This window comes from Ciconia boyciana, chromosome 8, assembly GCF_034638445.1.
Source record: "Ciconia boyciana chromosome 8, ASM3463844v1, whole genome shotgun sequence".
Lineage (NCBI taxonomy): Eukaryota > Metazoa > Chordata > Aves > Ciconiiformes > Ciconiidae > Ciconia > Ciconia boyciana.
In genome coordinates this window covers 12,171,273-12,406,897 of record NC_132941.1, presented here as the reverse complement: position 1 = coordinate 12,406,897, position 235,625 = coordinate 12,171,273, and the positions used below count along the sequence as shown (strand labels likewise).

Here is a 235,625-nt window from a genome sequence, read left to right as displayed (position 1 = left end):
TCATCTCCCAAGTAATGTGGGAGAACTTGCCTGACTGGACAGAAAACAGCGAAAAAATCCCACTGAAACAACTAGAACAATTGTCTTCTTGTATTAGCACACCAGCATTTTAGTGTGGAATGCAGCTTAATTTGTCCAAATTGGTGCTGACCACGGAATATATATGATGACATTTGCTTAAGATAGTTGCTGTATTTTTAAAAAATAATGACTCATTATGGCAAGGCTGTTCATTATGAAATCCTTCTTTTGTTCCCAAGATACATACCAACAGAAAGGTCACACTTGAAAGGGCTGTTATGCATACTTAAACAACAATAAAAAGAAGTTCTAAGAGCTAAATTGGGCAGTGATTAAATAGACATCAGATCTACATAAATCTATACAATATGCATAATACAGAAAGTCATGCTGGGCGACCCGAGTGGCCACTCGGGTGAAAAGAACTCAAGTCTCCCATAAAATTTAACTCCGTATTATCACCAAAAACACACCAAAGCACTCAGAACCAGTTATGTTAGATCCTCTATCCACAGCTATCACAACTATGCCAGGGTATCTGGTTACATCATCATCATCTTGATCGAGTGTTGTGTAAGAGAACTCAACAGCATTACAGTCCTTAAGGAAGCCATAAAATTTTTTTTAAAACCCTGTTCAATCTAAACATACTGGTAATTGCAGTAGCTGGTTTTGAATATTCAGTCCTAAGGGTCCAGTTCTCAAATCTGGCAGTTTGTAAACAATTATTGCTACTTTTTTATTGCAACATGGAGTAAATAAGTGAATAGGTTGGAAGCAAAAATGATGCTTGAACCTAGCGGGTGCTGACTGCAATTTTGCTAATAAGTCGGTGGGTTTATTGCTACATCTGCTAGGTAGTGGAGATATCCTTCCTGAATACAATGGAGGACACCGAGCAAATGAAGAAGAAAATCTAGGTCAACACAAAAATAAAAACGAGTCTAAATCAAAATATCTCAGCAGTATGGAAAGGCACTTGGTAATGACTGTATTCAGAATTAAAATCACAGGATTACAAGAAAATCTAACAGCATATGTGTGGCTATGCACACTCTCTACTTACATAGGCTCTATTTACATCTAATGGGTAAAAAGTCTTCAAAACGGGTAAGGATGTGATTAAGCACGTCTCACTGAAATCAAGGCAGTTTCTTATATTGCAAGCTGAACATACATATAAACGTAATCGCACTGGCATGGAAGTATACAATAAGGGTTGCTCAGTAACACCCCCCTCCACCCCCGAGGTCTAAGCAGGCTGCAACTGAGCTCCATGGCAGCACCGCCTGAATGTGGACCGCAACAACACTAGCTGGTTTGGAGGCTGCCACAGTGAGCAAGTGGAAGAGGCAGCAGGAATGAAGCTGACTCCAAAATGGCAGTTTCACTGGACTGGGACTAAAATCTTCAGCATAATTCTAGAAAAAGACAAGTACAGAAAGCAAAGTATATCCTGGCAAATAAACATTTGTATCTGATGTGGGGAAATGCGACATGTAGCATCCTGCACAGGCAGCTAAGGGGAGATGCCAACAGGGAACATACTGCAACTAAAATGGGAAGGTGAGCTGGGAACTAGTCCACAAATCTGAGAATCACGATTCTGATAGCAACATGCGATTACTACCTGGCAGCAGCCAGAGTGAGCCCAGTATTCCCACTGAGAGCAGCTGCAAAGAGGCAGTAGAGCCAACCAGGACAGATCTTGCCTTGCAACTCTCTGTAATATGGCCAGGGAGGGATTAGCCTTTACTCTTACTGCAATGCTTACAGTTATTACATCTAAAATTTAGTGCTAAACATGCAATTATTATAATGCAGATGCAGTTTGCAATCTACCTTTCCACAGACTTAGAAGCATTTCAGGCAGCGATAATCCTTTCTGTCAATATCTTCATTAACACTTAACTGTAACTAGCTGTAATGTAGTATTTTACCTAGTTCTCTAATCTGCTTCTAAAACATTTTTAGCGCTTTGAAAATAATAAATTGACAGCTACAATTTTATTTTTAAAGTCAGTATTAACATCTATATATGGAAATTTAGTTCAAATAACTGCTGTATTTTCGAGAAAGCAAGGGGTACTGTCCAGAGTGATGTCATTTTACTCTCAATCCATACATACACAGTTCCTGCTCAAGTAAATTAATTCACCACCTCTCAAAAAAAAAAGTAAATGTGAAAATACAATCTTCAAATACAGACATACTGTTTTACAGCTGACAACTTTTGAGTAATTACAAAAATCACAGTGTTTATTTACAGACTACAATTCAAATAACTTCATTATATTATTCTGCCGGGTGCGTTTCAGCTGCCTTGCCTTTTTTCTGTTTTTATTTTTTTGTTCAATATATTTCTAAGCCTATTTAAAATGAAAGGACAACAAAATCCTCACTACATCATGGTTTCAGATCCAATCGTTAGAGAAGGACTTTGAGATGAGAAAAGAAGTATGTTTGATAAATAATAATTTAAAAAATCTAAAATGCATGCAGACATAGCACCCACATTCTTCCAGATTTCATTTGCATGGTGTTCAGTTTTAATGCATAAGCTGCCAGCAACTTAAAACAGGGGTTTATGTATACACAGCTGAATCACTACTGTAATCTTACATAAGATTACGACAGCCATTAAAATGTTCTTTTGCAAACAGTTGTTACTAGTACTAGCTAAGGTGCCAGTTTGTCTCGTACCAACAGCAACAAAAGGTGTATAAAAACATGCAAAAAGTGAAAAGTGTGGCTCTGACAATTAATGACAACTGCAGAAATTAATGATTGGAATCGAGATTGGAGAATGTAGTGCGGCTGCTTAGCACTTCTTGAACAACCTGCAGTGCAATAATGTTATTTGAAAAAAAATTAATTCACCCTTTTCCTTCAACTGCTTGTTCACTTTTCCTGAGGTGGTAGAAATGACACCAGAGGCAGATCTACCAGGGACTAAGCGGACTATAGCAACTGTTAGCGATTTCTGCTGCAGTTGTATGACAACACAGCTCCTCTGTATTTCCCTGCAGACAATTCTCATCTTCCAGGTTAAGAATTATGAGAACTCAGAAAAGGGTAGAATCCCTTAGGGATTATATAAATCTTCATTATGTGCCTAGAGCACAGATGCTAAGGCACTGTACGCATGAATAAGAGCTACAGTATGTCAAAACACAAGAATTTATCAGAGGTAGACTGACACTTTTTCGGTCTAAAAAACACATTGCTAGCCCTCACTATTGAAACTAATAGTCCTTCACTAGTTGGACTAGTCCTACTACAATTAGTCCTTCACAACAAAAAGGTAAAACTAGGGGACCAGCTGAACAGGACAAGATTTACTGCAGCATTCCCATTTCCTTCGTGAAAAATCCAAACATGCCTCCCCAACAGACATAGTTGGGATGGGAAAGGTTACATCAGTTACAACAAAGTCAAGATGACTTTTTTTTTAAGCAATACTAAGTTTACACACAGTTCTTTTTCCCCCTCCTTTAAAAGAAGAGACTAGTTGTTCCTTCCCACAGCAAGGGTGGCAGGAAATGGCAGAGAAAGGAAACATGCTGAAATAGCTGTCACTGTCCCCTGTCTCCATGGGAAGGAGAACCTTGAAATAGCTGTCACAGTCCCCTGACCCCATGGGAAGAAGAACCTTGCAAGACTGGCTATCCAAATTAAAGTCTCTGGATCTGTACAGAAGGGTTCCAATTACTGTGCAGTATTATTAAGTTCAATTTCACATCACTAGATCTTAGTGGAATTTTCAAAGTAAAAACTATGTTATACATCACAGCACCATAAAGAAAAAAAATACAAACAGTGTGCATTAGTAAATGTTATCTACAGATTTTATGAAGGAAAACACTTTGCCTTTGCTTAAAAACTAAGTTCAATTTATATTCATATTTTACTATTGTTTTAAGTAAGTGGATAAATTAGAAACACCTATTGGTACAAATATGCATCAGTGAAGGAGGAATGCTCACCCAAGATTCAGCATCATGCTACTCATGCAACACATTAAGTTTTACTGTGTAAACACTAGGGAAAAAAAAAATCGCTTTGACAACTGCAGAGCAAAATAATTTTCTAAGGGACATAACTATCCTTCAGATGAAAGTTAATTTTATCCTATTTAATTATACACTGTTACCAATTTAAATCCTGCCCTAGAACATTGAGTTTACCACACTGTCTTGCATGTATGTGATGGACATGTGTCATTTATTAGGCTTTTCCATTATTTTTGGGGTGGTCTTAATTGCTCTACATACATATTTTTCCTTCTACTATAACGATGACTGTGTGTGGCACTGCTTTGTGCACCATTACACCATACCCTCAGGTTTAAAATAGAGTACTTGCAGTTATGGAAGAAGTGACCCTACAAAATTTCTTCTACATTTCTGAGACCTGCAAGAGAATTTTTCTGTCAGCTCCAGACAAACTGCTACAGGAAGAAAAGTTGCTGTGGTCAACACTGCATCTCTATATTTTAAATGGATCTGATGATCCCAAAATCTTAGGCCATGAAAGGCATGTGCCAACTATGTGGTAGGACTTCAGGACCTGAATAGCAGCTCTGAAGGGACTACAATACAATCAAACATTTGGGACAGAACAGATTCCAATATTACTGAGGTCACTGTACTTGGTCTCCGCTCTATACACACAGTGTCTTTTTATATACACTGAATTTGGTCAAAAAGACCACAGATTAGGCAAAGAGAGATAACAATCAGGGTCTGCATTTCTATTCCCAGGGTACTGCTTGGCAAATCTGTATTCCTGAAGTACCAAAATAAATAACAAGCATATTCCTGAGAAATGCCAAATACCCACCAACATCAACTAGATAGGACTAATAACAGTGTGGTATCTTGCAAGATAAAAGTCAGTTAGCAAGACTGCTAAATGTCAGCTTTTAAACTCTTTAGTATTTACGTTTAACTATGTCAAGGGAAAAAAAAAAGAAAAAAAGAAAAATCCACAGCACACATACCAAAGTTTAGACTTAAAATCTCCATATTGTCCTTCATAAGTGATGTGAGGATGAAGTAATACCTATTTTCTTTTAAAAATAACAAAAGTAAAAATCAAGTATAATGAAAGCACATCAAGAAACAAACTGTACAATTTCTGAACTGCACTGTTTATTTTGCTGCTTGAAACCTAAGTGACAGTATGCCACTATAATTATGGGGTTTCTTCTAAACCTTTACTACACTGCAGGTACAGAAATATACGGACACATTTTTGGAGAATTGACATTTTGCAAAATGCAGCAAACATTTCAATTTATACATGAGAAAAGGAAGTGTTCAAAAGGGTATGCATTTCAAGTTATTGCAGGTTATTTCTGTGAGAGAATTTCTGCAGGTAAAACATGTTTAAATTTAACCAACAGTAACGTGTCAGTGTATTTAAAATCATGACAAAAATCTTCTCTCTGGTCATTAACTGCCCTTTGACAAATTACTAGGATGTTGTATGTTTAGGGCAAGATGTCAATACAGCATAAATCCCGTGGCATTTTGGTTTTCTTCTGGAGATTAAAGCTGTTTTTTTCTTGGGATAAATGCAGCAGCAAAACACAAACCAGCTGATCAAAAAAGCACTTCTGCCATAACTCCAATAATTTCAGGGCACACCAACCGACAGTAGTTTTGCCATTCCCAGTTCTTTTAAGGTTTACATCACTGCACTGTTGCCTTAAGTACGTTTGTAAAAGCTTGGTTTCTGTTAGGCCAGCTTGCTGACTACAGCCTGGTTGAGAGAATTTAGTTGGTTGGTCCATTTATCTAACGCAGTATACCGTGCACCACCTCTCTTCTGATGATCCAGTTCTAGGAGCTGGTTGACTTGATCAATTCGGCCATGTATAGTGCTAGAAGTAAATAAATAAATAACTATAAATCACAAATGCACATAGAAATAGGCGCTACCAATAAATCAGAGGTAAAATAAGAGGTGGTCTTATACAAGAGAGACACAAAGTCCATTTCAGAATTCAGCACTTTTATAATATATTTTCCTGGGTAGTACTGCTTATTTAGTTGTCATCATGACTGGAAATCAAATGAACTAATTCATTGGGCAATGCATATATTATCTCCCTAGCTATGACCCACATATAAAGTCTGAAGCAACATGAGGCAAAGAGTTCTTGAAAGACAAGGAATCATGAAATATGCAGATTTATGTAAAAAGAAATGAAAATATAAACACAGGTATGGATTATATTTTCCTAGTAGATATAACAAGTTACCCTCCAAAAGAAATTTTATAAATTGTAGTTAAGTTTTTCCAGTCAAAGAGAGCAGACCACTAATCTGTTGACTTGAAAATGTACTTAAAAATATACATGGGTATAAGCAGCAATTACTCAGAATAATAATTTTCATAACAATTCAATTAATTTATTATGTAATTCAAAATTAAAATAAAATTATGCCACTCAATCTTTATAATTTTCTTGGCTCACATCTTACAAATACACTTTACCGCTCATAAACCAAGCAAATCCAAACAAAGCCAGCATCGTCACCTTTCAGTTCTAGAATCAACCAGTATTGTCACAATGCACAAAAATATTGTTTTGTTGCTTCTTGTATACTTTGATTATTTTAAAGTAATTAAAGACCAGTAATCAAGAATAAGAGTACATACTTATCCAATATGCACTGCACAAGCAAGCTTTCCACATCAGCTACATCTATGTTTAACTCCTAAAAGAAAGAGAAAACTCATGATGCTACTGTTTTGCAGCATTAAATCCTTCCAATTTTTATTTTAATACACAGAATTTGGTTTCATTTCTGTTCCTTACTGTTAAAAAGTATCAATTCAATAATGACCTATCAAGCAAAAGAACTCCACCCAAAGTACATAAGGCCAATGATCAAGAAATCAGTAACCTCTCAGAGAAGGCTGAAGAGGCTAAAGCAAAATTTTTGGAAGCTCCAGAAATGAGTTCCTTTGCTAACTTACTGAAAAAAAAAATAAACCCAAACCCACAAAACCCCCCAGTAAATAAAATAAGACAATAATTATCAGAAAAGAATGGATCTGTACTCAAAACCATTTAAGGGGCTAATTGCATCTTCTGGCTCAAGCAAGTTCTACAAATGTAAGGCTAGCTTAAAAAAAAAAGCATACAGAGTTGTAAAGAGAATTTAAGCATTAAAAATACACATCTCTAATACTTCATGATATATTTTGGAATGCTGTGAATTTTTGCAAGAAAGTTCACAGACTCACAGGAGATAGAAATAGCCATCTATTGTTGTTGGGTTTTGATTTTGTTCTTTCCAGATTAGGGAATTAAATCAGTGATTCTAGTATTATAGTCGGTTTGTTCTATTACCACAGTTCTGTAACTCTTACAACACACACATTTGAAGATATCTTTTGAACAAAAGGAATTAACATTTGGATTTTTAAGTTCATAAAATTTATGTTCATAATTACATTCTGAATTATACAAATTTCACTTTTTCTATTTCTCTTCAGAAAAGTGCTTTTCTACACCAAGTAGAATATGGTAATTGAATATTTCAGAAGTATATCATAGTACATATTATAAGAGGCATTTGGACGACACTTGAAATTTATATTTTTGTACCGCAAAGCTGCCAGCAGTGTATCAGTACTACTTTATGGTTTTGATTATATTTTAGATATTCTATTTCTGGAAGCACTGCATTTATTTAAGAGCTTTTATTCATAATTAATCATTTACTTAAGCAAATGCAAGGCTCCACTGACACATACCTTAGAAATAAAAGGAATATGTATTCTTGTGTAAGGCTTAATTAATTTTATAAGCACTTGTGTTCTGATGTTTCGCAAAAGCTCTGTAAGAGAAGAAAAAAATAAATGTACTGAAATAAAGATGCAATACAGCTCCATATAGGAAGATACCCTAAATACCATGATCTTAAGGTACTGATTAATTGAGGTGGGGAAGCACAGCAAAATAAAGAGACCTCTTTTTCCAGGGATCCAGGCAATATGTAACTCTGAAGATGGACAGATAGAGTTGAAAACTGTTTAAACATGGAGCAACATAGACCCTGGTAACAATTTAAATTATTCAAACTAACTGGATAAGTCATACAGATTATTGCATGGTATGTCTGCCCCTCTAACTTATGGCTAGAATGCTTGCCTTGTACAAAAGTGAAAAGAGGTATTCTTAAGGCTCTGAAACTTAAGTCTGCGTGCATTTAACTTCATGGGGAATGAAGTTAAACTTAAATGTTAAGTAAAACGTAACATTTTAAGTTAAAAGATCAGGGCCTAATGGTATAATTATGATGAGGAACTGAAGAAGTATAAAACAGAGTCTGCATGAAGTGGCTAATTTTTCTTAGAGAAGATAGTGCAGCCATTGTTTTAGAAATTTTTACATTACTAAAGAAAATCTGGGTTAAATGAAAGCATCAATTACAATTGTAAATTAACAGAAAAAGAGCTAGATCCATTTTTACCTAACTAGTTACACAAGGACTGTTTATATACGGAAAAATAATACTGAAGACCAAATTATGTATCTCAATAAAACTAAGGAGATTAAAACAATGAGGCAAGGTATGTAAACATTATAACCACAAACACACATTCTGTATCACTACAGAGTGAAAAAGATGAGAGTATCTTTTTTTCCCCTGGATATATGATAATAGTCTGCTAGTGATAAGGGGTGAAACTCAAATTCTCTTCAATCCTTTGATTCAACTGTCCTCCTCCTCTTGCCTTCCAGTTCTGTCATACTTTCTTCCTTAAGCATCCATCTCTCTAATCTTAGAGTCTCCCTACAAGACTTTGAAGCTTACCAGTAGTCGTCATGTAACAGCAGTAAAGGGGTTATATTTAGTTTCCCCTGCTGTTTGCCATGTTCTCTTTTACAAACAAGAAGTGTAAGAAAACCAGGTCTCTGGATTTAATTCTTTTCTTTTATGTAACTATCCAGCTAAATGATCTTGCAATGCCACAGTAGGGCCTACTCTTGATGAAAACAGTAGTTATCGGAAAAACTAGACACTATATTCAAGTGAAGAGACTTTTAAATTTTCAGATACATGACCAACGCAGGGTGTAACTTTATTTTGTGATGTTACTCAAATGGATGGGCACGTGTTAGTGTCTTCCCCTATTTTATTAGGTATAGGTACTACAAATCCAAACATTGTTTTCAACATATACATTAGAATTATGTATCTTGTTACATATTTTATTACTACACATTTATTAATGCAACCTTCATTACATTATCTATATATTTAATCTTTAATCTGAAGCAGAAAATTAACCTTATAAACTAGCAAACATCTAACTGTTGAGACTGACACAAACAACCTTTACAAGTAAGGGTTGCCCTCATTTAATCCTTCCAATGGAAAAAATATTCAGTGCCTAACACCACCGTAGATATTGTCATAAACTATCCATTCTTGCTAGAACTTTCTTCATCATTCCTGCAATTCCTTGCAGTCATTCTACGTGCCTGGATGCATGTTGGCCTTGACCAACTTCTAAAGAACTTGGAAACAGTAAGGGAATCGTCCACAAGTAATTGAAAAGAACTCTCATTCTCTCAAGAAGAAAAATAAACGGGGGGGGGGGAGCTTACCAAGTAGTGAAGGAAAAAAAAAAAGGATTAAGATAGCCTGCAAAAATACCTTCAATGTGCTCCCTTATGAAGGGATCGTCCATGATGTTGCTGTGATTTGTTTTCAGAATCTTCTCAAATTCAGTGATGTCGTTATTCTGATAGGCACTTCAGAAAAAACAAGACTGAATTATTATTTTAAAAAGTTAAACAGACCCATAAGACTTTGCTCTACATCTTCTAAAAAAAAAAAAAAAAATCTGTATTAAGTGTTGGTGGCAAATAATTATATTCAGAATCTTTATAAGGAAAAACTATTTCAAGGTGAGATGCAACAGAAATGACCTTTCTCCTATTTCAATTTTAGTAGCATTTACAAAAGTTTAGTATGAACATTTAGTTATTCCGCAAATGCACTCTAGTTTTTTGAAACTTTTGTACTTTAAGAAGTTATTCTTTAAAAAAGCCTAGATGCTAAAAATAGCCAATTTTGAAAAGTATCATTACTTGAAATTTGGCTTCATGAAGCCATACTTTATGGAACAAATAAGAGCTAAAAAGAGTCTAGAAGGTTGTTGCTGTTTCTAGAATGTCCATCTTAAGCTGAATTCTAAAAATACTGGAATATGGAAGAAATCCTGACTTCCAGGATGAACCATCAGTAACTGTGTCATAATATTACTTTTTAGATTTTTATTTATAGCTTATTTTTAGTATATATATTGTTCAACTAGTCAATCTTGTTATCTGAGAAAGGATTACAAAAAGAAGGTGGGTTTAGACACCTATTGTTCAGCAGTGGCGCCACAGCATCATTTAAAGGTAAGAGCTGTAACCACTAAACAAGACCTTTTTCTTGAAATATAATGGTTTTACAATTCAAATCTATCATCTTTTCTTACAGGAACAGTCAGCTGTAATAGGGACTATCTACTAACCAATCAAACTTACACAGTAATTTAGTTACATTAAGCTACAGGCTATTAATATTTAACCTGAAAGACATAGTGTTCAATACATGCTGCCAATTTCTGTTTAATACTAACATCAAACATTTAAAAAATGTCATCTCTTTTTCCTTCATAGTCTCTGTACATTTTCAAATTGTTTTTAAACTGGTCAAAAAGTCATCCTTTGTTACCAGTAAAATGGGCAAGAAAAAGGCCAGTTAAATTTAAGGTGGAACTTGAGGAGTTTATAAATGGAGTTATATGAGTGGAATGGACTATATCACATGAAACCAGTAAATTTTACTTCATAATTAAAAAGAATGTCAGTTAAGTATATTTTATTGTTTATTCCAGAAGTCTCTTTTTACCGCATGTAAAACATTCAAGTTCTCAATGTAGATTATAGGAAGAATTAAAAACATAATTGTAATATTTGGAATTGATTTTATCTTCTGCGTATTTCTTATCTATGCTGCTTTAATTGCATTATTAATTTTAAAGAAGCAATTATACTCAAGTGTCAAGATAAAAAAGATATAAATTAGGAACATGAATAAAATCAGATTGGGTAAGGCCATCTAGAGTTCCTTCTGCCTCAAATTCACATGAAACTATGACAGTGAAGTAGAAAAGACATGTCTAAAGTGGAATTATTGGAAATAGTCCCTTAATAAACTGCCAAATCATTTATTCATCATTATTTCAATAATGGATGAACATCCTCACTTTCAGAAACAATTTGTATGCATACAATGGTGCAGCACCATAGCAGTATCAGAGCAAGGTTTGTTCCAACATGAGATCAACTGTGTATTTCAAAATGTGTTTTCCCACCTTTCGTTCTTACGTAACGAAAAGGTGGGAAAAGTTTTCCTATGCATTGTTCGTTTTTTTTACTTGATAAAGCAAAGGCAGGATAGAGCGGATGGAACAGCTTAGCTTCACAGCACAGTATACAAAAACTGCCTCAGTTCAATTTATTTTGCCTGATGATCTTAATACCCTAAAAGTCCTCACATCACAGTTGCCTCTAAGAGGTAATAAAGCATACTTTTGATTTTCACATATGTTTGAAGGATAGGGGAGATCACTTCAGAGTTCAGTTTCATATTCCTAAATTATGAAACTCCTTTAGTAATCATGACATATCCATGCATCCAATTATTCTACTGGCTTTGCTATGAGATGTCAATGGTCTCAGTTTCTCATATATAATCAACCAAACCCTAAGACCAGTTGCAGACAAGGTGGGACAATTTTATTTAAGGGAAGAAATGAGGTTTTTGCCACTGCATAAGAAATTCAGCATAGTAGAAGATAACAGCATGTTTCTGTACTCCTACCTGGTACAGTATAAATACTTTGGTATGTCATACTAAATAAAAGTTTCTTAAGAAAAAAAAACAGTCTACAAATATTTGCCCAATATTTATGAAATAACTGTGTTAGTTGTGCAGAGAAAAACCACCCACCTCTAAAAATATTCCAGTTCTGGTTTGGACACTACATCTTTTTATTTTTTGTTCTCTTCTCCAGAAAAACTAAAATCTTACCTTACTAAATTCGTCATTGCTAGAATCTCTGGATCATTTTTGTATGGTTTAGCCTACACAGAACAGAAAGCACAATATGCATGTTTAGGCTTTAAATATTTTTTTCCATTTTTGTCTTTTGGGTAATTTCCCTATCTATTGGGGGGTGGGGGGGGGTGGGGGGTGGAATACCTCCTGAGAGTCAAATGGATTTATTCCAGATTTCATGAGCATGTTTGCTAAGACCAAGTATTTTAAGCAAGTAGTTCTTCTGGGGCTCCCTGATTCATCATAATTCTTGAATGCTTCAAAAAAATCAGTATGTGCCTTTTCAAACTCTCCTTCTCTTAAGTGCATTTTGCCTCCGCATTCTGAAAAGAAAACACAGATGACGAGAAAAGGAACACTGCGTGCTTGTTGCTGACTACAATAATTGTACTCAGAAGTTCCACGCTATTTCTAAATAGATTACTGAAATATTTTCAGGAGTCTTTTCATTCTCTGAAATCGCTAGGGGAGAAAAAAAAAGCATTAGGGCCTTCGCATACAGCATTGCCATTTGAATGAACCCATTCCAAAGAAAAAACAAAACCCAACCCGCACCATAAATCTAAAAGAACACTAATCCTCACAGCCAATAATTATTTAACCTGACGTTAAAATACTGTAAAAACTATAATGGAATTTATCTCCATTTCAAAGGCAACGGAATTCCTATATTTATGGAATTTTCCCAATCTATTGAGCAAAACCACACAGAAAAATTGAGAAATACTCTATATGTCCTTTTATTTCTTGAGTACCTGCTGCTGCCTGATTGTAAGTGCCTACACCAGGGGAAGAGGGAAGGCACAACAGTGTTCTGGAAAAAGTTTTTTTCAAGACACACAGCATGTTTCCATTATAACTCATCATTACAGATAATAAATAATATTTTCAAACACATCGTAAAGCCCTTCAGTTCCTGATGAATTCTAGTGAGGTGAGACATCAAGCACAAATTTACAAAAGGGGATTGCAGAAATAGCAGTCCCTTCCACTACCAGTCCTGTCAAGCCTTTGTTTTTATCCTTTGTAAATGCCTTTGCATTTATCCTTTGTTGCCTGCTATTGTGTCAAACAGCTCAAGTCTTCCTCTTGTTCTTCTATTGCTTCACTCCTACAGTATATATAGCCAACTGTCCTGCCCTTCTGACCAGTGCATCTGGTACTTAGGCACCAGAACAAGTCCTACAGGAGGCAAACATTAAATGATGAGACTGTAGCCACTGCATTTGTAGTCCTTTATTCACATATGGTTTGTCTGCCTCTGAATCTACAAGATCCTCTGTCTTTATAGTTGGAACTGGAAAACACATTAATTATCAGATTTTCATAAAACTAATCTATGCAACAGAAGTTAAATGAAAAATTCAAGATTAACTTGCCTCTGATAACTCCCATGATCAGTGGATGAGGAATGGCTGACTTGATGTGCAATGACTGTTCATATAGTGCTTTAAGTTTTTTGTTATTTTTCTGTGCTGTATACATTTGAATTTCCAAAGCATAGATTTCCAATAGTTGAGTACCTTTTTTTAGATCATCTTCCCCATCATCAGTCTAGGATAGATTAAGTAATAAATACTGTGAAATTTTAAGAGAACAGTGATTTCAGTTTTATACTAGTAAAGAACTGATTACCAAATACTCTCAGTAATTTCCTGTCAGAAATAAGGATATTCCTAAAACTTTAAAATTTTGATATAACTAATAACACAAAACATAATACTCAAAGAACTTATCACAGGCCAAGTTTTGAAGCCCGTTAGTTAAAAAGTCAGCATTTTTGTTTAATTAAATGTTTTCCTTATAACAACTTTCAGAACTTTGCCCTTTATTCTTTTCCACTTTCCTTAAATCACACTCTCAGTACATAAATGCAATGACTGACACACCTACGTATATATAATACATACAACTCTTCTGCTGCCTATAACAGAACCATTTCCCAGATACTTGTAACCCATTTTCCATGCTAGAGGAAGAAAAGGGGACACAAACAAGCACACCAGGCTGCATGGTTAATTTTTTTTCCCCCTTCCAAATGAGAAAGTAGCAACTGTACTTCCAGTTTTGAGTAAAGCTCACTTGGAATCTTCACTACATTTTAAAATAAATGTCTATGCATTATAGATTATTCATATGTGCTTCTCATCCTTGCACCTGACTAAAAGGAAACTTAATCAGCAGTTGTGAATAATTAAAAAAAAAAATCACCTTTAAGCAAGGAATAAAACACTTATTTTTTGTTCACATTATCAAACAGATAACAAATTAAAGCGCGCACAGTATTTCTTCCCTTTGTACTAAAGCTCAGCAACATGCCTCAAAGGCCAACGACAGATGTAAAAAAAAAAAAACAAACCAACCAAACAAAAAAATGTTGTTTACTAAGCTACAGTGATTTAGAATATAAAGGTACCTGGCATGACTGATGCAGCTGACGCAAAATTTTTTGTAACTTTCCATATTCTTCTCGTTCTAAATATAATTTGCCAAGCTGTAATGAAAAAAAAGCTGAAGTACTAAGGTCTATTAAGATTTCACAATTATCATTTATAAGAGTTAGCTGAAGGTATCACAAAAAAAGGCAAAAAACAGTAAGTTATATATTTTACCTTTGTGTTTGTCTTAAACCACAATCTATCATTCTTAGCATCTTTCAGAGCTTCAAGTGTTGTTTCGTAGAATTCCTGAAGCAAATCCATCTGACATAAAAAATCAGAATTCTATAATTGTAAACAGCAAATTTGTACCTGTTAATATAAGTCAATCTGAACAAACTAAAAGTGCATGCTTGAACTTCAAAATAAGAAAGGTATCTGCATCTTATTGAATGTCTGCTTTTAAATTGTAAAGAGCTTCTAAAGTAACAAAACTAAGTACACTTGCTTTTCTTATACAAAATAGATATAATTAAAAAGTATTCACATTTTAAGATTTGCAACCATCTATCATGCTAGTGAAAAATAAAAGCCACCTTATACAAGCCCATCTTATATAACCAAGTAATAAAATTCTTATGTTGTGTAAGACAAATACTAATAGGCAACATTGCTCCTACTTAAAAGAAGAAAAACAAAAATAATTTACATATCAAAAAGAAAATACGATTTACAAAGAGAGGGAAATGGTCAAAGGAAAATATGCTTTCTCCTTTCTATACTATCAATGCTGCGTGAAAGAAAGCTCTTGAGCACATCAAACTGTTTCTTTGCATAAAACCCAAAAATACAACATCCAAAATGGAAATCAAAGTGCTGAGTGTGACCTTTAACAAAGGTTCTACAGAGAATGCATTAGTATTGTTTATGGTCACTGTTCTTTTGGGGATAACAGATCTGTGGCTGTACCCCAAGTTAAGAGTTCCAGATTGTCCCTCCAGTCCCTCCAGCATTTAGTCCCTCTAAATGCTCCAACTGCATTTAGACCAAATACACTCTGCCAACAAGGTATAGTCTAAGACAATCCTTCAGACCTTAAGAGTAAACCATCATTCATCTATTAAACTTTAATTTTCTATGAGTGACAGGACAGGAAGGATTGTGATAATGACAGAGGAGTCATCACTAAAGACCAGTGATCCTCCATATGCAGGTGCTACTTCCAGGTAGTCAGTTAGGGGAGCTTTCTACTCTCTGTAAAGCTTCTACAACACAAAAGAAAAGGAGCTGGGCTGTGTATCTATGAACATGTACCTATCTTGCACAGTACACTCAAAGACAGGCAGTATGTGACACCAACACTTTGTTGCAAAGTTTTTCAAAGGTTCCCTTCTCCCCACAAAGTAAAAAAAGAAAAGTATTGTTTAATTACAAATTACATTTGAGAAGGAACTTATAGTATATAGCTTCTATGCTAAAAAAAAAAAAAGAAAATTTACTTATTAGTGCTGAAATCCCAGGTAAATATTGAAAAAAAAGACAAATTTAGAAGAGTTATGTGTGTTGACAGAATCCATTAAGCGTGGGAAATATGTTTTAACATACAACAACAAATGAGTACTGCAAATGTTCTCTAATAGAGATCAAAAAAACCCAAACCAACAGACTACCATACACAAAGAAGCCCACAGTTAAAAATGCAAAAAGGAAAACCATGAAGAAGAAGGAAATGATGATCTAACCTGCTTGGAAGTAGAGATATAATCAAGAATAGAATTGATGGATTTTTCAGAGTAATTCCTTGTAACTGCACTCCGTATGTAGGTCAATAGCTGTTTATATCTGTTCATCATTTCAGGAAAGTTAGTCTAAAAGAAAAACAAAATTACATTATAATTTTTGTTTTAATGATTAAAAACTGAGTTATATCTTACAAATACACATGCAGAAAAGAAAGCATAACAGAAAGACTATGCAGTAGTTGTTGCTGTTAGGAACTTTTACATCACGGCTTTATTCATAAGCAGCAGAATCAGGAATAACTTCAGCAAGACTGCACGGAATAGACATCTAAAATACTCAGCGAAGAAAACAGAGTTGGCTTTTCTGCAAACAACTATTTGGAATGGTTGCATATGTAGCATATAAATTTTTCACCGATTTGTTCTGGTGAAGTACACATATATAGAAACATTACCAGTTTCAATGGTATGATACCTCAGGGTAGGAGGGACTGAGCCTCAAGCTTTCAGAGAGTATCAGCTGACTACAGCAGCTATTTTGCATCCATTTTGCCTTTGACTTGCAACCACATAATTTCCCTGCCACGTCTGTAGTAGCCATTAAAGGCTGCAAAAGACAAGTTCTGGCAGATTTAGTTGTCATAGCCATAAATTAGATAATAACTTAAGATCTCTGGATCAAATACATATTTATGCCATTTACTCCCAAGTAATAGCTGTAAATTCCTACCAATTTAAAGTTTATTTTAATCATCTGTTTCAGAGCTTTGAATCCCCATTCTCCTTTTTCACCTTCGAGCTCCAAAACCTGAAATAGAAGAATATTTTAAACAGTATTTATAAAACCTTTATTCAAACTTAAATTGATTTGTACCTTGTTTAAAAGGTACATATCCCATACATGCCTTTTCCCGCACTTTGTTCCTTACAAAGTAATGTTTTAATTTGCCCTGTTCTTCAATTTTACTCCTCCCTGATATTATTGAGAAAGTTAGTGAGGGGTATGTATCTTATTAGTTTTCACAACTTAGCTGATGTTGTGAGGGTGAACTGTTATTCATAGATGTTTTTTGTTGTTAACATCAAACACTAAACTTTAACGTCACTTCATAAATACATATACACAAAAGAGTTTTAACACCCCCTGCAAAACGGACTCAATGCACCCCTTGACTAAATTAGTCAAAAATTTACACTTCTGAATTACTATAGTTTCTTCACATATCAGAAAGGCTTCTAGACTTTAATGTAACATAGTTAAGGGAATGTTTTGTAAGTAAAAATTTTGGAAAGTTTTTTTAAGTCATGTATCGAATACTGTTACACACTATAAATAAGCCAAGAGATGCAAAAATCTATTTTTTCTTTAAAAAGTTACATCTAAAATATTGCTTTCTGGTGGCAGAGTGCAAACATTAAAAATTTAAAGCTGACATGAAGGAGATAAACTCTGTGTCACTTAGTATTGATACATTTAAAGCTTTGGAATCAAACAGCAAACTAATATACGTTACATAAGACTCTGGGGAAAACACCATTTCATTTTAAAAAATGAGTGGATCTGGCTTCTATAGTTGACACATAAAACCACATTAGGACTGTTTAATTAACTTAGTAAATCCTGAAGATTAAAAACTCAGTTCTGTGATAAAATAGGACTATTCCATGCCCTATTTATGCTCCCTAAGAATGATCCTGAAAGGCAGTCAGCCAGGAGTCTAAGTTGTCCAATGATAAACTTATCACATTAGTAAGTTAAAATATAAACATCACTCTTAAAATTCCAGAAAATAACTCAAACGGTAAGCAAATATTTTTAAATATGAATTAATATAAAAAGAAGAGATACAATATAAAGACAGAAAACCTTCTGAAAACTGCTTAATGCTGCTTTGGGATCATCTTCCTTCAAAGCTTTGGAATTGTAGTATTGATTTTCCAGATCCACATTTGGTTCAGAATTGCTGTCCTCAGAATATTCCTACATTTTAAGGAAAAAAGAAAAAACAAATAAAAATCAGAGAAAAAAAGAAAGGTTCAGAACATCTAATATTCTGCTGAAAATGGCTAAAATACAGTAAGACATATTGCTCAAACTGACACGGACAGAATGCTTGTATATTAACAGAAAATCTTCAGTTTTAGAGCATGTAACAGGTATGGACTCTTATGATGATTTCATCTCTCTCCCATTAGTAGGCCAGCTTCACCATCCACCAACACTTGCCTGTCAACAGATTTCTTTCTGGACTGATGAACTCATAGCTCTACCAACTTTGCCTTTATGACAAGTACAGACTGTATTATTAAAATTCTGCCAATTTTGCTGTCTAAGGACAGATGCCTAATAGCATATGTCATTTCTGTATGGGGGAGAGAACATGCCGGCCACTAGTCTTCTAAAAGGCGCTCTATGATATGACCTTTGCTAGCCACAGAAAAGACTCTGGCTGAGCTGCCACACAAGTGATGATTCAGCAATGGAGGATATAAAATGCCTGCCTTTTTATGCCGTAACGATTCATACTTGTCTAAGGAAGTTAAAAAAAAGAATAATGATGATAACACCAGCTGCTTCTGTGCTGAGAAGCAGGAGATTATTGAGAAAATGCTAAAGATACTGCCAAAGGGGGTGGGGTGGGGCATAGGCACAGTAATTTGATCAAATAATTACCCATCATGTACACTAGTGCCAAACAAATTGAAGAATTTACTTCTACCAATTATTACTTCATTAAAAAAAAAGAAAGTACTCTGAGTTTTTTTCTGATGAAAACAACCTAAGTATTTCATCTTCTTTTGATGAAGGACAATGTTGCGTGTCTGAATTACAAAACACTAACAAAACTCAAATAATAATTTCATTTCAGGTTTACACAAGTCAAAAATATCTCACACCTCTGTGTTTTCAAGCCAACTTCTCTCAGAGTGCTTAGCTATTAGGAGATGAACTGTTTAACTCTCAAAATTACTGTTGTCAGAGTAACCTTCCCTCGTAACAATATAAACAATGCATGGTCAGGTGCCCTTCTTTAAGTTGGAATTTCTTCTTTTACTGTACTTCATCAGGCACATTTATTCTTCTGTTCATTGATACAGTGCTAATGTTAATGGATTCCTTCAAAACCATGGGAAGGAATGAAAAAAAGATGAGATAAAAGAGAAGTTTTAAATTAGCTCTCTCTTCCCTACAATGCAAGCAAATCTTTCAAAGTTTAAGTTTTCTGAAGTTCTAATGGAAAAATTAATCATGGGAGCTTACAGTTGCCCAAATTTTATTAAACATGGTCCTTGTGACATTTATCCTTCAACCTGCTAATATTTCTATTTGTTACATGTAGGCAAGTTGCTCACATATGTGTTTATTTATACTCACACAAAGTATTAGTATTTAGTGAGACTCAGTGGACTTAAAAGCCTAGTGAATTCCACAAACCTGTTTTCTGAATTCCCAAAGAACTATAAAACTTAATACTGAAAACTGCAAAGAAAACAGGAAGCAAGTGTCTTACTTCATTAGGCAGACGTTCATTTTGGTTAGCTTGTTTTTGTAAATTCTTTACCCTATTGATCCAACATTGATGGAGCAACTACAAGAACATGCACATGATGTCAACAGCTGTAAGCATATCAGGCACCTTATGAAGATACAGGCTGCCAAAGCTTAAACAACATAGCATTTAAGATACGTGTAATCAGCTGATGTCTTGTTTATACTAAACTTGAACAATGAGGAATATTTTTGGCAGAGGTATCTATTTGTAAAGATAAAAGGAAAGCAAACTAAATTAATTCCTTTTAGGAAGCAATGTGCTCTGTTAGCCTAAAGCCAGAAACATCTGAATGTTCATCTTAGCTCTGGCAGTGATTCTGGATGTTGACTCACGCAGGAAGCCTTTTTTCAGATCATTTTTCTCAATGCTACTTAAATATCCCAGAAAGCTATTTTCATAATAATATTAAAACCTAATAAAGAACAAGTGTTAAGTCTACAGATAATTTTTTTCTAATGGGAACGCTTTGAAATGCATCAAAGGTAGTGTTTTATGTTCTCACAGCTATGTTTTTCCTTCACTTGATGCCTACTTGCCTCACATCAAATTTAGGATGTTGGTATGGACTCAAAGGTCAAAGGGAGATAGGGCTTTCCTACTTCCAGAAAATATAATGTAAGGTGCTTACTTTAAAAGACATACTTAGACTTAATGGCTGTGCAGTATGATACAAATGTGAGAACATTCAGCTTTTGCCAAAAGCAAAAGGAAAGAAGGAGGAAAGGAAAAGTGTGAAGCTGTATCCTCAAAGTTCAAACTAAGAAAAAGGTGCATTTCTTTCCCAGTACTGAAAACAGAGTAGTTCTTTTAACAGTAAATTCAGATACCAAACACCTAACCTTTCCTCACCCTCATTTTTAACATCCCTGCTTCCTGCCTGAACAACTTCCCCAACTCAACCCTTTTAGGTAGAAAGTTTGTTGCATCAAACAATGCAGTACCAAAATAAAAGTGCACAAAAATTAGGTAGAATATCAGGTTTACAAAAAGAATTTCTACATAACTCTAAAAATCTCTATTATACCATCTAGACCTAATATTCTACATAGTGAAGAACACCCTGAATTATAACTTCAAGATATAAAAGCACCTGTGTGATATACTTTAGCTCCAGCTGACGTAAAAAAAGTAACATGCCTAAGAATTTTTTTTATTAAGATGTTGGTGATTTTTTTAAATGGACATGAACACTATCAGTACAAATGAAAACAACAGAAGTCTGAGTATGCAGAACTGATCTTTGAAACCCATTTAGTTCTCCCTTCCTGAGAGGATCAAAACAAACAAGTGGGTTTTTTTATTATTACTCACGAAATTAGAAACCCCTGATACAGCTTTAATAAAAAAGTAGTTTAAAAAAGTTAAGACATTATTTAAGCATTGCTCCATTGAAAATCTGCATGTTCTAAATGTAGTCAGTTATAAACAATCCATTCCTATCACATCACTTTTTGGGGGAAGAAAAATTCCCACGTTAGCTCAACTGTAATGGAGATAAAACCTCTGATGTAGCTTACTCTGCCTGGAACATAGTTCTTTCAAATAATTTTAGTAAAAGTTAAATTAGTACCAAGGAACCAATTTAATTTACAAGTCTTTATTACATTACATATTAAGTTTTCACAAAATTCATTTCATCTAGCAAACAGCTTTAAAACATTAAGCCTCAGCTTCTAAAATGAACACACGCAGAAGATAGTTCACCCCAGTCAGCTTTAATCATCCTTTTTAGGGCACGGATCCATTTGCAGTTTTTCCAGCAGCAAAGGCAGGTTTAGAGCATCCAGCACTTCCCAACCCCCTCTGTTCATTTCTGGTCCTAGTATCCCCTTCCCCGTTCACTGCAGCGATTCAACATTTTATGCTGTATGAGTCTTTGATGACGGCTGATCCCACTTGGGCTGAGAGAACAGGCCCGCCAACGCTTACACAGACGCAATCCTGAGGCTGGTGAGCTATGGCAGAGGAGCAGGTGACCAAGGAGGGCAAGAAAACCAGCCGTGGTTTCAGAAAACTGTAGCAGGAGCCTTTGTCAATGTGGTCTTGAGAGATTATATAGAACTCTTGAAGCACAGCACCTCTCCTCACAGACAGAATAAGGTACATGAACTTGGAGACCGTAACACTACATCAGTGACATTTAATGGCAGATTTGTGGTATTCCAGCAGATTAGAGTGGCACATTAACCTGGTAAAGTTAAACATGTACAAAACCAAAGATATAAATATTTTGTGAAAAGCTACCATTGTTTAGTCACTGATTTTCTTGTCTCCTCTCTTGCCTAAAGCACTTCCCTAACCTCTACATCGAAAGTGGAGTGATAATCTAAACTTTTGCTTGCCTTTGTGTCATTCACTAGCTGTATAGGAACCAAACTCCTACTTTGCAAACCTTTTTCAAAAAAAAAAAAAAAAAAAAAAAAGGGGGAAAGTAGCTACACAGAGGATAACTTTCCAGACAAAAAACACAATAGAAAGAGTTCTATTTCTGTAGAAATTTATCCTTCAAGGACATTGTTAACAATACTTATTACTGTCAATTTTCAATTGCTAGTAATTTTACCAAATTTCAACCATTGGGCTGACTCAAACCATTCTTTTTCTATGAAGTGCAATTGCTTCTGAGAATAAGCGTGGTACAAATTTGATTTTACTTCAGCTAACTCTGTTTCATAACCATGGCATTTAGGAGGTCTGTTAACTCTAGGATTTGGAGCAAAGACCTGATATTTTGCAACAGCACTAGTGATGTGGGTTGGGGTGGTGGTTTGTTTGTTTGTTTTTTAAAAAACAACACAAAAATGCCCAAATGAGGCCAACTGAAAAAAAAGAAAAAAAAAAAAGAAAATAACTCCTCAATATATTATGTTAGCTTGCCACCTAAATTTCTTGAACATTTCATCTACGATGAACATGCACTATTTTCACATAGCTCACATGCACTGGCCCCGAAAGTGACCAACTGAACACCATCCCTGCACTGAGGACAACTTTCTTTGCATTTGCTCTTCCTGGACCACTGGCCCCCAGGCACCAGGACAAAAAGCAAATAACAGTTTCTATGTGCATTTGCCACTGGTATCCAGGCACATGAATATAAAGAAAGCAATCAGACTGGAATGCAAAAGAGTAAGGAGGAAATGAACAGAGACAAACAGTGAGAGTAAAAACAAGAGTGTGATTTGTGTCTGCAACTACTCAACCATGCATTGGGAGTTCTGGTTTTCTTTTCTACATTCCAGGTCTCCTGCTCTTCTGCTCCTACTCGCTCACTCTGCGAGTCATCTAGTGCCGGCTGGCTCACACCAGGGCTGACACCAGGAATAAGTCTGTGAAGCCAGTGATCTGCAATGGGGTCAGTACAGTTCCATGGAAAGACAGTGCTCTGCCTTTGGTTTGTTTTTTTTTTAAGTAGAAGTTGGAAGATGCACAGAAATGAGACAGGAGACTGCAGAAAGAAAAAACTAGTATTATGACATGTAGAGAGTATTGAAAAGTGCCTTTTCTTTCTACCTCTATCACACAGCTCTCCTATAGTTATGTGCATCCTTTTTCTAAAAGTCCAGTTTTTAGCACAACTTAGATCTAATTTACTTCTGTTTAACACCCAACTGCATATCAGACCCTGGGGAGCTATATTCTGAAGAGTGCTAAACAATTCCCTCTCAAAAAAACCCAACAAAAAAACAGAACTTACTGACACTTGTCAATGTTCAGACGGAAAGAATTTACTGACTAATTATTCTCATGCTTTTTGTCTCAATACTTCCTTCTGAGACATTATGGTAATGAGCGAAATAAGCCCCAGATATATTAATTCTGTGTTTAAAGATGAGTCTGAAGAGAACGCATAAAATAAAATATCAGGACACACACTGAATCCATATAAAATATGAAACAGTAATTAATTCAGAGAACAGTATATCCTACATCCTCTGCGAAGCTCACTGATTTTTTTTTTTTTAAATCACATACTAATGTAATTAAACATAAGAAACAGAAGAGGGTAAAGTGGATCTGCTTGATTTGGTAATTCCCTAGTTCTGAATGCCTGTTTTTGCAGCATTATCACATTCTTGTTTGCAATATATATATGTATTTTTTGTTTGCATTTGAATATATGAATTCATGAATATATGGATTCATACGTATGAAACATAATATGAATTCATATATATGTATTCGTATATGTGAAACATAAAGAGTTGGGGAGAGGTGACAATATCTGCATGAAATTTCAACTGTGTCTATTAAAAATGCATCAATATAATGTAGGAAAGTTTCCCTGCCTACTGATGAGATTGCTTATCAAGTTTGGTAACATATAGAAATTCCTTTTGAAGTGGCGTATATTTCTCCCTGTTGGAAAGAAAGAGTGAACCAATTCACGTTTACTAAGCTGCCATTCTGATGGCTTGAAATAAAAAGTAAGACTACCTATATCCTAATATCAACACAGCCTGAAGAGGGAAATCCTCAGTAATCTGAAGGCATGCTCCCCATATTTGAGCCATGCCAATCCTCATGAACCTGTAGCCATCTCACTGGGGTGCAAACTGCTGGCTGTTCATTGGAACTGTATACAGCTCTTCTATTGAAGTCACTGAAATAATACAACTCCATAACATAAAGAGAGAAGTTGCTCAGCAAACAGATTTGTCCATCTTTCCCCCAGATTAATTTTAAAGTTGAATTTCAGAACACAATAAGATGTCTCATTAAGAACACCACAGACAAATTCCTTATTTATTTAAAAACAAAAACCAAAAAAATCAAGTAGATGTATTACAACAACTGTCAATGTGTTGTCATTGTGCCTGGAAGGATCAATTTCTGGACAAAGACTGAGTTTAGTCTCAAAGTCAATTCTAAACATAGCTTTTTGTCTGAGACTGAAAACAAAATGGAATTTACAATGGTCCTTCCCTCTTTCTCCTTCTCTACCCTCAAGCTGAAACTAGTAAAAATAACCTGGACTGAAATCATAAAAGGCACCAAACAGTACCAAACTAGAAATTAAAACTGAGTGGTTTTCATAATGACCAGTAAACATTATTCTGTTCATTGAAGCATAAAGTGGAAAAATCCATGTTACAATCAAGGCTGTCACTGTACATTACTAGCAAATTGTGAATCTAGGTCCATCCACCCACAAATACAAATGGAATTTTTTCCTGATATCAAGACCTCCAACAGATAAAGTTAACTTCTATAGGAGCGGCTGAGGTAATTTACATGCAAAACCTTGACTTTGAACCCAATGAAAAACTAAGGAGAAACAGTCAACTATGATCTGTAAAGTGGGTAGTCTTCAGTTGTTTAACAGCATAGTAATTAATTATACAAAAATCCATGACGAAGCTGCGAAAGAGCTGGGCCTTCAGAATATCTGTTCACATTTCAGTTCAAGCGTGAAACATTTGCATACTTAAGGAAATGTAACCGACTGGTTCTACATAATCAGCAGGTCAAGAGCAGATTTAAAGAGAAACAGCCATAATCACTTCTAATAAAAGCTGACAAAATAAAAACTTTTTTGGGAGTCTTCTTTCCACTACTATTTTTATACTAGTAGCTACTCTGGGAGACCTGAATCTAGTTGCACCATACTGTATTTTGACAAAATAGCTATTTCTTCTTTCATTAACTGTTTCGTTAATTACTGCCTCTCCTCCTATTCATTACAAAAAACATTCACCAACACTTATGTGTGCTCTTTTATTTTCAGTTCTCTATTTGTCTGAGTATTTTGTCCTGTACTCACTTTTTTGTTGCAAACCCTTCTGCAGCAGCCTTTACACTGAACTTGAGAGCCATGCATCCCCTTATAGTCTTCTCTTAATTTAACTAGATTTACATCATCATAAAAGGAAGAAATTAGGCCCTGTCTTCAGGACCCTTAACTATTTTCCAAAACAATTTTGCAGAACACTGCAATTACAGTCTCAAGCACATTTGAAAACAACATCCAATCATGGTTTGTTAGTCCAAGAACGCTGAAACTAGTCTAGCTGGAATATTTTTATTCTTAAATTCGGGGGGGGGGAAGTTTCCATCAATTATAAATCCAAATTAAGTTTTAAAAATCTGTTTTATTTAAAGATACAGCTTAACTATTATTTGATGCTTTGAATGGGAGTTACATACTGAAAAGAAAAAATTAACATGCTCCTAATTATTACTAGCAGTATTTTTAAATTTTGGAAAGGTCTGGGCTAGTCGTAATTAATGACAATGAAAATGTTCCAGGAAAAGTAACTACAGTCAGGGGCTGAAATTTGCCACAAGCAAAAAGTTTCGGGAAGGTTTTTCCAATGAGGAAGAAAGTACTTCAGAAAAAAGAAACACAGGAAAAAGCGTTAGACCAACAATTATTCTTGGTGAAAACAGACATAATGCATCGTGAGCTTAGAGCTGCACTCTTACTCAAATTTGTATGTAGACAGCTGCATTTATAGAATGAAAAATGCAATTCCAATGGTTTCTCTACATGTCCAGTTCTCATGTTATGGATTTAACATGAATTCTGCTATGTTTAGTATTCCTTTGATTGTATCACATGGAAAAATAAACACAGTATTTTAAATCAGGGCATGCATTTCAGTGTTAGTGAAAATGAATGGAAATTGATTTTGGAACAAACCAGACCAACAAAATATTTTCCTTCAGAGTATTTCCTTCAGAAAACTTGTTTCTAAAAGTTTGTGAATTCATTCATGGAACACTAACAGTTCTTGGAATACTGACACAAGCAGCTCATAAGGTTAAGATGACAACGCATGTCAAATAAGCACTCTTACGTGAATTTAAAAAACTCAAAACCAAAACCAGATGCTTTTATTCTATATCCAATGTCATCCAGCCATTCTGAGCAGCTCATAACAAAAACTGCCCAGAAACTATTTCAAATAAAATCAGACAAGTTTTTTAAGTGAATTCTTAAGTAGCAATGATTATCAAATAATTTGTTAGAAAGCAAGTCTTCCAGAAGCAAGTGTCTGGAGTTTTTCAGTGAAATTTCAGTACTGTAAATACAGGTTAGCCAAAATTAATGAAATACAGACTCTCAAACCTCAACCATACACAGCTTTTTTTTTTTAAATATCTCTGTTCTAAAAACCTATGCAAGGTTCAGAAAAGCAAAAAACCAGACAAACAAGCCTCAAGCTCCAATATAAGATGATGCCAATAGAATAACAACTAGTTAGACAGCACAGAAAACATATTTTGTTTCAAACACGACAGCTATTTAGTTTACTAACCTCCCCCAAGATGGTTCTACTCATTGTAAAAAATTTGTTTTTAATAATTTAAAGAAGATTCGTTACATCAAAACAATCCCGTTATATTACCAATTTTCCCTGATAAATTGGTCTGTTGCTAACTGCAAGCAGCATTTTTTAACTGTAAAACTTAGAACAAAACCTAATGTCAAAATGTGACTAGATATAACATGAAAAACCCCAAACCCTGCAATTTAAAAAAAAAAAACACAACACCAAACGAAAAAGGGCAAAAAGCTTACTAAGACTAGAAAGGTAAAAAGTTAAAAATGAGTACACCCTTGGTGTGTTGCATCAGAAACAGGCTGTATGGCCATTTCTCCTCACTCCCCTTTTTCTTCCCCCCACTTTTTCCTCAGTTTGACGCTCAAGCAAGCACACGAATGACATCTACCCCCAACGACCTCTCGCAGCCGCGGGTGGGGAGGAGGGCAGACAACTTTACGACTCTACTTCGTGCCCGACACTTCAGCCAGAGGCAGGAGGAGGGAGGGAGGGAGGGAGGCAGCACGCCGGAGCCCTCCCCTCACCCTGACCCCTGTGGAAGACAAACGGGGACCCCGGCTCACTGGGCCCAAGGGGGCCAGCCCGGGGCCTAGCTAACTTCCCGGGGCCGAAGTCGGCCTGTTTTTTCCGCGGGAAGGTGGCAGGGCGCCCGGCGGGGCCTGTTCCGAAAGCAGCACCCGCCCCTCGCAGCCGCTGCCCGCTGCCACCACCCCTCCTCCCCGGGAGGGAAACTCATCCTGTCAGTGCTCCCTCCCGGGGCAGACCCGGCGGGGCTGCTGCTGCGGCGGGTGGCGGACGCGGCGCGCCAGCACCGGCACCGGCCGAGGCAGCACCGCTCCCCCGAGGCCCCCTCGCCGCACCGCGCCGCTGACCCCCCGCACCTCCCCGCACCCTACCAGGTCGTAGTCCTCTTCATCATCGCACATGAAATCATCCTCCATGTCAGACATCTTGGCCGGAGGACGGGCGGGGGGAGGGGAAAGGGGCCGGGAGAGGGAGGAGGCAGCGAGGACAGCCCCTTCTCCCACAACCCTGCGCGGCGCTGCCCAATGTGGCTCCGCTCCGCCCGGAACACGCCGCCGCCCGCTCCCACCCGCCCCCGGCCCGGGGCACACGGAGCCCAATCCGCGGTGCACCACCGCCGGCTTCCTCTCCCTGCTAGCAACCCGCCCCTAGCAACCGCGGCCCCCCGGCGGGGCCCGCCTCCCGCCCTCCCTCCCCGCCGCTCTGGCGGCCTGTGGAGGGGGCGCTGCGGCCCCGCCTCGCCTCCTGACGCCGGAGGCGCCTCCCCGGCGGCGCCGCGCCTCGGTGGGGCGCCGGGCCACGGCCCTGCTGCCGCCAGCGCGGGCCGGAGCCCGGAGCGCGCCGTGGTGGCGCCGGGGCGGGTCGCCGCGTATCCGGGTTTGAGCGCTGCGATCCCGGCTCCCGTACCGGAGCTATAAGTCTTGTGACGGTGCGTCTCCGGATGGGAAATTCAAAAAGCCCGGCCGCTCGCCGATACTGGCAGCCTCGCCTAGTCCTTAGTGCAGTTTATTTGCCTCACTCGGTGCTGCTGAACGGTTTACGTGTGCTGCGTTTACCATAAGCAAATAATACTATAGCAGCAGTTTTAAAAGGCTGTAAAAAACACGGGCCTTGCAAAGCACTGGCTTTCTAAAGATTTTCACACACTGACTTCTGCTGCTGCCTTCAACTGAGGGAGGCAAAAAGCCCCGACAGACAGGCTTTGTCTCTCCACAATCTCCACAAGGCCTGTGGTTCTCGGACTCCTAGACGCATTTGCAGTATTCATTGGGTCTCCAGATTTTTCTGTTGCTGGTCATTTTATGTTGTTACGGTTTCTGATGGTCTGTTTTTTTTTTCCTATGGCTACTGCTAAGTCTCTTAAAAACCCTATTTCTATTCTGCCAACGATACTAATGAGGAGAAAAGTTTTACCTCAGAAAGACACGTAAATCCCCAATGAAATCTCAATGTTACTATGCTTTTCACAGTCCAAGCACTTAAAAGCTTCATGAGTTGAATATTAGGGGCTTTATGATATACACCAAAATAGACAATAATAACAAGCAAGTGAGCTTGTAAACGAATTTGAAAAGCTCAGTTCCTCAAAATAACTGCAGCCATTAATCTTGGGGGGTAAACAGGAGCTGTGAGACTGCTTGTTTCAGGGAAGCTGGCAGAACCACACACCAGAAACAAACAAGGGGGAAAAAATAACGCTGTAGGGGAAAGCACTGCCAATTTATTTAGTGTTCTCATTACGTGTGCATTTTGCTGGAGAACCGGCACTGGCCTAATGCATGGCCCTGAGGGTGACCCCAACCGCACAGGGCTCGCGAGGCGCCCGCAGGGGCAGCCTGCCCCTGGCCCTGCGCACCCAACCGGGGGCAGTTTTTAACGTTTCTCTATTGCCAGATAAATTCTGACAGGAATGAAGGAAAAAAACATTTCCTTCACGCGTCGCAGCAGCTCGTCTGCCATGTCCAGGAGGGTGGGTGAGGAGCTGAGGGCAGAGCGGCCCCACAGCCGCGGGAACTGCGGGATGCCGGTGTGCCTACGAGACAGGCCTAGGGCCTAAGCACCGTCGCCTCCGCGGTGCCCTGCCACCGGGGCCGGGGCGGGGAGGAGGACGGGCTGCCAGCTCCGCCGCCCGGAAGGACGGTGTCTGCCTGTCCCGTGACCGCGGTCCAGCCAGAGCCGCCGCACCGCGCCGCTGCCCGCCTCAGCCAGGGGCCGGCGGGGGGAGCCGCCATGGCGGCGGACGCCCCCGGCACCCTCCCGGTTCAGCTGGTGGAGCAGCCCAGGTGGGTGGATCGCTCCCCTCGGCCCCGGCTCCGGCCCCAGCCCCGGCCCCGGCCCCGCAGCGGGAGGCCACGTCCGCAGCCGGGACGCGGAAGCCCGCCGCCGCTTATGCAGGAGCGGGCGGGGGGGTGTGTAGGTGGACAAGGGAGGTGGGAGGGGCTGTCTCCATGCCCCCAGTGTGAGGTGTGAGAAGGTTTTGACTCGTGATATTTTGATTGATCTCAACACAAATAGCGTGACACTCGCATTTTGTGTGGCCCCGGGAGCACCCTTGCCGCAGCCACATTGGCCTGGGCGTACTTCGATTTCCCTGCCGGCAAGCTGGCCTGGGCTCCCAGAGAGGCCTGCGGCCTCCTTCTGCGGCCGCAGACCGGTCACCGGCCCCTCCTGCCCCTTCTCCAGCAAACAACTCCCTGCAGCCCAGGCGTCCTTGCTGCCTCTCACGTAGTGCCACTGTGGCAGGAGGGGGAATAATTAATTCATCTTTCCTCCTAACATTTTTTCTTTTTTCAGAATTTGGGGATACTGATTATCCTCTCGTCCTTTTGGCTATAAAAGAAATGCCCATGCGATTCCCTGGAACAGCATAGGCCTGGCTCTGCATTCGTATGCCTGCAGGACATACCAATGCATGCTCTTTTCCCATGGAGTTTTACTTGGTGTGTGGAAGTAGAATGCACAAACAGTTCACACGAACTTTTTTACCTGTGTTAGCACTGGAGAAGGGCCATTTTTTTAAACTTTTATTACTTGCATATAATTGCACTATGTTTCAGTGTAAGTTACGTGGAAAGGACGAGTCCAGCATTTCCAGACTTGGATGTGTGAAGTTGTGAGGGATGCCTTTGCTTAACACTTCTAACAATCCTCTTTGATGTAGGTGCTTAAAATGCAGCATGTGTGTTGCAACATCAAGGCCAAAGCCTGTAAATAGCCTTTCATCAGGCCTGCTTGTAAAACCCACATTAAAAAAAGAGATCAATCAGCACTTAGATAAACATGCCCCCATGACTGCTGTGTTTGTTCTCAGTCTCTTGGTACCAACACCACTATGAAAATATCTGTGAAACAAAGAAGCATTCTAAATACTGACACAAAAAGGAATAAAGTTAACACCTAGGATTCTGCCAACAGATTCCCCCATGGACTATATTATTTATGTGATCTAGAAAAGGGATTGTACTGAATGAAATGGCAGAGATGAAATGGCAAATGCTAATTGGAAGTGATAAACTAGTCAATACTAGCGGAGATTATAAGAAGGGGAAATTATATAGGGATCTAATACAGCTTTGTTACTGGGCACCAAGATGGAAAAGTACTGAAAGATCTGTTAAAAAAAATCACAACAAATAATATTCTGTAGCTTTCCATCTAAAGAAATCTTACAAAACATTTGAATATATGTAGTTGGACAGTAACACAGCTTTTACAAAGAAGTACAAACTAAATAATTGACTGTGAAATGTTGTACCATCTGTTTCTCATTGCTGTCTTCCTACTTGCGCTTTGCATTAACTAGGCTTCCAGTTCTAGTTTTAGACTAAATGTAGAAATCTTAGCAGAGCTCCTGTTACTGAATTTTTGTTAGTAGACTAAACCTGCCCCAAAAAATTAAATTTGCTACGTGCTTTAAAGCCAACAGGGTATGCCGGTGAAATATTGTAAGTCCCATTTTAAATATAATTTTTCTTGTATTCTTACTGCTTTTTCATTGTTTTAGTCTGTTGCTTACATTAATGAAAGTTAATGGCTTAGTGTGCAACCTAAATTGCTTTAAGGTAGTTTTGAAGTGAATGACTGTCAAATTTCTTATGCTTCACTAAGATAATGGCTTAATCTCTCCTCAGTCTTTGTTTACCCCGTTCCTGCATGACACGCTAAAGCATCCCAACTTTGCAAACACAGGGCAGAAGCTAGATACTTTTACAGTCTTAGGAAATAAAGCAATATGCCAAATTTTTCTTTGCATTGGAACTTTCAGTTGCACGTCTAGCACCTCCAAATGGAAAACCTGAAGAACTTTCTGGGAACTGTTGCTGTAAACCTGTAGAGTAAATACTAAGTCGCAGGGATAATCTGAGGTTTGGCATTTTAGTTCTCTGTATACACATTTGTACAGGAATGGGGTAGTGTCTAATATGGAAATTTATAAAAATAAAAACTTAGAAGAAAATTAATTTGCTCAGGCCTGGTGCAGTCAGATCTGACTTTGAAGGGAGTGCATCTGTGTGTATGCGACAAACCCCAGTGCCACAAATGAGCCATTGGTCCACACTGCCGGATTCTTCCTCGGTGGCAAACAGTTTTACAGAGCTGTGGCATAGGAGAGGTAGGTGGAGGCCATGGTATTTTGGTTACCCCAGGCAACTGCCTTCCCTGCTTCTGTCTAGAACCAACCTAGACAGAGGACTTAAATAAAATAAGGCCCCTTCTATCCTTTTCAAGTGAACATACATGTTTCTTATTAATTAGAATATTCTAAACAGTCTTCTCTGTCACAATGTTATGTGAAGAGCAAAAATAAGCAGCTTAATATTGCTCCTGATGTAACAGGGAAAACTCCATGTACTTGAAAAAGTTGAATCAAATTTACTTCAAGAAACATTGAAACTTCCTGTCTTTTATGCAAATATAGTCCTTCTAAATGTTTCTGCCCTGCCTTTCAGATTGCAGAAGCTGAAGGAGATGTTCATATCAAAATTTGGATCAGCTCCCAAGTTTTATGTTCGTGCACCAGGGCGAGTCAACTTAATAGGTAAAAGAGAATAATTAATCTTCTGTTATTTTATTTTATCTGCCATCATGGAAGCCTAGTAGTTTAAAACATAGAATCAAAATAATGTTTTATTTTTTTATAATTTTGTAATAATGATAATTTTATTTTTTTCAGAGAAGTTGCTTGTGATAAATGGAAAAGAGAATGTAATACTTTACTAGCTTTTACTACACCTCATTATAAACAACTGCACACTCAAATATCAGTTCTGGAAAAAACATTTACAGACATTAGTGATGGTTTTGAAAATTGGAGCAACTTGCCAGCTTATGGTTGGATACCATTTTTTTGAAAGGCTTTGGAAATCTAATCTAAAGTAGTTGATGAACAGTGCATCCACAAATTAAATTAGTATATTTTTTTCTCTTCCATTATTTTTTAAGTTACCAACTATAACCAGCCACACAGCAATGCATATGATAAAGCATGAAATGATTCTACCATCATCTCCTCTTCTTTACTCTTCCATAGAGATGTGGCCACAGAACTTAGAACAGTTGGTTGTGATTCACTGGCAGACTGGAGAGTCACAATTTTTTTGTATTTAGGACTTAACTTGTATTTCTGTGGCAGCCTTATTTTTGAGATTTCTCTATCCATGTTAGGATTATGCTCTCCCTAGAGCTCGATTTCTTGTATATTCATAAAGTAACCCTATGTATTTGAAGATATTGTAAGTAAAAGGATCCTGCAAAACAGAGCTTTAAAAATTAATTAGTCCATTGTGCAATTAATGATAATTTTTATCTCTGTGTTGTGTGAACATATCACATAGATTAAATAGAGAGCATATGCTAACTGGGAATTATTCCCAAGAGAGAGGATGTTTACTACATACATTTTCTATTTGAATGTTACTGTATGTGTTGTATGTAACTGTATTAATGGTTATTTAAATATAATTACCTCCTTGGAAAAAGGTCCAGAAATTTTGACAGAAAAAAAAAATATTCCACCACAAGCCTTATCTAGTGTCTCATGAATCACCCACATAAGCAGAGGAAATCACATAATGGGGAGTCATGTGATGCCTTTATCTCTTCCAGTCATCAGTTAAATGTGATTGATTTGACTTAATTTTTTGTACTGTCACAACAGTGTACAAATAATGTGGCCGTTCTCATTGCTGGACAATAATCTATGTAGTGTTTTTTTAATTTTTATAAGCCAATGTTAAAACATGAAGATTTTATACAGATGCAATAGATAAAATCACTAAAGAAAGAACAAAATTTTTGTGCAGTAATATGAAATGGAGGAAATGCACCCCAAACTTTAAATAATAAGAGTTGAGACTATACTCAGAAATTGTCTCATATAATAAACAACACTGAACCCCTGTAGAGCCCTGTTACTGCTATTCTAGAAATAATTATTCCAAAATATTTTAATTGTCTGTTTCTTTGGTAGGAGAACATATAGACTACTGTGGTTATGCTGTGCTCCCTATGGCTATAGAACAAGATATACTGATTGCAGTAGAACCTGTAAAAACTGAAGTTGTGCAACTGGCAAATACCAATTCTTTGTACTTGTAAGTAATTACTTTGTTTATTTACTAATTTTTATGAACCTCTTTATGCAATTGCAATACAGGTTAACTTTTCAGAAATCTGACAAAATTCCATTGCAATATAGAGTTTAATGGTGTAAAATGGATGATATAAGCAGATGGGATCCCATTTACTGTATGCTGTGCATATCAGTTTAGAGCAATGGATTCGCTGCTTCTGTCTCCCACCTGTTTGTTCAGATTTCTCTTATGAGGCCTCTGATTTTTCAATCTTTCTAAAAGTGCAATCCTGTCTTCCCTTCTTTTAGCTCATTTTTCTTGATGTAATCCTCATAATTGGCAGCAGTTTAGTTTCTCCTGGAGAAGGGAGTGAAATGTTTTGTAATCAATTACTGCATATGTAAGCTAACATGCCCCTGCACTGGAGAACCTGGGGCTGTATTTTCACAACACAATGGCTTTAGCAACAATCCTGGCTCAAAGAATCTGTATTTCCTCTCTTCCACTTCCTCTACAGCTGCTTGTTCACAGAATCGTAGACTAATTTAGGTTGGAAGGGACCTTTGGAGATCCCTTGTAACCATCTTGATGGCCTTCTGCTGGAATCCCTGCAGTTTGCCAATGTCTTTCTTGTACTGGGAAACCCCCAAACTGGACAGAGTATTCCAGCTACGGTCTCACAAGTGCTGCACATACGGAAATAATCCTGCCATTCTTTTCAACTTCAGCCACATTTTTCTGCCTCCTTCCTTGTAACAGACTGATATTTGTGTGGTCGTATGGCGGTTCAGATCAGGTCACTCATCCACATGAACTTCTGTGGGCATTTTGCAAAAATCAGAATCAGCACAAACTCAGTTTAAGCCATTTTTATTAAGCCATTGGTTTAAGGCAATGGTAGATTACTCCCTGAAAAGCAGAGTGTATGGCAGCACAGGGACAGGAGCATATTGCTGAAAGTGGGAACTATTTAAGCACATATTCCTGCTTAAAGCTCAGTTTGTTATAAAAACATGTTCTGAGCTGCTGCCTGCGACTAAGGCAGTTCAAAGGAATTTTTACTTCCATGGTAAGTATAAATACTCAAATATTTTTCACTCACTTTGTGGAGTATGTTTTCACATTATAGCTGGGCTGAATTAAGAGTTTGCCACCACCAAAAGGCAATGGCTTGCTTCTTTTACCCCTAGTCTCCCTGTCCCTGCTTCTAACATCCCTCCATCCTCTGCCTTTTATCAGGCGTAGTGCTTGTCTGATCTTAAGGTAAAGTGCACTATTCACCCATTTTTTGCCTGGTTAATTTTCTGTCATTTTAGTGAATTGAATTGCCATGCACTCAGCGCTAAAGCTGACTTGGGTTAAGCAGTGGGAACATGCAGTGGTGAGCAGGGGGAAAGGAAATGGAAGACGTGAGTGGGACCCTTCCCTTTATTTAATAGCAACCTATAACAGGGCTTAAGCTGTATTGCAAAACCATTCTGCAAGAGGCGATAGTTCCAGAATTATAATAGCTTTGATTAGGAGAAGTTGTTATAATGGATACTAAATAAAGCAGTAACCAAAAGGTAAACATTTTTACTTGGTCTTTAAGCTTTGGCACATTACATTACAATTGAAACGGCCTTCTCCAAAGGTACATACAGTTCCTACCGAACCTGGAATTACAGCCTTTGAATTCAAATTGCGTACACAATCACTATATTTTTATATCTGCCCTGGTTTCAGTTTGAAATCATATGTTTTAAATCATAAACCAAGAGGAGGTCTCAGAATACAGCATTAAGCATCTCTGTTTTGTTGAGACGCTGTTGCTTAAAAACAAAGCTAAAACATGCCCATAATTTCATAACAAATATTTTTCAACACTTTGAAAGTTACACCACATAACAAAACTGTTGACAGTATATCTTTTTTTCTCAGCCTGTTACACTGGTAGATTGGTGCCTGTGGTGAATGCATATATATATAGGCCTTTGGTGAACAAGGACTAACCATAAGCCTCCGTAGAATCACTATTTCCTATTTCATTCTTGTTTTGTGAACGGTAAAATGTGTAACAGTTCTGTAGCCCTCTTCCACCCTGATAGTTCATGTTAACTTTTAGGAAAAACAGGGCAGAGAACAGGTTGCAAGAAAAACGACCTATGTGCTTTTCTTCATAAATCATCCCAACTGATCAGATGTGTTTTATGTTATTTGTGCTAAAACGGGATTCAAAAGTTACAGTGTTTTGAAGTTCCCAATACCTCCCCTTCACATAACATCTTTGTAGTTTAGAGGTACATGTACAGAGAATATCTGGCATGATACTTCTCAAAATGCCTTCAGAAATACGAGGGAATGATAATTATCAGTTGGTTTCCATCTTGTGGCAAAACCTGAAAATATTTTTTTTTTTAAATCAGATATTTTTTACAGAGGACTCAAACAGATAAACTAACAGATTGACAAGGCAATGAGGTTCTGTGAGAAAGAGCCAAACTGGTCTCCCAAAAATAAGGATTAATTACTATTCAAGCAGTAAAAAACACCTCAGCCACGTTTTTTTCACACTACTCAAAAAACCTCATCTTTTCTAATTATACAGAAGAATTGGAATGCTTATATCTAGCCCTGGAGGAGGGACAAGCTTTCCCAAGAATCCTTTAAAACAGAAAGGCTGGAATAGGCAGTATCAGTATTTTTACTTTATGGGTATGTTTTCCCCAAGTTTTTATTTTGCTTTATTATAAAGTTCTTGTATCAAACTGGCTACCTTCCAGTAGGCAGGTCGAAGGCAAGACTGAAGATTTACTGATTTAAGATAAAGCTTGGGCATTTAGGAATTGGTTTTTATAACCAGTTGAATGTGATAACAAAAAAATAGACTTAAGGATTCTGGGGATCTTAACAGTCCCACATTCTGTGTTTGTGTGAATTATGTCCATATGAAACCCGACAAAATCAAAGCCAATTTTTCTTTCATTTTCTATGTGAGAAGATTGCAGAAATGAGCAAAATGCATTTTAAGAAGTCATTATTTTATCTTGAGAACCAGCAAATATAATCATAGTGTATGTCTTCTTGCTCATTTAAGTTTTAATTTGATTGTATAAAAAGAATTATGAAGATAAAATATTTTAGAACTCTTTTTTGAGGGAAAGAGGACTTCAAATTTGCTTTCTGTTAGTCACTTTTACGCATTGATTTCCATCAACCTTGCTTTTTTACAATAATAATTTAGGATTATTGTAGAAAGCAAGCATAAGCAAATACAGGATTTTTAAAATCTTCATTACTTTTGACAAGTATTTTCTATTTTACAAGTACTTCTGGTTTTTTTATTATATTCAAAAGCCATAAGCAAAGTGATGTTGATTTATTCTCTGGGAGATTGTTCTAAATACACATGAATCTCAAGCTGGAAAAATTTACAGCTATTCTCAAACTTTCCTTGTATTGTAATCTCAATAATCCCTTTCAGATCTTTTGTGTTACTCTACAAACTCCAGTAATTTCACACTAACTTTGTACAATTCTTTGATGCTGCATTGTTGGTAAAGTCCTGTAAATGGCACTATTTTGAACAGTTCAGATTGAAAGACAGCAACTTTTATGTTAAACTATACACCAATCTCTGATATTTCTGCACTGTATTGAATGTTGAAATTGAAGGTATAACTGACAAAATGGTAATTCTAAGTTGATATTTAAAAGTGTAAGATCTGTTATGTAACATTGAGCTAGGAATAGGTTGTAGACTGGTAATACAAGTGGAGTAGCTCACTACAGCATAGCTAGCATTAGACCATATGAAGAGGAGGCAGGATTGTGGGTCCATTTTTACACTGGTTGTTGGGTTTGGGGGTTGCATAACACAAAAATTGCAGCCTTTAATTGCACCAGAATAAAGTGAAGTTTTCAGCCATCATTTGAAGACAATTATATTGTAGTAAAGATGCTTTATATTATTATAACTGTTTCTCCATAGGTAACAGAACACTTTACTGATAAAACACCTTCACACTGGTATCCATTACAGGTATTAACTAGCGATATTATTTTGGATAAAAATAAAAACAGCACATTGCTAACCTGCATAGTTTACAGATACAGACTGGGATTAGTGTTAAGAATGAGAAATTCCATCCTCAGGAGTTGCAGACTGTCCCCTGCTGTATAATTTCTTGAAAGTATTTTTATTCCTATTAAACCTAAATATTTCCAGGGAATTCAGCTGCCTCTGTTCATGCTGTTCGGCAGACCTTGCCTTATAAAGCACAGCTTAGCCTGCAACTTTTGAATATTTTTTGTTAGCTTCTCTTGACATTCTCAATGCCTTTCCTCTTTCTGTGTTGGGCATCTACTGTAATGACATGAGGTAGATATAGTTATTGGGTGTTCAACAGTATAGACTTCTAAACAATCTGCACTTCTTGGCGATTAATGCACGCTCCTCTGAGGTCTCTGCGCATCACTCCATGCCCATTTTGACAACACCTACCTGTAGTATTAGTTTCTTCAGGAACATTCAGGCTTACCTTTTTTATTATTTTGAAATGAAGTTGGAGTAGGAAAACCATTATCAGAATTATCCTGGAGGAAAGAGATAAACTATTTTAAACTAAATTATTTTAATTACATCTTGTAACATACAGAATATAATTTTGCAGCATTATGTCTGTTTTAGTGAAGTGCTATTCAGAGCAAAGGTAATGAAGATGAATTCCTGAGCAGGGATTACCAGAGAGCCTGAAATGTGTTTAGCTCTGTTCTAGGTTTAACAGATAGGACTATTTATATTTTCACTTCTCCAAGAGATCAAGAGAACATACACACATGTGATGGAAGGCATGCTGCCTTAATTAAGGATGCCAAAGGCAGTTTAATTTCTGAATTTATTTAATAAATTCTATAAGTTAAGCAACAATTCTTATGCTTCCGTCTAAAATATCCGTATAGAATTGATTAATAAAGAAGATCTGTACAAAAAAACCTGAAAGACATTGCACAGAAAAAAATTAACAACGAAATGTTTTTGTTCATCACCAGGTGGCAGTAATAAGCCATGTTTTTTCAAACGACATTTACTGACACGTTAAAGCCTCAAGGTTTTTCTGTTTTTGCAGGGATTTCACTACTAGTGTTAATAATATTCAGATTAACAAAACCAAACCTCAGTGGCATAACTACTTCCTGTGTGGACTGAAGGGTATTCAGGTAAGCCAAATCCATTTAATTTAAGAAATTCATGTAGAAGTAAAATATGACAAGGTAATTTATTCACCCTCAAAATACTTCCCTGCATTCTATAGCTTTTCTTGACATAGAGTTAAGTATTTTTGTGTTAAAATTTGAAGAGGAGATATGAGTGGGTTTGAAAATATTTGCAGAGCACTATTTTCATTTTTATTACATAAATTACAATAGCAAATAATTACTTATTTAGTAAAGTCATGATCAAACTCATTATCAAGGTGACATTTCTTTATTTTGAAGTTCAAAATAATGCTTTCCAATGGAATCATCTAACTAAAATTTACTTTTAAAAAGGTTTGGAGGCTTGTCTGTCAGGACACAAAGATCATATTTTAGTCCTTTTCTTCCTATGGAAACATTTTAAAAAACATTAATTTCTGTTAATGTTGGAAACCTACAACTTGTGCGTAACAACTGAGTGAAGCTGACTCATGCAGTAGGCAAAAGAAAATGTGAAATAAGTAAACAGCATACAGAAGAAATACTCCTGTAAGAACCATTACTTATCCAGATTTTCAGTGTATGGAATTTGAATGGGATTTTCAAAATTTCCTGAGTTAGGAGTGCAGCTATGCAGGAAACGGCACACTTAACGGTAAAGGCAGGAGCACTGAACAAACATTTTCCTGTCTGCTCCTTTGAGCTTTATCTTCTCCTTCATGAGCTAACCTGTCTCCAGACTGACTTGAAGACTGAACTGCTTGTGAAACCAAGTGCTGATCATCAGTGTTGCCCTGGGAGGCAGCCTGAACTCACAACTGAGGCTTTCTATAAACCTCACCTGCTGTTTGCAGGTGATTCACGGCCCTTTGGGGAAAAAACATGGTGACTTCTCAGCTCGATGTCAACCCAGTGATATTTCTGGAAGGGGAGATGGGATAAACAGTGATGGCTAGGTCAGGAGCAGGTCGCCACGGCCAGCCCAAATTATGGGTAAATGTGCTTTTTAAAACACATGAAGTTTGCCTCAGGATAGGCCATCTAGGTCACCCCACAGGACGATCCAATAGATAAGGACTGCAGACAGCCAACAAAACCTGCCTCAAACCTGCCACTGGAGTGTTCAAAATACAGTATTTGGAACAATCAGTGCTACAAATCACTTTATTACAACCCACAGTTCCTAAACAGACCCCCGCCCCTATGTTTAGACCCCAATAAATTACTTATGTTTGTAGTAACACGAGTATTTTCCATTTTCTATTGCTTAGTAACACAGGCATTTAAATTGCATTGACTGTAGAGATACAGATTAGGTTTCTTTACAATATATCCTTTCTTATATTAAGGCTAGCATGACCAATTGACTTTATTTATTTTGCAGTCTGCTACTGAGATTTGTTTCCTAAAGACAAGCTGTCATACTTGAAGGTTAATTTGCAAAGCAAGTTTGCAGACTCTAGCACTGGCAGAAAATAAGCATAAATGTTACAGACTTAAGAAACACTGAAATACAAGTACTTAGAGGGTCCAGCGGGATAATCTGTTTATATTAAGTTGAACATGCTATCCTTTTGGGACAGAACTATTGCAGAACTTGGCAAAGCCCATTTTCATTTTTGAAACTGAAGTACATTTTCTATTTAAACATCGCGTGATAAGTTTGCAAGCCTGATTCACATTCAAGACAATCCAGAAACTGTGGATCAGTTTCTGGTTACTCAAGCATTTTCTGTTTTTGAACAAGCCTGTCTAGTGTTCTTCATGAAGGGGCATGGGCAGCAATAGTATTTCAGGTATGAATTCCCATATATTTGTAAAAAAGGAAATTTAAAATAATTTGAAGCGTTGGTAGAAGACATTAAAGGAGGCTCTTTGCGTTTGCTTATCTCTACCATTGGTATTTATGGCTGAAGTTGTTTCAGGAAAAGTAGTAGAAATCTTTTGAAGGTGGGCATTTCTTTATGGGAACGCTGCCATTTTTTTCTGATTATTGACATTGTGACATAGTTCATTGACATATAAATCTGTATCAGAATGTAGCTATTCATATACCCCCATATATATTCAATGATTTTTTAATAAGTACTGCATGTTTATTTCAAACTAACAACAGAGAGAAATTTGTATTAAAGTGATTATAAATAAAAAGACAAAGCAACTAAAGAGTATAATTAAAAGAGTATGTACACGAGGATTTATTACTTCTGGATTAAATGTATTATCTATGATATCTATCATGTATGTAAAAATATTTTAAGCTTTATTCTGAAAATAGCGTGACAGAGACCATCACCACCGGTAGGTATGTCTTTGTGCCTCCTAAAGCATAGTGTCCTTCAAGTACCATTGTGGTTTTCTCAGTGTCAGTCCTGTGGGTGCTTCAGGGTGCTTTTATTTTGTGGGTGCTTTTATTTTGGAGATACCAGAAGCAGGTCCTTGGTTCCAGCAACTCAACAGAAAGATTCTCTTTCTAAGTATCAGATAGTTGCAAGCCTGAGCCTGTCTGTACTTGAAACTGAGATTGTTTATTTTTTCATTGTTAGGAACATTTTGGTCTTAATAACCCAACTGGAATGAATTGTCTGCTAGATGGAACCATCCCTCCAAGTTCTGGTCTCTCTAGCTCCAGTGCTTTGGTGTGCTGTGCAGGACTCGTGACACTAAGAGCTAATGGAAAAACCCTCTCTAAGGTAATTTACAGTAAAACAAGAGTGTCAGCAGTAAAATTCTACTTAAAATTAAATGTTGTTAATGCCTGTAAACATTAAAAACACGATACAATTGTTTTTGCAAAGCGTTGTTGGATATAAACTTAAGATATTGCACAATTGAGCAAACATCTTTGGCCAAATTTTGGCAGGATTTGAATTTGGCAAGAAAACAGGCTTACATTAAAGCTGAAAAAAGGAGCATTATTTTAAGCCTGTATTTTGGCCAACCGTCAGGTCCATGCCTGGACCAGATGTGCTATCTGCAGGCCAGGACTGAGGATATATGTGCTGAAGCATGTGGACCACACCCCCGAGGCCTTTACCCTCTCCCTGAATGACTTTCCATGGCTTTAACAGCAGAGCATCTGTTGGAGGCCTGTGGAACAATTTCTTGATAAATTATATAATCAGCACAAAGTAGAGGTAAAATTCTTCCATCTGACTCTCCTTATTCTCTTCACAGTTTTTTTGGAACGAACATATTTACAATCCAAAATGTATTCCTCACTTTTTTAAACAAACATTAGTCTAAAAACAAACCCCAAGTATGTGACCTGTTAGCAATACAACTGTTAGTAGAATTTGGCTCATGTAATAAAAATTTCTGGAGGAGGTCCTTGAAGGTGCCATATGGGAATGAAGTTCTCTCCAGTAAAAATGTCTGGTTAAGTGAAACTAGGATCTTAAATTAGAACATTGTCAGGAAGAGAAAAGAACAGATCTAAATGTGACTGTTATGCATATTTGCGCCTATTGTCTAAGGCAGACGTTCCCAGATTGTGGTACAAAGCCAACTTAAAGTGGTACATGATGATGGCAGCTGTTAACTGTGCTTGTATACAAGCACTTTATCTGAGCTATGAGGTAAACAGATCCACACAGAAGGTTTTTGCTGATCAGTTGTGGCTTGTTTCTCTATGTAGCTGCAGCTGCAGCAATCTGCTCAGCAGTAAGTGCTCCATCCCACATTGCACAGGTCACAGTGCTTGCTTCAGGAAGGTATCAAGCAGGGTTAAGGCAGCAAGAAGAAGGATTGGTGAGGCAGGGTGGCTTTTCTATGTAGGAGGATGTGGCTGCAGTCACTGTCAGCCTGCTTTGTGTTGGCGCGATGTGTGGTCAAAATTAAGTAAGGGATTGGACACTTAACAGAGGCTCTGGTTTGTGAGGTGAGAAATGTAGTGCAACGGTAGATGAAAATGTGGAATTGAGGATCCCACTTTGATGAATGAGACTTTGCAGTAAGAGGGTTGGAGGTGATAGTCGTGCTTTTTTATACATGTGTACCTGGCCTGGCAAGAAGCTTCTGGTTTTGCATAGATGATCTTATCACAGGTCAGCACCATCTCTGATGGTGGTAACCAAATGAGCTAAGCTTGGGAACTACTGATCAAAATCACTGGAGAGCATGTGTTCAGAAACTGGGTATCTGCACAATCCATAAAACTGACAGAGGTCAGAAAGCCCAAATTTTACTAGGTAGTAGAAATCTGTATCTGGAAAACCAGAAGCCAGGTTTTCATTATTCTAAGAAATACTGCACAGCTTTCTTCAGAGAATAAATGATACAGCGTGTAGCTTGAGCTGAATTTACACATGGCTTGGGAGCACCAGCTGGCATTATGCCAGACCTGTTCTAAAGAAAGGTGCAAAACTCCTTTTGGCATTTTCATAGAAAATAGTGGAGGGACAGAAGGAAGACAGAGACTCCACTGAATGTCTTTCCTTCTCCTCATGTGTCCCGTTCAATGAACCCAAAATCTCTTCTGCTTGCTCGTTGGAAAATGTGCTGAAAGTTAATCTTGTGTCTCAAATATAGTTGGACAAATACAGGAGACACAATTGCATAGTTTTGTCAGGAAATCCTGCTGTCTGCAGCCAAGTATTTTGCACTTGTGATGAAAAATGAGCAATTAATGTACAGATGAGAATTCCCAATAGCGAACATAAGAGCACAGTTAAGAACATATCCAAGGTTTTGTGTGCTTGCATAGACCAAGACACCTGGTTGTGGTGGTGAAGACAGAGGATGACAGTTCTGAAGACTGATTACTTTTGTCCAGGCTCTAAGTTTCCCCAGATCTTACAGGACAGTAAAAACAAGTTCAGCGTTCTTGGCTAATTTATGATTTAGCATTAGAGACCTCTTATATCTAGCTAAATCCAGAGTCTCTGTTGCACTGAATTTATGCTTAGCCTCGCAGAACTGCCTTGTGTAAGGCAGAGCTAGTCTGAATATAAATTAGAGCAATGTAGGCATGTGAGCCCTCAGAAGTATAAAACGTGCTCTGGCCACTTCTTTCCAGCTCCTAATGCATCCTGTGCTGGTGTCAAATGGTATCTGTGCAGGATCCAGTAATGCTGGCTGTGTATCAGCTGGGAGCTTCGCCATGGCAGGGGAATTCTTAGCTGATCAGAAATAGGGGCTTTCCAGATCCTTTCTACTAGAAAGCAAACCAGGACCTTGTATTTTTAGGGCTCGGGATATTTGTTTGTTTATTTTTAAGGAAGAAATATCACTTTACCTTTCCCCTCTATTATTTTTTTTTTCAAATGCTTAAGAGTTGCGAAAGTTGTAAATGGTAGTATTTATAAGTAACAATATTTGGTCATGGTGGTAATTTTATGAGAAAAGATTGACTTTTTGCCCCTTATTAGTCTGATGGACTTTGCAAAATCTTAATATGATGGTCTGTAGCAGCAGGACATAGAAACTTTTGGCTTTGGAATCAAATTGGCTGAACTGTAGGGCTTCTGTAGCCAAAGTTATGAAAAATTGACCTTTTACTGAATGGAACATTTATCTGTTTTGTTTCTGTGAAACTATTTTTATGAGAATATTTGAGTTATACACTCTTTTTCCTGATAAATGTAAGATTAAAATAGTAGCTGTAGAGTAAAAGTCGTTGAAATTTCAAGCTTTTATGAGATAACACTTCCAGTGTGAAGTTGGGCCTATGAGATTAAGAGCCAAAAAAAACCAAAATGAAAAATATTGTAAAAGCATGGCTAGAATTTCATGGTGGCTTGCTTTAAAAATAGCACTTTTTTGACGTGGAAAACAAAATCAGAAAAACAATATGCTCTCACTAATTATTGTGTGTAGCAGTCTGCAATAGGGCATTGTTTCAGTGTGCATACAGTATTTTTTTTTTAAAACCCATCACACACATACACAATAGTTTAGGGAAAATACCAGTCCAAGACAATTCAGCCAGATGTGCAGTGCTAACCAGTTGCAGCAGTGCAATAGCATTCAAATAACAAGATGGAAAATTTAGAATGTGATCTTTAAAAAGAATCCATTTTTCTTCTCCAAACAGGATACCAGTCTAAGACTGTGTTGGCATCACTCAAAGAACAGCAATGCTCAGTATTAGCTTTTGATTTTAAAGTGATTTTTATTTTACTGTTACAAAATCAATCTTTTGTACAACTTTTCATCAGGAGAAGATACTTTTTGTAAAGGAAGTAGAATAATGCTCTAAATTGTCCCAGCTTTGTGTTTCATGGTAGGAATTAATGAGTACAGAAAATCAGTTAGTACTTTTGAATAACTAGATTTACTTGAAAGATGTGATGATAGTGTTGCTGTCCAAATGTTAAATCTTGTGGTACTAAGTTCTGTTCAGCCACTCTAACATTTTTTCTGTTGCTCAAGGCTGGGCAGCTGTGCACATACTTATTGGGAAAAATAGATCAAAAGCAAATAGGGTTTATTTAATTTAATGTGAAATGTTGAGCAAAGGAAGTTGAATTATATTTGGCTCTATCTAGACTGAGAAAAATCTAAGTCAGACAGAGTGATAAATAAAGGACCTAAATCTAATCTCTAATGGCACAGTGTCCATTGGCTTCAGTTTTCTCAAACTGTGGCTCAGATGAATTTTGAGTGTGGGATTTTCAAAACATTCAACGTTGTCCTGTATTTAAAGAGTTACAATACCTAGTAATGTCCCTGATGTCAGTGGGAGACTAGATAGGCCAGTTGGAATATTTTCTACTTTATTTCTGAAGCCTGTATATAATAAGGAAAGGGCTTTAATGGAATACTTTACCACTTCGTAATAATTTTTTTGATGTGCAATAAGGCTTTAATATTTAGCTATCTGGCAAGAAAATCTGTGAGTATTCATATTGATAGTGTGACTTTGAAATTAATAATGTGTGCTGATAATACTAGTTAGGATTATTTTATAATATTGCTGCATCAAAAATGTTTGATAGATGCATGGTCAGGTTATTTATATGACAAATTACTTACACAAAAAATGGTACATACATATTGTATTTTAAAGTACTGTTAATATTGAGAAATGTTAAAGTTCCTTTCTCCCTGTGGAATTAAAAATCAGGGTTCTTTAATTTGTTAAGTTTGACTATGTGTGTTTGTAATCAAGGGGAAACAGAGTACTTCGGAGCAGTGGTAATCAAAGGCTGTAATCTCTCATCAACCAAATGGATAACCTTCTATTTGAGCATGTTAGAGGGCAGACGAAGTCAAGCTAAGATTGCTGTGCTTATGAGGACATCCAGATACTATCTGACAAATATTTTCCCATTTTGGAAAAAAGTAAGCATAATTACCTTGCAAAACATATATGAAGTTTAGCTAATTGGGATTTTGTAAGCAAACTGGAAGCAGATGGTAACTTTCAGCAGTCTGTTCCTAGTCAAGACCAGATATTAAAAATAAGGACATTCCTGGTGGTAAAAATAACCTCATAATTTGGGCATCATTTTATACCTTAATGAATGAAACATAGTACCTCGTATTTCAGAAGTTCTATTTGTACATATATACATATGTATAAAACATGCACAGATTGAAAAAAAAATCAACATCTAACTAGACTTTAAATATGCCTTAGGTGATGGAGAATGTTTTCTTCTTACTGTAAAATACTCATCTTTATCTATAAATGTTTCTTCTCTGTTTTGAGTCCTGTGTAGAATTTCACAAGTCCTTTGAGTCCCGTAGAATTTCATAGAAAATCTACGCTAAATTTGCTATTTGTTGTAAAGGGAAGCAGCAGACTGACTCTGACTTTTCAGATTAAACTGGCCAAAATATTAATGCATGTGCATTGGGGAACCATTGCTGTATTGCCGTAGAGAGAATAAATGTACACACAGGACTTTTGGCTCAATAGATATAAATACTTCAGTTACTTAAATTTGCATGCTGAATAGACTTTTGGAGCACTGAAAATGACAGTCTAAAACCAACTTATATTAAGGAATGTATTTTCTTCATGGAGCTTCCCTTCACGAACAATAAAATTTAAAACAAGAAGAAAATTATTCTTTGGTTTTAAAGATTAGCTGTCACTAGTCCTGCATTGTTATATATAGAAAATTTAGCACATTTAACTTTGGCCAAAATGACCTTACATAAAGCCACTGAGACAGATGTAATTTAACACTATCATTTTATAGAGAAGGTTGCTTTATTTTGGCTGCTGTCATTCTGGATTTGTATATATCAAGTTTCTGGGTAATGTAGGGTGAGCTGTTCCAAAAAAATACTAAGCAACACTAATTCTGTTTTACTAACAAATATTTGCCTGTCTCCTACTCACTAATTGTCTTACTCTTTTAAGGGGTTTAATCTTACACAAGTTTACTTCTTTAAAGGTCTATGTGAGATTGAAAGGGATTGATCATTGGTATGGAACATACTGACAGTGACAGTTATATAGGGACAAATTCTATCACAGTTTACATACTGTCCAGACCCATTGCATGAGTGAAAATTAGAGCAGTTGGCCCTTGGCCTCTTTGTGAGCAAGGGGACTATTAAAGGTGAAACTCCCTTATCTGTTCTCACTCAGATAATTCTTTAGGTTTCTATTTTAGGAAATTTTTTATAAGTAAGTGATCATCTGTTCACTTTCATTATTCCTCGGATACCTAAATACCTTTGTACATTTAGGCCTTCATGTTCATTATCAATAACATCAAACTGAGAGAAACTAAAATAAATGATGAGGCAACAGAGAATCAAATGAGCTGTATTGGGTGGTTCATAATTCATTGTGCTGCTGAAGGATCGGGGTATATATGGCCAAATATAATACAATGTCGGGTTGTGCCTGGAAACAGTCAGAAAAATATTCTTTTATCAGTTCTTCAACATTTTTGAAAGACCAGAAATACTCAGTTGAAAATCAAAACCTGAGTTTAAGGTGTTTCATATTGAAAAGTAAACAAGCAGAGAAAAATACATACTAGTGAAAAGTATTATTTTACTGAAAACCCACTTTTTCCATTAAAAATCCAAAACAAGGTAACATGACGCAGAGCTGTTGATGAGTTCTTATTACAAGAAATCTCTCCATCTAGAGTAACTACACATCAGGCAACTAATAATAAAAAATCACAACCCTTCTTTGTCAGACTAAATTATATCTCCACTAATATGATTTCCCAGATTAGACTTTCTGCATGCTGGATAGGAAATCTTGTGGCTCAAAGATAAAACACTTTTAAGTGGTAGTAATTTCTTTCTTTGTAACCCAAGATTGACTTGCTCCTTATCAGGGAGAACCTTAAATTGTTTCAAACAAAAAGCAGAGGTAGTTAGTAGAGCTCTTAGATCAAAGGCTAGCCTAGGTCTGCACATGGGGGCCAGTTGCCTGGTAGACAAACTGGTAAGTGCTGCCTCCTGCAATAGGATACATTCTGAGCAGACTTTAGAATTAAGCTTCTGAAAAGGAACAGCCTGAAAAAAATACATTTTGTACATTGTTAGTTTCAGATTTTTCCAAATACTCCAACTAAAGTTTTCTAAAACCTAAGAGTTCAGTTTTGAAATCCTTGAGAGACAGCAGCTTCCTTAAATAGATTATTACTTCACATAAATTTCTTAATGCTTAATTGCTTATTAGGCAAGTGAGTGAATTGTATGCACTGAGATTCTACTCCTAATGATGTTGCTTTGTATTGTTTTAACTATGGATATTCTCATTTAATATGTTGTATCTTTTTTGTTGAATAAATAACAAAAATGTTAAACTTATATCACGTAACTCACTGATACTAAGCATCTCCCATGGAAGCACAGCCAACCTGGCATGTGTACTTGCCAACAGATATAAAAGCACTGTTTGCATTTGTATGTATCATATTGGGTCTGGCATTCAAAAGCTGCAATATTTAGTGTTTCTCGACAGATCACCAGGGAGACTTCAAGGTTTAACTCACCTACCAGCTACTACTACTGTCATGTTATGCTCCTCTCTCCTGTATTCAGAGGCTGTACAAATCAATTGTACAAAATAACTCAGGGTATTGCTAGACTAACTTTAGATATTTAGGTTTCCATCCCAGCTTCCCTGCTTACTATCACTCATCTTTACAGACCTCACTATAGTCAGCAAAAGGGAACAGTTTGCTTCAGCCATGCCACTGCAAAGCAGGTTTAAACAAAGGGACTTTGCACATGAGTGGCTGATGTGGTCACATAATCTCTCCTGTTGACTACAGTGTCAGGATGGTAACCTCAGTGAAAGAGGTGGAATAGTAGTGCTGAACTGGTTGAGGTTGCATTACCATCTGTCTATGTCAACACTAATTAACACACATTTTATGTGGCTCATTTGCCACATAAAAATAGCAAAAGATACAGTGACATAAGGTAGTCTAAGAAAAGCTGTAAGTCTGCCTCTCTCCTTTCTTGCCAACCGAGATAGTTAAGTTGTGAAAGATTCAGGGAAAAGCCACATGGATGATCAGAGGTACAGAATGACCTCCATAAAAGTAAGCTAGGACTCTTTGGAAAAAGGCATTTGAAGGGGGAAGTGATAGAGGTCCATAAAACAATGAATGTAATTGATGGAGTGGGTAAGAATCAATTATTCATTGCCCCTCACATTATAAGAGCCAGGAGGTATTAAATGAAGCTAGTCAGGGGCATGTTAATAATCAATAAAAGGAGATGGTTCTTCACCTGACAAGTTGTAGAAGTCCTTGTAACTGGATGTTCTACATGTTAAAATTCTGAATGAGTTAAAAGGGAGTCTGGACAAGTTCATATATAAGAAATCCATTGTTGGTAACTAAGTGTGCAGAATTCACATTTGGCTCAGGAAGCTCTTTATCAAAAAATAACATTCTGGGGAAATATCATCTGTACTTGGCCTTTGTTCCATACTAAGAGTCCACTTTCAGGTACAAGATACAGAACTAGAAGTGGCATTAGTTTGACCCACAAAGGCTGCTTTTATGTTAATATAGTCTATTTTTTTATTCCGATCCAAGTCTTTTAATGAATTTTAGCTAGCTGACAACCCCTTACTTAGTCATGGGCATTATATGCACTTCCCTTCTTGGCTAGGGTTTTTTTTTTTGGGGGGGGAGCAGGATCAAAGGAAACATCTCCTGATGTTTGAGCTTTACTTTTTTAATTACTACATTAAATATATCAGTTTGCTTGTTTAATAGTGTAGATGACAGCTTAGGACTTACTGTCCGCATGATGGTTATTATTCACAAATGATGACCTGGTCTAGCCAGTCCTGTTGGAACAACTTCCTGGAACAATAATACAGAAATTCAGAGGGCAGTAGCATATGTGGATCACAGAACAGCTGGGATAAGGAAATTTTTTATTCATCTGATTAAGTAATTTTTTTCCTAGAGTCATAATGCTACTGTTCAGACCCATTTTTATGTTGATTGTAGTGTATTTTTGTTCCACTTTTCATTACCATCATCTTAAAAAGATTTTAAACCTGCCCTGTAAAGATTTCCCTGAGACCATGTTCTTTACAGAAATAAGCCACAATACTGGAAATAGGGAGGTTTTTGAATTCTCATTTCAGCTTTGTAACTGATTCACATGACTTTGAACAAATCATGTAAATATCTGTGCTGTCTCTAAATTGAAGATAAGAGCAACCTTATAGGAATGCTTTTAAAGTAAAGTATGTAAAATTGTATGAAGACTTAAATTATGATTTATTAGTGTTTTTGAAATACTGCTTTAGGGATGGAAAAACCATGCTAGTGAGTCTTGGGTGCGTAGAACTAGTTATGTTTTGTGGATGGCTCAAAGTGATCTCTCATATGGATCAGAATACGTGGGATGGAAGTGTAGCCTATGTACAGATGGGGTTTATTCTTTCTGCATATTTCTCATGGTGCTTCATGAAGAACAAATGTCTCCTTTCACCTAGCTCTACAAGAACGCCTGTTGAGGACTCCTGCGGAACTCAGTGGGGCAACATTATTTTATATGCATAACAGTTGTACTTTGAGACCTACCAAGGAGGGCTGGCCCCCTCTGACCTACCTGCCTGGCAGGTGGTGCTGTGGTGTAACCTGGAGTGCAGTCTCCCTAAATGTGGCTATGAGAATGCTCTGAGTTACTTCTCTGCAGGAACTGCAGTGCAGCCAGGAGGAAGAAGGTGATGCATGCCTAGGTATTGTTCAGACATACATTTGAGATGTTGCCAAATTTTGCAGTGAAATCTGGGATCTGAGCAGCTCTGTATTTTTACAGGTGAGACATACACTACAGAGAGGTATAAATAACAGATGATTCAAACAGTCCCTGCCCTAAAGAGCTTCTGAGTGTTGCAAGTTGAATGGAAACAAGGCATTGCTCTGAGATAGGCAAAAGTTATTTCCTTTTATTACATGGTTTTAGCGAATTTTTTCCTTAGACATAATTTCTGTGGAAGCCTAGAGTCAGAGAACTTGTGTAGCAAAATGTGGCTTTTTTCAGTTTCTAGTAATGAAGTCACACATATTTATAGCATTATCATCTAAGAATCCCAAGTAGCAATTACTAATTACAAAGAGGGGGAAGATACTCCTCATTTTATTGAGGAAATGGAGCCATGATGAATTAAAGGGACTTTCCCTGAATCACAAGAAACTTAATGTGGAACTAGAAATTGAGCCCAGACCTCCTGACATTTGGTTCACTGTTTCAGTCATATGACCATCCTTTTCCAAGTATCAAATATGTACACAAGGCTCTCCAGTTTAGTCTTCACATTAGTTTCCAATGCTACAATTCAGTTCCTCTGAACTTTTCCCTTTCATTCGTTTTAGCAAAAAGGCAAACATTTTCCCATTTGTCTCAATAGTAAGTAGAAACTGCTTTCTATACAGATGACGATTTCCTCTCCATTCACATGCTTCTCATCCTAGTATTAGAAGGCCAGCGTGTGTCAGCAAGGGCCTGTTTAAATTAGAAACCAAATAATGTTTCAGGGATGCCTTGGGCTGTCTTGTGGAGAGGGTTCTTCTCAACCCTTGCCAGTTACTACTTGGTGGTCCTGCCAATCCTTGCTGAGTTTCAAAACAAAAGTTGCTCAAGCTCAAACAGCGCTGTTAGCCCAGCATACGCAGCTGGACAGCTGGTGAGCTGGGACGAAGCAAGGCCCAATGCTTAACCAGGCACAATTCACCAGACCATGTAAAGGGACAGGGGAGTGGCACTGTCCTAATTGTTAACATTCCTCCTCTGCAAGACTTCTCCTGATATTTATTTAATAAGCCCAGGCTCATAAAGTCTAAACGATTTAAGCAATCAAGTGGTAGTTGATGTGTATATGGAGATGACATGCAGCCAGACTAAGTGAAGGGTGAAATGCTTAATTTCTGACTTTTCAAAGCTTTATCTGGCAATTGCAGATGACATAATACCTCAGGCAGCTGTGCCCAAGAGTGGAATACACATTGTCAGTACCTCAGGAACTGTACTTCAGGCCAGGTTTGCACAGCCACAGCTCCTATTTAAGTGCATGACCGGCATGCTGCGTGGTCTTTTCAGCCAGCGTGGAGAAGTTTCTGTTGCTGCCAGTGAGTAATATTCATGAACTCCAGTCTGATGTCTCCTGCCAGTGGCTACAAAAATCAGGGATGTGGTATTCCTCTGTTCTCAGAGGGGCGAAAGGCAGGTTCAGCAGAACTTGCTGAAGCATGCCAGCATTTCTACGTCCCAGCAACAGATGTTTGTAAATAGGCGCACCTTCACATGTAGAAAGGAGTGAGCATCTAGTGGTTTGTTCTGTGGAGGTTTGTTCTTTCTTTTCTGTGGAGCTGTTGCTGAGTATTTTAGCATTAAATGGGAAAAAAAAGCACCGTTACATTCATTAGCATTTAATTCAGAATTATTTCCAACTTGTAGTGGGGCACGGACATAGTGGCTGGATGTTAAACTTCTGTTGATGGGATGAAGAGGTCTAAGGTTCAAACTGGAAATGGAGCTGCTTGGAGTGGATGTGGGACAAGGGAGGAAAAACAAATTTTGGTGAACCTCATCTTTAGCAAAAGTCAGGCACTGGGAGATAGCTTTTGTTAAAAAGAAAGAACACCAAATGTGTGATGTTCCTATCTTTCTCAAGAAAAATAAAAGAAGCATTATCTCTATTTCAGCTCATCTTTAAAATACACAGAGGAAAGGCAGTGCAGAAAAGGAGAGTATTTTTGCTGATTGTACTTTCTATGTTCTCTCATTAATGGTCTTTTTCTTGTGAGTGGTGATTCACTGCGTTCGATTCAAAGAGATCCAATCTGCATAGTTTTAGAGTAACTTTGTTAATGTTCTTTTGATAACTTCTGCTTATCAGCCCAAGGCTTATTGGCCATAACTGCATCGTGAGCTGAGTAAATTGGTTGTTAGTGCATTTGCAAACAATTCAGCCTGATTACATCGATCTAAGGACCAATTTTACAACTTTGTCTGTGGTGCTATTACAGAAATTGAGCGAGCAAGCAGGCAGGCAGCCTGCACATACCTCTCTCTTAGGATGGTGATTTACTGCCTCTATCTGTTGCCTTTTACAGCTGTGTGCTGGCTAATGTCCCTGCCTTGCTGGTGAGCTTGTTTCAGTCCTCTGATGCTACATCCCTAGTGCGGAATCTGAATCTGACTTTGCCACCAGACTGAAAAACAGACTGCAGCTTTTCTAAAGTTCTTTTCCCATCTCCCTGTGGTTACCTTGTGCTTAGAAAAACAAACTGGCATGGGTCATAGTATGGGGACACAGATTATTTCCTTTTGACCTACTTCCTTTTGACTAGTCTATGTTCTTTGACCATTCTCCAAGGCTTCTCTTGTGTTTTGTTTTGACTTGGCCTGATGGCTGAAAGCCTTACTGTAAATTATTATTTCTGACAGTTATGATAGTGATATTCCACCCTCCCATAGTATCCTCTGACCTGCAGGTATCAGAATGCACAAAAATGTGCCTAAAATGTCACAAAAGAATGCAAATCACATATAGTTACAAATTAGTTCAGATAAATAATGTAAGCAGAGTACAGTATCTCAAGGAGAAATGACAAGCACCACTGATAAGAGTATTTCCAGTGAGAAGGGGTTTCTGAGTTAGGTTCAATACATAATTTCTGATTATGGAGTCAGTGCATTAAAATAGTATAAAGTAACAACTTGCCATTTTTCTGTAAGCTACCAAGGTGCATATATAGATGGATTCAACTAATAAATCAACAAAATATTGGCTACTGGGATGGAGGAGTGTGAGGAGAACGAGGAAGGCGGGAGAAGGACAGCTACAAGAATTAAGCGTCTAAACAAGGATACCCTGAAAAGCATCTGTCTATGGCAGGTCCAGTGGATGGTGAATAGCTGATTCTATTTTGCTTCAGAACAAAGGAAAAAGGGGCCATGTGGCATCCTGGTTGATACTAGCTTATACTACTTCGTGTGTGAGAGGCAAGGGTTTCAGAGCTCTATCATTATCTCCTTTGTTTTCTCACTAGTTCATATGTAAGCAGTATAAAAGTATCATAGAATCATAGAATAGTTTGAGTTGGAAGGGACCTTTAAAGGTCATCTAGTCCCACCCCCCTGCAGTGAGCAGGGACATCTTCAACTAGATCAGGTTGCTCAGAGCCCTGTCCAACCTGATCTTGAATGTTTCCAGGGATGGGGCATCTACCACCTCTCTGGGCAACCTGTGCCAGTATCTCACCACCCTCATCGTAAAAATTTTCTTCCTTATATCTAGTCTGAATATCATCTTTAACTTTGGCTGAAACTTCACATGTTAATGTTTTTTTCAGGTGGAACTTGCAGAAATTTGCACAAAGAGTGAACATTATATTGGCACAGAAGGTGGAGGAATGGACCAGTCAATCTGTTTTCTGGCAGAAGAAGGAACTGTATGTGGATATTTGTAATCGAAACTAACAATGTAATATTAATTTATGTAAACAAAAAATACCTTCATATGTATCTAGCAGAAAGACAAGAAACTGGAATACTTTAGTAAGCAGTATAAGCACCCTTGGTATGCAAACGAAACAGGAATTGTATGTATAAAATTGTGTACAATCGAGTATGACAAGTATGAAGGAATAAGATAATGAAAATGAGAAATGGCAAGAAGGAGGAAAAAAAAGATGTGGGGAAAGATGTACTCTAGAAGAGCACCAGGTTCCACGCTATTTGGCTAATTCATCGCTGAACTTAGAATGTTTCCCATATAATGAAATCTGAATGGTCGGTATGCCTTGTATTCAGTGCAAATGGGATAATTATTACAAAAATGCTTTCTTGAAACTTCTTATAACCAAACAGTTCTAGGAAGTTTTGCCAGGTCCAGTTACAAAGACAATGGAGACTTTTTTCCCCCAGTTTTGCTAATTCCAGACAATTCTGTGGCTGGATTCTGATGTAGAAGGCATTTAGCTGGCTTAAACGTGGTGACAGAAGGTGGACTAGCAATGATATACAGGACCTGCCAAGTTATGCATGAGTGCTTGCAGTGGAATTTACAGTGGAGTTCATCTGCTGTCCCAGAAGGTGCACAGGACTGCGAATGTTCAATCCTAAAACCTGTCAAAATACTTTTATTGAAATGAATGTAGCATTTCATGACAACCTTTATTTTGCTTATAATTGTGATATTATATCTCTACAGCTTTTGTTCCTTAATGCCATATCTTGGATAAGCTTATACAGAAAATAAGCTATTTCCTAGAATTACATCAAACATTTAATTCCGTCATGAGACACAGGTATTTTCAATTTCACATCACCTGTACCTACTCTACACTTTTCCTTCACACTTACACTGTTAGTAGTAAACACACAGCTACATGAATGCTTGAGGAAGCAGCATATTTTCCTGGCATACACACAGATAATCATATAAGTGGAGGCTTTTCTGACATACAAAGATGGTGATCAAAAAGGCAAAGAAAATGTTAGAAAACATTAGAAAAGAGATTGTGAACAAACCAGAAAATATCCTTGCTTCAGTGTACTTGCAGCTGAATGCAGTTCTGGCCTCCCATCTCAAAAAAATATACTAGAAGAAAAGTACAGTAGAGGACACTGAGGTTGATCAAAGCTATTTTTTTATATGAGCATTGACTGAATAATTTAAAACTTTTTAGCTTGGAAAACAAGTATCTTTGAGGGTAATATTTTGAAGCTCTGTAAAACCCCTGAATGGATAAGAGAAGGTAAATTGAGAATTCAATGTTTTTCATAACCGAAGAACTAATAGAAACACAATGACATTAGCAAGCAGCTTGTTAAAAACAAACAAGGAAGTTTGGTGTTTTTTTTTCCAAAACATTCATTGTTAAGTTGAGAAATACCGTACATTGTGGAAGGCAAAAGTTTAAAAAGGGTTCAAAAAAGACGTTCTTGGGTACACTGATAGAGTATTAGCCGATTTGTAGCTACTAAACATAATAGTCTGATGTGTCTTGCAGTGTAAGTATAACCACGGTAATCTTTGCTTATGGGAAGCTGGAAAAACACACCCGGAAAAAAGATTGCTTTGTATATGTCCTATTTGTATATTCCCTCTAAATATCCATTTATGGCTACTGTCAGAAACAGGACACTGGACCAGCTTAGTGGTACATTCTGATCTAATGTAGCAGTTCTTAAAGAGTATATTTAAATGTAAGCGAGCTTGTCTGTCTTGATTGTAGTTTTGTGACGTGGTCCAGAATCTCAATGGCAGGGAGTAACACACGTGCTGTACATAATGTACAAGCGGATTTGTCATTGTTTATTTAGCACTCTAGCTGCTCAAGGAACTCTCTGGGGGTGAACTATGCCAAAACCAGTAAGACGTCCCTGCTTGCAGAGTTACAGTCTATTCTAAGAAGCCAAAGCAGGGCACATGATTTACAATTTATCCCAATGAAAAACCAGATGTGAATTTAATCTCTTGATTACATTACATCCTGAATTATTTAATTAATGGATGCCTAGCTTATTCCATGAAAAGGTCACAAAATGTTGGGAACATCTTACGCAGCCTGTGTAAGGCATCTGTGAGGCAAGACAGTCTCTTATGTCAGAAGGAAGGAGATAGTAACTACATTTTGATATATAGTTTTATTTCATTTCTCTGTTTAATCGTCCATATGTAACATGATCACTGTCTCCAGTCAGTCCTAAGATTTTGGTACTATTCGGTACCTCAGTGAACTAATCTTGATTTAGTGGAAAATCAGAAAACTAAGGGGGAGATGGACATTGGTGAAGGGGAAGGGAATGTGAAGCCCCTTGTTTCTAGTGGCACGCACATTAGCTTCAGCCAGGCCTGGTACTTTTCTGTAGATCAAAGAAAAACTGTTGTCTTAAACAGGCAAGAAAAATAGGTTGGGTGGGGTTCTGTGAAATGCTGAAAAAACCCAAAGACTTAATGGAAACATTTTAAAATCCAGCTACAAGGGAAAGGTTTGAAATGTATGTGTAACTTGGCCAATGAGGTTAAACCTCTTTTCTCGCTGTTTCATGTCAGTTTTCTTTCCTTAACTGTCCCTGGATTTTCAAGAGAAAAAACATGCAAATTTGCATTTGATTTATAGAACTAAGTGCACTGTTAGCTAGTAGTAAATTAAAACTAACCATTCATTTTTCTTTCAATAGGCCAAGTTGATAGAGTTCAGTCCTCTGAGGGCAACTGATGTTAGACTTCCAAGTGGAGCAGCGTTTGTTATTGCTAACAGTTGTGTTGAAATGAATAAAGCAGCAACTTCTCATTACAATATTAGGGTAATGGAGTGTCGTCTGGCTACAAAGGTAACGTATGGCTTATGTCAAACTCTAATGAAACCTTCAGCCAAATATGTACTTTTTTCCACTTCTGACCAATCATGTCTTTAACACCTGGCTAGGTGCTACTTTAAGTAGCATTTTTCTTTCCAGAACCAGACACCTCCATTTCTGCAGAAACAGAACTCCTGCCGAGTTTAATGGAAGTGCAAGGACTGTGCCCTTATATAGAAGATTATGTGATTTAGTTCTATTCAATTTATTTTGTATTATATTTCAACGGAGGAAATAAGTCTATTTTTCAGCAAAAAATATTCTCAGTTAATAAGATAGACTGTTTCTAATTAAAGCTAAATAATGACAAATAATGGAAAGCAACCAGTGTGGTCACATGTTTATATGTATATATGGCAATAGATACGTATTTTCTATGATTTAGAGGACATCAAAGCTACTAGTTGGAGGCCTGGAAGTAATATTGGAAATGCTGAATAGCAGCATATATGTCAGTGTGAAGTTTAAAAACAGGCTTGAATCAAAACCCAACATTTAATTTGTGCTCCTAGTTTACAGCTTGCAATTATCTCTAAAATGTATGGAATTTGAACATGAAAAAAATCTAAGTTCCACTTTCATTCTGGATTTTGTAGACCATAGGTTTAGGAATATGTAGATGTAGGGTTTGATTTGAGTTTGTTATAGGAATACAGTGGATTTTTCTTTGATTAGATTAAGTGAGGAGTATGCATAAATTATACCCAACAGAGTGCGCTGTGTGAAAGAATAGAATTTGGGTCACAAAGTCTAGATGAAAGTTTTAAAAACTGCAGTGTGGAACTCCTTGCCACAAAATATTTGGCCAAAATCTGAGCAATACTCAAAAGTACTTTGAGCAGCTGTTGGCATCATAATTCTATGAAAAATTACCATAGTCAATGCTTAAAAAAAAAAAAAAAAGAGTTGGAGACATGATCAGATACTGACAAAATGTAATATAAAATGCTGTGTTGAGATATTTTTCAAGGAGAGAAGCGAAACTTCAGATGACTTTTTAAATGGGCTTTGAACTCAAGTATAAAGAACATAGCTCCATTTTAGATGTATATAAGATATGGTAACAATAAGAGCACCGATGACCATAGTTAAAGCTGTTGTCACTGAAGTTAATAAAAAGATCCTTATGCCATTAAGCAAATCAAGATAAGGACCTCTCTGTGTGTCGGTCTTGGTATAACTGATAAACCTCTGATTTAGGATAGTTAATTGACTAAGTATGTATTTTAGGAAGAGCTTCTTTGGGAATTTTTTTTGCATAAGAAACGGAGCCTTCACAGATGATCTGTTCTAAAAGGCAAACTACAACGAGTGCGTTAAGTTGTAAGACCTTTTGAAGTATTATTCCATATACCAGATTTCTTGAATTGAATCACAGTTTTCTAAATTGCTTTAAATTATTGGTCCTGTGCAGTAAACTGAAAAGGTGGTAAGGAAAGATGGGGTTTTTTTTACATTCCTGTTAGCTACGATGCAATCTCTAAAAAGGTACCTTTAGCAGATGCTTGATTTTAAGGAGACTAACAACATACACCTGTCTATTTTTAAACATATGCTACCCAGATGGAAAGTTGCACACACTATAAAAATACATTGAGCCAGGGAAAGACTGTCTTTAGGAACAGGTCACAGTGGGGTGAAGGAGGGCAGGTATGTCAGTGGAAGCAGGGAAGTCTTTCAAGCACCATTAAGCTAATGGAACTATGAAATAACATGCTGGGCCTCGCAATAATGCTTTAAAAGAAATTCTCATTGGTAAGTGCCTTAGGATAGGCTTTTTTCCCCCTTTCTGCTTTCGGTCATTCTAGAATTTCATACCGTTTGGAGAAAACTCCATGTAAGTAGAGATGCCAACACAACATATCCCTGCTGGCATTAGTGTAGAACATTTTGATGTCAGTCTGTCCTGCAGCAAATGAGCTCTTGATCATCTTCACAAAATTCTCTTTCTCAGGTTCTGTTCCTTTCCCTTCCCTTCTGGACAGTCATTCTTTTGCTTGTTTTTTTTTTTTTTTCTTTCTCTATTCTTGTTGTAACCTCTGAGTGCTTTCCTGTACTCCATTAAACAATATGTTTAAAGACGCTTATGTTCTGCAGAACACTCGCAATTCCACAGGAAATTAACTTGTGCTTTATACTTCAGAGAAGTCACACAGTAGGTGCTGCAGGATGAATATGAGCATTAGTGAATGCTGTGCTCTCCCCTGCTTCACCGTGTGTGGTTCACTTCACTGTCAGCTACAGAGTGTTGCCAAGAATGTCTGCAACTGGAATGCCATATAGTTAATCAACTAATGTTTGTTAAATGTGGAAAGATGCTCAGATGACTTTATAGAAATGTAAAGTGTAAGAAAGTGATGTTGCTATATAAGGACTAAGTACTCCTCATCAGACTTTCTTTTATTTATATTTGTCCCATCATTTACTAAGTATGTTTTCCTCTCAGTTACTTACAATTCTCCAGTGTGCCTGTGTTGAACAGTAAAGGACAATAAAGCTACAGATGCTATATCCTGGCAGTTAAGAGCCAGCTGGATGATGTCCCCATCTTTAGTCCTTCTAGTCAGAGACCATCACGAAAACATCCAACTGTGGGATCAGTATCAGGATTACTTTTGTACATTTAATAGATGGGATTTTTTTCCCATTTCTGTTCTGTGTCCATTAGAATTTGAGCTGCTGCAGCTAGATTATTTTCAAAAACCATTTCTATTTGCCCATAACATTTTTCCCAGTGCTGTTAGAATTGAAACTTTGCTATAAGCAGTATAGACCTTTCCAACAAAGCCCTGCCCGCTGGCCTGACAGGGTCAGTTTCCATTTAGAACATCTGACCTGTAAAACTCCAGCATAGTTAGTTCATCTAAAGTACAGCTTCTCCCTTGAAGTATAGAAATGGGAACAGATGTGACAATACATGACATATTTCTACAGGGGATTATTTATTACAAAAGGAAGTAGAAAAACTTTTGTTGCCTTATGGAACATTATTTTTTGTAAATTCTTAGTTCTGTTTAACTTCTGGTAATAAAGTCTAGGGGATGCTGAACATTGGGATTAAAGTATGAGGAAAAAAATTTCCATTCATTTAGCACCTTGAAGCAGATTTAAGAACATGTCACAAACATGCACCAACATAAGAGATACTCAGTATTTGAGTAAAACAAATGAAGCAATAATTGTTATTCTAACTTACCAATAAGTAAGCTAAAATACAATGACATAAAGGCTGTGGAGTTCTAGGTACTCAGAGCCTTTGAAAAGCAGGCCAGAAGTGATTTAATCAGCCTTTTACAAGAAAATTTTCTCACCCTGATTTCTGCGTTAGCCACTAGACAGTGCTGCTTCTTTCTCTACCGCTGAACATACAAAACTGTGTTTTAGATGGTGACAGAGTCATATGATTTGGATTTTGATTGTATTTTGTTTGTTCTGCACTACTAAGCCTCACATAAATCTTAGCAAGTCACTAGATGGCACCAAAAGTAGTTAATTTTTATATACTGTAATAAAGCAAGACTGGAAAAGCCCCTGCAAAAGCACTGTTGGAGGAGAGCAGGAGCATGAGAATCTATAGCAAATAGTTGAGCAGCAGATCTTCTGCTTAAATTTCATGCTGTAACTTTGCATAAAGCAAAGCAAATACTTTTCAGACATGTATGTAAATCCCATGATATTTGTTAACCCAGGAAGTTAAACGGCTTTGCTGAATTGAGACGTAAATGATTTCAAACTAATCTCACTCAAAACCAGTGTTTATTGAAAAGAGTAACAAAACACACTGGGTGAAATGTTGGCCCTTTTGATGAGAGGTTTTAACACTGATTTGAATAGGGAAAGGATTTCATTCCTTGGTCTTGCTGTAGTGGTTTAAACTCTGCAAACATACAGCCTGATCTGGCATACTTGGAAGCTTTAATATCAACTTAAATGGTGCAGGATTGGAGGTATGTCATGTGCTTATGACTACAGTAAAATGACATTGGCATGTACCTGCTAATCTGTGTCTTACTCTGTAGTAATCTGTTGAAGTTAAAGGTGGTATGTCAGTAGGATCCCACAATGATGACTTAATATTCTGTGATTAATAACATTAAAAATACTCCACCTTATGAGGAAAGCTGCTTTACTCAACCTTTTCTCTTCCAGAGAAAAGCCTCTTTGACATACTTCCTTTTAGGATTCTGGTGGTTGAAGTAACTGCTGTCAATTGCCAAAACACCACAAAGATACACAAAGCATGACATCATTATCTGGAGTGGGAAAACCAGATATATCTATAACTAATCAGCATCATAGCAATCATGTAGGAATGGAGCAGAGTCTGACTAACATCGTAACCTTCCTGTAAGCTCAAAACTTCCTTTGAATTAGATGTTAAAAGAACATATTTAAAATTTACTTTAGAGATTGAGAAAGGTTACGGTTAATTCTCCCACACAAATCTTATGCCTACTTTCATATTTTTAAGGCTATTATGAGAAAGGGTTTTAATGACAACCTCAAATGTTCATCAGAAAATTCCAGGAGCATATTGGAAAGGTCAAACAGTTTTAAATGTTAGAGCAAATTCTAACAGTACAGAAACAGACTTCTTAGGGACTTTTAGTGTTACAATATCGTAGGATTTGTATAAGCAATTGTCTGATTGTGGTTGTAAAAGGTTAATAAATGCTTGAAGTAACAACATCCATGGAAGAGGATAAACCACTGATTTGATATCACACAAGTAATGCCAGGATGGCTTTTACAGACAATATCTGATTTGAGGGAAGAATATGTGTCATTCACAGACCTTTTATAAGTAAATATAATTATTATCTGCCATGTACTGATAGAAAGTAGCTTCTGATGGTTCCCAATTAAGAAGTGGAAAGAGCAAATGGGTCTTAAAGGTGCTTATGGACAATTAAATAGTTTTAAACAGGAAGGCATAACATTTTCCATTTTATTTTTTGAATTTTAGCTTCTCTCAAAGTCAAAAGGCTTGGACTGGGAAAAAATGTTGAGACTCTATGATGTGCAAACCAAGCTAGGAGTTAGCCTAGAGGAAATGCTGACCATTGTCGAGGAGGTATTACATCCTGAGCCTTACAGCACAGAGGAAATTTGTAAATGCCTGGGAATTACCCTGGAGGAGCTCCGCTCTCAGATCCTTAGTCAAAACACGCAAGATGGTAAGCATATATGAAATGGTGTTTTTTAGTGTACAATGTTTGTATTATATAAAAGTTTATGTATTAATAAGTAGTGCAAGTGGAAGTCTTGCCAGAATATTCTCCAGAATCTTGGGTGGCAAGTGGGAGAATTGATATCACAATTTTAATTCAAACTTTTAACTTAAAATAGAGCAAAACATTGATTTAGATTGAACTGTTTCTAAAATTGTAGAAGTAGCAGATCACTTACTATTTTAGATTAACCTGCGCTGATTTAGAGTCATCTCTCAATAACCCAGGTTTTATTCTAGGGAAAAGTCTAAACTAGGCTTCCTTTTTAGGCAGTAGCTCTTACAAACCCAAACATATTGGATGGTTACAGCATCATTAAGATGCATCCTGTTTGCTCTCCCTTAACTGCTGTTAAAGACCAGCATAGACAGAGCTTGTGTTTCTGTTTTTGAATTGATAAATACATGATCACTTCATAAAACATGCACTGGGCAGCAAGTCATCTAGGTCTCTCCTGAGAAAGAAGTTTCTGTCACTATCAATATTTTTTTTTCTTTTAGGAAAATGTTGGTGGAGGTGAACAATTTACTATTTAAAGTATTTCCTATGATTCTACCATGTAGTCATAAGCATTGGCACACCTGGAAAGGATCCTGGATGCATATAGTAGGGTTACTAATAATGCTGAATAATAGAGCATTTATGAAATAATTAATTTGCATTCATAACAGGTTTCCAATTGAGATCAGAATCTTTCTTTAAGAACTTAAAATAATCCTTACTTCCTTGTTTCCATTCTGTGGCCGTAGTACTTCTACTGTTTTGTAGGTGAATTGTATCCTTGCCAGTCCTTCCCAAGACTGCTTTCAGGGATGTATATATTTGATGTATATAAATCAGTAACATATCTATGTATACTGATGCTTATATTTAAATAATCTGTATATGTGGAACGATTGTAAACTTTATATATTGACCAAGGATCAGGTCCTGAATCTAGAACCTGTTTTGCATCCCAGTGGTATCAGAGAGTATGAAACTATCTTATTGTCTAATTACACTGCCAGAGGATACCAGCATGGAATATGATATCTTAATCCAGCTCTTCATCTCCATATAAAGAGTTATGATAACTCTGTGCTGCGTGTACGAGACATATACTGAACCACGTACCTGCACTCTGCAACATTTTCATGGGAAACTACAAGGCTGTAAATCTTTTACGCTGTCCTTGTACTCTCCCCTTCATGAAGCAATAGAAGACTATTAACTTACAGATGTTTATATTCCTTATACCTGGTTTATAAAACAAAATTCTACATTTCTGTAGAATTGAATTGTTTATACAGGTTATTTCAATTTTTTTCAAAAACCAAAGTCTGGATAAAAATTTGAACATGAAAGCTATAGAAGAAACTCAAAGGAAATTTTATACTGTGGCTCTGAATAGCACTTGCAGATGTTTGCTGGACAGAATGTCTTAAACTTGCACGACCATGATTTCATTTGATAAGGCCAATTAAAATGGGTTATGCTGAAAGCCTCTTTGCATGTACAATATAAAATTAAATAACAGATTTCTGTAAAACTATATGCAAAGAAGAAACAAGACAGACACAGAAAGAAGGAATCTAAATCCACTGTTTGTTTTTGTTACACACTAAACAAATTACATTTTATGTTGGCTTTGGAAAACCAGAGGCTGTTTGACAAAAATATTTTTCTTATTTCCCCTCTACTTTCCCAGTATATTTTAATGACAATGCCTGGCTTCTCCATGTGAGAGAAAACATACTGACAAATAAGTAATCTCTGCAGAGAATTTCAGAATATTGTCAAACATTTTTGTTCAACATGAAGAAGGAACCATAACATTTAGGGTATTTTTTTTCCTTTGTACACATTTTATCAACTTTTCTGATACAATATTATGTTAAGGGTGAATTATTTGCATGAGAATTGCTATTTAGATCATTTACTGTATTCTGAGTTTTCTCTGTGGCTGAATATAATTTGTCAGTAGTTTTAATTTTTTGTATTATTCAAAGCCCAGTGATAGTTACAAATAAAGTTTTGTATCTCATATTTAAGGATCCGAAAGTGCTATGTAAATATTATTTTAGACTTAAGTCTAGCTTCCTCTCCTCTACTCCTCCAGCAAGGGTACTGTATACTTACATAAAATTTTGTAAGTCTATAAGGCTGATCAGATAAAAACTCCACATCCTAAAGAAAAATAGTATGGACAGGCTTTGGGCAAGTCCCAGGCCAGGTCTGGAAGCACACAGCAACTTTGCATCCCTTTTATAGGCAGGTACTCAAGGATTTCTGCAGCTCCCCACTGTACAGTCCACTTGTTCCCCAGGTTTGGAGAAGTGTGGATGGTACATAAGGCCTCTCTAAACTTCTTGCAGTTGTTCCTTGGCCAACTCAAAATCCTGAGTTTAAATCCCCCTTGCAAATGTTTACACATGGATTGCACTTGTGGCTTCTGAACATCTCTAGAAAAAATAATATTTATTACTTTCTAAGGTGCACTATGCCATAATTTTGGCTTGGACTTGAGTGCTTCACAGAACATTTAGTGTGTGGTGATTGTGGGATATTAAGTATTTATAAGCTTCACCACAAAAGGATATTCTCCTGTAAAACAGTGTATTCCTTTAACCATGAAATGTTTTTTTTTCTCCTTCTTAAATGAGGTATTTTTAAACCCATTTTTCCTTTTCAATGTATAAAATTGTAATCTAATTTGACATTTAAACCTGGGAATGAAATCGCCATGGGAGGAGCAGGCATCCATTTGCTGTGTGGATTTGGCTGTTTAACTGGCCTCCTGTTTGTCCCCTGGAAAGAGAATTCTAAATCTGTGCTGTAGCTTCAGTGAGTGGTGCTTGAATAGCCTTTCATTCTCACTGCCAAGTAATTTGTATTAATGGTGATCTCAGTGCAAGAACAGTTTCAACTTTCTTTGCACAGACAGGCGTACGTGAAGGTGGACTTTCAAATGTTCTGTCAGGCTGCTCTGGGATATATAAAGCCTTGTCATGTGCATAGTAAAGTGCCCTTGTCTTACAAGAACAGAAGTTACCTCCAGACTGATAGACCTAAGAGCACTTCCCAGCTTGAGGGTCCGGGTGCCTACTCCAGCCTCAGCCCGATCCATGTCATGAAGAAATGTGGGAACGTACCATCCCCTTCCACAAAAACATGGTTTACTTGGGAAGAGCCCCAGAGAGGTGGCCGCTGCAGGCAGATCCCATACAGCTACTTGGAGGATGCAGGCCTTTGGGGTGTGCCAGAGGTTAGGCACAGGTTAGGCACAGGTACTGAATGGTCTAGGTGAGTTGCAAAAGCCTTGTTAAAGCTGGCATTCCTCTGGAGAGGAAATAACTTTAAACCAGTAGTTATCATAATCTCAAAGCAGGTGTCTGCTAAATGGGTCACTGAATCCAGCAATGACTCGTCCCCTGGTTTATTTTCAGAGAGCCAGATTGCAAACAGTTACTTGAGCAGTCTCAGTAGAGTAACTGTTCCCCACTTTGAGTAGGGGCTTCACAATCTGGCTCAAATTAAAGCCATCTGGCAGCATTTTCTTATATATGTTATGAGCCAGAAACCTTCACCCTCATCATGTTCAATCAGCAGGATGCCTAACAGAGAAGGGTACTATTCCACATGAGTAATGATGGTAGAAACCGTCCCCTACATGATTTTGCATTGGTGAGTTTTTCCTGTTGTAAATTTCTAGCAGTCCCATCAGCCATGTGTAGCTCATTAATCTACAGTGAAATATATCTTAAGAAGCTGCCAAAGCAACTAGGAAAAAAAAATATATAGCCTAAAGAGGTTGGTCTTTACCTAAAGGTCAGATAGAATTGTACAGGAAGCCTCTAAAGAAAGGAATCTGCTGAAGTTGAAGTTGTAAGAAATAATATAATAACAAATACAATTAAACCACGTTTAATTATAAAGAAAAAAACCCCCTGTAAATGGGGTGGACAGGTTTGCACAATTTGTGTAAAGCTAAAATTAAAAATACGACCATACAGTTGAAAACCCACAGTAAACTTCTCTGTTATATTTAATTAACCCACAGTTGTTTGGGACTAATAGTCCAGGATTTTTGTTTGTTTTTAAGAGATTTTATATGGATTTTGGACAAACTTTCATTAACGTTAGTCTGCTGTGTCTTAACAACTTGGAAGGTTCTTGCTGCAGTGTGAGCTATTAGTGCACTGGAAAATGTCACCATTTCTTTCAAGGGCATTTGGTGGTTTGTAAGTGAATTGAATCTACCTGTTCATGGATGACATTACAGAAATCCTCTGCAGAGGAGCAAAGCTAGGGTGCAGAGAATCCACAAAGGGTCAGCAAGAGTTGCTGGCATTCTCTGAAAAACAGATAAGGACTGGTAATACAAAGTAGTTAACAGTGGAGGAGATTCCTTATTGACTGTATCCGCTTTGAAACTTCAGAAATACAGTTAGTGAGGCTATGACCTGGAAGGTGGATTAGCTGCTCCAGTAGCAGGCTGAATACAGGCAAAATGTGTTAAAAACTTAGTGACAAAACCTCACTAAGAGCAGACCCAGGTGTAGGATTCCTTGTCCTCCTTAAAGTTTTCTTTGGTCTCATTTTGACTTTTCAGGTTTACTTTAATTTCTTATGATCTGTATCGGTTTCAATCTATAAAAGGTATCACTCACCCTCACTCGAGTACACAAGAAACTTTTTCTGTGTGCAGCTGATACCATACAAAATAAATCACAATCTCCATACTGTCTTTTCAGAAAAGGCACAAAAGAGACCCTGAGATTCTGATAGTGCGAGTGTGTCTAGGTCTAAAATCAAACAGTTCATTCCTGCATGGCAGTGAGCTATGCAGAACGTGGCAGAGAGGAAATGTGTAGCGATTTTCAAAGAACAGTTTTTGAGAGCGTGATTCTCGTCAGAGACTAGGTCCTCAGCCGATACAAATCTCCATCAGTCCGAATGGCACTGTGTCACTTTAAACAAGCAGAGCACCTGAACTGGATATTGCATAGATCTCCTTATGGAAGAAACATTACTTTAGACATGCCCTAGACAATTGCTCTTACGTCAGCGTGGCAGCCAGCTAGTTTCATTGCACCAGAGGTTTTAGGTTCCTCGCTAGTCACCAGAGAAATGGGTACCACAGGGCAATCCCGGTCTCCGGTGGGATAAATGGTTCCCTAACCTGCCGTTTTCACTGACAGAAGATGGAGCTGAGGGTACCCATACCCCTAATTTGGAAATAAATTTAAGCAGGAGAAACCAGGCCTTTATAGTTTACTGGATTAGGAAAGTATATTTACATTTTCAGTCATATTAAGTACCTAATTTCCATACACTATAATAGATTTAAGGATCCACATGCTTTTAAGAATCTGGCATTGGTTCCCTAAACCCTGCTTTTTTGCTCTCCTTTGAGCACCACAGAGGGTGAGACCATATAATGCAGTCCTGTGCAACACTGGAAGGTTTACTTTGAGGGCTTCAGTTTTTCCTCTTTCAGAGCACTCCAGCCCTAGCTCAGATATAAACTAATCAGTCGTGCACACTTTGTTTTTGTTTCTTTTAACCGTGACCAAGTATGGCTTAGGAAATCAGTCCTTTTTAATTGTAAAAAATGTGGCCGCATGAAGCACGCAGATTCTGATCAGTTCCTGCACTCTTCTAAAATCACGGCCTCCATAGCTCTTTGGCATGTTCTATTTCAGATTTTGTTTATGTGGAGCTAATATACAGGCTGTGATGTAGCAAGGAGATTCCAATATAGATGTAATTTTTGGAAATAACATGTGTGCTCTTCTATCTTTTATTATATAGAGATGGTTAGTTGGACTACCCATCCAAACAGAAGAGATACAAAAGGGTTTCTCTATTACCGGAGGCATTTGGTGTTGAAAGCTGAAAAATACGTGAATCATTTCGTTATTTTGGAATAGGACTTAACAGAGTACAGAGGTGTTTGCTATCCTGAAGATAATTTTACCTGAACAGTACACTGCCAGAGAGGAAAAACAAACTATAAAAAAAGTTTTTTAAACACAAACGGAATTTTCTGAAATAAAATGCTGACCATAACCAACCAACAGCTAACGTAATGATACCAGCCTTTAACCGATACTAATTTGGTAAATGTCCACAAAGGAGTCTGAAAATAATGTACAGCCGCTCTTTCTCACTTGAGAATTGCCTGAAAGGATTGCTTTCGCATCGAGAGAAAGCCAGTGTCAAGGTAGCAAATTCTCCCCTACACTGAGTGACTCTCCTGGGAGTGAATGCTGTCAAGGACACAGCTCAGATCTTTTGGCTGGCAGCCAGTAGCCGGAGCGCCCATTCTGGTTGCCAGTTCATAACATGATGAGCACAACACAACCCCAGAGATTTTTAAGGTAATCTGGCCAGTAGAGCATTGCTCTACCAAAGGGTGGTCTCCGAATCAATCACAGCCTTTGGCAAGTCTGTTGCCTTACAATTGAAACCAGACATGTTTTCAGTTCATTCTTTGGGTTACTACTGTTCAATGGTGATTTACAAGAGAGTGTGAGCTATGGCAATGTCTCACGCAACTTTAGATATTCCCTAAACGAATGCACATTTAGAAATCTCCTTGCTCTAAAACAATGGCTTATAAGAAAAGAATATTTAAAGAGAAACCATCCTTAAAAATAGGCCAAGCTGCCTTTCTTCAACATTAAAAAATACTGAGGCATCGCTCTGCAAAACACAGTGCAAGTAACTCCAGCAGCAACAAAATCCAGTGGAGTAAAACACACCTCTAAATGGGAAACCAAAATATGCTCTTCCTGTGTGATACTCTCAGGATGATGTTTCTGGGGGGCACTCAATTTTCTCATTTCTGTCCTAGTTTGAAATGCATTCAGAAGGCCTGTTCAAAAGACAGCAACACAGGGTTTCTCAGTAGCAGGCTGTATTGAATTACAGAATAAATATCACCAGAAGCAATATCACCAGGGGCAGGACACTGCTATGTTCAATGTTTCTCTATCATTTTAGACTACTTGCGTCTCTCTCAGCACTGTATTTTTGGCATTTACAGTTGTGAGTTACACTTACTCTGGAGAAATAAAAAGGGATTATACAGATGCTGATGAAGTTTTAGTCTGTAAGGGTTGCAGTCTGGACTATACATACGAGAGACTTAATACTGGGCACAATTTTATTTCCAGTCTTTCAAGGAAGATTTCTACATATACTTGTAAATGCAGATTGCTGAAATCATCAGAAGTGGTTCCAGAACTTGGCTGTCTTCACAGAACAGCCAAGTGGGAACTCCATGTGTCTGGGTCAGATAGCGAGTTCTGTTTTGAAGACAGGGCTTGTCTCTCTTCTCCTTTTACCTCTATTTGAGTGTTTCACCAGCCATTTTAGAAAGCAAGAGAGACCAGAAGCTGAAATGAGGAGAGAGACCTTGCTCTAAAGGAGAATTTACATGTAGAAAGAAAGTGAGGGATGTTCTGAGGTGCTCTAACAAGAGTGTCCTTGGCCTGTGATGAAATAAGGAAACATAAGCAGTAGGTGCTCCACATGGAGAATAAAGTCCACTTAGCTATTATTTACCACCCAAACAGCTCAAGTAAACCAATTTAATAATAAATTAAATTATGTCAGGCATGCTTCTGGTGAACAATACTTCCTCAATAGCAGCCATGGTATTAAAGCCAACAGAACTATATTGGCAGAGAAAAACAATGAACTACAGCACGAGCTTGGGAAAGGCAGATCAATTCTCGGATTTTAGTTGCATACCAAACCCTCCTGTAAATAGGAGTAGCTTGAATGAGCCTTTAACCACAGCCATCCCCTTCCTTTTTATGCCCACTGTTCAGGCTTGGTTGAGGTCTCTACCCCAATGGCCATGCAGGTTTGGGCACCCCCCCGCACCCTTCCCAGAGGAACTGCTTTTTCATGGCACAATAGAAAAATTTTAGCCAAAATCCTTGCACTGACCTTTGCTCTTAGTAGGTCAATACTAAGCAGTACCGGTCTGGGCTTGACATCTCTTCACATCCACGCAGGCAGCACTGACACTCTGGCTGGTAATACACACCAAAAATAAACCCTGAAAACCAAGCTGAAAGCACCTGTGCCCTTCACTGTACCTTTAATCTAGTATTATTTACAGTCGGGGTGAGCCTGCAGCATTGTGAAAATATTTGAGAGGGCTTCCTTACCTATGCACCAGGAAATATGGATAATAGCATTGTTGTTAATCTCAGTTTAAAAAAAAAAAAAAAAAAGTGGTTGGTGTTTTTTTGTGGTTTGGTGGTTGTTTTTTTCAAGAAAAGGTCCATCTGCACAGTTACATAATTGATGCAGATTTGGCCTGGAGCAGTCACACACAACGCCCTGGGCCAGCAGGTGCTGGCTGACGGCTACCTGCAGGGCACCGGGTACCTTTCTAGTGTTCTCATGACTCAGTGTTGCTGGTATTTGAAAACCTGAAAGCTTTAGATTAATGCCCTAATGCGTGTTGCTGCTACCTCTTGAATTTGTGGCTTGCCTCAGCAAAGTAAAAGAAGAGACTGGGTCTGTTTAGTGACACAGTGAAGAACCAGAGCATGTGCATGAAGTTATCAACATGAAAAAAATGTGTATGTTGTATTTTAATGAACTCTAAATACTATTTTATTAGGGCTTTTAAAGAAGATGTAGGTGAGCTTTTGCAGAAGACTTTTTGCCTAGAGAGTTCTAATATAAAATATGAATTACTAAAAAAATATAATTCTACTATGGTTTTGTATGTTCCTTTTGTAGTGAATATTAATGGATAACTGTAGTACTTAATATTTTCATTTTGTTTAGTTTCCACCTTTAAGTTATACCAGCGTGCAAAGCACGTGTATAGTGAAGCTGCCAGAGTGCTGGAATTTAAGAAGATATGCAACGAAGCACCTGCCAATGCAATCCAGCTGCTGGGAGAATTAATGAACCAGAGCTATATCAGCTGCAGGGAAATGTATGAATGCAGCTGTCCTGAACTGGATCGGCTGGTAGACATCTCCCTGTAAGTTTTGGCCACAAGGAAGAGTAATCGCCTGTTGAGAATATTGTTTGAATTGATGAGAAAATATGACATCGCTGGCTATTGCAATTTTAAAATGAAAGTATTCTTGTCTCTTATTACAAAATTAATCTCCTGCAGGGACATTACAGGGTCAATTGTTTCCCTACTGACTCTGTGTAATACTTTCAGATGAAAGCTGCAGTTTATGGCTTTATTACAGACTTTGCTTTTGGACTGACTCATCGTCACAAGTGTTACGTTAGACTGTTGGCTATTCTTTTTTTAAGTTGTAGAAGAAGTCATAACTGGTTCTCTTAAAACATCATCTTAGTTGTTCTATTTGAACTCTGATACTTTTTTAATATTTCTTAACCATTTCAGAACTGCCACCATGGGAATTCCAGGGCATAAGCAAGCTGTTCTACGTTCTTAGGTTGCATTGGAATCATAATGGTATATTGTGAAATGCTATTGCCTTTTTTTCAATTAAAAAAATATGTTGTCTAGGGTATCAGATAGGTTGGACAGTATTTCACCATTTAAAAGATGAGTGTGTTGACTGTTATAATGGCTAACACTCTACTTCTGCTCTCTGCATTGTATGTCTGAGTTTTCCCCACATTATTCAGTCTCCATCACTGCCCTAGCCTCATTCTTTAAGCTGGGTTCCCTAACTCAGTTCGGCGCGATAAAACAAGCCCTCTCAACTCCAAAACACATTCCCTGAGTGTCATTTAGTCCCTTCTCTTCTCCCCCTATTCCTCCCCGGTTTCATATCCTCTAGCCAGAATAAACCGAGTTTGAAAAATGGCATGAAGTGAGCTGGAAATCGCAGGTTGTTGCTTGTAGCAGGCTGTTATTTTCATAACTCTGCTACAGTGGATGATGAGATCTGGTATAACCATGTATTAATACAGAAAGTAAAAATGCATACTTAGTACTCACAGTCTACACAGTATTTCATCCATAGCACAGGACCAGCATGAAAGGATGTACACGTTTCAGTCCCTCTTAATTTCCATTTTTCTGGTACATTTAATCATGGGACAGATGTCTTCCGCTAGCTTTGATCTCAATTCAGTGCCTATAGAAGGAATTCAGTGGTTGGTGATAATTTTAACAGTGGCTTGGGGGAATAAACAACTGCCCACCCGAGCTTTCCCACCACTACTCCATCCCTGCCTCTGCCCCAGCCACCTTCTCCCAGCTGCTTCCCTCATTCACTTCATCATGGCTCCTGGTGGTGCCACCTTCATACTTCTGCTCATCTGTTATGGTTCCTACTTCTCTTTGGAGAAGGGTGTGCTTAGTTTGGAAACTCTGCCCTAAGCCAGAGAATTACTGCCCTGCCAGAAAGGAAATGTAGGGTGCCATAAGTGTTTGCAGGCCTGAGGTCAAGAAATGTCATTTCACTGTCTTTTAGAAGCAAATACTCTGTAATTATAAAGTATCCCATCCTGTGTGTCTTTCAGTCTTGAAGAAAACAGAAACTGTTTCAATTTGAAGCTAAAAAAAATTAATACCTTACCACCTAAAAATGAAAGTTACAAAAATATTTCTTTACCAGCAACTGGCTTTTTTTTAATGAAGAAATTAGTCTGGCTTATAATGAAAATTTTGAAAATGAATTTTACAAACATGCAATTTGCCATATGCTTTCTTACTTCTATACTCATTAAGTTGTAATACCCATTTACCAGGTTTGTAAATTGATAGAGTATGATAACAGATGATTATTGAGGTTAGTCTGATTTCTTTTGCAGACAAGATGGAACGGCCTCTGAGCCAGAAAACTACAAACTTAAAAACTGAACAGAAGACTTTTGGACATTCACGGATTATTTTGCATAGGGGATACACATGCTGTTTTGTGATAAAACACAGAGAAGCCCCGATAGACATTGGACAGTCTGATAGTAATTTAGCAATACAATTTTTGTTCCTTCTCTTGGGAGCCAATCCAGTATGTAACTCACAGGCTATGTTCAGTGTATTGCATCACATAATGATCACATAATAGAATAAGCTACGACAGTCACTCAGTTAGCGAGGCAATTCCACCACGGTTGTCCCAGCTACTGAAAAGGAACTGCTGATCTGTGTGTGGGAAGGGATAACTGTCTCCAGAGTCAGCTGAAGACTGAATTATCAAAAATCCTGGGCTACAAAGTCTTGATCCAGTGCAAGGTATCAGCACTGCCTGTTCTGTGACATCATTGACAGAAGAAAAGCCTTAAAACTTCACATCTGCATTATTTTTAGTTACAGTAACTACCCATTGTTGACGCCTCAGTCAATAGCATCTGATGACTGAACTTTGCAAAAGCGACTAGCCATTTTAAGTGTCTTCACTTAGGGTATCCAGCTTGAATCATACTGATAGGGCCTGTTCTCAGAAATGCTGGGAGAAAACTATCCTGTTTCGAGTAGGGGAAAACAAGTAGGTATGAACTGATAAGATCTGCACTACAGCGTGGAGTTACCTGTGCTACATTTAAATAAGCTAGCATGGATGCTAGCAACAGTCTATTGCAGTACGAAGCTCAGCATGGGGATGGAAATTCTGTTTCTCATTTATGCTGAGCTCTGTGCTTTCACAGCTAGACAGCTGCTGCTCTGTGAGCTAGCTTGGGTATCGTGACACTGACTTGCAGGCAGTAGCATAGACACAGCCACAGAACCCAAAGGAAAGGAGTACGCAGTTAGGGTTTTACTAAATTAAATTAAAATTAATCAGAGCATTTCAGTTCCAGGGACCAAAATATAAATAGTGAAGGAAAAAAGTGATTTGTGTGCCCATGTTACATCAGATTTCTAACTTACCAGCAGAAGAGCCCACAGCTAATAAGATGAGCATAGCTGAGCACCACAGTGGAGTGTCATTCGTGTGAAACAATTTCTAATTGGTATATTAAAATTATTTAATCTGGGGGGTTTTTTATTACATTCACTGCACAGAAACAAGTAAATTATTTGTTCATTATTCTTTACAGTCTTGTCCCATCAAGAGTATTTCCTAAGAAATATCTTTCTTCTTTAGAAGTTTGATATTCTTTAATGTGTTTTGATTCTGTGATTAGATTTCTAAAAGCATATAGCTGTTCTAGATGAATGCAGCTGAAGCCAGCATCTAATTTTTGGAAACTGTTGGAAAAAAAGTCTTAACTTTTCTTAAATTGTACATTAAAAAACTAAGGGACATAAAATCACTAGTCACTCCAGGAAAACTTGGCTGATGTGATTATAGAAATGGCCAGGAACTACATAAATTACATTCTTTACTTACAACGATATACAGCTGCCCTGTAACTTTAAAAAGCCTTTCCAAAAATACATTCCACAGAATTGCCGGAGTCTACTGCTGCTCTCTCCTTACAAGGTTTAAACTGTGAAGAATAATCTGCATATCCAGATGTTTTCTGTTTTGCCTAGATCTTTATGTTTTACTGTATGACCTCTGCCAAGAAAGAAAGGGATCCATACTTGCTGTGGTTTGTAGTGCTGAAAACTGTAACCACTAGTTGGTCAGTTGTTTTTTTTCTTTTTGCAAAGAGAGAAGACTTGTACTTTCTCTAACCTATCTCATGCTGTTGATAGCTGTTTTACCTGTTAGTCTTTTAAAGTAACACAGAAGATTTACTAAATAATTATGGAAGAAAAAATTGGATCTGAGCTCGTGAATTCGTTAGGTACTTTTGAAAATCACTCAGAATCCTTGAGTGTTGCAAATAACTTTCTTTCATTCCCTTACTCTCCATCTTTTAGTGGTATAAATCCTGGTAATTTTTGTGTTAGTGGACATGCCCCTTACAGTTGAAGATAGCTGAATCCTCTCTGATCGCTTCTAAAAGATACAGTTTTTATATTACATCCAGCTGCATTATGGTAGCCAAGACAACTCTGCATTTTATCAAGACTCTTATCACTGATGATTTTCTTAAAGCTGCAAAGCCTGGAGTCACGGCACAATTCAACAAAACAAACAAAAAACCACCCTACAAAAAGAAGTTTGCAGCTCTTTCAGAGCCAGAAGGGCTTAAAGATGCTATTCAAATCTACACTGAGCTACAAAACAGAATAAGTATAATGCCCACCCCCCCCCATTTATATCTTTAAATCTCATCACATTAACTCCATGCTTTCCGAATAGCTGGTTCATAATTTTGAGGATTTGGAATTAACAATATTGCTCTGATTTTTTTCACCTCTTACAGCACAATTATTTTTAAAATGAGGTACTGCATTGTCTTACCTGTCGCTTCCATATACCAAACTATGGGACTTCCATTTTTATTCTTCTTTCCTTTGCTGCGGTACTCATGTTTTTACTCTGATTTACACACACACCCTTCCTCACAAGATAATTCTCTTTTTATCCAGTGACTACTGGAACAAGATATACAAGCTCTTCAAGAAGCAAAGGCTGGGACTGGGAGCTGAGTGCCCCCAACACTGGATTACAGATACATTATCTTTCTTGTGTGCTCCATCTCTCCCTCTATTACTTGTCCTCACTGCTGCAGCATAGCCCAGGCGGTGTGTAGGGTACTTTCCCACACATTAAATCCACGTCACCCACTGTGTGGGTGAGCACTCCATCCACAAGATTATTGTCTGCTCATACTCCTCTTCATAAATGCATGATTTAGATGCTAGTGCACAAGAAGTTAGTGTCTGGCTATGAATCCCACTTTACCAGAGGAGTCTAGCTTAGGACTGAACTGATTAAGACTCAAAAAGACCGTTTCAGACCTGTTCCAAAGTTAACTTTCTCGTGTTTGACCTAGATACCTCCCATGCACCTCATCTCCAGTAGATGCAGAATTAGGCGCTCACTTCTGAATTCTTGTAATATCGGGTACCTAGTTTTCAGGTGTTACAGCACTGCCATCAAAGCGCCAAGTTCCTCAGCATTGAGCCCAAAGTGTCTAATCATATCACCACATTTGAAACTGTTAGCCGCAGTATTTTGAAACACAGTGACTTCAGCTCTGTCTACATTATGCTTTATTTCAACTAAGTATTTTAAAATGACTCAGTAAAAATAAGGCATGAGCATGACCGCAGAGAATTATGAAATCAATAAACAGTTCAGAACAATTCTGAAGGGATTTCAGTTGCCTACCAAAATAAAAGCCAGACACCATCTGAAATACGAAGTTCTGACTGAGGTAACAGACCAAATGAGTACAGACGGTTGATTTAGCAGACTTTGAAAAGTGGATTGGGCCTTATGAAGTCGATGGGAATTTCCCTGTTGGTTGCAATTCAGACTGGATTGGATCCTGCTCATTTTAGGAGGTTGCTCCATGGACCAGAAATGACAAAAATTGCATCAGAGAATGAGTGGCTTATAGGAATAATAATAAAATAGAACACCAACAGGAAATAAAGAATGGACATAAAATCAAGTCAATATGAAGGGTGGCACCACACAGGCACACTGAAGAAAGTGTTTCTGTTCAAGAAGAGCTGTAAGCATGTTTAGAATCAAACACATATGTAAGTACTTGCTTGAAATATGACCTAAACCTCTACTAACTCAGCAGTGTACCAGATTCATTTAACATAAAATGCACATATGAAAAATTACCACAGCCTACTCAGAATGAGCTGTCATTTTCTAGTATGTTATTCACATGATGCCATCTCTCCCTCAAACACATTCTAGGACTGGTAAATCTCTCCATGCACAGGTATTGGAAACATATCAAAAGTATTTGCAAATCAGATTAGATCTTTCATGAGAATAAGATTTCAAATGAGTTTTCTAAATAATCCTGTTCTGACTAGGTTAGAAAAGCCCCAAAGAAATTTATTATGTGCTATTTTCCTACTTTTTCTGAATCTAAGTAAAGATCAGGAACACAGGTAAGCAAACTAATGAAAATAATTCTACTAAATTCTAATGAGATGGCGGCTGAATCTTGCAGAGTAATGGCACGGGATTTACTGCAGGACATTTCTAGTGGGCCAGTATCTTGAAGCTGGGAATGGTTTATATTTTGGATGTAATTTATTTGTCATTGTTCTTTCTATTCACCCTCCTTATTAAGAGCATTTTTTTTCTTTTGGGACTAAATTCTTACTTTACCTCTACTGCTGTAAATCTGTTAAGTTCATGAGGTTCCTCTAAAGAGGGATACCTAACTGTCCATTCAGCATAAACAGATGTTCGAGTGCACGACTCTGATGACTTTTTAAGAATTTCTGAACTCTCCTTTTCTTGACTGGCACGCTCAGCAGTCCTGCAGAAGCCTGTGAATCTTCAGCATGTTTTAGATCTGTCCTGGAAGAATAGAGCTATTTGTCTTTGCCACATTAGAAAATGGCTTGCATGCCTACATCCTGTGCAATTAGTTTATGAACCCTCTTTTGTTATTTTTGTCATGTATTTCTGTTTTCACTTCTCATGTCTTATGAATGTTGCTAACACAATTCCTTTCTTCTCCTGCTTTCTTCATCTCAGCTGTGCTGTGATCCTTAAAACAGCTGATGCTGAAGCGTTACAAAAGAGGGTGACTTTTTGAATTGACAGAAATGACTATATTGCGGGTTAAAGCATCAGCATTTTTTTTTTGGTCCAAAATGGTAACTGCAAATTGCTGTAATGTCACATACAACCAAGTGAACTTCAGAAAAATCAGGTGACATAGATGTGTTTTGAGTAAAGTATTCACTAGTTTTCTGTAGGAATTTTATATATGACAAATTACCCCTTTTTGGTTTCTTTTACATGATTTTTTTTCTGTTATTTCGTTTTAGGCAATTTGGGGCCATCGGGTCACGTCTGACTGGAGCTGGATGGGGTGGCTGCACTGTGTCAATGGTGCCTACTGACAAGCTGAGTACTTTCCTAAAAAATGTAAAAAAAGCTTATTACCAAACCGACATCCAAAGGTTAGCCTTGGAGAATAATAGTCTGTTTGCTACCAAACCTGGAAGAGGAGCTTTGGTTTTTGTTGAGGCCTAAAGAACGTAAAAATTTTAAAGAAACTATGTCGGGCATTTAGAACTGGCAGTACTTCCCATGCCACAGTAAACAAATGCCTTTTCTGTTTTTTATTGTAATGAGCAGTTGCTATTATCAAAATATATTTCTGAAGAAGCGATTAAAAGAAAACTCTTTGATTATAAAATCTTTTTTTCATACTAAAAATATCTTTCAGTGTAAAGTTTGATTTACAAAACCTATTGACAAGGAAAACTGAAATCAAAATAAAGATGATACTTTGTTACAGTGGATCTCTCTTCTTTTCCACTTCCTGTCATAAAAGTCAGCCGAGGTGGAGCAATGAGCTATTTCATTGCAGGGCAGGAACCTTGCAATGTCTGCAGGGCTGTTCGGTGCTTATTCTCTTCGGGTGCTGGATATTCTTTTGTTTAGAGTGTCCCGTAGAAATGGAAGATTAAACTGAAGCATTCAAAAAACTGGAAGGAACTTGCTAAACATTAGAAGTTTTATAGCCTCCTCAAATAGGATTATTACTGTTGTAATTAATAACATTGGAGGAGCACCTGCAGGCCAAGTAAAACATTAGGAATACATCATGTTAAGCAGGAAAACTTTCCTTTTAGCTATGTTTTTTATGTATCCTGTGCAAGGGTGGCTTGTTACGAAAGTTTCAACAAAAATGAATGCTATCTGTGAGCTCTACAATATGACAACATACTCCCCTAAGTGAATGAACAAATAACGAAGCAAAGTTTGGTGTTGAGTTATCCCAACACCATATTTTAATTGTTCAGCCCTAATTCTGCTTCTACAAGGTAGAGCATTTGCATTTTATGCAAAACTATTACAAAGGATTACATATAATCCATTGACCATGTAAAAAAGCAATTAAAATCTATAAGGAATAATTAAGGAGATTATTCACTCAGTTGTACTAAGCAAAAGTAAATAGGTAAGACCAAGAGTAAATATCATTGACATATTATTGACAAACTCCTGTCTCGCTCCCACTTTACACTCCTGACAATCTGAAGGTTGTGACTGCAGTGCCTTGGAAGTACAGCAGCCACAATTCATAACCCATCTCCTCAGTAGCAGAAATGATTGTGATTGCAGAAAGAGGTGACTGTGCATCAAGATATCCCGAAGACATCCTAACCCTGCTTCCAGTGGAAAATTAGGTTCCTGTGCCCTCTCTCTCACAGCACACAAACCTCCACTTCTCCGATATCTACAATGAAAACTCAAGTTTTGCTCGTGTCATAACCCTTGCAGCCATAAAAGACATAGCAAGATTTGTCCCTGTGCACGTTTTTGTGATGCTAAGCACAAGTTGACGTCCAGAAGTCTGCATCAAATTAGAGATCGCTCAGAAGAGATCCTCTGTACATTACCCATGCTAATTCAGGCCAAAACCAAGTTCTTAGAGGCTACTAACTCTGTGAGAGAACTCTGCCAAATTTGAACACAGCAGATGAACAACAGCCAACGCAAACTGCCAGATCTTTTCAGGAACCCCAGAGGGGACATGTAATGGTCGCATTCTCACTGGAGAAGATTTCTGTTTTCTGACAACCAGGAAAAGTGGAACAGAGAGTGCTGTAGATCAAGCAAATCAAGTACTTGAGAGGAAAAGGATGGGGTCTGGGCATGATGGGGAGAGATGAAAAGACAGGATTTGGAGGGAGGGCAGTTAAAAGGATGCATTTGAGAAGGGGAAAGCAAGGGATAAGGGAGACAGTGAAGAACAAGAGGCAGAATTACGGAAAGGTTTAATCTCAAAACATCCACTATTACTATCTGTGGACTCAAATATCTTGTAACCCATTTGTTACAACTAAACCTCTAAACACAGAACTCCAAAAATCAAACAATAGGTAAATATCTTCAAGAATCTCCAAGATAACCTTAGAGATTTTAAAGAAAACAATGCCATGGCTTTGTTACCAACTGCCTTATTAAATATAATTCTCAGTTTAATTCAGTGAGTTCCTGTTTATTGTCCTGTCATAAAAATGGAGTACAACACAGTACATACCAATCCTTTCATTAATATATTTGCATTGAACTTTAGTTCAGCTGGGTTCATGGAAGCACTAATCAGTGTATGAGCAGAATAAAGATATATTAGGGTTCTTTTTTTTTCTTCTTCTTAAGTTGAGCATGACACAAAAAGTCATGGAGTCTTCCCAAAAAGATGCAGGCTGCAGTAAATTTCAAAAATTTTTTCTGTCAATGAATCTTATAAATGATATTCTCATAAAGAAAAGGCAAACAGAAACCTGGCACGGTATAAAAGAATAAACCCGAACGTTCTAAACTGATTAATTTCTTTCCTTTCTTTTTTTATTGCTTCAATGTCTTTCCCATGCTTTTGCTGAAATCTGCAAATAAAACTGGGACATAACTTTCATTAAAAGACTTACGGTATTCGAACTATATACATAAAAATGGCACTCAGGCATTTTTATTTACTGACTACCAATAGGAAGTAAATGTTTCTTTTTAAACAACAACAAAAAATTGAATGAATCTGTGTTTTGGGGTTTTTTGTTTCCTTTTTAAACCTTTGAAGACATTTTTCTACATAATGGTAAAAAGTCCCGATAATCAGAGCATGAGAATTAGATACAAACAATGTGTAAGGTAAGCGGCAAGGATATTAGTAGTATTCCTAACAATAAAGCAAGAAGGTTTTGGTTTGGAGGAAAATTTCTGTGTATAAAGCAACAACTCCCAAGAATATTTCCTAAGCAAGTCTTTCCAGATCCGTATTTCTAATAACTTTTTCTGACTATGTTTTCAAAATCTCTTCCATAGCTAAAATACTGCTAATTGGTATACACACACACACATATATATATATATTTGGAAAACTAACAAAATTAAATGTCAGAATATATGCAGAGGTGATGCATCCTGTTAGCACGAGCTGTGATTATCAGTGGAGTGTGATTTTATCTTATTGTAATGTCTGACTGTAATTCATTCAATCGTGAGTTTAATCTTACTGTGCAGGAAATGGGTTCTAAACCTTTCCAAGAAGGATTTGGAATGGAGACGCTGTTAGACATCGAAGTGCAGCAACCTTGCCTGGTGCCATGTTAACACTCCCTATTATCTTAATCCCATTGACGTGTACGTCTTCATCACTGTATTTGCTGGCTGTGTATCTTGTATGTTGCAACATGCTCATGCTCCGAAATAGAACGAGAGTAATTTTACCATTCACTTGATGGGAAGGGATCGTGACTGTGTATTTGACATTTGCTCTCTTGGACACAGCACACATACACACAGAGACATGTATATATGGTGACCTAATGTATAGTAATTACTTACATAACATCTTTGGGAATATTGGTTTCTAGTTAATATGATCTGAATGCCAACTTTTATTTTAGTAACTGCTGTGTACTTACTCGGTATAATCCTTCTGAAATTCCTCTCTAGGTCCATGTGTCTCTTTAATAACATCTTGGTATGTTGGAGCAACTGCTGCACTACAGTTTCAGTCAAGTGAAAGATTTGTATTTTCAGCTAACTACGAAGCTTATTTGTGTGCTAAATCCCAATCGGATAGAGTTAAAGAAAGATGCACCCAGACAACATTCACAAAAGCTATCTTGTTCTAAAAAAAGGTACTTTGCAAATCATAGCTGTTACGGGCAGAACTGAAGCAGTGCTTTCTGATTCTTGTCATTACATGCTTCAGTGAGAAAAATGAACTCTATAAAAGGACTTTACACTGCAAAGTAACAACAGCATGAAAACTAGACTGCTAAGGCTTAATGTCACAAAGCCTGTGAAGCATGCAGCATATTAAATTATATGCTAATTTTGAGGCGGAAGGCTAGGTATTGATAAGAGACTAGTTCACAACGCAGAAAGGAGTACAACGGGGAATGTAAAACTAACTGAAAATTGCTCCCTATGATACAGCTGCCTTTGACAGATTTTCCCAGCGTACACAGGATTGGCAGAGAAAGTGCTGCCAAGCAGTCTTGCTGGCACATCTGTCCTACCTCAGCTGTTCTAGTTTAGCCAGCTTTTTCATGGAACGTTCTTCTGAGATTCAATATCCCATAAAACAGAGACAAAAGATCAATTCTGTTCTTGTTCTTCTCTGTTATACTCTGCCTTCTGTTTTTGGACTTGTATAAAAAATAATTAACTATGAGATTGTCCAAGATACCACATCACAGCCTCCGATAACAGCACTGTGTTTACTAGGAGACAGAATCTGCCACGGTGCTGATGGTGGGTAGTCCCTAACCTCCTCTGTAATCTCTCGTACTTCAGTGGGACTGCAACACTCAGTCTAAGGTAGTAGGACCAAGCTGTAATTGCGATATTGGGAAATGCTGTTTTCTGGGCAGATTTTTTTCTTCCTCAGGTCAGCTACGATTGTTTTACCAGTAAAACCTGTAGATGAACTTTTTCTGGAGCCCCTGAAGTCTCTGCAGATTTGGTCACTGAGATCAGCAGAACGTGGATTTACCCCAGCCCATGCTCCCTAGCAAACAGTTCACTCGGTAGGATAACATGTAGTGAGAGTTTGCACATAAAACTGATGTGCCCAAAATCTCACATGTAATTAAGGCACTCGTGCCAAATTCATCGTATGTGTAAGACTTACCAACGGAAAATCTGCAGAGGAGTAAAAAATGTTGAAGCTAATCAGATGAGAAGACACTAAGGAGCTTTCAGAATTAATTGACCAATAAAATGTTTGAGATGGATTTCCAGTAGCAGTGGTTCCTGATGGAACAGACTGGATGAGGATTTATACAAAAGCATTTGGTATATTTATTGGATTTTACGTCTAATGCATTTTGAGAATTGCTATTGTCTCCTAAGCACTACTTTGTTGGCCAAAATTACACATTAATATTAAAAGGGAAAAAAGAATCCTCTCCCCACAAAAGCATGCCTTTCTGCACTTGGCACACGAGGCTCAAATAACTGAATAAAGATTAGATGTACTTCAAACTGAAACACACTAGTGCCCAAGCAGCTGTCTTCTTTCCAGCCAAGCTGTGTGTGATTTGGGGTGGGAATGAAAATATGTTCTATTAGCCAATGATCAAGCCAGATGTGTGGGGGGTTTTTTAAAATCCAAATTAATTTTTTCAAGGGACACTGAAGCAGGTTTGTATGAAACTCTTACAGCACTTCCTGAGGATTATTATTAAAGGCCTTATTTTTTGCCAAATTTCATATAAGGGAGGGTTTTATTCAAGTTGTTCTACATTTTCTGGTTTCTTATCTGTCCCTCATGAGACAAATATATATGTTTATTTTTGTTGGCTAAGCTGTTCTGACTTTGAGCGGGATTTTTTAGTTTTGTTTCTATTGATCAATTATTAACAGAATTAAATTGTTCTGATTAAATGCTGAAGAGTTTTCTACCGGCTTTCTCCCAGTGAACATCCTTTCTTGTAACTGTCTCCTTCCTGTCCAGGCTTCTGTCTAAAGAATTAAGACAAGACGGCCCTGTCCTTGAGGAAGAGTTCAGTGAGCCACTTTTAAGCAGCAATAGCAGCTGCATGAATAATAATTTTTTTATGAAGGTCTGAACCTAATTTTATATTAGAAACATAAAGCTCTAACTTTCATAGCTGAATTAAAAAGTCTAACAGAAAACAGGAGCTAAAATCAGAACCAAAAGAGTCTAGCAAGGATTTACAGAACTTCTGTCAGATTAAGTTAAAGCTCCACAGTTGAATCAATCAGAGCCAAATACTAACTACGAATGGAAAGATTTGGGAACAAAGGGTTAAAGATCAAGGAAAAAATACCTATTGTGCTGATTTTAAACTTAGTTATGGTCGAGCCTTGACCCTAAGAATACATCCAGGTAAATTCCTGTGCAACTCTTTCTATAGCAAATGCCACTCTATCAGCAGCAGAACAGATGATGAGGTTTCAAAAGCCTTGATTTTTTTTTTTCTTTTTTTTTTTCCCCCTTTTCAGAGGACCATTTGAGAGAGTGAGAGGAGGCCTGGGCAGCTTTTGTTTCTGAAGGTCTAACACCCAATGATGGCCAATGGGGAGAGAGGGGAGCACTGTTGCAAGTTATTTTCAGTACTTCCTCTAGAGGAAATAGGATGGCTAGTGTAAGCTGCTTCAAGAGACAGACTTACAGGCCTCTTGCTATTGTTGGTGAAAAACTCCAAAATTTATTGTCTTGTCTGAAATTCATAAAATATTTAACTTTCTTGATTATGAGATTTCAGGGTTTTGCCTTCACAAAGCTGACTTTTGGTAAAACAAATGAAATGGTTAAATGAATAAGATTTTATTGACAGAAAAAATGTAACGATTTGTGGGATTTCTTAGTATTATACTAAACTAGCAGCCTCTTGCCCACAACCTGCTCTTGGTGACCTTCTTTCTCCCTGTCTTAGCTGTGCTCATTCTGCAAGAAAAATCTGGTCAGATCCTCTGAAAGTGAGGACACAACTATGCCAAGAAATGCACATCAACTACTACAGCACACTTGAGTTGGGGCATTGAGACGGTGCGTTTTATACTTCTGCTCCATCACTAAGCAAATGGCAGTGACTTTGTAAGCTCTTTCAAGCGAGCCAGAGGGGTTGGGTTAACAGAGTCTGAATCTCAACTATCTGCTTTAGCTCCACTAATGAGATTTATTTTATTTCTTTGTAGGTGGTCTCTTATTTCTTAAATGCAATTAGCATACAGTTGTTGCCTGATGGTTTTATTTATTTTTGAAAGTGCCGACTACTGGACTTGCTTTCATAGTTCTAGAGTTTCCAGAATTGACTTTTGTGCTCCACAAGCCTATTTTCAGGAAATATTTTGTAAGAGGGATGATATTTTGAACTCTACTTTTATGGCTGCAAAGGCTTCTCCTTTTTTACTTCCTTTGTCTCTTCATTAGGGACCATCTTTAATTCCTAGATGTGTTTTTTGGAGATAAGTTCCTTTCCTTTGAAATACATACCATTGAAACAAAACATTAAAAATACTTTAAGTCTTTAGACAAAGGCATGTGTTTATTTTATGAGATTCTATGCTGTGTAATGTTCTGAGTGGTGCACTGAAATTTACATATTTGTCCATTTTAGGTTTTCTCTAGACATTTCCTGATGTGTTCATTAGCTGCCTTTTCCTCATTACATAAATGCATGAAAAACCATCCATCTTGCTCTGTTTTAGCTGTAAAATAAATAGAAGGTTTTAGACTTTTAATCAAACTATGAAAAATTTCAACATCCTGGTTTTTTGAGGATGACATAGATGAGTGCTATGTAGTGTTTCCAACTTCTAAGTTTTATTACAATCTTGCTTTCTGTGATTCATGAATTTATAATTCATACTGTCAAAAAGAAAACGGAACATTTTTGAAAATCAACATAATGCATATTGCAAATTACAATAAACATGTCAGCAAAAGTGGATATACTAACAGTTTATGGTGGCTAATTTGCTAATTTAGTCTTTTTATATAAATGGACAAATTATGACTGCTCATTGTGGTCACATTAAAGGAGAATGGTGTGGAAATTTCTGTCCTCAATAAACCCATAAAGAAGTGGACACAACTTATTTTTAGACAGAATTCTGCTCATAATGTGAACAGTCACCTAAAATCTGCTGAGAAAAACATAAATCGGTTTCACAAGAAGTGTAAAGTTTTCTTTTTATCCTATTAGTCAGCCTAATAACAAGTTTTACAATTTTTCCTTGTAAAGTTCATAAAAACAATATGACAAATATAAAAACACCACACTGAAAGTTGGGAAGAAAAAAAAAAGGGGGGGGAGCTTTAGGTGGGGGAGTTTTCTCCACTCTTCTATATGATGTTGCAAAATTTGTTGAAGCCAGTGAAGTTAAACTACTATAACATGGAATCTGACACCTAAATACACTGAATAACAGTTGCCCTGTTGTTACAAAAGCTGCTGAGATTGACAGGATTCTTTAGAAGCAAGCTGTGACTTCCCTATGCTGAATACACTGCAAAGCAGTGGCAAACTCGTTTTTCTTTAATGGGTTGTGTGCAAACACTTCAATATACAGAAGAGAAAAATTCTAAGAATTCCCATCAGAAAATGTTTCAGGGGAACTCACGTAAGTCTTCATTAAATCGTCCAAAACCAGCCTAGTTAGAACAATTTTATATACATCAGGAAAAGAACAGAATTAATTAGGAAATCTTTGCTTCTGAAACCCCTTTGTTTAAGATATAAACACAAAGGGCTCTGAACATCTGTACTACACAGCAGATAAATCCTCTCCACATTTGGAAAGATACCTGCCAGACAGAAATATGTCCAAATTCAGAAAATACTCTAAACTTCCTCAAGATTTATAGATGTTTGGATCCAAAGAGTATAGGTTCAGGGCCATAATAGAACCAAGTCAATATATAAAGCTAGAATCCAGATATGATAGGAGTTTCACTACATCTTGTGAGGTTTCATTTATGTTTCTCATTCAGCCTTATTCCCCAAAAACATAACAGAAATAAAGTAACCAAGCTGAAGTGCAGTTTTACTTAAGACATTTTAAATCATATGTTAGGTTAAAGGATAACAAGATGAAGGACCAATCAAATCTTTTCCCTGTATTTCTAAGTTTCTCTCTTTTAGGCAAACCACTTGCTGAGATTGTCTGCATTACTGTGGTCTGTCTCAGTCTAGAAAAGAGAAAACTGTCCCAGCTATTGTGGATCATAGCAGAAAAAGGAAACAAAACAAATGGGTGAGACTTTAGTAATGCATTCTTCTCCTCCCCACCCCAGCTGGTTTAAACCATCTTGGCAAAAAGTTTTGAAGAAAGGTTCTTAGACACAATACAGGTTGGCAGTCAAAAAGGATATGGTTGGTTGTAAACTTCACACAGAATCACACACAGAATCGTATAGGCTGGAAAAGACCTTTAAGATGATCATCAAGTCCAACTGTAAACCTAACACTACCAAGACCACCACTATACCATGTCCATAAGCACCTCATCCAAACATCTTCTAAATACTTGTAGGGATGGTGACTCAACCACTTCCCTGGGCAGCCTGTTCCAATGCTTGATAACCCTTTCAGGGAAGTAAAATTTCCTAATATCCAGTCTAAACCTCCCCTGGTGCAACTTGAGGCCATTTCCTCTCGTCCTATCACTCGTTACCTGGGAGAAGAGACTGACCCCCACCTCTCTACAACCTCCTTTCAGGTAGTTGTAGAGAGCAATAAGGTCTCCCCTGAGCCTCCTTTTCTCCAGGCTGAACAACCCCAGTTCCCTCAGCCGCTCCTCATCAGACTTGTGCTCCAGACCCTTCCCCAGCTTGGATGCCCTTCTCTGGACACGCTCCAGCCCCTCAATGTCTCTCTTGCTGTGAGGGGCCTAAAACTGAACATGGTATTTGAGGTGCGGCCTCACCAGTGCCGAGTACAGGGGCACAATCACTGCCCTAGTCCTGCTGGCCACACTATTTCTGATACAAGCCAGGATGCCATTGGCTTTCTTGGCCACCTGGGCACACTGCTGGCTCGTATTCAGGTGGCTGTCAACCAATGCCCCCAGGTCCTTTTCTGCTGGGCAGCTTTCCAGCCACTCTTCCCCAAGCCTGTAGCATTGCATGGGGTTGTTGTGACCCAAGTGCAGGACCTTGCACTCCGCCTTGTTAAACCTCATACAATTTACCTCGGCCCATTGATCCAGCCTGTCCAGGTCCCTCTGCAGAGCCTTCCTCCCCTCAAGCAGATCAACACTCCCGCCCAACTTGGTGTCATCTGCAAACTTACTGAGGGTGCACTTGATCCCTTCGTCCAGAACATTGATAAAGATATTAAACAGGACTGGCCCCAACACAGAGCCCTGGGGAACACCGCTTGTGACCGGCCTCCAACTGGAGTAAACTCCATTCACCACCACTCTTTGGGCCCGGCCATCCAGCCAGTTCTTTACCCAGCGAAGAGTACACCCGTCCAAGTCATGAGATTTAGTCCTGAAAGTCAAGGAATATGACACAGCATTATCTATTTCATGTGTCTATAAGATAGCAGGAGACCAAAGGACTTTGGCCACCAAAGTCTGAAGAGCACACGCTTGCATCTGGATCTGAACCGATACAAGATGACTGTAAAAATGGGAGAAGTGTCAGTAAAGGATATTATCAAACTGTCTGAAAATAACAACAGAACAGACTAGGAACTTCTACATACACATTAAAAAATATTTATGCTGAGAATTTTTTTTTAACTAAGATTTTTTTCATCAAAATGAAGTACTGTACTACATAATGGTGATATCAGTATAAGAAGGGATCAGAATTTCTGACAAAGACTGATGGCAATGATCTAATGTTATGAGAGACTGTTCTCCATTTCAAGCAGGAAAACTGCAGACTACAATAGGCATAAGACCAAATCCTTGGCATGGAATATAAACACCTGCAAGTAAGCTTGAGTTATTTTAAAATCTATGCAGTATTTTATACACAGTAATTTAAAAAAAAAAAAATCATCAAGGTGTGTGATAAATTACAGTTTTATGAAGAAAGAACCTAGTGAATCCCATTTTAAACTGCAGCTTACTACAATCACGCTCTTACCTTAATCTGACTAATTCTTATCTAAGGCTAAAGCATTTTCCTTTTGTGAACATTGGAAGCATTAAAATATGGTAGAAAGGAGAGTTGAAAAAAAATCATATAAAACATTGAAAAACAGCCCAGCACAAATACGGGTTATAAAAGGAAAAGTCCAACATAAATGCAGCACTATTCAAAACCACTTATCGTATAATCTATACAACAAACTTAAAGATTACATTTATGTCTGACTTCTTTGTCTACTTTTTTTTGTTAAAACAAATCACACCTAAAATTACTGCAACTGCAAATCAGTAGAGAAAAATCCCCTTGTTTTTCAGTTTATTTTCTCCAATTATGTGTATTGTTGTTTTCTCTCCATAATCCTCTATATTCTGAAATTGCCACTATGTAGAAAACTTTTCTCTGTAGAGTATTTTAGTAGCATAGTTTATAAATATGAAGAGAAACATGGCTTTTGTTAGCGAGCTACCCATAGTATGCTCCTTTTAATATCGGAAGTATGTAAAGCAAACCTCTGTAATGGTTTTGGATTCCTTTGGCACATCATTTATATGTCACACTCTTCACTTATTTCTTCATCTGCCATATATTTCCTATCTTCAAAGTAGATCTTTGCAAATTATACCCTCTGCTAACAAAAATATAAAGATCATACAGTTTCACTTACTGGCAATACGTAACTATTGCTGTCTTCCTATTTTTCTGACATCCCTTTTCATCATGTAGCATTTTCTTGGTACTATAGGATACACATCACACTTTTAGTGAAATGTTAATAAACCAAATCTCCCCTTAGTACATTTTCCACATTTTTTTCCAGACAAAATGCTATGCAAAGAAATTTCACTATAGATAATGAGTCAGTTAATGAAAAATGGTACTAAGAAGGTTATTTAATCCACTTTCTGTATCTTAAAAGATTAAACTACGTTATTGGGAACATACTGATCTGTCGATTCATTGGAAACTAGACAACATCTTACTAATACTAGCGATAAAACACAGATCCTTAGCTCTGCCTATCTCATATGTTTTTAAAAGACTACTATTAATAATCCTAGATTCCTAGGGTGGTAGAAAGTAGAGAGTAAATATCCAGACTGACAAGACTGACATCCTTCTGCCTGCCTGTCCCCACCCCACCTATCTACTGAAGTGAAAAATAAGCTGTAAAACACGGGCATGTGAGTATTCAACTTCATGCAGTTTGAACAGGAAGCAGGCTGATGGGATTTTGCCTGTGCGCCATATAGAAACATTACCCTTCATGCAGTGCACACATATGTGCACATGTCCAAGTGCAAGTCTTATGTTCTACAAAGCTCCCCCTGTAATTTTTTGTTACAGTAATGAATGAGTAAAATGATTACCGGACAAATGGAGTACGTAAGCATGACATGCTGAATTTTTTAGATAGATCTTCGTTACCCTCGTGTCCATTCAGAAAAGCTGTTAAAGAAAAAGAAAGTTGTTCACTTCTTGAAGGTCTTGAAACAAACAAGCAAGAGAGTTCTAACTTGCAGTTTTACAGTAAGTTGTCAGGCATCCATGAAGACAAAGCCAGATCTTAACTGGGCAAGTACATCTTACCCACAGGTTATAAAGCAGACGCAGATGTACAAAACTATCAAGACAGGAAAACAAAAGTTTGGAAGAACAGCGAGAAAAGCTTTACATTTTTGCATAACAGGAAATCCACTGAACCAAAAAGAATTACAAATAACCACTAACATGCCTCATTTGCCTTAAAGAAATACAAAAGCTCCTAAAATGAGAAATAACATCATCGAATAAGAACCACAAAGTGAAGAATTTTATTTCAAAAAAATGCCTTTGAACACAGCAGCTCAGTGCACAGAGAAGATGATGGAGTTGAAGACAAAGAACTGCTAAAATAGAACTGAAATGAAAGCCAAGATGAAATAACCTCCTCAAGTTCTGATACTGGCAGAAAAACACCATTCAAATGAGTTTTCCAGCAATGACAATTATCCCATAGGGCTTCAAAACAATTTATATACTCACAAGAAGAATATGTGTGAGAATAATGTTCCAGACTGCTGAAAATTAGCAAAAGGGGGAAGGAGGTACCAAGCACTTCCAGATCAGTTAATCTGAATTCTTAGAAAGATGTTAGAATACCAATGGGAAGAAAGGTTACTTCATACTGAGATATGCTGGTTCATGGGCAAACATCTACTCCAGGAGCCCGCATGTCACAACTTTTCTTTTTGCCTTAGCAGTATACACAGGTTATGTAGAGTCATCCACTTTTTTCAAGCCCTGCTATGTGCACAGTCGTAGGGATAGTCAGTTCTTCACCGTTGCAGAAGCATTTAAAGGAGACTTGTAGAAAAAGAGAGAAAGATCTGTGACAGTGAATGTATATAAATGTTCAACACATATAAAATCTGTAGTTACTGGAAAGTACTCTTCCCTTTTTTTACTTGTCCTTTTTTACACCGTAACTGAGGAGGCAGTACTCCCCTCCAGAAGCTCAATAATGATTTCAAAGTGTGTCCAAGAGTTCTCTTAGCAAAGCAATGATTCAAGGAGTGCAAATGAGGCATTGTATTCAAGAACAGAGCTTCAGAAAAGCATGAATGCAGCTCCAGGTAGCTGTACTGCAGAGATGTGAGGCAGAACAATTCTTTGGACACGTCCTTGTTGCAGTAAACTCTTCCTGGAGCAGGTCTAATCACCAATGAAGAAAATAATTTTGATTGCCTCATAGCAATTATTTCCATGGCCCATCATTTAAGTGGTCATCCCCTCTGCAGAGATGTGTGTAGTCACATGTCTCAGCAATAAAACCAAATGAAGACATCATTGAAAAGGCTTGTTTTTTCAGACATAGCTCAGGACTTTCTGAAACCAACGACTGTAGAAACACTTTAGCCCCAAGATGTGAATTTAGGAAAGAAAATGGATAAAGTAATGTCCTGACTCAAACCAAATTATAATCTAACCTTGTTCACAACATGGTGTTCAGAGACATGCTATCTGGGAATAACATCTGTGTGCTGTCTCCCACTGCATGCAGAAGTGACAGGCACGAAAAAAATACTTCCATGGAAAGGTGCAGCAGCAAGCAGGCGGGCAAGGGCCTGAAAGGCTGATCAATAGAAGTAACAATTTTAGATGTCACCGGTGCAGGGTACCTCTGAGGAGAAAACACCCTCACACTAGGAATAGAGAAGATGGAGAGCTCCTCTGATGGGGTACTGAGGGCAGAAGTTATATTGCTTATTAAAACCAGGAGTGATCACAAATCCTTGCAGTGCCCTCCTGCTGTGCAGTAGTGTTCTCCCTGGAAAGAAGAAAGTGGATAGAGTGGAATAGGATTGAAAACCAACAAGGTGAGGCTAAAGAAAAGCTACTGTCATCAAAGACAGTGCCAGATGATCAGAGAGGGAAAAAAAGGAGAAAAGGATGCCAAAGAACATGAACACTTCCTCCTCCTACCTTGATCCCCAAAGGATCCCAATGTCCCAGGCTGAGCGAGACAGGGAGAGGCAGTATCCAGCCCAGTTTGCCAGCCTAGTGAGAACAGCAGTGGAAAAGTCACATCTTGGAACATGGCTGAGCCCTGCAGCCTGACAAGTCAGTCACGAGGTCTTTGTTGACAAGATTTGAGTACAATTTGAGTCACTGAATATCTGTCAGAAAGAAGGAGGAATGCAGGATTACCACTGATAACCCTTTTCCCTTCACTGTAACCACCAAGCTCAGTGGCACTGTCATAAAAGCACTGTCAGAGGCCACACTTAAATGCTTCTCAACATTTTCTGAATTGCTGGCTCTGTCTCCGATAACATTATGATTACAATTGGATCTAAAGAAGGACCTGCATGTCTGAAAGCTGACGTTTTCCAAATTACATCATTTGGTTTAATTAAAATACTGCTTCTTCCCACAAACTTTTCTCATTTGTGTTACACATGAACACTAGATACTCAAATCCTTGAGAAATTTAAACTTAATGAGATGGTCAGTATGTCATCAGGACTTCTTTTATAACTCCTATGACCTCACCCATCAATCCTTATGAGCAATGCAAAAATAATAGCTCTGAGGTTTATTCCTCTTCCTTTTACATTCCTCCACAATAGGTAAGTCCTGAAACGATTTAAACAGACATAAGTGTTTAAAAAGAATTAATAAGACTTAATTAAGGAAGACTTAATCAAGAATAACCAGGACTAGACAAATCCTGATTTTGACAAGCTTCTCATCAACAGAATTAACATTCATTTACAGTCCACTGATGGACAGTTTAACTAAAGGCACAATATACCCTGAAGAACCTTTTTATTGCTGACAGTAATAGTGGGATTAAAATTAGCACAGCATGATTTTTAAATCCCAAATTGAGTCTGCAGAGAAGGCAGTTAAAAAAGGGTTGGGTTTTTTACTTGCAAACTGAGCAAACTTGATCTGGAAGTCATTAACAGATAATAAACATAACCTTCCCCCACTCACTCCCAAGATGCCATCTCTACAGTCACTCTTCAGAATACAGTTGTATTTTTACAACATGTCATCCTACAGAGAAGAGCCTCACAGGCTTTCATTTTATCTGATTTCTCCCTTACTGCTAAGGAATTAGTGCCTTCTCTTCAACAGGACTCAGTTCCTAACAAGGAGAAAGAAGTGGAGTGAAAGGAGAAGGAAAAGTCGGTTTGCTTAGTGAAATATGTTACTAAATTCTCTTTAGGATGACAAAAGCCATTCTGAAAAGAAAGCAAAAAATTACAGCATGTCAACTTTCAAGTGTGCTGCAACAATCTGCCTCAAACAGATACCTAATATACCTAGCCTGTTATCTAATAGACTCAACGATAAGCAGAGACCAGCCACTACTTCTCACGAGACCATTTCTTAAAGAAATCTTTAAAAGTAGCTTTGGAGATTTTTAAACTATTCTTGTCACATGGAGTATCTCATCCTTTTGGTGTTCAAAAGCAACTGGCTTATTTTGCATGACAGCCCTGTAAACTAAGTTGTAATCTGTTTTTCTGCATCATGACTGGCCACAGTCTACTATCATCAGTCTAGGCTTGGAGATGCACCTTTTTTTACTCCTTGCTTTCCAAATATAAAAATAAATAATATGAAAACAGTAGTATTAATGGGCTAATTAAATATGTTATATAGATACAATTAAAATATTATAATTAAATATTTTTCATTATATAATTAAAATAATTTTTCTGTTAACTGCTGCAAGAAGTCTAATTTAGTGTCTCAAATTCGTGCGAGTTCTTTACAGCCATGGCAATGTGGGGAAAACTAGACTAACCTTTGTCATTAAAATGAGAAACACTGCCTCTGATTATCTGAACAGAGAACAGCATTGCTGTGTGAAGTGCTGTAACTTCTAATTTTTTAAGTTTTTCAGACATACAAGAATTATGAAAATACTTTTCAAAATATGACCCCAATTTAAAAAGAAAAACACAGGAGATCTTTATAGAAGTAGTGCTGTTGCCATCCTGGTCCAGAGACGTGAGGTAAGGTTTCTACGGAGGACAACCTATTTTACTGCATTAAGATCCACGAGCCTTTATTTTGTCATCGAAGAGAGATGAACAGCTTATCCTCTTTCCTTACTGTGTAAGGGACTCAAAATTAGACATGGTGCAAACATCATGTCGCCTGCTTCTCCAATTTGAAATTGTCTACATTACTGGTCCCATTCCCAAACTAGGTACAGTTATATGTGGTTTATTACATATCATATAATAAATGATGACATGAAAAACAGACCATTAGAAGGGAGACAAAGAGTAACTTGCTATGGATTACTTGGCATATGTGAAAATCCAAATTTAAGGAATCAAATCATCACTCTAGGTAACAAGGTGGCATCTATATTTTGAAAGAAATAACTAAAATGTATAATACTATTTGAAGAAATAACATTACTTAAGATGTAAAGCTAACCCTAGATCAACAAGATAAATTAACTTCATGTTTTGCAGCTCAATATTTTGTGCAAGGACCATGTTCCTATTTTCTATATTACTATGTATTTCCAGTTGATAGCCTTGGAGAAAAATTGGTTTGTTAAAAGAAGTAAGGACTGGTGACCCAAAGAAGATTAAAAGGAAAGACATTCAGTACTGAAGGGACTAAGTGCAGGATAAGTAAACCACAAAACAAGATGTCAGACAGAGGCTGGACATTCAAAATTGTATGTTCAAGAGGAGGTCAATGATCGAAGGATATTTCAAAATGTGACCAACTCATCATTCTAACACCAATGCAAAAGAACAACTTTGACAACCATCAGATACCACTTAATTCCTCTGAATCTTCCCAAAATCTTGAGGGAAAAAAAGAGAAAAAGACAGCTTTCTAGGCAAGCCTGTGGAGCCAAGGTATGCAGGCTCTGAGTAAGAGTGTGTCCTGGTTTCAGCTGAGATAGAGTTAATTTTCTTTATAGTGGCTGGTATGGGGCTATGTTTGGGATTTGTGCTGAAAACAGTGTCGATAATACAGAGATGTTTTAGTTGTTGCTGCACTGGGCAAGGACTTTTCAGCTTCCCGTGCTCTGCCAGGTGCAGAAGAAGCTGGGAGCGGACACAGCCAGGATAGTTGATCCAAACTGACCGAAGGGCTATTCCATACCATATGACGTCATGCTCAGTATATAAAGCTGGGGAAGAAGAAGGAAGGGGGGGACATTTGGAGTGATGGCGTTTGTCTTCCCAAGTAACCATTATGTGTGATGGAGCCCTGCTTTCCTGGAGACGGATGAACACCTGCCTGCCCATGGGAAGTGGTGAATGCATTCCTTGCTTTGCTTTGCTTGCATGCGCGGCTTTTGCTTTACCTAATAAACTGTCTTTATCTCACCCCTCGAGTTTTCTTACTTTTGCTCTTCCGATTCTCTCCCCCATCCCACCAGGGGGGAGTGAGCGAGCGGCTGCGTGGTGCTTAGTTGCCGGCTGGGGCTAAACCACAACAGAGTGGAATTAGATAATTTAAAAATCAAGATTTGCTATCTGTTCCTTCTTATTTAAATATAGAATCTATAGATTAGGTTTTCTGCTTATCACTGGATGAGAAAACTTTAAAAATAAAAATGAACACATTGAGAGCTTGTATGACTAGAAGTCACCAGAGAGCTAAATGCTGCATCTGCTTTACTCTACTTGAAAATCTGATTTCTCTCAGTAGAAAAAAATAAGACATATCTGGATTGTTTCCTGTTATAACAGAAGAATACAAGAATAGCTGTACTCAGTCAAACCAAAGGTACATAGAGCGCAGTATCTAATTTCCAGCTCTGACCAACATCAGATGCCTAAGGAAGACTAAGAACATGACAAGCACATAGTGATATTTCCACAGAAATCTCTCTTGGCCACAAGCATTTTGTGGCTCAGGAACCAGAGGTAGTCACTCTAATAGCTCTGTACAAGTTTTTTCTAACTAGTTCAGTAATCTTTGAAACTTTTTAAAATTTAGTATCTACAGTGTCCTTTGGTGCTTAACAATATTGTATGAAGAGCCGCTCCTATTTTATTCTAGTTTAATCTGATATTCTGCTAGTTTCATTTGCTTTAAAATTAGGAAACAATCAGAGAACTTCTCGTAACATATACAATCTTGCAATAGACAGCTGGAGACTTTTGTATCTTAAGACATCTTGCAAACAGAAAGCTCTTCTCCCAAAATGTCCTCTGGCAGAAGGAACTGAGGTTCCTTTTCCTGATTCTGCTCATTTAATATTCCCAAACTACTGGATAAGAATTTATATTTTCTGGATTCAATATTTTCAAGTTCTTATACTATAACCAATCCTTTTCATAGCAGTTTTTTCAAATATTTTAAATGTTAGACTATGTTTTTCTGAGAGATGATTTTACAACACTATTTAGCCAGATGCAGATCAGCTGTTCTCCCTACCTTTTTATAAATCACTGTAAAAATGAGCTTGTCTGCAGAACAAGATGCACAATTGTTAAAGTGCACCTCACTTATCTCAGTCCTTAAATAAAGCAATCACACCTCACTTTACTCAGTCCTTAAGCAAAACAAATAGCTTAGAGGTTAAAGTAAACAGTTTTTCTCAGTAGTGATTCACTCTGAGGCACTGTCAGTATATAGCAATTTAAATTCTACTCTTCTCAGTAGCCCTACTGGGAGGAAAAGGGGCAGAAATAGCAAATAAACTGGATCAGAAGAGCAGAGCAGCTCTGACCCACAACCATTTTTCAGGATTCACCTAGACCTGTTCCTAGCAGAACTATTCCTTTATTGGGATTGTTAGCTTTATGCAGATGTTCTTTCAACCAAACGCTGGACATTCACCATTCTGTCTAGGAAAACTAGAGAGTAAATTATATAGAAATGCACCATCCTGAAAACAAAGGCCACTTAATGGAGTGACAAACTAGTCTGTTGCCCAAGGTATACAGACATGATCAATGTGTTACCTGGCATGCAGGTAGGATTAATCAACTACTAATCAAATAACATTAGAATGTTCTGGTGCAAGCCAACTACCACAATATAATATCTTCTTGCTGCTAGCACTGCTGCCCAGACTTCTGCTTCTACAGAACCAATATTGTTGCTATCAGTAGAAGGATTTATTTCCTTTTTCCTTTTTTTTTCCCTCCTCGATTACTTTGTTTCTTAGAAGCCAAATTTTACTGTACAAGACATAATGAATTCATAAAAACCACTTGGAGTTAAGTGATCACCTTGATCCTTGAAAAAAATTCTGTCTCCCACCAAATACGGGAAATCTTTCACACTAGCTTATTTTAGATGTGCCACATCATAGTGGCACAGCTACTGCACTGCTCCCAGGTGGAGAGTGGCTTCAGGAACAGGATTCTGTAAGTCTAAAGTCTTCAGATACCACTGCAAATTATATGCTGCATATAAGCAAACTATAATCACATGAGCAGTATATACTCCTTACCTCGTGAATGAACGTCTAAGTAGCCACATATTAGTGGTTGTCGATCCTTTCATCACACCAGAAATATCAGCAATAACTAGAAGTGCATATAAAGTTTGTAATTAGCATCCAGTACTTCGAATCGGCTGCTTCTGGTGAACAAGCAGTTAGGAGTTCATGTGCTTTCAATATTATTACTTTTATATCACCTTTAGTGTTATCTCCCATACACAATTAGGAAATAGTATGGAAACTTGCCAAAGAGCTATATTATGCCCTAACAAAATACGGCAGTAACAGTAAGAGCTTAAAACAAATCTGATTGTATTAGCTCAGATACCATCTTTCTTGATACCTCACCCACATCTTATCTCACCAGTATCTTAATGTGTGGTGGGAAGGAATGAAATGTTGTGTTGCTAGCTGAATGACTTGAAAGTGTCTTGACTAGTATTCAGAATAAATAAGTTGAAGAGAAGACAAACAGGCCACCCAGAAAGACAAAACGTCATGACTGGCCTCCAGAATATTTTTCCTCTTTTGCAGTGCAAGGTAATAATTGGATCAGAGTTTGGCTTTAACATCTGCTGCTGGTTGAGATCTCTGACTAGTTTTTCCAGCTTCAATATGAGATACATTTTGAACATTATTAATTCCCATGACCTTGTGTCAAAGTCTGATAGAGAAAGTGATCTGGTTGCGTTATCTTCCAGTATTTAATATCAGTTCTGGGTAGAAACAGCTGGAAACAATATCACATTTGCTACAATAAATTTTCAGAGGAATTTGTTGAAAATATATCTACAAAGAGCTGATTTAGAAAATAGACTTATAAATTGAAGGTGCATAGAGGAAAAGCCACATGAGCAAACTGCTCAAGATCAGTACTTAATCAGGTTATACAGGACATATTCAGAAGTAAATTGACAACTTATAAACTCATATGGAAGTCTAGGTACAATTTTATCCCAAATATCCCAAACTCCCCAATTTTCTCAATTAAAATGAAGTAGAGTCAGGTTATCCCATATTTACTATTTAATAATCATTGAGCTGTGAATGGGTTCTGCAATAACTCTTCATGTGCAGCTGCCATTGATTTCAGTAGACACTTAGCATGCAGAAACTTAGAATGAACTCTGAGCCTGCTCTAGTATCATACACAAATTATACTGTATAAGCTTTTACTCTGATGGTTTTTTTCCAGCTTAAATGAAAGCATTTAACTCTCAAAAATTTTTTTATTATTTTGATTTAAAAACCAGAGTATCTAGACTGTCATTAGTTATTGTAGCATGCCATGAAATATGCGCAAATGAAAGTAAGAAATGAAGAATTATTAACAACTGAAAGTGAGGCTTTATTTAAAATTACCTAGTCAAAAAAGTATGACACAATTTTGATGGGTCCTGCCCCCCCCTTTTATGAGATGAGGCACATGACTGTTGCACGCATATCTAGGAAGTTCCACTAGTAGCGTGTGCACTGTCAGAGAGATTACATGGTGCACGAATGCTTCCAGAACCTTTCTGAGCAGTATTTGCATGCTAAAAGAGAAAAATCTCCCCCTATTTTCAGCTAGGGAGATGCTAGCAAAATATTTCAACAATCTAGAGCAGCAGATTTTAAGGCACAGAAGTGGACTCAGGCCACAATGAAAATAAATTTGCTCTCTTTTTTTAATTGGCCACCAATTTATATAAAGTGTTTTGCATATTTTTGCATGATAGAAGAATAAGAGGAGTAAAAGATGTATATATTCTTTCTTTCTTTCTGATTAAATACTGCATGTAACCCTGTGACTAACAGCAGGAACAGCAGTGGCAAAAAAAAAGCTGATGCATTTTTAACATGGTGGCAAACTTTTTATACGAGTCTTGAAAAATGGTTAGCAATATCTTAGTCATTCAAATATGCATGCATGCAAAAAGCCCCACCCCAAAAAACAGGTACAGAAATTCTGTTCCCTGTTACTGACATTCAGATTTCAAGATACTTTTGATTGAAAGAGCAACTTCCAAGAGGCTTTAGAGATTCAGCTTGCTTTCATTTTTTCAATAAATGATGAAACACTCCAAGGCCTTTCTATTCTCTGAGGCTGTTTGAGGCTTAGAAAGAGGAAGGAGCTAAGATTCTGGTTCTAATTATTATGGTAATTTTGAATGAACAACTATCAGCTGATGAGGACCTGGTAGCACTTTAATACGTTCCCTGATTTTCAAAGATGGAAGCAGAAAAGAACTGGTCCTGTAGGTAGAACTCAGGTCTTTCCGAGGTCTATTTTTCTTAGTCAGTGTAAATACCTAAAACTACCTAAAACTGTTTCTTTCCTGAAAGTATTTATATAAGTCTGGAAAACTTGGTCTTATATATAATTTTCTCTTTCACAGTAATGGAAAGCCTTCTTTTTTTTGTCCCTGTCTGCTTGAGTACCAGAAGATAGCTTATAATTCCTAATCCTTCATTAATTAATTATTGCCACTTATACAGCAATCTGAGTGCTTTTAAATCACCATCAGAGGAAAAGTTTATTAAAAATATGCACCCGAGTTGAACGCTACAAATTTATTCATATTATTTTGAGGGTCTAACACTTAAGTTCATATGAAATTAAGTTTTGAATACAGACATCAACATTTGAGCAAAGATAACTTGTACTTCTGTATCTATATTACTGGGTCTCATGCTTGAAAACAGCATTAGGTGTTAAATAAAATATTGATTGTACTTGTCTTCGGTGTCAAAGTAAAGGAAAAGCATTGTGATAACGTTAATCAGCAAAGATTTACATTCCTGCAAATGATAGTATCTCTGGCTGTGACAATTAGCAGCTTCATTAGTGCAGTTATGCAGTTATTGCTGCTTCTAAGTTGAGTGGACAGTTAGAACTGCAGTCCTTTCAAAGATGGACAATAAACCACGGATCACCCTTTTTTCATGTAAAACTGCATCTTGCTTTTAATCACCTAAAATACAGAAAGCTGGTTTTGGTTAATAAAAATTAATGTCTAAAATGAGGGTTATGAATGAGAAATCATTTGAGTTTTGCTCCTTATCTCTAGTACTTCTCACTAAACTGTACCATCAATTTATAGATTAGAACATCTGAATTCCCAAAACCCTTTAGTCTAAAATTGCAGTAACAGCAGCGAAGGAAAGAATGATTGACCTTTTTTTTTTAAAAAAGAAAATTTAATCACGACTGGAAAAGCACCATGCTATCTGAGTCTCTGAATACACTGATTACTGCTGCCCAGAAGGCATGAGAAGTTTATCTCCATTTAGAAAGCAGACTAGTTGCCACACACACAAATGTATTCTCAGAATAGCAAAAAGCTTGAACAGGTGCAGTTGGGCAGGGAATTGCACGCGTACACAGGCATGTGGCAGAGGATCCAGCAGGAGTCCAGCTCTATGACATGAGGTGCTCTCCTACAACTTTATCTCCAAATATTTAATTTACATGTTTATCCGTTTGCAATTAAAAAAAGATACTAGGTCAAGCTCCTGAACTGACTCATCTCTTCAAGAAGGTGTCAGAATAAGTTGTCCCAGCAAGCAACACAACTGACTGAATCCATATTCATTTGAGCCCTAATTAATTTGTTACTCTTGTGACTAGATTAAAACAACCGGAAAAAATGAAATAAAAAAAGCTGCATTACATGTTCATTAAACTGTGAGCAAAGACAAAAGCAACATTTTAACTTAGGTCACAAAAGATTTCCCATATTATAAAATATGGGATGAAATATACAATGAATTCTGAATTAACTTGAATTTCCTTGGACTAAGCATGAAAACAACACATTGATTTTAGAAACTCATTCTGTGATAGTGTTTAATTTTAAAACAAATCTGGCCTACTCCAAGAGTATTTAATCAAAAGGGATTGATTTCTGACAGCTGTTATTGTTTGAAAAGTTAATATCTAGGAATTTTGTATTGGTTTGAAAAGGCATCTGTTTCTAGAATGTGTAAAGCTTTGATAAAGCAGAGATAATTTATCTGCTTTCATTTTGTACAATAAAGCTGCTCTTAATATTCTTATCTTATAATATTGGATGTTAAATAGAGTGACTTTATCATCCCATCAGTTTTTAAGCAAAACCATTGAAGTCAGGTGGGTTTTCTGTTCCAGAACAGAGAAATTATATAATCCGGTTTCATTTTACTTGTAGTGACAAAGTGAAAGAAAACTAATGATGTATAACTATAGAAAAGGAAACAGAAAAGGCTGTATTATGCCACTGATTCATAAATTGTTTGCCATTGAAAAAAATGAGAAATTTTACTTTATAAACTATACCTAAATTTATATTTCATTCTATCATGAAGTTATTAAAATTTATTAACTTGCTTGACTAACTACTTGAAGAAAGTGAGTTCATGCCAAAGATTTCTGTCAGCATCTCTCCTACCCACCCTGCATCTTATTTACTCATTTATTCAGCAAAATTCCAAATTGGCACTATGCACACAGAAAGAACAATTTTAGCAAATCAGCTGTTCCCTGAGCCAAAGGAAAAACAGAACTGGCTTCCGTAAGCAAGACAGTAGCATCTTCCAAAATAGAAGGTGGAGCTAATGGCTTTTAGTGGGGAGAGAGGGAGGGGAAGTGTTCTAATAAAATTTGGCAAAAAGAGCATCTCTTCTGGTACTGAAGTCAAGGAGAGAGTTGTGAAAAAAACCTACATGCTTGAGCTGCAACTAGCTGAGCAATATGTTGGGGCTGGGGCGGAAAAGTAGTTCTCAAAAGTCACAGAAGTTCCATGACTTCTCATCTTTTACTGAGCCTTTATTCCATTCTGGGAATGTTTTGTTTGACAACATATACACTGTTCCTAAATACATGTACATAGAAAACTGTGAACATGTATGTTCTTTTGTAAATAGTCCAAAAAAAGGAAAAATATGATGACAAGAGGGGAAAATTAGAAAGTGAAACGCACACTCCAAGGTACAGCCTAAGTGGTTGCTTTCATTCTGAAAGCTCCTGCAGTGAGGCCACCTGAACTTAACTCCAAGATCTATGGCTACCTCATTCCATAGCCTTGGAAAACATACATCTCTTCTTTATACCTGATTTTCCCCAGCTATGATCCCAAGTTACAAGGACTTTCTCTGGTATTTTTTCAGAATGACTGCTGCTTGCATATGCCCCTTGGTATGGAGTTTGTAAACTTTTTTCTGAAGAAAACTGCCAGGTTTCAGAAACCATACATTTACATATTGGGAAGCTTTTTTTCCTTTTTATTATTTACACATTTAACGCCCAAATATCCTGAAAGCACTTATGCAACTCGTGTAGACGTTAAATTGTGACACACATGAGATAAATACTACAGGAAAGCACTTGAAGTTAGACCACAAGGATTTAGAAATTAAACCAAGGATCTGGAAAGACAAATTTGGTTTGTATTCAGGGTATAATTTCAACACCAGAAACATTAGCCAATGCACACCATCTATGACTTGAAAAGCATCCCAGGTTGGAAACTTGTTTCAGCACCCACAGCTTGAAATTGGGTACTAGGGAAATCTAAAAGTGCCAAACAGAAAGTAGAGTGATTCTCCACCCCTTCTTCAGTAGAAACAAAAATATTTTTTGACTCATGAAAAGTCCTTTCAAAATGGAACATTCTAAAGATGAGAATAATTTATAAAATACAGCTGCAATTCTGAAGTTATATAGTGTCAAAATAGGAATAAAAGTCAAACAAATAATAAAATCCAGTTCACCGAAGTAACATTTAAGAGAATCTTCCATCTTTCCATTCTTTTCAATTCTATATTTCCCCCCCAAGCAAAGTATTTCTTAAAGTTTTTTATAATATCTGGCAGAGAAATATAATAGCTGTACAATATGATGAGGGTTCCAAAGTACTTTTGCACATAGTAGGTAGTAATATTTCCATTTATCTACCACTGAAATGCATTCATGTCTACCAGGAATGTAGCATCCGTTCAAATGAGAGCAATGAATAGCACTTGACAATCTTGTGGAGATTCTCTCTTGTAAATGGGTAGTTGAAAATATAACATTTCACCAGTTTAACTAACTCCATGTTTCAAGATGATGGAACAAAGCTATTCAAGACGTTTCTTCTGCCAACAAAGGGCTGTGATACTATATATACCCTGCACTTGTTCCTGGTTTATTTAAAAAAGCAAACCAAAAACTTTAGTGATGAGAGATACTGCGCCTCCCCTGCTTTAATGTGTAGTCATTGGATATCCATGACCTGATATTCTGACCTCAAGGCACAGATTATTTACAGAAGTTCAGACACAGCATTTCAAAAGCTTAGCTCCTCTAAAATTTGCATTGCTTTGCTCTGACGTTATAATATGCTCTTTCAGAGCTGCGAGAAAAATAGCTTATTTTGCTCCAAAGAATGAAATAATGGAAGTGCCAAGATATGAATCCATTAATCAGTTGTCTCAAGATAGGAAAGTGAGCTGATAAAACAAATTAAGAGCAGTGCTTCTTAGAGAACTAGAGAAACCTACTGCTGAGTTTAATTTCTATACCTCCTTTATGGTCTCCTACCAAGAACACAGACGTTAGGAGAATTCCACTAACGGTGACTGCAGTTACAGCGCTCCAAAACATAACCATTCCTGTCAAAAAACTGAATTGGCAAAATTTTAATTTTTCTTTTTATGTCAGCCTTTAGCTTTTCCTAAAACCAGGTTAGAGCAGAAAGAAGTAGAGGTCGTGAGCTCCAACTTTCACTTGGAAGTTTGGTCTCTAAAATAATTAATGTATAAGACTGTCATCCTGCCAAGAATGTCACTCCTGATTTGATCATACTGATATTAAATTTGACCTTCCAATTTAAAATAAGCTACATCCTGCTTCAGTGAGAAACTTTGCTGAACCAGAGTCAAGGGAGAAGCAGGTATATATTAAAGTGACACTTCCAAGAAATAATTTGAAGGCTGAATTAAAGGTTTAGAATACTCTGTTATCAGAGCTCTCTCAATAAATAAGAGTATGTTCTCCCCACCTCTCAAAGTTATTTCTAAAGGAGAGCTTCTTCAGATTATTCTGCAATATTGCGGAAGCCTAGTCTGGAGATGGTATCAGAGTGGATATACTTTAAAGTAAGTGGTAATGCAAATATGAATGTAACTAACTGAGACAGGTCCACACTTCAACAAAGCCTTGCCTCATCACATAAGGTATTGGAGTCTGCTGCTTTGCTGGACTATTGCAAACTCATGTGAAAAATGGATAGATATCATGTTTCAGTTTTACATAATTGCTAAAGTACATATGTATACATTAGTCAGAGAAATGATAGCAGTCTCTCCTCTTTGTTGCTGGCTCAAGCCAAGACAAGAAATATAGAAAACAAATCCTACCACTTGAAGGTTGGTTGTTTGGCAGCCTATTTGAAACGGCAGGTCTCAGTTTAACTGCTAGCACACAGTTTTGTAATAAAATAACCACTGTCACTTTCTGGTGGTCTTACCATATGGGCCAAATACTGAATCAACTGACAAAGTAAAGAAAAACAAGACAAAGACCTCCAACCCTATCACCTCTAGATGCAGAACCACATCAAATAAAAGGCAGAACAAGTTTACATGTAAACTGGGGCTGCTTTACCCAATCTCTTTGTCAGCCGATTGCTTTAGTTTCCACAACCATTGATTTTGCACTTTCCATAAGTACTAAAATGCTCAGACACTTCAGAAAAAACAGGAATTCCTGACAGTTCGAAGGGTTTGCCTATGTGGATGTCAGATATTTCTCTGTTATTAGGACCCAGGGTGAGTTTAATCTACAAAGAGATCAGTTGGCCTACATCATTAACACACTTCTACAAAACAGTGGATAAAACAGTTTTAAATTACCAGAAGTTGCATCATTATGGATTATTATTTTAGCATTGTTAGCCTTCTATAATATGATGTTGTTCCCACTGGAATACTGATTAAAATAGGAACCAGATGTGCTTTTCATGACCAGATTGAAAAAGATAAACAACCAGAAAATCAATTCAAATAAAAAGGATGCCCTGGGGGTGTTTCTCAAAACTGAAGAGGGAGAGCATATGTATCTTTTAAAAGGGTGGGGCAGGAACTGAAAAACACTCAAAACCAGAACTCTCCTCTTTCACAAAAAAATCCCTAAGAAACATTAAACGATCTAGTTCTTCAGACACCTATTTTGATTATACTCCAGTGCACCATTATCTTAAAATTGGGTGTACCAGCCAACACTAAAACAAAGAAAAATCAGTATTTTCAGTTTTGCTCATAAATCCACAAGAAATAAAGCTCACAGGAAAAAAAAAAGACTAATTTACATGTAGACGTCAGTGTTTTACAGGAATACCACTTTGGTTTACTGGCCTGTAAGTATGATACGAAGGTTCCAAGAAAATTATCTATCTTCAACTCCAGAGAGGCAGTAAATGGAAGCCTTATCTTCATGCCAATGCTGATGGGAGCTCTTTTTGTGCTAAATGCAGGCCAGTATCTGCAATCCTGAAGACTGAGTATGACTTAATGGTGCTGTTTCGTGGAGCAGACCAGCTGTTCCTTCACATGCATTAGAAAAGACCAACATTTCCATTCACAAAGGAACAGGGATCACAAATCACAAAGGAAACTACAGGACCAATCCTCAACGCCACAGCTTCTATTGCAGATATCAGTGTGGCCCTAGAGAAGCCATTATTTTTTTCCCCTGCACCTTTACGTCTAGGCCAGGAATAAGAGACGACTGAAGAGGGTGGCAGTCTCCTTTGACAAGCATGGAGAAGAATGGATTTCTTCACTTGAGTAGAAGAAATTAATAATAGTAATGGATGTCTTTCTCACTTACCTACCTTAATTTCAGAAGAGCTAGAAGAGAGACTGGGTTGATCCTGCTCAGCATGAATTCTAATGACTACTGTCCCAGTTGCACCAGGTCATTTTGCTGCAGCTAAGAGTCACTTCCAGCAGGAAAAGCATAGGCCACACAATCAGGCCTGCAAAACTTGGCTTGAAATAGCACACTATATAAAGGCAGAAGAGATAACTATAACTTACTTCTAGTTCTCATGAACAAACATTTTTGGGTATCAGTATCTTATTTTTTGTGTGAACAAAGCTTTGTCACCATGTGGTACAGTAATTACTCCATCCCTAGAAGTCCTTCACTGCAGATTACCAAAGCCAAAATACATTGAATATTAAATGTATTTACACAAAACTTAGAAATGAAAGATTCCATGCAGTACAGCGTGTTATTTCTCTTAGATAGGTTTTGAAAAAGCATCAGACAGAAGAAGATGGGATTTATATGAGAAATTCCTTGATTCCTCCCCTGCACCTTCTTAAAATGACCCCAGTTTACCTCTGGGGATCCCCTATTTTCTAGCTCCTATTTCTTCTGACATACTACATACATTAGGACCTCATTACTTTCCTCTGTTCCTCCCCAGGCCTCACATCCCTCTCCTCCTTTCTGGGAGTTCCCCAACTTTTTTCCATTATTTCTTCTCTTCCACTGTTTTTAATGCTCCTAATTTCCCTCTTCCCATAGCTGGTTCTCCATTCTCTTCCACATGCCAGCACCTGCTTCTACATTAACAGGCCCCTTGGGATACTTGAGGACACCCATCACTGCCCTCATACAAAAGTTTACCAAGCTTGTATACTCAGACAATAACCTGCATGAGAAGCAGTATTTGTGGATGTTGAAAGACTGGTATTGGATCAAAGTTCCATTCTCGGAGACATCTTCGGCTATGTTTGAGATACTGGTGCCTATAACTATTACAGAGATGGTTAGAAGGGTATTAAGTAAAATTCTTTGCCCCTTGCAGTGAAGAAAGAGGCAGAAGTACCTTGATTTGACATTGCAAAGACCCCCTCTGGAGGCATAAGAAACAATATTTCCACAGTAATGGAATAAATGGCAGCTTTGGGGTTTTTGTAAAAGTTTTGTGATCCTGCACTTCCTCCTCCTCACACTAAAAACTGTGTAAATCAACAACTATAACTATTAACTACTTCAATATCAGAAGAAAATTAAGATCACAAAGTCAAGCACTCTGAATTTGGGAAATACCAGAATTAACATTGTTCATGTAACCTTACTTCAACTTGTGCGTACAGAGGTGATCTTTCTTTGCATTATCACATATTTTTTTCCACAGCTGTACAACTGGAGACTCTTATAAAAGATATCTTCTTATTGCTGTTGAAGTAATGGCTATCAAAATCATGTTGGTATTGGGGATTACTGATAAAAACTCACAATCCTCATAGAGTCTAAGAATTGTAACAAGCCCCCAGATTTTAGGATACTTTAAGAGAGCTGCCTTTCTTCCACAGGCTTCTCAATCAAGAAAAGATATAAAAAGTTTTAGTCACCAACAGGAACAATCAGGAAGGGGACAGCCCATTTACTCAAGCAGAAAAACTAATCTGTAACTCAAGATTATAGAATGCATGTTAAATTTGATAAACTATTCACCAGAGACTTTTTAGAGACCAAGAATTCATACCAGGCATTGCCAATGTATTGTTCATGTCTAACAATGCTATGAAACAAACAAATAAACAACGGCATGATCTTCAGAGAGGAATTTTATTGAAACGTGGTTAACTAGCAAAAAAATGCTTGTCAAAATTATTAAAAAAGCTTTTCAGTAACTTTTCTTAAGTATTTGTATCTTCTTATTCTGTGGTTTTCAGAATTTAAAAAAAAATACTTGTTCAGTTGACTGCCATGTCAAGGGACTGCCACGTTCTGTACCTCAGCATGATGTAGTTCAGCACAGTAACTTCAGTAGGAGCTGATACACCTACTCACTGTGAAAAAAGTTTCCACAAAACCTTTTGTTTCTGGGGAACAAAAGGGATTTGGGGTTTTGTTGGTTTGGGTTTTTTTTTTTCATGTAGAAAGTAACTAGAAAAATCAGCCTGGTGTATGTATATTTATAGAATAGATATGAAAAGCATTTTTCAGGGTATTGGTTATTTATGAATTGTTTTATGGACTTACTATTTGTGGTCAATAGCCTCCAAAATCACATTATTTCTGCTGCCTAAGTGACTAACTAGCATTCTTAGGAACAGCTATTCCTCAAACTTCTTTTTCATCCATGTGACATAGTTTTTCACCCATGATGTCCAGGGCAAAGCAATCTGTACCATTTAAGTCCTTGAAGCAAATGGGTTGTATTCATACAGTCTGCTGACAAAGTCAAGTCAAAAAAAGTTTTCTACTACAGAAGAGGTGTCTGTTGCAGTAACATTGCCAAGTATGGCAGAGCCAACAGAGATGCAAGAGGTACAAACTAGACATATGCTGCAGATGCGCTCAACCCAATATCATAAAAAGCTGATAAGGAAAAGTTACCACTACACTAGACAAATTCCTATGAGGGAATCAAGTTTTCCCTCCTCTTTTATAGGATTAAAAAGTTTTGCTGCCATGGGGAAGAAGGGAATACACAGATCCCTTAGTCCTAAGCTTTTTTCCCCCCTCTCTTTCTCTCTATCACCTCCCAAATGGTCTGCATTCCAGCTTCACATAACAGTAATATTTAGGTTTGGTTGGAGAATATTTTAGTTGCAATGGACAGCCTTTGTCAAAAGTAAGTGTGAAAAACTAGCAACTGGAATTAATGTTAAAAGGGTAGAAATTATTTCAGTAATGTGATAGTTATGATAAGCAAAATAAGCCAGGAGGAAAGAGGCAGATCAGAACAACATCAATTCTGATTAAGATCTGTTTCAAAGCCTGACCTTCATCAGTTGCTGACAAAATTCAATCCTTGCTGATGCCACAAGCCAGGCCAATAACCATCTAACAGAGCAACAGCTGCAGCGGGAGACATTTAAGCTCTTGGAAGTACAGCTGTTCACTTCAGATAGAAGGGATCACTCCTTCAGTCTACAGAACTACATGTACAGAGGAGCAGGATGGTGCTATATACTTGCAATATAAACTCTCTGGTAATCCTCTGTCTAGGCATCTTTATATTACAGTCAGTTTGAAATCAGTAGTGTCCCATCTTGCCTAACTCTCTTGCAGGGGCTCTGAAAGAAACTCTGCAGTTTTGACATAGTCTCAATTTGCCCTGCTACTTTGAATGCAAAGGTATTTTGACACTTTCTTTTCTTCTTTTTATAATTAGAAAAACTGGTTGACCAGTCCATGCCCACACTAGATGCCTCAGGAATGACGCTGAGATGCTTGTTCTAACCCTGCACTTGATATAGTGAACTGCACTCAGATTCCTAGCACTTTACATCCTCCTTTCACACCCTTGCTAGGTTATCAAATGACTATTCTGGCCTGAATTTACATAGATTTAGTAGGATATCATGGACTTCATTATCAGTGAGGGAGGGAATGGAAAAAGTGAGGAAATGTGGTGGAGCTCACTCTGTAAACCAGTTACTAACACAGATTCTCTAGAAAAGACGCCCTTTTATTAGATTCCCTCAGTTCAGCAAATGCTTATCTACCATTCAAATGGTAAACAGCTGGAAAACCTTACATTTTTGGGACTAAGTGGTATCCCTGTCTCTGACAGATTGGTAATAAATAATGCAATCATTACAGAGAATTGTTCTTGTTCTGAATCTACTGGTGAGTTTTTAACGCTCTACAAACAGCACAGCTTTGCAGGGGAACAGGGCACTTTTCCCCTACATTATTTTGCTTTTAGAACATGTGTAATAATAGGCCATATAATTAGCTAAAGGTTAGGAAAGGTCTTACTCCAGCTGTTTCCTAAAATCAAATATTAAATACACAGTAGTAATCCAGTAGCATTTCTGCCATATACAGTCTCACATTTTGTTATTTTGCATTTGTTCGTACTGATTATGCCAACCTGCTTTATTGCCTACTTTGTATAGAAAAGAGCAAGTCACTGAAAAAATGTCTAGTAAAATCTCAAGACTTAAGACACTTCCAAACAACATAGAATCATAGAGAAGGAATCCACGTTAAACCTCAGGTGAAATACTGGACTTGCTGAAGTATATGGAGATGCCAAGAGCTTACTTTGATAACATTGGTTTGATTGCGTCTGTGAGTACGTACTATGATACAGACTTTAATTTTTATCATAATTCTTTTCTTCACAAGTCCCCTCCCTGATTTAATGCATGAGATGGATAACTAGCATTTTGTGCCTTTTGAGTGTTTTACTTCACAGCATTAATAATGTTTCAATGTAGAGTGTGTATATGTGTGAGCCTAGGTTTTTGAAACTCCATCACAGGAGAATTTTTACACCAGTATGCAATAGGGGCACTACATTTTGGATCTATCATGCCTATTTAATTGGACAAACTCACAGCTGTAGAAGGCAGCTGTAAGCACACAGAGGCACCTAATATTTTGGGCCACGCCAAAAGATTTGCAATGTAGGCCCATGGGCAGCTGAAGAAATTGCTTCTCTGTAAAGCTTCATTTCACTTTAGGATTTTGGAAATGTTCCTGGTTTATTTTCCTTGTCTACTGACCCACGACCTCCATGCTTAGGTCCCTGTCCCTTCCTCAAATTTCCCCAGTTCCCTTTCTGAACTTTCTCTCTTCAGTGCTGGCCTCTCTCTCCTCTGCACATTACTGGGAGTGCCCAATCCTAATCTCCTAATTAAATCCTAGTACTCTCCCATCCAAAGCATTTTTCCCCAAATTCTGACCAGTCGCTATCTCTTCTCTTTGCACAGCCAGCTCACTTTCAGACGAGTTATAGACTACCTTACACAGATACATGTAAGGTTGCCTAACACTAAGTGATATTGCAAGTCCTTTCATTATGAACAGGTATGTATCTATGTAAGATGTTAAGTCATGTGCCATTATAATTGCTGTACATTTTTACTAATCCTTTTAACAGTCTTTTCTTTCTGACTTTAACTGGTAGCATCTTTACATCAGAAAATGCAGTGCTTAGTGCACTGCCATCTAACTAGATGCCAACAGGTAGTTACTGGAAGTCTACTAATAATTTCAGCTTTATTGTGGTTTAATCAAGGAGTGCAACTTGTGGTGCAAATCGAAGAGATGACCATATAATTTGCACAATCTAGTTCTTTTCCATGACTAGATTTTAATTAGAGATATAAAGAAATATTTGAGTAAGAGGATAATTTTCTATTCTCATTCTCAGTCAACCTTTGTTCAATGAAGTATATAGGTAGTATTAGCAGATCAATGAAGCCACAGTTTCAAAACTATTAAAAAAAAAAAGGCTGAAAACTGTCCTCCAAAATCTGCCTTCAGGTGGTCTCCAATTAGAAGGAACTAAAATTGTTTTCTAAGATTAAAAGAGCAGCAGATAGACAGGGTAATAATGGATATATATTATCATGGCGACAAAGCTTTATTCTTGCTTTAGATGTTATTCATAAATTATTTTTTATATGGTCCATAAAACGTTTAACCACCGAGTAAATTACAATAGTAGTTATGCTATAGGTGGACCTATGTGAAGGGTTAAAAATGGCTAGCTTGTTTGACCACTTAAAAAGAAAAGAAAAAAACACAGAAGTAATTTGCATAATCCAGTCTTGAATTATACGCAATATCATACCTATGTATAGCTACAATCTGAGTTAAAAGCTAAACATGAATATGTTATTCTATATTTATTGTTACTAACGTAAAATGTAATGATTGCATGTAGTCTTAGGGACAATAGTTTTCTGCAAGTTTTTAAGAAGATACTTCAGCAAAGTTCTAGGTCTTAAAGCTGATTCTTATCCAACCATCTGTGTATATGAAAAGACGCTACACATTCTTTTATTATTTTTTTTTAAAGAATGTATTTAACATCAGGCAGAAGAAATCACTACATGGTAAGTAGTGATTTTGGTAAAAGTAAAATTTGCATACAAACGTATGGATCACTTCAGAAAGAGGGACCTCTGAACTTCATACCTGGTAATAAACAAGATAAACCAAATGGTTCTCCTCAGTATTTTCTCATATCATTTCTCTATTTTTTGTATCGCCACCAAAAATGTACTGTTACAATTCAATTTTGCAACATCTCAGGTTATGATAATCACAGTCTGAGCGTCCTGATGTCATCAGAAGTAGGATTCCCTGAAGTTGAGGGTTATCAAGCTATGAATAACAAGGAGACCTATCATAACCATATGCTGGGCAAACTCCATTCGGAAGGAAGGATTCATCTGACTGCCATTGCATTCTTTTTTCATTCTCTCTTTCAAAAGTCAGTATCGTGATACTCCATCGTCCTAGTGAAAAAAGCTTTACCTTTTAAGTTTATTATTGACTGAGCTAAGGTATTGCCAGCCTTTGTTTTCCCTAAAATAAGCTATATAAAAAACATTTGCTGTAGCCAATTAACAAAAAAGGAAGTTGTTATACTGTTGTCAACTATTTGATAGTTTGGTTTTGGGTTTGGTGGTTTTTTTTGTTTTTTTTGTTTTTAGTATCTACTGCATCCTATTCCAATTTTCCTGTAGATTTAAATCAGCTCAATATGATCTGGATGAATAGGAGGAAACAAAGAAATGAATGATGTTTAAGGGATCTGTTTTGACAATTGCTAGGAAAAATTTATTGTTGTCTTTTCAATACGATTTTAATAACCCTTACCAGTTACCAAAAAGAAAAAGACATTCTTATAGTCAGGCAGACAAAGGATTCATAATTATGGTTTTTAATCTTACGTTTACACTTAAGTTTACAACCTAAAAAGATAAATCCAAACTGAAGTGCCATATTCCTCATGTCTCTTTTGTTTTTACTGCCCTGTTAAAACAAGTTTATTTTGCACACATGTTGTGCTGTTTTTCAGATATTAGTGCCGACAAAAGATTTGCACAAACAGCAGCACTGTTCTTGTATCTTTTGCATGTAGCAGAAGTCAACCTTGATCTAACCCTGATCTCTGAGATCAGGGAACTAAGGATAAGGATTTAACCATGAGAACATTTAGCACCTTCACATCTGCGGAATTTTTTCCATAGGACCTTCCAATCCCATTTTAGCTATTGCCGCAGGTCATTAAAACCCAACATCTTAGGTTTAAAGTCTGATACAGAGATTTTTATCTTCCTACTGTCTTAAATTCTGAAAGTTCTGGAAGATGTTCTAAAGCAAATTTGAAATGGATCGAGCAGCAGAATGATAGTTTTGTAGCAGGTATGTGTTGCCCTGAGGGCAAGCTGGACAAAATAGAGGTTTTTTTAAAAAGTCACATTCATGACACAATGCCAAACCTGGGCGGTACATATTACAACAGGCGAGCCTGGAGATGAGGAAAGCATGGATCCCTATAGTCATGTTTTCATCTAAAAGGACAAAAAGTAATTTCCTATGTGAGGGAAAAGGGAAAAGACTTTATTAAGCTGTTTCTATTTGAAGTGGAGGCCTATGCACAATCTTCATATTGGGAAGCAAAGTGCTTGCAATTCATTTCCACTTTTTTCTTTTCAGCATGTGCACTGTAGCAATGCTGTGGACAACTGTCTATCAACTAGGAAGCAGGAACCAGTGCATGGGTTAACGTAAAGGGGGCAGGTTTAAATATTGAAGGATGGCTTACAACGTGTATTTTGCACATTTTCATGTTTCATGTGGTCCTGATACCTTAACACATTTCTTCAAATAGAATCTCACCAAAGAAATGCAAAATCACTAGCATTTTAGGTGGACAATTTCTATATAGCATTAAGGACTTGCTTGGGATTGGATTTGCAAAGCCCTGGGCATGCACGTTTGTAAGCAGATAGAAGTGCAAGTCAAACTAAATCTTCCATAAAACTAAACCGGTTCAATTTGAGAGAGATATTAGTTATGCTTGGTTTAAACAGAAGTGGGTTGGATCATTCAAGGGATCAGAGATTTATGCAAAGAATCCTGACTTGCATATGCAGATCAAGATGGCATCCTTTCATTAAAAAATAGGCAGTTGTACTTCTTGTAGAGCAAGACATAAAACTGTGTGATTAAATAAAACTGCAGTTAAAGCATTGTGGAAAAAAGTTATTCTATAATTAGAAAACGTGAGGATATGAATGTTATCAGCAGTAATTAAAGATTAACTGCATTGTTCACTGACTAAACTTACAGCTAGTGCCTTATTTAAACTGCTTTTCATTTCTTCTAAATACAAAACTTCATAAAGATCTGAACTGAAGCGGCACTTAAAAAACACACTTACAGCAAGTGATTTATTTTTTCAGAGCCAAGAGAAATACATGCCTATGCCTGGACCATGAATAGCTCCAGCTTTCTGGAACAAAAAACTCAGGTATGTTATTTTTTCTCCTGTTACTAACTGTCAGAAACAATAAGTTAGCAAGGAAGAAGAAAAATTAAAAACAGTATGGATCCAAAAGTGAAAGTTGGTATTGCACATAAAAGACCCAGAATATTTACAAAAACATTTCTACTTGCATCCTACTTTGCTGAGTAAAACACAGATTACCTTTTATCCTCGATTGCTTTCTTTATAATACACAACAGATAAGCCTTTTGAATACCACAAATTTTTTTCATTGCTATCATTCTGAATTCAGACTGTGGAATGGATCAGAGAACATACTGATATAAACCCAGCAAATGTACTGGCAAAAACCGCAACTGGGATAAATCACTTCAGTCCCCACTTGTCAGAACAGTGGTCATGGGTTGACAAGATACAAGTCAAACTAGAAATAACTGTTGTAAACTGTGATTACAGCTAACTTAATGAAAGCCACTTCTTTGTGTATCTACTGCAGGCATCCAACCTTTGAAAGCCCTAAGTGCCATACCTTTCATATCGTAAAGGTGCATATATTGAGCCTTTTGCTGAACTAGGAAAATTGGGCTGAGCCACCAAATATGGGGAAGAGCTGAATATGCTTAAATGGAGATAATGATGAGAAAAGTTGATCAACTTTGGACTTTGAGTGAAAATGGTTAAAAAAAGAATGCAAAGCGAGTGACAAATGACATTAATCCAAGTGAGCGCTGAGAAGGAAGCTGAGGATGTTAAGGAAGGAAATGACTCATTCTCTGTGTTTGTGTATAGGAAAGGCTAAGTAACACAAGGTTGCATGGTGCCATACACCTTTATGCTCATTTTGTATCACTCCAGTGAAAAACCCCAATTTACTTATGTCCCCCTCACCACAAGGTGGCATGTATGTCTTCCCTATGATTTTTAACTGCCTCTACAGTTTACTTCATTTTTAAGAAGTAACTGTTACCCATTTCTACCACGAGGAAGGAGTGGGGGTGGGATAAAAGCAGGGAATGATAAACTGCATTATATTATGAAGTATAGACAACTAAAGGTAAGTAAACTATTCTTAATACATGGATTAATTCCAAACTTTCCTTGTTACTATTATTTACTAAAGGGTCTGAGGGTCTGTATTCACATCAACAGTGTGGAAATTAAACAGAATAAGGAGCTATTGAAAAATTTGCTTTGGTATGTTTTACAAATACATTCACCAGAAACTCAACAGAATTTAAGAGTGAAATGGAACATGGATTTTGGATAGCAGACTGGTGCCAAAGTTGGAAATCAGCATACAGAAGCAGAAAACCAGGCATATCTACCCATTATTTTGATTCTCTGTATTTTAAGCCTGCTGGTCACCCATTGGTTGGTATGCAGTATAAGGGTTTTTCTTGCATTGCTGCCACTTTTCATTCTTGTGTTGTGAGTTTCAAGAACTAATAACTACGTATGCTAAGGAAGGCTGTTCCCTAGTAGTAATTTTTCCTTCATGCTGATAAAGGTTGTGTTTGAATGTCAGACTGAAACATCCAAATCTACATTCTCATTTTCACCTAGTGGCTGATCAAACAAAAATCTCAGTGATCTTCTGTGCAGTTGTTCCTCTTTTCAAGTCCATGATATAAAAATATACTGCATGATCTATAATGGGTACAGCACACCCTTCTCACAGTACCTAATGGACCCACATATTTCATATATCCATCAGAAAGGCACTAAGCAGACTATGAATCCACCAAACTGCAGAAGAGATTTGAAAGCAAACTGAGATAAGTGTGTGAGTACAAAAGACAGAAGGAGGAATTTTTTAGGTCAGTATTTTTCTGTCCTTAAATCAAAGCGCAGAAACACTAGCTAGCATGCGAAGCAATTCTATCCACACACCACAGAATATATGTTTTTAGAAAGTAGATTCTTGGAGGTTTAAAGTATAAACTATGTACATAGCTCCCTCTGATGACCATTGGACACGATACAATGCAATTCTCCTTTTATTTTTGTTCGTGCATTCAACTGACAGCTGACTGGTTAAATTCTAATTGCTTCCAAGTGAGGTCAGCAAAGGTATTTATCGAAAAGGACTGAACAACAGGCTCAACACACACATGCACGCGCACGCATAAGCACATACACACCATCTCTCCAGCGTGTTGATTTATGGAAACAATTATAATTCTGGTGGAGTCTTTCTGAGCTGAGAAAGTTTGTAGCTACAGTAGAGTGTCTCATGTTGCAAAAAGCAGACAACAGAAATGGAATACTTGGGTATCCAGCTCTTATCAACAGGAACAAGTAAGTTATCTGTCCTTTACAAGAACAGTCAACAGTTTCTAATAGCTAGTAACTTTTATCTTCATTTGTATATGCTAGATGCTAAAAAAGCATTAAGAAAACTATTTCTATTAATAAACTGAAAAGGGTAGGAATAAAAATACAGGGCTAAGACTATGAGGTCTGTTTTGAAATTTGAACTAGAGAAAAGTTATCTGGTAGATTGTGCTAATAGTGAATATATAGGTATGAAGTAATCAGCAGAATTTTACTATGCATGAGAAAGTAGTTCAACTGAATCAATAAGGGATTTTTGGAAGGACTTAAAACTGAAGACAGAACTATGTTTACAATCATTTTAAATGTCTGTTTATGTAAAAAGTTGTGAGAGATATCTATTGTGTATACATTTGCATATTTTTAGAAATCAGCTTAGCATGTCATACATTTATGTGTAGTACTTTTCAGTAGCATAATGTATCCTTGCACGTTTGTAATAATTGAGTATAAAGACTTATACATGCACCTTTTCTCACAGATCTTTTACTTTCAGTGCAAGCAGCAAATTCAAGTAGTACAGAAGGTCACGACAACAAAGGTTTTTATAACTTGTGTCTTTAAAGGATATTCTGACTGAAGAGATATTTAAGAAGCTCTTCTATTTCGCCATTAACTATTAAGGAATAACGATCAGAATTCTAGAAGAGGGAACAATCTCATTTAAATGAATCTGTAACTCGTAAAGACAGAAGGCAGGTCGGTGACCTAAGAGCAACAGTCTACTTGAGATTTAGTTTTCATTATGTTGTTCATGAACACCCAGAACACTGCACTATAATGCACAAATGGATACTGACATGGATCCTGCCAATTTTGCTCTACAGATCATACTTTTACATTATCTTTCTAATGGGCACTATATCTTTAGCTTGCAATGACATGACTCCAGAGCAAATGGCTACAAATGTGAACTGTTCCAGCCCTGAGCGACATACCAGAAGCTATGATTATATGGAAGGGGGGGATGTAAGAGTGAGAAGACTTTTCTGTCGAACTCAGTGGTATATGAGGATTGATAAGCGAGGCAAAGTAAAAGGGACAAGAGAAGCAAACAACAACTACAGTAAGTAATATTTTTGCTTTTCCTACTTCTAAGTTTTTAGAAATTTAGACATCATTGTTTCCTACTCCTTGATTTATAGTAATTTCAAAAGAATTTTGTATAGAGTACTGACCATTGTATAAGACAAGTTTTCCAATTAATCCTACAGCAGGACATTTGTTATTGATTTTGAAATGCGTCATTTTAAATACTACACTGTAGATCTGCTAATGTATTAGTAACAGCTGGTAACTATTAGCAAACAGAGAGCCTATTTTAACAAGTGAATTAAGGTTGTAAGTATGAAAATGTATAACCACAAACTCTGCTCATAAAATACTTATGAAACATTAAACCACATTTATATAGTCCACAAACTACCTAAAAGTTTGGTGTGTTTGAGTTAACAATTAAAACATATGCAATACTAGAAAGTTCAATGGAAAGAATTATGTAAACTCTCTTGCAAAATCTTTTAGATAGTTTGCCAAGCCAGGAACAAAATCTATTATAGTTTCTGCAGTTCATTATTACAATGATCATGATGCTGAAAAAATATTCTCTCCCCTTTCTTCCAAAAACATGACTCATCTAGAGAGAATGGACATATAATATTTTGCAAAGCTGTACCAAATACAATTTTTGAAATGGCAAAAGATTTGTTGTACTAATCTGTATTTTTCACACAAATACCTATATATCTTCCATTTACACTTGAAGGCATCAATTTTACAGTCACTGTTTTTCCCACTTTGGCGTTCATGTTATTACAAATACATTGTTTATTTAGAGAAATATTACATCTACTTGAAAAGACATTATTAAGATACAACAGGAAAATACATAGGATTATATTGCATATTTCAAAACAAAATTATAAGAAAAAGAGACAGAGACAAGCTGGTCTAGTGTTTATAGTCAACTGAAAGGACAAATATATTTCCAAGGATGCTATTAAATGCAGTTTTAATGTACATATTACTGTGCTTTTCATAACAGCAGCAAGCAAAAGAAATCAATGAATCAAATTTCAAGAACTGTTAGTGTGATTCAGATTTCAACTGAAGCTGACTGCTTATTTTCTATAAGAACAGCACTTTTACATGCTAAGCGCTTGGCTAGTGGGCTTCATAATTTATTTCTTTACTTCATGACTACATTAAGTGCTTGGCAACTTGCGTGGTTAAAACTTCATTGACTAATGTTACTGTTTCTTTTAGAATTTGTTTCCATATGTCTCCTTTCTTCCTACACTATTACGTAGTGAACAACCATATTCCTCTGAAAGACAACACATGGCCAGCAGCCAAAGAAATTATTTGGTCCATATTCAAGAAGACTCCCATTGAGTTTCAGGAGGACATTGCTACAATAGAGATCAATAGGGCTAGTTTCAAAGTGAAACATTGCTCCCCTAAAAATCACTGGGAAAAACTGTTACTGACTGTTGAAACAGTTTCTTTTACATTTTTTCAGATAAGTGAATATCCACTGTACCAAATTTTTTCTGTTATTATTTACAAACACTTTAAAGAGATTATGACAGCATATAGAGCTTAATAATTATATAAATTTGCTTTTTTTAGTTCCACGCTGCTTAAGTAAAAACTTTGTTAGTAATTTAGCATTATTTAAAATTCAAGTAAAGGTTCTCAATTCTCTGCAGGATCCCATGCTGCTGAAGCACACTAATGACACCCTGAAACGTTCTGTAGTGAAACCATTAGGGAATATCAGATCATCTTGCCCTAAAGGCAATCCATTTTCTTGTAGTTTTCTGAACAACTTTATGAATATTTAGTGATGGTAACTAACTATTACAAGTTACAGAAAGGCAACCTTGAGTTGTTAAACCTTTACATTTGTATTGCAGTGAAAAAAAATTTGAATTATTTTTCTGGTAAATGCAGCAAGTATCAGGAGAAAAAACAATCAATACTTGAATGGCTTATCTGGTAACTGATGTGCACTATGATGAACTGTTTCCAATAAATTTAACTAAAGTATGTGGGAAGTCTCCCACCATCTTAAGTTTAAGTCTCTTGCTGTAATTTATCTATTGTATACTAGGACATAATAGCAAAATGCTTTTGTTGGACAAGTAGAATAGGGAAATATCCTCAAAGAGGACTGGCAATGTGTGGACACTGATGAATTGGATTTTCTGAGAAACTAAAAAAATTAATATTGTGAAAAACTTCTTTTTTGTCATACCCTCTATTCAACAGAATATGTAAGAAGCCTTTTTGAAGATGTGTTTATGACTCTATACTGAAATACCCATAAAGAAAATAATATAATATGAGGGGAAAAAAAAAAAACAAACAAAAAAAACCCCCCACCTTGACTAATACATTTTCCCTAAGCAAAATTTTTAACATTAGAAGACTAAACAGGCTATTTTTATCCAGGGTCTCTGAAAAGCATAATTTAAAAATCACACCCATTACAAAAATGTATTAATCTGGGTGTTCAAATATTCTTGTTCCGTGATTTCCAGTTCTGAAAGTTAGTAAAAAGTAAATCAGACCTGTTTCTCAGGATGGAATCCCAGAACAGTTGCAGTCAAATTAATCAATGGGTACGAAAAGTGTTGCTCTGAGAAGTATCTTCTTATTTTATTCTAATTTTCCACTTACATAATAAATAAAAGGAATCCTTTTCCCTTTTGAATCACTAACATGTGCTACTAAAATGAAAACAAGAAAAAATTCACATATTTTTAACTGTCATAACTTAGCTTCATAACGGAAGCTGCATTGACAGTTTTGCAGACAGTCAACTACTTGTTTACAGGCCATGAATTGTGAAGCATGAATAATGTGAAGAGCAATCTTCACATTGAGAAATGTCTGTAGAATGATAACTTCATCATAACTTTGGCAAGTGCCAAAATTCACAGACCTTCTCTCACCAGTTGAGACTATAACTGTAAGAATGCCAAGACAGTGAGGAATTAGGGTCTTTGTATTTCAAACTGTTCTAGTAAGTTACAGAATAAAATATATGTACACATCCTATGCAAGTAACAGCAAAAATAATGAAAGTGTGAAAATTTCCTAAGATTTTAATTCAAAAGCCACTGTATTAAATGTATGTGGATTGAAATTCCATGACAAAATTAAATACTGAACCAAATCCTCACTCACCAATTGTAATGAGTCTGTATTTATCATTCATTTGTTTCAAAACGCATTAGAAGTTAACTGCTTAGTCCAAGAAATATGTGTGTACTGTTTAAGTGAAAGCAAATTGTTGAATCCTGTTTACAACAGTGATGACCTTGTTAGGTACCCGAAGAATGTTATTCTGTGCACATTTCAGAAAGCAGTAGAGCCTTCTGGTGGACATAAAGGTGATAACTCAAGAGTAAACTAAGCAAAGCAGAGGACAGTGATCTCCACTAAGCAGAGGAAATCACTTTGCACCTGACAGCTTTGCTTTCATTCTGAAAGCTAAAAGGCAGAGTGAGAACTGAGAATCACATACTGAAAAACTAAAGCAAGAATTAGGAAGCAGCCAAGAGATGAGGTCACCTAGAAAAATCTGACATTATTCATAAAAATTTTTCTCTTGACAATCACTTATTATACCTTGTCCAAGCCTAAACTATATGTTTTTTGTTAAAAAGTAAATTTTGTATCTTGTTCATGTAAAATAATCTAAGAGGGCACACAAAACACGCTTTTTGCATTCATGATTGTAAAAAGTGAGAGTGACTGAACAAATCTTGGAGGCAATACGGCAATTTGTTAACTCTTTACCTTTGATAGAAAATAAATCTCTCCTTATTACTGCTTACTCCTTCTTTCATTTCAGTTTGTGTTTATGAATTTTGCCAGATTTTATTTGATTTTGTTCAGAAAAAAAGGCAGCAAAAATCAGAGTTTATTTTAACTCTATCCAAGAGGATTTACAACTATGACTGGATGATGCTTTAGGACTTTCCACGCTCTGTTGCCTTTGGAATCTCATTTTAAAGACTTCAAAGGGTCTCTTAGTTACTAGAAAAGCCTTCCCGGAACCTGAATCCTAAGATGTCTGATCCTATCATATTCCATGTGTGCTCTAAACCCAGAAAGTGCCTATTTCCTCTTCTTTTCAGTGGATAAAGCCAACAAAAAAAAAGTAAAAAAAAAAAAAAAAAAAGATAGTCTATTGAGATCTTGGCACAAAATGGCTGAAATCTTGATTAAAACTTATCTCGGAAAACTACCTCTGTTTTTATCAAAATCCAACAAGTCATAGTTTTCAGCAATATTAAATGAACTCTAACTCAGTTTTGTTCAAACCTAAACCCTAACTGATGGCAAAATACACTTTATATGTATCTTAGTGGTTAAATACTCAAACTTGCTTAGAAATCAAAATTATTTCCAATAGCATTTTATATGTGCTTCTTAGGGTAAAACAAATGTTGGACTATGATGTAAGCTGTGCCACTATATAAATTTTATTTGTGTTGCGTAAATACATATTAGAGGAGCAAGGAGATTCAGTATCTGAAAATCAGATATTTCAAGGCAGGTATTGATGTACCAGATTCAATTAAGGGTTACGTGTGTTCCAACCAAACAGAAAGTCTGTCTTTGCAACTGCATTATTGATTTTTCAAGAGGTTGTCAAGAAGACAAACCTTCACTAATGTGAAAGTGCTTTTGCTTCACGTTAGTACTCTGCTAATCTTTTCAATTATAACAGAAAGATATTTAATTCAAATGGCAAGATATGTGTATCCTCTCAAAACTTAGCCTACAGTGCCAAGGATTACTTTCTCTCCTACAGTGTTTAATAAGATCTAAATATAACAGATTTCCCTGCTCCCTCTCCACCTCTTTGTCTAGCACTGGTGGTAAATACCACCCCTCAAGTTCCAACCAGCAGAAGAGACTCTATGCCTATACCTTAGCCTATACGTTATCACAAATCCCAGCTTTTCACCATCAACTGCTGATGAAGATGGGTTTTAGCAAAGATGCAGATAACAGAAGCAGCTGAGTTATGCCTGTCTTACAGCTTCTATTGACTTTTTCGATAAGAATACCTTTTGGGGGAAGTGAGGAGAAGAAAGGAGGGAGAAAAGTCTTGAACCATTGCAGCAAGATTCTTCATATCTCACCTGTCAATGTCCAGATCAGTGCTCAACTGACCTAGTACGACGGGGGGACACAACACACAATTAAAACTGTTCATCACTTCTGAATTTTCCTCCTGAATCTTCATCACCTTGTCTATTCTGTGGTATTTACCAGCTGAAAAATGTGTGTAAAGTCAGAACGGTAGCAGTTTATACTCACTTTCTTCTCACTCTGAACACGAAGTGATTGTGTAAGCTCTGTGAGGGAAGAATCAAACCTCTGGGCTCAGACACAGGCAGCAGCTTCACAAGCTAAGATACACCAACAGGGCTATGTCTGCCTGTGTATGCTTCAAAACTGGGGTATGAGCTAAAACCAGTATGAACAGTGAAAAACATCTAAGCTGAATCTATACACATTATGCTTAAACTCATTTATTTGACCTTGATACACCTTTGTAATTCAGCTGTGACTGGGCAGTTTTTCTGAATCTCTCAATATTGAGATTTATCAGAAATGAGAAATGTTACATTTTTATGGATACATTTGGGTACAAATGTATCCAATGTTACAGGATACATTTAAAAGGATAAATTACAGCCCCTTCTCCCCCACAGCTTTTTTTCCCCATTGTTTACAATTTCTGAATGTAGGAAAAAATCACTATTGTATCATTAAGCATGTTATTGCTCCATCCTGAAGAAAATGTGCTGAAGTGGCCCTGACCTGAGACTCAAGAGACTTGAGGCTAATCCAAACTTTCAAGCAATTTGCTTACAGACTTTGGGAAAATTCTTCAAACTCTCGGTGCCTCTAGCAAAAAGAATTATTCACCTCTGTGTAGAGAGCTTTAAAAATTATTAGTGAAAAAGCTTCCAAACCTACAAAAGAATGGTGTGTTAATGTTATAGCTATTAAATACTTTTATTCTAGAATATTAATTGACTAATAGAATATTAACTAAAATAACTGAAGTAGCTAGACAGAAAAACACATAGCTCAGATTAATCTTAAGGAAACAATTTTCCATACAGGCAAATAGAATTTGGTAGAAAATTTGATTCCTTATACAGTTGGTCTTGCAAAACAAAACCAAAATCCAGATATCTCCCTTCACAGATTCCGGCTTTGTGTATTGTTCGAGTATCTGAAAGTGATTTTTTTTAGATTTCTAGGATCCTGGAGTACAGAACAAAGCTGGTTTTCCCCTTCATCTTCCTTAAAGCTCAGGAAGACCAAGACATCCTAAAGCATATAATTACACTGTTCCACACTACAAGATGTATCAACTAGTAGTATATTTTGGAACACTTTCCTCATCAAAACAGAACAAGTTTAGGCAAATGAAGGCTGTTACTCTTCTTGGGTGGCATGCTGCTTTCATTGCATAATTGACTGTCTATGACTATATTTGGCAACTGTATTTCAATTGTCTTTTTTGACCTTTGACTTTATTTTTAATTCTGGATATGAGCTGACGGAAAGGTCAACTTAGCCTTCTGGTATATGTAATTTAGAAACATTATTAAGAAAAAGTTAACAGTGAAAATTCCTATGGCAATAACATAATAGAGGTTAACAATCATAGCACTGAATTGTCACACTTTAAAACTTCCATAACACGTGACATCATTTAGACAAATGGAAAAAATTATTTGTAACAATTGGTGCTGAAAAGTTGGAAGTGGATATTCACAGATGTGGCCCACAACTTCATGAAAACACACCAAAAAAGCAATAAAAATACCAATGCAATCAATATGCCCTCTTGACTACTATTTAGCTTTTGAAACAAAGAACAAAATGAGGATTAAATTGTAATGGGATTTTTTTTTACAGTATTCACACACTGTCTATGACATGAATCTAGTACCTGCACAGTTTCTCAACAGAAGACTACAATATTCTAAACAGGCTGAATCAGACAGGTAAATCCCAGTTAACATCAGCAAAGCTATGTCCATTTATTCCAATTGAGCATTTGCTCTTTTAAAGTTATAGTGGGAATCTGACAATTCAAAAACAGGATGAAATGTTTAAAAAGCCTAGATATTCTGTTAAAAACACTGAAATTTTCCTTCAGTATGCAATCTTTCAAAATTAAGCACAGTCAGAACACTGATAGATCAATGTAAAACTATAAATGAAAACACAGAAGACATGACCATTTCATAGCATTTATAACCACAATAATTTCAACAGGGAGTAACAAACACCACTCATCTCCATCACCTCAATCAAAATACTTTCTGAATACCCCCATTACCTGTGGGTTTTTTTGAAGGAGTTTCCTAGCCTTAGTACTTCAACCTTTAAGGGCATACATGCCTTACCTTACTTCCATTTTTGGTAAGCTGGCTTGCTTTCTTTTAAACGTGTTAATAGACACTGGGAGGTGCTATAGACTATAAGAAGAAGCTGATCAGACTTGTCCTTGGCCATTTTGATACCTTAGAATTTTGATATTTGTCTAACTAGAAGGTAATGTATTTCAAAACAGAAAAAAAGCCACCTGCTAACAAGAAGCATATTTTCATTAATAACCTGTGCTACTTTTATAAATTTTTACTATGACCTTTAAAAGTCAAGTGGGATTTGATATTTCAATCAGAAGTAACTGTTTACAGCAAAAAAAAAAGAGTAAACAGAGAACTTCATGATTGTTAAAGACAGAAATTATTATAGATGCACATACATATTATCTAGAGCTGAAGATATTAGGGAAGGAAAAAAATAATCATAATCAACATCAAATTTTGAAAAGGCTGCATGTGTATCTGTGCTGAAGTCCCAGAGCTGCTCAGGTGAACTGGTGCTGTAGTTCTGTGGGCTGTTTGTATGCACAGCTGTAAGTAACATGGTGGCAAATGTGAAGTTTTAGATGCTCATCAGGTGTGGGGAAATGCTCACTACAAGAGCTTTCTGGCTTCTTGCATAACACATGCACAACATTGCATTACAATGATAGATTTGCCCTTCCAGTGGTCTACATGAACTCTAAGGATGGCAGTGTTCAGGGTCTATAGCTAGCCACTAAGCAGATGGATTTGGGAGAAAACGTGGATGTAGCTAAGTCAAGGGAAGAAGGCAGCACAGAGTGGGGAATGGACTGATTCCATCCAGTGCTTGTAGTAGCTTCTGCATCTTGTGTAGCTTCTGCAGCAAAGGCCTTGTGAAAACAAGAGTTGTACACCCTGACAGAAACTCTGAAGTAAAATAGAAAGGATAACTGAATCCTAGAGAGTGCAGCCAGTACTAGTACAATTGGAAAGTGCAACTTCCACCAGCAAAAGCAACTTCAATTCCACCATGCTAATTTATTTCCTTTGGAATAGCCTAATGCAGCTTAGGGACTGCACATAATGTGCAAGATGATACAAAGAAATCCAAGCAGTTCTTGAGTGCTTATTGGTGAGATTTTACAAGGATTTAGGGAACTAGCTATGTAAATCCAGACATAATGATTCAAACAATGAGACTTGCTTGTTAGGGCCACCTTGCAACAAGAGACAGATTTATGCTGTGGGAAAGGCCAGTACAAGATCTTCCTCAGCAGTAGTCCTTTATGTTTGCTTATGTGGGGAAACTGCACCTGAGAAGCCTTGAAGTCGTCACAGCCATATCACTTTCCAATGCTATAGCAAAAAATTGTAATACCACCTTTACATAAGGACAGGGACAAATACCTATGCCCAAAGTGAGATTCATCCCAATTGAATTCCCCACCCAGCACTGTTGCTTGTATTAGTTTAGCACCATCTTACCAATACCATGCTATAACAGTGCAAAAGGAAATCTCTGCCATGTACTAAGCACATTTCTGACAACATATCAGCTGCAAGCATGACAAATACTCAAACAGTACTCTGCCTACAAGTGTTGTTACTAATCAAAAACTAAATTGGATACCACTTCAAGAGGCTATTTTCAAACTAACGGGTGACAAAAAGCCATTATTCCAATTAAAGTAAGCTCCATTCTTCTAACTGAACCTTTTACATTTTTTACTGAGCATGGAGATCCTGGTCAATATTTCCAACAAACACTGAAAACCAAAACCAAATAAAAAGGTACATAATTTCCAGGGCAAGCAAGTTCTTCTTTAGAGCACTCTAAAACACTATATACAGGTCAGAAAAAAGAAAGAAACTTTATTATACCTTATGTCCAAATTATGATTCCAAAAAGACCATTCATCCACTCAGGAAACAAATACTACCACCCACCTCATCAGGTAAGAGACAACATAAGAAACGTGGAGAGAAACACATGGAGAGCCTCTTCCCTGTAAGGAACCCTCCTTTACTCGCTGCTGGCCAGCTACAAGGGGCTGGTTGTGTCCTCCTTCCTCCCACTTACTAATGTTTTTAGAGCCTCTTGCGCTCTTTTACATCCTGCCACACCATAGTACTGGTACTATGTTTTAGAGTGCTGAGCATTCTGTCTGAGCATCTGTTTCAGCAGTCAGGAAGGAAGTTTTCTTATTGAGGCTGTGAAAGACATACAGTCTGGCATGTTTTCCTACCTTACTAACAGTGTAACAGCCATATATTTGGGTGAATTGGTATTGGAGTTTGTAGTTAATATTTGTTAGTTCAAAGGAAACCACGTTACATGAATTTTGAGGGTAGCCTTAGGAGAGTCTGCTCAAATTATAAAGTAAATGGCAAGAGTCCTCGGCCACTTATACTTGTCCCTTTAAATGCCTCTTAAGTTGAGCAATGAAAATAATACAGCTACTAATAAAACCATTCTTTTAAATTATTATACACCAGTTTCTATCAGAATGTTCAAATTAGCACACTGGTGCTTAGGCTACTTGATTATAAATACCAAACTAAAATTACTTAATATGCCTTCATTTCTGACTGCATCTTTGTGTGACTTGGGAAATTCAGTCTATATTACTGAACATAACTGTCATGCAACAAAATTAAAGAAAAAAAAATTACCACATCTTTCTAGGAAACTGTTACCACATCTTTCAAGGAAATCATGCTCTGTTATTTTTTTTTAGCTAAGTAATCCAGTATTTTGAATTTGAATTCATCTATTTTAATCATATTGTTCTAGGACACGTTCTGAATGATTGAATGAGAATTTCTGAACTGGCAGTTTCATCCAGAAGGAACACTGGAAGCAAAACCAGTCTATACCAAAATCATAAAACTAGCATTAGACCAAACTAGACCAAAAGCTGAATTTTTCAGGTGATTCATAACATATGAGGTATAAACCCCCTAATTTAGTAAGGTGGTGAACAGCCTAGCTCTGATCGAACCAGATTATTTAAGAGAATGTGCTGAGTACCAATGGCTATATCATTTAAACAGAAAATGATTTAGTGATAGAAGATATATTTACCATAATTATTGTGAGAAATTATTGGAGAAATTATTCAGAACTGCTTAACATTTGGAATGTAATAAATACCTATCTTTGCCAAAATAAGACTAAGTACTAATCTCACTTTTTCTTCATATATAACAAAATATTTCATAAACACGAGCAGGTATTCTGTACATTGTCCTATTCAGATAGGATCTGTAGACATCCCAGAGACAATTTTCTAAAAGTGCTGACAAGTACTCAAGGGACATTTCAAGTTACACTTCAAAAAGCAATACTTAAGCCTAAACCCCATAGCATATATATGGTACTTACATTTCTAAATCGCTTCAGATGATATTTTTAAAAACATGCAAGTAGCCACCGTTATGCAACTGTGTGAGACAAAATAAATAATAGAACCCATATTTCCTGACTTTCTCCTAATCACTTGCCAGTGATCATCTTTTATCCATAAGATACACATTTTTTTCTCCTGCTAGGGCTAAATTAAAATATATGACTGCCATTACAAAAATCTTTCTTCCCTTTCTCCCTCTTCACATTAGCTGTTCCCTTTTTTCTGTCTGTGGTACCATTTTGGTTGGGGTATCCTTATCCATATATGAGAATATTTAACAAACTTTAGTTTTGTACAAATTGCACATGAAAGTAATCATGCTTATTTCCCCAAACAATTATCTATGTGAATCCCAAAACTAGAATGTATTCTAACCCCACTGTAGGTGATGCAGGAAAATGCAGGATATTTCTGCCTGTATACAGCACTGTAAATATCGATGGTTTTGGATCACAACTTATTATATTTTCTTCTCATTCATACTTCAACAATGCAGTTATGGGTACTTTCAGTTGAACTCAGCTTAGCAAAGTAGAATTGCGAGTTATACCTCCTGTTTCATGAGTTTACTCTTTTCTGGCTCCAGACCCATCATCGTGAGATGGTTTCTGTCTTTGTTTTCCTCTTAACAGCTATCTGGCATCTGCATCCCAAACTAGCCTCTGTTAGTGGATCCCTAAAGAATTATATAGACATCATCTATTGTAATCACATGTGCTGCAATTTATCCCACAGGTGGTATTGTACAAAAAAAGTCTGATTTGAGCCCTGTCAGACTGTGCCATATTTGTTTCATTAACATAGATTTCTACATTAAAAAAATATTTCCTTCTCTGTGTGCTTTGTATTTGATTGAAATACATTCTCAACAACACAGAGACGTAATCAACATGAGAAAGTAATTGTTGAGAAGTACAGCATTAGCTCTCTTTCCAACATACAGTCAAAAGATGGCTGTTCTATTCATATTGACTTACCGATGAACTATAGAGAACTATCATTAATAGTCTAAATAATTGCTGTTGAAAGTAAAAAATATTGCACAGCGGTGGAGGAGTTAAGTCACTGACTAGTGGAAAAGCTATCTAACCCTGTGATTCATTAGGAAAAGTTTGCTCAAGAGTTGAAAGACCCATAGTAGGAAAGAGACGAATATATGCCATTTGTAAAAGCCTGGCTCTGCTGAAATCGGTACGAGTTTTGTTACTAATGCCTATCAATGGCTTAAGGACTTAATTTAAAAGGTGCCAAATAATAACTATTGCTTCTGCAAATCCATGTGCTTTTACTTTAAGATATGGTTTCATAACATTGGTAATACAGACTGGGCATAAAGAAAAATGAAATTCCTGTTCCACCATTAATCTCTTCCTGACTTTCAAGTCAGAATGACTTATCTGTACCTTACCAACATCTATCTAGGAGTAATATTGCTATCTCTATTTATTCTACTCAAGATACGGGCTTAAGAGCACAATACACCAGAATATACCCAATTTAGGATATTCAACTTGAAAAATAGTTAGCTATTACTTTTCAAATATATGTGCAAATTTATATTTCCATTTAGACATAAATGGAAGTTTATTCTAAGTTTTTTGGAGCTATATTAAAACCACAGATCCACATTTCTATACTGAGTAGAAACTTATTGCATTATTTATACTGAAAATATATTTAATAGTAGAAATATAATCTATTTTTGTAAAATTTTCCCTAGCATATAACATTTGCATTCACATACGAATCAAGAATACATTGGTAGTCATGGAGGAATTAAGGTGGCGCAACAAGACCAAGTTAAGCACAGCAGAAGCACTTTGTTTCATTTTGTGTTGTAAAAAACAATCATCTTCTCAGTCAACTTTGGTACTTTTTCTCCACCTCCTTGTTGCAATACAGCTGAAGTCAGGAATATTTTACACAAAGAAAGAAAAGGTTTCTTCACCACTTCAAGTGCTTGGAATAGCCATAATTGTTTCAGTCAGAGCAAAAAGCACAGCAAATTCTTTACCAAGAGCAGGTTTTTTGTATGTATTTTGGAACATACCACTATGGGTACAGCCAAGCTCTGTGCTGTCGTAACTTCATGGTCTTCAAGGCAGTTCTAAAATTTCCTGCTGAGTTCAATGTTACGCAGTAACTTTTCTTTTACTTTATGTTACAAACACTAGGAGAGAACAGTCCTATAAGGAGTAGAAATGATCATAAATACAATACAGAATCAAAAAAGGCCTGCAAACTGAGTCTGCCAATCACAAAATTATACAAGCTTAGTGCAAATCCTCCACAAAATAAAAATGTAAGAGCTGCAAACCCTTTATTTGCACATATAGCTTCTGCTACCCAGCCCATAGTCTAATATTAAAAACTCACTAACCTTTATCTGAGTCCTCTAGCTCTATGAACCTATGGAAGAAATCTCTACCATGTTACTCTGCTTCCTTACAGAGAATGTTTTACTCTTCCCCGCTTGAACAAGGTCCTTGTTTAAGCCCATTAGCTGAAATGCATGTTTTCAAACATCTACAAATCACAGACCAGCTGTTTTCCAGATTTTAAAGGGGTCCATACATTCTGCTGCAGATTGCTTATGTATTACTTCCATGGAGCTCATCAAAACTTCATGACACCAATACATATAAAAGCAAAATAAGAATTATGCGAATTGTAGCAGAGAAATTGAAAAGTGAAGCATTTCCAAAGGCCCCTGTCTGAAGCTGTTATCAAATGCTTGAGTGGTATGAAATCTTCCATTTGTCTCAAGATCAAGAGAAAAGTATGTCTTTATGCTTATGCCAGTGCACTGCACTGTAGTCTATCAAACAGGTTGTTCGATTATTGTCAGAGATGGAAATTTGGAATTCTGCCAATATAATAACATGGCTGCCAGGATGGATCTGAATTTAAGATATTAAATCCTTTAACAGACTGGTCACAGATAACTTTATTATAAACAGTCACCATATAGTGATATAGTAGTACCTATGTGCTCTGAGAGCCAAGAAAACTAACTACTGCAGTTCACAGGCACAGGAGAGCTCGCATCCTTCCTTATGCAGTTCAGGGCCACAAGAAACTTTCCTTAGTTGGTAAAGAAAGTGAAGTAGTTTCTTTCACATTTTACATACTTTCCTCTGGTTAGTTGAGAGATGACTGTTATGGCATGCCGATTTTACTAACATTTTTAAATTTAATTTAATTGTTTTAGGGCTATTTCTGTCAAAATGGTTAAATAATGTTTTTAAGAGACTTGATCTTCTAAGTCACTAAGGACTAGGTTTTTAAGAATGTTTCAGTAACTAAAGGTGGAGTTAAGCAGCATTAGATATATATGAAAATCCTCCTTTTAAACTAGCCTGTAGGTGGGGTTATTGGTGATAACGCAAAGGAACAGTGGATAACAACCTAAGGCAGCTTTCTAACTTCATAGTTTCCCTTTTATATGTTCCCTTTATATATCTTTAGGTGATATAAACAATGATAATATAATTTAAATAAACATAACTGCACTGATTCACACATGGGGATATAAAAATTAGAACAAAAGCAATAGGAAACTGGGTTGTGTACAAAGCACTGACATAATAAAAATGTGTTAAAGTTAATAAAAAAGTTTAAAGAAACTTTTCATATAATTTGGCTAATCCTATGCTCTGTTAACTGTTCAGTACTGTTATCTTTATTCCATGACTTTACATTTTAGCTATGACTGATAACTTCTCCTCAGAAGATAACATCATACTATTCTATCACAACACACTGGAATGTGTGCAGCCCTTAGTTCTAGAGTCCTTTCTATTTTTAGGGTACAAGTACCTTTCACTAAAAACCTAGGACGCTATTTCTATGTAACACTTGAGAAAAGCAAAGCACGGTAAGCCTGTGGACTCTAGAAAATATTTACATGACACTAGTTGCAATAGTTTTCTCACTGACTTCCCGATATTATGCACATGGGCAAAACTGTGTGCACAAATATTTGTATCATCAAACTCAAAATCGTTAACAGCTGATTTCCTCTACGTCCTAGCATTTGAAGTCAACACCAACACCTCACCCCCACCCCCAATTTTCAAACTGGATAATTCATCTGAATTTAAAAAGGCAGATTAAAAATCACACAAATAAATACAAAATAAAAGAGAAATTTGGCTACAGGTCCCATAGTATATTTGCTCTGGTAACAGCAATTGGTCCTGAATCAGAGGAACAATTTTCTCCACTGCTGCTAATGCTGCTGTTTTTCTCAGTTTTGATACGGAATTGTAAAGCTAGAAGACAACTAAAAATTAACTGGATGAGAGTAACACATTTAAAAATATCTGATCATGTAAACAAAGAGACAGGTTTCAAAGTGCTGCCTGTGTGTAATGGCAAATATTCTATTGATTTCCCGAAAGTTAGGCTTGCATCTTAGACAAAATTTTTAGACTGGTAAAAACAGTGTGTAACTAGAACTAAATTAGTGACATTAAGCAAAATTAAGACAATGAATTATTAAGCTATTTGAAAAAAAACCAACCCCAAGATTACTGGATAATTGACACACATTTTGATCCATATACTGAGCAAGACAGGAGAAACATCAGGTACAAAAATCCTATTTTATTTCTCAGAATTGGACTAAATGATTAGATTGCTTTTGATTTTGAGGGTTTTTTAATTTTCTCCTTCTATTAGTTTATATTTCAGTGTTTGGTCTCACATAGATTTTGAAAGTTCAACTAAATCTAAATTATTTGTCAGCAGCAAACCAGAACAATTTGAGAGACTATATCATATAAATATATGTCCAGTAGTGTTTTGAAGGCAGAAGGAGTGAGCCAGATGGTTTCTATCAATTCCCACTCTGTGGTGCAGCAAGGGGTTAGTATGATTTTCTTAGCAGCTTCTTGCATTTTGTGCCTTGAAAGGAATTACGTACTGCCTGCTTGTGTTCTTGTAGATGCTGTAATTGATATATTTAGATATCTGGCTTCAGCTGTTCCTGCACCAAGTAGCAGATCTGAGTTGGAAAATGAACTAAAATGTATTCAGTTGGGTAGTGCTTGCCCTACATTTTACATAGCTACTTCGAGTGGGAAAAGATGTCTATCTCTTGCAATAGGGATTGCAGTGTTTATGAATGAAATGCTCTCTTAACTGTGTGAAACAAAATTTTACTGTCCAAAATTTCAAACAATTTAAAACTATTTGCTCCTATGCCAGAGGCCCCTAAGTATACATTCAAGCTCTGGAATACTGCAGCCACCTTCTTTCTTATGTGTCCACTTTCTGAATTTTACTTATTTTAAATAATTCGGTTATTAGCTACATCTGGGAACATTTTCACTATTAAAAATGCATTTTACTTTATATTTAAACAGATAATACAGTTTTCAGCACTGAGAATGTAATTATGATCATTCTATGAGTATTTAATAATAGCTTTTAGTAACGTTTGTCAACAATGTATAATTCTAAATTATCCTGAAAGAACAGGAAGGCAGTTCTTAGATTCGGTTTGTCCCCAGAATACGGCTCTGCTATTCCTTCTGTCAAGCCTGTTTCAGGGACCAGAAAAGCTGCCACAGGAACAGCTGGAGACAGTACAATACGCAGTACAAAAAAGCTAGACCTTGAGAGTGAGGGAATACTTCATATAAAAGGAACACGTTCTGTCTTAGATGTATTTTTGCCCCCTTTAACTGAGTAAGTCCAGCACACAGTGCCGTGTCATATTTATGCCATCTTTGCAACTGCCTGCAGCCAGCTTGTACAGGTGATAAGCCATAATAGCACATGAAGTGCACCTGGAACTGAAGTTCTTCAGAATACAATTCAGATAATGAATCATTCGATTTCTTATACAAAGAAAAGGTATGTGAATATGCACTCCTGTTTTCCTTAGAAAAACAGAAGAAAAAGTCTTCCATAGAAGTGACATGACTAATTTTATGTCAACTATGATCACTAATTCTACCCAGGAAAGAGGGAAGGAAATTTAATCAGCAATGATGCTGGGGCAAGACACCAAAACATCAGTTCTTTACTAGATGAAAACACAAAATAGCATAGTAACAAATATCAAAGAACAAATTAATATATTTAAAGACTTTTGCATTACAGAAGAATTTGGAGAGACAGGAGGCTCTGGTCCTATGTGGAATTTTCCAAGTTTCAGATAATCAAAATAGCTGTAGGCACTGAAACTCTAAATTTGGGAAGTTTTGCACCACTAAATGGATGTATCTCATTGTGCTGTGAAAAGGTTAATTAGCAGTGTTTTACATTTACTTTTGCTATTTTGAAGCTAGATTCTAAAAGTCTGCAAAGCTTGAAAAGATCATTTATCCTACTGAAACTGGCACAAAAGATTTAAATACTAGAAATATCCTTCATCTGAGCTGTAGGGAAAGTATTTGTTGTACAAGTTTAGCTCTAAACTATTAAATCATTAATTTTCTTACTGCTTGGAAACAATTACATTTTGTAAACAGTCATTCCACTCTTTTTTTCCATTTTTAATATCAGTAAATTATTAATGCTGTAATAAGAGAGTACTTTTTCAGACTGAAGATTAAGACTTGGATTTTACATGACACTATTAATTCTAAAAAATAATATTATTTTTCATTATAACCATATGTTTAGCTCCAAGGCAATTTTTATTGGAGGGAAATGTAGTTTCCTGCAAAAATGAGAAATGACTACATGCTGTATAAGAGGCTGATCAAGAAAATATTTATATGAAATGCACAGTGGAGATCAGCAAAGTGACGTGTTCTAATAAGTTTAATGAGAAATTCACAAGTGAATGACTGCCTGGGGCAGCATGTTATTCAGTTGTTACTATATACTGCTATTCACAAGTCAGACCTCTAAATTGCAAAGTTCCATAGTTTTACAATCTACTTCAGTGAAAAATGTCACACCCTTTTGGTTTTGAAGATCAAATCAAGAGAAATATTGGAAAGTCAGTGGTCCAAAGTGCTAATGTTCCGAAGAGACATGCACAGAAGGAGAGAAGGCAATTTAGAGTCAGAATATCCTAGACCAATTCTTATTATGCTACCATTTTCAATGAAGAATGAAGCATTTGACTTACAAACCTATTTAGCTCACTAACATTAGCAGAGAGATAAAACAGGCCAAACAGGTTGTACAATAAGGAAAAATACTCAGAAATTCTAAGCTATTTCTCTTCAGCAATAATTCTTTGCAATATTGTCACTGAAATCCTCACTACAGTAATGAGTGGAGGTGAGCTTTACTGAGTGTTGTAAACTGATGAGCACTGCTTTACACTTATTCACTTTGAAAAATAACTAGAAAAGGTACTATGGCTTTTAATATTTCCCACTGCAGATCAAATGTGGTAAGTTTGTAAATAAAAAGGAAGGTGTATTTCCTAAACATCAATGTGGGAGTTCAAACTAGACTGTTCGTTTCACGCTGTGGTACCAGTAATACATATTCAGAAGGCCAGATTATACATTTGATGATGCATATGAAACTGTGTAAATACATTGAACAACACAGACTTAAGAGTGGAACTCGGATTACTCCTTCCTTTTCTGTCATAAACACCCACAAGTCCAAGTACATATGCAAAGAATAGATCTTTTAAGTAAAATAACAGCATTTCTAAACAGTCATTTTAGTTCCCTGCTGTATCTTCTCTCTTCTGTTTGGTTCTCATCTTGCACGTTTTATACTATCTTCACAGAGTTATCAAGTTATCAGTTATCAAGAGTTATCAAGTTATCAAGTTATTCCATAACTAACTTATCTGCCAGCTGTTGAATACCACCAGGATGATGGTTTATTATGAAGTTGTTCTATCTAGAAATGCATGTATTAATCAGTTTGTAGGACTGGCAAACAGTGGAGAAATTTATGGATAATGTAATGTCACGTAAGGAATCTTTAAAATTATTAATAAATGAAAAGCCACCGAAGTACAAAAAATACTTTGATGGACTTCTGTTAAGCAATTAGTTGATTTTTTTTAATACAATATGTCTACTGGTTTTGTGCCCAATGAATTGCAAAAAGTTAATTAAACATCAGCTACTTATGCTTAATCAAACATGTTCTGCACACGGACTAAATCTTATAAGCAAATTCTGCTGCTTGGGGATGCTTGAACAATATGCTGCATCAAGTCCTCAAGGAATATCTCTCTATTGTTAATCATGTTTTCTCAGACAACTACAATTTTTCCTGCTTGGAAATTACACACGGGACAAAACCAGGAGTTTTGAGTGCTTTGAATATTTGTCCATGATATCCAGATGTCTGGCACCTCACTGAAGCAGTAGCTTCAACTGTTCTACTGAAAATCCTTGACAGATCCATTGTTTATGTGCAGATCATTTTTACAGTCATATTCATATCTAGAGTGCTTCATATAGTCTCCACATGCACAGCAAATGCACGCATGGATACAGCACAAAGCCTCTAAATAAAAGCTTTTTTAGCCTTTCATATTGGTCCATGCTGTAAATAACAACATATTTTATATGTGTTTATGCCATAAACCCAAATTCTGAGTATCACAAGGAGAAGCAAATATACGACAGTTAAAAAAAGAAAGTGGCAGTGAATGTATGTATCAGCTTGTTTTCTGTTACCGTAATCAATTGTTTATTAAAATCATATCCATAGACAGAAAATTCCTGGGGTGGAGACGATCTCATCTCCGCTTTGAAAACCATTATAACATATACTTGTATATCTATTTCTACTTACAAAGCTTATGAACATAAGTTCTATGATGTACCATCTGGGAAACTCTTTCACTCTCTTGCTAAGGAAAGTATAAAATACAACTGCAAATTCTACTTTCTATCAATTGTAATTTAGTAATGGGGAAGGGTAAAAAAAGAATTAAATCATATCACAATATCTCTTAAATTAATCACTTTTTTCTTAATTTGCAGTAAATTTTTTACTATTAGATTTTATATTTGAGAGAATGAGCACACAAATTGCTTTACCTAAAAATGTACTTTAAGATACATCCATTTAAAAATATTTTAAGAATCAAAATAACTTAAGCACAAAAAAATACTTCACAATATAAACACTATTTTTTAAAAAGAGATAGAAAGGGGTAACGTTTCCTGAAACCAATGACTTACAAAACTATCCAATGATACTTTCAGAAAACAAATACTGATAGGCTCCTCTGGAAAAACATTTCAAGTGTAATAAGCCAGCTAATGAATGTATTTACTGTGCTGGCTCACCAAATGCACGCACACACTAATAATACCATGAAAGTTTTCAAAAATACTGTATGATTGACCATCGTGATTTTTATTTTCTTGCTTTAAGAGGCACAAACATTAACTTATTAAATCCCAGAACAAAAGTAAAAGTTACATTAGATACCATTAAACACTGTCTTGTAAGCAATGACAAGAGCATTTTTCTTGGCCTTGAATCATCTGCAAAGGTCACTTGAATTCATAAATATGTGCTCCAAATTTAATTAATTAGAAACACAAGTTAGTGAAATTTAGAAGTTTCTTTCTGTTTTGACTTATTCTCCATCCAAGTCTTTTCTGCCACCCTTTCCCTATTTGAGATTCCGCATACTTTATCTTAAGACAATTCTGCCTAGGAAAGGGTGTTTCGCAAACACGTTCCTCACAAGTGCTTAACTGTCAGTGCCAGCCTCCCTACCCCTAAAAATCAGCAACAGACTGGTTTTTTCGACTTCAGTGCACAGAGAGGCCACAAGAAATAAAGTGCTGTAAATATCACACAGAATTCGGTATTGTAAAGCTTTTAGAATAATTTAAAAATCAGCATTAGTTATATTATCTGTTAGCTATTTTTTAAAAAGGAAATAATAAGAATGTAAAATAACAACTAGCTTCTGGACATTTGTTTTTGCTTGTCTTTCCTTAAAAACCATACTTTTCCTTTTCTTCTTCTTCCCTTCTTTCCAGTATTTAGAATACTACAGAAGTCTTCTTAGCAGTTTCCATTTTACCATTAAACATTTTCTCATAACATCTATACTTGACAGAACAGAAAAATGCTGGGATGAAATTGCTGTGGGCCTTCCTGAAAAACGTAATGGATGCCAAAATTTCTCTTTGAATTAATGTCTGCAGAAACTCTGATACTAACAAATCAAGGAGCAATGACCAGAAACATTATGTGATAGATATTGAGGGGATATTGGCAACATATGAAATGTTTGGAAAAAGAGCCAGCTGATGAGGGACTGAACACAATGCGTACTTTAAAACCTCTTCCGAAATCTTCCTGAACGAACTTATCACCCGATGTATTGGGGCAGTTCCCTAGCATGTAAAGGATATCTAGCTTGGTGGTTCTGCTCTCTCTTCTCTTCCAAAGACCCATTGGAGAGGTTGTTACCAACTGCTGGATCTTCAGTAATGTGCTGCACTTACTGGTTTCCTTAGAGCTCTCAGAAGCAAGAATTGTAAGTGCTCTTTCAGCCTCTTGGCTGCAAAATGATTAAAGACAAAATGCCCCAGTTTCGCTAAATGACAAGGCTCTCACTACTTTGTTATAGGTAGGATATTGTTATTTGAGGATATTATGGGCAAACACAAAGAAACTCTGCCTATTCAGCTATGGCTGCATACAGTTAGAAATTAGTTTAATGTAATCTGTAAACAGATTGTGTAGCAACAAAAGCAAAGATTTGTTAAAACAAATAAAATGTCACAGTATTATTGTGTTGTAAAAGCAAAAAAAGTTTAACAAAAAGAAGATGAAAATGTTAATGTGAAAATATTAATTAAATCAGAAAAAGATACTTAATATCAGGTGATTAAAACCAAAATTATCAAATACCACTTTGCCAGGAAAGAATTATCTTACATGAGAATTCTCAATTTTGTATCAATGATGTAGCTAAATGCCAATTTTTCTACATAAATTTCCAGCCCGAGGTACTGTTCTGTCTTCCAGGCTGAGCAACTGTCATTCTAGACCAGAATGCCAGGAAACTCACCTCATTTATTATGTAAATTGTCTCCAAAACCCAACATATATTTCACCCACTAAAACTGTTTTGTCAATGTAAAGGGTTGTTTTGTTTCTTTGGTTTTTTTCTACTGGATTTTATATCAACTGTCTGTTATTTAATTTGTACCAAGTGGTTAAAAAGACTGCTGCCAGCATCCATAGTCATCTTCTTCTAAAGAGAAACTATAGCCCATTTCAGCTGAGTGTCTTTTACATACACTGGACAGAATTTCAGCTCTGTAGGAAACTTCATTCACTACAGGAATTTTAAGCTACATTTGATACACTGACCATGCAACCATATAAAATTGTTTGGAATTTCATGCTGATTTTATAGAAATTACAGTTGTTTTCAATTTTGTATGCCCATTTTCAGGTTTTTTTCCTCTTTCTGGCTTTAATCTGATTTCTTTCCCAGTTACTTTGTGGTATATTCAAGTCTTCTCTCAAACCTCTTCCGAAATTTTATGTGGATGCTTTAGATAAAGTAACTGAAAAATATAGTTTACATTTTCATTTTTAAACCGAGGATATTTAAGACCTTGTTGAAGTTTTACCTTCTGAACTTCTCATCATCAGCATCTTATCAATTTAAGCGTGTCTTTAAAGTAATTTTGGTTATTAGAGTATTAAAAGAGTATTTAAATGAAACAATCTACATAAAAGAATTTTCTCTTTCCCATCCTAGCTTGGTGACTTTTTCCTTTTCATGAATAGAGGTTGAAAGGATTAGAACTTTTTACTTCAAAAGGAAGCACATAAGAATATAATGTAATATATTCCTTGCTAATATAAGACAAGGAACTATATACTATTAAACTGAGGAGAAGAGGCTTTCCTTAGGAAAATTTCTGACTGTAGATTTTAGTTCTTTATCATTTCTCTGATGTATCTGGTGCTACATAAACTAACACATCGAAACTGGTACAGACAAATCTCACACGTGTGCCTGTTCAGCATTTTTCTCTATTTCTCTGTGGATTTTTTTCTGAAAAGATTTTAGCTTACTATACCTCTCCTGCCTCAGTGAAGGAAATACCTTAGGGATAAAATCCTGGCTCTACTGAGTTAGCTGAAATCTTACTATTCACTTTAATGACAAGAGAATTTTTGCCTTTATGTATAAAATGGCCTACAAACATAACATAACATAGTAGGTTTACTTCTATTACCATTTTTCTACGGATATAGATTTACCTCCTTCCAATGAATCAGCTAACAAGAATTAGCATGAACACTGAAGCTCAGCTACACTTAGGTTCACAATAGAGGAGCAATGAAATGAACACATTTTAATTCAGTTCATGTCTTAAAGGCAGTCAAAAATGGTATACTAGAAAAGACACTCTTTAGCTTTGGCGAGTTTTGCTTAACTCAGGTTACCATCCCTATAAAGCTAATCTTTAGAGTATATTACTGTTTTGTTGTTGATTTTAATACCATCAGTTACTCAGAAGCAAAGCTCTTTCTGCATTTATAGAAAAATGAGATTATTGGGTTACTTTCCAGTACACCAAATGTTGTTCCTGGCTAGTCTTATTAAAGACATTGCAATGATGCAGAATTCCAAAACAAAAGGGAAAAGAAAAAAGAAGAGTTGTTTTTTTTAAAAAAACCAAACTAACTAAAAGATCACATTCACAGACTTGGCTGAATGTAAGTCACAACTGTATAACAAACCATATACACTAAGAGCATAAGGTTAACCATATCAGCTCAGATCCAAATTTAATTTAGCCCAACATCCTGTTGGCAAGAATCACCAGTAGCAGATGATTACAGAAAGTATAGAAGAAACAGGAAATATCTGCAGTTGGCCAAAATTCTGGTTGAACAGTTTTATTACCTCTTGACACCTACTGATGGATTAGGTTCCTATCTGCAACAACACATCTTAGTGTCTATTTACCATTATGTAACTTCTCTTACAGCGATTGAGTACCAGGAACACGTACAAAATAAAGACAGACCAATATGACCATAATGTCATATAGTGTAATATAATGTGATATCTTGACTTAATAGGGATACTGAAAGGAAATGAAACAAAGAGGGAAAAATACAACTTACTTTCTCTCTTTTATGGATTTATTATTTTATTATTTGGTATATCCTTTAGGAACTTCCTGCTTTGGTGCTATAATTATGATATAATATAAAAGCTAATTTTTATATTTAAATATAAGTTATAAAATTATAATTGGAAGAGACAGTGATTTTCGTTATCCACATGTCTCTTTAACCTCAAAGTTTGTGTTGAGTGTTTATATATCAAGCTGAGTATTAAAAGAATAGAAAAGTAGTTTAGAGGTTTTCAGAGTGAGATTATGTTGTTTATAAGTGTTAAAGATTCCATTAACTAGTAGTTCATCAAAGAACTTGTCTTTGAGAATTATGCAGCGTATCATAGGTGTGCAGGAAAAAGCTGGTAACCTTATAAATCTTGTCTGTTCAGAAGCACCTATTAAAACAGTTGAAGTATAGAAATCTCTGTCTGTATTAAATTGAATATTACTCAAAAATCATTCTTCCTGGTCTGTGAGAGACCTCTGATATTGGATACTAAATTTAAGCATGTGATACAACTGCAATGCTGACACTGATAAACTAATAAACTTTCAGTGTATGACTTCCCAACTTTAATAGTCCCTTTCCATAGTTTCTCTACATAAAGGAAGAAATTTTAAATTCGTGTATGTACATGACATTTTGTAATTAACAAAACAAGTGAGTTCCATACAAAAGACTATATACTGAAAGATCATAAATCAAGTTCTCAGCTAAAATCAGCTATCACAGTTCTAACTACACAGTAAAGTCTTACTTTTCCCAGTTTGCTAAAAACCATGTGTCCATTTCCTATATAATTTATTTAATTTAAAGAAAAAAATATGCAATGAATTGCAGCAATACTACATTTCTGAAATGAACAGAAGAATTACTGAGGCACAGCCTCCAGAAGAAGAAAAGGCATACCTTACAGTATGCCATCTTATTGCTTAAGGAACTTGTATCATACACCTTAAAATAGAGAGAAGAACTCAGTGATGAATCACTTGCACATCAGATACAAAAGTGCATGTGAGATGCTGCCTCAGAGACCTAAATCAAATAAATGCTTTGCTGAAAAGGGAAAAATTCATGCTTTGTTTTTCCTTTGGGGATATGTTAAGACACATCAGAACAGATGAGAAATGATCTAGAACTTGGAACAGCAAAATGAGCACATGCAGTTTATGATAGGCCATATAATTCTGAGATAGACATGTTATGAGCAAAGAATCAAGAATATACAAGCTCTGTTTCCACTGAACTCTCTGTGGTCTTTTTTCTTTCTCTTTAACATTACTAATATCACAACATTTCTAATGAGACATAGTTATTGGAGAGTTCATGTGGTGTTCCCTCACCAAACTTTATGGAGAGATGCACAGACAGAGTATCTTTAGAACAGTGTCATCCAAAGACCTAAAACATTCTTTGGATTTCATATCACCTCTGAGTCAGTGTCAAATGTTATTTATGTGAGAGGTAGCCCTAATTCTGGAGGTACATAATTGCTTAAAATTGAGAAAAGCACATAATAATATAGCAAATAGTACTGAATATGCATAACAATTTATTAATATCAAATTATCTGTCTTTAATTAAAATGCATTGCTTTTTATGCACAATGGGATTTTAACAAATAAGATGAAAAAACATGTAAAGAGCTGAATATGATAAATCTACCACACATAGTGCCCTTGTAAATTATAAGTAGAATATAGCTTTGATAGATAACATTTTATTTTGCCATTCAGATTTGCTACACAGGAGGCTTATAAAATATTTTTATATCCCCAATTTCTATCCTATACCAAATTCTACATGGATAGTGTGAAGTTTCCACATGAAAGGCATTTATGTTTCAACAGAGAATAAAGTAGAAAAACAAGTACTCAAAACCAAAATAAAATAATTCCTACAAGTTAGTATGAATGTCACCATCTACTTCAGAAAAAAAACAAGCTAAAAAATAATGCAAAAATTCTAATAATAATATTGCCTTGGACAAAAGTTCTTGGCATTTCCTTTTTAAAAGCAGTAGTATTTCTTACTACTGTAACTTCAGCCAACATCAGCTTACTCAAGGAAATCTCAATTCCTATTAGCATGACTTGTTTTAAAAAGTAATTTTAAATCTTTCATTTTTTTAATTCTGTATAAATAGAAAAGTCAAACACAGATTTTTTAAAAAAACTCTCCTCAAGTTAATGGCCAGCACAGGCAAAAGAACAAATGGATATAAGCTGTCGCTGAAAAAATGCAGATTGCAAATTACTACAGAGTCTCTAGCCATTAAAATAAATCAAACTCTGGAACAGCCTTCGGCGGAAACACTGGGGGCAAAGAAATAACAACTCTAATTTAGTATTGGCAAAGTTTATGAAAAGAGAATTATCTGATGCAATTCCCAGGCTAGCAGAGCACTGGACTTGATGACCCAGAGATCCCTTCCACTGTTATGTTCTTTGTTTGGCTAGATGCAGATGTTCATCTGTTTTTCAGCCTCACTGTGGTTTTTCTAAAGTGAAATTTAAATGAAAGTTAATATAATTTTTGTAAGTTTCAGTCAGAAATTACCCTTTGTAAGAATTGTTGCTAGGCCTGCAGCAGAGTGCGACTTGTCAAAAGATTCTAAAAGCTTTCCTTAAAGTTGGCTTAGCTTTATAGAGAAGTACAGAAGTATAAGTGTTCAGAGATGAACGCCCAGCAGGGCACACACCATGAGAAGAAGTAACTGAACTCCTGGTAGGGAAAATAGGAAGCAAAAAGTAAGCAATACAGGCTAGGACTGATGCATCAGTAATATCAAGGAAGAAAGCAAAACAGAACGGTAAAGAAAGCAAAGGACATCAGGATATTAAAAAAAGTATAGGGAAGGAGAAATATCATAGATATTTAATGCCTTTCTAAAAAAACGAGTATCATGTGTGGTGGCTGTGAAGAGTCAATACAAACTTGAAAGAGAAAAAAAGGAAATGTTTTGTTCAAGAGGAAGGTCATCTTTCAGGTGACAATCTAACACAAGCCTCTCTCTCCCCTCCCTCACTTGTCTCCCCCATGCTTAGCTATCGGAATTTGCCTAGAGTTGGCTGGCTTTGAAAGACCCTATTTTGGAGAACAAGTCACAGTACAGATGCTACTGCACACAGTTCTGTAGGTGACTCGGTATGGAAGAAAATGGCTCAAACTCAGAAGTATAACTCTAAACTATTGCTTAAAACAACAATAATAATATTTAAGCTTGAAAACAACCTGGTGTTCCTTAATAACTTGCACCACCCTCCTGCCTTTGCTCAGTTGTTTTTTTTAATTAACATAAGAATATTTTTTATGTTGCAGGTAAATGTATCATAATGACTACAGAAAACTATTGCAGATGTACCTCAGCGACATGAAAATAATTTATAGAAAACAACTCTAAATGTTTTCTGGTTTTGAATAAATAAGTTCTCAGAGCAGCTTTTAATGATTTTTAAATACACGTATCTTTACAGCTCTGATCAGTCATAAAAGCATACAAAGGTCAAGCAAATACTTTATCTTATTTAAGACACTGTGGTCTGTTTTCTATCACTTGCAAGTTCTAAGGTTTACACTCTTTCAAGGACATGATACTGCTACACAAGCCTTCAAAATAAAGGCTTTACACAAATTCTGTGAACCTTGATGGCTATGTCTATAATTCTTCCAAATGAAACCCTGAGCCTGATAAATTCTAAGATACGTTGATTCTTTGAAAATAGAAAAATTACTTATACTAATATCACAACTTCAGTATATACTTTAAAATTATCACCATAAAATTTTTTAAGTGGCTGTGTGCAGACATGATCACATACAGATGATTTTTAAAGTCTAGCCCTTTCTTTGCATGAATAAATACATAATTTCCCTGTTTTCTAAGAACAACTGGTGCAGATTTTCAATAAACACAGAAGTATTACAGAATATTAGTTTAACTAAACCTTCTAAGTTGACTGGAGAACAAACAACCATTTTACAGCCTTTACTGTGTGCCTTTGCAGGTATTCTAGAAATCCGAACAGTGGCAGTTGGAATAGTGGCAATCAAAGGAGTGGAAAGTGAATACTTTCTGGCAATGAATAAGTCAGGAAGACTCTATGGAAAGGTATGGATGCAAACTTCTCTGGTGTGTACAATCATCATGTACAATCTTAAAGATATGTATTTTTAGATGTAGCATCTGTATAGTTTGTATAAAATAGATTCCTAACAAATTAAAATGTATCCTGTACTTATCCCATACATCCCATACTAGACTTTTATGTCCATTTAATAAATTCAGTGCTTAGAGCTTATATACTTCTTAAAAATGTGGAATACTAAGGGGTAATAGACAAAGCTAAAATATTCAATACTTAGATTTCAGAAGTCCAATTTATTTATTAAAAATATTAATAATATGTGGCATTTATAATGCATATTCTTCTCCCTAATCTAAGTATTTAAAAAATCACTTGTACTTATTTTACTCTGTTTTATTATTTCCTCTCAACAGAAGGTATGCAATGAGGACTGCAACTTCATAGAACTGATTGAAGAAAACCATTATAATACATATGCTTCTGCAAAATGGACACACAAAGGAAAGGAGATGTTTGTTACATTAAACCACAAAGGGGTCCCCATGAAAGGTAAAAAAACAAAGAAAGAACATAGAGCATCCCACTTTCTTCCTCTGGCAATATCCTAATCACAAATGATCTATAAAGAACTAGTTCCAGCAGGAAGATTATTTTTAAGAAGACTGTTTGACAAGATATCAAGAGAGGCTGGAATACTACTGAGAAACTGAACAAGCTGGACTTGCGCATTTATGTTTATTTTTAAGAGACTACATGAAAAAGATTTGAAAATATACACAAAACCAGATTTACTAACTAAAAGTTGTAAAAAATTCTAAAGAGTTGTACAATCATTATCTTAGTCATTGTAACTGGGTAGTTTCTTAAATTAATTTACCCTGAAGAATAAGTCATTACTTGATTATCTGATAATATTTTATTTAAAAAAACCTATCTGCTTCTTAAATATGGCTGCTATAATAATAATAAGCAGATGATAATGTTGTGTAAAATATGTCAGACTTTAAGGCTGCTGGAATGAGTTGTCAGATTATCAAGTCAATAGTAAATGTGGAGGCTGAGCAGTATTTTAAATACTTCCCCCAAGAAACTGATATCCTATACATAAACTATATGACCAGAAAAAAAATATATAATCTTGTAAATGTTTATTGTTGTATTCAGATAAAAGAGTTTGTTTGGAAAATTAAGTTTACTCTACTACAAAATGTTCCTATCTATTAATGAAACAAATACCTAATGCTGCTCTAAAAGATGTTTCAAATAGTGTATGTAAAGTAAGAATAGGAATAAATAATGTACTTCATCTCACTTTTCACAAATTAACATTTTATATAGCGATGAAGCAAAAATTCAGATGTATTAAGGTTTTTTATGTAACATATCCTATCTTTTGTATAATTCCTGTTAGGGCGTACAGCTTTCAATATTGTTTTTCCATCCTTATACATGCTTTTTCTGTTGTTACAGCATTAAACTTTATTTTAAGTTGTATTTGAACTTTATTGTTCTAAGTTATTTAAATGTTATTTATAAAAAAAAAATACTTATTAAGCTGCATCTGTTTCATATGCTTTTAATTCTAAAGGAATAACAAAATGGTCTGGCTGAGATGCATGAATTTTTTTCTGTGACCAGACACAAAGACTAGTACACAACCATCCTGCCAACATACATTGGATGGCAGACAAAAATGACAGCCTGCAGCAAATCGCACAATGGACATCTCAAAAGAAACAATGCAAAAATGTAAAAAATCTTTGCCACATACTCTTGCTAATTGAATTTAATAGCATGCTCAGAGTTACACCAGGTAAAAGAAGGTTACAGTTCCAGCAGGTACTGAAATTAAGCCTCAGATGGTAGAACCTATACTTACAGATACAGAAATATGTAAGAGCCTATATGACTAGTTTCAAACTTCAGCCAAAATCAGTGTGACCTGATGAAGAAAAGACATCTTAATTTTCTAGCTATTAAAGTGTTCAACTAAGCCCTACATGACTAATGCATTGTATAATTTCATTCTGTTCAGTTTGCCTACAAGCTTTCTCGGTATTGTGATAATTGCGCTTAGATAAAGATCACCACAAAATTAGCTAAAACAGCTGCTAGATGACTGGGATGGAGTCAAGTTAATTACTAATGGTCTTAAATGCTCTACTTTTCAATACAAGTGTCTAGAGTCAACCATTTTTTCCTACATGAGACACTTTATAACAGCACTCTCAGAAAATGGCAACAATTCTCTTTAACAAATATTTCTTTTTTAAAAAAATACTTGTTTAACAAATACTATAATTTGGAAATCATTTATGATTTTTGACTTGCTAATATCAAACTTCAATGGTTCTATGCAGAAAAATTTGTCAATACAGCTATATCAGTAAACCTTTACTGTGCTTTTGCTAGTTTATCTATTGCTTGTTCACTGAACACAGTAGACTGTACTATCAGAGAAACTTTTTTGCTGATAACTGTTCGTGCTACTTTCTGTGAATATATAAACACTGAAACAAAGTTCACACTCATGATCAACATTAACATACTAGCAAAAGTTTCTAGATCTAAACTAGGTTAGTTGAAGCTTTGAAATAAAAATTAAAAGAACAACAGCTCATTAAGATTGTGTTTAAAAGCTTTACTGAAGTTTGAATTAAAATGTGAATATGCACATTAATATATGCCAATATATATGCCAAAAAAGCTTAAAATTAAATCCAGATACAGACAAGCTTTTCTAAAGCTCTTTTGACTGTGTAATTCAAGAATACAGGAATACAGTCAAACAATTCCTAAATCCCAATGGTAATTAGCTCTTACTGCAATATGCTTTATCTAATGGATCACTATATTACCATCATTATCAGGTAAGCCAAGGCTGCTTTATGTTTTACAGTTCTCATATCTGAAATGCATCCTATGAGTGAACGGTTCACAAAAAGACACCTGAGTGCAAATGATACAATCCTTCAGTAGCACAGTCATATGGCCTTACATGTTGCAATACCTTTCTTATGTTGACTTAGCAGAGGAGGGGCTGTATTTCAGAAAAATCAGTATTTTGCCTTTCTTTTATGCTTTTTCTTTCATTTCTTCTGGCATTTTAATAGTCAAACAGACTTAAAGGTTAGAACATACCCTGGGCTGTTCTATTCCAGTACCAATGGAAAAGGTGAACAGAAAAGCAAGATCAGATCAACCCAGTTGAGCAATTTTCCAAGTATCTTTAACTTAGAAAATCTCTTCTGAAATAAAACATATTTCTTTTCAGCTGTCTCCAAAAAAATCAGTTTAGTGCTAAAACCAGAGAATAATAATCACAAAATTTATACTGATGATCTACAGTAGCAAATTATTAAAAGATAAGGACAAAAAAAAAATCTATTAGATTTTAACAGGTATTATTCAAATAGATGTCAGAAATCCTCACAAAAGCCTTTTATATCAATTACATCACCATCCAATCTTAACATCAATCATGCAATATACTACGTAGGAGGAAAACAGGTTCATATGAAAAGAAGCAGATATACCTGTCTGGATATGGCTCATTACTAACCTTTATAATACTAAAGGTTCAAGAAAATCCAAACACAGTGGGCTATAAAAGCCCCTCTCAACTGTAATTTCTTTGTTTTTCCTTCAGGTGCATTGGCTTTCATCTAGCTTTTTTCTTTGTTTACCACAGATACAACAAAGTGTAAATAGACTGTGGTTTAGAACCGAAATATAATCCTGTGGTTTAAATAGCCATTCTATTTAGCCACCTTCAATAACCATTCACGTTTCCCAGAAACTGTTCCATTACGCAGCCTCTTTAAATTTAATTAACAAGGTTCTACTTACTTACTTATCTTTTGTATTAGTGCTGATAAATACTCTGTGACACAGAAATCAGCTAATTTCATCTGGGGAATCTCGCAGAAGATTGCAGCATCTCCATTCTTGGAGGTATTCAAGACCTGACTGGAAAAAGCCCTAAGGAAATTAGTCTAAAATCAGAGTGGGCCCTACTTTGAGCACGAGATTGGACAAAAGACCTGCAGCACCCTTCCAACCCAAATGAGTCTATGATTCCATCTGAAAGTTATTTTTCTTAAAACAGCCATTTAGAGTGCAGTTCAACCTCTTTGAACAACTACACAAAACACATTGTCCATGTTAGGGTGATAATTACACATTTGCCTCATAGTTCATCTATAATAACTTGTATGTCATTAAAGGTATGCAAAACAGTGTAAATACATTCCATAACACAATAAAAAATGACAACTGGACAATTTCCATGACCTTTAAAAGACATGATATGGTACAATATGGTCTCACTTTTAGTTCTGTTGCAAGTACTTTAAAACACCGCTGTGCTTAGCATCTGTAATAATCAGATTACTAAATGATTAATCAATTGAGTAATTATTAAAATACACTTGTCTGTGTTTTAAATTACTTTTTGAAGAAAAGTTGTATATTCTTTTTGAATGAGCTGAAGCAAAACGTAAGTTAACGTTAAATCAATAAATAAGAGAACAACAGTATTTCACTGCACTCCACAACCAGTATCTGAGTAGTCTAAATACTGCATAAGCATATCAATCTAACTCCTCAACACTAACTTTTTAAAAAACATAATAATTTCATAACTTTTAACATATGTTGAAAATGAAACTGACAGATTAGATGATTTTCCCCAAATTAGGGAAACAGTCATCATCAGAGTTGAGATCCATACTTAGAACTAATATTATACTTTTTTTAACATTTAATAACAACAAAAAAAAAAGAAATTCAACTATTTACAACACTGGGTGAGTTTTAAAAGGTAACAGTTATTTAAATCATATGTTTACTTAAAACAGGGGAGAAGGTGAATTTATTAGCAGAAAAAAAAGCTAACTTCTCTGTGCTGTTAGAATAATTTTGAAGATTAGGACTGTCTTTAAAGCAGAAACTCAGACAGGAAAATATTCAAGGAGTTCATGAGGTTTTTAACATGACATTTATATTAACTTTAATGATACTCACACAACAAAATTTCTAAAAAAGCCTTTTAACACCATACATTTAAATTCAGTCTTATGTAAAACATAACTGCAGAATTTAATTATAAAGATTTGCAACAACAACAACAACAAAAAATAGCATTAAAACTACCAAGTGTTAAAACTTGAGCTCTGTAAATAACTTCACAATACCTGTCTGAGGAAAGCTAGCTTGTAAATCTCAAGCATTCCAGACCCTGAAATTCTATAACAGGTTACATTCCAGACCTAAAAAGGGAGATTTTCTTCAATTCTGTTTAGAAGGCAGATCCTAGCTTACCAAGATTGGTTGTTTCATTAAGAAAACTCTTTTACTTAGAGGCCTGGCAGTTGAAAAGATTGACTCTTAACACAGAGGGGAAAAAAAAGAACTCATTTCAGAGGAAATTAGTTCCTCATGAGAAGAAACTATTTTCCTTCAGTGCTAACCAGAAAAGCAGAGGAATTCAAATGAAGATGCATAAACTTGTCACATAAAGGTTACAGAGTTTTCAGACTGAAGTCCAATATCAAATAAGAATCCTTACTTTTAAGATCATTTCTAAAATAGTGTTTTAGCAAAGATGGTTAAAGGTCTGAACACTGAGCATTCTTCAATGAAGTACAGATCTTAAAGGATACCAGGTACCTAAAAGGTGGATATTGGTACCTAGTGAGAACTTGAAGGTGTCAGGTTAAGTAGGCTGCCAAAGTTCAATGGATTTCAATAGGAAGCAGATATCTAGTGTGCTCAGCTACATTATGAAAGTAGGTATTTGCCTCACCTAGTACCCAGATAGCTTTGTGAAACTCATTACAACTTTCCTTTACATATATCACAGCTTCCCCATCTTTGAGGAGTTAGGCTGGTCAATTTTAAGGGCTCAGTCCTCTGCAGACTAAGCTCTTTCTGGAGCTAATAGAGTCTGTGAAATTAGGAAGCATTTGTGTCACCTGGATGTTCAGAATTTTGTAAGACTAAAAGACAAAAAAATATTTTTCTAGCTTTGCAGAGCAAACACTGAAAACCACTTATTCTACAGACCAGTCAGTCTTCATTGGCTTGCACCTCTGTTTTCTGACCATGTGCCAACAATGGACTGACATATCTATGGTGTGATGTTAACTGGACAACTCCTGCAAATCCTTATGTAATGTCTTATTTATATATTTCTGTTTTTATACAGCAGCAGAGGCACTACTTCCAGCTTATATCCCTCTTCCCGAAGGGAAGAACTCCAATCAAAGATGTTTCATTGTCCCACCTTTATTTAAAAGAATCTCTATCTCACTTTATTCACAGAATCACAAAATGGTTGAGGTTGGAAGGGACCTCTGGAGGTCATCTGGCCCAACTGCCCTGCTCAAGCAGGGCCACCTGGAGCCAGCTGCCCGAGACCATGTCCAGACTTTTTTTAATATCTCCAAGGAGAGAGACTCCACAACCTCTCTGCACAACCTGTGCCAGTGCTCAGTCACCCTCACAGTAAAAAAGTGTTTCCTGATGTTCAAATGGAACCTCCTGTCTTTCAGTTTGTGACCATTGCCTCTTGTCCTGTCACCGGGCACCACTGGAAAGAGCCTGGCTCAGTCCTCTTTTGCACCCTCCGTTCGGGTATTTATATACATTCATAAGATCCCCCCTGAGCCTTCTCTTCTCCAGGCTAAACAGTCCCAGCTCTCTCAGCCTTTCCTCATGGGAGAGATGCACCAGTCCCTTCATCATCTTCGTGGCCCTTCATTGGACTTTCTCCAGTGTGTCTATGTCTCTCTCGTACTAAGGAGCCCAGAACTGAACACAGTACTCCAGGTGTGTCGCCACCGGTGCTGAGTAGAGGGGAAGAATCACCCCCCTATTCTTCCAACTAATTCAGTAATATCTTTATTACCCCTAGAAATGTTTTTATAATAATAATGTTATGTGGTATAATTTTAATCAGAATTCATGACCGACTCCCTTTACAATTACAACTGGCTGTCTAAGCATAAACACAATTTACTATTACCTTGGACAGCACCAGTTGTGGTGGACAAGAGTCAAGTCATCGGCTAGTGACTGCTAAGTTTTCATGGTTCATCTACTGGCCTTTGAAACCTGGTTCTGCTACAGATTTCTGATATAACTTTAAGCAAGCCACTTTCAATGTCCTACTCAATAAGTAAGAAAAAGAAGTTTGAGTCTGGTATGTGCTGCTGAAACATTAAACGTACACCCACACTAGCTTTAAATTACCATACTAATCACAACAGGGCACAGGTCAGCAGAGGAGATGTAGCTGTTTCTACCCACACTCATAGTGACTTCTGTTGCTACACAGGACACCATACTGTCATAGTTAGATTGTTATCTCTGTTCAAGCTAGCTAACAAGATTAGCTTATTTATGTCTCTATGAGTTGCTGTGATATTATTGCACAGTACAGGAACACCAGATGAGACCTTTAGAGGAAAGGGAACATTTGGAAACCACAGACACTCAATTCTTGTGTAAAAGACACAACATGTTAATATGACAGCTAACTTGCCTATACACCCTATTCCTGTTGATTTCACCAAAAACCAGGCACCAAAGTGGATCTGGACAAACAATTAACTTCTCAGTGGTCATAAAAGAGAACAAGTGATTATTGAACAAAACTGTGAGCATCCTGCAAGCCTAAAGCAATAAGATAGATCACAGAATAGGATATTAACAGGAAGAGCTAAAATAGTAAGGTTTCTCCCTTTTATTTTATTGTCATAGAAAAAATCAAGTCATTATATCTTGGAGAGAAACATCAAGATAACAATAGCTTCAGTGACTTCAGAAATGACTGTCATTAAAACAGACTCAATTGGGTCAGAATTGTTATTATAACCAACAGCTGAGGTGATTTGCTGAACCTGCTTCACAAATAATCACTTCCTACTTGGTTTCATATTCTTGTTTTCATACACTACTAGTAAAGTAATACAATGACCAAGATCCAAAAGGAAATATGATTATACCAGAACAAAACTGTTGGAATTTATAAAAATCATGCAAATGTTTCCACTGGTTTTAGGTTTTGTAAAAGCATCTTATTTTTTTAAACCCAAATGTTCCTCTGTTCAAAAACATAGATACATTTCTGTTTCTAAAATCTGTACTGCAAACTGAGCAACACACGAAAAATGGATTCTGTAAACAAGAATTTCCTTTCAAGACTGTAACTTGATAAGAGTAACACTGACTTTCAACTTTAAAGAAACCACATTTCTTTCTTTTAATTGTACGTGAAAAGAAATACTAAAGTAAAAAAGGAAAATTATTCAAGAAAGCTAACAGGCAATACATAATGACAGTAAGATAGTTCACTTTATTAAGCCACAGATGTGCATAGCCAATCCATACAAAGATTATACAAAGCTGTATAGCAAATCCTTCAGCTAGGTCTCAAGAGCAACTCTCCTCTTTGCTTAGATAGCCTGTTCCACTGGGAAAAACCCACACAGTTCTCTTACATCTACATTACAAGAGAAAGCTTTGTGGGAATCATGGCACATGCCTTAACACTTCCCTTCCTCTGACATGTCTGCAGTACTTCACTAATTCAGGATTTCCTGAGAACAGCATGTTCCAAACCTTCTCTCCTTAACATTAACAGATACAAGAGACAACCCTCTATCTATTCCTAAGCATTTAACATAACTGTAGAGAAAACATGTCAGAGTGATATCACTGAAAATGGTAAGGGCTGGGGAGTGGGAAGACTGTTATCAACAGAGTGGGGTGAGTAGCCTTGAAAATTTGCACAGACATATCTTTTCCCATTCAGGTAGATTCCATCACTAAAGAATTTCTAAAATCATTCTTCAGGTTATCTCTAAGACTAGCAATGAATATCCCTATTTTATATAGCCAGTTATACGCTAGAAAATGGAAAATCAAAGAATCACAGACTTCACTGCCTTAAATGACACCTATGATGCAAATTTATGAGTTTTCTCCCAGATATTTTCCTGTGAATTATTTTGCAACAAAAATAAGGTTTTCCTACCTTGGTGACTGGGGAATGATTTAAATCCAGAAAAAGCATATGAGCCCATGGAAAAAAGGATGGGGAAAAAAAAGACAAGGATGGGAAAAGATGTTTGGTTACGGTTGGGGCAGAATGAAGATAAAAAGGAGTAAGAGAAGATTGGTAGCATAAAATGATGGCTGTAGTTGTTAGAAGGAGAACAGTAATTTCAGGCAGGGGGAAGAAAGAAGCAGCAGGCTAGCCTAAAGAAACAAAACATTGGATAACATTCAGAAAGGGAGCAAGCTAGAAGCAACATCAGCACAAAAAGCTTGAGAAAAGATGTTAAAATAGCAACAACGACAAAGAACAGCAGGCTAGTGTGAAAGAAAAAGTCAAAGATCTGATCCATCAAGACAGGGAAGACAAAGAGGTAGAAGTTAGAGGCTAGAATGCAAGACATACTGAAAATGAGAGCCAGGTGCCAGCGAAAGTAGAAAAAAGAGTAGCTATCATTAGTATTAGAGGAACTGAAAAATCAAAACCATCAGATTTTACCAGATTGAGTATCAGCAGCTTCTTTAAATACCTTGTAGTATTGTTTACAGCTTAATTAAATGGAAGTATCAGTATATTGGGAGGACATATGTTTAGAGTCAATCAATATCCACAATTCATTTTTAATTGCTATAACATTTTGATTTTGTGCAAAACAAACTGAAAATATTACTAATAATTTATGTTGACAATTAGATTCTGCAATGTACTGTAAGTTGCATTCCAAAATGCATAAAGTAATGTGCATTATGTGTTTAAAAATATTTACAAGACTTACTGGCTGCTGTAGAACTGGCAGATGCTACTAGCTTGTATGTTAGCAGTACCATCTTTACTGGTATGATTTACTGTGGCAGCCTTAAAGCTTTTGAGATTCCATTTCTTCCATACACATTTCCTTGGTTTTAGACCTGAAAATAAAAAATTTAATTTAGAAAAATGTTTATGTTAATTTTGAAAATCACCTTATGAATCTTCCCAAATGAAATTAAAATTGCTTTCTTTCCTGTCTCCAGTGTGCAAACTTTTATGCCCGTGGTCAACTTTAGGCTTGGGATCCAAGCCTGTTAACTGAAATAATTATATTCATATACTTAAAGTCAACCAGGACAGTTTTTGCTATCTCCCTTCTGCTTCTGCTTGGTTTTGCACATTGCAAAGAATATTCTTACTTTGTGGTTGTTCCAGTTCTGGTAATTTAATACATTTGCATATATTTTGTTGAGGCTGTGAATGGCAGCAATACATAATTTACTTTATTCAGTGGTTTCAGTATTGATTCCAGTAGAATTTTGCACAGCTCCCACACTGTAAGTTTCATGCAGATATAGAATCTATGCCATAGCAGTGGTCTCCTAGTTTCTTGGGATTTTTTTCTCGTCTGACTAAATTTCAGTTAATTCTATCCATTACCTATTTATAGTGTTACACATTACAGAGTATACTGCGGGTTTACCCAGCTCTTCCAAGTTAAAGGCCCATTTGGAGTTTGGTGCATATACAACTTTGAAGTATGTAAACCTTCTCTAAATTAAATTTTTCAGGGTGATCTTTTTCTACATACAATTTTCTCTGTCTGTAACTAAAAATAAAATTCTGCCCAACAAACAGTGACTGACACAGAGAAAGGTTTTTAGAAAATATTTCTGTATTTTATATCTACTTCAAAAACATATTCCTATTGCATTTGTCAATCGGCTTCAACATACAGGATAATGAAATCCACATTGTCATGAAATCTAAATAAATGAGCACTAAAGATAGAAATCTGCTCTAAATCTAAGTTTTGGAATGGATATTAAATGACATATACAATCTAAAAATCATAAACCGTTACTGTTAAAACATGCAGATATTTAATGGTAATAGAATATGCCTTCCAATAGAAACTTGTAGGACAGGTACAGTCTGAATCCTGTAAGAATATGTATACAAAGTGACCATTTTTTATAGAGAGATACCTTCAAGGCCACCTACAAATAGTTACTGAGGAAGATCTCCTAGTCTTCTGTTTTAACAACAACAAAAATATCCTCACTATCTTCAGCAGCTTTTCCAGGAATTAGTACAGTTTTGCTTAGGGCCTGAATTTTAAGGCCCTTCCTTCCTGACTGTATTTATGTGCTTACCATAGATTCTTCCAGAATGCTTCTCCTACACAGTATCACAAAGAAACCAGTGAAATGAAATCTGCATTCATCAGTTCAATTATAAGTTATGTCTCTGGGTATGATTATATCCTTGCTGGCTAATTCTACAATAGTTAAGTACTTTTACAGCTAAAAGAGCTACTACAGAACAGGGTTACTGCAATAAGGCAATGATTGGACTGGATTAGAGCCTATATATAACCTTAAAAATACAATAATTTATTTTCAGTATCATCCTGATACCAACTCTAAAGAGATTATCAGTTCCCATCCACTCAAACTCTGAAGCATATAACCTTTTAAACAGCGAGTGGCATCAGAGCTTAATTTAATGGGGAAAAATAAATAATTAAATCCAACTGAAAAATGCCAATCTAGCTTCATCCTCAGTCATCTTACATGGAAACAGTTCCAAAACTGGATCTAACATGTATCATGATAGAAAGATAGAAACGCAACCAGGTTGTCAGAAATGTCTCATATTTGCAGTAAGACTTTATCATGATTGAAGACTGGGAGGTCCAGTCCAGCTAACCTACACAAATAAACAAATAGAATGCAGTATGCCTCCACTGCGTCAGCTGTGGGTTACTAAACAGGTTTGTCAGGACAGATCTAGACAGCACAGTTTAACAGTTAAATCAGGTTACATACTTTATTTGACGTGCCTTTGCCAAAAAAATTTTGAAATGTCAGATCCAGTTTTATTTTTCCTTAAAGAGAAATAATGCGATGGATAGTCAGCTCAGATTCTTTGTCTCCTTTCCAGGCTAGTGTTTTAAACTATTTATCTATATTTATATAAGAACACTCAGAATTAAGATATCATCATCATCATTATTATTATTGAGCAGAGAAAGTCAGCTTTGACAATAGTATTCCTAGTACTGAATTTTCTATGTATGTATATGTATGTATATAATTACCAGGGGAAAAAGCAATAGATTCTCACTGAAATGCAGACCTGGTGGTGTGGAAAAAATAAGCCTCAGGGAGAAGGAAAAAAATCCACCATTTTTTTTATATCCACTGATATCCACTGAAAAATTAAGTCTACCAATCCACCCTTAAAATCATTATCAAAGCATGTAATAGATTCAGGAAATGCTTCATAGAAAGCGACATAAATTACTTGTGACAAACACTCAGGATATACCTGCCAAAATAAGAATAGTACTGTATCTAAAAAGGCTACAAATGAGATTTCATATTACAATTTTTTTAGTTAATGTAAAAATATTCAAGTGAACTGTAGTAATTGCAAAGCAATTCTGCTAAGAAAAAGTAGTACAACCTTTTCTTATTTCTGTGAAACATTAGGCAACTGTATCAACAATAGGGGAATTCACTTCTCAAAAATTGCTTAATCAATGTATAAGTCAAAGTTCCAGTTAAGCCTGAACTGGAGGATACTGATTTCAACAAATTATGTACTTTGAACAAGTCACTTAGGGTTAAAATTAGGATGCAGAATAAAGTAATATTTGTTAATATTTAACTAATCATTATATTTAATGAAAAACAAGACATATTTAACAAGTCACATCTTTTAATATTATAATTAAATTTTACTATCACACATTATATGAGCCAAAAAAATTCACTTCTGATTGCCCATGATCATTTCTAGCTTTTCCTCACCATATTGGATCGTTCTCTCTCTGGTACTTACATGCATGTGCTTCCAGCTCTCTTTTGGAGCCAAATGCTTCCAATCCGGATACATGTAAATTGGTTTATGTGACATGTTAATACTTTCATGAGCTGCAATACAGCATCTACCCATATATCACTGAAAAGGCTAATTGTACTGTTACCTGAAAAAAAGCATCTTTAGCATCCCTGGGAACAAGAAGAAAATGTCCCACAAAGTCTGCAATTCTGTCAAACAAGTGGTCTTGATCTTCTTGTTTGTTGGTTAGGTTTCAAAGGGGAAAAAAATCAGGAAAAAGGTATCAGCATAAATTCAGATGTAGTTATGTGCTAATATACTGATGCATGGCATTATTAAACTCATGTTTATCTGTCTTATGATGTGAGGCATTGACAACACAAAGGAATACCACTGAAACACATATTCTTAAATTAGTTCCACCTCTTACTCCAATATATTGTTCTTCTAAATGTATTAACAGATTTTTTTTTTTACTATAATGCAGTAGTTCCTGATTCAGAATAGCACTTAAGAACACGCATTATTTGAAGCATATGTTAAGTCTATCAGCCAACAATTAAGATGGAATCTAAGTGCTGTACTGAATCAAAGCCAGTATACATAATCACAGTCTCCTGCCACATGAATATTTTCCTTCTCTTCTTAATAAAGAACATAGTGATCACCTGAGGTAACAGAATCCATACCCTTTTGATTTATGTTCTTAACCTAAATATTCTGAACTCATACCTTTTATAAATCCTAGCACCATTACACAAAGTAAGCAAAGTAAAATAAACAGTCAATTTGATCTAAAGGTTTACTTTAAGCCTCATGGTATAAACCTGCTAACTAAATTCATAAGTTCAACTACTGCTTTTTAAAGTTACGTGAAAAGTTAGTCTTGGGCCTACACTTGATGCAGTTGAGCTTAATCAGTAAAACTCTTGCATTTTTGTACTTGCAGAATGTGCAGCTTATTTGTTTGATAATAACAGATCTAAGAATGCTTGAAATTAATTTATACCTTAAACTTTTGGAGAAACCACCACTAAAAGAATCCTGAAACACTGCAAAAGATGATTTTGAGAGAAACAAACTTCTCCAAACTTTGAGAACATTTTTCTGTCTAAACAACAATAAAATATTCATTACACTGAATGCAGAGATTTAAAAAATCCTAAAACCACAAATAAATGAAAACTAGACAAAGGTAAAAAGTACAAGGATTTTAATTTGGAATATGTTCCACAAACAAATAGGAACTTCTTTCAGTTTGCAGAAATACTAAAGGGAAAAAAACTTGCAGGGGAAATGCTTAGCTTTTACTGAGAAAAACAAAAGCAGCTTCTTTGGGTACCTCAACATTAGGTTGTCAAAATACAGGCACTGATCTGGATTCGCCGGATACCTGCAACTCTCTCAACTTTTTACTGTTTTTTTAAATTTTCAGTAAACCTAAGACTAAAAGTCTAAATATCTAACATTTAAAACACAAAAATGAAGGTATACAAAATTAGTAAGACAGCAAGTCATACTTGTTGCATTAAATTTGTTACATAATTTAAAAGTATGTAACAGAAATATTGTAAATAACCACAACAACAAAGCAGATGAAAACACTGGATTAACTTATTTCCTTTTACATTAGGAGGATTGATTCTAAACTGTGCCAGAACTGTGTGCAGAAGTGCTAATAGGATTTCCATATTCCTTGCATCTTGCTTATCTGGGTACATCTGCACATATTTAAGCACAAATAAACAAAATTTTAAAATAAGTCCTCCAAACGTTTTTTTTTAAAACACAGATGTGGCATTTCGGAAACCTACATCAGGTTCTGGCAGTGCATTACAAACGCCTCTAATAGGAATAGCTGTAGATGATAAAGTCACATAAGATTTTCATCCAGTGCAAGTAGTAAGGTCTACAGCCATTCTTTGAGTACCAAGACATTAGGTTTTATGCAAAAAAATTATGACATTTTATATTTTGTAGGATTAGTGATTACTTCTGTATATTGATATTTCACTGTCAACTTCAACAAGCATGCTTCTGTTTGTATTTAAACACTTTTTCTCAAAAATGTTACATTTGTGCACACATATGTTTTGCAGCAAGCACTACCAACAGGTCACTATTTAAACATAAGAGTTTATCAAGGCTGCTCAACAATCTGAATTTTAAATCTATCCTTCACTCTGCACAACTTGTTTTTGTCAGCTTGACAGTATTTGGACTTGGACAAATGACAGGAATTAACAGTTTCCTTCATTTATAAATCTGAAGCAGTCAAAATTCATTCAGAAAAATGTAGTATGTAAGTGACATAACATTTACAATATTCTTCAGTCTTATCAGTTAGTAACTATTTTAACAGATTTTGAAATTAACTCTGTATAATCCTATTTAATGATAGGTTAATTTGCAAAAAAGTCATTAAAATAATTTTTATTTCAATTAATAACAACAATTTAATATGCAAAATGGATCAAAAGTCACGATTTCAGAGTGTCTGATACCAGTAACAAATTAGTGATTGTTTTATGTTGGTGATAATTATGATCACATGACTGTTAGGAATCTGTTCCTCTTGTTTATATATATTTCTGTACCAATGCAATCCTACTGATCCTACGGCATAAAGGAATTAATTTTGGATAGCTACTTATCAAATTTTTTAAATGTTTCTTTAGTGAGAATTCAAATTTGTTTATAAAATAAATTACTTCTTTCCTTATGGTCTAATTTATACTCTAAGTATGTATGCTTATCTAATCTGTATCTTATTACCTTAAGTATTTATGTTTTAAAGATAGGTATTAATGAAAGCTTACACATTTCCACTTCAAGTGGAAGTTATTAAAAAATCTAATATACTACATCTTGGTCTTTCATAGTGCCATGAATCGTGAGTCTGCCTCAAACTGACTTTCCGAAGGAGAAAGGTACCCTGACCTACCAGTCAACTAACTGGCCACAGGAATAGGGATCACTGTCTGAAGCAGATCACAAAGACAGGAGAGACATAGCTCTAAATCAGCCATGTTTTTTCAACTGTTACTTAAAATACTGAATTCACAAGGAAGGACTATGACTTCTCATTTGTCTGCTAGTGAAGTAACTGAAATATTTAAAGCCATAGCTAATTCTCACTGAAGTGCGTAAAAAATCAAACCAGAAAGGTTAGGGTTGCAATAATACTCTAAACTGTCATTTACAATTTTTGTGGCTAATTCAGTCAAAGGGCAGGTGCAAAAGCTTTATCTTTACATATAATTAGTACCCCACATCAGTCATGTAAAAGATGAGTGCACACACACTGAGGGAATTAGCCCATCATCAAATAAATCTTGCCTTGGCTGACAAACAAGAGCTGTTAACTAGCATTAACTAACAGTGTACATTGAAGCCCTTACAGCGTCCAGCTGCTTCTTTTTGCCGCTGTTGGTCATATGAAAGAAATAAGGAATGTCTTCACTTTTTACGCCTTCAAATGGGAGGCATGAGTACGTACTTCAGTATGTTGTCAGACCCTGTCTGACACTGCTCCTACAGGATCGGTTTCACAACCTTGAGGTTCACGCCCACCAGCTGTGGAGTGAAAGTGAATGATCACCCACAGAAGAAAATCCTTTGAAATTCATTTGCATAATAGCATTCAAATATTTTACATACTTGCTGCAAACTCCTACTTTACTGATCCTACAATTCCTGCAGCAAATCAGATGCAGGTGTTACAGATAATCATCTCACTGCATAATCTTAAATTATGCCCTGAGCATTGTCAGATCTGTGTACTCAATGATACATTAAAAAAAAATTTATCATGTAATTTAAGATGATGTGTAACATATATGCCAAAGGGGACTGCAGTAAGATTACATATTCTACATTCTAATTCTGGGTTTACCTTACTTTTGAAATTCTTTTCAAGTTTAATACTGGTTTAATGTTATTTATTTCAGTACTTTAATTATTGGTCAACTCTAGGACATAAGGGCAGGGCAGCAAGAAGAATCCTTCAACAATAATGGCTCCTAATAATAAAGGACCACTAGATTTGTCAATTTTGTAGCTTCAAGAAATGCTAATAGTGATACTAAAAGGAGTATGAAAATGGAACACAAAGATGAATGTGTCCAAATATTTTCAATAACTTTTTATCAGCAGCTTCTGTTCAGGATACTGAAAGAAAGAGTACATACTTGGAAATGCTGAGCTTTTATAACTAAGTCCCAAAGTTTTGGAGCTTCCAAATGTCTTTTGGAAGCAAGTTGTTTTACCTTGAAACGAGGGTAATTATAGCTCTAAAAAGAAAATAAAAACATTTAGTAATTAAAGTTAATTATTACGTTCTCTTTGTGTTAAACAGCTGCTCCAATGAGAAAATACTATTTCAAACATATAACCAATTTTTTTCTAAAGTAAAACTTAAAAAATATTCTACAGTAGCGGTGTTCACTTGCTGGTGACCCGCTTTTCTAAAAATACTGTCGTTAGCAGTTACTTGCTTTTATTACCCTTAAGAGTCTGTCAAACTACACAAAATTACCACTTCAGTCTTTGATGAGGTTTGTTTCTTGTGAGTTTCTTCTTTCTCAAAAATTTCTTTTCTATCAGAAATGACTAAACCCATGCCAAATTTCTGAGATGTCTCAGAAGAATCGAACAAGGATTTGCTATTTTTACATATCTCAATATTTTCTTCAATAGAAACTTTAACTGAGCTTTAATAAGCCAAATCACGAATATGATCTGGCCTTATGTTAAAAATTTTGAATCACTTAACATATTAACTCAATGGGTTATTAATAATTTAGGCCCAGTTTTGTCAGTATTCACATTAATATTTCAAATAAAGAACCTCTTCATGCTTGGTTATGCCTGAAGTCTAACCAACATCCAAGGAATACCAGGATCAAGACATTCCAAACTACCAGAGACACATTTGTTCTCCTTCAAGTCCATCATCTAGCACATTGGAAAGTCCCAGACACGAGGCTCCAAAGATTTGACCATAATATGCCAAATAAATAAAACTAATCATCATATTTACACTGTATTTGTGTCCTGGTTTTGGCTGGGATAGAGTTAATTTTCTTCCTAGTATCTGGTATAGTGCTGTGTTTCAGATTTAGTAGGAGAATAATGTGATAACACACTGATGTTTTAGTTGTTGCTAAGCAGTGCTTACAGTAGTCAAGGACTTTTCAGCTTCCCATGCTCTGCCAGGTGCTCAAGAAGCTGGGAGGGAGCACAGCCGAACTGGCCAAAGGGCTATGCTGTACCATATGACATCATGCTCAGTATACAAACTGGGGGGAGCTGGCTGGGGGGCAGTGATTGCTGCTTGGGGATGGGCTGGGTGTCAGTTGGCAGGTGGTGAGTGGTTGCATCACTTGTTTTTTTTCCTTGGGTTTTGTTCCTCTCTCTCTTTTGTTGTTTTCCTTTTCATTACAATTTTTTTATTATTATTTTATTCTATTCTATTTCAATCATCAAACTGTTCTTATCTCAACCCACAAGTTTTCTTACTTTTGCACTTCTGATTCTCTCCCCCATCTCACTGCAGGGGGGGGAGGGTGAGTGAGTGACTGTGTGGTGCTTGGTTGCCGACTGAGGCTAAACCACACCAATTTGGAATTTCAATTACCCAATATATTTAAATTAATGTAGTCTTAGAAAAATTGACTGACTCTTGAATGAGTGAATCTCAAAACTTTTCCTTCCCTTGGTTTGGTACCAGAGGTATTTCTTTGACTTCCAATTCAAAGCATATTCATAAGACAGAATGCTGTGTACTTTTTTCACACATAGCGTAAAAAAGCTCACCTCTAGATTTCTACCTTTTGACTCCTCAACAATGTATTTGTCAACCTCAAAAATGTTTAAATACTTAATTCATAATTAATGCTATTTCACACAATAATATAAACAATATTTTCAGCTAAGACAATTCATACTATGAACTGTGAATATACTTCAGATAAGGAGCAATGGTCTAAAATTGAGACTTTAGGTAACTACAAAATACATTTGGAGAGATAAAAAAGTACTTCTTTAGAAAAATAGAAGTACTTTAGAAAAAAGAAGTACTACTCCTAAAGAAAAAAAAGTACAAGATCCACCCCCCCACCCCCCAAACATACAGAGATAGGTGTAATCCTGCTTCTGGATCCAAGGAAAAAACTTGAAAATTTGGTCTTGTCTAATCCATAAAAAGAATTAAAAATCTGTAATATACCCCTGCTTTCCCCATCTCACTTGTCTGAGTCAGAACTTCCTCTGCACCAATTTGCTCAACAGCAATGTCTTAAAAATATTAGCAAGGTTTAGCTAGAAATAGAGCCTGGATTGATGATTTTATCGATTAAAGGCTCTAATCAGGCAAAGATGTTTTGTATAACTAGATCTACATCTAAATGTGTATGTGCACAAAACTTAATACACTGTATAGTCCTACTGCCTCACTGAAATGATTGGAAGGCTTAAAAATCACCATTTTGGTCTTTCTATATGTCTCATCTTTCCTTTATAACACCAAGATCTGTGGAGAACAGCATGTTTTCATAGACTTTTGCCTGCACTTTGCTTAGGCCTGAAACAAAATGTTCCTAAAACCCAGGCAGAATTGGGACTTCAGCTTATTAGAATTTTTTAAATTATAAACTTGATACTTCACACTTGCAAACTGAGGAAAAGCTGTAAACACTTATCTGGGCCAATGTCTGTCGGTTACTCTGTTCAAGGGCAGTAAGATGTTCCTCTAGATATGCTGGTCCACACTGTAATGAAAATTTTTTTTCAGCATGTTTCTCTAGTTCAGTGATACATGTGTTTATTCTCTTCTCCGAATCTGAAAGTGGACTGACATTCAATGGAATATGTTCATACAGATATTTACATATAGCATTGAAGGAATAATCTTTGTGTAACTTATCCACCAAAGAATAAGGGTCATCGAGAGAGCTACGACTTGGCCGCTCTTTCTGCAATCAGTACATAGTAAAAATGGTTATTTCTGCAAATGATACAAATGCAAAGATTAAATTAGGTAGTCTGTGAACTTTATTTTGCATAAAGAACTGTGATACCCATATAAATGCATTTTACATATACCTTCTAAGAATCTCTAATTTTGGCAACATTGTTAACATAGACTGCGATTTCCTCCTCTCCCATGTACTGCATTCAGAGATTATTACATCATCCCAAAAAGACAGAAAAACAGAAATAGGCCAGGGAGGCCCATGATAGCATACACAGAGTAATTAAAAAGACTATAATTTTTTAGTTAGAAAAGGAGATAACTCAAGAAAAAAAAGGTTATTATGTTTCTAAAGAGACAAATAAAATCAGGTGCAATTTAAGTTCTCGGAAAGGACAGTAATGCCTTCCATCTGTTGAGAACAGCCTTGGAAGCATAGGAAGAAGCTCTGTTCCTTGATCTAGCAAAGAATTTAAACTAGCAGGTTAAATATTTGAGCAAATTTTTAAAACTAACGGTAGTCATTTGAAGTTAATCATCAAATTGGTCACTTTCCTGAAATAACATAGTAAGTGTTAATACAGAGTAATCAATGTGATTTTAAACCCTCTAGTTTAGCTGAAAGACAATGACATGTTCTATCTTAATTGCAGGACAGCAAGACAAATTATTTCTTTAAGAAAAAATCAAATGAAATGCAAACTATTAATACACATATGTTCATTTTAGGGTAAAAAGGGAAAAGGTGAGTAAAACCAATTAGAAAATTAAAACATATTAATATTTTGTTTTGACATTAACCCAAATTAAAATGTTTCCATTTTTATGTCAGATTGCGCCTCTTGAAAATATACCTTTTAAAGAAAAAATTAAATTTTATAATGAAATGTTCCACCCATCAAAATACTTTTACATATTTTTTGTTTCTTTGTTCCTGTGAGAGAAAAAGTTCTGGTTCAAAGCAAAAGAGCAATTTTTCTCATAGCTCTGTAGTTAAAGGCTTTGAGTGAATCAATACTTGCAAATACTTTGACCTAGGCAGGTCAAAAGGAATGTTCTGTTTGCTCCAAAAAGAATGTAATTTCGACAAATCACTGGTAACCTCGTTATATTAAATTCTTTTACAAAATACAAAGGCATATTCAAAGATCTCCCTAGCAGTCTTATCAGTACAAGAAAAGAAAGAAAGCTCATTAAAAAGCCAAACTAGCTATTCCCCTTTTCATACTCATCAGAACTTTTCACCTCAGGGTTCAGGACTTTCTGTTATGTTAGTAATGCTGTGGACTGATCAAATATTTTAAACAATGCTTGATTCAGTGTCATCACTCAAGCATGCTTCCAACAATAGAAAATCACTGTACAGCAGACAAAAATTTACCTCCATGGTTTAGCTTTGAGAAAATGGGAAGTTAACAACAGAGAGGCTGCTCTCGTCAAGGTTTGCCATTCCTACCAACCTCTTAGTTTCCACTGCCTGAGGGTCTTGGAAATACAATCTATGCTCAAACTCAGGTCTCAATATTTACATTCACATGGCTTTCCTCAGGACCCGACTCCTGCATGTTCACTTCACCATACACATGAGTAGTTAAAATAGTAAGTAGTTGGACTCACCAAATCTTGAGACTGTAAGAATTCTTCAAAAGTAAAAGGAGGCTTTTGCATTTTCTGCTGACATACCATAAGAATTGTTCTCACCAGAATGCCTAAAAAAACCTAAGATAACATATATTAGCAAATATTTAAACTTTAGATAACTAAAACTGACAGTCAAAGCTATCACTATAGCATATATGGAGCATGTTCATTGCAATTTCTTCCAATAAACAGAAGAAGACTACACATTCTTAGATGTCAAGCAACATGCTAAAAATGTGAAAGATAAAGGCAGAACTTCCATTTTCTTCTCAGTACCTCCACACAAAATATTTATACTATTATTATTCATGTCCTTCTAAAATACATACTGAAGATAAAGTGAATGTCCAATCACCTGGCAAATCTGCTCTGTTCTTACATATTCAGTTTTTGTTTAGAAGATGGAAGAAATGTGAGGGTTGCAGATTAGCAGAAGTCTTACTGAAATCAATCAACTGGTATCTTCTAAGTTGAGTATAATTGAAAACTCAAACTTTACACTGTTACATCTGAGCAGAAACCAAGTGTGAGAAATACCGGTTTGAAAAAAATTACCTTTTTAGTAAATTCTGAAATTAAGAACCCCAAACAAAAATGATACAGCAACCATCCCTAAAAATGGTTTTGTTAATATCACAGTTTTTGTGCAAATAACTGTATAGAATAAAAGCATACAAAGGAGTAATTCGGATTTCAGAGCCTGCTTTTAAATGATGAGCAGGCTCTGTTTGTTCCTAAACAACAAGTTCTGGATTAAGCACCCAAAGAAATCATTCAAACAATGTAAGATGGTACACTTAGCAAAACCTACTATAATTAAGTTTGGCAAGAAAGAATTCTAGAAACTATTATAAAAGTCTTCTTTGTGTCCAATAAACATTTTGTTATTTCGACATAATTAACTACTGCACATCAAGACATATTGTCACAGCATAAGGAGATAAAAAAATATGGATGGTGAAATGTAGCCTGTTTTTCCTACTACTGCAATGTATAACATACTGCTAGCATGAAAAATGGATCAAGTCAAAACAAAACAAGTAACAACAGAATGCTGGTAGAAATCTTCTGCCACTGAATGTAATACCACTGAAGTCAGTGAGGTTTTTGGGGTGTAACTGAGATCAAAGTTTGGCATAAAATCTGCCTACAATGTCAACTTTTTCCCCTAAGGCTATTACAACTAATATATCACAGACTTTATTTCATTGAGTCGACAGAAATATTCTCTATACCAAAATTACTGTTTTAGTCACTTCGACCTAAAAATGCAGTTACTGAACACTGAATATTGGGTAAATGCTACTGTAGAGCAGCATCCTCGACCAGGCCAAGGAATTCCACAGAAAAGATCCCATGTCCTATTTAGCGAGAGATGCAAAACAAGAAAGGAATGCGGCAATGCAATTCTTCCAGCCCTTGGTGTCAACCGTTAAGTATGCTACCAGGTGGGAAAAAAACTACCTAGTAAGTATACTACTAGGTGGGGGAAAAAAAGTACGGGTAAAAAAATGTAAGTGATCTAGCTTTCCTGGAGTTAACAAGTGAGTGAAACAAAACCTTCAGCCTCCCATCGCAACGGTTTCAGGTACTTCTACCCATCGGACAGACCCCGCGGGGCGCTACCACCTCCCACGGAGAAAACGCCTCAAGGGGAGTAAAGCGTAGGGGACATTTCACGCGGGCTGGGAAAACCTGGGACGGAAACCAGCTGGGAAGGGCGGCTTTCTCCCCTGCAGGTCACGGGATGTGGTTTCTGCTCAGGTTTTTGTGACACAAAACGTGGAAAAGATGGTTTGGGGCGGGAGGCCGTCAAATAAGCACAAAATGCCATGTTAGAGACCACCCGTTAGGAGCCACTCTCTGCCTCGGGCTGCTCCCAGCCGTCCTCCTCTACCGAGGGGTAACGCGGAGCCGCAGCCAGCCAGCTGCCCGCGGGGGTGTGCGGAGAGGAGGACACCGCGCCGCGGAGAAGGGCCCTCAGGCCCCCCCGTCAGTCAGTCAGTCAGTCAGTCAGTCAGTCTGTCGCATGGGGCTGTCACGCGGCCCTTCAGCGTCACTAAGGGCCCCTAGCAACCGTTCCCCGCCGAAAAGCACCCTCCCGGGCACACTCTTCCGGCCCCCTCCTCTCCGCGGCGGCCGAGCCCGATACTTTCGTTCCGGGGCCTGTGAGGGCCGCAGAAGAGCCGGGCGGCCGGCCCTCTGCGGTGAGCGCCGGCCCGCGAAGGGGCTGGAGCCGAGGGAGCGGGTGAGGAGCGGAGCGGAGCGGTGCGGTGCGATGCGGTGCGATGCGATGCGGAGCTCCCCGCCCCACCGCGAGGGCGTCGAGGCCACGGGGGTGGGAGGAAGGAGAGAGGAGCGCGCACGGCGCGGAGGCAGCGCAACTCTGGCAGCCCCGCGGCCCGTGAAGGGCAGGCGGCCGCGACGGGGGTGGCGGGGCCCCGGGGCCGTGCGTGGGGCGGCGTGGCAGCTCTCTCCGCGGCGGGGGGCGGCCCCAGACTGTCGCCGTGGCCGCCGGCTAGGCCGGGCCGCGGTAGGAGGCGGCTTTCCGCCTTCAGAGGCCCTGGTGTCCCTGCCGTGACAGGGGATAGGGGCCATTCAGTCATGCCTAGACGGGAGAACTGCTTTCTTACTTTCCGTGAGACATCACAGCAGCAAAGGTCTGTGCCCTTCAGAGTTCCGTTGCGTTCCCTACAGCCTGCTTTATGCTGCCCTAGGCGCTTCCTGCCACAGCACGTCCCAGTCCTGCAGATTGCCGTCCCGCGCACTCCCCTTCGCTCGAGGTTGAGGGTATCTGCTGCCTCCTCAGCAGCCGTTTCCCCTGCGAGCCCAGACCGAACCATGTTGCCTCCACATGGCGCAGCAGGCGTTAGCGAGCAGAGATGAGTGAGGACACGGCGGTAACCGACATGAGCGTGCTTTCTGGCACTTCATGAACTTTACACAAAACCCCTGACTGAGATTTTGCAGTTGGAATGTGGAGGGTACCCTCCAGCAGCAGTGATTTACCTGGGTTTTGGAGATTAGGTATAGATAGAATTGTTATTTACAGTCTTAAAATTTTCTGTCTGAATTGAGATTTGGATTTTACAAGTTGTGTAAACTCTATTGCTGTCTGTTTTTTTGAAAAGTATACTGCTCTAACTTTGTGAACAGCTATTATTTTGAGGCCACAGCGGTTTTCCTGTGCCGTTAGAGTGGCATATCTCCTGTCAGTATCAATAACGAAAGTGCTTCAGGGTGTCGTAGTTGAACACCACAGTGCCATGAGACATTATACTGAAAAGAATCAGTTTGCAGGCTGGGAATGCATGTCAAATTACAGGGCCTGTCGCCCTCTTTGCTTCTTGAGGAAACTTGATAATAGTAGGGTTAGTCTGAGATGTAGGGTATATTTGCTTTATCTCAGAGCTATTTAAAAGCAAATTGCACTATAAAATTTCTATGCATATTAGATTTTGTGTTTGGTTGAATGGACGTCCCTGACCTTTCAAAAGTTAGAGCTTGTCAGCGGGGGAGGGGAAGGAATCATAGCATGCATGAGTATTTAATTTTACCAGAAAATAATAACTACTTTTTATGGAATTAATTTTACATTTTTATTGGAAAGTTAGCAGAGTGTTTTGGTTTGTTATTTTTCAATTAAATTACACTTGCTTTTATTTAAACACTTCATTTTGGATCACATGTCAGGAATTATTGTTTGTTTGTTTTTGCTAAACATGACTGTTTTGTTACATCATTTCACAAGTGTGATCCCTGACACGAAAAAGTAAACCTAAATTGGCTAAAAGTAAATACTGAGAATGACTTTTTTCCTTTGAAGTGATGCAGCACAGAGTGCAAAAGGCAGTTTGTAACTACTGCAGGCCATGCAGGCTCCTGACTGTGAGCTGATTTGAAGACCAGAGAGGACCCTAAGTGATCTAGTCAGAAGGGTTTCACTAAAACTGTGACTATGAACCTCTGCACACAGCAATACTAATTCTGTCTGGGTCAGATATGGGCATACAGTCATGTTTCTGATATGTTACTCAGAGTACACAGTAAAAACTTTATGCCAGCTGCAGAGGGTGACACAACATCTGTCCTGAAGAAAGCCTGAAAAAAATCCATCAACGTTATTAAATAAATACAAACTTGCAGAATGAGTCTAGACTGAGTCAGCACTTACTATCTGGTATATGGAACACCAAAGCCACGTTTTAGCTCTTGAGACTAATTTTTCAGCCTCAAGCCTTGCTCCTGGAAGGTTTCTTTTATCTCACAAAGTTCTGTCAACAGGGATTTCATTCAGGTAGTTTGGTTTGCCCACAAACAGTAAATTTCAGGATAGAGATCTAAGTTTGTACAATTAACTATTCCCTTATAGATTTCTGTCATGTAGATGTTTAATTAATTGTCAGTAGTCATGCTGAAGACTAATAGGACTGCTCATCCAGGTAGATAGTGTCTACCAGTGTTTTCACAACCTTTTAGACACTGACTCTACCAATAGAAAAAAAATGTAATTCTGCATGAGTTAAGTGAGTGGGATAACTTATCTTAGTAAACTGATGAATGTGCATATATGTGCATTAGGGATACAGATCTCAAGTTCTTTCTAGCTGTTTATCTCATGCTCTTCTGAAATCCGTTTGGAGTTCTTGGTGCTCTAACAACTGAATCAGATGATTTTATTATTCTTTCTGTTACAGGAAATACGTTCTTTGATGAGTATTTTTTGCTAAATAGGATCATACAGGATAATTTCCAATAAATTAGTTAATAGTATATTGAATTTTTATTTAACGGCTATAACATATTGTTTGTTTCAGCTAACCATGTCTTTAAATTCATCTACACTTTTAAATGAAGAAAACTCTCAAGGACCAAAAAGAAATACTGAATGTTTGGAAAGTCTAGAATTGCAGACTCCACCATCGTTTCAAGATAACCCACTTCAACGATTACAGTTAGCATCACAGGAAGTACTTGAAAAGGCAAAAAAGAGTGGGAGATCAAAATGCCCCCGATGCAGTAGTTCAAGGATGTTTTACTGTTATACATGCTTTGTTCCTGTTGAAACTGTCCCTACCAAAGAAATTCCGACTGTGAAGGTTAATATTTCTTATGGATTTTTAATAATATTCTTGTGCCTTTTAGTTACTGGGGACAACGAACAGACAGTCTGTCTGTGACCAGTTCTTTTCTGATTCATTCTTTATGGACATTCATCTTTAACACAGTTACAAGTATCAATAAACTACAGTTAGATAAATTTATTGATTTTGTTTGTACATTAACATGTACAAACACTGACAATGTTCCAGTCCTCACATAAACATTTATGTACCTACTAGATGAGAAGATAAGCTGAAGTCACTCAGCTTCTTATGCAAATAACTATGTTTTCACTTAGTTCTTACAAGTTTCTCTACAGTGCTCTTACCTTCATTCTTCAGTTTCTAAGAACTCTGGCCGGAACAGAGTGTATTGTGAACAAAAAATATGATTTGTCCATAACCAAGAGTGAATTTTACATAAAATGTGAGCTAAAAGGCATTCCTAAATGCCATGGTTGTATAATTCAGATAACCACTCTTAAAATATAAATAAAGAATAAAAAGTGTAATGTCTTTCAGCTAAAATACATGGAGAAACCATCAAAGAGGACTGAGAGGCATTTTGCAAGATCACCTAGGAACTAAAATGCATTTTGAAGACACTGTACTTTGAAAGCATCGTGAAAATACTTTAGAAGTACTTCGGAAATTTGACCTAGTGGATTTAGGTTTATTTTCATTGAAATGGTCATTTTTGCAATAGGGTGAATACCCAATACAGGTAACTGTTTATATTTAGGACCGTTATATTGCTCCAATTAAGACCACACCTTATTTACCATATTGATACTATTTCTAGAGGTTTTACCACACTACTACTGCAGCATTCCAAATTGCATTCATTGCATACTTAGGTATTTACATGAACTGAGAGAAAGTAACAGGTGCTTCTTGTCACTTGTCTCTAGTCTAGTTCTAAACCTTTTAAAACAAAAACATTGTCAAAAATTGTCAGATATGTCTTCATTACATGCCCATAAGGATTTCTCCTGGATTTTGCATAAATTTTTGTACAAATTTTTGTACTTGTATATATGATCATAAATATTGCTTATTTCTTTTTTTTTTCTTTCTTACTGTAGTTACCTTTGAAGATTGACATTATTAAACACCCAAATGAAACAGATGGCAAAAGCACTGCTGTGCATGCTAAGCTTCTGGCACCTGATGATGTTACAATTTATAAATATCCTTGCATTCCAGAATACGAAGAAAAAAGACATGAAGTAAGAAATTCTATATAGATAGCAGGGCTTTGTGCTGGGGAGATGCAGAGGCATCTTCTATACTTCCTCCTGCAGTGATACTGCACTCTGCTGGGAGGCAGCGGCAAGAAAGCACTGTTCTATTAATCCATTCCACTCCATCTTGAGCTCTCTCAAAGCTTGGGCCTACATATGTACAGTGGTTATGGACTGTCCTCCAAAGCTTGGAAAAACTGTAGCACTATCTAACCACCTTGAATTTCCTATGTTCACCACCACAGATAATGGATAATTTGATTCATTGTGTACTATAAGTACTTTGCCCAAAGATATGAAAGTATTCAACTTACAGCAAGTTAAATAGCAGTTAAGTGTTGTGCTCATCATATTCAGCAGCTACAGTGTTTAAATGTCCTTAAAATTTTTAACATTCACTATTACAGAGAAAACCTACTGAAATGCAATTATTGTCTATCACAGTCAGCACAGAGCCTGAAAAAAAGTGAGCTATGAACTTCGATGTATATGCTCATTTAAATGGTGTGATTAATCTGAAATTTAATACTTACACATTTGATGTCATAATTAACACTTTCATTATTGTTTGACTACATGAAGAATGGGATAATATACATATCTCATAGAGATGTTATTTTCTTCAAGGAACGAGCCATCAAGGAAAGCATAGGTGGCAAAGGGGCAGGAAGCTGAAAAAAAGGCAGAAAGAGCAATGGGGAAGGCAAGCAAAAGTGGGAAGAGATTGCAGTGACTTTGTATTGTTCAGGCTTTCCAAGTCACAGATTCTGAATGCTGCAATAAGCTACTGGAAAAATACTAAGTAAGGCCATCACTGGTCTTCTTCATGTAAGATATTTGTGGAACCTGCAATAGACACAAGGGCAGAAGAAATTATTTCTTCTGATCTAAAATTTGTGAATGAAATTAGAAACTATTCTTTGTGGCCTTCCTGCCCCATATACTGCAATGGCAAGTGAAATTTGGACTTCCTCAGGGCTGACACCATTGTCTTGGCTGAAAAAATCTTTTTTTTACAGAAGTATTAGAGTTGGTAGTAGAGGCATGGAGGTGACATTTAATTAAAGATCTCTAATAAGTATCTTTATTCATTATTTTAACATAGTCTTTTATCCTTTTAGACAATAGAATAATTTTTAAGAGATACTCTTTCATCGTCCCCTCACTTAAATGTTTGTGGGTGGGGGTAGAAAATTTATGTTCTTTAATGAAACAATTCCTGGTGTTTTATTAGATTTTGTTGATACTCAGATTTCTTTCTTTTCTTCATTTAGATAGCACTTATATTTCCTGGTCCCAATTCAGTTTCAGTAAAAGATATTGCTTTCCATCTCCAAAAATACACTAAGAAAGGTGTTTATGATAATGACGACGACTATTCCAGAGAGCCATTTCTTAAGCAAGCAAAAATAGAACCTAAAGAAGAAGAAAAAAATCTAAATGAATGCATCTCAAGCAACAGGAGTGAAGGCACTAGACTGAAGAAAATAATATTTATTGACAGTACCTGGAATCAAACTAACAAAATAATAACTGATGAACGACTTCAAGGTAAAAAAAAAGTTGATATTGAGATGTTATTGCTACAGAAATGATTAAGGGAAATATATGTCTGTATAACAGACCTGAGCATGATATAAGTGTATACCTAACCCTATATCTGAGTATACATGAAAGATTCAACAGCCTATTTCAGTGCTGTAGAAGACTTCCTGAGCCAAAGACGCCATTGCTTTTCATGTCATATAATTTGTTTTGCAAAATTATAAGACTAGTATTAAGAAAGCATTTACATTTCTTTCTCCCACGTCTCTGTTGGAACAAATTTCCTCAATCTCATGGAATGGAAGCTGTCATGTTATACAACAGAAGACCAGTAGCTTGAATGACCTCTGAAGGAAGCCAGAAAGATTTCCTTTGCAGGTGGCTATCTGCCTTTTCAGGAGACCCAGGGGAGAATTTTTGTACACACTAGTGGCAGATAGGCCACTAGAAGGTGGAAGAGGGATGTAGGAGATACAGTGCAAGTATGTCATGGCTTGGTTTCTTTTTCTAGTAAAGTTCTTTGTTTCATGGTTATTTCAATGACCTGACTACTTTCCAGACAAAAGGGGAGTGCCCTGCTTGCCCTCCACACTCTCCCATCTCTGAAAGCCAAAACTTGTAATTCTGCAAAAGTTTTTTGTCTTAGGTTCATTACAAGAAATTTACAGTTAAGTATTCTAAATAAAACCACAAAAGATAAAAAAATTTAGCAATAGCATTCCATTTTCTTTGAGATAAATAGGAGTTTGAAAATACTTTCATTAGTGAAAAAAGGTGCACTTAGCTGGGAGGCAGGCTATGAGGTGTAATATATATATAACTGCTTACTAGTGCCTGCTTTGCACTGTACCCTACAAGGAATTTCACAGACTTCTTACATGCAAGATTAATGTTGCCTTGCTGTATAGTCAGTTTGTTAAAGAATTCCACAGGTTAGTATAATGTATTGGCTAATTAAAATCCTGTTACTAAGTATTTGGTTTAACACAAAACATACTCTATCAAATAAATTGAAGTATTACTGTAAAGATTGAAGTAATTGCATGTTGCAAGTTACTGTAAAGCATTTTGAACTTATTTTAAAAGGATAAATTTAACAAAAGTAACAGGCAGCCAGGGGAACTGAAGATTTCTGTGGAAGCTTACTCAATATATCAGTCAAAAATTCGCAATTGTTGTTACTTTGAAGCTCTTAAAGAATGGTTTCCAGTTACTCCATGTGAATGCTGATCTGGTGGACTCTTCCCTCCTTTCTAGAACTGCATCTCTGTTCCAGCTGTATTCCAGTCCTCTGTTTCCCTGAGCACCTTTCAGGGTTGCTGTAAGGTGTGACTAGTGTCATGCAAGTCAGTCTCTCTTATCCACACCCAGGGGATAATTTTACCCTCCATACAGCAGGTATAACAGTGTGCACAAGCTGTACATTCATTGCTTTCCTTAGTGCCTGTCATAAAGGACATAAGTTGCATTAATACTCCTTTTAGAGATTGCAGTTTTGCCTTCCAAGATGAATGGGGCAGAGTTTCTCTAAGCATAAACTGATGACATTTTTATATTGTACACTTTCCTGGTTTTGGCTGGGATAGAGTTAATTTTCTTCCTACTAGCTGGTATAGTGCTGTGTTTTGGATTTAGGATGAGAATAATGTTGGTAACACACAGATGTTTTAGTTGTTGCTGAGCAGTACTTACACTAAGTCAAAGACTTTTCAGCTTCTCATACTGCCCTGCCAGTGAGAAGGCTGGAGGTGCACAAGAAGCTGAGAGGGGTTTGCTCCAAAAACCAGATTGCTTTGGTATTTTTTCCTGTAAGTTTGATCCACTTTGTATTAGTCAAATATCTTATTTTATTAGCTTATACATGCTCTTGTACGAGGCTGAATCATACATCTGCTTTAGTAGTTTGATGTAGTTTGTTTTTTTTTTTAAGTTTCTGTGCTTGCTTTCATTTCCGCAAGAAAATGGTAGCCTTTGCCTACGCACAGCTAGGATATTGAGAGCAGTAAGTTGATGTTCTCTGAGCCAAACTTCCCTCATCCTCTTTTTCTGACAAATCTCTTGTCCTCTTCTCACATTTTCATCTTTCTTCTTCCCTCAAAATCACACGCAGGGGTGTGATGCAAAGAAAAAGTGGGAGTTCTGTCATGAGTTTCCACATTCTTTCTAAAAGATATGCTGACATGAGGCAAGGTGAATCCAAGGTATGTAAACCCCTTCTTCCTCAGCCTAAATCCTTAAGCTACTCATAAACCTTGGGATCTAAAAGATTAGGAAGGGAGCAGAATTTCTGCCTGAAATAGTTTCAAGCTGTTACCTCTTTAGGAAATTAACATTATAATTAAAATAACAATAGGCACATTAGTAAGAGCTTAGAGTCTTACTAGCTGCCACAGGTACAAACCATAATTAGTCATTACTTAAAATTTTCAGCACTGGTATTTCTTGAACTAGTCAATCTCCCAGTTCACTATACAAACTATAGGGATGAAGAGGTGATGGAAGGCTCAGAGTAAGCAACAGGCTTCACCACGTGTGTAAACTTTACCCCTTACATACATCTTGTAGATAAGAGCTTAGAATCTCTCTTAGATGTAACATCAGTGACCAAACATGATTAATGTTTGGTCATGAAGATGATCAGAGGGCTGGAGCACCTCTCCTATGAAGACAGGCTGAGAGACTTGGGGTTGTTCACCCTGGAGAAGAGAAGGCTTCAGGGAGACCTTATAGCAGCCTTCCACTACCTGAAGGGGCCTACAAGAAAGCTGGAGAGGGACTTTTTACAAGGGCCTGTAGCAATAGGACAAGGGGTAATGGCTTTACACTGAAAGAGGGTAGATTTAGATTAGATGTAAAGAAGAAATTCTTCAGTATGAGGGTGGTGAGGCACTGGAACAGGTTGTCCAGAGAAGTTGTGGATGCCCCAGTCCCTGGAAGTGTTCAAGGTGAGGTTGGATGGGGCTTTGAGCAACCTGCTATAGCGGAAGGTGTCCCTGCCCACGGCAGTGGTGTTCGAACTAGATGATCTTTAAGGTCCCTTCCAACCCAAACCATTCTATGATTCTATTAATATAGGTTCCTACAGGTTTGAGCATTTGATTATTATAGTGTAGGGAGCACAGGGACTATCCTGTGATAATAGGATGTAGCATATCAGGAAAAAATGGAGGCCTAAGGAAAGGTGGGAGATCTCTCTGAAAGGTATTGTCTGCCATAAGACACAGGAGAGTAACTTTTGTAAGGGAAATTTGGTTACATTACTTAAGTAGATTTAAGGGTAGCTGCATTTCCATTTCGCTCAGCCTCAGATTCATAGAAATGTTTATTTCTAATGAGCTCAAAGTATGCGAATGCTAAAAAAGCAAAACCAACATATTGATTTCCTTAGTATTGTAAGCTTTCATATGAACAATCAGTGTGTGTAATTAAACATTGCCTTTGGCTGTATAGATACAAATACGGTGCAGATGATAGAAACATGCTCAGTAAACTGTAACCCTTAACCCCCTCTAATTTTTTTGTTACAAAACTCCTAAAATTCTGTTTGAAATTAACTGATCCTGCATTTGTGGTAAGCTCAGTAGTGTCAGTGGTCTTGCCTTCAATGAACTTTTGTTTGTGTTCAAACCACAAATAGGTGGGAGTTTACATTGGAGGAATCGTTCCCTAAATTTAGTTCACTGCTGTTAAGGTGGAAACGTCGCTGAATTTGATGAAAGTTTTCACTTTGGTTAGGGCTGAGAATGCGAGTATTGAAACCTCTTGAGGGAAACAAGCTTAATGCAGTTTCCTGTTACTATTGTGAATATACATGTATAGGATTATTAGAGGTAATAATTAGACTACGTTATTTTGAATTTTTGGTTCCAAAATGCCAAAAATAACATTTAAATTCAGTGATGAAATCTCCTGTTGTTCATTTTTTTTTAACAATGCTGTAGGAGAGATTTCTTTTACTATGCAAGATATCATACATTACTAACTACAAAGCAAACAACTAAATCCATCTTGCAATTACAGTAGAAAGAATTAAACATAGTTTGAAGGTAAAAAGTATAGAATTACAAGTGCTGGGCTATAGGCCAGTTGGCGCTCCTGAATTTAGACCTTACGGAAACTTCTCTGTCTATAACTTCCAAGCAATTCTTAAACCATACTGTTATTTATACTATTACTTGTACTAAACCATTCCATGGAACGCACTTAGTATCTGATTTTAACATTTAGAAAGAGATAATTTTACAACCTTATCCTGGTATTGACAGGTGTATACGCTATTCTTTATAATCCAACTGTCCATCCTGTTTACAAAGGGATTACACATTAAGGTGTTTTTGAGTAGTTTGTGCATCTTAAGGAGCATAAAAATCAAGATACATGTTTAAAATTCATCTGAGTAGTAAAACAGTTACAGAGACTGTAGTAGATAAAAGATTTTCATATGCCATACAGAGACCAAATTTTTTTCTTTCATCTCAAGTGGGAATGCTTTAGTTTCTAATAAAATTAATGACCAGATTCTGTCATACTTACTCCTGAGTAATCTCAGTGAGATTTCAGTTACTTAACAAGCATAAATGAAAAGTGTCTGGCTCTTAGCAAATACTCCTCAGTTCAGCAAAACTAACAGTCTGAGGGATTCTGTTTTACACTCGAAAGGTATTAGCTCTGCAAAAGATGAAGTTTGCTTAATAATTTTATGAACATTGATGAGTCTTTGTAAGTGTGGGTTTCACTCTTCCCGTCTGAAGAGACCCTGCAGTTTACTGAGGGCTGTGAGGCTGTGTGAATGAAGGGATAACCTCTAAGTTTTAATTGCAAATAATGAGGATTGTAACCTAAAACTTACAGCGCTTTTTCATCCAATTTCAAAGTGGTCCACAAAGGAGAATAAAATTATTGCCTTCATTTTACAGATGAAAAATGGAGGTACAGGGAGATAAATTATTTTCATGCAGGCTAGGAGCAAAGTCAGAAAACAAAACTAAAGACTTGTTTGGCATCCCATCCACCAATCCACATTGTCTAATCTATCGGCTTTTTCTCTTGACAGGGTTGCTGCAAATTGAGTTGAAGACAAGGAAAACTTGCTTTTGGCGTCATCAGAAGGGAAAGCCAGATACATACCTTTCCACAATAGAAGCAATTTATTATTTCCTTGTGGACTATCATCAGGAGATTTTGAAAGAGAACTACAAAGGACAATATGATAATCTGCTTTTTTTCTTTTCATTTATGTACACATTGATTAAAAATGCCAAGTGTTGTGCAGGAAAAGAGTAAGATGTTTGTCTATAGGTAAGTAACACTACGTTTTATTTTGTTTCTTTTGTAATGATAAACTGCACAAATGTAACTATTTTTGTCTAACTGAACTCTGGAAATAGATTGTACTCTTAACAATGGCTACAGTGTTTGTCCAAAAGTAAGCTGCAGACCTCATGTCTTGCACACTTGAGGTTGTAGAACTACTCAGATGAGCAGTCTGATTAGAATTTCTTATTTGAAAACAGTTATGCTTTGCTAAATATTGCTGTGTTTGAACCTACAGACCTGACATGCTCATCACAGTGCAATTATTTCTTGAGGTGGGGCCCTCAAGAAATAAGGCCCCTCTTGCCGTAAGGAGTGATCTCTCTTAACTGTAAAAAGGAATTAGCATGCTAGCTTATTATTATTATTATTATTATTATTATTATTATTATTACTACTTTGTTTCAGGTGTTTTCTTTGTGTTTTACCCAGTAATACTGATTTCACTTTCATGACATCAAAAACTTACTGAAATTATTCTGATGGTATTTAATTCGGGGGGAGGGGGCGCCAATACAAAATGAAAGACCACATTAATTAAGTGAATAGGATATAAATTATGTACTTTCGAGACTAATTCTGGAAAATTGTCCTAGTAATAGAAAAGAGCGATCTCTTTAAACATCATTATACAGTGCATGATTTCTACAGTACCATTCACATAGTGTTACACTAAGATTATTCTCAACTTCCTGGATAATTTTAGACTTCTTCAAACAAATTAATTTAGTTAAGTGTTTTATTATTATTATTATTATTATTATTATTATTATTATTATTATTATGTAATATCATTATTCTTTTTGGGAACGCTAACTTAACAAATGTTACTATGGCATATCATAGACAGTAAAATTTTGTGGATGCCACATACTTGTATTCTAAGCAGCAGAAGGGGCTCATTGCACTGTAGGAGTTGTCTGAAAATGTAGATCTTTTTGCAGGACCTAAGACAAAGTTGTTTGCAGAGACAAGAAATAAGGAAGATGGTGGTTCCAACCATACCATTTCTGACAAGACTTCCTTAAATTAGGCAGACTATGAATCTGCTGTTTTTTCTTTTGCAGTAATAGTGCAAATTTGAACAGCATAAATAAGACTTTGTCTATGCTGATGAAATATTTGCTGGTATGTGTAGCACTGCTGACAGAGTCATCACATGTGAATGTAATTATACCAGTATCTTTGCCAAGCTATACCATACAGCTAATGCTGGCAGAGGTAATAGACCTAAGCTCTATCTTTACAAGCAGAGTTATACGAATATATTTTTATCATACTAGGACATTCTGCCAGAAAAATTAATGTTGGTAAAAATTATAGTCTTAAGGTAGAGAAAAATGTTTCATTAGAGGTATGATATAAGATGGATAAATATTTCTGAATACTGTCAGAAGTGTGTTACTTAAGAAAAAACAAAATCTTGTTGAAGTGACACAGACTGAAAAATTTAATAGGTTATTTTTTAAACAAAAATTCCAAAGTTTTTGTTGCATATTTTCCTCAGCAAATCTGGCTAAATTATCACCTGTAGCATACTCTCCATGAGGGCACCCTCACACCCTGGTGAACACAGAACGAGTGCCTTGAAAAATACTTCAAGAAAATATTTTTATGCTACACAGCAATCCATACAGGCTCAAACAACTGATTTGTACTATGTTTTTTAATGCTTCAAGATATTTAAATCAAAGTTAATATTGCTTAAAACACAAGACACAAATACACTCTCTCTGCAAGTCATACTTACCTGCAGATTTATATGCCTATCTGCACAAGTGAAAGTATATAAAAATGCATTTCAGTGAACAACCAAAACACATCTCCTCCATTTGCAAGAAGAAATGCAATTAAGTTACATGAGCGCACGTAAAGTGTGCATGAACTATAACAGCACCACGAGAAACACAGGCTTGAAGTCAGAATGAGAAAGATTGTTTTTAAATACACATATATAATGGCACAGCTGTTAAGTATATTGTGAGTTCATGTGCCAGGCAATGAGAAAAATCAGCAGTCATGTCTCAGTGCTATTGAAACAACACATTTCTTATTCATTTGGTTCTTATTGCTATTGAGAGGTTATTTTGGCTTTTTACAATGATTAATGCTATTTCCTTTGGTATGAATTTTGATAGTCTTTTGACATTTCCATCTGTTCTTGTATTTCTTAAACAAAGATTGCTGTAATTTTTTTTAAAAAATCACACAAGTATAATAGCTTGAGAAGGAAACTTTCACCCACTTTAAACAAACAAAAATAAAATGAACCCACTGACCTAATGTTTTACAAGAACCAGAGAGAAAAATCTGGGGGGAGCGGGGGGAGTGTTACTTCCAAGACACATTTCCCTGAAAACATGTTTTTTTATTTAAGAAGCAGAGGTCAGATAAAAGCTTATATAAGCTGTTCTTTGTTACTTTTGGAAAATAGTTTCATAAGGTTAAAAATGGTTTCCAAATTTAAGTTTTATGTACCTCACTTTATTTGAACAATGGGAATTAAGAATCTATTCCAAAAGTAAATTAATTTTAATTCTCAGGTGAAATCAATGTACAGAAAAGGTTTTAAATGTGGAACACTGTGTCCAGGAATTGGGTTCAGATTCTTTTTCTTCCAGTGCAACCTCAGTGTAATGCAAGAGCCATTTTTATACCAAGTGATGGAGGCACATCTAATATCCATAATTAATCATGGCCTGTTGATATTCCTGTGATAACCTTTTATGAGGCCAGGAAGGAGGTTATTGTCACTTCTGCTGCAAATCTGTTCTGTCTGAGCAGCAGATGCAGTTGCCCCTTCTCTCCCATCTCCTGCTCTCCCCTCTGTAAAAAGATTTAAATCCTCTATTTAATTTCAGTACTGGTATAAGAAGCCAAACCAACCAAGTCATCCACCTCACACTGAAACTGTCTCAATACCGCTGATACATTTTTCCAGCTTTGAGACTAAAGAATAGTTTTGTCCCACCAAATGAAAGCCATCAAGTGGTTAATCCTTTCAAGTGCAATTAGCAGCACTGACCTCCCTGTTCTTTAAAATGCGGGTCATGGGGAGGTAAAGGCCAGTTCTGGGCCTTTTCTTTCATATCAGAATACCCCTTCACTAACTATCTCTTCTGTTTCCAAAAACATCAGAGAGCAAGGAGGAAAACAGGCTTCTACTTCCATTAGCAGTTAACTTAAACAGCCATAAGTTAAAGGGGGAGGAAAAGGAAGAGCATCTCTATCTATCTCCTTTCACAACAGAAGACATCTGGCCTCCTGTGGGGAGGCCCCAGATAACAAAGAACCTGTCATTACAAACCTCCAAGATGTGTTCAGAGAACCATTTTACCTGCAGTCTGGCTCATTCATTTCCTGCCACTGAAGCCATCTGCTTTTGCTTATTGTGGGTATTTTTGTTCTTTGTTTGGCCAGGAGCGTGAAGTGGCTTCACTTTAGCATGCCTGTATGCTTGGTCAGAGGGAGGATTTAATCCTTTTCTCAAAATGAATAAGAGAGGGAGCTGCAAAAAACAATTCCTTTCCTGGAAGGTAGCACAAAAGTCATCCAAGCCTAGGTTGAATAAAGGGTCATGTCAGTGCATGGGGTAAAGATACATTGCAACTGAAAAGAGATGGCAACTTGGAATCTACAGCAGAACCTTCCAAAGCACTTGTAATTTCACCTGGTTTAAATCCTTTGCTACTGCTACTGCAATTTTTTTTCAGTTTGAGTCCATCTGGTTTTCCACATAGGCTTCTTCAGCCCCAATGCAGAGCAATGTAGTGATCTGTTCTTGGTTGTCTTGGTTGTTCTTGTTCGCTGAGTTTCAGTATTTTGCCTGAATGCTTTAAAAATCAGTCTATCTTCATAAATTATGGTCTTAGCATACTTATATAAAATGTAATGTGATGTGAAAATCCATTCCACCTATCGCTATCTTTGAAAATACCAAAATAAGGAGGGGGGAAAACTTCCTATTAGTTTCCCATAATTTACTATAATGCAGTTACAACATTCCCAGGTACCACTGACTTGTGTTGCAAAGTATTCCAAAAAGCTGCGCATCAGCTGAATTCATCAATTCAACCTGTTTTGCAACACAAAACTTAACGGTGACTGCAGCAATGTTAAAACAGGAGAGCTTTCCCACTAAGATGAAAAGATCATGTGGCAGTAAGATGCATATCTGGTATCTATTGATACCAGAATATGAGGTCACCCATTGAGGTACTGAACAACTCAAAATAATTCCTGAACTGTTATCCTTTGTCTTGAGAAACATTATTTTAATAAAATTCCAATGTTGTCATTAGTAAGAATGTTGATTTTGACTGGTGACACTTAGTAATACCGATATTCAAAGTAAGTGGTTATATGAAAAATTTACAACATTCTCTTCACTTGTTGGGAAAGATAACACATTGCTGCCATTTTATGGATTCTGAAGAGAAATCAGATGCTGTAGAATTTGGAAGTAGTGTACCACATTAAACTTTAAAAACACTCATAGTGGTGTGGTTTCTTTACCACTACCTGCCAGAAAAAAAATTCAAATAGTTCTTGAGTCCCACAGCAAGAGGTGGGAACTACTTCTCTAATGCAAAACAGACACTGTATTTTCACCTCACTGAAAATGGAAATTTTTGTCTAACTTTAGCAATACTGGTGCTGTTGTCACATTCAAATCAACTATGATTTTACTGCTGACTTTTCAGACCACTGGTGTTGCAATAGGATGTTTAGAAACATACCACAGAAGAGTGAACAGAAGAGAATGCTCCACACCAGTATACCCAAGATTGAGTCCTGCTTGACCTATGATCCTGTGCACTTCACTTCCCTTACCTGTAAAGTTAATTTCTGCCTCTGGATAACATGGCACCCACAAGCCAGTTGAACTCAGCATGAAATCTAAGGGCTGAGTATTATTACTTCAAAGGTTCTGATGGTAAAATTTCTGCTTTTCCAATGACAGGGATAGAAGAGCTATACAGAAGTATGTGTACATGTGTAATATGAATAAATGTATACCTCCCTCCTACCGATAAATGCATTAGGACACAAGCCAGAGATTTGCTCCTATGCTGTTTCTGTCTTAGGGAACATAAAGAAAATCAAAGTGTGGTATAAGAGTTTACAAAATTAAAGAATAAACTGTTATACGTACAGAGCAAATGTATACTTTAGATACAGACATATAGCTGAGCCTGTTAATGTACACAGATGAGTAGTTTGACAAGAAATTAATTTGTTAAGTTTGAATGCACTATCCAGCACAAGTGCTGTATTATCCCTCCAAACAATAGACTGGAAAAACAAATAATATTTCATACCTTTTCACTATTCTGAATATCACTGCTAATGAGTCTAGTGTAGTTCCCTACTCTTGTCTCATAAAGTATCATATTTTCTTTGCATCTCCAAGCAGGACTGAAGTATTAGATTTGTAAAAAAAAAAAAAAAGGTTAAGCACATCCATCCAGGCTTAACAGGGCATGCCAAGAGAGGCCAAAGGGATAAACAGATTATTCCAAAACAATTAAAAGAGTAAAACTGCAAAGAAAAATTCAGAGAGTGTCGAACTACACAGAAATTCTGACTCACCTGCACAGAGGAGATGCCATGGATCATGCTCTGCCATTTGTTTAGCAGAGAAGAGGAGAAAGGAGCAAGAGCACACCCACCTTAGTACTAAGGAAAACGCATTTGCCTCAAGTAATGGCGTGCATGAACACCTACAGTGAACATGCACATATATGACCCTTGATGGAAAATTCATATTATATATAGTGCAACGTGGTGTTTTCTGTTCTGTCTTTTGATTACTTAGTGGAGAATAAAATAATCGAACCACAGTTAGTGTTTCTCTGATGTTTTGGGTTTTTATTAATAATATGCAATTAGTTTATAGATTCCTCAGTTTATGCTAGTATTTACTCTATTTCAATGTAATTTTATTACAAACAACAGCATGTAAACCTATTAATGTAACTGTAAATTTTATAATATACCTTCTGTCCTACCAAACTGAGATGAGACCTGGCCTTTACTCTGTGAGAATACATTTTTGTGCATATGATCTGGAATAACATGTAACTGTAATAAACAAGTTGTGTGTGAGGTAAATAACATGCACTCTTCATTTTTTTTGACATTTTATGTCTCAGTATCATCTTCAACAGACTTGCTATCAACAATGATTGGATATAATCTCTAGTCATATTAATGTCTATATGTGTTAATGTCTACAGGTCCTGGTCTTAAACATACTTTAGGACTCTTGAGGCTTTCAGCATAATGAGTTAGGCTGGTTTCTATATGGAAAACCTAACCTCTGCTTAATTAAAAATTATAAAAAACATTCCTAGGAGGCACTCCATTTTGAAGTGTCTCATATAATCAGTGAGTCTTTTTTTGAAACCATACTTGAATGCCACCCTCACAGCCTAAAGGTCTGCTTTAGTACAATTTCTGAAACTATTTGCTTTGGAGACAGATGCTAATGAATTGAACAGAATCAGACTCTTTGTAGGTCTAAAAAAAGTATCGTTCGTGTCTTTTCTACAGGAGAACAATACTTCGGGTTCCAGCAAAAAAGTTTGCTCAAGCTGAAACTACAGACTTAATTTCAAATGTTGCTGCTAATGCTAAATAAAAATTCTGTATTCCAGGAACATCATAAATGTTTTATTTCTTTCAAAAATTATTTTTGGGGCTTCAGTTTCATGACTACATTGTTTGCCAAATGCAGCATGAATTCTAGCTGACCTGAACCTGCATTTTCTAATCATTAGTCTATGCAACTGAAACATTCTGTCTAGCATTCTCTGTTCACAGGCTTCCTTTGGGTCAAATCAATGCTGCAGAGTCAATTTTTTTCGTATTTATAGCAGACAAGGAAGCAACTTGATACAGCTTCAATTTTCAGAAACATCATGTAAAGCACCTCAGTCTACTTGAAGCAGTTGGATCGCGCTACTTCCTCTTTTAACTGCACACATGTCTAAGTGTGTTTTGAATATTGGCTTCTATCTGCATACCTATGTCAGTTAAGAGTACAAAAATGCTTGCATTCTTTTCTATCATAACTGTGTTGGCAAAAAATATAACATAAAAACCTTTACATTGCCAAAAGCTTCCTCTTTTCCTTAAATATGGCTTACTTTATCTGAGGAACTGGTTTAAAAATCAATGCCTGAAGCAGCTGCCAGGGAATTTGCCAACAAAACTATATTGCCAAACTCTTATATGCAGAATAATCTCTAACATAGGCACAGCCTAACTGATTTTGCTAATTTTAAAAGGAGAATCCATTCAAAATATGTAATGGGGTAAGAAACAAGAAATCTTCAATCTTTTGAAGTCCATGAAAACTAACACAGTAGATTCAAGCAAGCAAGGTAACGTGCAGTACTGTAGCTGTTCCAACATATGGACGGCCCTATGGAAATGGCCAGGATCTCTTTTTCTAGGCCCCTGCAAAGTTCTGCCTTGTCTGTATAGGTAGTGGCCATTTTCAGTTAAACATGTGCTTATGTATATTCATCTTGTGAGGCGTCAATTTAGAAAAGACATTTCTTGTTTATCTCTATGTTGGCACTTTTCTTGTGAGAAATTAATATACCATAACTAACACTGTACTGAACTCTCTCATTGGTTTTTAGTACCTTTTTTTTGCTTTCCAGAGTTCCAGTGTTGGCATACCAGTGATAATAGAATTGGGATCTTCCTGTGCTGCTGAGTTTACTGTGTCATTTGCACCAATGACCAGAGCCAAGTCTGTATCTGAGACAAAAAGGAAATATATTACAAAATGTGTTATTATGAAAGGAAAAGCCACTGCTTCAAGTTATCAAGACAACAGCAAAGCACATTAATCAAGTATACAATAAATGATGACAGTTTGTTGTTTCATCTGAATGAAAAAATTAAGTCCATCTGTTGGTGTTCAAACCTAGAATCGAATCTTGGCAGTTACATGTGCTAATGAAAACTGTTAAAAAATGTTGTGCATTCTCTGTGTAAGATATCATGAAAATAAATACTCTTAAGATTTAAGAGGCAGTCTTATGCAAGGCCCTTATGAGGTTGCTAAATAGAGCGCATATGTGGAATCTGAAGATGACGTCCATTATGTTATACTGTGGAGTTTATTTCAACACTACTCACTTACAGTCCAAATCTACAATCTCTTTTCTGTTCAGTTCCTCAGTTCCATGGCTCTGCGTGCAGGAAGCACTCCATTTACACACAATCCGTTGTAGGTCAGGAATTAACATTTTAGTAGTTCAGGAGATTCCACGGCTTGGGTTAAGATGGTAGAACACAGCTCTAAAAATTGCTAATAATTCCTAAAACGTCTAGCCACAGTGCTCATGAATGGTGTATTTCTAGAGTAACTGTACTGGTAAAGAAATGGGGCATAGCTTAGAGCTGTAGCACCAGCAGTATCAACTAGATCACCCTTATCCTCATGCTTATTGAATCCTTCAAGGAACTCTTAATGGGTTTGTGAAATGTGACATCTGCAAAAGCAGCAGTGATTCCTCTGCCAAAGTTACTTACCCATGTGCCTACCAATTCCTTTTTTTTTTTTTTTAAAGTTATTCACAGTTTGCCCAGTAAAGTCATGCTTAATGGTCTGTACATCTGTTCAGTCTCCTAGAATCCCTATTAAAATCAGCATCATGTTCCAGCTTCCATTCCTCTTAACCTTTTTAACCACAGGCCTGGCTATGACTCCCAGGAGCCTGGCAACCAGAGAAGGCAAGGATGTTCTGGCTGCACCATTCTTATACCTTCTGCAACAGCCCTCCAAGTGACTGAGATGCAAGAGCCAAAGGAATTTAGTGTACTGTTACATGGAGAACTGCCTCCAGGTGTAAGACAACCATAGGCCTACTTTGAGCAAAGAGAGGAATAAAAGCAGTCTAATACAGAAATGTCTGTTTTCCCTGCTGTTTCTAAGTTCCTGCAGTTTCTAAGGTCATGCATGCAAATATAATGTCGACAAACTTACAACATCAGATACAACAATGCAAGCAGATTAGCCTCACTTACAGCAATGAAGCTACACCTATTTCAGATGTTTATGACAAGTAGATACATCATCTTGCCTTTCCAGACTGAATTTCTAGGATGGACAGTGAGACAGAAACATTTTAAGATTGTCAGCTGAAAAGATTTGACATGGAATCTTCTCAGAGGCAGTAAATTCAATATTCCATGGTACTAAATTTAGCTTGTAAACCTTCCTTTATGAGCTATCGCCTGCATATTTGCTTGGAACAAAATCATATATTTTGACTCCCATCAATTAAGCTGGGTCCAGTGATGCAAAGCAGCTCTAAAACAGATAAAGCAGTGAAGAATTCTTATGTGAAGGAAATACGGCCAGTGCAAGGTGATACAAAGATCTGAAAAGGTGCTGTTGAAATTACCAGATCCCCACCTGTCATTAGTGGCCTACGTAGTCTCTGGTTTAATAGTTGGCAGCCTCAGAAGGAGGGGGAAGGCCCAGAGGCAGTATAGAGCCATTTTTGCCTTTCTTCCTGATGCTACAGATCATATGCATCTCCAGAGATATGATCCCAGCTGTTGTGGCCTTCTTTACTTATGCAGTGTGGGATATATTAGGAAAGATTTGCCATCCTCACAAACTTAGGACTTATACAGAAAAAAAAATCCAAAAGAGACAATTAAGTGAGTGAAAATTAAAACCACAAATCATTAACACCCTGAACATTGATTCTGTGTGTGTGTGTGTTTTTAACACTGCAGCGTTCTATTTGGAATTCACTATTTTGTTGCGAATAAAGCCTCTGACCCTTTTAAAAATAATTTCTTTTATCTTCAGCGGACAAGTATATAAACATCTTGACTAATAACAAATTTCTAGGACTTTGAGTGTTTTCTGTTGGATTTTTTAATGTGATTATACAAAAACAACAGCACTTAACATTACTCTCTACAGCAGCCTGCTTTACTGGGGGAGGCACTTTGGCAGTTCTCTTCCTTTTTTTCCATATCCCTCTCCTTTCAGAGGCCCCTCATCATGATGACCCATCCATTTGGCTAAGGGCTGCATGCAGCTGCATCTGAAAGAAGCCAACTGTATTCTTGGGTCAGCTGGAGAAGTCTGCTTGATTACAACTGTAGGTATATGCAGTGCTTCTAATGCCTGTAGCTTAGAGGAGAGAAGACCTACACCTCACCTCAGGTTTCAGCAGCAGTGCAAAACAGATCAGCCAGCTACATAGCAAGTGCTCAATAGCTTCAGGCAATCCAGTGCATAAAAGCTGTGTCATTTAAGGATTTTCTCCTACATATTTGGAACCATAGTCTTTTGCTTACATGCATTCATAAAATACTATAAATATTTAAATACATAAAATACTAAAATACTTTTTGTGATTTGTTATAATAAAAGAAGAATGATTAGCTGGCACATTTCAACTCAGTGGCTATGCTGTCCTGTAGATGAGATGTGTGAAAACTGAATGTTTCCTGATCTCCGTTAATATTTTCCATGTATAGTCATCCTACAGAAATTAAAGTCTCCTAAAATATCATGACACAAACTTTTTTGTTAGTGTTGCAAATTGAAAATGAATGTTGACCAAAGCTTGCCATTCTTGGAGAAATCTCAGACTGAATAGCTGATTACCCTGCATAAATCTTGGCAGTGCCTGGTTACCCATTTTTAGGAAAAGCAAGAGATTTTTTTTATTTTATGAGAATTAACACAAAGAGGGAGGCCCAGTGAAGTAACTTCAGTAACTTCATGTCATATTTCTTTGCTATAAACCAGTACCATTCAAAGGTTAAAAAAAAAATCCATTTTTGTGCCCAAATTCTTTGTATTTCCACTATCCCCAGCTCTACGCCAGAGGTCTTCATTATTTTTTAAGATGAGAAAAACTCCCAGCAGAGTTCACAGATGTAAAGTGAGGCACCGTTCATTAAGGTCTAATCATAAAGAGCAGGTCTGACTTACATCATAGCTGTAATATACATCAATAGTAAAACCTCAAAATTCCAGGATATGACAAATGGCATAAACCTGATGAAATTAAGATTAGTGTAGTCTTAGATCTAGGGCCTTGATGAAGCCTTTTGCCCTATGCTGTATCATTACAAAAGGATGAGGACTGTAGTACTGCCAAGATGTATGCTGTATTATCAAGTGTGATACTTCTAGTTAACCAACATTTTTCATTAGAACTATAACATTAATTATGGTTGTAATTCACTACATCAGGAAGCCTTCAGCTTTCACTAACGTCACATACATCCAGGACACTGTATTAAATGGGTTTACTGGTGACAAGTAGGCACCAAGTCCCAAAAATGTTGTACTTTCTGAATACATCTGAACAAAAGGTTTCACTGGAAACATAGCAAAGAAGAAATACAGGCTTGTAGTTTGTGACCAAACATTTGTTATAACTCCCTTCTTAGCTTATATTGTATTTTTAATGTCTATAATGTAAATTTTCAAGTCTCTTGCATGTTTGTACACCACTAAAATAAGAGTTAATACTTAGCACTAGTCTGCAGCAGACAAGAAAGCAAAATCTGTGCCCTGAAACACTTAAAATCAAGGATAAAAGTTAGCATCAAAGACAGAAGAGTAGACTTGTCAAGGTGAAGCTGAGCAATGCTTTAATAGTGTGCACTCAGGTAGTCTGCAAGTAAATGACTCTGCAGGCTTAGGCTTTCAAAACAGATTTCAAGGTAAAGAAAGATGGTACTCTCTTGGAAAGCTCAGGACACTCCAGCTTCTGAGGAAGCATAGCATATAGGTAGGAACAGAGGTGATTAGGCATGAAGTTGGCTAATGATTGTAGAGGTCTGTATTTATGGGCAAAGCCCAGGGAGGAATGACTGCTAACATCAGATGAGACACAGGTGGCATATAAGGAGAGAAGAGGTATTTCACAATTTTAATATTTGGATAACAAGCATGAATTGGATAGATTCAAAGGAAGTGGAAGCAAGAGTTTGACATAATTAAAGTGACAGCGAACAGTGAAATACGCAAAATGTTATGCAAGACCCGAGGTAGCTTGAAAAGCCTACTGTTGAGTAATTGAACAAATATCTGAACTCTCACCCGGGGTAATGATAGAATTAGACTCCTTTATCATTTCAATAGCTTGGTCTAATCCAGCTTCAGTGTAAGTTTCAACAATTTCCATAGGTTTCCTTCCTGCTGTAGATGCTGTGCCATATCCACCCAAAAATGACATTTGGCAAAGATCCGACCATGGTCTAAATGTGAACGTATTAAATGAGCATATTGGTAAAAACAAGAGTTCCAAGTCCATTAAAGGAATCCCAAAATAAATAGTTCATTTCATTTGCTCTAAATTCCCACATAGTTTGTTTGGGAAGGCAGACTGCATTATTCTTCAGCTCATTAAAGTTTACTTTAACAAGCTGTGAAGCTGATACAGCAATGGTTCAACAGTTCAGTATTTCATTGCCTTTTTTTTTTTTTTTGAAAGCTTCAGCATCCCACTTGGCATAAAAAAAATCACACATTTCAAACAGATTTTCAGATACACCTTTGAGAAACCTTGTTTTTCAGCCATTTTTAAACAATTGTTCTTCTCCTCCCTAAACTACCTTAACATTTTTCCCTAGCAAAACAAAGATGTTCTTTGTTTAAATAACATCTCCCCTCTTGCTTGTTATGAAACAGCACATTTTCCATTTCCTCAAAGTCAGTTGCTGGGTGAGATCCTTCAGTGAAGGCCATTCAACATTTTATAGAATATTAACTTACATTGTTGGTTTTATGAGTAAATCACATTGCTGTTATTGCTTTTCCTAGTTGTTTCTAAAGTTCAATTGCCAGATTTAGTGTACTAGGAACTGTTTACACACAGAATGGCTAGAATTTGGGCAAAGCTATGCAAGGTCTCTTATGGTATAAGACCACCACTCTGATCTGAAGGAATCAGCTCTCTCAAGGCCAGTAGTTTAATCTCCATGCTGACACATGAGTGCCAGTCAATGCCCAGTTGACCATGCCTGTGACCGGCAGGAATATGAATTGTTAGCATGTTTACACTGTTCAGTGAAGTGCCACGTGGAAGTGCTTGAGCTATGGGTAAAGGAGCTACTAGAAAGCAGGGCAAAAATGCCCTCTGCTAGGAGAGCAGAAGGGCTCTCCTAGCACATATATACTGCTTGCAATCCTTGAGTGGGCTGGATATTTCTATACAGCTCCGCATCATGCAACCCAGACATATTCTGATTTCTTTGCTGTCCTTGGCATGTAAGGAGTTAATTTGCCAAATCCTAATTCTAGAAAACCCACCAGACATCTATCCAGTTGTCATAACTTTTCATTATTTACTACCGTTATGAGCAAAATTCTGTCAGGCAGCCAGTCCAGTCATCCAATCTCCTGCAACATCTTATTTCTAAAAGTTTCCAAAGTAGATGCCCTAGTTTTATTTCACAGAGAAAAGGGGACAAACTAGTGGCATTTCCTTACCACACACACAATGCATGACAGGATAGCTCCATCCAGAGGAACCAATCAAGGTACCCACAACTGTCATGACTCACGTCAAGAAGAAATCCTTCTACACACAAGGCTCAGCAGAGTAACTGTTTGGTATTTTAGTAAAAGGCGTTATCTGTTCCACCTACAGCTGTCAGTGTCAGTCCCTGCAATTTAGTAAACACCACATAAGGGAAAGAAAAATTAAATTCATATTTCAAGAAATTATATAATTCCTAAAATATTAAATAAGTGAAACAAAAGCAAATAAAAGTTCATTCAAGCACCCAGTTAGCAGAAGCTTGTTACCTCTGATCATTATTGGGTTTAGTCATGTAAGCAGATACACCTTTAGAATTTTTGTTGAAAGATTATACAGGCATAATAGGAGCTGAAATCATTTGTTATTTTGCAGGACAAGACCCTTACTCTCTTATTTCTTTCCAAAACTAGTCCACAGTTACAGCAATGGCTAGGATTACATATACATCTGACTAGATAAACATCCACAGCTTATTTTACAGCACTGCTGCTGGCTAAAAAGTTTTGGATCTCTGCAGTGTGGTTTGTGGGATCCTGCAGGGTCTTGCAGACTTGTTACAGAATTTCTATAGGGCTAAATAAACATTCTGCAGAGTGCTTTGTTGATTCCTCATAATTTATGCCAAATTTTTCAGCTAACATGCAAGACTGCATTGTGGCTAGCATTCAGCAAGTGCTGGATGTGCGTGCAAAAACCTCACATTTATTTGCAGTGAAGAGGTTCAAGAATTGCTCTCTTGATACTATTAGCATAATTGAGGAGAGCCCTGTGGCACCAAGACTGCACACTAATCCAGGAGTGTAGCTTGGATGCAATGTAAAAATTATCATACTAGCCATGGATGCTGTCAGCAAGCCAGCATTCAACTAGTGGTGCCCAAGTAGAAATGGTGCTGAGTTCAGCAAACCTGGAAGCAAGCATGCTGCTCTAACGCTGTATTGACTTTAGCACTAAAATATTCTTAATGCTAAAGCACTAGAAATTAAGACAGGCTACAGATACAGAATAAAAATACCAAAGACATTGGTCTCCCTGGAAGTTAGTTTAGCTGGAAGAAAGATCCACCTATTGCAGATACAAGACAAAAACTTGGGAATTTTTTTGGAAGGAATTCTCAGAAATGGAAGCACTCCAGCTCCTCTCATACTCCATGACTCCTTCTATTTCAGCCTTGTTAATTATGGGGAAAAAAAAGCAGTTAGATATATGACTGCCTTGTAGTAGCAAATAGGACACAGTAACTGTTCAGAATACAAAGCTTCAATGGCTGTATATCATCGCAGTAGGAAATAATTGATACATAGGGACCTAAAAGATCTCTTACTGCAATTCCTCTAGCCACTAGTTGTTCACTTCAGAATCTTAGGAGTAATGCTCTATGGAGTATTAAGTCTAATCTTAGTTAAACAAACACTCTCTAGCAAATCCAGCAAAAGAAATCCTTGAGACCAACATCAGCATCTCTCCTAATCAACACAAAAGCCAAAGTCTCTAACCTCTTCCTCCTTGTGTTCCAGTCCTACCAAATTTGTAAAGCTAAGTTGTATAAGACTACTTCCCTCCCCTCGCAAAGCCAAGAGAATTAGCCCCCAACTCCTCCTAGGATTCAACTGTATTTTGAGAAAAACAAAAAAGGGCATCCAGTGAACTTTATCCTAAATTTCATATGAGAGGCTAAAGTAAAGAGTACCCAGCAGTTTTCCATAAGCCACTAAAGACACACTGAAAGCTACACTCCAATATAGTGCCCAAATATGCCATAATTTTGAGAACCTTGGCAGAAGGGTGAACATCAAGGTGTGGGTATTCTATCACATACTCGGCAATACATGTAAGAGCTGCTGCTGCCAAACTAACCAGACTGTGAAATGCAGCTACAAGCTGAGGAAGGGCAGAGATTTCAATTCCTTTTGCAATGGTAAGACCTGCAAAATTAAATGATTTAGATCCAAAATAAAATATTACATTGTGTTTCATACTCAAAGCATAAACAGACCATTGAGCAAGAAAGGACTGTTTACTTCTTAATGTTGTTTTCCTTTTCGTACAATGAAATAGAAATATAATAGTTATAGGAAATTTTAACCTAATTTAAGTCCTTTCCAAAAATACATTGCTAGAACATTTTGGGATGACAGCTTGTAAGAAACAGAGCCAGAACAGCTCTTTTGAAGCCACTGTTTCTTACGTATGGGAGAGAGTTGTGTGAATGCACCCGCCAGAGTTTCCAAACACATTTTGCCTACAGAGAATCAAGGCAGGTCAAATGCCTCTGAACGCATTAGAAGACTGCCACAATCTAAGTGACAAACTGGCAAAGAAGCAGTACCTTCCCCTCTTCTCTCTTACCAAGTTTCAACCTCAACCTTTGAGAATTTCTATTGGCCTCCATACTATCAGATACAAAATCCTCCTTAGAGAATCAGCATTAAAACTAAATTAAATTTTTCAAATATTTCTTTTCCCACAAATTAATAAATTCTAATTTAGATCAACTGTGGCAGTTGGTAGATTCATAACAAGAAAATTGTTTCAGTTGAGAAAATAAAAGGAAAGTTCCAAAAATATCTAATTATTTCAGTGCTTTTTGAAACATCAATTTTTTCATTTCAGAACAACATTCGACTTCAACAAAACTTAAGCTTTTTATCAGCAACTAAGATCTTTCACCCCAACTTATACCCCCCCCTTAGTTAAGAGTGCCACCCTTAGGAATTCATATACTTTCATAATATATATTCCTATCCTCTCAAAGAATAGTAAATTAATTAATAAAATTTAACAAGGATGCTGTGAATTGAGTACATATACTGTATAGAAGTATACATACCCATTATGCCACTCAGAGCCATGCCTATAGACATCTGTGCATGCACTTCTTGTGAGGATTTTGGTGCTCCTACTTCTGCTTGCTCCTAAATCTCTGACACCCCAATCATACCAAGGGCCTTGCCAAATCCAGAAGTGTGCTGACTAGACAACCCTGCCAGCACTCCTACACAGCACACAACTGAGCTGAAATACATCATCTGAAAAACAAAGAAAAAAATGAACATGTAGCATTGCTGTACTTCAAGCTTTACTCTTTGTAAAGGAATATATAGGCATTGAAAGGCTTGTAAAATCCCCAAGAGGACTAAGAACCAATAGTTTATCTTTAAAGATGAGAAATATTTCTTCTTTGTTTATTAATGCAAGTGAATATCCATTTCTGATTATAAGACTTCTGCACATTCCTCCCTTCACATTTTCTGGTTTCCGTATTTCTTTATGACACCAATCCACCAAGCAACCATGAAACTAATTAGCATCCCCACAACTCAGTTTCAAGATCCATTGACATATATTTGAGTACATGTTTTCAATTATCATCAACACTGACGTATTGTTTTCTAATGTTAGTCTACAATGCCTCAATTACTGCCTTATCCTTTATTGTTTTCAGGCTTATTTCTTAATACTCTGTCCCAAGAGAAAAATACTTATTGCGTTAGTTCAAGCTGAAAGATATTACACCTTTACTAGATTTGCCCTGCACTCGACAAATTTAAAATTGTTTTAGCCATTATATTCTTTATGGGTTAAAGCAGTGTATTTTATCAAGCTAAATATAAAGTTCTGATTCTCTCATATTTTGATTTTAGATGTTTTGATATAAAAAATGCTCTGAAATTCCTCCATTACCTCATTTAGTAAACACGTAGTCTTCCTTCTGATATTTAAAGAGCACATGGTGACTTAATTTTAAATAATAAATTGTCTTTTAACCTGCATCACTGAATGAGTGATGCAGGTTAAAGTTGAAAGTATGATCCAAAATAATATAGTCAGAAAAATCCATGATGCTCAAATCATAACTAACAGACAAATATAGCCATTCGACAACATTCTTAGAACATTCAGAAAGGCCAAAGACCATGTGTTGGCTGATATCTTAAAGAAATATTTATGGGCTTTTCAGAAGTCTGAGTCCAAAGTCTTAAGTCTGACAGAAGGCAAACTGTCATATAAGGATATTAACAATGCTGAGATGGAGCAAGTTTACAGATACTGTATCCTGAGGAGATTTGGCGTTAAACAGAATAGCTGTATGACTGTATTGATGTGGCTTGTACTATGGCCTGTGGAAAAGATGCAACATAACAAGAGGCAACATAACAAACTTTCCAGAACACATCTCAAGTACTCATTTGTAAGATAACTGGAAAAAAATATCAGCTTCAGTGATTTCATACCTTATCTTTAAGAAGAAACAATGCAGCATATAATTTTGATCCAGTGTTTATCTGATTATTAACCTGGTCCTCACAATGCCTCAGGTCAAAATCTAAGTGTAAGAATTAGAGTGTCCTTTATTTGTATGCAGAATATAAACTGAAAATATCTGCTACTGCTTCCAGTTCAGTCTGAGCTCTCTCAGTCTTTGAGGCATTTATTACTTTTAAGATTTTATTGATCCATTCCTTCTGTGTGTTATAGCGCAGAGGGAAATGTTTTACTTTATTCTTTTAATACACATATGAGCTATTGTAGTATGGTAATACAATATCATTTCGAAGAATGGAGTTCCAATGTAAAACTAACTGTGAAACAACCATTTGGAAAATAAGCTTTGTTACTATGTATATTGACTGCCATGTGACCTTCTGATAAGTTCCAGGACATCCATCAGATTTCTCTCCAGTAATGGTATTGTTTAAAAAAACTTTAAAGAATTAATGAAATCTGACACTTCATTTCTTCCAGATTTAGTGCTGAACACTTTTCTAGGATGTAGGAAGCCTTAAGGGCAGGTAAGAGAACCAGTTCAGGTCTGATTACTATCAGATTGTTTTCTTCCCAAAATACTTCCTTTCTCTGTCTTTAGTAAAGATAATTGCCAATTAGATTCTACCTCGAATAAGAAATAGCTTAGTTTTAATAAGTTTTGAACAACACATGCACCTGGAAGTGGATTAAAAAATAAATAAAAGTAAATACGGTCTCTCTCCTGATGTACTTACACTGTAAACTAGATACAGATTGGTACTTCTGCAAATGAATTAAGTTCTTTGACGAATATGTTTTTGCTTTGTAACTGACTGAATATTATAGAACTGGGAATGCAAAGCTGTTTTCTCTTGAATGAAACATAGCACAGTCAAAGGAATATGTTCAAATAAGGACAATAGAAAACAAAAAGGCTATAAAATTGTTTCCCTGGCCCCAGGGATAACAGATTCCATGATCTAATGAAGAGGGATGGCAAATATTTGCCCATATAAGTGAATAGTTTTCCTGGAGGGCCTGATTCTGCACGTACCCCTCGTTCCTCACTGCTTGTAGCATTAGTATTTCAGGCAGAATCAGACTGTTTGCTTGCTCGTATGACTAGCTTTTCTAGCCAAGACCACCCTCCTAGTTTTGGATTACTTAACTATTGAACAGAAGAAAACTTAATGTTGAGTAACCTGTTCAATGTTATGTCCAATGGCATAGAGAGATACCATATTATCCTATAAACACTGCTTTAGGGAGAAGGCAGAGATAATCATGTTCTGGAGTAGGTCATTTGAACATATACAGCATACTGTGTAATTAAGAAACCACCTGTTCAGAAATATAAATTTTACCTGTAAGAATTAGCAAGTAAAAACTCCTGGGAGTATGCTTTCTTTCTCTGCACATCCCTTCACGTTAAAACTGGCGTAACTATCATGTTGTATTCTGCAGCTTATTCCAGCTGCAAATTCAGTTCCTATATGGTGTCAGACTTTACCGTGTTTTCCTTTTAGTAGGAGCGTTTTCAATTTTATTAACTATTTGTGCTCTTTTTGAATTGATTCCTTTTTCTCTCTCAAAGTCAGACCTTCCTTATCCATCTTATTTCCTAAACTACAAGCACGGCCATGGTACTATATATGGTATGTTTGCTTAGTTTTTTCATTTTCTACTTAGAAGGGATCGTGTGTTGACTGTTTATGCTATTTTTTAAAATTAATTTTATCAAATTCTACCTTCATTTTTCCTTGAGAGTTACAGAACTTCATTCTAGATTATGTTATCTAATTTATCTGCTTTTCCTGGTCTTAAGTTTTTAAAACTACCCTATAATCTTTTTAATAAGTGCCAATAGCTTTTCATCTTCCATTAGAGAGAACCCATCATCCTGTTGTAAGCTCTATCTATTCCATAGGTTTCCTAGTTTCTAAAAAAAATCTAAAGATGTCTGTCTTTCCTGTCAATGCAGACTGTCTCTATGTGTGGTTTTGGGGAATATTTCGGAAAAACACTAGCATGAAGGTTCTTGTCTTTAATCACTGAAAAAATTGAATTGTGTTTCTTCACCTTTATCACATCACTGGCTGACCACAGATTACTACTCAGAAACTGGCTAGATAGCTTACGAGATCTGCTACATCTGCATCCACAGACAAATTACTATGAGGTTTTAATTAGCATGACAAACCCACTGATTGAAACAACTGATAAACAAATGTCCCAGCACAAGGTCCAGCAGCTGGGTCGGGGCAACCCCTGGTATCAATACAGACTGGGGGATGAAGGAATTGAGAGCAGCCCTGCAGAGAAGGAGTTGTGGGTAGTGGTGGATGAAAAACTGGACATGAGCCGACAATGTGCACTTGCAGCCCAGAAGGCCAACTGTATCCTGGGCTGCATGAAAAGAAGCATGGCCAGCAGGTCGAGAGAGGTGATTCTGCCCCACTACTCTGCTCTGGTGAGACCCCACCTGGAGTACTGCGTCCAGCTCTGGAGCCCTCAGCACAGGAAAGACATGGACCTCTTGGAGCAGGTCCAGAGGAGGGCCACAAAAATTATCAGAGGGATGGAACACCTCTCCTGTGAGGAAAGGCTGAGAGAGTTGCGGTTGTTCAGCCTGGAGAAGAGAAGGCTCTGGAGAGACCTTATTGCAGCCTTTCAGTACTTAAAGGGGGCTTATAAGAAAGATGGGGTCAAACTTTTTAGCAGGGCCTGTAGCAATAGGGCAAGGGGTAATGGTTTTAAACTAAAAGAGGGTAGATTTAGACTAGATATAAGGAAGAAATTTTTTATGATGAGGGTGGTGAAACACTGGCGCAGGTTGCCCAGAGAGGTGGTGGATGCCCCATCCCTGGAAACTTTCAAAGTCAGGATGGACAGGGCTCTGAGCAACCAGATCTAGTTGAAGATGTCCCTGCTCATTGCAGGGGGGTTGGGCTAGATAACCTTTAAAGATCCCTTCCAACTCAAACCATTCTATGATTCTAAGAGAGGTTTCCAGCATGAAACCCTGTTTGAGGAGGAGTAGTCTCAGTGCAAGTGTGATCAAACTAAAATATGAAAGTATGTTTTGATCGTGGCTATTTACAATGAGCCCTTTGAATCAACTATCTTAACAATCTATCCCTCTCCATTGTGCGCGTCTGCAAACATTTTTGTTACAGGTTTGCTTCTGGGCACTAAGTTGCTGACACAGATACTTTTTTAATCTGAAGTTTTCCACACCCGAGTGCTCGATTGCACCAAAAGTCCGTAATTATCTTTCACCTCTTTCACAGAAATGGTGAGCATGAAGACATTTCAGGGGCTGTCCTAGGAGTTCAATACTTTAAAAAATTAGGTTATTGATTTTGACACCCTATTAGTAACATAGAAACCTAACATTAGACGTACTGAATGTCAGAGATAGGTATGCTATATGGAAAAAATTAGTCAATTATCCTAGAAAATGCTTTTTCAGAGCAAAGGTCTTGAATAGTGACAACTGACTTCTACTACTAAAACAATTAAACTACTCACACAAAACTGTACATAAGGAGTTGTATGCTCAGATTGTAAATTCCCACATGCAGCTTTGTACTTCTATATCATCGCAAATGCATGTAGTATCTCAATTCGGCAAAGTAACCTAGCTACTTGTGTATCAATGATCTTTGGAAAATTTAACCTAGTAGTTTCATCAACTGAAGAAACATTCTCCTTTTCTGGAGACATCTTCCTTTTTGGACAAGACCATGCAGAAAGAAGCTGGTCCTATGCAAGGTGAAAAAGCAAAGGACATAGACACACATACCTGAGGTGACATCAAAGTTTTCTCAGCACATCTTCTCACTATTCCCATTAATTTTTAAACATTTTCTTCTCTGGCTATCTTATCACTCACAGAAATGTGTATATTTACTGTAGAGACAATGGATATAAACGTAAAGCCAGTGCTTATATTGGCATTCCTATATTTACAAGCAATGATCACTATACAATCGTTTGGTTGCCAGTAAAATTTCTGTGCATGAATATGCATCATGGATCTAAGTAAAGATGAAAACAGCATTGTTTAGTGCCTGGAGTAAAAGTTTTGAGGCAGGAACTCATAAATTCTAATCTCATTTGTAATTCACTTTGGGTAAGTCATTAACCTTGTTTTGACTTCCTGTAGGTCCCTCCTAATGAAATTGAACTCAAATCTGTCATAATGAAGCATACAAGAGAAGAAAGCAGCAGACAGTACACTTAGCAATAATAAATACAATTTCTGGTATGAGAGGCAAATGGAGGCCAGGTGTGGCTCCCTGGGTAGTGTGATAACCACAATTCCAAGCAAGAACAAATCTGGTCACCATTTGAGTAAACGAAGGATTAGGAGAAACAAGCATCAGTCCTAAAATACCTGCCAAACCTATAAAGAAAAAAGTATGCACTCAGAAGAATAAAAAAAGCACTTTTCTTTATTAATAATAAAATAAAACCAGGCATAGAACCCAAACCCTACTTCCACTGCAGTTGTGTCACTGACACCCATGGCAGCGGAAGGCATTTCCTGCACATGTTTTTACATGCATAACTTGTATACATTGTTTTTGCCAGAAAACTAATTTTGGAATAATAGAATCTTTGTCAACCTGAGGATGAAGTGGGGACCCCAGGATCCAGCAGATGCATATGGGACTGCCAAACTAAATTTCTTAAATAAAAAAATATTCCACTTGGGCAAATATGGAGAAATAGTTCATCAAAAAAACCAAAATTAAATATGTCATAAATTCCCCTGTGACTTCTCACAACCTTTACTGCTTTAGTAGGAATACAGACCACAGTGTAGCATCTGAACATTGTTAAAAGATGCAGACCACACAAAGAGTTCAACAATACTTCCTTGGGAGAAAATATTATTGCTTCCAGTACTAATCTCTTTGACCATATGTGTTGGTGGTTTAAGGAAATGTTTTTCCCTCTTTAGGAAAAGACTAGATCATTTCATTAATCCAAGATAATATGATATTTTACTTGGAGACATATTTTGTCATCACTTGCACAATGTTTTATTAAATATACCCAAGTCAGCTCTGAGCAAATCAACGTACAGTATGAATTTCTCCAATCAAGACAAAGCCCAATGTAGAAACGTATCACAGTCTCACTCTTGGACATCACAGGAGCTTAATTTTCAGTTGGATTATCCTTTTAGGAAGTTTTTAATAAAAACTTTAAAATTTGTATACAAATCACCCAATATTAATCAAAGAAAAGAGATCCTCAAACAAGGATGATACTTTGGACAAAACATTTTAAGTCAGTGACCCTGGGAGGAGGCAGTAAGGAAGGTTTTTCAGATGCTGTACAAAGCTTGGTTATGGAATGGTTCACTAAGTGAAACAGACTTCCTTCTCTTTTTTCTTCCTTTAAAATCAACTTTCTGTACCACCAAAAATTGCTTTCCTTGAACTAATAGATATTTCTACTGTTACTCATTTACCTTGAACAGGAGCTTTGAAGGTAGTGAACCCTTGATAAGATGTGCTATATGTATCCTTTTCTGTTATCATTTGCATTATTCTTTTTTCATTCTTATCATCATTTTTAAAGGCAGTTAATGCAAAGAGCATAACAATCTTGTTTATGAGGAAAATATTATTCAACATAATCAAAACCTTGCTATATGATTCATTTTCCATTTCATACATATATTTCAACACAGATAATGACATCTGGAATTATGCAGCATATACAGGCCCTGATCCAAAGTTTTTGAGAACAGTCTATGTTAATTTCAATTGTCCCTGGATTGGGTCCCTAACCTATACCGTATAGGCTCTTTATTTCATACATAATTAATATCAGAAGAAGTTTCTTGGTAACCAAAGGTATACAATGATTCACCACGGATCCAGAAAAGTTAAATTTTTAGCCTTTCATTCAATTGGAAAGCAACATGATATGTTAGCAACCCTGATTTACCACTGCCTGCTGCTTTTCAATATTAATCCACACTACCTTCCAGGAGCTCATTGTATTTTTACATAATTATTCCTAGCATGGCTCATCATTTAAATGCCAACCTGGCAACAAGAAATATAGCTAAATTAACTCCCTTGTACCTTTTATATAAATTCTGGCTGTGGTGGTCATTTTCCTAGATTGTAGGAGTATGGCTCTTCCTGTTCTTGTGCCTTTTTTTTTTTTTCTTAAATAGAAAGGAGTGTTGTTCTTGGGAAAGGTTATTGAAATAACACTTTACACCTTTCTGTGGCACAACAAAACAACCATTATGATGGATTCCTATTGTATCTTGCCTTTGATTATATTATGGGGTGACCCTTTAGGCAAAGTTCTGTCATGGTTACTCATTTGTCCTTCTGAAATTAGTGGGATGACTCACATGAGTAAATAGAATGGGATTTGGCCTTTACCTTATGCTGATTATGATAAACCTTGGTCCGTAAAATAGCACCAACCATTGTATTCAGTCAGTTGTAAAAAACATCTTTGTGTTCTTACTGCACCAAATCTGGCCTGATATATTTCAGATATAATACACTTGACGGGGGGGAACAACAAAAACTCAAAAACACACACACAAGAAAAGCCCAGAAAACAAACATTAAACAAGAAAACCTACCTAAATCCTAGACTACATTCCTTAAAAGCTGAACATGAATATGCTTCTCTTTACAAACACTTTCTTAGCCAAACAGTAATTCCAGTCTGCCAATATTTAAATGCTTAGCATGACTGTACTTTGGTTTAATGCTGCCTGCAGGCAAATATGGATTCCTGTCAATCTTCAACTCACCATGACTACAGAAATTAAGCTTTCCTCTTTACTATATCCAAAATAAACTTAACTGAAAAAGAATCAGTCTATCTCAAGAAACATCTTGCATACAGAAAATTGCAGCCAACATACAAGTAATATCAGTTTTCACAGATCTTAAGGCTTCCTCCTGATTTAACTGTATATCTAGTTCCTTTTCTCCTCCCAGAATAAGGGGCCAAAGGATGTAGGAAGGTATGAGGGCTACTGCTATTACAACAGAGACTACACATGATATAGCCTAATGACATCATATCAGGGTTGAAATACATTTCATATTCTGAGGCTAAACCCCGGCTTGTTTCAATAGAAAACCACTGTATCTTTATAAGCAACAATGCTCTACCTCTCCTGACCTTGGCACAAAGACATAGTTAGTGTCATCAAACCATTTGGTCTTTGAAGTAGTTGCATTACTTGAAGTCCTTTTGAGTATCACACACAGCTCACCTATTCCTACTTGTCAGCACCTTTGTTCAATACATACTGATTTGAGTCCATAAACTGTCTAGCACTTGAAGTCATATTGCTTGCTTAAGGCACAGTTCAGTAGCTCAGGAGATGGGCTGATTCTCAGTAACACATTCTTTAAAAACATGAGTTTAAAGTACAACAGTAATTTTACAGTATGAAAATTTTTATAAATCTCTTTTTACCCCATATTTTAGGTTTTGAAATATGCAAGAAATTCTCTTCACCACATTATCACGTAGACATTGAACAATAATGTTTCTTTGGAATTACTAAACTCACTAACAAAATCACTGCTTTCATACAACACATTTTATATGTTTTTATCAAAAATGTTTAAGTGGTGTTGAAACTCACCTTCATTACCAAAATTCCTCTAATGACATGATCAATAGCCCCATAATCTAAATTGTCCTTTTGTTCAAGTAAAAATCTTCTTTCTCAGGAGAAACAGCTTTAATAATTTCAAGATGTTATTGGAATAAAGGCTACTGGCTTGAGTAGCCATTCTACTTGGCAAGTCCTTGTAACCAGTGTTCACCACACCCTGATGAGAAAGAAAAATAAATAGTTGTCAAAGCTTTCATGTATTGGAAACTTTTCACGTGTTCTCCACAGATCTGATGCCTGTTTTATACATGCTAGTAAATCAAATTTGCATATTACTACAGACATAAGTTACTAAAGCTTTCTTTTACAAGTTAAGGATTCTGTTTAAAACTAATAGCTTACTCTGATGCATGACCAAAGAAAGTCAGCAATTTTGTCAGGGAGCCAGAGACTGAATGAGCTGGGAGGCCAGTCAGGGAACTGGTTACAAAACCATATGGTGCTTATTTTTGAGAATAAGAAATCAACTACTTCTTCAAATTCAAAAAAACCTCATGATTGTCTGATAAGAATCACATTGCACAATGTGTTTCACAGATTAATTGCACTCCAGTCAATCCCAAGGAAGAAGATAGAAATACCTTCAAAACTTAAATTCTTTGCAAGTAGATCTGGATTAAGATCATGTGTCTTTAACATCCCTTCATATTATTATGAATGCAGAACATTCAAAAAACCACAAAAGAATTCTAATGCCATGCTCTGAAAACAACTTATATTGAATTCTGATCTTGAACACTGTACCCTAAATTATTGTTTCTTTCTTTCATTGCATCATTCCAGGATAGGCATCTGGACATTGCAGTTGCCAGTTCATCCCATATGCAGCCACACATGTTAGCTTCAATACACATCCTGGAGTAAGTCATGACATGATAGTGAAGTACGGCAGCCATAGAAGTCAATACAAGGTAAAATTTTAGCAGGACTGTTCTTTTCACCTAGCTTTCCAGAACAGGCCAACGTATGCATCTACTACCTGGAAGACAGTGAAGGCTGCAAGTAGTCTCCTATTGCTTTATAGTCCACTTCCCAAGTCGGTCCCTGATGAGAGACTTCTCCTCCTCAGGTAAATTCTCACATCATACTGAAATGATAGCATTTTTAATTGCTTCAAATAATGGGTCTTTACAAAGGAGAACAAATGACACAGTACTAGAAAGACAGGGAAAATACAGCACTATAGCTACTACTGAAGAGAGTAAGGTAGAGAATAGTAGGTGCATAGAGGATTTTTCTCATGCACAATAGTATTTGAAGTGTTTTCACGCTACAGGACTCTCACAACTTGGATAAGTTTTTCACTATGTAAGCTAGGCATTTAAATTAGTAGATTGAACAAACCTTTGAGCCCTACAGCATACATGCAGGCCTTCTGTGTGCCTAAAGCCCACCACTACCCCAACACAAACATAGTGCAACATGGGACATGCCAGTCTAGGTAGCACACGTGGGGAGGAGAGGAAACCAATATCCAAACTGTTGATTATATATGACATTAAATCAGCTCAGGCACATACAACCTGACCCAGAACAAAATACTTGGAAATGGTTCAATAACAGGAGTATTTAAATTTGCAAGATCTACATAAAATCTAAGTATTTCAGTTCAAATATTCAACAGAAAATTAGCAGAAATATTTATTCCCCCCCAAAGAAAAAGACATAACTGGACTTTTCCTGTTAAGAGAAGACGATGATAGCAAATTTATTCTCAGTTCTATTAAACGTAGAGTTGGGAATTATGCAAATTTAACTATCTTTAATCTGGCCTCAACATTACAAATTGAAAATAGTTTTGACAACCAATTGAGCACAAAGCTGCAGATGCAAAAAAATCAAGAGACAAAGCTAGGCCCTCGTAGAAGAACATCAGTGTAGGCCAGCAAGTCTACAAACACATATCATCAGTTTTATATGTTTGCCATTCTTCAAGTTTTAACTGCTAGAACCAGATCATTACCGAAAAATAATCTTCCATTCAAAAAGAAAAATATCCTTGTAACTAAACAAATACATTGGAAATGTGACCCCTGAAGAGATAATGAAAGAAAAAGTTTAAAATTGATTACATCTTCAAACATTTCAAAATTGTCTCCCATCTTCTTAGATATATCACCACTTAGGACTGCACTGTTCTGAAGAAAAAAAAAATGGTAAAACTTGAACTGTTTAGACAATACTCTAACATATGCTCTGGTGGCAGACAAATAATTGCACCTTTATATCATCTTACTGTTATATACTGCATGACTTCTCTTTTCCAGATCACACCTGAACTTAGTCTTAATCTAAAAATAGTAATCCTCTGAATGGTAATGTGTTAAAATCTACCATTCATATTGTAAAATAGTGACACAGAACACTTTTTTTAAATATTGAAATTAAACAAATATCTATATTTTTCTATATTTGGAATGGTACACTCAAAATTCTTGTTAATAAAGCTCTAGTGATGAATGTAAGGACATTTATGGATATCATTGTTAAAAATGATGTTACCATTCTTATAAAAGTCACAATGCATAAAACATTCAAAGATGGAATGGTGTCTGGATAATATTCCAATTTGTGGTTTCACTACTTATGAAAGACTCTGCTTTATTACCCCACGACACATTGGTAAGAATTCCATGACAGACTTGCAGTGGCTTCAAGGAAATACAGTCTTTATTACTATAACATCATTACTTTTTCATTTGTTAGAGCAACACTGACATTATCTGTATTTTCTCTGCACATCAGTTATTTCTAAATGCTGATGTATAATCTACACACCTTACAAATGTAAAGTTCTGCAGGATGAGTCATTTCTACTTTACCTCCAGCCTCAGCTCCATAATTACTGATCATTCTTTCATTGACTCCATCACACTCTTAGTGATTAGAATTGGAGCTTTCTTCCCCAATTTCATGTTTAAGAAAGCAAACCAAACAAGCTTAATAATTCTTACTAGAAATAAAGAGGGTAAACGGGGAGATACGTAATACACATGGATGCTTTCAAAAGTAAATATAAAATATTAATCACATTGTGTCTGAATTGAAAATTACTAGGAAATCATTAGCAAAGAGAAGGAAATACTCTAAACCATTGAATGAAAACTAAATAAAACCTAATCCTGAAGTCTTTACTCATTAATAGTTTTTACTATATATCTAGATACATGCGTATTTCACTAAGCATGTTATACTAATAGGGACATATATTTAGGCTCTGCAATAGTTATAAGCAGTATCTTACCTGGAATAAGAGCTGTACTAATATCAATATCCACTTCTTTACACTGTTTAGCAAATAATACCAGGTTTGCTTCAATGTATTCTTGGGACTCTTTTGCATAGCCTCCAACACCCTTTCCTGTTTCAGCAGTTATCTCCTCCTAGAGATTCTGTTCCAAGGAATTTAAGCTGTTCCAGTCCTGGAGGCCCAAGCAAAAATAATGGAGATGACAAATACAGTATTTTTTAATATATGTTTTTTAATAAAAACAATCACTGCTGTGTTAACAGAGACAAGACCACAGTAGTTAACAGACTCTCTCATCATAACTAGATCTGTTAAAAGAAAGGGGGCAAGAGTCAGCTTTTAATAAGCACTAGGCAAATCAGGCTGTGCCAACTTATTTATCAGCTTTACTTCAGCAGCTTCTAAACTTTATTTCAAACAAAAATTTCAAAAATAAACTGATCACTAAAATTAGTTTCATACATGCAAAAATACTTACCTGGGTGTTTATTTTACTAAAGAAAAACTGAAGTTAGTTTGTCCAAACTAAAAAAAGGCTGGTTTTGCTAAGTAGTCAGTGCTCAAAGCATACAATTTAATAACTTCATTAGAAAAACTTACCTGCCTTAAGTAATGAGAGTGGCTGTTCCCTTGGATAAACGACTTATGATAAGTTCTGCAGCAATTAAATGGCACATTTTCTCTGTTGTGTGTTAAAGTATATTATAATTTATACGGATTACTAAAGACTTTTAGTAGTGCTTTCATTTTTTGCTGTAGATATTGTGGTAGTTAGTCCATAATAATTCTATTATATTCATTAATGACATATGTTTAGAATTGCAGTACTACTCATCACTGCTACAATACTAGGGTCCCAACTCAATCTCATACATGCAGAGGAAGAGCTGTTCTTGTGCAGATTCCCATTTTATTTTGATGGGGGCCAGGTGAACAGTCCCCAGACTTCAAGATAGAATCAGAGGCCGTTCACATCTACATAACCGTCTGAATAAAATGGAAAGAAAAAAGGTATTTCCTGACTACAAGTAAATAGATTCCCAAAGGATGTGAGAGGAACCACAGAAGTTCAGTTGCTTGGGATGCAAACTTGACTATTCAAATAAAAAGGGACTGTAGTTAGTGGATTACACTGGCAGAGGAATGGACTGAATAACAGAGTTTTCTATCCAAAATTATTATTATTCGTTTTCCAGTTTTTGAAAGTTTGAATATGAAGCAATTAGACTGGCAGGAATACAGGATCTATAGCAGAATGCCAGCTAGAAACCTGGGGAGGAACAAAACCATGTACCAATACAGGCTTGGGACCAATGACTGGAAAGCAGCTTTGTAGAAAAAGACCTGGGGTCTTTGTGCACACCACATTGACCAGGAACCAGCAATGTGCCCTTGTGGCAAAGAAGGCCACCAGCATCCTCGACATAAATTGCAGTGTTAACACATGAGCACACAATTAATTTACCCATGAACACCCAATTATTACATGCATGAGTGCCTAATCAGTTCATGTGTGAGTGCTGTAGTGGGCATAAATTGCGAGGTTTGGCGGCAGGGGCTGCAGAGGTGACCTGAACAGGAGAAGGCCATGAACTACCCTGTGCCATCTTCCAGCCGCCTCTGAGACCCATGTAAACACCCTCTCACACACCAAAAGCTGCCAAGGCAGCATGTGGCACCCCTGCTCACATGTGAGCAGTAGCTGCTAGGGTAGGAGATGTGAAGAGATATATAAAGAGACACATGGAGCACTGAGGAGACAGGCATCTGGTGAGACGCTCTCGGAAGCAGGCATTCCATACCAAAGGGAATTCCATACCTGAGGGATCACAGCCCAGGGATGACCCATGCTGGGGCAGGGGCAGCTGTGAGGGGTGGGTCAGAAACAGTTGCATACAACCCCACACTCAAAGGAATTGAGATGGACAGAGTGTAACATGCAGGGAAAATGAGGAAAGTTGAGACTAGGAAAAGGGGAGGAGGAAGATGATGTTTGGCTTAAGTTGGGCCTGGGAGTAGGGAAGAAGCACATTTAAGGGTTTTTTTAAATTATATTCTCTTTTTCTGAATATTCAAATCAGTAATTTGAAGTTTGTGTCAATTAGCAATAAATTAAGTAAAAATTCTGCTAGTTAAGACTCTTTTGCCTGTGACACAGAGAAACCTGGCAGATTGTTTTCAAAGAACATCCTTCAGTGCAAAGGAGAGCAGAACCTTGACCAGAATATTTTATAAAGTGCTAAGCAGTGTTCTAGATTCTAAGCCATATTTTCTTACACTACCTGGTATCAAATCCCCTGACAGTAACTCCCATTGCTCTGGCAGCTCCTGCTGCAGCCAGCCCAGCAACGCCACCACCAATTATCAGCATCTAGAGAGATCAAACAGAGAGTAAAGTGCATTCTATGTTCACTTATTCCATCACATGCTGTGCCTGCAGTATGCTTTATCTTCAAAAGCACTTGAACTTTAAAGAGCATCAGAGGCTAAAAACTGTAAGTACTTCAGGGAATTTAAAAAAAAAATAAAAATCTTATCTCAACAATGCAACATAAACAGCTGGTTTAGGCTATAAGAGCAGGTGGTCATCTGTACAAAAGATGCCGTATGTAGAAAACAAGATAGAAATAAGTTCGAAAAACATTCAGTTAAACAAAACATGACTAGGGACACTTCTGTTCCACAGTACATAGACCTTAACTCAAAGTCTGATAACAAAGGATGCTAACCCTATTTGCCCAACTATGCAAGTGTTTTTCTTTACTATAGCTCTTCTCAGATATGAATTCTGACAGGTATGCTGAAATGGGTATCAGAAGGCAGAGTTCAGTCTCAGAATGAAAAAATAGACTGTTTTAAGATCCTTAAAAAAACAGTGAGTGTCCTTCTGAGTTGTCATGTGATTTAAGGTATTTTTACACTTAAAATAATTGCAATCAATCGAGCATTTGCCAAAAATAAATTAAAAACCCAAGGCAGAACCAGAACATACATAATACATTCACCTACAAATTTCAGTTGCCCTTGGCTGTACTGCATTAAGGCAGGTGAGAACAGACAGGAAGAGTCCTTGATCTTAGTGTCCTGCCAAGCAGAAGCAGATCTAGTACAACATCCTTTTTGGGACCATCCTGTGAACAATCCAGTCCTGACCCCCTGGGGAAGTCTTAAAAGGTTCTGGTCAAGAAAATTCTGCATTCAGAAGTGCTCAAATGCAGTTAAGTCAATTTTTACAGGATGGCTCAAGTGTCTAAAGCCAGTACCATCCAGCAAACCTAAATAAAATCACAAGAAATCAAACACTATTAGTTATCTCTTAGAAGGGTCACATGGGAGAGCTGAACTGCCTTGTTACACTAGTAGTCTAGCTTTCCAGTGCGAAATTTTACTCTGTAAATATCAGTTGTAGCAACTGTACCTTCACAGGAGAAACTTGTCCTGCTGCCGTTATCTGACCAGTAAAATCCCTGCCAAAAGGATTAGGTGCCAGCACTACTGATTTGTACCTCTAACATGTAAACAGGTAATGTTGTAGATAGGTAGTGACACCCTCAGATGAGAAAGCATTCAAGTATCCATGCCAAAAATATGCCATGAAATATCACACTCCCTGGAGTTCAAATGTCAGTATACAAATTACAGAAGCAGAACCAAAACCTCTTGAGACAAATCAATTAGATAATTAATAGAAGCCTCATAACAACAATAGCATAATGGACATCTTAAAGCAATAAATTTTGAAACAATATATTCAAAAGTCATTCCAATTTATACCAGTGGCTTGAAAAGTAAATGTTTGATGGAGGACAAATGCTGGGAAAAGAATGCATACCAAAGGTGGTGACTCATAGCATAAAGTGCTTCTTGCAACTGCAATATTTGAATTATTTATTTTTAATTCTGTGGTTCAGCTGACATGCCTATACTTGACTGTCATCCCACTTGCACAGAATGTGGACAGTGTACAGGGCTGCTCATAGCTATTCCAGGAATTTACAGCACAGATTCCCTTGCTAAAGTAACAAGTTGATGATTATATAAACTTTACAAGAACTGGAAAATAGGGCAAACCTTTCAGTTACCTTCACAAGGAAGTATGTTTGAAACATAAGCTGCATTCATAGTGCTGCTTAAGCATTCCTGTACAACTTATCTCCCAATAAGCTATTGCTCAAAAATATTTTCAATTTATTGTTCCTTGTTTGGAGAACAGGAGGTACCCCAGAAAATATTCACTAAAATGCTGTCTTGTGTCAACCTTTTGTAGCTATATGGACCACACTAGAATAAAGAATATATTTTTGTTACAGGAGACTTTTTTGATAGCAACATCTAATACTAGTGGAGTTTTTGGTGGGTGGGGTTGTTTTGGTTTTGGGGTTTTTTGGGGAGGTTTGTTTGTTTGCTTGTTTTTTACTTATTGGGGAATTAAGGAAAGAATCACTGATTTCTTCACAAGTGCTGCAGATATGCTGTAATTTGAAGGGGGGTTGCTGTTGTTTTGGGCTTGTTTTGTTAAAGAAAGATTTTCAGGCCAGTTAACTACGGGTTTCTTAGTGTTTTATTTGGCCAAAAGGCCAAGCAACTTCAAGATTTTCCTTAGAAAAATTGAACACTTGGAAAACTCTTTTCCCATCTTTATAGTTTTCTTACGTAAAACCTTTTTCTCCTTCTTTCAAAGTTTAAAATAAAACTAAGCTGGGCATGGAGTAAAATCCTCTTTATCCTAAAAGGGTAACAGATATAAAACCAGTTTAACATCAGTGATCTAAATGCTGAAGCAGAGTGCATCCAGTGCAACTCTCCTGATTCCTCGGATACAGATGGCAGATAAGTTGGTCCATTGTCAGTACTGCGGGATAAGATAGGCAGTCATTCTGGGAATTTCTATACAACTCTACAAAATTAGTATTTTGTAGCTAACAGTGAGTGATAATTTTTCCTACTGAAGTTAATGGCAAAATTTCTACTGGCTTCACTGAAGTGAAATTTCACTCAGTGGAAGGAAATGAGACTGGCAAAAATGAGAATTGCTAATACCCAAATTGAGCCAGGGCAGGACAGTCATTGTATACCCATGCCTTCTGTATTAGTCAAAAAATTGTTTTTTTCTGTGGATACCATCTGCTTCATTGTCATAGCCATACAATCCTGAGGTAATAATTTATTTTGGTCTACAGGCAAATAAAAGGATAAATGTTAAAAACAAACATTTTAAGATAAGTTGGTATTAAAAAAAAAAACCTCAACAATTAGGGCCCTGTGTTAGAACATTGGAGGGAAATCAGAAAGTTTGACACTAGGTTAATTAGATTTAAATAGCTTCAGAGAGAGAGAATGTGCAACAGGAAAATACCATTCATCTTCGTAGCCAGATTGCTTAAGTTTACCAGAGCTGTCATCAAGACCTTTTAGAGACTAGTTTCATGATTTTGTTTATGGTTCTGTAAAGAGAAACAATATTGACTGCTGACATTATCATGGCTTGTAATTTTTTCCCTCTTAAGTTCACTGTGGCTGACTACATGAAAAGTGATTTGTTTAGCTTCATGTCCTTCTGCAACAAAAGAGAAAAATACCCCTTTTAATAAGATAAGAAGATGCAACTGAAGGGCCCAATCTAAGTCACAAGGTCCAGTCTCCTTCAATTGCAAAGACCACATAATCCCCATCATAAACATAATTTGGCTTTGGGAATAGGTAAGTAGGAAATGTTTCCTCTTAAAGGTCATTTGAAGTGTGAGGTCATAATTTCCTTACAGAGATATAAATGAAGGAGCGAATCTACTGAACCAAACTGTTATGCTGTGGATGAAGGCCTTTCTTCATATCTGATCCAATTCAAACCTTACGCAAGTCAGATGAAAAACTGCACCAAGCTGGAAAGGAAAGCAGACCTTATTTTTTTTTTCACGGGTACAGGACAAGGTCTTGTTTTGTGTCCCTAGAGATGTGGGAAGGCTATATGTATATATTAATCACAAGAAAGCCTGTCATTTAGGTTATTGTTTGCATAGAGATGCATCAGACATCTATTAGATCTCTAGAAGTTTTACTTTGTTTTTCAGCCCAGATGTGATACAGTTAAAGGATTTTTCTAGCTCTCCAATACTGTTACTCCTGATAGCACTGAATTAACATCACTTTCCTTTGGGGAAAAAAAAAATTGCTAATCCTCATTTGCTGTCGGCTAACTCGCAGCTTGTCTTCATCAACACACATTACTGCTCACCATCTTATCTCACCTCGCTTTTTTCATTCTCAAATATGGATAGAAAGTGAAAAGATAATTTCTGGCTTGTATAATATGCTTCAGTTTAGTCTGACTACAAAAATCTGGTTTGAAAACACCAGGGAATGAAAATGCCACATCAAAGCTCTCCAGATACAAGCATATGAGTTTTTAGTTCCCTTTTCCTTCTTTAGTAATCATTACTGAATCCTATTCTGTGGATTTTTTGCTATTGAGAGAGCAAAAGGGCCATAACCTTACCCTTTTCCTATGCTATAATGTTTGTTACTGGATAGTTTACTCATCTCCAGCTATCTCAGTTTAGATAGCCAGACACTAATTCAGTTCATACTGAAATTAACTGCTTACTTCTGCACAGTTTTGTTCATTAGCCACTTCTTTGTGTTTTCTCTCAAAGACATAAAGACCCTGATAATTTATATTTTGCAAGTAAGAATAATAAAAAAGTTTTAGTCTGAGGGGTCTGGAAGGACTAAAGCAGTAGCAGAATCCCCTTTTTTTTTAATCATAAACAGGAGTTTCTCACTTAGCTTTCACTTGCTCCCACCATACTGATCAGCTCATCCTAGACACACTCACTGCCAGAAGGGAAAACACAGAGAAATTTGAACACTGGTATTTTATAAGATATTTAATAGGTGTATTAAAAGGTCCATAGACTGTATGGATTCAGAAGGTATGGAAATAAGAAATACTAGGAGGTGGACCTCTCTACTGGGTCAATCTTATTCCAAGAGGGAAAAATTACTGGTAGATTATTTCCTATGATTTCCTGAAAGTGTGGAGGGCCAAACCGGGTAGGATACATAATAAACCAACCTGTTTCCATCCACCTGCAAGCAGACAGGGGTCACAGAAAAGAACTGCTTTGCATCATTGTGCCAAGCCTGCCAACGAGAGTCAGAGTGGGTACTTGCACAAAGGTGTCACGGTCACCATCTGCCTAGAGATAGTTCCATCAGAACCAGAGTGAGGTTTCACATGGGATGATGTGAGAAACCTTGACGTCAGAAAACTTAAACCACAATATATTAACCCTGTCTTTTCTTAGCTGTCACATTCTTAAAACAGCATCCCAATATAGTTCCAGCTCCCTCAATGTAGGATGTGAGGCTGAGGATCAAGAGAAACACCGGCAACTGAAACTCATTGGAAACCAGTGGTGACAGCACTGTGACAGTAAAGTGGGAAATAGGAGAACGTGGTGAAGAGTATTGAATTTCTCTTAGCTCCTTTCTCCTTGGCAAGTCTAAACCTGCACATGCATGGCACAGAACATAAACATGCACATGATGACACAGAGTTATATTGGAATTGAGGCAAGGTTTGGGTGAAAGCTGATGTGACCTCAAGCACTTACAGGGCACTCTAAGCATGAGAATACAGGTACCCAAGAGAATGAACCAGTTCTTTCCCATCAATAGCAGCTTAGTGTTCACCTCTAGCGGGGAAAAGAAGGGAGAACAAATTGCTGCTCTGCAGACTGCAGTAAGTGCCAACTCTTTTTGCTAAACAGGTCTCCTATAAAGCAACATGACATCTTGGTTTGAATTGTTCAGATTTAAAGAAAGCAAACTACTTATGGTTTGATTCAGCTTCACTCCCTACATGTCCCATTGCTGTTTTGTTAGACATACTATGATAAAGGCTTTAGCCTCTGAGTACATCAGACCAGCTGTATCTTATTAAAACTAGTCAAGATTTAAATAAAGTCTTGCATAAAGATATAGATTTTTACAATTTAACACTAAAAGTTAAGCTTATTGTTTACTGATTCTCAAGACACTTAGATATGCGAGTCCTGGACAGGTTTTGCACAAATAAAAATCCCAGGAAAGAGTTGTTTCTCTTTTGTATATAGGATGTTAACAGCTAAGCAGGAGTGGCCCACGGATGGGCCCAAATAATCTTCTTGCTATAAAAGAGCACTTAACATTTTTGGATATACAGAGAGCAGAAAAGAAACACATAAAATTACTTAGCTATAGCATGTTAAGCATGACATGGAAAACAGAAGACTACGTTCACTCTGTATCTCCACAGTGGAATGCTATGATATCATAAGCAGTGATATGAAAAACTGTTTTCAGAATATTTCTGAATAAACATCAGCGGCAAGGCAGCAAGTGGCAGGGAAAAAGACTTGTTCAAAGAAGCACTTATGTGTTTGATATATTTACCAAATTGATTCTGCTTGAGATGAACTGGTTCAAATTTTAAACCATTTCAATATGTAGCCTATGTACATAAATAATTGGTTCAGTATTTAAACTAGTTGTTTGTGGGGGGTTTTTTTGTTTTTTTTTTTTTTAACGAGTTCCTTATAGAAATCCAAATGGCTTTGAAATGAGTTCCAAATCTGAATTGTTTCAAAATGTGTCTTTTACTGAATGATGACTGGTCTTGACTGTTTGGCCAGTAATGCAATGTGATACTATGTGGGGAACCAGAGTTCAAAACTAGCAGGGAGAATTTTGCACCTTTAGTTGTCAGAGGCTGCAAGTTTAGGAAGGGTAACAGATTCTTTTAACCAGTTCATACTGTCCCCAGGGCCAGGCCTCAAAATAAACACAGCAACTTCAAAGACAGTGTTATAGGTTCCACTCCAAGCTGAAGACAATCCTGTTTGCATGTTGTGATCAGTTCGCACTTTCCTTTGCAAACAATCTGATATTACACTCCTACTTATGTGAGAGATTATAATGGAAAAATAATAAAAAGTGGTATGTTAAAGCTATGCCAAATATAAGACACATTTATCATGCTGTTGATGGAATTTCTTACCATATGTCTCAATGGATTTACTAAACTGAGTTTTGCTTTATACCTATAATAGCTATTGTTCTTAGAAAGGGCATGTATACTGTATTTTACAAAAAGAAAGAGTGATGCTTAAACAGCAGAAAAAAAGAAAACATGATACATAAGCCCTAAAAAAGTTCAAGATTTTGGTAAAGTGGTCAAAACCATTGCTTTAGGACTGCTTGTGTAAAGTGGAAGCCAGAAAATGGAGGAGTATTCATAAAGCTCAAACTGCTCTAGTTTCTAAATTGATGATCACATTTAGCTAACACAGATTAGGTTAATTCACTTAGTTTTTTTCACTCCCTTCTCTGGGCTGTGCTGGGTGCCCCAACTGGTGAGGAAAACCATCCTCTCCTAGCTCTGTTTTTGCTTCATGTAGACAATATTTCAGCTGACTCCTCCTCTGCTAGCGCCTGTCTGGAAAGCAGGTTCTAGAAACTGCCAGCATCGCTCTAGTCTCCCTTCTGAGATAATTCTACCTGTCTGGTAAATCCCACAGCAGGACAAACAATAATCCAGTATGATCTGGCAGGCAAGAATAACATGCAAGTAGTGCACTACTGTTATTGTCTGGTAGTACTCTGCAAATATTGGCCATCATGCTAAGGGCATCATATCCTTGAGTAACTTAGTCCATTTATAGAACTGTAGCTTTGCATTCAGTAAGTTTGTCAGGAGGACTGGGTTCTGAGCTGGATAGGTAAGGCTGACAAGTGTTGCATTTTTCTTGAGCAAAGTTGCTTCATGCACTCCTAGATCCTCATTTAAGCTTGGACACAAAACATATTGTGCTTGTTTAATTAAACATACTACTAATAATAATTTAAGCTAGTATTAAGTCTAATTTAAGATTCAGCTTTTAAAAAATCACATAGAATCTTTTCCCTTGTGCTGCCCACTACTATGCTCTCAATATGTTCACTTTACTACGTACAGATGTAGTGTAACAGATCCTGGCACAGGATTGAGGCTCTAGGACCAGCAATAGTAAATAAAAGTAGACTAAATTAATTTGCATTAAGTGACCAGAATTCCACCAGTCGGGCAGGTGACTTATCTGGCTAAAGGTTACACAAGCTAAGAGATCACTAATAGAATGGTCTGGGACATACATAAAACGAGATCTCTAATGCAAAAGAAATTTAACAGAAGTCTACAGCGCTGGCATACAAAGTATCTATTCCTTTACTGCAAATATATGAAGCTACATCTGCTTGCTGAATGATTTAATACTATACGTAATTCAACTAATTTGGTACAAGTATGAAAAGAAACTTTGGGTCTTCAGAATAAATATGGTTACATTATTCACATCAAATGACAAACCTTTAAAACAACGTCTGAACCAAATATAGTTTTCACAACATTAATTACTGTTCCGACTTCTTTGTATTGCTCAGCAGAGATCTTTGCTTCTTTGTCAGCTTTATGTTTCACTTACACTTTTAATCCTTGTTTTACCAAGGACTGGACACCAGTAGGAGAGTCTGCAACCCACTTCTCACCTTTACATTTCTGTGGTAACTCCCACAACCAGGTCCTTATAGTGAACACCTATAAAATAAAAGATACAACTAAATACAAAGACTTTACCCCCCTAGTTCATATCAACTTAGTTTTTATTTAATTCCAAAGACACAGATTGCACTTCAACATCCAATGGATGTCAGCGGACGCGGCTTACCTAATTCCCTTATGAAGTTTGAAAATTCCATCTATATACCAAATCCAGTAAATTTTTATGTGCATAAGTCATCCTTAAAGAAGTATAATCACTGGCTGACATTAGTGGGATGGTTAGTGTGAGAAAAGGTGGCAGGATTGGGCCCCAAGTTTTCATAAATAACACAGAACATCACCAGATGAACATTCCACTGTTAGTTTTTATAGTGTTTCTTCCACAGCCAGACCACATGGTCTCACACACACATTCACAGATGCCAAAACAACAACAAATTAAAGTTTGGTTTATAAAAGGGCCTTGGCTCAGATGCTGCTTATACAAGTTTGCATGCTGTTTACCCTGACAAAGGTGTGGAACTGACCACAATGAGGTGACAACCTCAATTCCACTCACACATGAGGTGGGAAAACCAATAACAAAACTGCAGGATTAGGAAAGGACACTTTGTTTTTCCTGGCTTGTGTGTGAATAAACCATGTTTTGTTAATAAAGAAATGAAGTCATTTTGTGAAGCAGACCAAAGAACATCTCCCTTCCCCCTTAGCACATATATGCATATAAACATTTATATATATATAAAGAAATATATAAATATATATATGGCTGATTGGATACACATATCCATGCTACATATGACAATCCACAGAAGGATAAGTCCTAGATTATTTTTCTCCTCACTCACTATCCCTTGCAGGCAGTGGAATATTTTCATTTACTTCAGAGAAGCTGGATTTCTAAGCATTACACTCCCCCTGCGCTGAGCACTGGTTTGAGGGCTACATATCACCCAAATCCTGCCTGTGCTTTTTTCTAGAAATAATGTTTTTCTTTAATATTACACACAATCAAATGCCTGATTGCATGCATCTCGTTAAAACTTGGTTGTCCCCATAATTAACTGGGGATACCCCAAGCTATTAATTACTAGCACAGATGCAAAAACTAAAGCATGCTTGCTTAAACATACAGTCAGTTCAACGCCAGAAAACATTCTACAAGAGATTACACATACCAAGCAGATACATGTGGCAGGGACATTTCTATTAGAAACACTCTAAAGCAAGCCATTTAGTACAGAGCACATTTTGCTTAAAAGATATACTCGTGGCATTAGAGCAAAGCTGGGAACAACTGTAAGAACTTTAATTGACACTAAGGAAATAACTGCCAATATTTATAATTCTACGAAGAAAACTGTCATAACAAGTTCACTGGAAAAACCTCAGTTCCCGCCTGCACATGCGTGCATAATTTTTTCAGGCCATTAAGATAAAACTAACAGAAAATACTTTTTTTATTAAAAAGGAAAACCTTTATATGCTGTGCTATTAAGTGCTACAGAAAATAGAAGCTTTTCATTACAATCCTGGGAAGACACGCAACGAACTGTTAAAGAAAGAAAATATGCTTCAGATACACTCCTCAAATTAATAGCTCTTCCCTGTCCTTCGGGAGGAAGGCAGCAATTCATCACTATCAGCAATTACTATACACAGTGCACTTGCAGTATCTCAGTTGCTTGGTTAATGAGTAGCAGGTAAAGTAAAGAAAAATCTCCCTCTAATCCCTGCCCATTTACTCTAGGAAGGAAGGAAATAAGCACAGAATACCTCTGATGCAAGATCTAAGTAATCCAAAGGAGAAGCAAAAATGGGTTCTGGAAATGCTTAACCTATATCCTGTTCTATCCCATATGGCTAATGGAATTATACAAATATAAGAAATACGAGATTTAACCCATGGTAATTTTTGTATCCTAGATTCTTCTAAGGTCAAACAGAAAAACACTGTTCTCGTTTTAATATTTTTTTTTAATCCATAAGAGCATTCTAATACTTTGCAAGCTGATTGCACAATATAGGAGGAACTGGTTTTCAGCACTAGCCTTCAATCTGTAGTCAATTCTATAGGTCATCTATATGAACTTCCATTCTTTGATGTTATGACAGCACTACAGACCAGCATCTGGTCTTTGAGATTTAGATTTGAGTTTTATATTGGAAATGGTATTTTCATATATATACCAAATTTGAAAAGGCTGAATCCTCAAATCCCTTGCATGACCTATCACTGCTTCAGTGTCATGCAAGTAACTATGACTATTACCTTAAGGTGAAATACTGTTCTAAAAGTTTGTGCAGCATAGACCGCATTGATAAAAAGCATTCTAAACCTGCTATTTCTGTTAATACAATTCTTCCCATAGCCACTTTTGGGGGAAGGAAAAAATAATCTTTTTATTATCTCTATATATGCAAAAGCAGTAAAAGTTCTGGCAGCCCTAGAATCAACAGGATCCAAATCTCCATAAGATTTTTCTGAAAATTAGCAGAGTTTAGCTTGACAGCAAGCTTGTGAAGCAGATATGTTCAGGCTCATACTTCTCCCCTCTGGTAAACTGGTCATTGGAACACCTGTATTCTCAGCCTAAACTTTTATACATTTCAAAGCTCACTACTGTAACTGTCCCTCAAATGGAAAAAAAATTTCTTCAGCACCATGAACCAACAACAAAAAAACCAAACAACATAGTTCTAATCCTAAAGACAGGCTGTAATCAAGCTAGAATGGGATCTGGAGCTGAGTGTTATTCCTTTCCCTTATACACCTCTTCATTTCATTTGCCAAGCTCGTGATTCTTTTCAAATTTGTGCCAATGAAACACAGCACTATCATAAATCTGGAGCTGCACAACCTCCCATGAATAATGTCTTCACTTGCAAACCATACCTATTTCAGGCCTGACCCTCCTTTGAGCAATTTTACCAAATGGTCCAAAGTACATTGTGTATTACTGTGTACAACACAATAGACTACAGACAGGAAATCAGTGATTGAGCTTGTAGAAAATAACACACTCAAATGTAGAATGCTTGCCTAAGAATAATTAACATTAGCATAGGGTAAACTTTAAGTCCTCCACTTGTACAGCAGAAAGAATAATTACAGGAAACTTTACCACTGCATTTGAAGAATTCAGATAATTTCCTTTATTTTATGGTTTTAACTAGGATGCATATAAAGTAGGTTAATTAATTACATTTTTAGGTGCCATGAGCAAAACCACAGGAATATTTCTGAATGTCATGCTCCTGGGACCTTCTAGTCATATAAATAGTTTTGAATAATCATGCGTCATGCCCCAAAGCAAATTTACAACCTCATTAAGACTATAAGCCAGTGTACATGTGTAAGATTAGTTACAATCATGCTCCTTTCTGCAGGTCAGTAAAGTAAATTCATTAGTTATGTATCTTTGCTGTACACACAATTGTTATGTCCTTGCATTAGGAAAGAAAAGACAGATAATTGTAAATTACTGAAAATCATTTGTACAATTCTTTTGTTTTAAAATCTTCTTTAGCTGTCTCTTATATGTAGTAGGCCTCCCATATAAGTCAACATGCTGTTGAACTTGGACATTTGTTTTTAGTAGATTTTGCTTTCTACATTTACATTCATTCTCCTAGTAATAAGATCACTAGTTTTATTATTTTATTCCACATAGATCATGCATTCATTCTAATCATTTATAGTTCTTCCTTTCTGACATAATTCATTTGCCAGACACTTAAAGGTTTAAAATCCCTTTGCAACAAGGATTTGGTGCATCCAAGTCATACTTCCTCCAGAAAATTAAAATTTTCCACAGCTCTTCTCAGTCTGGATATAGTTGGCAGCAACCTAAACCACATCCTTATGTTGTCTTATATTCTAAAGGAACTCCAACAGCTTAGTTTAGGGCAAGAAAAAATGTGTGTAATACACAACATACCCCACTCCAGGCCCAAGGTTATTGGGTAAAGTAATATTTTTTGCAATATGCCTTAAGGTCTATTAAAAAATAGTAGCTATTCAGGGTTAGCCACTTATTGTGTTATTTGTCCATAGCTGTTCACAGAATATACTAACAGTTTTCTAGGAATTCAGGAAAAGGTAGCCCTTCATTGAGAAGTTCGTAGTCAATAGAACAGGAAAGTCAATTAAAGATTTGTGAAGGAAAGAAAATAGGCATTTTTAAAACATACTTTCATTCTAGCCAAACAGTGACATCCAACAATTTACCAAGACAATCTTTGGGGTTTTGCCATTGCTTTCAGTGGGAAGGCAAATATATTTGAGGTATATATAGTGAGGCACAGAACATTTATGACTCATTTACATACAGGTAGACTACCAGCAAGAGAAAGCACCATCTTTTCAACCATGACTTAATCTCTGAAGTCTATTCTAAACACAGAAGCATTAATAATATGAAATGCTTTTTGCAGTCTGCTTTAGAGAAGAGTTAGCATATCTCTTGCTGTTGGGGGGGGGTATTTGGTTTGGGGGGGAGTTGTCATTATTTGTATGGCAAGAGATTTAAAGGCCTCATTTAGGAACAGAAATTAATGCAACATACTTGAAAAATGTTTAGAAATGTAATTTCAGCTACCCACACCATTAGCTTTAAAGTGGCTAGCTCAAGATCAGCTAGTAGGGTGTACCTGTCTGTGGCAGTGAGCCTTGTTGCAGCCATATTGTTTGTGTATTTACTCTGCCTTTCAAAAGCCTACCACTGATTACAGTAAAAAAATGCTGTTGCACTCTTTGCAGTATATGTGCTAGGTTAATCTAGTTTAACTACGTCTACAGTAGACTGAATAAAAATATTGCACACATACATGTGTGTACACAAAAGCACACACTTAAAATACCACAATTTTGTAAAGGTCTAGCTCATTTGATTTTAAGAAGAGGAACTGCACTTGAACAATATTCCTCACATGATTCATTACACTTTTGCCTTAAAGGCTTCCTGCCATAGGAAATCTTTTATTTTTTACATTTTATTTAATTCTTTAACATTCTCTAAGCATTTTGAATGAAATATACTGTTCAAATACTCCTTTATGGCAACATGATTTCCATATTCTATTGATTTCTCTTCATGTTTTCTCAACTTTTTCATTGAAATGTTTGAAGAATGTCCCTAAGGAAACAATGGCATATTAATTATTGTTTGGTTTATTCTTACAAGAACAGTAGTTTAGATTATTTTATTATGTTCCAGACAATGATTGCCTAACCAGATAATGTAAGCAAAGTAAAGTAAACTGGAAACAGAGTTTAATTACAAAAAACATTGTTTGGAAATTTGTAGTGATGCATTTGTAGTTGAGAAATACCCAATAATTCAGTGCAGGGAGGACTATTACAGTATCACAGTGATAACCAAGTAACACAGAAAAAAGCTTTAGCCAAGGAGTAAATAATGCAACTGAAGAAAGGATGTAAAAAGATAGTGTAATATCACTGTAGAGGACTCCTAATCTTGGTCTTATTATGCACAAGATTGTTTCCCAGATATAACTATTACAGTGGCCAAATGGCTGTTTGTTGCGTTAAGAGTTACTGTCGCATACAAATAGGAGTCTGAGGAGTGGCTGGGGGGGGGAAACCCTCCCGTTGAGTCACGAGGTTCAGAGAGGACCCCCTTGCGTTCTAAACTCCTTCTCAGAGAGGAGTCTAGGTGCGGCTAGGTCCAGTCTTAGTCTCAGACTTGGTCAACGGTTTATTTTCTAAGGACCGTGTGTATAGCCACTTACTAGTTCAGGGCTTTCGCTAAGGCGACAGCATTAGTTCTACACCCCCCGGTCTGGTCGTGTTGAAGGAACTATCACGGCCAGAGCAGTGAAGAGTGCAGTTTATTAGAGCAACAGACACACAGATTCTTTGGATTACCAGTGATAAATTCACTGTCTGCAAAGCACATACAAATACCAAGAATATGAGTATGAATAACATGGCCGGACACAATGCGTATATCAAGAATGTAAGTAACACGGCTGGACACAAACACATTAAAGATAATAAAGCGACTCTATATATAGAGAGAGATTTCTAAGTTTTCCGCGGAGGCACTTGATATAACCAAGTGTTCGACTCTTACCCAAAGGCGCCCCGATGGGGGGGAAGAGAGGCTCAGCCCGTCGACTGATCCCAAATGTCAGAGTGGTACACAATGGTGTCTTCCCTAATGTTCTCTCTCTTAAACCATTTTATGCTATCTTTCACCTTTCGGGTGGAGCTTGAGTGACTCTAGTCATACATACCTCTGTTTAGGATTGGTGTAAAGTTTTCTCACTTTGCTTTTAAAGGTATAAGCTAGAAAAATTCAGTGCGCAAGCTCAGTGAGGGGTGGTCGCACCTTGGAGGCGGGTAGCTTTTGGGATGGAGGTGTGTTTTGGTATTATAATGATGTTATAATGAGCAAAGTTCACCAAAAGGACAGCATTTCGTCAAAAACGTGGCAGGCTGTTGGCCCAGGGTAGTAAATATGCAGCTTATCAGTTCCATGACACCTTTAAGTTCCCCTATTATTGCAGAGCCTGGCCGTGGCATCTCCACACCGCTCCACCCTCCGGGCAGCGCCTCTTAGAGTCAGCATACCAAGTTCCCCTGGCGTTACCAACATCTAAGGTTGCAGGCCTAGGGAACTCCCAAGGAATGGATTCCTTACATGTCAGCCGCATTCCACCTGGGGAGCTTCTTCAATGCTGTGCCTTACCTAAAAGTGTGAATATAAGTTCTAATTTTTAAGTCACCTCAGCCGTTATCCCACACTGTTTTCACAGAATCACAGAATTGTATAGGTTGGAAAAGACCTTTAAGATCATCAAGTCCAACCGTAAACCTAACACTACCAAGACCACCACTATACCATGTCCCTAAGCACCTCATCCAAACGTCTTCTAAATACTTGTAGGGATGGCGACTCAACCACTTCCCTGGGCAGCCTGTTCTAATGCTTGATAACCCTTTCAGGGAAGTAAAATTTCCTAATATCCAGTCTAAACCTCCCCTGGCGCAACTTGAGGCCATTTCCTCTCGTCCTATCACTTGTTACCTGGGAGAAGAGACCGACCCCCACCTCTCTACAACCTCCTTTCAGGTACTTGTAGAGAGCAATAAGGTCTCCCCTCAGCCTCCTTTTCTCCAGGCTAAACAACCCCAGTTCCCTCAGCCGCTCCTCATCAGACTTGTGCTCCAGACCCTTCACCAGCTTCGTTGCCCTTCTCTGGACACGCTCCAGCACCTCAATGTCTCTCTTGTAGTGAGGGGCCCAAAACTGAACACAGTATTTGAGGTGCGGCCTCACCAGAGCCAAGTACAGGGGCACGATCACTTCCCTACTCCTGCTGGCCACGCTGGCCAGGTTGCCATTGGCTTTCTTGGCCACCTGGGCACACTGCTGGCTCATATTCAGGCGGCTGTCAACCAACACCCCCAGGTCCTTCTCTGCTGGGCAGCTTTCCAGCCACTCTTCCCCAAGCCTGTAGCGTTGCATGGGGTTGCTGTGGCCCAGATTAATTTATACCAGATAATTTATAAGATAATATAATTTTAACTTATACCAGAAACATACCTTAGGAGGTAGTGTGACACTTGGGAAACAGACAGACATACGTGCTCTTATCCTCTTGTTATTGGCATCACAGCAATAAAACAGTGTCAGAATCATTATTTCAGCCCAACATACCGTAAAATGATCTTCTGGAACCCCATACACAAGTCTTAAAGGCAGCCTACATCACTATTAGTGTACAAAGTAGGCTCTAGTCACTTCAGAATTCAGACCCCTATGTTCACTGAATTAGATTGTATCTAATTCAGATAAATCAGTCTTAGACCACTGGAAAAATGCAGCCCAGGAGCTATAAATTGTTCAACATCACATAAAGTAAATCTTTGCTATCCCAGATAGATTTGGGGGAGAGATTGTCGGGTTTTTGTTTCCTTAAAAAAATTTCAAGAACAGTACATCTATTAGCATTCCTATTTATAGATACTGAAAGACTCCATGTGAAACCAAAAGGAAGGCAAGAGGATGGGACTGATGAAGACAGGCTGAGAAGGGATATCCTGCAAAATTTTTGTTCTATATAGAACTGCATGAATGACCATGTGTCTCAATTCATTCAATTGACAGTTTCATTACATAAACAAGTCCATCAGACCTGATGAGATGCATCCCCAGGGTCCTGAGGGAACTGGCTGATGTAGTTGCCAAGCCGTTCTCCATCATATTTGAAAAGTCATGGCAGTCAGGCAAAGTCACCAGTGACTGGAAAAATGGGAATATCACACCGATTTTTAAAAAGGATAATGAGGACCCTGGGAACTACCAACCAGTCAGCCTCACTTCAGTGCCCAGTAAGATCATGGCAAAGATACTTCTGGAAGTTATATCAAAGCATATGGAACACAGGGAGGGGATTAGAGACAGCCAACATGGCTTCACCAAGAACAAATCATGCCTGACTAATCTAGTGGCCTTATATGATGGAGTGACTGCATCAGTGGACAAGGAAAGTGTGGTGGGTTGACCCTGGCCGAACACCAGGTGCCCAAAGCCACTCTGTCGCTCCCCTCCTCAACTGGACAGGGGAGAGAAAATATAATGAAAGGCTTCTGGGTCAAGATAAGGACAGGGGGAGCTCGTTCACCAATTACCATCACAGACAAAGCAGACTCAACTCAGGGAAATTAGTTTAATTTATTACCAATCAAATCAGAGTAGGGTAATGAGAAATAAAGCCAAATCTTAAAAACACCTTTCCCTCACCCCTCCCTTCTTCCTGGGCTTAACTTTACTCCTGGTTTTCTCTACCTCCTCCCCCCCCAGCAGCGTAGGGGGATGGGGAATGGGGGTTGCGGTTGGTTCATCACACATTGTTTCTGCCACTCCTCCTTCCTCAGAGGGAGGACCCCTCACATTCTTCCCCTGCTCCAGCATGGGGTCCTTCCCATGGGAGACAGTCTTCCAACAAACTTCTCCAACGTGATTCTTCCTAGAGGCTGCAGTTCTTCACAAACTGCTCCAGCATCTGTCCCTTCCACGGGATGCAGTCCTTCAGGAACAGACTGCTCCAGCGTGGGTCCGAAGTCCTGCCAGCAAACCTGCTCCAGTGTAGGCTTCCCGTGGGGCCACAGCCTCTTTGGGCATCCACCTGCTCCGGCGTGGGGTCCTCCACAGGCTGCAGGTGGATATCTGCTCCACTATTAACCTCCATGGGCTGCAGGGGGACACCCTGCCTCACCATGGTCTTCACCACGGGATGCAGGGGAATCTCTGCTCCAGTGCCTGGAGCACCTCCTCTCCCTCCTTCTTCACTGACCTTGATGTCTGCAGAGTTGTCTCTCTCATTCTCACTCCTCTCCCCAGCTGCAATTGCCCAGGTTTTTTTACCCCTTCTTAAATATGTTATCCCAGAGGGGCTACCACCATCGCTGATTGGCTCAGCCTTGGCCAGCAGTGGGTCCATCTTGGAGCCAGCTGGCATTGGCTCTATTGGACACAGGGGAATCTTCTAGCAGCTTCGCACAGAAGCCACCCCTGTAAGCCCCCCCACTACCAAAACCTTCCCATGCAAACCCAATACAAGAAGAGCAACTGATGTCATCTCCCCAGACTTCTTTGACAGTCCCCCACACAACATTCTTGCCTCTAAGCTGGAGATAAGGACTTGATGGATGGACTGTTAGATAAAGAGTTGGCTCAATGGCCACATCCAAAGAGTTACATGCAACAGGTCAATGTCCAAATGGAAACCAGTAATGAGTGTTGTCCCTCAGTATTGGTCCATACTGGGACCAATACTATTTAATATCTTCATCAATCACAGACAATGGGATTGAGTGCACCCTCAGCAAGTTTGCATGACACCAAGTTGAATGGTGTAGTTGATACCTTGAGAGAAGGGATGCCATCCATAGGGACCTTGACAGGCTTGAGGAGTGGGCCCATGTGAACCTCATGAAATTCAACAAGGCCAAGCACAAGGTCCTGCACCAGGTTGGTGCAAACCCCAATATCAATACAGGCTGGGGGATGAAGGGATTGAGAGCACCCCTGTGGAAAAGGACTTGGGGATACCAGTGGATGAAAAATTGGATATGAGCTGGCAACATGTGCTTGCAGCCTGGAAAGCCAATTGTATCCTGGATGCATAAGAAGAAGTGTGGCCAGCAGGTCAAGGGAGGTAATTCTACCCCCTCTACTCTGCTCTTGTGAGACCCCACCTGGAGTCCTGTATCCAGCTCTGGGGTCCCCAGCACAAGACAGGCATGGACCTGTTAGAGCAGGTCCAGAGGAGGGCCACAAAAATGATCAGGGCTGGAATACCTCTCCTATGAAGACAGAGAATTAGGGATTAGCCTGGAGAAGAGAAGGCTCTGGGGAGACCTTTCAATACTTAAAGGGGCTTCTAAGAAAGATGGAGAGAGACTTTTTACCAGGGCCTGCAGTGACAGGACAAGGGGCAGTTTTAAACTGAAAGGGGGTAGGATTTAGACTGGATAATAAGGAAGAAATTTTTTTTACAATGAGGGTGCTGAGTCACTGGAACAGGTTGCCCAGAGAAGCTGTGGATGCCTCATCATTGGAAGTGTTCAAGGTCAAGTTGGATAGGGTTTTGAGTAACCTGATCTAGTGAAAGATGTCACTGCCCATAGCAGGGGGTTGGACTAGATGATCTTTAAAGATCCCTTCCAATCCAAACCATTCTATGATTCATTAGCCAAGAAAAAAGGCCCTGTAGATCAGCAGTGTTCCTCAAAGCAGAGGTTTATCATGGATATTCATGACCTCATCTTGTCCTCATTAGGAGTTGAAATACAATAAGCATACAGTCCAACTGGGCTTTAAGTAAACAAACAAGCTCTTATAAATGCTTACAGAATAGCACACTGTATTCACCTTATGTTTGTCACAAAACACCAACTCCACTGTGACACCAAGTTCCTACAGCTCTGCCTGCTGTCTACATTTCCCTGGAGCTTTAGTGGAATTCATTTACTCTGAAATTTCATCTTTCTGTTCCTTCAGGTAGTTTCCTTAACCACCACCAGTATATTAATTGAAAGTGGAAAAAATTGAGCACAAATTTCCTATACTCTTATTTTTCCTTTGATGCCAGTTTTGCAATTTATTTCATGTGTTCCATTGCACACCATGCCATCTGAATGAGCTTCAGGGCTGACAACCTACAGAAATCATAAGAGTGTCCTCTGTCAAAAATACAACCAATTGTTTTCCTTTGGATTGAGCTCCCTAATACCAAAAGCCTTTAACTCATTCTCTGAATGCACAGTTCTATTGTATTTTTAAATAAGCTTACGTAACCCTTTTTTTTTCCAAAAACTGTGATCATGTTATCAGCCAAATTCTCTCCTAACTGGTCTAGTGAAAAAAGCAGCAGCTTTCATCTAAACCCTACCCACATTTTTCTTCTGAAGAGATGCACAAACAGCCCGAGTTCTTTCAGCACACTTGTGAACTTGCTTTGTAGCACAGCCAGACACTACCATGTTTTTATATAGGCAGCATCCTTCAAATAAAGTTGAAGAGCAAAGGCCTTTACAGGCTGATTACAAAACATGTAAGACTGATATCCTCCTTCAGTGTAAAGCATTCAGATTTTAGGCAACAAATAAGACAACCTAGCCAAACAAACTTCAGCCAGTATCATGAACTACTTACCCCAAGACTTGGTTGAGTCCTCATACTGGAAGAATTATTTTTACACTATTATTGTAAGTTACATGAATGTTATAGACAAAGTTAAGCAAAGAAAAACTTTTCTGCATTGCTGGTACTATTTCCTTTCTAACATCAGTGCTATCCTTGCCCTTTCACACATACTCCAAGTGTCCTATTTCTGGGTAGGAGTGTCCTGTCAAATTGTCTTACCATCATGTTATTACTACTGCTGTGGCTCTTGGGCCTGTTTGGAAGTCTGCATCATTAGTAAGGAGGCAAATTATCTCCCCATTTTATTAATATTAAATCATTTATTTACATTAAAGGCTGAAAAGCATTGCTTTCTCACAGTCTACAAGTTTCTCAATTTTCTAGGTGCCCAGCCTGAGGCACTCATGAGTGGTATTCATTTTAACTAATTCTAGACATCTAACTTTTAGATGTGTAGCCTGAACTAGTTCAATTACTTCCTTCAGAGTCAGAAAGAAAGAAACATTCTCACAAGGTGTTTCAGTTGCCCTGTCTCAGACTTTTTTTTAGGAAGAGGTCAATTATCCTCTGGAGGGACACAGTGAGAATAAATGTCTGCAAAAAAGGGAACAGCACACTGAACAATAACAGGAGAAAAAACAGTATTCTCTGAGCATTGTTCATTTGAAAGAACAAATATGCAAATACAATACTGTTATAATACAAATGTCCATACATTAAAGATGTAATATCGTAACTTTTTGAAATGTTAACATGGCATCCTTAATGCACCCTCACTTCCCCCCCCGGCCTCCAAAAAAAAACCCCTATCAGCACATCAACAGCATTGTGAAGGCTATTTCTTTATAGAACAATATCTCTTCATGAGGACTACCAAAAACACATGAACAGAATTATTCCAAGGGGAAATTCTTAAACATTCATCCTTACAGAACATTACTCAGCGACTTAAAAATGAAATCTACTTAAATCAATCTGCTTCACAGCAAAAAATGGAACTCTTGACCTATGAAGTAAAAGACAGGGTTGTGTTTTGGGTTTGGGGTTTTTTGGTTGTTTGGTTTTTTTAAAAAAATTATTACATTGAGTAAGACTTGTTCTCAGACTTTCCCAAGACGAATGAATAATACCTTATTACAACATTACCACATCCTGTATATTATTGTACAATCTAACTTCTGAGTTGTCATTGATGTATTTCATGAAAATTAACTGTAGAAAGTTAATTTTTTGTTTATTCCACAAACAATTTAGCCTTTCAGAATATTTTAAGTGTACAGATTACGTATACAAATTAAGTATACAGATTTCATAGCAAATGGTGAAGTTAGTGTCACCTTTCCTGTCAGTATTGGGATGAAATGGCTATGCTAAACCCAAAAATATTAACTTGCTTTCTTACCCATTACAAATTCAATGGAGAATTTTAATATAAATCAAACCAACAAAATAGTGCATGGGATTAATTATCTTCCGATGCATTATTTGATCCAGTGTGCAAATGACACAGACTACATAATTATTTTTAAAGTAATTTACCCTGATTTATAAACAGCTTTTGGCTAAAGATGTTATCTCAACACCCAGAAGCAGTTTGAGATATAGCAAGATTACAGGATTATGAATGGTAACACATCAAGAAGCTCTTCTTCCTCTCCATATTTCTATAAGTAATACCATTTTTTCCTCATTCTCAATTTATTTGCAGTACTTCCATCTTTTGACATAAATATTTTACTTTCTGGAAGTAGCGAACAACATGACAGTTCATCTTTATTTCATTTTAGCAGGCACCCCAGATCTTATCCAGGTGTATACTGATAGATCATACAGCTATGTGTATATACCACTCTGAATTAAATGTATTTTCACTGACCTAAACCAAGTTGAGCTTATAAGTCACTGAGCTAAGTTGCTTATAAGTCATCATCACTACAGGTGTTTCTTGCACAGAGATAAGCAAGAATCAAACATTTCCATATGCAACGGCTTTTCCATCAAAATCACACTCAAGATTGAAACCAAATGTTACCCAATAAAATCAATCAATAAATAAATAAAACTGTTTCCATGGAACCTTAGGACTTGAAAGGACTCAAGACATCATCTAGACCATCTTCTGCCCCAAAATAGTATGAAGTCTACCTAAGAAATTGCTGGAAATGTCATGAATGATGGATAATCCACCATCTCAGAAAATGTATTCTCTTCCCCACTGTCTTAATTTACCAACTATCTAATTTAATTTAGCTGCATTTATGCATCTTATTCACAAGAGACATAAATGAATTTTGGTTTTGCAACAGCCTTTTACATATCCAAGGACTGATATAAAAGCTTGCTTTTGTAAGTGAAGAAAGCACAATTCCACTTCTCTTTCCTTGTAAGTCATGTTTCCTAAACACTTACTCATTCTTGTTCTTCACCTTGGTATTCTCTTCAACTGGTCTACATCTTCCCTTAAATGTGACAACGAAAAATGATCATACTAAAGTTGATGCCATACCAATCCTAAATAGACCAGACTGATTACTTCACATGATGCA

At 36.9% G+C, this 235,625-nt stretch overlaps 4 protein-coding genes, 1 long non-coding RNA gene and 2 pseudogenes across 12 annotated transcripts; 3 read left to right on the top strand and 4 right to left on the bottom strand.

Moving 5' to 3' along the window:
* Positions 1 to 5,152: 5,152 nt before the first annotated feature.
* COPS2 (COP9 signalosome subunit 2) lies at positions 5,153 to 28,258 on the bottom strand. 2 transcript variants are annotated; one of them, XM_072870270.1, is made up of 13 exons: positions 28,024 to 28,258; positions 18,152 to 18,265; positions 17,015 to 17,092; positions 16,285 to 16,410; positions 14,777 to 14,887; positions 14,581 to 14,658; positions 13,544 to 13,718; positions 12,309 to 12,487; positions 12,138 to 12,190; positions 9,705 to 9,802; positions 7,795 to 7,877; positions 6,691 to 6,749; positions 5,153 to 5,908 (listed from the first exon to the last, which is right to left on the bottom strand). In XM_072870270.1, the coding sequence occupies exons 1-13, from the start codon at positions 28,075 to 28,077 to the stop codon at positions 5,764 to 5,766; spliced, it is 1,353 nt and encodes a 450-aa protein (XP_072726371.1). In that variant the 5' UTR covers positions 28,078 to 28,258; the 3' UTR covers positions 5,153 to 5,763. The 2 variants fall into 2 exon arrangements, with proteins under 2 accessions (XP_072726371.1, XP_072726372.1); XM_072870271.1 differs by having other exon boundaries at positions 14,777 to 14,866; positions 28,024 to 28,256.
* Positions 28,259 to 29,683: 1,425 nt separating this feature from the next.
* Positions 29,684 to 79,642, top strand: GALK2 (galactokinase 2). Its single transcript, XM_072870691.1, has 10 exons — positions 29,684 to 29,934; positions 32,602 to 32,690; positions 34,122 to 34,245; positions 39,333 to 39,423; positions 41,949 to 42,095; positions 55,158 to 55,256; positions 57,994 to 58,146; positions 63,140 to 63,350; positions 72,201 to 72,402; positions 79,168 to 79,642. Exons 1-10 carry the CDS (start codon positions 29,882 to 29,884, stop codon positions 79,373 to 79,375), a joined length of 1,377 nt encoding a protein of 458 aa, XP_072726792.1. The 5' UTR covers positions 29,684 to 29,881; the 3' UTR covers positions 79,376 to 79,642.
* On the bottom strand, positions 38,771 to 164,643 carry LOC140655787 (uncharacterized). Of its 3 annotated transcripts, none has more exons than XR_012043873.1 (7): positions 164,466 to 164,643; positions 163,775 to 163,851; positions 160,421 to 160,509; positions 157,232 to 157,364; positions 73,348 to 73,486; positions 71,346 to 71,431; positions 38,771 to 38,799 (listed from the first exon to the last, which is right to left on the bottom strand). It is a non-coding gene; the product is annotated as an uncharacterized lncRNA (long non-coding RNA). The 3 variants fall into 3 exon arrangements; XR_012043874.1 differs by lacking the exon at positions 38,771 to 38,799 and adding an exon at positions 52,998 to 53,174 and having other exon boundaries at positions 163,677 to 163,851; XR_012043872.1 differs by lacking the exon at positions 38,771 to 38,799 and adding an exon at positions 52,998 to 53,174.
* On the top strand, positions 118,275 to 148,080 carry FGF7 (fibroblast growth factor 7). Of its 2 annotated transcripts, XM_072870693.1 has the most exons (4): positions 118,275 to 118,394; positions 119,302 to 119,496; positions 147,315 to 147,418; positions 147,809 to 148,080. In XM_072870693.1, exons 1-4 carry the CDS (start codon positions 118,355 to 118,357, stop codon positions 148,001 to 148,003), a joined length of 534 nt encoding a protein of 177 aa, XP_072726794.1. In that variant the 5' UTR covers positions 118,275 to 118,354; the 3' UTR covers positions 148,004 to 148,080. The 2 variants fall into 2 exon arrangements, with proteins under 2 accessions (XP_072726794.1, XP_072726793.1); XM_072870692.1 differs by lacking the exon at positions 118,275 to 118,394 and having other exon boundaries at positions 119,211 to 119,496.
* Positions 164,644 to 170,972: 6,329 nt separating the features above from the next.
* DTWD1 (DTW domain containing 1) lies at positions 170,973 to 189,883 on the top strand. 4 transcript variants are annotated; one of them, XM_072870022.1, is made up of 7 exons: positions 171,024 to 171,137; positions 171,607 to 171,916; positions 173,707 to 173,988; positions 175,077 to 175,220; positions 176,510 to 176,786; positions 181,834 to 182,078; positions 186,797 to 189,883. In XM_072870022.1, exons 3-6 carry the CDS (start codon positions 173,713 to 173,715, stop codon positions 182,061 to 182,063), a joined length of 927 nt encoding a protein of 308 aa, XP_072726123.1. In that variant the 5' UTR covers positions 171,024 to 171,137; positions 171,607 to 171,916; positions 173,707 to 173,712; the 3' UTR covers positions 182,064 to 182,078; positions 186,797 to 189,883. The 4 variants fall into 4 exon arrangements, with proteins under 4 accessions (XP_072726124.1, XP_072726121.1, XP_072726123.1 ...); XM_072870023.1 differs by lacking the exon at positions 171,607 to 171,916 and having other exon boundaries at positions 170,973 to 171,096; XM_072870020.1 differs by lacking the exon at positions 171,607 to 171,916 and having other exon boundaries at positions 171,006 to 171,137.
* Positions 189,884 to 196,305: 6,422 nt separating this feature from the next.
* Positions 196,306 to 206,355, bottom strand: LOC140655565 (NAD(P) transhydrogenase, mitochondrial-like; annotated as a pseudogene).
* A 4,747-nt stretch (positions 206,356 to 211,102) lies between these two features.
* Positions 211,103 to 224,349, bottom strand: LOC140655564 (NAD(P) transhydrogenase, mitochondrial-like; annotated as a pseudogene).
* Positions 224,350 to 235,625: the final 11,276 nt, after the last annotated feature.

What these genes read in the sequence shown, in the direction of transcription:
- DTWD1 (XM_072870023.1), top strand. Translation starts at nt 173,713, where the DNA reads ATGTCTTTAAATTCATCTACACTTTTAAATGAAGAAAACTCTCAAGGA. An exon ending in AAGAAATTCCGACTGTGAAG is followed by an intron (nt 173,989 to 175,076) that starts GTTAATATTTCT and finishes TTCTTACTGTAG; the next exon opens with TTACCTTTGAAGATTGACAT. An exon ending in ACGAAGAAAAAAGACATGAA is followed by an intron (nt 175,221 to 176,509) that starts GTAAGAAATTCT and finishes TTCTTCATTTAG; the next exon opens with ATAGCACTTATATTTCCTGG.
- GALK2 (XM_072870691.1), top strand. Translation starts at nt 29,882, where the DNA reads ATGGCGGCGGACGCCCCCGGCACCCTCCCGGTTCAGCTGGTGGAGCAG. An exon ending in CAGCTGGTGGAGCAGCCCAG is followed by an intron (nt 29,935 to 32,601) that starts GTGGGTGGATCG and finishes CCTGCCTTTCAG; the next exon opens with ATTGCAGAAGCTGAAGGAGA. An exon ending in TAGTCAAAACACGCAAGATG is followed by an intron (nt 63,351 to 72,200) that starts GTAAGCATATAT and finishes CATTTTGTTTAG; the next exon opens with TTTCCACCTTTAAGTTATAC.
- FGF7 (XM_072870692.1), top strand. Translation starts at nt 119,211, where the DNA reads ATGCACAAATGGATACTGACATGGATCCTGCCAATTTTGCTCTACAGA. An exon ending in AGAAGCAAACAACAACTACA is followed by an intron (nt 119,497 to 147,314) that starts GTAAGTAATATT and finishes GTGCCTTTGCAG; the next exon opens with GTATTCTAGAAATCCGAACA. An exon ending in CAGGAAGACTCTATGGAAAG is followed by an intron (nt 147,419 to 147,808) that starts GTATGGATGCAA and finishes TCCTCTCAACAG; the next exon opens with AAGGTATGCAATGAGGACTG.
- COPS2 (XM_072870270.1), bottom strand. Translation starts at nt 28,077, where the DNA reads ATGTCTGACATGGAGGATGATTTCATGTGCGATGATGAAGAGGACTAC. An exon ending in GATCATGGGAGTTATCAGAG is followed by an intron (nt 12,488 to 13,543) that starts GCAAGTTAATCT and finishes TTTTCTTTTCAG; the next exon opens with AATGCGGAGGCAAAATGCAC. An exon ending in CATAAGGGAGCACATTGAAG is followed by an intron (nt 7,878 to 9,704) that starts GTATTTTTGCAG and finishes CTTCTCTTACAG; the next exon opens with AGCTTTTGCGAAACATCAGA.